Source organism: Miniopterus schreibersii, assembly GCF_964146895.1.
Source record: "Miniopterus schreibersii genome assembly, chromosome: 2".
Classification (NCBI taxonomy): Eukaryota; Metazoa; Chordata; class Mammalia; order Chiroptera; family Miniopteridae; genus Miniopterus; species Miniopterus schreibersii.
Genome location: NC_138102.1, coordinates 23225049 through 23495888, shown reverse-complemented (window position 1 = coordinate 23495888; position 270840 = coordinate 23225049). Strand labels below are relative to the sequence as shown.

Genomic DNA, 270840 nt, shown 5'->3' with positions numbered 1-270840 from the left:
CTGCCTACTGGTTATCTCTAGTTGTCTATAATAGGCATCTCAAAGATAAAATGTACGATAGAACTCGATTCTTACCCTACTAGCTTCTCCTTAACTTTCCCTCATCTCAGTTAATGACACTTTAAAAATTTATTGGGGTGACATTTCAAGTGTACACTTCTATGCTACATGATCTGTATGTTGCATTGTGTGCCCACCCCCCAAAGTCAAATCATATTCCATCACCAGATATCTAGCCCCCTTTACCCTACAGTATCCCCCGATGCCCTTCCCTCTGGTAACCACCATACTGTTGTTTGCATCTATGAGTTTCAGTTTTATATTCCATATATGTGAAATTATGTGGTTCTTAGCTCTGACTTATTTCGCTTAGCATAATATTCTCAAGGCCCATCCATGTTGTCACAAGTGGCAGTATTTCATCTTTTCTTATGGTTGAATAGTATTCCATAGTATATATGTACATTTTCTTTATCCAGTCACCTATTGAAGGACACTTTGGTTGTTTCCATGTCTTGGCCACTGTGAATAGTGCTGCAGTGAACACAGAGGCATGTATATCTTTGCAAATAAATGTTTTCAAGTTTTTTTGGGTAAATATCCAGAAGAGGTATTGCTGGATCATATGGTAGCTCTTATTTATTTTATTTTTTTCATTAATCCTCACCCATGGATATTTATTGATTTTTAGAGAGAATGGGAGGGAGGGGGAGACAAACATCAATGTGAAAGAGACACATTGATTGGCTGCCTCCCACACGCACCCTGACAGGCTGGAGATCAAACCTGCAACCCAGGCGCATGCCCTTGACCAGGAATCGAACCTGTGACAATTTGGTGCGTGGACTCACACTCTAACTACTGAAACACTGGCCAGGGCGGTAGCTCTAGTTTTAATTTTTTGAAGAACCTCCATACTGTTTTCCATAGTGGCTGTACCAGTTTACATTCCCACCAGCAGTGAATGAGGGTTCCCTTTTCTCCACCTCTCCAACACGTTACTACTACTTGTCTTGTTGATAACAGCCACTCTAACAGGTGTGAGGTAATATCACATTGTAGTTTTGATTTGCATTTCCCTAATAGCTAGTGAAGTTGAACATTATTTCATATATTTGGCCATTTGTATGTCTTAGAAGAAGTGTCTGTCTATTCAGGTCCTCTGCCCATTTTTTAATTGGATTGTTTGGTGTTGAGTTGTATGAGTTCTTTATATATTTTGGATATTAACCCCTGATAGAGCTGTGGTTTACAAATATCTCCCATTCAGTTGGATGTCTTTTTAGTTAATGAAACTTTAACCTACCCAGCCATCAGGGAAAACCTTAGGAGTCATTCTTAATTGCTCTTTTCACACCGCACATCCAATGTGTCAGCAAGTCTTGTCTGATCTGTCTCCAGAACATAATATTCTTTACTAGATTACCTCTCACCACCCTAGTGCACTCTACCATGATCTCACTCCCTGATTACTGCCACAGCCACCCAGTGGGCTTCCTGTTTCTGCTATTGTTCCCTCCAGATAGGACATGAATGATTTAAAAAGAAAAAAAGTATATCAAAATATGTCATTCATTTGCTTAAATACCCTCTCATTGCACTCAGAATAAAATCCACCCTCCTGCCCTGGCCAGTTTGGCTCGGTTGGTTGGAGTGTTGTCCCGTACACTAAAAGGTGGCAGGTTTGATTCCTGGTCAAGGTACATACCCAGGTTTCGGGTTCAATCCCCAGTCTGGGCACGTTTGGGAAACAATGGATTGATGTTTTTCTTACACCATTGTTTCTCAATCTCTCTCCCTTCCTGTCTCTAAAATCAATTTTTAAAAATCCATGCTCCTTTCCATGGCCTACAAGGCCTAATGTGATCTATCTTCTACCATCTCTCCTACTTCCCACTTTTCCTTTTGTTTAGTACACACATGATTTGGTACCTAGATGTACCTATTTCAGGGCTCTTCTCATTGGTCAGGCCTTTACTTGGCTGCCTTCTTCTCATCATTCAGATCTCAGCCCAGTAGTCACATTCTTGTCAACATTCCTGAATAACACTTAGGCACTCTATCCATTACTATGTTTTATTTTCTTCATAGCATTGAAACTATTTGAAACTTAACATGTGTTACTTGCCTATTATCTACTCCTTGTTCTACCCCTTTTCCTACCAACGTAAGCTCCATGCAAGTAAGGAGTTAATTTTAGTTTGCCATATACAGCTGCTCAAGAGGTACTCAATGAATATTCTAAATTGCAATTTTGCTGAAGTGTCAAATACTTTGAATTACGCAGGATATAGACATATCATGATGTAGGATGGCTAATCACCCCCTGTTGGCAGGAAATGAGAAGTTTACTAGGATACAGAACTTTCTGGGTTCAAACCAGGAAAGTTCTGGGCAAACCAAAATAAGTTGGTCACCCTAAAATATGTCACCGTTTCAACAAACCGTGATATTAACAAAATATCGTCAATAGGTTCTGCAACTTTAAGCAAAACAACATAAAGAAACCAATTTTACCATAGGCTAATTGATATAAACGAGTTACGTTCCTATAGTTTCTCATCAACATTATAGTGAAATGACATTGAACAAAACATTATTCAAAGACCTGCTTACCTTAATATACCAGTGTACAATGTGGATCCCAGAGGCAATTAAAGCATGAAGCATTTCCAAAACTTGCTTGACCATGAAACCCTTCTGTACTGTTTCCATGAAAGCCACTTAGTGAAACTCTTTTATTCCAATTTCCTTCTCCAACCAAACTAATTTTTGTGATAATCTGAACTCGCTTTGCTTTCGTGCTTTTATATAAAGGTGAAGTTTTATGAAGTGTCAAAGAGGCAGTGATAGTGCTATGGCACTGTTTGATCCAGGCACTATTCCATCCATTAAGTTGGATTATGAGTTCATAAGTTCTAACCAGAGGTACTGTGAAAATGGATTGTGGAACCCAGTTTAAGTGTTTGAGTCATATTACAAGATACAGGAACTATTTTTTTAAATAAACCAATTTAATAATACTGCTCAATGATATGAGAGGCAGGGATTCCCCATCCCACCACCACCACACACAGAGGTATCTGAGCAAGGACAGGTGGTGTGAGCATTGTGGTCAGCAGGCCAGTGGTTGACAGGTAAAATTTTCTTCTTTTCTTCTTCTTCATGACAACTCATTCCCAAGTAATCTTTGGGACCCAAAGGAAGGGAGTTGCTCTTCCATCCTGGCTCTAGTGAGTCATACTGTGGCTGAAAGGACTACAGACAGGAGGAGCTTAGCATTCACCTACAACCTTGCCCAAGGGAGGATAACCATCAAAGTGTAGGTAAAAAGAAAATTTTAGCAGCAGTAAAATGAAAACAAGAGAATGGGGCCAGGCTAAATCCATGATTTAAAAGTCTGTTCAAGAGAAGCCAAATCCAATGAAACACTAACTGTGAGGACATGTGGGTCAGAGCCTCTGAAGATCAGGAAGGGTCAGGAGAGGACAGGCTGGCTGTTCATACTTTGTCCTGAATAATTCATGTTAGACATTTGCCCAGTGGTCTGGGGGGCAATTGTACTTGAGCAATTTTTTTTTAGGCCAGAGGAAGGAGCCACTGTGGTTTAGTCTCCCTAATGCTCCTGCCTGGCATCTGTGTTTGCTGGGACTCTGTAATAGAGGACTTCCAGTGTACAGACAAGTTGCTGGCAGTGCCCATGGAGGGCCACACCCTTGGTCCACGGTCAAAGCCACAACTGTGGGAAAGTGAGACGATCTCCATCTGGGTGTCGAAGACTGTTGGGACATCTATATAGCAGGAGCCACAGTGGGAGAGTCTCAGGCCAGGAAGCCCCATCAGGTGGTCAAGGCCACCCACACAGTCACGAGGCCTGCTCCAAGTTATTCTGCTCTTCTTCCTCCGTCTGTAACCAGCTCCAGTCTAGAGACTGAAAGTCAACAGGCAGGTTAAAAATATAGTGGCCACCAATACACCTCAGGTTGTTTTTCTTTTCCAGGAGGCAATCAGCACAATTTAGAAGGAAATTTAAACCCTCTCATTAATAACAGTCTTATTACTGCAGGGTACCCTTAAACTAAAGAGATATATTCAAAACTGTACAGGATCTTTTCTTTGTACTGGCTTGGAGTCCCTGAGATTCCTGGACTCTGGAAAGTGGAAAGGTAATTTTAGTATTACTTGTGCTCACAGCGCTTATTTATGCCCACTGTGGGTGGATGGTAGCATTCCAGGGGAGCAAAAGCACATGCAAAGGCCCTGTGGCTATAGGAGTATAGCATAATCTAGGAGCAGAGCAAATCTCAGCTACTGATTTCTAACCTCACCAGATGAAATGCTCTAATAAGAGTTCCTTTTCCTCAGGCAGAAATGCAAATCAGCAGTGAAAGGCTTAAATATACAGTCCTAGAAGGAAGAGCAGCAACAACAGATATAGAAAGCCCCCAAACAGGAGAACAACATTTGAATAAATACAGATCATTAAAATTAATGGTATCCCCTCTGAGTTTTCTGAAAACTAAGAAGTTCGGGGGAGGCTAGCAGGTGATTATACTGGCAGGGAAAGGGCATTTAAAGATCTGAGGGATTTAGGATCCTTGAAGCAACATTAGTTTTGTCCTAATGTGCCTGTATCTTGACTAGTTTTTCTCTAGATTAGTTCCCTATAACTAGTACTACCTGCAGCTAAGCTCTGAGTCCCTGAGAAGTGAGGCCACGACAGGTCCCTGCTTTATCCCTGAAGTCAAGCATAGCACCCACAACACACAAATGCTCAACAACAGAACAAAAGGTGCCGGGGTTTGGGGGAGGAAGGGTGCCACAGAATAATGTTATCTTCTTCATAAGGATCAAGTGTTATAAGGACTAAATGAGATAATGCACATAAAGTAACCGTTAGCGTTATTATGATGGTGACAAATAATAAATATGTACAGTTGACCCTTGAACAACAAGGTTTGAACTATACAGGTCTACTTATATGCAAATTTTTTCCAATAAATACAGTAAATGTATTTTCCTTATGATTTCCTTAATAACATTTTCTTTTCTCTAGCTTATTTTATTGTAAGAATATAGTATATAATACATATAACATACAAAATACGTGTTAATTGACGGTTTATGTTATCAGTAAGGCTTCCCAGTTAAGAGTAGGCTATTCATAGATAAGTTGTTGGGGAGTCAAAAGTTATACATGGATTTTTGACTGTTGGCACCCCTATCCCCTGTGTTGTTTAAGGGTCAACTGTACTAGAAAATCATAAGTGAATACTGAGGTTGAGGAAATGCTGGGTTGCCTTTCCATTTTCTTTTTCTCATCTGCTGTAGAAAGGACATGGGATAGATGGGGTTCACACAGGCCATTACCCGTAAACTCTGGTCCTGTTCTTTCATGGCATCTTGCATTGCACTTTCTAGCTGGGTGCAGAGAGTGTGTGCTTCGGCCACCAGTTCTTCACTAAAAAAAAGGAGAGTTATTAGAAAGTGGTCAGTAATATTTCTTCAGAGATACTACTACTACTGTTTAAAAATATACTAAAACGCTTTTGACAAGATTTTTTAAATTAAGAATTATTTTGGCCCAGCCAGGCGTAGCTCAGAGGTTGAGCATTGACCTAGGATCCAGGAGATCATGGTTCAATTCCCAGTCAGGGCACATGCCGGGGTTGTGGGCTCGATCCCCAATCGGGCGTGCAGGAGGCAGCCGATCAAGGACAACTTTCTCGTCATCGATGTTTCTATCTCTCTCTCTCCCTCTCCCTTCCTCTCTCTCTGAAATCAATAAATTTATATTTAAAATAAAATGCCACCTCTTTAAAAAAAAAAAAAAAAAGAATTATTTTGGTGCTGAGTGTCTTGAAACACCATGTCATTCACTAGTGATCTCATTTACCTAGTTAAGTACTTTTCGGAAACCAAAGCTAGCCATGGAGCATTACCTGTCACAGTGTGAAAAAGCAAACAGATCCCCACCTAATAAAAAAGTTAAAACTAAAGGAACTCTTTCAGACTTAACTAGATAGCTGAATTTATTAAATTCTCTCTAAACTGCCAATATCTAAAGATAACTCCCAAATCCCGTTTTCCAATTTTTGAAGTGGGAAAATATATTTATAAACCAAGCAATTTCACCAGGTTTCTACAGTTCCTTGAGATCTGAGAAAAAACAGGTCTGGGGTCTGATTTCATTTAATCTGTGCTCTCTCTTTTCTATGATAACAATGCACATGTCCTATCAAGAATGGGCCATGATGAGATAGGGGAGAGTATAATACACCACCTGCCCTTTTCTAACCTCAGCTCAATGTGGAGAAACAATCGGCAACCCGTGCTCACAAGATGACTCTTCTAGATCTTTGAGCACATCACTGGAACGAATATGAAAAATACAGCAAGGCAGTGTCCTCTCACCTTGCAAAGTATGACACTGATGGAAGGAACACAGGGCACCTTTTTGCTTAGCCTCATCTACAGGGCTACTAACTAGGTTAAAGGCTCAGTGCCAGCTCCAAAGGACAAGGGAGGAGGCACAGGACCCAGTCACTATCCTCGAGGAACTCACAGTAGGTCGGGAAGAGAATTAAGAACCTAAGGCCACATATGATTAAGTACCAAAACAGTATATGCTGTGAACTCCCCTAGTACTGAAACAGGACTTTTTCAAACAGCTTTACTGAGGCAAATTTACATACCATAAAATTCACCCAGTTAAATTATACAATTCTATAGTTTCAGTACATTTACAGAGCTGTGCAACCATCACAATAATCTTGTCTTGGAACATTTTCATCACCCAAAACGCAATCTTGTATCCATTATCAACCACTTCCCATTCCTCCTCCCCACCTGCCCTAGGCAATCATTAATCTATTTTCTATGTCTCTAGATTTGCCTAGAGGAACTGATTTTAACCATCGCCAAAGCCTAGAGCCTGGCACACAGAACTGCAGAGTTAATGGGTGTGGGACTGAATTATAAACAAAAAAACCCACAGGAGGTCTGAGAAGAGAGCAATCCCTATATGCTTGTGTGGTCAGGGCTTTGGAGGAGGTAGGAAGCAGCAGTGACCACCAGATGGGAGGACCATTCCAGGGAAGCTCTCGAACTTGAGTGTGCATTGGAATCAGCCACAGCAGCTTGTTAAACACAGACTGCTGTGCCCCACCCTGGAGCTTCTGATTCAGAATCTACATTTCTAACAAGATGCTGCTGATGCTGATGGTCTGGACCAGACTTTAAGGACCACTGAGCTAAGAGCAAAGAGTTTGTGCAGGAACAGGGGATCTGCCTGGAGAGCCACTCTGAGCTAGCCGTGAATGTCTGAAAAGGCTCAGGATGAATCCTCCAGGAAGTGGGAAACCATTACTAGTTACTGACCAAGGAATAACTTGGTCAAAATGGTATTTTGTGAGGGCTAATCTGACCAGAGAGGGCTTGGAGGCAGTACTAGGCAGGAAACAGGGAGGTCAAAAGCTTGCCAGAAAGGACTGAAGTACTCTGTTCACCTCTCTGTGGCAGTGGTCCAGGAGGCAGGAGGGGAGAGGAAGAGATGAATGGGAGGTGATGAGAGACAATGGGAGGAAAATAGTAACTTGGTAACTCAAAGTGGTGTTGGGGTGAGGGGAGGAGGCAAGATGACTCAGGTGGGATGAATGAGGCCCTCCCTGTAAGGAATCTGGTTTTTGGAGACAGATAATGACTGATGGACTACGTAATAGCATGTGACTGGCTAGCACTTTCAATATTCTCATTGAGCAATTAGTAATCCACCCCTCAGACAGGAAATTTTAGTTACCAAGATATTCAGACTCCCAAGGGACTATGAGACATTTGTCCCTGCAGTGTCTATCACATGTAGCAAACGCAAAGAAAAACATGCACAAAATCATCAGACAAATGAAATAATCTATCAGTGATAAACATCCATTTCCATCCCACGACCTCCTGATGTGTCCCTGAATATTACACTTGGCACTGTTAACAATGACGTACCGTTTGTCGACTGACTCAGGTAAGCTGTCCGGGGCAGTGGGAGGCTGAGACATCAGCTGACCAGAGTGACTAAGGCGAGAAGCATTCATGCTATCTGGGCTTCCACTAACAGGACCACGGACCTTGCTCTAAAGAAAAACCAAAAAGAAAGTCAAAAGAATTTTGGAGCAAAGGGATAATTCAACTTTTGCACTTACACCATAGTATTTTCTCATGAGAAACTGGCCACAAGACACAGAGGATATTGGTCAACACCTATATCTATGACAACAGCTGGTAGTTTGCATTTCAGTTTAGAAAGTGTTTCTGTTTTAGGTGCACTTTTTGATAAAAGGTTCTAAATATAGAGAGATTTGAGTGCCTGTATTTGTAAGCTTTAGTTCATTAAAATGTATTGCTTAATGAACTCATATAAGGAAATTAAAAGTGACGTGTTATTACTCTTCTCCAAGTAGAAGACTGACAGGCAAAAAAGTTATCAGTGACTTTCTGTGAATCGCACCATCTGTGGGACAACTGAGAAGAAAACCAAGATAGTCTGACTCCCAGGCTGCTGCAGCCACTCCGCCTCAAAGCCAAGATGCTAAACCAATGGCTGCTGCTCCACCTACTTGCACTCCTCAAACCTGGAGCCCACAGACATGGTCTATGGTCAACTTCCTCAGCACCTCAAGCCACCTCTTCCTCCCTGAGTCCGCACCACTCTCATCTGTTGGCCTCACCTACTGCTCATTAACCCCTCCTCACCCTCACTGCAGCCTGCTGTTTTTCATCCCTCTCAGCCGCTCAAACTGTGGGACCCACCCTGGCTCCACATCCTCCCTTCCAGCCAAATGGCAAGGTCCAACCTCACCCAGCCATTCAAGACCCTATTTTGCCCTGCTCTTTGTCCTGCTGTGTTATCCCTGGGGATTATCACCCTTGGAGAGACCCAGCCATCCACCTCCCTCACTTTTGCCGGGGTCCACAAGTGAGGAAGGAGATCACTACTGTGCTGTTTGGCTCCTTACTTTTCTACCATCCTGTCCTGTCCACCACAGGAACTACTTAGTTCCAGCCCCACTAAGTGGCACCCCACGCTCAATGGTAAGGTCGGCCAAAGTCTCAAATCTGTTCTCCAGATGCCACCAGAGTGAATTTTCTAAAACCCTGATGTGATCATCCCATTCCCATACTTGACTTCCTTCTATATGAAAGGAAAAAACAAATACTACGATGTTTCCATGTCTTCAAAACAGTGTGGCCTGTATGAGCTAGCCCTTGCCTACTTGTCCAGTGCCATCCCCAGTGATGCCCTTCCCCCACACCACACCAACCTATTTATATTTCCTCTGTCCAGGCCTGTGACAGAGCAATGTCTTTATCCTGGAATATCCTCATCTCCCCTGGCCACCTCCCTCCCTCCTATTCACTCTTCAGGTGAAACAATACCTCCTTGTGAATGTTTTCTGTGGTTCCCTTACCTCTAAGACTGAAGCTGGCATTCCTCCTCTGCATTCACGTTATAGCTTGTGCTTATTATAGCTGCTGTATGGGACTTCCTGCTCTAAACTGTTTTCATTCATTTCCCTGCCTGTGCCCCCACCAGAATATGAGCTTGTTAGGCCAGGCTCCATGCTTATTTTTCCTCCCATAGCTCCAGTTTTCAGCACCCTGCTAGACATATAGTTAGCACTCAATAAATGCTGAATGGATGCAGATGACAGATCAGGTGATCGCCTATGAATACCTCAACTTCCCTCTCCCTGTTAAGTCTTCTCTGCCACGTCATCTCTCCCCTCTTCTTTTCCCCCTTACTTCCCAAGGCCAAACTCATGATGCTGACCTCTCCACTGTTCTCAAGACTAGAGACTAAACTGTCTCTTATCACTTTGATACTGTGAATCCCCCAGGACACCGTTTCCTTCTGCTTGGCTTACAAATATGCTCCAGTTGCCATAATCTTAAAAAACACCATCCTTGTATCCTGCTTCCACCCTAAGAATTCCCATTCTCCTCTTTGCTCTAAAGTAGGGGTGGGGAACATCCAGCCCATGGGGCCATTGGTCTGGCCCTGCCAAGGCCTCACCAAAGAGAAGCAGTTCCAGCCATCACATTAGGGGTGAGTTAAATGTTTGACCAATATAGCAGGCTAATTTTTAAGTTGATAATTTTGTATGGCCCGTGAATGATGTTATAAATATCCAAATGGCCCTTGGCAGAAAAAAGGTTCCCCACCCTTGCTCTAAAGGCTACTGATGACTAATTGGCTCTCTTTTCAGCCTCTTCAGTCTTTGTGTAGCTTCACAGTGGGGGCCACTCCCCCATCAGCTCTGGCCTCCATGGTTTTTGCCTGGTTCTTTTCACCTCTCTGTCCTGAGCTCTCTTTTTTGTGTTATGTTTTCTCTCTGAGCAAATTCAGTGGAATCACAGCTACGTTAAGACAGATGGGGGGTGCAGGAAGTGTAAGTTAGAACAGAAGCAGCAGACGTAGATGAGGATCCCCCGCGTCACACCACCATGCACTGCAGAGGACTAAAAGGAGGACCCCCGAAGATCTGTCCATTCCTAACTCCAGGAACCTGGGAGTGCGACCTTATGTGGAAAGAGGGTCTTTGCAGGTGTAGTTAAGGATCCCCAGATGAGATCATCCTGGACTATCTGGGTGGGAACGAAATTCAATGACAAGTGTTCTTATAAGAGACACCCACAAGGGAGGCACGGAGATGGCCATGAGAAGACAGAGGCAGAGAATGGAATGATGCAGCCACAAGCCAAAGAACAACTGGAGCCACCAGGAGCTCAGAGAGGCAGGAAGGATCCTCCTCTAGAGCCTACAGAGGGAGCCTAGCCATGCCAACACCTTGATTTCAGACTTCTGACAGAATACTTGGTGGTAACTTATTACAGTAGCCACAGGAAATGCACACATGCATAAATAAAAACAACAGGCCTAGGCCCTAACTCTGCCCCTCCCTGCTCACTCTAAGTCATGAAGAGGTGAAAACTGAGCAGCAGCAGCTGAATGGTTTGTCCGTGGCTTTATGGTCTCCCTTATAGGGTGGTGACAGCTGCACAGAGGTGGAAAGGCCCAGAGAGGCTGGCAGACTGAGGGCTGTGTGCCTGACTACAGGGGCTCACTCACACAAGCGATCTTCAGGAGATTCCAGAGCTCCTTCTGTCGCTTTTCCTGAAGCCGAACCACAGTCTTCTCATCCTCATTCATTAAACTCACCACCTCTTCCACCTTGGGCAACAATTCCAGAGCCTTCTGCTTGCAAACCACAGTTTTACTGTAAAGAATAAACAAGACAAAGCCCAGTGGCATTTGGGTTGAAGAAGGCAGGACATAATTCCTGATTATGAATCCAATCAGCAGTTGCAGATAATTTTTCTGCAGGTGCACAAGCACATCAGAGTGGAGTGAAGAAATGGCTTCACACAGCCTCGTGGCTTCTTCCCATTCCACCTCGAGTAGGGAAGGAGGGGCTTATACCTGAGCTGTGTATAAATCACTCGCACTTTCTTCTCAAAGGCTTGGATTGCCTGAAGTAGCAGTCGCACCATCTCCTGACTGTCACCCTCAGTTCGCTGGTCTGGAAAGAGGAAAGAAGTTGCACAATTCCTCCAGGTGGCTGGCAGAGAGTACCAATGCCTCGCACCTGAGATAACAAGGAACCCAAGGCAGGCATAAAACCCCACTTACCTCTTGGTTTTTCCCTGAGTCTCCTGTAAAGCTCCCTCGCTTGCTCTTCTCTGAAATATACAAATAAGCAGCTCTGTCTAGATTTGAGGATTGATAAGCTAATTCCTCTCCATTACTGATCTCTAGAAGTAAGGCTGGCAATATGTCTTGACTGGAGAAAATGATTATTCCTGGTGATATTACAGTTGATGTCTACAATAAGAGTCTCTATCCTTTGGAATTCCTGTCCACTCGGTTTCCACAACAGTAATTCCAGGTGCAATCCCTGGACCCAAGCCGAGAACATGGCTTCCTCTTGAAAACGCAAGAACAGGGTGAATACTTCTATCTCTTTTTCCCCTTAACACAGTAAGACTGGCTGGTATTTTCAGAGTGACTTTCATTTGAAAACTAGAGGAGAATAAAGGTTTAAATGATTCAAGAAAATATAGAATACAAATAATCAGATTCCTGATGTTCCAGCTCCTGGTCCTGAGAATCCTAGTAAAGGCAACAGAGAATACTGCTGAGCCCAAATGTGAGAGCTCCTGAGAAGGTGATGTGCCTGCCTCCCTCCTATCTGCACCCTAGGGGCTGTGTGCAACTTCCTTCAGGCAGGACTGCTCTACCTGGACACCTCGTCCTCTCTCGGAGCCAAGGTCCTGATAAAGACTCAAATGAATAGTTTCCAGGTCCAAACTTCTAAGAGTTGCCAGGCTTCTCCTTCTCTGCTCTACTTTCTGCTCTTTGGGCTACACCTGGGTCAGGGTGGGCTGGACGAACAGTGACACCTGATATTCTAGTATTTAGCCTTTATAGTTCACAAACTACTGCTCCATGCATTATCTGAACTGGTCCTCACAACTTCGGGAGGTGAGACAACTTTTCTGGCTACTAAACAGGTATGGAAACTAAGGCTCAGAGTGATGGTGATCTGTCCTTGCTCGTCTCTGGAACATGCTGAGGTGACTCACTGGGGGTGAGAGGTGTGTGCTGTATAGAACAGTCTCATGAGCTTCCATAATAACCACACATGATCCCATCACACATGGAAACTCCAGCTGAGGCATGTGCATGTATTGTGGACAGTATGTCGTCCCCACCCAGATGGTACTCACAAGTCATCCAGCGTTCCCCCCTGCTTCCGACCCATTGGGCTCCTCTGCAAGTCCACGATGTCTGTCTGCAGTGCCATCATCCGCTCCACCAGATGTTTCACTTCATTCTCCTGAAGAAAAAGCTGTGCTAATGTCAACTGACATAACAGCATTCTGAGATGCAAGATTTTCAGGGAAACCCTCTAAGTTCACTGTAGACTCCAGATAGACTGGCTAGAAGGAATATGAACTTTGGAGCCAGAATGAGCTGGGTTTGGAACTCAGGTCTACACTTTCTGTGTAACCCTTGGGCAAGTTACTTAACCCCTGGTCTGCAGTTGCCTCCACCATAAAACAGGCTTCTATTAGGGCCGTTTTAGGGGGATAAGTACATGAAGTATCTGGCATGGTGCCTGGCATATAGAAGAGTGCCCAGTGCATGCACATTCCTTTCTATTCTCTTAATTTATCCATCCAATGTCATCCCATGTGAGGGCCTGGATGCTTTTATTTTACAGATCATATATGTAAGTGCCATGATGGGTAAAGCACTCACCCATCTGTATGGTTAAATAAGGTGTTGCCTATATACATTCATCTTCAAGCGTTCATTCAGTACCAACTTACAGAAACAAACATTAAAATACAGTGGTGAAGGTCCTTGCCCAAGTTCACAGGGGAAAATGGTGAAAAAGTCCAAGAAAAAGCCTCAGAGCCCAAGGTCTTCAATTTGTATGAGGGCCACTAAGTAACACTTCCCCTGCCTTCCTAACATTTTTCAGTGGCATTTGATTTACACTGTCCTAAGACTCTCTGCCTAGACCTTTTCTTTCCTATGGATTTAGTGTCCCAGCAAAATTAGGCAAAAACCTTTGACAAGATAGAGTGTTGGTCATTTGTGCATGGCCCTCTCTAACAGGAACAGATCTAGGCTTCCCCCCAAGGACACTTTACCCTTTGCTCCTTATTGGAATCTGGACCAGCTCTCTCCATCTGCATAGCCGCTGGAGCTGCAACAGTGGAGCCCCGTTTAGTGGCTACTTTCTCTGCCTCTTTCCAGCAAGTTCTAGTTAAAGTCAAAGAGCTTGGCCAGGAAGACCTGAGTTCTCATATACAAGATCAAAGTGGTGTTTCAAGAGAAAGTGGAAAATGTAGAAAAAGCCTCATCCCCCACAGTAAGGATATAAACCTAAAATGAGTCTCCTACCTGCCCACAGAGCTCCACAGCCTGTTCCATTTCCCTCCAGGCCAGCAGCAGTTTATCTGATGCTGGGGAGAAAAATGTAGGGGGTGGAAATGAAGACACCACAAAAGCAAAACAGAAATAAGCAAATCAATTATAAAAGGATAAAAGAAACCTCAGGAAAACAAGAATGAAATGGTCTCTCCAAACTCATTGCGAAGAGTACACTCACTGATCCCAAACTCAGTTTGCTCACTATACTTCTCCAGGTCAATCTGGATGCTGGTCTTAAAGAAATCCAACTTGGCTTTGAGCTGCTGAGACATGGAGGCCATGGAATTCTTCATCTTGGAGAGGCAGCTGTTATTCCGGAGGAGATTCATCCTGTAGGGACCACAAGAAACAGAGCCTTGGGGCATCTATGGGATCCAAATATCATTTCCTGTACAATAACAAGCTGCCTCAAATGCCAGGCCAGATCCCTGCTATAATTATTATAAGAACAGCCACTTATAACCATAAAGACAATTTCCTAACCCTCAGCCATGCATGAGGTCCTGCACCAAAATTGGAATTAGACAGAGTAATACACAAAGGGCCAATAATCCAAACTAGTCAAAACCTGGGGAAAAGTCAGTCAGTTCCTGGCATGACAATCAGGGGAGTGCTGCTGATCCAAATTGCAATGAGCTCCTCCATGTTCCAAATTCTGCCCCCAGTTCAAGCCCAAACCTCCATTTATGCTCCTGCTCCATGTGCTGACCTCACCCTGTCAGGTCTAAAAGGGCCTCCCTCCAGCCAGCCCAGCTGACCACGTCCTGCCCATCCAAACCAGTGTCTCCACTCTTGTCTCTCCTAACAGTTGCTTCTGGGCCCCTGCCTCTGCCACCTCCCTGTGGCAAAAGCCACCAAGAAATTTTAAATAAGTCAAGTCCAAAACCGCCTGGCACAATACATGGCAGCTCGCTGTCCCTGCTGCAGCCGGTTACAGTCCTCCTTCAGGGTTTGGATGCTGTGCCAGACCTGGCCCCATACTTTCCGCAGCTGGAAGAAAGGCAGGTTCCTCTTGGGCTCTTGAACTGGAACACAGACATATACAATTGTCAGAGAATAACTCCCCTACAATTAACCACATCCTGCCTTGAGACATCACTGGTACTTTCACATTTTTAAAAGTTATATAACTACTGTGCTGTTACATAACTTTTTGGGGTGTTGTCTGGTTACTGTCTTGTACATTTTTTGTACCCCATTACAGAACAAGCATATACCAGTCAGTAAACAGCTGTTAATTTGATTTGATGAAGCACTTTGTGAATCATGTGGAGATAGTGACATGTACACAGGCTCATATATTTTCAATAGAAACTCTTATGCTCACAATATTCAAGGTTGTACGAAGCTTTCTAAAAATGCAGCTTCAACCAGCAGTTCTGGAAGATGACTAAATAAGCAGTAAGACTGGAGATCTCTAAGCCTTTGGATCCTTAATCTGCTTGTTCTGTGTGTGTGTGTGTGTGTGTGTGAGAGAGAGAGAGAGAGAGAGAGAACAGGACTGGGAGATACATTAAAATGCCCATCAACCTGGCCAGGTGGCTCAGTCAATTAGAGCATCAATTGATGCGGGTTCAATTCCTGGTCGGGGCGCATACGGGAAGCAACTGATCAATGTTTCTCTCTCACATTAATGTTTCTCTCTCCCCTCCCCTTCCTCTCTCTCTAAAATCACTTTAAAAAATCCTCAGGTGAGGATTAAAAAAAAATTTTTTTAATGTCCATCTAACATTCGTACAATGGACTACTTACTACACAGGCATTTAAAAAATAGGCAGCTCTATATGCACCAAAAGGGGAAAGAAATCTCCAAAATATATTGTTAAGTGAAAAAGGCAGATACAGAACAGTATTTATTATATGCTACCATTTGGGAGGAAAAAAGAAGATATATATATATATATATATATATATATTTTATAAATGCACAAGTAGAATATCCCTGGGAGGTATACCCAAGAATTTGATAGCAGCAGTTTCTCTGGAAGAGGCTGTGGAACTGGGGAGAGAGGAGGCTTATTTTTCAAGGTATATCCTCTTGCACCTTTTGTTTTTTGTGTGCATGTATTCATTATTAAAATATAAATAAACTCGAAAGTAAATAAAATGGCCATCTGATTCAAGTTCAGTGACTTCAGGCAGTATTCTCTGTCCTCTGTTTAACAAACTTCTACCTAGGAGGCTGAAATTAACTGAAGACTTCCTTTACTCTTGTCCGGCTGGGCTGCTCCTCACATGTCCCTAGTAAAGAAGGCTGCCCAGGGGATAGGGTAAGCTGATTTCCTTGGTGTGGACCCTCTCCCTCCTGCCTTGCCCCAGCATTTAAGTGATTTTAAAAAAAACTAAAAAAAATAACAACGATGTTCTTACGGATACAGCTGACACTTTCAGGTTGAGGACGTGGGGAGATCTGAGTCTCATAGGTGACTTTACTGTTGTCAAAGAGAAAAACGAGATCCATGTCCAGTGTGCGGCCCTCATTTAGCTGCAAAGGGACAAAAACGAAAATAAGATCTCGTGGACCCAACCCCTCCTTTTCCTAAGTAAAAGTAATAACGAAGAGATTTCAGTGTTTCCCACTGTTTACCAACAGCATCATCTTTAGCCAGCAAGTACCATGCACTAGTATGGCCTCTACTTCCTTTTCCTCTTCCATTTATACTTATTTATCTACCACTAATTACATTCTATTTTATTCTATGGTTGTCCTTTTGGTGCAATTTAGATATTTGCTATCTCCTTTCCTCCGGATGATTGTTTCTTATGTGTTAACTGCATCAGCTTTTGAGGGCAGGAACCACGTTTTGCATGACTATGACTGTCAGCACAGCTCTGTACACAAGAGGTATATCATAAATAGTTTTGGTTGACTTAGAAGAATGAAGCATCACTTTGACAATAAAGGCAAAATAAAAGCACTCTAAGTGGTCCGGAAGTAACAAGTCAAGTGTGGAGTGATTGATATCTCCTATTAGGCCACACAGGGGATCTTAAATCCAACTTTAAAAACATAGGCAGGTATCTGTGTAATGGACAGAACTGATAAAGTAGAGCTAAAATCTGAATGCATGATTATTTCCCTTGCAGGCAAAGTTGGGATAAAACAGGGCATTCTGCAAGAAGCCAGGGGCTCACCTTGCCATCTGAAATACACTGAGTAGCAGGCTTGTCGGGGATCAATGCCAGACCCGCTTCTTGCAGCAGCTCCTGGTCCTCCTCAGGGATTCCTGTGTCCTGCCCGATTCTGGCCTTTAAGCTCTGTAGACTCTCATCTTCTGACACTGGATAGGTGTGAATGGTGCCTGTGACCATGTTCAAGATATGAACCAGCTGCAATACAACCCAGATGTTATTGGAAAATCCCAAATTTACAGAGATGCCCATCTCTTTGCCTGGATCCTCTGCTACTCCCAACACATCCCAGCCACACAAAGCAAGAATGGGAGCCTGAGTGTCACGGTATATATACCTGAGTCTTCAATATTCATGTCTGTCCATAGCTACAATCTTATGACCTATGTCAGTCAGCACAGGGGTTCTATCCTCTTACTTATGTAAAGAGTATATTCTCACAACAGCCTAATTTTCCCCACTGGTCAGGAGGCACATGACCTTTTTTTTTTTAAATCCTCACTTGAGGATATTTTTTCAGAGAGTGGAAGCAGGGGAGACAGAGAGAAAGAGAGAGAGAAACATCGATGTGAGAGAGACACAATGATTAGTTGCCTCCCACTTGTGTGCCAACCGGGGCCCAGGGATTGAGCCTGCAACAGAGGTACATGCCCTTGGCTGGAATCAAACCTGGGAAACTTCAGTCTGAGGGCCAGTGCTCTAACCACTGAGTCAAACCGGCTAGGGCATGACCTGTTTTTTTTTAACAAGCATTTCTTTCTCATAAGAACTGCCATGTCCCATGGGGACCTGACCTGTTGCCTCCATGCTCACCTTTAAGTTTAATATGTCATCCAGGGCCTTGAAGCAGCCATTGGGCCCATACACAGGATCAGTGCCCCTTTGTCGGGGTTGCCACATTAGCATCAGCTGCAGCCACTTCTCCAGTAGTTGTGCCAGGACGCTGAGAAGAGGAGCACAGTGTAGGAGGAGATGCTGCTAATGTGAAATTCAGGTGGCCTTAACATGCGAATTGAAAAGCACACATCTCACATGCATTTCACCATTATACACACAGATGGCAGCCAATTAAATGATCACTAAAAAGGAATTAATCTGAGAGAAAAAGTGAGCAATTTCCAACCAACTTAATTATTCAGGTGCTTATCACCTCTCCTGATCTGATGAAACATCCCCTCAAATCAGGGATTTCTCAACAGATGGGTCAACAGGCTGATCCACAGCTGGCTATTCAAGATGATCTAAGCTTTGTAAAAACACTTTATAGGCATGCCTGACCTCCAGGTGATCTCCACACACAATTTAGACCCCCTGCTGCTGGAGTTTTTTGTAAATCACCCTCCCTCAAAGGCATTTGGCTCACAATACAAAGGTCACATTCCTTCCCTTGGCACTGCAGACCCTCCACAGCCTGCCTACTGTAAGGTCTCAGCTGACCTCTCACCACTCCTCCACAAAAGCCCTTCATGAGGCCAACAGGGCTACTGACTGATTCCCTAAATGTGCCTTTGCTCCCCCCAATCTTTTCCCTTTGAAATTCCTTCCTCTTAATCAATTCATGTCCCACACATCTTTCCAGATCTTTCCATAAAGTTCCAGCTCATCCAAAATCATTCCACACAGCTGTAATCCACACATCTCCCCATCCCCTAAATACTCTTGGTAATTACCCATGCTACTCATGGATAATGTGACTGCCCTGTGGCTTTCTTTTGTACTATTACCCAATTCTGATATTACTGTTTAACTGTTCATATTCTGGCTCTAAGACCAGATTGCAATGCTGTCGAAACTACAAAGGTTTATTTGTTGGCTATGACACAGTATTAGGCTACATGAGGAGTACAAAGAGAAATTAAAAGGCTTACAGCTGAGTAGGAGATAAACTCAATGCAAAATCAAATGCAACACAAGGTCGAAGCTACTAAGGGTAATAAGAGGTAGAGATAAATTGTTATGGGAATTTAGAAAAGATGATTTCTAGATGGGGCAAGGGCTGGGAATCCACCTAAGTTTAAGATTGAAGTGGATTATGTCCAGTTCTTATCATAGGATGATATCCTGATAATCTATTTAAAAGCTATCAGATGTCACCTCAGACATCTATTTTGAAAAGGGGAAAACATTTTGTTGAAGAAAAATGCTTCTGTACCTTACCTGTTAAGATTATTGGGGTAAGGTAAAGAGCTCGAAAACTTCACTGCTCCGTTCAAGTCTTCGAAAACAACGATGTCCTTCTCACTCTTCTGCCGGACCTTGGAATGCCTGCAGATGTGTATTCTTGTTCATTACAGCCCTTCAGGAGCTCAGTGGTCAAGGGCCATTTCACATTTGTAACACATCACTTTACAACTGTACAGGATACCCCTCGGTCACTATTTATCTTTTCAGATAATGGTCAGTGCATCTGTATCCTGGTAGGAAGGCTTCTGTGAGAGTTTAAGAATGGCCAGTCCTGCCTGAATGGGGAGAGCCATTAACCATCCTGTGCCGAGTTCTGCAGACAGAACTGCTGACCTCTTATTTCATCCTTTGCTTGTCCCTGTCATCTCCTCTACCTTTCATTTTACCTAATCCGAAACACTCATGCTCTGATAAAGGATAAAGTTAGGACTTCCAAACCCTGATTATGGCACGTATCACATGTACAGGAAACATGCATGGCACATGCACTTCCCTCTAGATGTGTATGGCTAAGGCTTACTTCTAGGGGCGAATGAACTTTTACATTTCCCAGCTTAGAGAGCTACTGATGCATCTGAAATAGCACTTAAAGGAATAAAGTTTAAAATCTAACTGGTTTCAAATCTTCTGGATGACAAGGATAATAATTTGAACAATGCTTCATAGCTAAGCAAGTACTTTGACGCTGAACATGCACTTCCTTTGCCATAATAACCCCATATGGCAGACATTGTTTTTAGTCCCCCTTTCAGTGGTAAGGAAATAACGACTCGGTGATTTGCCCAAGGTCATACAACTACAGAGTGGCAGAACTAGGAACGCAAATCCAAAGTCTGGTGTTCTTTCTACTCTGTCTGAATGTCTGAATCTTTCCAAAAACACCTAGGAAATTCAAATAAAAAGTATTCACCTGAACCCTTCTTATTGGTAAAGGGTGAACTGGCCTATCTGGAGCACATGGGAAACCTAGAAGAGCTGGCAGATGGCAGAGGCTGGTGGCTTACAGCTCTGGCTGAAACTGACTGTTAAGTCAGGTGCACCAAGACTTTTCATTACATTCACATGGGACGATCCTCGAATAGAAAACTTAGTCTGTCAGTGGGAAATTATAAAAATAAAAGGACATAGTAAATAAATGCTTATTGCTTAGGTCCAAAATGTATTACAAAATAACTTTATAATTGAATTATAAAGCTGAAATTACATTTGTCCTGAAATTACCATCTACCTACCATCTGAGATGACAGAGTGAAATTTTTAAAGAGTTGTCTGCAGCATTACAAAGCAGATGAGACAGGCACTTCTCACACACTAGTCCACTACACAGACCCTTATTGGGCGTCAGAGAAATCCATTTGAAAGTGGTCATAGGAAGCTGATTCTGCAGACAACAGACTTACTCTGAAGATACCAAGCTATTAGGAATATATTTTCAAATAGCACTGTTCTTCCAGTTCTAATGGATTTTAACTCATCTTGTTATAAATTATAGAAAAGGTGAACACTTGAACTGGAAAACTGCAGTAATTCCTTGGTTAGTTAAAAACACTACAGCTGGCCTAGCCTTGTGGCTCAGTGGTTGAGCAGAGTCCCATGCACCAGGAGGTAACCAGTTGGATTCTAGGTCAGGGCACATGCCTGGATTGCAGGCTTGATCCCCAGCGGGCGGGGGGGGGTGGGTGCATGAGGCAGCCGATGTTGATATTTCTCTCTCATCAATATTTCTATTTCTCTTTCCTTCTCCCTTCCTCTCTCTCTAAAATCAATAAAAAAATATTTTAAAAAAACACACTACAGCTGTACAGATATTTAAAGTTTTTTCATAATGGTTACAGTATAAGGTGTAACTATAAATTAATTAGTTAATTCCTCAATATTCAGAACCTGTGCAGATCAACAAGCATTGCTTGTTGTAAAATAAGCCACCACAGGAGGGCATATGTTGCCATTTCACCAGATTGCTCAAGAGCTGGCCCTCACCTCATGCATCTTTGCATCTCCAACATCTGGTGTATAAAGGCTGACTGAACTGGACTACCATTGCACAAAATTACTCTCTGGAACAGATTTCAAAGGCTACATCTTACTCTTATAAATAAAGGTTCTCATGATGCAGATACCTATTTTTGAAAAAGTTAATTGCTTTTACTACTTCCAGGAAGGTAGAAAAATGACAGCAGCCAGTGTTGGCAATGGTGTGGTAATAGAGACAGCTTTGTATGTTCCTGGTGGAAATGGTATTTCTATTGAACATTTTGTTAATACACATCAAAAACTTTTAGAATGTGCATAATCTTTGATCTGTTGATTCCATTTCTAGGAATTTGTCCTAGGGAAAAGTAATTGTGGATGTACAAGGATTTCCTTACAAAGATATTATTCTTGGTGTTATTTTAAGAAGTAAAAATGCTTCCAACAATGGGGGATACGTTAAAAAAGCTATAGTATGGCCACTCAGTAGAATACCAAACAGACATTACAAATAATATAGGAAAACATAAAGCATTTTCAATACTAAGTTTGAAAAGCAGGTTCTAAGAGAGTGTGTAATTTATTTGTGTGTTTTTTAAAGTACAATACACACACTAAAGAGCCTGGAGATACACAAAGATGTTCATCGTGGTTGTTTCTGAGGTGCATGAAAGAAATTCTCACAGTATAAACTGCTTTAGGAGCACAATATAGGACAGAGTTCATATTATGCTACCATTGATGTGGAAAAAAGGGAGAAACACATTAATGAACAAACAAACAAATATATGCCAATTTGCTTGTATATGTACGAAACATCTTGGAAGTATACCAAAAACCAATGCTATAGGGTGGCTGTGGGTTAGGAAACTATGTGGCTGGGAGACCAGTCTGAGATGACGTGTCACTGTATATATATACTGTTTTACACTTTTTTGAAGTTTGAACCATGCAAAAACTTATTACTAATCCAAAAAACTGGAAACAAAAACATTTGAGCCGTAGTAACATCATTTAAATTAGTGTGTGTGGCCTCTCAAGGAACAACTCTGAATGAAACCTAACTGATTTAGGGGAATGTTAATTTTTAACTTATGCATTTCAATAATGACTTTTATCTATATAATGATGAACACAATTTTATAATCAAAAAAAGTTAAAGAACGTAAATTTTAAAACTTAATTGTATCCTTTGGTGCTTTACTAGAAAATCTTTCTTTGTAACTTATTTTGTTCATATTTTAAGCCACTTTCTTATACTTTTAAAACAAAAATTTATATTCAGGTTTAGTAAAATTTGTCAACAATAAATGTCATGTAAATATTTCTCATTTGCATATCCTTTGTTTACTAATACACAGCATTTTCAGGGTAAGTGCACACATTTATGCAATGGTCTGTGAATGTACTGACTTATTGCTACTGAACACAGGGCAAAGGTCATTTATATAATATTATATTTATAGATGTTCATACTTGACAACTGCTCTACTTTTCTAGGTCTTTGGAACTTGTACTGCCCACATGCTGGGTCCCAACAGGACTTTCTCTCTGAGAGACAGATCACAGATGTCTCAGACCTAGCCTGGGAGTGCCCAGTGAGATGGGAACAGGCGAAGCAACATCACAAAGACAGAGGGACATACTCCTTCCTTCAGGAGACTCTCCCAGCCCCTGCCCCAGGGCCGTGGTCTCTCACTCACCACTGCACAGGCTGCCAGTTGGGGAGGAAAGGCCGGAAGCCTGTGATGCACTCGAAAGCCAAGGTGCCAAAGCTCCAGTAGTCGACAGTCACCGTGTATTTCTGCTGCTCCAGCAGTTCCGGAGCCTGTAACAACACATGGCAGGACCACCTGAGCCACTGCAAGAGGGGCAACCAGCCCTTCTAGTCATGCCGCAGACTTTCTCTGGCTCCATCCAGCAAGTACTGGCACGTCCACTCAAAGGTGAGGAGGTAACCATGTTTAGGTGGTGGTATCTAGGAGTTTTCTGTACCTCACTGACTCCTAATGTTGACACAAGGGCCCCCAAGGTTATTTTTAGGTAGATCAGAGTACATCATATACCTTTCTCTTGGGTGCTGTGTAGAGATGGGAAGATGGGCTCCATACAACAAAGGAAAATGATACTGAGGTATACACAACAAATGCATAACACAAGCATTAAATGCTGACCAAGTCCCTAAATTGATATGGTTTAAGACACGTGGTGCACAATGAAATGGAATATTTACAATCAGGCAAGAAAAAAGTCAGATGCATGACTGCTGCCCAAGTAGAAAGAGCTGGGATGACTAAGGGAAGCTTCAAAGCACAGGTGGGACCAGACCCAGGAAGAAGGCTCCATACATGAGTGTCTGAGAGGAGACATTCCAAAAAGGACCACCATAAGCAAAGGCATGAGGACAGGACTGTGCGTGGTATGGCTGGATGTGTGACACTTATGGAAGGGCCAAGGAGTCCAAACCACGAGGAAGAATTTGGGGATGGGTCAGGTCAATCTTTGTGTCTCATTATGAACAGTTTTGCCTCCTGCAAGTGAACAGTTTCACTGAGCTTCCTGGTCTGAGCATGGGGTTCCCACAACCCCCTTCTCCCCCCCCAAACTGCTGCTGAGTCAATGAGGATTCCAGAGGACACTCAGCAGGACCTACATAATTACATTATATGGACACAGGAGCCTGAATCATAGCCCCCCATGAGTCACCACTCTGAAACCTCTATTCCATAAAGCAGGTGACAAACCGCTCATATGGAGCCCATACCCTAGCTAGTGGGATAAGTAGGAAGTATCAGTGCACTCAGAAAGACGTCAAAGAATTTTTTTTTTTTTTTAATTTAAGAACTAGATAGACTATTTAAGCTCATCCAATCCAGTGGCTTTCAACCTTTTATTGTTTTTGTTTTTTAAACTGCAGCCTCCTTTATTCAATCAACATTTACCAGTTGTGATCATCCACAAGCAATCTATTACCAAGTCTTGCTAAGTCTCTTGCTAAGCATTGCTTAAACAATTTTTTTTCTATGTCCTCACTGCTGCCATTAGCTCTGAACTGCCTATCACAATGTCCTCCTTACTTCTTGCCTATGATTTTACTCTTGTTCAGTGAAATTCATTCTTCCCACTGTATCAAGAACCATCTTTCCAAAAGGTAAACCTAATCCCTCTCCAACTTAAAACCCTCTTATGTCTCTCCAGGGCTTTTAAGAGAAAGTCTAAAATCTTGAACCCAGCCAAAAAGGCCCTGCATCATCTGTCCTCTCTCTCTCTCTCTCCAGCTTCAACTCAAGATACATTCTTCCTTCTTCTCTAGGTTCCAGTCACACTTTCTGGTCTCCCAATGTACTATCCCTTTGCCTGGGATTTCCTCTCCCTCCCCCCACCTCTAGCCCCTTTTCACCTACTCCTCTGTCAGACCTGACTGGACTAGGTCTTCCTAATGTATATTCTTATCGCACACCCTGCACTTTTCCTTTGCAGCACTTACCACAACTGCAATTTCTTATTTTTTGGTGTAAGTCTCGGGGTAATGCCTACTTTCTTGCTAAACTCTAAGCTCCTAAAGGCCAGGGAAATGCTTATCTTCTTTCCCATTGCATCGCCAGCTGCTGGCACACTGCCTGGCACAAAGCCTACACTATTTCTTGAATGAATGAATGAATGAATGAATGACTCAAATAGAACCGCAATATTCAGACCAAATCACATAAAGAAAGGGTGGGAGCTCAGAGCTCAGCTCCTTCTCAATGGCCCCTGATATGCCTCATGGAAACTGTGGCATCTGCAGACCAGTATGAATCTAATTTAAATTCTTTATTTTCAGATAAGCCCAGAGGTTACTAGATATGAGTGATGGCACACCAGCAGAGCCCTTGTGACATGAAAGAAGGTGACCACATCCTTCCACAGGGCCTTTGCTGATGGAAGTGCTGACTTGACCAGAAAATGGCTCTGACTAACAATTCCTATGCATCTAGAAAATATCCAAAGAGCTGGTAAGACTTAGAAGCTAGAAGACAAAGGTAAAGAGTAGCCCCACAAATATAGCCATCAGAGAGAAACAGATCAGCAAACATGTAAACCCCATTTCTTACCAGGTACTGGAGGGTCCCCACAAAGGAAGTACAGAGACTGCCCTGATCCAGTTCCTTGGCATATCCTAGGTCAATAATTTTGTGTATTAACTGAAAAAAAGGGAGCAGGAGAAATCTGAGGATTATGAGAATATACTGTCGTCCTACAACAATTCTGAATGTTTGACAGAGCAGAGGATATATCTGAATTCCCAGGTGGTATTAGATCCTAAGCTCCTAAGAACCACCAAATACACAGGAGAATGCCTTCGACATGGTAAATTTAGGGCAAAAGGAAACAAACATATGCTGGAAAAATGCTGGAAAAAGGCATATGTTCTCCTTTGCTCTGTGACCAATTACCAGAGGAAGGCCAATCAATATTAATGGACCATGTACCAGCCCTCAACATTGCTAAACCTGGACTTTATGATGTGAAAGACCAGGACAGCCCCTTCTCAGAAGTAAATACCTTTAGGTCTCAGCTCTTAAAACCAATGGCAAGAATGGGTATGAACTGAAACAAAGGTGAGTGCTGTGATAGTCACGGATGAAGCTAGAATGCTGATGGCAGCTGCATCAGAGAGATTAAGTGACCCACAGTTGAATTACTATATGCCTCTCAGCTGAACCTCTAGTTCATCACCCCAGCTAAACAAAGAGGGCCGTGAAAAAGCACAGCACCAAGCCCCATGGGGAAGTCACCACCACACCTATGCAGGAGGGCCACTGAAGAGGGTGACTAAGAGCTCTGGGGAAGCTGCAGGCTGGACCAGGCTCCACGGGCAGGTGCCAGCTCCAAATGCCTCTTCTCAGCCACACCACGAGCCAACTTAGAGTTGGTTTCCATAATAGCATCAAAAGTGGCCGCTCTCAAACAAATGGAAAACAAAAAGTCTATTTCCGAGAAGTGCTAGTCCCAAAGGTTAGGGTTGGGGGTGGGAAGAATAACATTATTTTCCTTATCAGATTCCTGACATTTGGACCATTAACAATGCGATCCATTCAAACTTGCCTCAATCTGCAAGCAAAACTTTTTGCCGAATTTTGTTTCAAATCAAAAAGCATTCCCAGAGAATCAAAGCAAATACACATTCAAGGGAACAGAAATATAAACAAACATGCAAAACTTGTTCCTTCTCCACCAAAGCAACTTCCCTGAGCCAGTCCCCAGGACTTTCCAAGTCTCAGGAGGGTCACTCACTCTTTGCTCTCCTTGCTGAAGGACGATGTTTTCTGGCTTTAGATCCCGATGGATGATTCTGTTTTCGTGAAGGTATCTAAGTGCAGAGGCTGAGAGGGTGGAAAGGGAAATGAGTTTTCATCATGCCTAAAGAAATGCTTTTCATTTCAAAATCACTTATGCTTTGAAAGATGAATATTGTGTGCGCCTGACCCACAGTCTGACCCCCAGATTCAGGTGGAGGGATGGGGCCTGGGCAGATGCCCCTAGGTGAAGTGAAGGAGACCTGGCTATGTGAGCAGAACTTGGACCACCACAAGAATCTGGCTTTTTCATGCAAAGAGCTTGTAGTGTCGCATCCTTGAGGTCACCAACTACAGTCTAGATAGAGCAGTAGTTCTCAAATTGCACTGCCTGGACCAGTCGCATCCAAACCTGTCAGAAATGCAAAGTTCTCGGGTCCCATACCAGACCTACTGAATCAGAAACTTTGGGGGTGATCCTGAAATCTGTGTTTTAACAAGCTCTCCAGGTGATGCTGATCAAGTTTGAGAAGGGGAACTCCTCTGGTGTAGAGGCTCAAAACCCTAAATTCTATAGGGTGGGTAAGGGAGAAGGGCCCTCTGGACAAAGTGCACTTTGGACATCTGATCTAGAGCCCAAAAAGGTCGGGGCTAGCCTCAAGGAAGAAGTGGGGAGCACTGAAGAAGAGAACAGAAGCACGCTCAGCACATCTGACAGCTCAGTTGTCTGCTAGGTTCTGTGAGGGACATAAAATAAAGATGTGATCCCCAGCTTTAAGGAGCTCAGAGTCTAGTCGGGAAGGAAGAAGCCTGCACAACACTGGCTTTGAAGATACACAGGAGGGTCATAGCACAAAGCAACGGGGGTGGGGGTGGGGGCGCATCTTCAGCTCAAATTCCAAGCAGGATATGATTTTTACTCGTAAGACAGGTTTTAATAACTTTAACAGTAGTTTCTAGCTGATTGTACTACAAAAGAAAAAAAGGAATAAGTATTGGAAGAAGATAAAATTATCTTTATTTGGAGATGATATGACTATATGCCTAGAAAACTCAATAGGCTAAAAACTGGAAAGACTTTAGTAAGTTATTTGGAAGCAACACAAGTATATACAAATCGATAGCTCTCTATATCGGTTATATCCAGTTGAAAAAAGAAAAAAATCCCATTCACATTAGCAACAGAAACTCTAAAATACCAAGGGATAAATTTAGCAAAAAAAAAGTAGTAGTAAATGAAGAAAAGTGTATGGCATAAAGAAAAGCAATACAAATAACATAGAAAGGGTTTTAAAGTTTATGACAAAAGATACTATTCACAATATCAAGACAAAAGGGCTAGGGGAAAAAATATCTGCAACACATATGCCAAAGAGTAAATATACCTAATAGACAAAAAGCTCTTAGAAGTCCATAAGAAAGCAACCCAACAGGAAAAAAAGACAACTCACAGAAGAAGAAAGGCAGATGGCGAGCAATGCAGAAAGCTGCTCAAGATCACAAGTGGTCAAAAAAGCGCAAGTTAAAGCACAAAGAAATGCGTTTTTTCACCTCTTCAACTGACAGGAATTTTAGATGAGAAATAAAAGGCACTTCCTTACATTGCTGGAAGGAGTAAAAATTGCCATACCTTTGGGGAGGGGGGGGAATACAGCAATATCTATTAAATTTTAAAATATACATTTAGCTTAACCCATGATTTCCACCTGTGGTAGTCTAGTTTGTAAAACCAAAAGCATCATAACACACGAATTAGGATGCTTATTGCATGACGTAAAATAGCCAAAAACAAACTGATCGATGAAAGTCATCAATAATTGATGAAAGTCATGAACATAATAGGCAACATTTTAAAATAATTTAGGTTTATAGATGATATAACTCAGCTATACATAGTACAACTCAGGAATGTCAAGGATGTACTTCCAAGCTAATAGTATGATCTGGGTTTTTGCTACAAAAAAATAAATCCAAAAACAAATGCAATAACAACACAAAGAGAGGTTTAACAAGGATAAACAAACTCATGAAGCCAGACTGAGAGTGCTGGTTAGCCAGGGAGGTGGGCAGCCCCTACCCCGTGCAGCTATTCCTGTCTGCTCTGCCTTCCATAACCACCAGTGATCAGACATACTGTATAGACTTTCATGTCAAACATTTCCTGAAAACACAGTTCAAAGTCAAAGTAAGACGCTAAACAACTAACTACCACCTGATTCAGGCAGTTTCATCTCAGAACATTATGTTGTATTATAAAACCCCTAATTACATCTACCCTTTTAAACTCAGCCTTTAACCATGCAGTTCCAGCATTTCATATGTGCTCCTTATTCTTATTTTCTTTCATAACTGAATCCAATAGGTTGGCATAGATCCACTGACTGCCCAAATGAAGTGAAAGACTTGCTCCTTTCAATGCCTAAAAAATTCTACTCCATCTTGTTCTCTATTGTACTTCTTTTTTTTTTAATCCTCACCCGAGGATATTTTTTCCATTGCTTTTCAGAGAGAGTGGAAGGAGGGGAGAGAGAGAGAGATAAAAACATCAATGTGATAGAGACACAGCGATTGGCTGCCTTCCATAAATGCCCCACACTGGGGCCAGGGATAGGGCCTGCAACCTAGGTACATGCCCTTGACTGGAATCAACCCGAGACCATTCAGTCCAAGGGCAATGCTCTAACCACTGAGCCAAACCAGCTAGTGGTATTTTACTAACTTTTAAAGACCCCCAGCACACAAAAGCCCTGGCCCGAATGGCTTCACAGGGGAGTTTTACCAAATATTCAAAGAAGAATTAACACCTATCCTCCTCAAACTATTTCAAAAAATCCAAGAGGAAGGAACACTTTCAAACTCTTTTTACGATACCAGCATTAGCTTAATTCCAAAACCAGATATAGACACTACAAAGAAAGAGAATTATAGGCAAATATCCCTGATGAACACAGACACTAAAATCCTCAGCAAAATATTAGCAAATTGGATCCAGCAATATATTAAAAAGATCATACACCATGACCAAGTGGGATTTATTCCAGGGATGCAAGGCTGGTACAATATTCGCAAACCAATAAACGTGATACATCACATAAACAAATTGAAAGATAAAAATCACATGATCATATCAATAGATGCAGAAAAAGCATTAGATAAAATCTAACACCCATTTTGATAAAAACTCTCAGCAAAGTGGGAATAGAGGGATCATACTTCAACATAATAAAGGCCATATATGACAAACCTACAGCCAATATCATATTCAATGGGCAAAAACTAAAACCATTTCCCCTAAGAACAGGAACAAGACAGGGGTGTCTACTTTCACCATCTTATTCAACATAGTACTGGAAGAACTAGCCACAGCAATTAGACAAGAAGAAAAGGCATCCAAATTGGAAAGGAAGAAACAAAACTGTCATTATTTGCAGATGACATGATATTGTACATAGAGAATCTTAAAGACTCCACCAAAAACTACTAGATTTAATAAATGAATTCAGCAAGGTAGCAGGATATAAAATTAACACCCAGAAATCGATGGCATTTTTATACACCAATAATGAACTGTTTCTGAGAAGAAACAGAAACTAAAAAAAAATTCCATTTACCATTGCAACTAAAAAAATAAGATACCTAGGAATAAACTTAACCAAAGATGTAAAAGACCTTTACTCAGAAAACTACAGGACACTAAAAAAAGAAATAGAGGAAGATATAAACAAATGGGAAAATATACCATGTTCATGGATTGGAAGAATTAACATCATTAAAATGTCCATATTACCAAAAACAATCTATAAATTCAATGCAATCCCTATTAAAATACCAACAGCATATTTCATAAATCTAGAAAAAACACTTCGAAAATTTATCTGGAACCAAAAAATACCCCGAATGGCCACGGCAATCTTGAGAAAGAACAAAGTTGGAGGGATCACAATACCAGATATCAAGTTATACTACAAAGCCACTGTAATCAAAACAGCCTGGTACTGGCACAAGAACAGACATATTGACCAAATGAACAGAATAGAGAACCCAGAAATTGACCCATGCCATTATGGTCTATTAATATTTGACAAAGGAGGCAAGAACATACAGTGGAGTGATGACAGTCTTATCAATAAATGGTGTTGGAAAAATTGGACAGATACATGCAAAAAAATGAAACTGGACCACCAACTTACACCATACACAAAAATAAATTCAGAATGGATAAAAGACGTAAATGTAAGGCATGAAACCATAAGAATCCTAGAGGAAAACATAGGCAGTGGAATCTCAGACATCTCTCATAGCAATATGTTTGCTGATACATCTCCTAGGGTAAGAGAAACTAAGGAGAAAATAAACAAATGGGACTGCATCAAAATAAAAAGCTTCTGCATAGCAAAGGAAACCAACAAAACGAAAAGGGAGCCCACTGTATGGGAGAACATATTTGCCAATGACACATCGGATAAAGGGTTAATATCAAAATATATAAGGAACTTATACAACTTAACAAAAGGAACACAAACAATCCAATTAAAAAATGGGCAATGGACCTAAATAGACACTTCTCCAAAGAGGGCATACAAATGGCTAAGAGACATATGAAAAAGTGCTCAACGTCGCTAATCATCATAGAGATGCAAATTAAAACCACAATGAGGTATCACTTCACACCTGTCAGAATGGCTACCATCAACAAGTCAATGAACTACAAGTGCTGGCGAGGGTGTGGAGAAAAGGGCATCCTGCAGACTGGTGCAGCCACTATGGAAAGCAGTATGGAGTTTCCTCAAAAGATTAAAAATTGACCTGCCATTTGACCCAGTGATTCCACTTCTAGGAATATATCCTAAGGAACCCCAAACATCAATCACGAAGAACTTATGCTCCCCTATGTTCATAGCAGTGCAATTCACAATAGCTAAGATTTGGAAACAGCCCAAGTACCCATCAGTTGATGAGTGGATAAAACAAGCTGTGGCACATTTACACCATGGAGCACTATGCAGCTATGAAGAGGAAGGAACTTTTGGCCTTTGGCACAGCATGGAGGGAACTAGAGAGTATTATGCCAAGTGAAATGAGTCAGTCAGAGAAGGACAAGTACCAAATGATCTCACTTATATGTGGAATATAATAAACAAAATAAACTGATGAACAAAGTGGATCCAGAGACATAGAAGCTTGGAACAAACTGAGGGATCTCAGAGGGAAGGTAGGGAGGGGGGTGTGGGTGGGAAGAGATTAATCAGGCAACTTGTATGTTTATGGACATGGCCCATGGACGTGGACATTGGTGTGGGGAGGGCCTGGGGATGGGATGGATGTGGGGTGGAGGGGATCAGTGGGGTTAAAAGGGGGACATCTGTAATGGTCTCAACAATAAAGATAAAGAAACATAATAAATAAATAAATAAATAAATAAATAAATAAATAAATAAATAAATAAAAAGTTGAACAAATCTGAAAAAATTAAATAAAGACCAATGCTTCTTACCACATTTTCATTTTTGTTTTACTAATTTTTATTAAAGAATCAAAGCAAAGTATAATATAACACTGTAATAATTGCACAAACACAACCTTGCAGACAGGGTTGGTGCTGTTGAAACTGAACTAGTGGCCGTCGAGAAGCACTGACGTGCAATAACTCAAGATGTTTACTGACCGATTTACAAAAGGCCTGTTTGAGTATATGACAAGAGTGTCAGGGTATAATATACAAAAGTGTGGGTTCATGTGTTCAAAAGCAGAATGTATGAAAGGTGAGACTCACTGTATTTTGATCAAGCACACATGCTCAGACTAAGACAAGGCCTCTGAAGCTAGATATGAACGTCTCAGTGCAAATAACAGGTCATGAGCAGGTGAAATATCCCACACGGCCCCCCAGTGAGGAAGAAGAGCTCAGATCAGACTGAAAGAACCATTGTCTATACCATGCTGATTAAGAACTGTCACCAGATCTTCAGTGAGGAGGGATGGCAGGTTGGTCACTCAATCCACTGATTATTATTAATAGCTATCTATTTTTATGCTTAAGCAAGTGTACATAACAAACTTTAATCTTCATTTTCGGGCAGCCATTTATTCTCAAATATATTTGTCAACTTAAAGATGGAAATTAAAGAATCCTACAGGTATTGTTGTGTATAGTTTCTTGGACTGAGTGAAACAGTCAAAACTTTGATATGCAAGACCTCTTAAATAGCTCCCCTTACAGAATCAGTCCTTAAAAAGATTAGTTCAGCCTGACTGTGCTACATTTTACAAAACAGTACCTGAAGAGCATCATAAAATAAATCAAAATTGTCTCAAGCCACGAGAACCTAATTTGATTTAAATCAGGTAGAAAACAAGAATCTGAGATTAGGAAAAATGCTTTTGCATTTGAAAGTTTATTTAAAAAGTCTAAACTTCTAGCAATAGTGATAATACACATGTATAAAAATTGAAAACCACACCACAAGGATCAAAGCCTAAAAGTTCATTTCTCATGTTTCAATTACAGAAAAGAATTCCTAGGACAAACAGTGCATACAAAGAGTCCAAGTTAAGGACCTGCCGCAGGAAAACGACAACCTCCTCTTATTATCCTCATCAGGACTGGCATCCAGGTACTTAGCCCAGCTTTCCCTTAGCTCACGAGGTGGACAAATATATAACTGAAGAATGTGACACACATGGAGTTCTTATTAATAAACCAGAATCCCAAATCACAGATCCTGTATGTTTTTTTTAAATTACAAGCCACAAATTAGGAAACAGATGGGACCAGCTAGACTCCTTGTAGAGAAAGGTTTAGAAGGGTTGTGTCCATAAGTCCCTACTTGCCACACTCCAAAATCAAAGGGATTACCAAGCTCCCTCAAGAACATTTTTTGTTTGGGATACATTCCATAGAGGAGAAATGGAAAGATAAATGGACCAAAAGGCTGATAGAGATTAGAAGAGACAGAAAAGGCAACTACCAATTGGTGATTTAAGTTACCAATGAGTAAGAAGGGCAACAGGATGTTTGTTCACTCAATAAAAATTGACCATGTGCTTACTATGTGCTAGTAATTTTGGTGTCACTGGACTTTCCAAATAAACAGATTGGAAGGCCAAGTGCAGACATGTGGAGAAAGATTTAGTCCAGCTAAAGGTTTCTCAGCTAAAATAGTCCCTATGACTAATCAGCAAGGTTGCAAGGCAGTCAGGCCAAGTGCTAAGAGAAAAGTGAAAAGCCATTCTCTCATCTATTCAACTAGAAACTTATAAAGTGTCTTCTGTTTGCTAGGTATTGTGGAAAATGTGCCAGTGAATCAAAGCATTTTCTTCATTGACAGCACAAAGTCTGTTCAACAGGCCCCAAGCGCAGAAGCCAGTCCTTATTGTCAACCACAGGCTGAGATCACGTGAAAAAAGCAGAGATGCCAGGTGCCGAGTGGAGTAGGCAGAAAGGGGAAAAGAAAGCCATGAGAGAGAGAGCCACTGTGAGCCACAGGTCAGGGCAGTTCCCATGGAAGGGGCAAGTCTAAAGCTGTGCCTCAAAAATAAGAAGGCCTAGGGTTGTTGGGGAGGTGCAGGAGTAGCATTCTCAAAGAAGAGGCATGTGCAAAGGCTAGCAGGATTGAAAAGTGGGTTTCCAGAGCCATGTACATGTGAAGTTGGCTACAGTGGATCAGGAGAATGCAAGGTTAAGAGTTTGGCCTTAATCTAATGATGGGTTATGATGAAGGTGTCGTTCGGAATGAAAGACAAGTTAATAAAATGGGGATGAGTAGGTTAGGTAGGAAGTCATTACAGTAATTTGCTGTGACACAATCAGTTGATGAAGTAGAAACAGAAAGCAAAAATGGGATATACAACACAAAGGAAGGTTGAAAGGATTTCGAGACTTTTTAAATAGGAGGCTGTGTGGAGCAGGAAGAGGGGCAGATTCTAAGAAATGAGATTCAAAATTGGCAGAAAGAGGTCAGAGCTGAGCATACAGATTTTGAAGATGTAGTTGATACAGATGTCATGAGAATGGCCTGGCAGTCAGAATACTGGAAAATAGCGGGTGGTCAGTCCAGAGACAAACAGGATGGAGCAGAAATAAAAGAATGCATCAAGCAAAGCTCTGGGCAGAATGATGCATTAAGGGAGAGTGGAGAGAACCTGTGGGAAGCAGTCAGGATAGAACAATGGAGTGAACATCAAGACATTCTGGGGTGCTCTGGCTGATGTGGCTCAGTTGGTTGAGCATTGTCCCACCAAGAGGTCACTGGTTCGATTCTGTCAGAGCACATGCCCAGGTTGAGGGCTCGATCCCCAGTAGGGGGCGTGCAGGAGGCAGCTGATTGATATTTCTCTCTCCCTCTCCCTTCCTCTCTCTCTAAAATCAATAAAAACATATTAAAAAAAAAAAAAAGACATTCTAGGGCAACTGTTCTGAAAATCAGCTACCTGAATAATGAAAATGGAATAGTTAGAGTTAGAAGGGACCTTCTCTAAGTTATCTAGCTGAAATCCCTCTTTCTGTTTTTAACAATTTTTTTTTTTTTTGATAGGCCCAGAAAGTTACCATAGTTTTCCATTAAGAAGAAATGGAAAGATAAATAGACCAAAAAGGTCCTTGCACAAGGAGACAGAGCTGGGAAAGTAGAGAAGGCAGAACTGAAAGCTAGTTGTCTTGTCTTCTAATATTATTATATTCATTAATCTGGTTATTTATGCTTTCCAACCTACTTCATATACAAATGATCTGAATTTCTGAGACCAGGTGATTCTCTTTTGTTATAAATCCAAAATTAGAGAAATATTAAATAGAGAGCCCAATTTTCTGATTTCCAGAATGGAGTTCTCTTCAAGCCCTGTGTTCTCTTTGAAATGTTGAAGTACTGGACACCTGCTAGGAGCAGCTCTAATAAGGACAGAGATGGTGACTCAAAGAAAGAAGCACAGACAAAATTGGGGAGTGAAGTTCCTAAGTCTCAAAGGACAGGATGGTCAGTCACCACAGTAAACCAGCCACCTGGAGAATTGGGGAAAATTGAATCAGATCTCAGACCAGATAAGGCCCTGGTTAATGCACAACTGGACCACCTAGCTGACCCAGGCATGGGCAGGTCCCCACCCTTGAGAGGGGAGATGTGGAACTCCAGAGTGCAGCAATCTGTACCTCAATCTTGAGTGCCCAGGAGTCTGCTCCTCTACTGGCAGAAGGAAACACACGCCAATGTTTTCCAAAGATTAATGAGCAAGACTGTTCCAACAGAGTCCACTGAGATACAACTTTCTTGAGCTATTTTAGGATCACATTAATGGGAAGACAAATAAGTTCCAGCTACTCTGCACCTGTCTCCGGATCTCTTACCAGCATAAGACAATGGTTTAACAGGCCTGTCCTGGCACAGCAAACAGGGCTCACCCATGTGCTAGCCAGGCACCTGCTCATTTCCTCATATGTACACTGCAATATCGTCTTGGGCAATTTAAAGTTCACTGGGAAAATCCTACCTGTGTCTATTATCTTGGCGCTGCTCTGAGTGGGCATCTCTGGGAGGTTAGTGGCACAGATGATGGGAGGGAGGGGAGTAAACAGGTGTAACCCAGAAGAGAAGGCAATGAATCTGGGCCCAGCAGTCAAGGGTGTGGCTCTGCTGCTTATCTGAAGTCAACCTGGCAGAGATCAGAAGTGGTAATTCCAACAAAGGGAACGAGGCGCCAGCACTTGAAACAAACTGGAACAAAATATGCTCAGGAAATGTTTCAGAATACAAAAGTTATGTGAGATGAGCTCCAAGAAAAGCTTTTTAACTCTGGCTCAGTGACAAAATCCTTGCAAAAGAAATAAATTTGATAAATATTGTACACAAATCAGAAATGGAAATGAAAGTAAAATGCAAGTTTATCAGCCACCTTCACCACAACCACAAAGTCAGGGGTTGTAACTGCATCCAAAAGGTGGCTGAGATAAGAATGGATCTGAGGAAGGGAAGTCTCATAAGACAGCCACCTGCCTGGTTCACTGGATCCCAATCTCAGGTCAATGCCCAAATCAGGGTGATGCAAGTTCTTCAAAAGGGACTCTATAAATCCAAATCCAGAGAAGGAAGGAAATGAGAAAGGAACTAACACTTGCTGACTGCACATTCTACCAGGAGCTTTATGTATATCATCTCATTTTACCCTCATAACAATTCTAATAAGGTAAGTAATAGTCCCATTTCATAGCTAATAAAACTGATGTTCCTAAAAATTAAGTAACATGCCTATGGTCACACTGCCAATAAGTGAAAAGGCGAAAGATTTATACGATCTAAAGAGAAACCAGAGTGTACACACTGCCAATAAGTGAAAGAGCTGGTATTTGACCCGGGAGTGTTACATATATGTGGATATGTTCCTTTTTAATAGGTCCTTATTTATTTAAATTTCCCTTGGGGTTTGTTTCATTCATTCGACAAATGATTATAAAGAAGCTGCTATATAAGGTACTACTGTTCCAGATGCTGAAGATATAGCAATGATTAAAATCTCTACCTCCAAGAATTTAATTCTTGTGTACTAATACTTCAAAGCCTCATTATTTCCAATTTGGGGTCACAGAGAGGAAAGATAGGGAATCAGTGACCTAGAGAACTTTACTATTCATTCACCTATAGGAGAACTGGACAACATAAGCCCTTGGCAGTTTACCTGTCTAGGTTATTCTGATTTACGTATAACAAACACGTAAAACTTGAATAGGTAATAAATAATATAAAAGCTACCCCACAAGTCAGTGGTAACTGGATATACAAATGTGCCCAGACCAAAGAATATACAACCAGAAGGTGCTCTATTAATATCACTAAATAATCGCTTGAGGAAGTAAAAAGTTATTCGAGGAAGTAATCAGTTATGTATACCTAAGCCAATAATTTAAGACTTTCTTAATAACTATTTGCTGAGTGCACAAATGAGTGAAAGGAAGATACTGGCGAGGATAACATTTTAAAAAATGACTTGAAGCTCCAACCAGGAAGAAACAAAATAAAAGTTGCCCATGAAGAGCAAAAGAATATTCCCCATCCTATAAACCTGCTTTCAACCCAACTCAACAGAGAATAAATTAATGATCTGGCCACTGGGGAAAATACAATCAAGTAAACGTCTGAGCAAAATGTAGATAGGTGAGCCATGTAACAAGGTGTCAAAAAAGCAGGTGAGATTCTTGACCTATGGATTAGACCCTCTAGGTAGACAGACAGGATCCTTCCAGTAGACCCACACAGGCCAATGCGTGAAGGATCAGTATGGCCAGCAGTGGATGCTCGCCCCAGTCAGATCAAATTGGTGCAATGTCAAACTGCTCTCACAGTGAACTCCATTCAAAAGTCATAGGATAGAGGGAGATGGAATTTTCTATGTCAGATTGTTTGGATCCTAACCTTAAATATGTCACTGCTTGACTTTGCCCTAATTTGTTTCCTTCTTGTCCACCTTTCATCAAGTGGCACAGAGTGTCCTGGCCAGTATGGCTCAGTTGGCTGGGCATCGTCCTGTGAAAGGTTGCTGGTTCTATCCCAGTCAGGGCACATGTTGGGGCTGCATGCTCGATCCCCAGTAGGTAGAGTGTGGGAGATGGCCAATTGATGTTTCGCTCTCATATCAGTGTTTCTCTCTCTCCCTCTCCCTTCTTCTCTCTCAAAAAATCAAATTTTTTTAAATCTTTTTTTTTTTAAAGTAGCACACTGTAAAGAAGGGGCAGACCTACAGCAGCAAGGCAAAGTGTCTAAGAGACTGGAAGCCCCCTATCTTTCCAGGCCAAGACCCAGAAGAACACAGCTTGTGGCAAAACAGTAACAACGGGTGAATCTGAGTGGCGAGTATGTGGGTTTCACTCTATTACTCTTTCAACTTTTCTATATGTTTGACGCTTTTCTAAAAAATAAAGTGTGAGCAAACAAAATACAGCTCCAAAAAGGTTGCAATGAGAAAGGGATGAAAATGGTATATCATTCCCCAAACCTCAGGGCAACATTCAGTGATCAACTCTGGACAACTCTAAACTTTAGATCTCAGTCAGCTTGGGATTGCTTCTGACCTCTGCAGTCTGAGGTTACTCTTCTTCTTCCGAAACCAGCCTGGTCTTCTCAGAGAGTGCCGCAGATACGCTCATCTGAGGACACCAACAGTACCAAAGTATTACACAGGGGCAGTTTTTCCTACGCCCTCAGCTGACAAAAGAGCTGCCAATGTGGAAGTGGAAAAATTCACTGCCAAGGGACGAAGTTCATTCAAATGACAACCTACTCCATTGCTGGCCATTCCAGGAAAGTAGGGAGGGGAGATTTGTAATGGGAAAGGAAATCTGCTACTCTAAATACATCATAATTCACTTCATGACTTAGTCCGGAAGGAAGGGAAATCTATTTGAGTTCAGCGCCTACCTGACTAGCCCCTTGTTGACCTCCCCACACTGTCTGTAAAGATGAGAGGACCAAAATATCTCCCCTGTGCTCCACAAGGACTCACAGGGGCACCACACACTCTCTCTGGAGGGCTCGGCCTGACTTCCCAGGGCTGGGATTTACCAATGTCACTCAGCAAGGTGAGGATGGCTCCTTCCCGCAGACCACAGCAGTTCTCAAACTGGTTCAGGTACTGTCAAGAAGATGAAAGAAGTGTCAGGCTGAGTGGTCACCAACCACCAATAAGTCCCCAAGTGGCTTTTACCAGCTGAAGCCATCTGAGTGCAGACCCTGGCCCTGGGCTTTGGGGACCTGGGCTGATAGGCTTTGGGGACCAGGGCAGTAGAACTGGCAGGAACTGGCCCAAGGCGAAAAAGGAGGAAGCTGGACTGAGTACTCCCAGAAGCACTCACTCACACACAGATGAGGTGTCTCTGAGTCATTCTAGTTTTCAGTCTCACCTGTGCTCCAGTTTTGAGGGAGAAAGGCCAGAGTCTAAGCTCTGCCACGATTGGTCCACTGCTCCTGACCTTCCCACAAAAGGCAGGGTGGAAGGTTTTCACTAAAAAACACCCTCTGACCACTTCCCGATATCATCTTGCCAGTCTGGTGATGATGACAGGAGGGAATATTTAGTGAGCACTTACTACGTTCCTGGCACTAGGCTAACCTCTGTACAAATAAGCTGGATGTAGCTTTACCTGCAATGTCTGCATCCTGCCCACTGCCACTGAGGTAAGCACTGTTGGAATTTCCATTTTGTGGGTGAGGAACCTGAGATTGGAGGTGGTCAGCAATCTGTCCACTCACACAGCCATTCCAGGGCAGAGCTGGAATATGAAGCCATGTGTACCTGAAGCTCGAGCCCAAACACTTAACCCCTTTGCCCTCCTGGCCCTCTCAGCTTATGGAGGGGATCAATATACTGCCAGAAATTGGCCTCAAATGAAGACAACAGAGAAAAAACTTCCCAATTGAGATTTACAGTAATTAACTAAAATTTATAACCACGAATGTCCAAGAGTCTATTTCCTGGGCCAGGCATATGGACTTCACTCTTTCAATCTGTTCTGGCTTTTACAGTTGCTCATCTGCTGGCCAAACTTGTCTCTCTATGACCAGGGTATAGATTTTGAACTTTTTAGAGGGAAAGGCAGGATATTTCATGTAGAGAACACAGAGAACCCCATCGCTCTGGGCAGCAGCACCCTCCTCCAAGTTGTCCCAGCCCCCACCCCGTGGGTAACAACATGGACAGAGATCACTTAGGCTGCAATCACTTCCTGCTTCCCCAGATCACCCTGCACCTATGCCAGGTCAATCATGCTCAAGTGTGCATCTTCTTCCCTGGCTGACTGGCTCTTTGCCACCTACAAGATCAAGTCTAAAGTCCTCTGCTAAGCTTTAGGGCCCTCCATAATCTGGTCACATCCACCTACCTCCTACACTGCCTTCTAAAAACCATCTGCTCAATTACAACATGGCTTTATCTCCTTAAATAACTGCAGTTAGTAATCAGATGATTGTCAAAGGTTAGGAAAATAAAGAGGAAAATCGAAGCTTTGTCACATTCCCCATTTTTCATCTGTTATCAGTGCTCTGCCTGTGGTCATGCCAGCAACTGTGCTCACATCCTGCCATGACACTCCCAGGATGTGCCCACATCCAATGGTGGAGAAAGTTACTGGGGTGGATCAACCTTCACTGAAAGTTTCCTTGTGAAAAAGGTGGCAGAAGGAGCAGAAGAGTAATGAGAACAGCACATGATACTGGGTCCAGGAAACTGCCATGTGAAGACAGAAGAAATGCCTGGGTATCCCCCCTCCCCAATATCATGAACCTCCTTCTAGAGCAGGGGTGGGGAACCTTTTTTCTGCCAAGGGCCATTTGGATATTTATAACATCATTCACAGGCCATATAAAATTATCAACTTAAAAATTAGCTATGAAAAGCCCGGCCAGGAGTGGGTCAGTGGTTGAGCATTGACCTAGGATCCAGGTGATCGGGGTTCGATTCCCGGTCAGGGAACATGCCCGGGTTGCGGGCTCGATCAATGACTCTCTCATCATTGATGTTTCTATCTCTCTCTCTCCCTCTCTTTTCCTCTCTCTGAAATAAATAAAGATATATTTTTTAAAAAAAACTAGCTATGAAAAAAGTTCCTAGATTTATTGAATTTCTAGTCCTGCCTGCGGTTGCCTTGGCAGGGCCAGATCAGATTTCTCGGGCCTTATACGGTCCCAACCCCTCTTCTAGAGTGAAGAGCTGAGGGAGATGTGCACTAACAGAGAAACCTTTTTCAATACAAAAACAACTCTTCTGTCCAGAGCTTTCAGTTCTCCTCATTCTAGATGGCAGCATTCAGTTTCACAGGTGGAAAGGTGGCCTGTAGTTGGGTTCATACAGGCTGTGGACCCAAGCTCTGCCACCGCAACTGTGTGAGGGTGGTAACCACCTAACCTCTCTGGGCCATGATATCCACCCACCCCATGGGAATCATAACTGTCTTTCCAATGTCACAGGGCTGTTGGAAATCAAACAAAGCAATGTGTGAAAGCAGGTTGTGTGATGCTGTTTTAGAGAACATCAGGGAAGTAGACATACACCACTGTCCCTAAGATAAGGGAGGGCTGCCATCACCCACCCTGAAGTGTACGTTCTAGTGAAGAGAAGTCACTGTGGTGAGAAGGAAGAAAGCAGAGCCCGGAGGTGAGTCAGTGGTAGCTCTGGAACCCCAGCTGGGTTCCCTGACTTCTAAGCCAGGCCCCTTCCTGCTCCACTCTGTGACACTGAGGGCACTGCTGCCACATCTGTGGGAGAAAATCCCTCCTAATAAAGACAGCAGTGATGCTGACATGAGAGACTGAAGTGGCCCTGACATGCCAAGGGAGGACAAGTTTGTTTTGGAATGTGTCCAGTCTTTCCCTGTACTCAAAACCTGGTGGTTGTTTCCTTTAGTAATTGCTGTGCAGAATGTACAGAGAGCCCTTCCCTGACTTTCTCGTAAGAGCTTCTGATTCACACCCCACTCTGGGCATGGATGGGGGATTTGACAAGGAAAAGCCATCACACTGAAGTCACCGTGGCTCCCTGAGCTTCCTGATGATGAAAGAGGTGAAAGGTCTCCCCACTGCTCCCGTCCAGACAGGCTGTGCCCCGCCATCTTGGAAGCCTCACCTTTCGAAGATCTCCTCCTTGGCAGTATTCCATGGCCAGGAGGGGCAAGTCGTTGGGAGCCAAGTTCTGCATCCCCTCTGGGACATCCCGGGCAGCCACCACATTGGGATGGTTGAGCCTAAGGAGGAGGAGAAACGAGTGATGGAGGAGCACAAGCTTTGGCTCAAACCCATTCCCCACTCTATCCATGTCTCAGCAAAGTTCGCCTTATAACAAAGGCCTAGAATAGCCAAGGGCCCTCAGGAGTAAGAAGAAGATAGAAGTCAGGAACTGGCAACTCACTGCGGTGCTCAATCAGCATCCACCCAGCTCTACTTTTAGCACCATGTACTCAAGGACTCTGTGAGTGCATCAGTATAACTTAATTTTCTTTTGAGTGCCCCCTATCAAGTCCTCACTGTACCTCAAAACTGCTTCTAAAAGCAGAGAAAGTAGAGGGACTTCCAATCTCATGCCATTTGAGTGGTGATGGTGTGCGTGTATGTGTGTGCACATGTGTGTGCATGCAGACAAGGTGACACCTCTCCTTTTTAAGAGGTTTGTGGAGGGAGCACCTGTTTGAGGTCTTCCAAGCTGATGAGGTTGCTGGGAGGACAGCATCCATCTAGGGACTGACGGGCCTGTCTCCACACTGGAGGAATAAGTATCAGCAATAGGTTCACAGCAGTGGAGAGTCACATGCCACCTTGGAATTAGAAATATGGGAGGGAAAAGGATTTCTGCTGACAAAGGAAAATTCACTAGATGGCTGATTTAAATTCCTTAGTATAACAAATAAAACTGACCAAAAGCCCTTGACAAGGCCCAGTGTTGGACACTAACCACCACTGCTCTAGAAGTCATCTACCTGGACAGTCTGGCTGGTATTCTGATTGAGGGACTGAGATACGCAGCAGGTGGGGCTGTTGCTCCAGATCCCAAAGTTCAGCTGGCTCCCTCCAGATTTCATTTCAATGTCCCATGGCCCCTCAGCTCCAGCAGTACCCTTATCCCCCCTACCTCCTCACAGGCGCAGCTCTGTCAAAGTGGCTCTGTGTACTGATTCCCCGACCTCACCTTCTCATGATCTGGATCTCCAGGCACCATCGCTCTCGATTCCGGGGGCTGAGCTCTTGCCGGCACTGCTTGATAGCAATCTGCTCACCCGTTTCCTGCAGGGAGAGCACATACAGGAAGGATCAGCACAACCAATGACCAAACACAGAGAAACCTGTGGGTCAATTCTGAAAATGTCTCCCTAGGGCCCAAAGCATGGATGGTATTTTCCTCTAGGCTCCCAAGGCCCACATATGTATCCACTGATAGATATCCCCAAGTCACCTGCGAGCCCATGAGGTTGGTCTCCACCCTCCCCAACTCTCACCCTGCCCTTCTCTCTCCTTATTTCCTATCCACCCAGAGTCTACATCAAGGCCTTGATCTGTTCCCACCTCCTCATCAAAACCTCTTTGGACCATTCCTGCCCAAGAGATTTCTCATTCCTCTGAACGCCAATTGCTATCATACCAGGTTGAACCACATGACGTCACAATCTTGACCATTCTGACCTACACAACTTGCACTTCCATATGGCTCAACCTGATAGTTAATGTCACATTCTCTTCACGTTTCATGCTTCTCTTCTTTTTCATGTTTCTCTCTCCAGAGAGAATACAAGCTTAATATAGTATGTGGGAGACAAACTGATTCAATTTCCAGCTCAGCCATTTACTACCTCTGTGACTTTGGGCAGACCACTTGGTCTGACTCAGTTTCTTCATCTCTAAAATGGGAATATGGATGCCCAACTTTCAGGGCTATCATGAAACTGAGCCCCTAGCAGCATCCAGCCCTGAGCAGGTGTCCAATAACACTCCTGGGGGCACACCTGTGTCACGCAGGTACTCCTGGCATTTAAAGTCCTCCGAAACTTGGCTCTAATCTGCCTTTCCAGCCATTTTCCCATGACTCCACTCCAGGCATCTGACACTACAGCTAGGTTAGACCACCTGTCCCGCTCCTGTGCTCTCGTAGGTGCACAGGCACTACAGTCTTCCTACTGCAAGGGGCTCTTGCCCTCCTCTCTAAACAGCTAACTACTCCATGGTACATACCTACCAAAGACGTATTCCATAGGGTCGGTGTAAGGTTTTCTCTTTTCTTTATTAAATTATAAATTTGTCTATCCTCATGCACTTTAATCTCTACTCTAATAACTAGCACAATGCCCTCACTTAAGATTTTGTGAATGGAAGAGAAGGCAATCAATAAAATGTTTGTGAATTAACTGACTGCCAGGTGCTGAGGATTAACTCCTCCCTTTGCCTTAGTGCTCTAGATAGCACCAAAGAGCAACCAGGGATAGGCTAAAAGTGGAGGGCCCTGAGGCTACAGCACTGGCAGCAACAGGGACAGCGGCTCTGGCCTTGGCCACTCCAGCCGCCACAACAGCATCTGCCCCTGGCCGTGGCTTTGGTGGCACCAGTGCGGAAGCTGGTCCTGCCATCAGTGAGCAAGCTATACCAATACTCTGTTTTCTGTACACCTGCAGCAAGAACCTCAATAGCCCCATGCTCAATATGCACCTTGGGAAGAGCCAAAGAGCCACAGCCTGCAGGATGGTACAGTAATACATCAATAAGAAAAGATTTCAAAACCATAGCAAAATCTTACTGTTGCCCAACTGAAGGATATCCTACCATTTTCTCATTTTATGACAATGCATACTAAAAACAATCATAAGCCTTATAATTATTAGCTTTATAAGTGCAGCAATTCATATGGTACTAAATGGGACTTCAAAAACACACGTTGAGGATTGTGGCACGATCTCCCAGTATACATGTGGCAGTCCTTCTGGCAGCAGAACTGCATCAAGGTCACCCATTTACCAAACTAGCCATGATCCCTGCAGGATCAAGGACCTGCCAGGAAGAAAAGGAAAAATGGAAGTCTCCAAACGCAAGCAGAAGTTGTCTAATAAGACCATTGACTCACTGTGCAATAAACCAATCCCTAAAATGGACATTCAAAAACTAGAAGCTTCAGAAATAAGGTGGCAGCACCTCTGACCCTTATAGCTCCAATGCCAGAAAACAGATATACTTACACCTCTAAGTTCCTCTCAGAAGTTGCTTTTTATTAAATCCCAATATTGCCATGGTTAAGCTCTCCATCATGGAGCTACCTCACATGCCTATCTTTTTTAACAGCTCTATTGAGATATAATTCATACACCATACAATTCATCTATTTCAAGTATAGAATTTAATGGTTTGGGGTACATTCAGAGTAGTGCAACCAAAACTGTAATCGATTTTAGAACTTGTTCATCAACCCCCAAAGCAACCCCATTCCCCATCAGCAGTCACTCTCTTTTTTACCCCCAACCCCTCCAGCCCTAGGCAACTACAAATCTACTTTCTGTCTCTACAGATTTGCCTGTTCTGGACATTTCATATAAATGGAACCATACAATACATGATCCTTTGTGATGGCATCTTTCACCTAGCATGTTTCTAAGGCTCACCCATGCTGTAGCCACATGCCTAATTTTGTGACAATAGTCCTTGCTGCAGCCTGTAGTACCAGGCATTGATAACCAGGTCTGCCATAAGTATTGTTCGCATACTGCGCTGTTAGATCCCTGATCTTCGCCTACATTCCAAACATCACTCTGAAGATGTGCAAAAATTGCAAATTCTGTTTCTATTGAACCAATTGGTACAGTTATATGAGTGAACTTGGGTAGAAGCCCACCTAGTACTTTTCAAGAGTAAGGAAACGTGTCAAAAGAATACCATTTCTTCAATCGATGTACTGACTTAATTACATCTCACAAAATGTTATATCCTCTACATCATGAACTTCTGAATTCCTCTGTTTTCAAACTGATTTGAATTTGGTTTCAAGTTTCACTTCCCATTAGCATTCGGACTCACACTTTAGCCCAGTTCTCTGGTAACTTCATCAATAGCAGCTCTCACATGCCATTATAGATGCTTGTTTCCAGTCAGATGGGATCCCCACAGAAACTCAGACTGTGGCATGCAGAGTTCTACAAGTGAGAGAAGACTGATGGGCCAAGCTGTAAAAGGAAGTAACACTGCTGAGAGAGTCCACTCAGCATGTGATGTTTTGATGGACAGGCTTATAAGCAGCAGTTTAGCGGAAGACACGGCTTGTTACCTCAGAATGACTCTGAAAGTTTAAACCAAGATATTTTGAAATGTGCACCTATTTTAACTTCAATTCTCAAAAGAGTGTGTTAGTTTTCTATGGCTCCTATAACAAACTGCCACAGACTTAGTGGCTTAAAACAACACAAGTTTATTTCCTTAAAGGTCAGAAGTCTAGCACAGGTCTCATTGGACCAAGATCAAGATGTCAGCGAGGCCATGTTCCTTTCTGGAAGCTCTAAGGGGAGAATGAGTTTCCTTGCCTTTTCCAGCTTCTTAGATGGAGGGTGCCTGTGCTCCTTGGCTCAGGGCTCCTCCTTCCATCCTCAGAGCCAACAATGACCAGTTGAGTCTTTGTCACATTGCATTACTCAGACACTGACTCTCCTGCCTCTCTCATCCAATCCAGGATAATCTTCCCATCTAAAGTCAACTGATTAGCAACTTTAATTTCACCTACAATCTTTTTTTAAAAAATATATATCTTTACTGATTTTAGAGAGAGAGAGAAACATCAATGATGAGAGACAGTCATTGATCGGCTGCCTCCTGCACGTCCCCTACTGGGGATCGAGCCTGCAACCCGGGTATGTGCCCTGACCAGGAATTGAACCACAATCTCCTGGATCCTAGGCCGATGCTCAACTGCTGAGCCATGCCCGGCCAGGCTCATCTACAATCTTAACTCCATTCCCCTTTGCCATGTAACTTCATATATTCACAGGTTCAGGATATTAGGACATGGACATCTTGGTAGAGGCCATTATTCTACCTACCACAAGTAATATGTTTCCTTCATAAAAATGGCAGATAAGTCAAACCCAAAAGGTAGCTTTATTAAGTGACTTAGAAAATATTTTAAGTACTCTGCTATCTATACATTGGATACCTGTAGATAACTGTAGTCTTCTGCTCAACACAAACAATGGACCTAACACAACTATCACTTGGCCGAACTCAGAATCCAGGAATAGATTTTGATAGTGAAGATTAATATTAAAGATTGAAGATTAGATATTGGCCTCAATATTCAAACTCAAACTAAAGAGTAAATTTAGTAATATGAACACTGGAATAACTGGGCATAGAGACCAAAACTGACTCTCTATTTGTGCACAGTTCTGGTTAGTCTTATGGTTATAGGGGAAATCCTAACTTTCTAGGCCTGGGGATGTCCCATAGAGGTATAGACACACAAACTATTTTTACACAATGGCCCTGTAGGGAATATTCTAAAACATTCCAGTTTTTCCACAAATAATGTTTCATTTGAAACACAAACCCAAACACTGACTTTCTGTTGCTTAAAACGCTCCTGCTCTAGGAAGCAAAATTTGATGTAACAGTACAGAAACAGACTATGAATACTGGTTTGAAACCCTGGGGAATTTGTTCTTCTCCAGCAGTTGAAACTCAAATGGCAGTGGATGACTTTCTTTATTTGGCCTGGAACCCCCTAGCCTCAGCTCAGCTATGTGGAATCCTAGACTTGGCCCAAACCATCTCACTTCTAGTAAGTGGACTCCTCATGTGAGGCAAAATTTTAAATTGGTTTGTATTTTGAGAAATGGAGAAAAGGGTCAACAGTGTTATCTATGTTGGATGAAGTTCATTATGAAGGTGATTAGGATTCTCTGTGATTCTTTGCTTTTTGTACATGAAAACATAAAATATGTATAAATGTGAGTATATCATAAAGTATAGAAGACAGGAGGGTTGGGGGGGAGGGGGGGAGAGACACATCCTCAGACTTCTGAAAGCTATCAAAAGTTGCCATAGCACAAGCGATCTGGAAGGCTAGTTTATATAAGAGCTTCCCTAAGTTAGCCTTCTTTTAATGACCAGGAGAAACTCACAGGAAAAGTACATTCAAACACGGAAAGCGTCTCTTGTTATCATGGCCACCATCCAACAGGCCATTGTAGTATAAGGGGGCAGTTAGTAATAACCACCTTGTTCCTTCTTAGGCCCTGCCCCCCAAAATCAATGTTTCAGAAAGGAGGTGCAAAGCTGGGCCCAGAGAGATCCTAGGGACGGAACCCAGGCCTGAAAGTCAAAAGGTCCAGGGTCTGCCTGCAGCTTCACCCCTGACTCAACAGTGTTGCCCAGTCTACACTAAGAGAACTCTGATTTCAATCCACTTAGTTCAGTGTAAGCACCCAATGGACACAGTGGCCTCCAAACTCATCCACAGGGCTTGAGGGGAAAGTAGGTCAGGGTATAACTCAACTCCCTCATCCTTCAGCTGATGAATGCATGACACTGAGTCTATTACTTAAGCTTCTGGGTCTTTATCCACAAGATGGAGATGACTCTACCCCTTCCGGCGTTGTCAGTTAAAATGAGATGGAGTGCCTGATACAGAGTGAGCCTCGAGTAAATAACAGTGGTATCACTTCCTTTCTCTAGCCCTATGTACATGATGCTCTACCCATCTGAAGTGCCTTCTCCTCTCCCATCAGACTATCTATAGTCTATTTCCTTTCAAGATCCTGCTCAACTTCCATTTCCTCAACAAGTCTTCGCTCTCCTCTGAACATTAAAGAAACAATATGGATAAAGCACCTAGACCAGCTGGCATGTGATGCTCTTAATAAATAGTAGCCATTATTATTTCCACACAGTTCAGTGCTTATATTTAGATATACTGGATATATTCCTAAGTAATCATTTTTCCCTCTTCGATTAGAGCACAAGCACATTAAGGACAAGGTCATGTCCTTTTTTTTCTCCCTGATGGATCTGTGATGGAGCTGAGGTCAGTGATCAATAAATTCTTAGTGAACTGACTGACTAAAGTCTCTAAAACTTCAAAACACACAGATAAGCTGAAGTGAGCTTAGTCTTCTCCAGTGAGGGGACAAGCAAAAGCTAGTACTACTTCATAGATGGGATGACTAATAATACCTTACCTTTTATATCTTTTTAACAGTAAATGCGTACATGACCTCATTTTGTCCTCACACAAAAATCTTTTGGGACCCAAGACAGTAGTTCCCAGACACTTTCATATCAAAGTACACAGAGAATATATTTACAAGGCATCCTCAGACTTTTCCAATGTTTCCAGAGAGCTGCCCATGTCTGGCCCAGAGCCGAGAGGATCAATATCTTAACCTCCTCAAAATCCACGGGGAAAGAAGGCATAGAGGAGATAAATGGAGATGGAAAAAATAAAATGTACTTGGAAAAAGAAAACCCATGGCGGAAGTTGTCACCCAAAGCCATGAAGCTGGCAATAACAGAGCCAGAATTTGAACCCTAGAGCTGAGGGAATCAATATCCTAGCATCCTCAAAATCCATGAGGGAAGTCGTGGCCCTAAGTCATAAAGCTGGCAATAACAGAGCCAGGATTTGAACCTAGTGGTGTGTGAGTGTGAGTCACGTATTTTCCCCCCTTTTCCCACAAGGCACTGCAGGCAGAGGTCATTCAGGTGATCTCCTTTTCTTCTTCCTTTGTATTTAACAAACATCTTATGGAAATTATCAGCCTATCTAGGCTGTACTGAGCCTTGCGCTGAAGATTTAAGGGAGTACCAACACAGCAGGGATTGCCAAGGCCCATGCTTGGTAAGAGAATTAAAAAACTCAAGGAAACAGGGGCAGGGTCATTGTTACACTGAGCTTTCTCACTGGGAAATAATCATTGTAGAGTTCTCTGTTAAACAAGGAAGACATCTATGTTGTCCTTCAAAGGAGCGTTTTTCCCTTAATGCTTCAAAATGGTTTAGACTGATTGTAGAGAACTGATAATGTCTGAGGGGTGTCCCCCACCTTGGATTCCCCAACCATGGAGAAGCCACAGTAGAGAAAGCATGAGGTTGGGATTCCAACAGATGTAGATGTAGGTTCAGATTCTAAATCCTTCACTTACTAGTTTAGCCTCTTTGGGTGACTTAACCTCTCAGCTATAGTTCAGTTTTCTTGGCTATAAAATAGGATTAAAGACAATAGTACTTCCTTCTAGGGTTACTGTGCAGAATGGAGATAAAGCATGTAATATACCTAGCCAAGGTGGCCAGCGTGGCTCAGTGGTTGAGTACTGACCTATGATCCAGCAGATCATGGTTTGAATCCCCGTCAGGGCACATGCCCAGGTTGCAGGCTCGATCCCAAGTAGGGGGAGTGCAGGAGGCAGCCAATCAATGATTCTCTCATCATTGATGTTCTCTCTCTCTCTCTCTCTCCCCCTTCCTCTCTCTGAAACCAATAAAGACATATTTTAAAAAAAAAAAAAAAAGATACCTAGCCCAATGCTGGCATATAGTAGGTTCTCAATAAACAATAGGTCTATTATCCGTCTGAGGATACCAATGCTTAGGCTCTTTCAAGCACTTTCTCTTGTGATAAAAAATAGTCTCTTTGGTAGACAAGATAAAGTCTGTGGAGTATTAGGAAAACATGTGTGATTATGTTAACTGTAATCATTATACCTGACTGGAGTTAAGCAAATCGACACCACCCTAGCCCAGATACTTTCTTCAAGAGGCTCTGAACAGAAGGGTGTCTACCAGACAACAAAATGTTCATGTTCTGATCCTGAACATTGATTCAATCTCCTATAAGCAACTAAAGCAGTTCTACAGACTTTTCCAACTGAGAAAGAACCCAGGAGGATGGTGCAGAACCTCCTGGACCAAGCCAGGCTTATCAGCAAGCATTCACTAAATATTTGTGAACACTCAACTCCTCCCACTCCTTCAGCCCCTCTGGTTTCTATTCCACCACTAAGTCCTGTCGATTTTACCCCTAAAATAGCTCTTAAACCCTCCCACTTCTCTCCACCTTCACTACCACCAGCCCTGTCCAATCTCCACCTGGACTACTCCAAAAATTTCATAGCTGGTATCCCCACGTGACAGGGCAAATTGTCAAATATTCAGGAATTCAGTGTTAAACTGTCAGTGGTTTGAAATAAGCCATGGTGGGAGTACTCTGTGGAAATCAGGGCATTTTTTTGTATAGCTGGTTTCTCAGCACACTGCTGCTTGGGCCTGGCCTTCCAATCTGTCCCTGCAGTCAGTGTGGACCCCCTTCAACAGCTTCCTGTTGCTTTTTGGATCAAAGCAAAACCTCCTCAGCAGTGTGTGACTCACCTTCTACACTCTAGCCTCCCTGGCACCTGGCCCCCTGGCACCCTTTCTTCCAGTCACACTGGCCTTTCAGTCCCACCTACTTGCCTTGACCTACCCCTCTACAGGGGCTCTGAACAGGCTGCTCCCCCTGCCTAGAACTCTCTTCCCACATTCTCTGCCCAAATAACTTCTATCAACCCCTTAGGTCTCTGCTGGAGTGCCACTTCCTTGGGAAAGCCTTCCCTGACCCCCGGTATAAGATCTCACTGCACTAGGCCCCCCTCCTGTTTCATACTTATCACAGTTGGGAGCTTACATTTACAATTATTGATTAATGGCTCTTTCTCTTTTCCATAAAGGTCTTTATCAAAAACCAAAATGGTTTTAATTACAAATACACAGTATCTATGGACTGACTGACTGAATGATTTTGTGCACCTAACATATGTATAACATAAAGACAGTTGTTATGGGGTAACTGAAAGAAACCCAAAGCCATGCAGAGTCCTGGCTGACCAGGAACTTAGAGCCATGACAAGACATACTCCTACACACAGACAAAACAGCATTATATCAGGCATGCCAAATGAGTAGAGCTGAAGGAATTCAAAATTCCCACAGAATGAAGATGTCCATGATGGGTTTATGGAGGGGATGGTCTAGAGCTGATCCTGGAGTAATGGGTAGAATTTATATAAAGCTGTCCAGGGGAGAGAGATTTGTTCCAGAGGGCTCAGCTGATAAACCTGTTGAGAAGCAACAAAGGGCGGTAATGCTAGAAAGAGGGAGAGGCCAGACTGCAGGGGGGCCTCAAATGTCAAGATGAGGAGGAGTTTGGCTGTTGGCTTTTTAAAAAGAAAAAGCAAGTTAAAGGTTTTTGAACAAGGGAAGGAACTTGAAAATCGTAATTCTAGAAGGGTAATCCATACACATACATACATACACACACACATTCTTAGGCAGCTATATATGAAGTTGGAAACAAAATTTAATCTGACAATAGCTTTCCAAACCCAGAGAGCAAATGGAGCACATTTTGAGATAGAGATTACAGACACATGGTACATTTGGACAAAACTCTTTTGAAGGAAACCACAATGTCTCCAGTTCAGCTGCAGCAAGATGTTTGCCACAGTCAAGACTCTAAAAGCCTTGGCCTGTCTAGAAGTAGCCCAGCCCAGGTACAGGTGGGGCTATGGAATGATCTGGGTCTTCTGTTGTCATGCTAGGCCCCTGGCTATACCCTGAACAGAATTAATTTGAGCCAGTGGTGTTATTAAGGCCCTCTCAGCTAGGTATAGGGTTTGCTGGAACCCTGGTTTACCAGCTGGGTGTGAGAATGTTACTGTAGTGCAGAGCACAGTACTGGTTAGCCAGTAGCTTCGATGACTCTCCCTGCTCACTGCAGCCAGGCTCCTGGGAAGTGGTACTCAATTTGCCATCCCTTCAGTCCAAAAAGGTGCTCAGCAGCCCTTGACTAAAAAGTAGGTGCTCTCCTTCAAGGACTTCAGTGGGTCTAAATTTGGGATCAGGAAGCTAATTTAGCTATTTGGTGAGATTCCCTAGAGCAGTTGTCTCCAAACTGGGTATACCCAAAACTGAAATTCAAAAAAAACAATTAAGCTTTTCTGATATTAACTATATGGCACCCTCCTCAAACCATCTGTCAAAAGGTCACCTGCCACTCTGGTACTTCAGGCATCCTGAGGAAAAAGGGCATTTCATAGGCAGAGGTGGACAGGGGCTTATGGGCACAAGTTCCAGGTTACATGTGCTCCACTTAGTTACAATTACAAGTTGTATTCTATAACTTTTAATAACTCTCATTAAATAGGTGAGTGGCTTAAAAAGATTGCTGCAGAGAATTTCAGTATGTGTAACACCTGCACAACTAAACAGAAAGATGGAAGAACTAACACTTCCAGTGTGAGAAACTCAGGTCAAACACATAAGCAGTAAAAACCATGAGGTGCTAATCAAATCTAAAAAGAAATCGGTCCAAATAATTCAAAATTATAAAAATTATTTGAAATATGGATTTTCATCCAAGATCTTCATTTTTTAATCCTCACCTGAGGATATTTTTTCCATTGCTTTTCAGAGAGAGGGACAGGAGGGGAGTGAGCAAAGGAGGGAGAGGGAGAGAGAAACACTGATGTGAGAGAGACATCATTGGTTGCTTCCCCCAAGCCCGGGGCTGGAGATCCAGCCCACGACAGAGCCACATGCCCTTGGCCAGAATTGAACCGAAGACCCTTCAGTCCACAGGCCAACGCTCTAACCACTGAACCAAACCAGGTAGGGTTCATCCAAGATCTTTAACGATAATTCTCACTTTCGTGAACATCTGTGTATGTTGTGTTGTGAAGTATTGCAAACAATACTGGGAAGACATTTGAAAATATTTCATTATCCTCATCTTTTAAATTGTTCTATCTGTGTGTTTTAAAACGTGATATATTAGTACACAATATATTTAGTATATGATAGTCTAATGTTAGCATAGGTAATTAATTTAAAATACATATAACTGAGGCTGAAAGCTTAAAATTGTTTTACTATTTATTTATTAATATGTCTTTATTGATTTCAGAGAGAGGAAGGGAGAGAGATAGAAACACCAATGATGAGAGAGTCATTGATCAGCTGCCTCCTGCACGCCCCCTACTGGGGATGGAGCCTGCAACCCAGGCATGTGCCCTGACAGGGAATCCAACCTCCCTCTCTGGGATCATAGGTCAACGCTCAACCCCTGAGCCACGCCGGCTGGGCTGTTTTACTATTTATTTAGGTGGCACAGTCAATAAGCTTGGAAGCCACTAACCTAGAGTCAGCTTAGCAGCCCTGAAGCGCCCCTTCTCAGGCCCCCCCTTCTCACTCTCTCCCAAGAAGCCCATGGCAAAGGTGAGCCCCATTCACCCGTCTGGCACATTGTGGGGTACAGGCAGTGAGGGTGGGTCTGTCGTCCACAGCTCCCACACCTGCCTGCCCATGGCCCTTCCCAGCTGCACAGAGCCCCTACCTGATTGTGCCATCGGATGACGTTTCCAAATCCCCCTGTCCCAAGTCGTTCTTTCATTTCCCAGGCCCCACATGTCTGGGTTGGCAGGGAAGGTGACCAGCTCATACTGATGCCGTGCTAGCTCTGTAAGGAATTTGGGGTGGGGGGACAAAAGGTTAAGGTTAAGAAAAAGTGGAACTCAAGGAGATGGAGAAGGTAAGACATACCATAGCCCATCAGTGTAGGAGAAGAAACAACTGAGCTGATTTTCACTTTGCATGAAATGAAAGCTTGGTGTGTATTCTGGTTTGGGTAACAAACTTTTGTCTTTCTCACTTTCCTCCACCCCCACCTCAGCCACTGTGTAAGCTAGCAGGGAGGAAAGTCACTCAAAGGCGATGATGCCCCACACCCCACGACCTCGAAAAGGGATCCCAGCCTGTACTTCAGCGAGGGGTCCCTGCCCTCCCCTCTGCCCAAGGTGGCAGGGGCGGAATCTGCTTGAGTTGCCCCACGGTCACGTGCGTCTTCACAGTCCTCATGAATCACGGCCCTCTCCCAACGCCACCCACCTGGAAGCTGCCACCTGGAACCGCCCTGGCAAGGGCTGTTCTCCCGGGCCTCCCAACTCCAACTGCACAAGGGAAACCCTTCCGCGCCCGGACCCCCAACTTTTAAACTCGACGAAAGTTTCTTCAGGAACCTGTAGCGAGGCAGAAGGTGCCCGCCCGCCCGGGCAGAGGAGGCGAGGGCTCGGCCGGCGGCACGGGGGCCCCAACACCCCGCGGCCCACACCCGGCCAGGGACTCACCTGTCGGCGGGGACACGGGGCGGGGGTTGCGGGGGCGGGGGCGGAAAAACTGGGGGCTCTGGTACCACCCCGAAGACATTAAAATGCGGGAATCTACATCGGCCAGCCGAGCGCCACTTCCTCAAACACTTCCTGCTCGGGCGTCACGGGTCACGTGGGCGCGGCCCGCCCTTAAAGGGGCCGCAGGGGGCGCTGACTCACTGGGCCGCCCCTGGTGACCGCGGACAGCGCCCTGCGGTACCCTGGGGGGCCCCGCGCTCAGGTGACTCCGGGATAGATGCGTGTGGCTTCTAGACAGTTTTCATCCAAACTGTACAGGCTGTGCTCCCGGAGATAGAGGACCGCCCTAAAACAAGCCCTAATACGCGCGCGTTCTCTTTAGACAGGTGACTTGGAAGTGAAGCGGTTTGGAGGCAGGAGCGACGGGGATATCCTTACCCCAGGCCGCCCGGGGTGAACGGGACCCTGCTCCCTAGACTTTTAACCTGGTGGAATTTACCGCGCCCCGCGGGGGGTGATTTAGCGACTGTTTACAAGAATTGCCTCTGGCCTCTGGGGCTCCTGCTGAGCTCCCCTGGTCGAGGTTCTCTGGCTCCGTATCAAGGATGATCAATCACAGCCTACTCCTTAGAAGTGACGGCCCCTACTCGCCTCATAAAAAATAAATAAAAGGGGAAAATCTAATAGCGTAAGACTAAACTGCAGCTTCAGGTCCAGTGACGCTGAGAAATTGGGAGAGGCTCTCGGCCCTGAGGTCCATCCTCTGTCTCCTACGTACTTGGCCTTGGAATAAGGTCTTTTACAATAGTTTCTCGCGCCTGTGTCATCATGTTAGCGGAAAAAGGAGTTCTGTGTGTTGGTATATTTACTCAAGCAGAAAAAACATGAAAGGAAACTGAAGTAATGATAGCGGCGTGTATAGAGTGTTTACTCAGTGCCAGGCGCTGTCTAAACTCTGTACTTGAATTTCTTCATTCAATCGTCAAGGCAACCCTACAAACTGGACAACCCTGCATTATTACTGTCATCTCCATTTTACAGATGAGAAAACTGAATCACAAAGAGGAAAAGTCTTCTTTTATTTGTTCATATTCTTATTTATTGATATTTAGAAAGAGAGGAAAGGAGAGAGAGAAACATAGATTTTGTTGTTCCACTTATTTCTGCATTCGTGGGTTGAGTCTTATATGTGCCCTGACCGGGGATTCAACCCAATGCCTTGGTGTATCGGGATGATGCTTTAACCAACTGAGCTATCGGCCAGGCATTTTTTTATTTTATAAGAATTATTTTTGAACCAAATTGATGACATATGCCTGGGAGCAAGATCTAAAAGTCTTTATCCGAAAGTCACAGGCTAGTAAGTTGATCTGATATTCCAACCCAAGCGGCTGCTCTCAATATTTGGTTAATAGTACCATACGTACTAAAAAGTTCAGAAGGAGGCCAACTGAATTTTGAAGCAGCTACTGCTATTGACCTCAGAGAGTCTAGGGCCAATTACTTAACCAGTGCAAGCATTCATTTCTCTTCTTTAAAATGCATGTAGTATTGCCTAGCTGGCTTGGCTCAGTGGTTAGAGTGTCAGCCCAAGAACTGAAGGGTCCCAGGTTTGATTCCGGCCAAGGACACATACCTCAGTTGCAATCCCAGACAGGGGCCCAGGGTGAGTGGCACAGGGCACATGCAGAAGGCAACCAGTCAATGTGTCTCTCTCACATCTGTGTTCCTCTCTCTCTCTCCCCTTTCCACTCTCCCTGAAAAGCAATACAAAAAATATCCTCAAGTGATTTTAGAAAAAATCCTACTAGGTAGTATTAGGTTGAATTGCATGAAGTTGTCATTTTTATAAGCCAAAAATAGTTGAAACATCAGCAACAAAGATCAGCAGTTTCATCTGGTTCAGCCTAAGAGCAGCAGGAAGATAGGAGGGTGCACAAGTCAGAAAAGGAGGCGCCAGCAGACTTGTTGTGAAGGACAGATGAGGTAATGGTCTCTGCTAAACAGAACACTCAGCCTCAGAGCAGGAAGAGAAAGGAACATGAGTAAATAGTTGTAAAGTTTTTCAAAATAAAACACATTTACTGAGGTCCTATATGTGCTAGGCCCTCTGTAGAGTCTATTTCCTGTATGACATCATAAAAGGTTTCTCTATAACCCTGTCACCTCTGAAAATCACTGTCCCTGAGAAACTTCCGGAGACATCCACTGATAATTGACAGGCTGAAGGTTTACTCTGTACCACTATGATTTAAGAGTTCTCATTGCTCAGCTCAAAATAACTTTGTTTTCAACTGAACGTAAATCTCTCCGATAAGTCATATATTACTAGATTTTTAAAAAATTAATGGTGGCCCAGGAAGGTGCTTCTGGGTTTCAAGTCCCAAGATATTTATCAGCTTACACCCTGTTTTCCCTCCAGATAAGTCAGGTCCACTGTCTATATCTGGTCTCCATTCTGCTCTCAAGATGTGAGCAGACTGTTTTACAAAAACATATTTTGAAATGGAGCAAAAAAATATTTCTTTTTCTTCCTGTTTTCAGGCTGAGCTTGCTCTTCAGCAGTGACTATAGGATAATCCAGAAACACTGAGCAGCCAGAGTGCCTCACACAGCCCTGGGCACCTCTGACCCAGGGGATCCAAGCAGTGTAACTCTCATAAGAGGCACCTAGAATCTTGCTGGGGACATAAGACTCACAGAGAGCCATCGAAGAATGTGAGATAAGGACCGGGCAATAAAACACCCTGCTAATTAGTTCTGCAATAAAGGCAGCGAGGTATTTGTGATAGGATAAAGTTTCTAAGCGGTTCCTCTTAAAATAAAATCTTCTTCCCGGGGTAAGTTAAAGATATCGACCCTCTTACTCGGTCGTTTTGTGTCATCATTTGAGAAAACTCTGCTTTCTCGCTAATAGCATCCAGGCAAAGGAGCGCCGAGTTTATTTGAGTGAGGAAAGGATTGTTTTCTGAAAGATGAGTCATGGTAAAACAAGCCAACTTAGAAGATACTAAGGCACTAAAGCAGACCACTCGGGATAGGGAGGATTCCTCCCTCCCCCTACCCCGAGTCAGCTCTGGTTCAGTGATTTCAGCAACTGTTTCATTTTCCTCCAGAGTTTACTTTATCCTAGCCCTGCAGAGAGAAGACTGCAAGTCACACGGCTCCTTCAACCAACAAAAATTCTTCTGCCAGAAAAGTTGGAAACATCATTTAGTTGGAAGACATGAAGACATCTGCCTTTCTTCTAGGGGAGTTGGTGGGAGGTAGGGGTGGGCTGGCAGAGGTTGATGGTGAGAATAAACATTGGTCCGGACCTTTCAGGGCTCAGCCCATCGCCAGCTGCTGAAGAGAAAGGGAAGGAAATTAGGCTAATTTCTACCCCTGCGAATGAGACCTGGACCAATGGTGAAACTTTAGAGGAACCAGGAAAATTAAGGGGGCCAGCCAGGCCATCATGCCTCAAACCTTGGGTGAAACACTGAAAGCTGAGGAGTTGGGGCCCTGAGTTACTGCCCCCCTGGAAGAATGATAGCTTGGGGGAAGACTGATAGCTTGTACTCTCCTTCATGTTTACACACACATGGTTTTACTCTAGTAAAGTCAAATTAAAGAGAAAGAAGTTACTGAAGGGCAGCTACCCACCCGTTGGTGGTGGTGGCAGGGAGACCATGGATATATGCTAGGTTTATAAGTTTATACCACCTGGCAGATATGTTTCTCAGCTCACCTAGTTTTAAGCAGCTTCTTTTGTTCCATGGGAGCACAGATCTTGTTCACTGCTGCATTCCCAGTGCCTGGTATATCGTAAGTGCTCAGTTAAAATTTCCTGAACGAATGAGTGGATTGGACAATGCAAAGATTGGTGACAACTGCACTCTTTACCTTTTGGTTATATGTGGTCTCTAGAATCTGAGAGGTGTGGGTTCTAATCCTGGCCCTGCATTTTCTTGGCTTTGTGAACTGAGTTTACTGAACTTCACTGAGTGTCAGTTTTTCATCTGTAAAATGGGAGCTAATAAAACCTATTCTTCATGGTTGCATAGCTTAACTGAGATTTTATACACACACACACACACACACACACACACACAGTGCCTAGTACAGAGCCTGGTGCTTATTAGGCCCCCCTTTTTTTCCCATTGCCTACTTATTATTATTTTTGTTGTTGTTGTTCAAAATATTACAGATGTCTCTTTTTCTCCCCATTGACCCATTCCACCCCACCCTCCTCCCCAGTGCCTCTCCACACCATTGTCCATGTCCTTGGGTTGTGCATATATGCATATAAGTTCTTTGGTTAATCCCTTCCCCTCCACCCACCCGCCCCCCTCCACCCCTCTGAGATACGTCAGTCTGATCCATGCTTCCATGTCATTGAATCATTTCTGTTCATCAGTTTATTAAGTTCTTTAGAGTCCACATATAAGTGAGATCATGTGATGTTTGTCTTTCTCTGCCTGGCTTATTTCGCTTAGCATAATATTCTCCAGGTCCATCCATACTGTCCCAAATGGTATGAGATCCTTCTTCCTTACAGCTGCATGGTATTCCATGGTGTAAATGTCCCACAGCTTTTTATCCACTCATCTACTGATGGGCACTTGGGCTGTTTCCAGATCTTAGCTATTGTAAATTGTGCTGCTGTGAACACAGGGGTGCATATATTCTTTCTGATTAGTGTTTCAGTATCCTTAGGATATATTCTTAGGAGTGGAATCACTGGGTCAAAAGGCAGCTCCATTTTTAATTTTTTGAAGAACCTCCATACTGTTTTCCATAGTGGCTGCACCAGTCTGCATTCCCACCAGCAGTGTACCAGGGATCCCCTTTCTCCACACCCTCGCCAGCACATGTCATTTGTTGATTTGTTGATGAGAGCCGTTCTGACAGGTGTGAAATGATTATTAGGCCCTTTTTGAATAGTAGTTATTAATGCTGGTTTTTTAATTGCAATAATTCAGAAGTGAGCTGAGTTCTCTGTGATTCCAATGAAATGGGCTCAAATCCTACTTCCTTCCAGTAAAAGGCTCCAAGTCCTTTCACTTTTCACATCTTTCCAGGAAGTTGATGTAAGAGGTGGGTTGTATGTTTCCTAGTTTCTTAACTGTCCTTTCTAATTAGGTCCTCCTCTCCACTACAACTGGCTCTTTTGTCACCACATTCTATTCTAGTCCTTCAGTGCACTTATCACTAATTCTTTTAAAGAGTTCGGCTTTTTATTGAACATGTTACAAAAGATATTTAGTCAAAAAGACCAAAGCCCATGTCATCATGGAACCCCTCAAATTCTTCTTTCTTTGCTTCCACTCTCTTCTCCCCCATTGGAGGGCCATGGTGCTAGAAGAAGCAGGATCTCTTGCTGGGCAAGGCCACCAGCCCTTAAGTTGTAGATGAGGCTCCCAATGTTGACTTTGACCAGGGCGTTTGCAAACAAACCTGGGCAGAAAGGTTCAACATTTACAACAGCTGCTATAATGAGAGCATTGATCTTATCTCCTGTGACTGTCATCTCATTGTCGTGCAATATGAGGACCAGAAGATACAGGCTCCTTCAGAGATGGATGCCCCAGTGCAGGCAAGGGCTGGGCTAGTTGCTGGATGAAGAGAGGGCCTCACCCCAAAGCAAACATAACTTCCTTGGAAGAACCCAACATCTTAGCAGCTACGGAAAGGGGGCCTTCACTAATTGTAATACAATATTAGTTTATTGTTTATTGGTTGCCTTGCCCACTACTGGTAGCTTCCTGTCTACCTATTCTGTTTCCCATTACTCATGCATCACTTACACGTGTGCAGGCCACAACATATAATAATAATAATAATAATAATAATAATAATAATAATAATAATTGTCTGGCCTGTGTGGCTCAGCAGTTGAGCATTGAGATTGGGAGATTGAGGTTCGATTCCCGGTCAGGGCACATGCTCAGGTTGCAGGCTTGGTCCCCGGCGGGAGGCGTGCAGGAGGCAGGCGATCAATGACTCTCGCTCATCATTGATGTTTCTATCTCTCTCTCCTCCCTTCTTCTCTCTGGAATCAATAAAAAAAATTTTTTTAAGTAATAATGATAGCAAACATTTGTGGCTGCACAGTAGGTGCTCTATAATCATTTCTGTATTGGAGGAATTTGATCAGTTTATGGTCCTGTGGATCAGGTTCTTTGCCCAGCAGTGGAAGTCAACCCTTTCCCTCAAATTCATCCTAATGATCATTCACAGAAGGACTTGGTATTTCACAGAATTCACCAGAGATGGAAGGATTCATTCCACAGTACCACAAGCAATTTAAAATTAAACATAGATAAGTTCTCTTCAGAAGTTTCCCTTTCTACCACCTGGGCCTTAGCTCCCCTGCAAACCCTCCTCTGTGCTGCACAGCTCCTTGGGCTTCTGCTCCTGACCAAAGAACTAGATCCCTCCCAATTTCTCATGTAGAAAAGCCAGCTCTCCTCAGCCACAAAAGCCAACTCAGGTCCCAACAGGACCCTGCATCCGGGGGCTCTGAGATGGCCAGCCCAGCAGTCTAACTTCCATTCTGACTCCCAATGCCTTAAGCTGAGACCCAATGCGTGCCCCGTTTTCCTGCTGATGGCCCCACGCACTGGCTCACAAGCTGCTCTTCTCAGGCTGACATGACCTTCTCCAGACCCTATGTGACCCCTTTAAGAAGACCCCTTTGCGTAAGCAAGCTCTGAGCTAAATAGGCCATCTACACTATGTCTAATTTCTTTCTCTGTCCCTGCCCAGCTACCACCCTCTGTAAGAAGAAGGGACCTGTAGTATTTTGATATGAATTATGTATGCCTTTTTAGAATAACTGACAGACCATTTTTGTTCCTAGATAACATTGTTTTTCTTCTCTGCTACTTCTACTACTACTAACTGCCAATCTGAATCTCTTTACACTGGTTGACTGGGTGGTCTGCAAAGTGGGCCAAAAATGGCAAAATGGGTGGGGGAGATTTTTAGGGGGGAAAGAACTATAGACCCCTACTCATTCTATTACCAGAGGATGTCAGATAATTTATATACATAGATAATGTCTCTACTTCATTTTGGTCATAAAAAAAAAGCAGGTTTATAGAGGTATAACTTACACAAAATAAAATTTACCAATTCTAAACGTACATTTTAATGAGTTATTTTAGAATTGCGTGTAGGTTGTATCACTCCAAAAGGTTCCCTCGAGTCCCCTTGCCATCAACTCCCTCCCCTACCTCCTGACACACACACGCACACACACTGGCCCCTGGCAACCACTTATCCACAGTATCTATAGTTTTGTAGTTTGGCTCATTTTAATTTAACTTCTTAACTATCATTTCAAGAGAACTGCTAAGGAGTGGCCAGACTGCTCGTCTGGGCTGGGCTGGATTTTTCATGCTGAGGCGTCAGAGGAGTCAGAGGCTGGAAATGACTGGACTGTGATGCCTAGGTCAGCGGCTCTAGAATAACGCTGGCTGAGCTGGCTGAGGCGGGAAGGACTGCTAATCATGAGCCAAGAAAGAGGAAGAGAGAGAAAAGGGAAAAGCCAGTGCACAGTTTAGAGAGAGGAGGGCTGGAAAAGGCCAAGGAGCCAGCAAGATGGGAACTTAGGCCCCGGGCTGTGCTGCAATTCAACTGTCAGCCCCAAATCCATCCTGAGCTCAGGCTGCGCTCAGCACTTCCCCTCGTCTGGGACGTCTGTCCCCCCTACCTGCCGGGCCCAACTTCTCCTTTCTGCAGGAGGCTGCGGGTGACTGTTAGCACTGCCAGATCCCCCAAAGCGGGTCTTGGTCTCTGGGCCACGCCTCTTCCCACCTCAGGGGTTGGGGGCTGTATCTGGGAGCATCACACCCAGCACCTTTCTCCCCTGGGCCTCTGTCCTTGTAGGGGCGTTTGAATTTTAATTGGAAGAAGGAAAAGAAGAGAGTAAATTAACATGTATTGATATCTTCTACCAGAAGGCAGGAAAAATCCTAACGGTTAAGAACGACACAAAATGAAAAGTAAAAAAGTCTCTCTCTGTCTTGCTTCCTAACCTGCCCCCGAGAGCCAACTTTGTCAACCATTTCCTGTATGTCCTTTGTAGGGGCAAAGAGGGGATATTGCTTTAAAGTGACATAATATACACATGGTTCTGCACCCTCCCTTTATCACTGCGTAATCCATCTTGGAGCTCTTTCGAGGCCAGTGTATATATTAATTTTGACATCATTTCAAACCTACAGAAAATTTACAAGAATAATAAAAGAAACTCTTGTACACCTATGACTCAGATTCACCAACTATTTACATTTCACCCCTTTTGCTTTATCATTTTCTCTGTATCTATCTATCTCCATATTATTTTTTTCTGAACCATTTTATAGTACATTAGAGGCTTGTACCCCTTACTCCTAATTGCCACAGTGTGCATTTGCTAAGAATAGGACTTTTCCTTTACATACCACAATTCAATTATTAAAATAAGGAGATTTAACATTGATACAAAACTATTACCTGACTTGCAGTCCATACTTAAATTCTGTCAGTTGCTCCAGTACTATCCTTTATAGCTATTTTCCCCAGTCCAGGATCGAATCCAAAATCACACACAATATCGCATTTAATTGCAGTATTGCATTTAATTGCCCTATCTCTTTAGTCTCCTTTAATCTGGAAAAATTCCTCAGCCTTTCTTTGTCTTTCCTGACCTTGATTTTTTTTTTTTTAATCTTCACCTGAGGATACATTTTCCATTGCTTTTCAGAGAGAGTAGAAGGGAGGGAGAGAGAGGAGAGAGAGAGAGAAACATTGATGTGAGAAAGACACATCGATTCATTGCCTCCCACATGTGCCCCAACCAGGGCTGGGGATCAAGCCTGCAACCAAGGTATGTGCCCATGGCTGGAATTGAACCCAGGACCCTTCAGTCCATGGGCCGACACTCTAACCACTAAGCCGAACCAGCTAGGGCTTGACCTTGACATTTTTAAAGGGCACACGCCCGTGGTTTTGTAGAACCTGGGTTTTTCTGTATCTTTCTTAGCACAGCATCTCAGTGTATCTTTCTTAGCGACACATGCGCATTTTCTCTTATCCATTACTGGTGCCATTAACTTTGATCCCTTGGTTAAGGTGCTGTCTGCCAGATTTCTCCACCTGTAAAATTACTATTTTCCCTTTGCAACTGTGGCTAATTGTGTAAATATCCAGTTCCTCATCAAACTTTTATCCATTTCTTTCTGCATTCATTGATGATTTTCTAACTCTATCATTTCTCATAGTTGGTATTCTATTGTAAAGAATAGCTTTCCCACCCTGGCCAGGTATCTGTTGGTTAGAGCATAGTCCCAATACACCAAGGTTGTGGGTTTGACCCCTGATCAGGGCACATACAGGAATCAACCAATGAATGCATGGAAAAGTGGAACAACAAATCAGTGTTTCTCTCTCCCTCTCTCTCCTGTCCTCTCTCTCTAAAATCAATCAATACATAAAAGAATAGCTTTTCCTTCTCTACTATTTATATGTTTACTATATTAATATCAACTCTCAGATTCTTATTTTATTCAATGAGTTATAATCCAATGCTGTTATAGATAGATAGATGATAGATAGATAGATAGATAGATAGATAGATAGATAGATAGATAGATAGATAGATGATAGATAGATAGATTGATTTGTCTATTTTTGATGCTCAGATTTTTTCAAGGGGCCAATGAAAGTCACTTCAAGCTGGTGCCTGTGTTCTTTTGACATGTCCCCGTGATTCTTTGAGTATTTCCTTACATTCTGGTGCAATAAGATGTTCCAGGATAGTCTTACACTTTCTATGTTACAGCCCTGGAATCAGCCTTTTCTTTAAGGGGTCCTGGTTCTTTTCAGTGGAGAATGGTGTTTGGAAGTCAAGCACATACACTTTCACCTAATTGATTCATCAGTGGAGTATTATTCTATTACATGTATGTAACATGATTTATATAACCACCACTTAGTGGGGATTTGGAGTGTTATCAGTTTTTGCTGTAACAAAACTGTGCTGCTGTGAATATTCTTGCACATATATCTCAACTTACATTTGAGACTATATCTGTAGAGCAGATTTCTAGCAGTGAAATGCTGGATCGGGTTTATGCATTTAAAACTGTAGATGTTTCCAATTATCCCTTGAAAAGTTTAGAAACTTGCTTCTCATATATTCCTATCAGGGATGTATGGGAATGTCTTTTAACCTAAATCTTGCTAACTCTAAATACTATCAGGATTTAAAATTTTTGTCAGCTTAATTATGGGTTTAAATGCATTTCTTGTGTTACAAATGATGTTGAAGCTCCTTCATTGGTTTATGATCATTTGTATTTTATACTGCCTGGTCAAATCTTTTTCTCATAAATATACATTCTCTTTATTATTACTGATATATATATCTCCCTTGTTAATTTAGAAAATTAGCCTTTTGACAGAAAGCGTCCTAATTTATTTTCTGACACTGCTTAGTGTGGATTTTTTTGTTGTGAAAACATTTTAAACATTCACTTGATGTTTTGTGGCCTCCAGACTTTACATTCTGATTAGCCAAGCCTTCCTACAACATTATAAATAAATTTCACTCAAGTTTCCACTTGTAATTATGCTTTTTCTTTTTTTAGATTTAAAGATACAGTTAGCATTGCTTATGTATGAGTAATGAGGTAGGAATTCAGCACTGTCCTCCGCCCCCAAACCAAGGGCTAGCTTGTTGTTAAAGCCATTTGTTTAAAAATTCATCTGATTTCTCACTGCTTTGAAATGCCACTTTTATCAGAAACCTTATTCTCATTTGTTTTGAATTTATGCCTGCATTCTATTTTGTTTAATTCAGCTTTCTTTCTTTCCTTCTCCATGAAAAAATTTATTTTAATTATTGTAGTTTCATAATATATTTTAAGATCTGGGTGATGACACATGATCTCATTTGAACCTCAAAATAAGTCAGGGAGAAAAGTATTTCTCCATCATGGCTAATAAGGAATGGAAAAGAGGTGAAGCTTATACCAGGTTCAGAGAAGTTAGTAGACACTGGGACCAGCACCAACTTCTCCATCTTTCTCCTGGGCTTTTTTGAATGCAAGGCCTTGCAGCAGGGCTTAGTACGTCCTGATGTCTTACTAGGGCTCAGAAGAATCTTCAGGTTTTTCCTGTAGCAGTTGAACTTCTTGTAGTTTATCAGTCTCATTAATCTTAGATAGCCCTAGTTAGTAGAAATATTTCCTGCTCTGTGTGATCGATGATTCTGAAAAGTTGAGCATATCTGGCTTTATTAGCAGTTTTCCTTTATAAAGTGAATGCTTTTTTCAAATGAGCCAGAGAGTCTCTGTTGAAGGGAACTTTTCAGAGATCTAGTAAAGCAGGGTCCTTCTGCAATTGTAAAATTCTCTCCTTCCCTTACCTGTCTCACGATTCATACTGGGAGAGGATATCTAAGTTTCTTAAAAAGAGGCATACCCACCCTACTAGAGTCCTATCACACTGGCAAAAGGGTGTGAAGACCCGAGATACTTGTGAAAGAAGCAGTAAGGTTGGACTCTGGGGTAAAGATCAGTGCGTCCTGGAGAGCATCCTTCATCTTACTTCACCAGCGTCTGACATTCACTGAACAGCTGTCTGGCAAAAATGACCAGCAAGACAAATGATAGTATCAACAGTTCATCTTCCTTAAACAGGAAACTTCAAATTGCTGTGTAGGGACAGTCAGAGGTCGGAAAAGTTGCTGAAGAAACTTTTCCACTGGCTCTCCTCACCGAGATGATGCGGTTTTCTGCAACAGGCTCAAGAGGGTATCTATGGCATCGAGATGTTTACTAACATTGCAGAGCTAAGATTTAGTGAGCATGGTTCCATGCCTGACCTGTGCTAGGGGCTTTGTAAATCTCATTGGACCCTCATATGTGCTTTTAATTATATGTACATTTCCTATTTAAATGCATTTTTTAATGCAAAACAATATATCTCAGAGGGAAAAAAACAGAGTAATACAGAAATGTATATAATACAGAAAGTGAAAACTTCCACAAGGCCAAGCACAGAGATAAATTCTTCTGCAATTTTTCTACTTACTGCTATGTCTTGAAGATATACGTGTCAGTTCTTACTCTTTTTCATAGCAGCTTCGTATCTCATTGGATGGAGTTTTCACTTCTTAACCATTTCTCCATTAATAGTTATCCCAAATTTGAGTTATGACAGCAGTGCTGCAATGAACACTCTTCTGTGTGTCTCTTTGCACACATCAAGAATTTCATAGAAATTTCTAGGAGTGGAATTGAGAGTTCAAAAAGTATCAGATGTAAATAACGTAATAGTTATTGCCAAATTGCTCTCCGGAAGGTTTATGTTTTATAGGGATTTTCCGGATAAGGGCTCTGGTTTCTGAGAAACTAAAGGCTGCCTTTCCTCTCTGAGCCTGAGAGTCCTTGATTGTCTCGTGATCACAATAAGATGAAAGCGTAGCTTCCTAGAGACAGGGTCTCACTTTGCCTTTACTTTGCTGTCAAATGCATGCCAAGTGGTGTCCAGATAAAGCTCACTACTCTCTGCCTGCCAGTGATTCTCAGTCACCCAGAGGCTTCTCCCCCCGCAGAGCAGGGTGGCTCCCTGGGTGCTGCTGACAGACGGCCAGTGACCTGTCGCTGAGCCTGTGTGAACACGGTCTGCTCTACTGCGGTATTTTAACCTGTTTTGTTGCTTTCCTCAGATCAGAAGTTGTAGACCCGTGGTGTCATCCAATCACAATGCTCGCACTTCTTTGAGGGTATTGAGGGGAACATGGACAGGCATTCCTAACATGTATAGAATCATAAAAAGTGTGATTTCTAAGCAAAGGGCCTAAGAGCCCCTTTAGGCCAAGGCTTTCCAGATGTCCAGTGACTGGGTACTGCCCAGTGTGACTGGATAACCCACTGGTAGCCAACAACTTAACATATAAAATTCATTACAAAATATTTTTTTAAATCATTGTTAATCCCACACAGGAATACCGTAAAGAAGGTTAAAAGAAGCAAAAGGAACTTGGCACACTTAAATCAGGCCTGTTTGCTCAAAACACAATCTGTGGCATGGTGCATGTTACAGGCACTACCTGTCCAGTCACATGCCCAACAGCCACAGTACTGGGACTGCCAAGGACACAGCTCTTTATTTTCTAAAAAGGAATCTGAAGCTTCAGTAATTAATCCTTTCAAATAAGATTACCCCACTGATATGACAAATGCATAGGCCTGGATTTCCACATTTTGGTTGGGCGACCTCAAAGCATGATAAAACTCCCAAATAAAATAATAAATACATTTTATGAAATGTGTCCATATATCATCAATGCAACCAAAACCTGATTACCAGAAATAACCCCAAAACAGCAGGAAATCTGTTTTGGAGTTTATATAGACAATAGAGTGTACAGCCTTGAAGTCAGGTTAAAACACCCTTGTGGGGTAAACTACTAATAAAGCCAGATATGCTCAGTGATTAAAATGCATCATCTGAGTTCAGCCCAGTTTCTATCTATATCCTAATTTTTCTAGTATGAACAAAACCCTGTATCACATGCAATTCTAAAAGCTAAAATATTATGTGTCCAACTACAGATGCCCTTAAAATCATTAACCAAGGAACCAGGACTGTTTATTCTTATTTTAATGTTCTGAACACCAGTCCATCACCATAATCACTCAGGGTTACAAACTTCAGGTTCCTATCAGTACTGACTGTCTCACTTAAACTCAGTCCAATGATCTGACTCAGCCTTTAACCAAGGTAGCCACATGCAGCACTAGAAGCAGTAGCACAGTTTCATAGGAAGTTATGCTAGCTGTCATCTGCTGTCTATATGTTAACTAGTAGTTATTATTATTAACGCTAACCACAATTCAGGGGAACGGTGGAACATAAAAAACTCAGAGATGCTTGGGGACTCTGAAAAGATCTGTGCCTGCATCCTGATCCTGTTCTCAGCAAGCCCACAGCAGTCACGTGGACATGACAACTGGGGGTCCAGTCCCCAGTGTCCCTCGGCCCTCCTGGAGAGCATCAGAAGTGACTGGTGGAGGCTGTGAGAACCAGGAGGAACCTCGCAGCAAGGATGAGGGGACATCAGCAGCAGAAGTGGCACTAGCTTTATAAACCGGAGGCCACGGAAGGACTGTGAGCAGCTGCAGCAAATATCGAGGGGAGTGAGGACAATGACCAGTGACCAGGCAGAATGGGTCAACATCTCTTTGAAGGGTGGCAGAAAACAGCACTGGCCAGAGTGCTCCCCTAGCGGCTACAGAGCTCAGCCACAATTAACCTACCAACCACACAGATACAGAGTTTCATTATACCTTTATTATTTCTTATAGGGGCCCTGCTTCCTTTATATACCTACTTGACAACATCTACCTAACATCTCTAATTGTTCTATTATTTATTTTCGGCGCCTAAGGCTGCTATAAGATGAGGTTTGCTAATAATAGAATTTAACTCCTGCAGTATCTATTCAAAATCTTCACCCTTTTCAATGCTGGAATCTTTATCCCAACCTCAGGGATGGTGCTCGAAACTGTCCTTACTCTAAACCGCTGCTCTGTTTTGTCACATTAATGCCTCCCTACCCTCTCTAAGTAAATCAGTTATCTAATTTAAGCTCGAATTCCACACTCACCAGTTCCACCCATTCGCTGTCTCTTCTCCCACAGCTATTGACAGCACGGCTTTTACTTCTGCTACTTACAAGCCGAGGAGCTGTTTCCATATTAACTCATTTCACCGCTGATGGTGGAGGCTTCCTGTGTTTTTCATGTGTTTCGAGTGTGTTCCTGATCGCTCACTGAGCTGTTTTTATGGTAGCTGCTCTAACCCTGTCTGTTCATTCTAACATCTCTGTCATCTCAGCCTTGCCATCCGTTGATTGTCTTTTTTTCACTCAGTTTGAGATCTTCCTGGTTCTTGATATGATGAGTAATTTTCTATTAAAACTTGGACATTTTGGGTGTTAGGTTATGAGGCTCTGGATCTTTTTGAAGCCTTGTGTTTTAACTTGCTGACTCTGACACCACTCTGGAAGGGGAGGTGCGGGGAAGGGTGCTACTTCATTACAGCCAAGAAGAGGGAAATCCAGATTCCCTTCTCAGCCCCTTTTTTTTTTTTTTTTTGAAAACAAGTGTTTTTAGTAATTTTCAAACATACACAAAAGTGGAGAAAACAATATAACATATGCACATGTACGCATCACACAACTTCAGCACTATCAACACCTGCTCATTTTTCTTTCATCTACTTCCCAAGGCCCTTTTGTAAAAAAAATACATATATGTGTTTTTATTGAGTTTTAGAAAGAGAGGAAGGGGGAAAGAGAGAGAGAAACATCAATGTGAGAGGGAAACATTGATGTGAGAGAGAAACATCCATTGGCTGTCTCCTGCACACCCCCTACTGGAGACTGAGCCTGAAACCCTGGCATGTACCCTGACGGGAATTGAACTGATGACCTTTTGGTGTATGGGACAATGCTCCACCAACTGAGCTACACTGGCCAGTACCCCTCTTTTATTTTTTTTAAGCTGGATTATTTTAAAGCAAATCCAAAATTTGGATATAATATAATTTCATCTGAATGTATCTCCACAGATAAAGCCTTAAAAAACATAATCGCAACATCATTATAACACATATAACAAAATTCACAATAATTTCTTAATATTTTCTAAAACCCAGTTGGTGTTCAATATTGCCCAGCTGTCCCTGAAATTATTTTCTATAGTTAATTTGTTTGAAACAAGATCCAATTAAGTTTCACATACTGTATCTGGGTAACAGGTCTCTTAAGACTTTTTTAAATTGGTAATATTTTGCTATTCCCATCTTCCCCCCTCCCCCCCCCCCGGCCATGTGTTTATTGAATAAAACTGGTCATCTGAATATAGATTTTCCTATTTTATGTATTTGACTAATTCCTTGGGTCATTTAGCATGTTCCTTTATCCCCTGCATTTTTTAAAATTGAGATATAATTGACATATAACACTGTTTTAGTTTAAGACATACAACATAGTGATTCAATATATGTATATATTAAGAAATAATCACCATACTAAGTGTACTTAACATCTCAGTCCAGTTGGGGGTTGAGGGCAGGGTGGTGGTCTAGGCTGTCCCCTCGGCCTCTGCTGAGATGGGTAAGTGTGGGCCACGGTTTTTCTGTGATGTTTGTCCAGAAGTTTTCTCTCTTGCTAGGATGCCACTTCCCTGGTCCTTTGCCGAGAAAGAGCAAGCTTTTCTTGAGGGGTTTTTCCTTGTTTCTTTTTCATCTGCACCCATTAGCATTTCCAGGTGGTTCACTTCTTCAACTCCAAGTCTGGACTATTTAAGGAAAAAGAAAACCCAGGGCCCAGCCTGTGTGGCTCAGTGGTTGAGCACCGAGAGGTCACCAGTTTGAGTCCGGATCAGGGCACAGGCCCGGGTTTCGGGACTGATCCCCAGTAGGGGGCGTGCAGGAGGCAGCCGATGGATGTTCTCTCTCTCTAGCCCTATCCCTTTCTCTCTAAAAATCAATAAAAACGTATTTTTTAAAAAAAAAAAAGACTTAAAAAAAAAACACGAAACCCTCCATCATGTAGTTCCTTGGGCCTTGGGGTCCACAGCCAGTTGTCTTCTTAGGTTTGTTTTATATATAATGTCCAGGATTTCTAGTTATACTTAGTGCAGGAGGACTAGGGAAAAGCACATCGATCTTCCTGGAAGCGAAGAATGTATCTATTTTTCCCACTGCCTGTAAAGGGTACTGTTATAACAAGACTAAAAAAAATTACAAATAGCTTCTCCATCAGCAATCGTGGCAACAGCACTAATCAAGCATATGAAGGTTTATAAGGGCAAAAGCTATTCTAATCTCTTGCTTCTCTGTTATTTACTTGGTAATTCAAATTATAAGGAAATTCATAGTCCTTTCCACTTGTATAAGGATTACGTATATTACTACTAGCTAACTTAACAAACCTAGCTTTTTTCTTGTTAGACTAATTGGAACAAACTTATAGCTAACGTTTCTTCCTTTTAATCAAGCATTACTCTTTTACTGGTAGGTCCAAATTTAGTACTTACATATCTTTCTACTTATACAGAGTCATTATAATAGAATGTAGCATATGTACATACCATTTTAATTGCACTAAGCCATCTTTTATGTATAAACATACTTATATAAATTTACATGTAATCTCTCTTCTACCTTTATAGTTTAACCCTAAAATTATTCTTAGCTTCAAGTACTGTAAATACAATTTAAATTAAATTTAAATTAAATTGGACTATGATCCTAAGATATATTAAAAAAATAAAATAAAATTGGACTATGATCCTATTAAGAGAAGCTCTACTTCTTATTTACTAAGAAAGATTTTAAGAATTTCTAATTCCTATTACTTTATGTAACTTTTTATTTTATTTTACTTAGATTTTTTATAATGGTAGTTATTTTTTGTTTTTAGGAGTCAAAAACTTGGTGATATTCCAATAGAGAGTGTAAGCTCTGGCCTGGTGGCTCAGTTGGTTAGAGCGCTGGCCAGTACACCAAAAAGGTTTCGGGTTTGATCCCCAGTCAAGGCACGTTAGGGTGGCAACCCATCAATGTCTTTCTCTCTCTCTCTTTCTCTCTCTCCCTCCTTCCCTCCGTCTCTCTCTAAAAATCAATAAAAACATCTCCTCCAGTGAAAAATTTTTAAAAAGTTACCAAATTATCAATTTGTAGCGTTACTATATTGAATACTTTGATAGTAATAAATCTAATCACTTTTCCTGCATTATCCACACATTCACACAAGTTACATCAATATTCAAATGACCCTATAATAAGTATTCCACATGCTTATATAACCAACCAGTCTTGTCCATATTCTTACATTTACTAATGTAGATCAGATGACTAGCATTTCAAACCTGCATTGAGCAATAATCAATATAATAATATTAATAATAATAATAAATATTTAAGCTAATAAAAACTGTTATATTTGATTATATTTCAATAATCTTTATTTCTACTGTCCTTTTCATAACATGGTTAGTTATGAAAATTTCAAAAAATAGGTACATATTTACTCAAATATTAAGTAATTACTTTAAAATTTTGCCCTCATTTATGATCACTGTATGGAATTACTCCTAACAATATTTTTTAACTTCTTATTCGGTAATAAAACATAGAAGTCATGTTACGTTATTAATTGATCAATGATGTGGTCAAACAGATGCAAATACGGCATCCCCTCCAAGCAGTTCGCTAAAACTGGGTTGAAAAAGTCATATTTGAATCAGATTTTGAAAAATTTTAAATTAACTCTACTTCATAAGCTTTTAACTAATTTTTATAGCCAACCCTACTTGGCTACTCATTTTAGGATTACTAGGCCCAGTTTGACCTCTGGTCTTCACTCCTTTCTACAGTAGAAGTCTTCCATCATTAACAGCCCCAAGTTCCAGGACAAGAGTAAGAACAGGGTTTGTTTATACTACTCTGAATCTAATATTTCCTAGAGAAAACAAAACAAAACACCTAAACCCTAAGCCTCTGTTAAGGAGCCCAGACGACACTACTTATGGCAATCTAAAAAATTATATCTTAAAAATAGTTGCTTTTTCAACTTTTGGCCTACTAAGAGTAATAACAATATTAATTTGAATTAATCAAACCTGCTTAAAAAGAAGACACATAGATGCAAATAAGCACATAAAAAGATACTCCACATCTTGTCATTAAGGAATTGCAAATTAAAACAACAACAAGATGCCACTACACACCTTTTAGAATGGCCCAAATCCAAAACACTGACAATATACCACGTGGTAGCAAAGATGTGGAGCAACAGGAAATCTCTCATTCATTGCTGGTGGGGATGCAACATGGTGCAGCCACTTTAGAAGACAATTTGGCAGTTTCTTACAAAACTAAACATGCTCTTACCATATGACTCAGCAACTGTGCTCCTTGGTATTTACCCAAATGAGCTGAAATCTTATGTCCACACAAAAACCTGCACATGGATGTTTATAGCAGCTTTATTCATAATTGTCAAAACTTGGAAGCAACCAAGATGCCCTTCAGTAGGTGAGTGGATAAACTGTGATATACCCAAGCAGTGGAAATTTATTTAGCACTAAAAAAAGAAAAAGAAAAAAAAAAGAGCTATTAAGGCATGAAAAGACAAAGAGGAACCTTAACAGTATATTTCCAAGTGAAAGAAGTCAATCTGAAAAGACTACATACTAGATGACTCCAACTACATGATATTCTGGAAAAGACAAAACTATGGAGACAGTAAAAAGGTCATTGGTTGCCAGGGGATAGGAGGCACAGAGGACTTTTCAGGTAGTGAAACTATTCTGAATGATACCACATATCCACCACTAATTTAAAAATAGGTGTTAACATCCTGCTATGTTTGCTTCATTAGTATTTTTTAAAGACAAGGTACATTACACTTTCGATAGGACAAATCACATACTATTTGTAAGCCTTATCGCCATGCATATCATCTCTGGTTTTTTCCCTTGATCAGAAAACTCATGAAAAGCCAGCAGGCCCATTGTCCAAAGCAGTTTCTAAGCTGAACTATAGATACCTGGTATCCAGCTCTTTTTTTCAAGATTATGTAAGCTAAAATTGCCCTTCATTGCTCTTTTTTTTAAGATGCTGAGGAAATACTTCTCTTTAAAAATATATAGAGAAAGGGGGGGGGGGCGGGAGGGAGAGTAAAACATCGATTGGCTGTCTCCTGCACACCCCCTACCAGCGATGGAACCCCAAATCTGGGCATGTGCCCTGACTCAGAATCGAACTGGCAACCTATCAATGCACAGGGCTACGCCCAACTAACTGAGCCACACCGGCAGGGTGAAATTACCTAATTTTATGCTTCAATATAGACACAGCACACAAAAGCTTTATGGGTTAATTTAGCTTATCTTAAAACTGGGAATGGAAATGTCCAAATGGGTTTTTATAGGTCCATAAACATAAAGATTTGGCCTGGCTTTATTGTTAGTTGTCAGCAGAATTGCCCATGCGAACATCAGCACACCAACGAGAAGGGCCACTGGTTCACTGAAAACTGAAAGGCTCTAGCACCACGAGCATCATAAGGCAGCTCACCACACCTTCCCTCACCATATCCCCATGGAATCATCAGTAATTTTTTAAAATCAAGCAAGAAATGAAGATTTGACTAAGCTATCCTTACAATGGTAAATGTCTAAGATTTGAAAGTAAAGATAAAATTCAACTAAATTTTGGATACATTCATCTGAAATTAAAATGGAGATACTTTATTTTTTTCCCTTTTTGGGGATATATTTCAAACATACAGAAAAGTTGAAAGAATGATACAATGAAAATCCATATACCTTCCACCCAGACTAAACAATCGCTAACACTTTGCCATATTTATACACTCTCTCTTTCTTTTTCAATTTATCTCTGCCTCTCTCTCACTGGGTAGGTAGATAGACGATGATAGATGATAGATAGATAGATGATAGCTGGATGATAGATAGATAGATGATAGATAGATGATAGATAGATGATAGATAGATAGATAGATAGATAGATAGATAGATAGATAGATAGATAGATGGATGGATGGATGGATGGATGGATGGATGGATGGATGGATGATAGATAGATAGATAGATAGATAGATAGATAGATAGATAGATGATAGATAGATAGATAGATAGATAGATAGATAGATAGATGATAGATAGAGAGATAGATGATAGATGACAGATAGATTGATGTACAGTTAACATAATTTATGTTTTGCTATGTCATTTGAAAGGAAATTGTAGACATTACTATGATAGGATGACAGGCATCCCTAAATACTATAGCAGGAGTAAGGACAATCTTCTACAGAACTATTATCACACCTAAAAAAAACTAACAATCATTCCATAATGGCATCTATATACAATCCATATGCAAAATCCTATAATCCTAAATTGTTCCAAGAATTTTCTATAGCCTTTTAATCACTTGTTCTGTTCTTTAGTCTCTTTCTTTTTTCTTTTTCTTTTTAAATATGTTTTTATTGATTTCAGAGAGAGGAAGGGAGAGGGATAGAAACATCAGTGCTGAGAGAGAGTCACTGACCGGCTGCCTCTCTATCTGTCCTCAATGGAGAAATCTGTAACTGATAACATGATGATGGACTTTATTGGAACTTACAGAGAACATGAGTCAGAACACAGTAAGCAGACTGAAAGGTACATTTGCATGAATCCAATCCTAATTCAAGCCAAGCGCCCAATTTACTTGAGTAATCAGGGATTACTCTGAACTCATCCTAATTCTTTTCTGAATCTAGTTAAACTGTGCTTACCATTTCCTGAAGCATTTCTGTTCACTCACAGAAGTGAAGAAACACTGGGTTGTTGTTTTTTACATGCTAAAAGAAAATTACAAAGTAATTATAAAAGTGAGTGAAGACCAAAAGTTACATCTTTGGCATTGAAAATTAACCTGACTATCCACCCCAAATCTTATTGGTTTAAAATCCCGTAACTAAGTGGGCTTTTAGTAACTAAATGAACAACTCATGAACAATAAACAGAGTGAAATCATCTACGTTGCAAAAGAGTGAGAGGATTTATTAGTAAGGGGGAGAGGCCACCGCTGCCTAGAGACGGTTGTCTAAGATGAAATTAAGGTTAAACATTAAACATACTTTTAACAACAATAACCACAAGGTTATTTCCAAAGGAAAAAAAAAAAGGTTCAGGTCTTTTGAAATAGAAAATGCTTTTTGTTAAAAAATAAAAACAACAAAACTCCTAATAGGAAAGGCATTATTGACTAAGTGGTTTAATTCAATAATCAAACGATATGCTCAACAAACTATTGAACATATTTGTATAAGAAACAATAATTATATCAGTTAGAAATAGGAAAATCATATTTCTTAGCACACCTTTATATAAAGGAGTAGAATATATGGCTGGAAAGGTGAAATGCGGGCCAGACGGTGGGGGTTGGGGGTAGAGAGGCACATTTCTCCCAAATGTAGCTGGGAGCCATTGAATGTTTTTGAGCACGGTGGCAATATGAAGAACCATTGTTGGGAGATGATTGGGAACAACTCTCTGAGAAATGATAATGACTAATTTGGGGGCATCCAATATATGCCAGGCTCCATACAGGCTCGTGGGTATTCTTTCTCTAAGCCTCACAGCCACACTGTCCCCGTTTTACAAATGAGGAGCAGGCTCAGAGAGCATGTATCTCACCCAAAGCCACACTGCTGGCAAACTATGGAACTAAGATTCAAAACAAGTGTGGTGACTCTGAGGCTGGCGTTCTATTCTCCACTCCAGGCCATAGCCACGAAGAAAGCACCTGCCACAGTGAGCAACTGTAGAAGCCCCACCTTCTGTGCAAAGGAGAGTGCTGGCTGAGCTGAGGACCAGCGACCACAGGGTTTCTGACTTTCCCAGGACAGTGGTGCAGGACGGGATCCCCTCCCCCTTGCCACTTTACGACCTGTGTGACCTCGGAAAAGTCATCTTACCTTTGCTCTAAATCTCTAAAGGCTTGGCAAAAGAATGAAGAAATAGGACACAAGATATACATAGCCTATGCAAGATGGGACTTTCGGGGTGAGGTATTTGGCTCTGACCCTCAAATGTGTCATTAAAAAAATTTTCTGCTCTCACTTCCTTCTTGCCTAGCCAACTACCGTCACCACTGGAAGCCTACTAGCCACCTACCATTGCCACTAGAAGCAGGGATAGGGCAGATACAAGAAAGGGAAAGAACTGGGAAGGGGAAGAGATTTGGGGGGGGGGGGGTTAACAACGTCTTCTAGACTCAGAATATAGCTGGATTCAGAATACATAAAGAATATCATTTTAGAGTTATTTAAGGAATGGAATTAAGATTCATGACCAATATTGGGTATAGTTGCAAAATCATGTCTCTGGTGTTTCTCAAACTCAAATGTGCATATGAATCACCTGGGGACCTTATTATAAAAACATTCTGATTTGGTAGGTCTGGGGGAGGGTGGGAGATTTCCCAGCTGCAGACCATGCTGCTGGTCCAAGTCCGCACTTGGAGTAGCAACGAGCCACTCCTGTGAAGGACAATCCTCTGTAAAATGGCTTCGGCAGGTGTTGGTGTGGAGCAAAAGTGAAGAACTGAGTACAAGGCATTTGGATAAACGATATACTTTGATATTAATTACTTAATTAAACAAGTATTTATTGAACACCTACAAACTGCCTGGCATACATGATGGGGGGGGAAGAGGCTTGGTCTTGAGAATTACTCTTTCAGAGGGTGGGATCCAAGAGCCAAAGTGTTCAGCAACCTAGCAACCAAGTAAACTAGGCAGAGAGCAGAGATGAGCCAAGAGTGATTCCTCATCTAGAATCTCTGGAATTCCTTTCGCTGCATGACCTCAGGCGTGAAGAGTCATGGAGCCGCTGCCCCGCCATGGGCTCCAGGTGGACCTCAGCCAGGATGGCTGGAACAGAGCAGGCGGACCTGCCGCAAAGGCACTCTCTCCTCCCCAGGGACCAGGATCTCCCTGGCTCCCAGCCAGCCTCCTGGAAACACTCCAGTGCCCAGAGGGACCTGCTGCCCTTCCCGCCTGCTTCAGGGCATGACCAGCCAACACCCCTTCTCCTTGAGATCCCCTCCCCGCACCATAAGGCTTTAACCTTCTTCCCCATAACCACTGAAGTCTCCATCCAACTCTGAGACATCGTGGCATTCTCTACACTTTCCTGCTGGCAGGGGCGGCCACTGGTGGTGGGACAAAGGAGGGAAGGTTCCTCTGAGCTCGGCCCTCCAAGGGCAGCAGTGAGGAGGGAGCCAAGGTGGGGCACTGAACACACCTGTGTTTGAATCCCGACAAGCGTTCCCATCACAAAGTTAGATTACTGGCACCCACCCCACCGCATTTAGTGAGAATGAAAATGAAACCGTCTATGTAAACTACCTGGAATCACAGCTGGAACACGAAGCTTTAGGCACATTTGCTCTTCTCCCCCTCTGCCCTGAGATAAAGACCAAAATCTTCATTAGGGCCCAAATTGCCTCTCAGAGCTGCCCCGCCTCCCTTGCCAGCTATCTATGGCTCCCCACTTTCCCCTAGTCTCATCACACTAACTGGTTGTGGTCGCCTAAACCTTGTGCAGGACCCGCATCACAGGGCCTCTGCTCCACAATGTGCCCCCTGTCCGGCAAAGCTGCCCCGACCAAGCCCATGTGGCAAATTCATACTTCTCTTGTTCGGTTCAGCACAACAATGCCTTCTTCACAAAGCCTGTTCCATCCTAAAGTGTCCTTAGTAAACACGGCAGCTCCCTCCCTCATGTCATGCTAGGCCAGGTGCTCACTCCATCCTGTACACACACATTCTAGGGCAGGGATCGGCAAACTGCAGCCCTCGGGCCAAACCCAACGCACCACCCAGTTATGTAAATAAAGTTTTATCAGAACACGGGCACACTCAGTTGTTAATGTATTGCCTTAGCTGCTTTCATACTACCATAACAGAGTTTATAGTTATGACAGAGATCATATGGTTTGTGAAGCCTAAAAACATTTACCATCTGGCCCTTGACCAAAAAATTTTGCCAACCGCCGTCTCTGGTATATTGTCGTCTCTCCTCACTAGACTGTCACTTGCCTCTCTATCCCCAGCATGTAGCACACTGCCTGGAACAAAGCAAGAATCCAGTAAATGTTCGAGGAGTGAAAGACCTTACAGTTAAATAAATGCATAAGCCTCTTTCGTCTTCCTTCCCCTAGGTGGAGTGAGGACCCTCTGTGAGGCTGGAATTTAGAGGCACAGGATTTGCTTGAGATGAGGTTTCTGGGATCCCAGTAAGTGTATTAGAATGAAATGATAAAATAAAGTAGCTTATCTAGATCATGAAAAGCTCAATCTCGTACAAGAGATTCCCTATCTCTACAGTGCTTCTGAGGCTCCTAGCACACCCCAGAACTAGAAAACAGACTCTATGGACAGGAGAACAGTAAGAAACCAAGCAGAAGTCGTGTGCACCTGCTTCTGTCTGAGGAAGAGTTCTGAAGTCAGATTTTGTAAAGAGGGAAAACAAGTGATCCAATTAGTCCCTCATGAAGTAATAAAGGCTTCGTGCATTAAATTGGCTGAGGTTTTTTAATACCTATTTTTATGGAGAGTCATAACTGAGCCTTTCTTCTGATAGACAGCATCTCTTACCCTATAGCCATCTAACTTTGTCTGATTTCATTTCTTTGGAGCAGTAAGATTTATTGCATGGTGTTCTAGAGAGAGCCTGGGACTGGGTCAAGGACCCTGGGTTCCCAGTTTAGTGCTGATGGGTCCAGAGAAGTGGAAATGTAGGCTAAATCAAGTGAAATCTAAGGCTTCTTCTAGTTCATAATTCTGCAAATCTGATTTGTTCTACTTTTGTCTTTGCAAGTAGAAGATCCCCTTCTCATTCATGGAGCGAAGGTTCAAGGGCCTCAGAGCGGAGAGAAACTGGTATGTTGTGTCTACTATTTCTTGCACCCCTTTCTGCTTCAGGTAAGAAACCGCAACCCCCAAGCCATAGAGATAGACACATGACCCATGCTGGATAGGTCTGCGGGATCTCTCCGTGGTTATGGGCTGTAAGAATTTGAGCCTGGAGCCATAATGTCCGTGTGCCCACCCCTTGCCCCGAGGCACTGGAGCACCAGTCTGAAAGGAGACATCACGCAGATAGAAGGGGAGGGACCACAGGCAAAGACCCAGGGTCTGTTGCTATTCAGGCCAGCTCACTGGTTATCTCAGCCAATAAACCCCCTTCTCTGCTCAAGGGAGCTCACTGGGACCATACCTGAGCAGCACAGGGAAGAGTCCTGGCCTTTTCACAGCACTTCAAGCACCTGTCTCTCTTGGAGTCTTGTCTGGGAGCTCATGTCTTCACTAGACCATGTTGCATTGTGGATACACAGGCCAATTCTGGATCGGGCTGGTTCAACTCCTCTTTCTGTCATTTACTAGTTGTATAACACTGAGCGGGTGACTCCAGCTCTCAGTGCCTCTGTTTTCTCAACTGCAAAATGGAGACAATCACAGCACCCGCCTCACGGGATAGAACATGTGTGAAGTGCCTGCCCATGGGATATGCTATGGAGGAGGTGGCTGTTAAAATTCTCCATAGTAAGCCAATCCTCCTTTTAATAAAACTATAAAAATAGTTTTTTAAATTATGGTCAGATTAAGGGAGCCAGTGGTGGTGAAATGTTTGAAACCTCAACAACAGGAATATTGGTAGTCATTCTGTTGGTTCTAGCAGGCGGCAGGGCCCCAGAGGCAGCCATCTGCACCATAGTATCAAGTGGGGTCACAAAAGATCTATCCAGAATCTCAGAACTGAGAGTTGGCAGATGGCAGAGCCACCTGAGGCCTAACACTACTGGGAAATAAAAATGCAGGTTCCTAGGTTCCTGAAATGTTCTCTCGGTGGGGTGAGCTGAGATATGCTGATAGGGGGGAATCTCGGCCCTTTGACCTCTCTGCCCCAATTGAGGAAGTTTAGGCCACTGATGGAAACGGGAGGGCATGAGGACCTTAATAAACAGTTGTGTTTAACTTTTTGTCCCAACTCACAGCAGGATAGAACCACTTCAGATATATTTTTGTTTGGTGCTTTACCTTGAGCCCTTTATAGGAATTCAGGACTCCGGCACCATTTCCTGTTTAGACCAGGCAGAAGTGCTTAAAGGAAATGATGCTGGTTAGCCTTTGGAGCCCCTGCTCCCTGCACTGTCGACCCCCAGGACTGTCAACCACATCCGCAGGGCTGGATGATCCCAAAGTGGCCTGAACAAATCCCATGAAGCTGCGTTACCAGGTGGAGTGGCAGCTATACTACCTTCCCCACCTTCCCTGCCCCCACCTCCTTTCCGGTCTGTACTCTTTCTGAAGGTACTTTGTACAGAATAATTTAACTCATAGCAATGTCTCACCAATTATCACTGAATCCTCCAAAACTCCTCTGCAAGTAGCTAGTGTCAGATTTAATTTCCATTTTACAAATAAGGAAACTGTCTCTGAGAAGTTAGGAGGCTTGCCCTCTGGTCCGCATCGGTGCCAAGAGGCTGTCAGAGCCTTTGGACTGCTGTGTTCCAGATGTGAGCCTGTTGATTCCACCTGCTTCCTGGCACCTCAGCTAGACATCAGCTTCCCTAGCCTGGCCCTGTGGCAGCAGGGAGGGCTGCTCCCCGGGGTGGGGTCCAGCATCCTCTAGCCCGCACATCCTTGCTGCTGCCTAAGGACTCACCACCACGATGGGGCTTGCAGTCCAGTGGGAGGCCACATCTACAGGGACAACTTTAATGACTCTGGCAAGGGTATGCCTTTGGCATCTCTGGGGATGGAAAAAGAGTGATCTGTCTCAGGCCCGACAGGGAGGAGGGAGGTGGTGGGGCAAAGCTCCGCTGCAGCTGCAGCTTCTGGGCGGTCATGACCTCCCCCTGACCAGAAGCCTGTGGCCATTTCAGACCAACAGTTCCTAAGGGTTCCCGCTGGGGCCGGGGAGCTGAGAAGCCCAGGAGGAGAGGTAGAGGCAATCATAAGACTCAGGGAAGGGTCTTCTATTCCCATTAGGGAGGGAGGCAAACAAGAAGAAATATGATATGCAGTCTGAAGAATATTCTGTGGGGACAAGAGCCCGGCGGGACGGCTCTGCTTTGAGGACATGAAGAGCACAAGGTGGCGTGTGCTACAGGAAGCCACTTGGCATGTGAACCTACCACAACAGGATCCCTCCTGGCCAACACACCATGAGAGTCTGTTTCTCGTGGTGTGGGTTCTGCTGGTAGCAGGTCAGACAAAACATCAACAAACTTAATTCTCACTTGAGTTGGCTCCTACGAGAGCTGATGTTGGTTCTCTAATTGCTCACTGACAGGTGGCCAGAAGGAGGAGAGTATTTCCAATGGGTGGTGCCCTGGGTGGAGCCCAGATTTTATTTCTGTTGACTTCGTTGGGCACCCTCATGCACTGGTAAGGAGTTCTGTGGCCACAGGCAAGTCCTCTCTGGGCCTCAGTTTGCTGCTCTATGAGCTGGGTATAACACCTTCTCTGTCCCTCTCATAGGATATCATATTTGTGAAGAAGAAACGTGATCATGTATATGAAAGAACTTTGTAAATGGCCAAGCACTATATAAAATTAGTTATTAGCCACAACTACATGGTGTCTGCAAGACAGGCTCACACTGGAAGCATTTGGCTTTCCCTGGTCTGAAGTCTCCTTGCTCTCTCTACCTTCTCTCCAAATAGTCACCACCCTCTAGGTGTCAGCTGTGGTATGGAGGGCCACACCACCAGCACCACCCTTCGGGAATAATTTCTACCTTCCTTGATGACCCAGATTCCCTTTCACTTCCCCAATAAGTTGCCTTCTTTCCCAGCTTCATGCCCCCCTTAGCCTTCCCAATTCCCCTCTTCCTGGTCCTCGAATCTCCTCTGCACTTCAGCACCATCCCCCACCCCATCCCTGACCCCTTTGCCCTCTGCCAACCTGAACTCAAGGACCCATTACCCCAGTGCCTACTAACACGGTAGAACCTCTCCCTCCCTTATTCTAAAGCCAAGGTTCAAACTGGAACTATCTCAATACTCTCTGCTGAGGGCTTCATTTACTCCCTTGGTTTCAAATATCATTTCAGAGCAATTGTTTTTCAAATCTTCAGCTACAATCCTTCTTCTGCTGTTAACCCATTGGGGAGTGTGTGTTTTTTAAAAGTTGGCTTCATAGTATTTTGTAACCTGATGTATTTCTTCACATTCTAAAGTAATTTGCACATTAATCCAAACACATAAAATAGTAATTTGAGAATGGGTGTAATGGTCATGACAGGTAGGTAAATCGGTGCTCACTAAGGTCTTTCTTTTTCATTGGAAGGTAGGTCAGATCATGCAGATCAATAAGAGATCATTCAGTGCCCTGCGTCTGGCAGCTTCCCTCAGTTTCTAATAAAAGCTGTGAACTCAGCCACTCCTGAACCAACAACACAGTAAGACAGAACAAGAGACATTTGGAATGTGATCAAAGTTATCAATCTAAAATCAAACAGGAAACCCTGTACCCCATAGATAAAGGAAGGCTGAGAAAAAAAATGATCTCAGGTTCATACAGATTGGTGCAAACCCCACACAGGGGAAAACATACAGCTCAGCCAGGAGGAGGGAAAAGAGCACCTCATAAAATATGCATCACTTCCCGGGGGTGGGGGAGAGGGGCCTGTGGAAAGCTACCTCAGAACTGTCTTCATTTGGCAAAAATGCTTGACTCAGGAAGAAGGTGTCCGGGGCATGAAGTCCTGTGACCCTGCAGTGGGAAGGTGAGTCCAATGTAAACAGTATGTTCCTGCCACTCCGAACACGCGCAGTTCCGCAGCCCATGACCAGAACTGAGGCGAGAGCCGCCCCTTCGTAAGTCACCACGCACTAGGAATCCACCTCCCGCCCCCATGATCTCATCGCTGCGGTGAGGGCTCTGGCAGCTCCTCCACGGAGCCTCTCCCGCACGCAGCCAGGGCCTAACACTTCGGGGTCAGCGCGAGGGCAGAGCTCATTGGGTGATCTGGGTCCACTTGGTTGTGGTTATTGCTGCTGTCGTTATTTTAAAACAAAAAAGAAAAGACCAGAAAGGCTGAAAGGAAACCAAACAAGCACCTCACCTGAGGCTACCGGTGTGGTGGCCCTGGTACATTAGGGCAAGGACACCAGAGTTCCAGCACTGGCCAGTGGCACCTACACTGGGACTTGGAGCAGTCGCTTCTCAGTGTCCTCATGTGTAAAGTTAAGGGAGTAGAAGAGCTCAAGTTTCCTGAACGTAACTGACCACAGACACCCTTAAAATCATAAGATGCTGATAGAATACCCGTAGATGTTGATTAGATAGGACATGCCTGAATATTAGTAGATGACAGTGGGTGGTTTCACAGACCAACTAATCTCTGCCCAAAAATCCATAAAAGTTAGATTCCAATGTATAATACGTATGCATAAATATATTATAATTTTATATCAGAAATGGCTGTATTTTGTATTTTCAATAAATATTTTTGATTAATAAGCATTATTTTTTAGAGAAGTTTTAGGTTTACAGAAAATTGAGCAGAAAGTACAGTTTCCCATATAGCCCACTCCCCTCCCCACGGTTTCCCCATAATTATTTTGCGTTTAGTGTGGTAGTATTTGTAAAAGAAATGTGTGGTAATGTTTTCAAAAGAAAAACTATTATTAGCATTGACTTCCTCCCCCCCCCCCGCGCCCCCCCCATGCTTGACACTAATACTGCTTAGAAGACAGTTTGAGAAAAATCTGAGATAGATGCTCTTTCAGGTCCCTTTTAGCATCTCTGAAAAAAGAGGGAGAGCTTTTCTCCTGCAAAGGCCTTTCCACTTGAGAATAGATGTAAGAAAGGGAGAAAGCTGCAAAAACAAAACCAAACTTATGAAACAGCTCATTAAATCACCAATAGCATCTCATTGGTCGCAAAGTATTTTCTTTCCCTTTTCAGACAAACAATAATCCTCTGAAACACAAGGAAGCTAAAGCACAAAGCAAACTGGCCCACAATCCTGCAACTCATTTCGGAGAAAAAGGGGTGAACTTCCTGATTCACCGCCGCCCAGCGGGCCTGGCGTGAGCACGGCCCCGGCTGATTTACTCCTAGAAGACTGAAGCCAGGCGTCCAGCCTCAAAGCTCAAAGCTCAAAGCTAAAGCCAAGGGGGAGCTTTAGGACCACAGGCAAGAAGTGCTGTTTTAGAGAACTGGGAGGCCACCCTGGTAAACTCAGTTCCCTCCACAAAGGAACTGATTGAAAATGAGATGTATTTAAGAAGAGTTTGAATAAATTCATGGAAATCTGTAAAAGGTTAAGGAAAATTCCCAATCTCCCAACACGCTGTCATGGAAAAGCCTGCCCTTCAGAGCCTGTGTCAAAGAGGAGCTGCTGGAGAAACTCAGGCTAGCCTGGATCCAGTGTGCAGTCCGTAAGTCTTTTTTTTATTAAAGCAATTTAAAAGTTTCAGGAAAGGAACTGAAAAAAATTCACCAAAAATTGCAGTACTCCAACACTTGATTTTCTCTCTTAGTCTTTACATATATATTTTTTTGTATTTTAATATTTTTATATATATATATAAACTATATATATAGTTTATATCACATAGTTTTTTATCACAGTGCATATATAAATGTGTTTTCTACTTCTTTGGGGTAATGTAATTTGTGATCGATTTTGATATTCTGTGTAATTATATTATCAATCATAAAAATGGCTCCACAATATTGCATTATATAGTACTATTCCCCTATTTTGGGACATATATTATTTTCAGTTTTTAGATAGTCAAAATAATGTCTTGTACATATTCTTTCCTTGCATGGGAATTGAAAATTTTTATTTTATTGAGCTTACTATTCAGAAGTAGAATTACTACTCCAAGAGAATAACCCAGTTTTTACCTTTTATTTGGAAGTTATTTCAAATTTACAGAAGAGCTGCAAGAATAGTACAAAGAGCTCCCGTATGACCTGGTGAGCAATTTTTAACAAGAACAACCATATTTAAGGGCACTTCCCAGGCATTCAGCCTCAAAAACACAAGAAATGATGTTTCTTGGTGTTTGTGTAGAATTCAGGTCACTGGTCCAGCTGACCAACTTGGTATCTCTAGTCTAGATGAAGGCCTAGACAGTGCGTGTCATAACAACACCATTTCAAATCCACTGTGCTCTTTACCCCAGCCTCTGAAAAACCAGATGGCTACCAAAATTAAATCTTCTGAGATTGTACACACATTTTCTGTTTTCTGGTCCCAAATTGCTTTGTCATAAGCCTCTGGTCCATCTCTCTTTGCTTGAGTTTCCACAGACATCACATCATTCCTTACTCAGCTGATAGGATCTCAGTGTGGTCCATGCCCCCCATCCCTGTGCCCACTCAGATGATAAGGTGCCCCTGCTGGTGACTCATGAGTTCTGCCCACCCTGGGGGTCAAGGAGGCCCCACCTCAGACACAAGGCGAAGGCTGGGAAAGCTCTGTAAGAATACTTTCTTCCGCTTTCCCTGAGCCCACTTTGTCTCCGTGTTATCTGGGCATGGGTTTTATTCCCCTTCTTGAAAGGCAAGGGCTTTGATACAATTTTCCCAGGATGTGATTTCACCAAGATCTATTTTCATTTTTTCACCCCGAAGCAATCCCTTGACTAAAATCAAGGCTCCCATTGTGTTCCTATCAACCTCCCCTTACCTACCTCCTCCTCAGGCTGACCCAGAATCCCCAGAGTCTGTGAAAGGAAAACAATCTCATAATTAGTAGGAACAGAGGCCCCAGCGTGTGTGCCTGCTCCTGCGTAGGATCAGGGTATCAACTGGTGTGAGTCACTGGAAATATTTCAGCAAAGCTCAGGGGCACCTCTTAGGATCCTGAAAATCCCCTCCTTTCAATCTCCTGCTCAAGGTCCAGCCTTCTCTCTCTCAAGGCCCCAAGTTAACTGATCAATTTGCATTTTAACTGGAGGCTAAAAAACTAAGGGAACCAGTTTGGAAAGGTGGAATTGTAGGTGACCTGACAAGTGGCAGAGAAGGGTTCTCCCTATTGGTCTCCTCGATCACATCCACCCCCACCCCACCCCAGTAGTCACTGACCAGGCTTTAGAAGCCCATACCCAGACTGCAGTCTCTCTGTGATTTAAGGATTTAAGTGTGATCATTCAGGAGCAAATCATCTTCTCCGGGAGTTCAAGTTAAAGTCTCATCACCACCACCCCTTCACTCCTGATGAACCAAAATGCTAGGAAAAGCCCCTGCCCCTCATTATGGCATTCCATGTCACAGGAAAATACACACCTCTCTGTGGGACAGGGCCACCCTCTGCTGCAGCGTGTCTGATGTCCTATCTCCAATGCTCTGTAGCTAATTGGTCCCCTATTTCCCTTTTTCTAATAATGGCCTTTGGCAGAGCTAAGTCTTGGTAAAAATAGGGAAAAACATTTTGACTTTGGCTACAAATGCCTTATCTTTCAACCTCAAAATCAGCTCTCATTGCTTGACAAATATGAGCATATTTAGGATCAGAATAGATGAAATCTGGCCTCTCCTACAATAGCTGCTCATCCCACAATTTCCTCTGCCATCCACCTGTCCCTTCTCCTGCCATCCTTTCTTTTACTTCTCTCACACAATGCCTTGTCTCAGCTAGACATCAACCAGTAATAACACATGCCACTTACCGTGATGAGCCAGGGATCTTATGCACGTTGTTTCTAATTCACACTTGACCTGCAGTTGCGCAAGTTCAGCATAACTGAAAAACTTGCCTGAGTTCACATTCCTCATTACTGGTAGAGCTGATTCAAGCTTAAGCCTTTCCCCTACACTGAGCTGCTTTTATCAGTCAGCTGTTAACAAGTCAAACAGGTTGTCTGTTTCCAGGAGTATTTACATTTAAGAGCAAACTCTAGCACACCCAAAAGCTCCCATCAGTTTAAGGGATGGATGGTCGTAAAAGAATTCCAGTTCAGCACCCCAACCCCTTTATTCCACTCCGGGAATGCTGGAGCTAAAAAGGCCTCAGTGACCACAGATTCACTTTACAGAGAAATGAAATGATTTTCCTCATGATGGCAGAGCTGGGAGTGGCAGGGCAGGTGCCTGATGAAGCAGATTACAGGCTGGGGCACTTTCCACTGCAGGTGCCTGCCCTTAATTGCCCCCACCTCTACCCCAAATGCTTCAGCCCTGGCACTTCCTCTGTCTGGAGGGCAGCTGGTCCACCTGTCCAGTCCTTCCAACCTCTTGTGTCCCACCGGGCAGTTACTGCTGGAGATTTCAGAAGAAACCCTCTGATTCCTCAGTGTATATTTCTTTTCGTGAATGGGGCTTAGACCCCAGCTGATCTTGAGGGTCCCTTTTACATCATTGAAACTAGGATTCTAAAAAAGATGATTCTTAAGGTCCTGTCCAACTCCCAAATTGTTGTATTCGATGACATCAGGACTGTGAATAATCAGGCTGGCCCAAAGCCAGGATGGGCTGCGCAGCTTCCATCCTGAGCTTCCTCCCCCTCTTTATAAAAACAGGCCCGCCCCGTTTGGCTCCCTCATGGCCCAGTGCACTGGGTATCCTCCCGCCGCAGAGAAGCCCGCCCACCCGGGGCCACTGACCCCACCCCCGGCCTTGAAATTTAAAGGAGGCTGGAGCTGTGCAGAGAGATTGGCGCTGAGGTCCTGCAAGAGCCCGGGCTGACGGACCAGAAAGCTTTTCCAGAGGCAAGAAAGGCCAGGAGTGGCGGTAGGTTGAATTTTGTGCCTCTCTGTCCATCCGGCTCCTCTTCTCTGTCTTTCTGGCAAACTCAGGCAATCAAGGACTGTCTAAATGAGGGACTGACTTTGTGCTCCAGGCAAAGGGGATTAGCTGGAGTCCACACCCAAAGGAGATTTCCTACTGAATCTGAATCTGCATTGAATTGGGATAGGCTGGAGTGTTTTGGACGGGCGAGCAAGGCAGGGGAAGAGAGAGAATAGGAGGGGTTATTTCTTGGATAAGAAATCTCTGCTTGCAGAGTAAAGGGGAAAGTGAAAAGAATTATACAGAAAATGCTCTGACTAGACAACAAGAGCACCTCATGACTAATGGGCAAGAAATGTACAATCGGCCACCAGCGGGACACTTGGGGGGGCTGTTGAGGGGGGTGTCTGACTAGGCAGCCTCCCTCAAAGAGCCCACAGAGAAACTGAGGCTGGGGATGGGCGAAGAGTGACATTTCCAGAGCATGATTGGGTGGGAAGTGCTGGGAAAAAGGAGGGGGCTTTCAGAGAAAGGCCTCTGAGCTCCCCTTTCCCCCACCATCTGCACTAGACAGCTTTGTCTTCTGGCTTTTTGCCCAGTGTGCAAATGTGAGGTCCTCTCTTTAAGGAGTTTTTAATTACAGAGAAAAAAATAGCATCAATGTCCTTTATTCCTAAAGCACTCTGCAGGAAGCATATCAAGTGTCTCTAGACTTTCACTGTTATTATCTTTCTTTTCTTAACCTCATGGTGTGGGAGGGAGGGAGGGACGGAGGAAAACTCCATCCAGGTCACTAATGACAATCTCAAGCGCAAAGAAGTGTGGTAAGGATGATTTATTTGGTGACCAAGTTGGAATAATGACAGTAGTCTCCTGAAACTGATTGATGACAAAAAAAATTATGTGTGTGTGTACATTTATAGTCCTGTGTAGAAATTCTGCAAATACAACTTTTAAGTAGTTCCCTCAGAAAGACTTCCTAGCAATTTTTGTCTGTAGGCAGGAAGACTCACGCTGGGATCTGGACACTGACTTGTCCAGAATCAATATATGACGACCAGAGTGAGCTGCTGGGTAAGTGCTTCCTGTAAGAGCAGAGTCAGGCTCCGGCACTGGCAGGGATGCAGTAAATACTAAAACAGAAAGAGCTCCATCCTATCCATCCATTTATTCTTACCTAAAATGTTCTGTGGATCTAGCTACTCAAATGGCTCCGTCGCTGTCTAGACTCTCCAAGAGCATCTCGGTTGACTTTGTGAAGCCTCGTATCAAATGCTCCCAGTGTCTGTGCTATTCTCAGTTGCTTCATCACAGACTGGGACAGTTCACACCACCTGGGAGTAGCTGAGGAACAGCAATGATGCTGTTACTAGTTTGTGCTCGTTGACGCAGGACTCTGTTTCCTTGGGGCCTAACACAGTGATGAGCAGAGCTGATGATCAGTACATTTCAAACTATTGTAACAGGCGGCCACAGCTTTGGTGGTGGGACTTGAAGTGACCAGGACCATCTAAGGCTTTTGTAAATCAGTGGTGGGGACCACAGAGCAAATGGAGAAAGTTACTGTCCAGATGAAGCCAGTTACTAATCTGCAACAGGAGTTTTTCTGGTCATGGGATTTTATAGCCACCTAAGGGGCCCTTTAGCTAGGATCATCATTTGGAAGGAGCAGTGCTAGCTTCAGAATTTCCAAAGCTTCCAGGGTACGTGGAGATTATTTTCCGTCAGATGGCTGCAGTGGCAACCATAGTTCAAAGCAATGATAGTGGACTTAGTTCCAGACAAAATTCAAAATTCCATGTACTTCTCTGAGATACTGAGTATCTGGTTGCGAGGAAAAATTTGGGTGTTGTGTTGAAATGTTCGGTTTCACTCGATTATTTGGCCTTGTGCATCTGTAGTCTCAGAATAAATTTCTATTTTCTGTGAATTTTCAGCTCTGCTCTAATAAGGTGGCTAGTATGAACGATGAGTGAGCAGAATACTCCATTTATTCCTTCTTTGGGCCATTTGCTTTGCATGGAGAAAAATTAGTTTCAGGTTCTAAACCTCATCCTAGTCAACAGGCTCACAAAACCATGTGGTGGGTGTCAAATCAAATCAGATTAAAAAAGTGAGGGTGATTTAAACTCAGAGAAAGTTAGAGCTAGAAACATCATCAGCCCTGGTCCAACCTAAGTCACATGGTCTGACTTTGACTTAGCTGTCTACTTATATATAAGAGCAGCACATTTTCTTAGTGATATCTTGTACATTTTGTTACATTTTCCTGCCTGGGAAATAGACTTCTGTAGAAGAGGGTAGCAAAACAGATAAACCTGAAAAATTAAGGCCTATGACAGAAGGAAACATGAACCAGGTACTGGACACACAGCAGGCATTTCGTAAATATTTTTTGAAGGGATAACTCAGGCAAGTTCTAGTACTGATCATGATTACCCAGGAAATGCTAACCAGCTGCCCTTCCTATAGAACTAATACAATTGGGTTTCCTTAGCAGCTGACCAGCACCATCCATTTCAATGGCCATGATCCAGAAAGTAAGTCTTGGCCAACAGGCCTAGCTGAGGTGCACAGGATGGCTATATGACGCTCCTGACCTGTACACCAGTGGCTTGGAGAGGTCTGTTTGGGAATTGACCTACAAGACCTGATTCTACCTGGAGCCTCTGATCACTTTAAGGTCAGGTTGAACTCAGATACTGGGAGACCTTTGTATTAAGAGCCTTTTTTATTATACAGTCACAAATATCCCATTAACTTACAACTAGGCGTTAGGGAATCCAAATTGAATCCTTCCCTTAAGGCCCCAACACCCTTAGACCTCTTGGGCTTTCCAAATCATCCTTTCTCCTAGGGACACCTGGAAGGGAGACCCTGGGGTGTATAAATTATACTCCTTTACCCAAAGAAAGATGCTTGCCCTGAAGAGTAAGAGGCTCTGGTTCCTTGTGGCTTTTACACTGGGCCCCAAGCAACGGGCCCATCTTGGGGATATACTCTGTCAGGAACGCCCTATTTCATTGCCTGGCTCACTCCTACTTTTGTTCAATAAACAGCTTACATAGTATCCATTCCAGAAAGCCTACCCTGACCAGCACCCCTGTCTCCCTCCTCAACAAAAGTGAGCTAGATCCCCCTCGTCCACATTTCAGTACGATGGCTTATTCTATATTCCCTCCTTCTATCCCCCCCCACCCACCCCTAGCATATCACAGTGCTGATCACACTCTACTATTATTGTCTAGTTATTACTTGTCTGTCCCCTTCCTAAACTATGAGTTTTTGAGGATGGAGCATAATTGTCTTTATACCACGAGCTTGTGCCTTAGTGCATGGTTGGTGCTCAATAAATGTTTGATGGTGAATACAGAGTAAGTCATCAGCTATGATTTCAAGAAAGGAGGAAATTAGACTGAGCTTGAGGTTGAGGTGGATGGGATGGGGATCTGATAGACAATAAGAGGATGGCACCCAAGGGGGTTCTCCAGCCTCTTCGTTAGACACCTTTGCATGAGCAGTTTGATGTCAGCTGGGTTTCTTGAAGATAAGGGACCAGGGGCTGGTTGGGGAAGCTAAACCCAGTAACCTACTGTGAATAATCGAAAAAAGAAAAGACCAGCGGTCAACTTCTCTATTCACCTTTGGTCATGTTCACAAAAACAGAGAAACTTATTTTATTTTGCCTCATTGTAGCAAGGGCCAATGTCTGCCACCTGGGCTTCAGAGAAAAAGGGAAGGCTTTTTTGTATTGTTTTGTTTTTCTGGGAAGCTCCGGTTTCCTTATTTTTCTCACATAATGTGTCTGGTTGTCAAACATTCACATGTTCTGCATCAGATGGGCCTTATCAGTAGCGAGAGCCTAATCTTCCAGCTGTCTTAGCTGCTAATTCCGGCTTCTCTCAACAGTAGCTCAGGCATGTGTGGTATAAATAGGCCTGGGAACGGCAAATAAAGACATAGATTAAAGACTGGATAAAAAGCACCACCCACATACAGGAAATAATGGCTCTGGCTGATACTGATCTGTACACATAGATGAAGGGCATGATTCTATCAATTGTAAAGAATCTGGCTGCAGGTTATCACAAGATGTCCAAATGATCTAGGAAACAGTATTTGGTATTAACACTCTCAGGACCCCATAAAGCTTGGCGTCTCTTCTGCCTTGGCAGCTTCTAGTTACTGTTCTGGGGAGAAGCTATAAACTTTGGTGCTCCCATTTCTGAAGGATGCCCCTGACAGTAAGTACAGTTAACCCTACTGTGCACCAGCACTTAGTAGGGCCTTTACCTGCTTCTTCTCTGTTGCCATAACAATTTGACAAGATAGAAATTACTAACTCAGTAGAAAACCCAGGAAACCACAGGCAGCCTGTAAGTGGTAAGTGGAGTTTGAAATTAAGACTCTAGAGGCTGTGCTCCTCTCATGATGCCATGCTGCTCCTCTTAAATAGCAACTTTGAACACATTGAAAACATGACATTCCAGCATCAGGACACAGTAAGGAGTAATGGAAAGAGGGTCAGGTTTTGGATATTAGAACTGGGGATCCTGGGTTTGAGTTACTGGCGCCACCTCTAATAAGGTGTGTCACCGTAGGGCCAAGTCCCTTATATTTTGTTTAAGTTTAATTCTCTCATCTGTAGAAACAAGATAATATTACCTTAAATGATTCAATGGATGTAAAAGGGTTTTGTAAACTGGCAAGTAGTAGGTACTCAAATACACGATGAGCAAGTGGCATTAATCCACGCATTGTTCAAAAAATGTACTGTAAAGTCCCTTTCATGTGAGTCCAGTAAAATGCGGACAAATTTTGGTAATGATACAATGAAAGCTTCAAAGATCATTTTGTGTGGTTCAAGTGTGTTGAAATCTGGAGGTTATCTGAAGAATTATCAAATTATTACATATTTAATTACCATGCAGTGATGTTTACTTTAGGGAGTGGAAGGAACAGGAGGAACTACCCTCATTGCTTAACAGGAGGCCCTTTTAGGTTAATAGTAGATTGCAAGGTTTGTTTAGATTCAGACTTTGGGGGTTAACATTTTATTGCACTGACTAATTGAGTTCACTTTTGCGGGCTGAATCTGTTGTTGTTTTACAGGAATCTAAGTTTATTAGGAAAGGGGGTTTTTTGCTTCGGTTTTTTTGGTTTTTTTTTTTCCTTTTATTGTAGGAGAAGGCAGGATGGACTTTTATTTTCCTAGACCCACAAACGACATTCCCTTGGTTCCCCCAAATCACTAGGATTACCTGGCAGAGGGTAGAATGTTGAGTAGCGGACAACGCTCAGTATAGATTTTTCTGAGTAGCCAGGTTAATATTATCTAACTTAGACTCAGGCCATTATACCTATATTTTGAAGATGCCTTGGAGAGAATTTTGCCCTGAGTGATTGATTGGAGATGGGGCAGGGAGCAGGAGAGGATTCTATTCTATCGACCTCATTGGAATGATCAAATTAAATAATGAACAGACTCTTCCTCTCTTGTCTCCTACTTATAAAGAGTTCTGTTTAAGAAGAGAGGAAATAAGCTTTGGCACATAGGAAATTACCTTTAAAGGTGAAGAATTGCTTATATGATGGCAGTTTTTGTAACTGATTTCTATTCTGAGAGTGTGGTCTCTATAAAAAGCAAGAGCTGTATAAATGGGACCAGAGCTACCAGGCTAATGGCTCATGTCCCAGCCTCCAACCCTGGCTCAGACAACAGTGAGCTTCTGTGGGAGCTCACCCCCTTCTCCAAGGCCTGTTTCCTCTTCCCATCTCACCTCATCTCTTGTCCTTACTCTAGTGGCATGCCTTGGCTGTTCCAAGGAGTTCTGACCATTTCTTTTCTAATTTGTTAGCATCCATTCTGGGCCATGGTGGTTGGAGGGGGTGGGGGGTGGAGGGAGGGTGTTGCTGGTTCTAAAGCCATGAGTCATTTTAGGGCATTCGGTTCTCTTACAGACTGAATTTCTCTTACTCAGATTTCTAGAGAAAAAAACCTCCTTTACGAAAGATTCCGATTGCGAACCTTGCACACGGTATTAGATTCAGTCATAGTACCAAATTATGTTTGTCTTTCCTTTGCAACTCCCATCCTCGTCTACCTTGTTCTCATGTCTGCCTTTTTCTCATGGGCAAAACTGGAAACTGAAATCCTCCAGATCTGTAACATCTGGGGCAATGGCATTGTTTGTACCTAGAATCGTAGAACTTGGCTGAGTGATTGCAAATCATTTTATAGCAGACAGTTGAGTGTTTAAATAAAAGTGTTTATACCCATCTATAAGTGTTTGACAGTTTACACAGCATGTGTACACTCCTTATACCATTTGTTCTCACGACAGAAACCACAGAATGTTAGCCCTAGAGAAAACCTTGAGTCCAGCCTATTTGGTTTGGCATCCCTAGGAATAGATTTTATGTCTCAAAATATAGATGCTTTTGGAAGGGCAGCACGGTTTTTTTTCCAGTCACTTTTACCTTACGTGAATGAGCATGTCGATTCCTTTTCTGAGAGCAGAGTTCTCTGGGGGAAGGTGGAGAAGGTAGGAGGGAAAGGGCAAGGCAAAGGGAATGGAAAGGCACTGAGGACAGCACTTCCTCTGCTGTCCCCCAAGTCCTTCCTGTACCTGTCCTGCTCCCACTTCAATGGTTTCACCCAGTCCAGACTCAAACAATTATGTTGGGAATGCCCATCAATCAGCATTCCCCCATGTACCCCTGTGGAAATGAACACTGAGTGTCTGGTTGGCATGGTCATTGATTTCTCAGCCAGAATGACACACATCCTGGGCTTGGGGACAGTAATCCTCTCCCCGGTTACCAGAACCAGTTACCCATTGTCCCCTAGAGCAGTCGTCATTCACACTTGTTCAGAGGGACCAGTGAACAGAGTCGCTCTGGTGCCGCAGCCAGCAGGACCCAACTGGGCTTCCAAGCGGAAAGGTCAGAGGTGCTGCGGAAGCAGACAAAGGCCACCACGTGTAGCTGTGCAGGTTGTGCCCTGGGAAAGGGTGCCTGCCTTTGCATCCTTGAAATCCAGGCCATGCTTTATTTGCCAAGTCATGTGCCCTGCTGAATGAACTTCATCCACCAGAGAGGGTGCCTTTTACAAATCTGCAAAAGTCAACTTGGTGTGCCAGGATGGGCCTGCCAGAGCTGGAGCCTTGGGACCTTGGGAATGGCAGGCTTTCCGGCCCTTCCGTCGCTCCCCTCACGCAGTGATTCTTTCAGTGATTCAGAGATTTCGGTCTAACAAAGTGAGAATCCTCATGCTTTTGCTGTTTCTTTTTTTTCTTTTCTCTTTCTTTCCCTTCCTCCCTTCCTCCCTCCCTCCTTTCCTCCCTTCTTTTCTCCCTCCCTCCCTTCCTTCCTCCCTTCCTCCTTCCTCTTGCTTCCTTGCCTTTTTAGTCCTTTGATTCTGGGAAGCCATTGAAATAGCAAAAGGAAAAGAGCACATTTTTAAAATCACAAGTCTTTTTTATTTATAAAGTGAGCCTCAGAAGGACTTCTTACACTTATCCCTCAACTCTCACCTCCTGCTCTGGCCTTGCCATGAGCACCTGGTGCTTCTCCCTTTGGTGGGAGCCTGTGGTCCACTGTGTTGAGTCTCTCCTGGCGTGGGTCCCATGGGTCCCGAGTCTGAGACCGAATTCCTGGCATTCCCTTTCTTCTTTGTCCAGGCGCTGCCCACGCCTCTGCACCCACCTCTTTAACAAAGGCAAATCGAGGACACGTTTCCCTCCCTTTTCTCTTTCTCCCTTGTCCTCGGACTGTGCTGCTGGTCTGCAGGCAGGGTGACTAATTTCTTTGTCATCCTCTCACCCCTTCAGCCTGTCCGGCTGCTCTCACTGCCTCTGTGCAGCGAGGATGGAGCGATCACATTGTGGGGGTTTTTGTGGGACTCATTTGCACTGAATCAGCTCAAGGCCTAGCAAGGCCAAAAGAGACAGAGGGAGATAAGGACGGATAGAAGGCAGACAGCCTCTAACTCTCCCAAGAGCTGAAGACAAAAATATGCTCTTTTCCCCCTTATGCTGATTTTTTGGTTGCAGAAGAGTTAGACAGGGTGCAGCTGTTGGAGTCTTTGCACCCAGCCCTAGGCCAGGCTCCTCCTTCCCATTTGGTCTCCCTCCCCCCATTTGTCCAAGGAATGCAAATATGTTAATATTTACTTCCCACTTTGCAATTTCCAACATCTAGAATTGTGCTCCATTTGGAGGATGGCGAGTTCTTGAAATAAAACAGTAACTTGGCAGGCACCCCGGGAAAGGACTACTCCAATCCCCTGAACTTGGGTGAATGAGAATATTGAAAATACTGGCTGGTTTGGCATGCAGGTTAAGGTCCTTGTTCAGCTGGTGGCTCGTTTACTCATTCAATCATTATTTCATTCAGAATTTCTTCATGAAGTCCCAAGAGTTTAGAGGTTTCCCTATCCTCAAGGCTTGGCTAAGATAATAAAGGATGGCACCACCTCTAAATATGTGGAAATGATCAAGGTCAAGAAGAAAGGAGGGGAATACATTTAAGAAGATCTATTTTTAAAGGTTATTAGGAGGGAAATTTAAGAGGAATTTTGGAAATTTTGAGAAAAGGAAAAATTAAGGACAGCTGAGAAAGAAAATCTAAAACAATTCCCTGGGTTCAGAAGACTTTGCTGCCTACTTCTTTCTGCTGAAACCAGTCAATAGTATCCAGCTTCCTCCTCTAAGAAAAGGGCCCCCAAAGAGCACACCTCCCCCACTTGCCTGAGAAGGGGGCCTTGGGCATGCTAAATCAGAACAAAGGCCTAGATCCTGAGCTGCTTTCCGTTTCCTTCATAGTGGGCAAGGGGAGGTGGAGGAGGGGTGTGCTGGTTGGCAAGACTCCCTCTGAGCCCAGGGTCTGGGTTTCCTTGTTGGACTCATTGTTGACCTGACCTGCACTCTCCACAATTCCCCCAGCTCTGCTTTCCCTCCTCTGCCTGTGACCAGCATCCCAGGAAGAATCACCGGGGCATAAAGAGTCTCCCATCACCCCTCTCACCCTTTCTTTTTTATCCTTGCTCTAGGGGGATCTTGGGGTCATGGGAAGGGAATAGCACTTCTTACAGGGGGAGTTCTTTGCAAATAAAGAAGTCAGAGCCAGGCCAGGATGAAAGTCCTGGAAGCCTCTAAAGGGGCAGGGCTCTTAGGATCCTTGGGCTAGGGGGAGGGGTGGAACCAAAAGTTGTTGTGACTGAAGGGAAATGAGTCAAGGGAAGAAATTTCCTAATTTAATCCTTAAGGATGAAGGAGTTAGTGGGCTTGCCAGACCACAAAACAACATCCCGACCAACTAACCTACTTAAAGCTGCTGAGAGAAGAGCACTGGGAAAGGCACATGAAAGCTGGGTATTAGGGGTCCAGGAAGATCTGAGTTTAATGACTAAAACCAGATGCCTCTGCTCCTTTCTGCAAACCTGTACTTTGTCAGGCCTGTCTGTAAAGAAAGAGACCAACATTCTGATGGAGCGGTGGGGAGGGGGAGGGCTGACCCGAAGAGCCTTCTCTTTGTTGGACAAAGAGGCATGAAAGTCATGAGTGGAAGAGCAGAGGCAATCTGAGGTAGGCAGGCTCTGTGATGTGTCAGCAATAAATCCCTATGGTTTCTTCTAAAAAGTCAGAGAGGGGACATTACTGTGGCTCTGTCTAGTCAACCCCAGGGCAGGAGTTCACTTCAAAGGAAACCAAGCCAGCTCACCACAGTCCCCAGGCTGCCAAGAAGTGCCAGAGATGGCCTCACCCTTCAGCCCATAGAAATCTCTGGACAAAATCATCTTCTAGCAAGCTGTGTCCATTGATGGGTGAATGGATAAGCAAAATGTGTTCTATATAGACAAATATTATTCAGCTTAAAAAGGAAGGAATTTCTGACATATGCTACAACATGGATGAACCTTGAGAATATTATGCTAAGTGAAATAAGTCAGGCACAAAAGGACAAATATTGTATGATTCCACTTGTCTAGGTACCTAGAGTAGTCAGAGTCATAGAAACAAAGTAGAATGGTGGTTGCCAGGGGAATGGGGAGTTACTGTGTAATAGGTACAGAGTTTCAGTTTGGAAAGATGAAGGTTTGGAAACGGAAAGCAGTGATGGCTGCACAGCAGTGTGAATGTGTTTAATGCCACTAAACTGTACACTTAAAAATGGTTAAGATGGCAAATTTGATGTTATGTGTACTGTTATAAAAAAATCATCTTCCAGACACTTGCCGTGGGATTTCCTGCTAACGAAACTGATTCTGGAGGGCCTGGCCATGAAACAGTTTCAGGTTCTTGAACTGTTACGCTATTTGGACCTCTCACATCACATGATTAAGCTTTTCCCCCTCTTCTTCCAGGATCTAAGGGACACTGCAGAAATGATGAATAAAGTGAAGAGAGAGCTGCTGTGTGTCCTGCTGCTCTGTGGCGCAGTCTTCACGCTGCCCAGGCAGGTGGGTGTGCAGTCCACGCCTGTGTGCCCAGCCCCTCGAGGCTGTGGTACTTCTGGCTCACCTCAGTGTACCCAGGAGCCCCAAGGTAGGGATGGTGTCAGACTGGAGAGGCAAAGGCCCAGAGGGCCAATCCCCTCTGTATAGGTGCTTGGGATTCGGGCTTCTGGCAACACTTATTGTGACTTGAGGGAAAGGTTCTTAATTCTACTCTACTGCCTCTGAATGCCTTCTTTGGAGCTATTTTTTAAAGAATGTGTTAGAATTAATCTGTAAAGTATTTACAAAAGACTACGAGGGCTTCAAGCCATAGAAGCAGGCAAGCTGCCCCCGTGCTGCTTACTTTTTCATTGGCACAGAAGCTGTATAATACACATGCTCTCTGAAAATTTCCAGCAACAAAGGGTGTCATAGAAAGCCAGGTAAGCAATACCTGATCAGCAGGATTTTAGAGGAGAGTCAGGGATGGCTACATGGAGGAGATGGGGACTACAGCTCCACTATTCAATATGGTAGCCACTAACCTTGTATGGCTATTTAAATTTAAAATTAAATATAAGATTCAGTTCAGTCACACTAGCCATATTTCTTTCTTTTTTTTAATGCTCACCCAAAGATATGTTTATTGATTTTAGAGAGAAGGAAGAGAGGGAAAGAAAGACATTGATGTGAGAGAGAAACATCTATTGGTTGCCTCTCATACGCTCCCCAAATGGGGATCAAACCCACAACCTAGGTATGTGCCCTGACTGGGAATCGAACCCTCAGTCTTTTGGTGTATGAGACGATGCTCCAACCAACTGAGCCACCTGGCCAGGGCCACACCAGCCATATTTCAAGCATCACCATATGGACTAGTGTCTACATATTGGACAGCACACGTATTAAACATTTACATCATTCAGAAAGTTCTTTGGGGCAGCGCTAGTCTAGAAGGGGAGGAAGAATTAGACAAGAAGGCAGGAAATGGACATTCCATGTGGGACCTGTTAGCCTGAGGAGGGATCTCTGGTCAGGTGGCATCTGATTGATGGGTGGTCTTCTGGATTGGCTACCTTTATTCTTAAGACACCCAGCATGTGCTGATCCTTTCCCCGGTTTCTTTGCAGGAAATCTACATGCGGTTCAGAAGAGGAGCCAGGTCATACAGAGGTGAGATAAAGATGCTGAGGCGGAGAGGGGTGGGTGGAGGTAGGAGGCAGGGTTAGGGCTCAGAGGCTCGGGGTGTTTTAGGCTCGGTCTGGGGATTTATCTTCTACCCATCACCTGACAAATTAAGCTATGTGAAGGTGAAATTGTACAGGGCAATTCTGCAAAGATGCCTGTGTGCTCCCCCATCACTCACTCCATGCACCCAGGTAGCTGAAGCAGCGAGCCAGGATCTGAGGAGACAGGGACAGGTATGCCCTCAAGGAGTCAAGCTCTCGAGTAATCGCAAAGCTGGTGGGAGCCCGCAAGCTCAATGGCCCTAAGTCCTGTTACGCAGATGAGAAAACGGGCCCTGGAGATTTAGTGACTTGCCCAAGCCCATGCTGCTGCCAAGTTGCAGCCGTCCAAATCCTCTGAGGTCCTTTCCTGGGCTGTGATCCCCATCCCTGCAGAGTCCACTTGGCATCTTTGTTAACTGACATCTCTGTGCGTCCAGTTCTTTCGGGTGGTAAAACTGGGATAACTAGCCTGGGTCAACTCACAGAGTGGTGTGGGAAGACTTTCTGTCCATAAGACCATGTCTAGAGTTGATTCTAGAAACCTGAGGAACATTCCTGTTAAGATTCCAAGAATAAAAAAAATGCTAACAGCCGATGGATTGTTGTAACTCTGATCTGAAGAACTCTAGGCCTAGCTGCAGGTTGAAAACTACCAACCTGGGGCCCTCATCTCTCCTCCTTCATGAGCTAGTTCCCTTGGGTCTGGAAGACTTGCAACACCCCTCTAAGTGGAAGTTTTCCTAGTGAGTCACACCTTAACTCTTCATGTCATCGCTGTTGCATAGCACAGCGTTTCCAACAAGGGTATCCTGTTCCCCTTGGGCCCTCAAAAGAAACAATAGTACAATTTACATTAAAAGTTAAAGATTTTTTTAGGTTGACATTCTGGTTTGCAAACAGAGAAAGAGGGAAAGAATATTAATGGGAGTACTTCAACTATTTTCATTATATTTTCAAAAGTACGAATGGAAGTAGCACATTTTCTTCACAGACCAAAATGCCAATTTTCTTTGTTTGGGGCCAGAAATGCATTTTTTCAGTGTTGTAATATGTGGATCAAAATCTCTGGTGAGCATTATTATACATGTGTATAGTTTTAATGAATTCAAATGAAAAAATAGAGTATTACTTAATAAATGTATTTTAATAGATAAATTCTTTTAAAATGAGGGCCCATTGGAGGAAAAAGAATAATAAAAGGGGTTTTGGAGACAAAATATTAGGTATTTGTTGTCTTCCAGTGGAGGGCAAAAAGGAATAATGGACAGATTATATAGAAAGTGAGATAGGAATTCAGAGGTTGACCACCAGTTTTTGGTGAGTTGTGCCCTAAGAGGCCAGCCTGTCTTTTGTTATAGTGACCTGCAGAGATGAAAAAACCCAGATGATATACCGGCAACATGAGTCGTGGCTGCGCCCCATGATCAGAAGCAACCGAGTAGAATACTGCTGGTGCAACAGTGGCCGGCCGCAGTGCCACTCTGTGCCCATCAAAAGTACGTATGGACTTCAAGCCGAGGGTTCGAGTTTCAGCGTCCAGTCTCATGGCCCAAACCCTGTCTTTATTGGTCCCCCCACATGTTCAAATCTTCAAATGGAGATTCCAGGCATGATGTGCCTTAGGCAAATGTGAAGGTGCTGAGCAAAAAAAGAGCAAAGCTATGTGACCTCAGGCAAATGCCTTCACTTGCAAGCCTCAGTTTCCTTTTCTGTAAAATGGGGAGAACAATAGTACATACATCATGGTTTGCTGTGAGAATTAAGTGAGTTAATTTTGTAAACTGCTTAGAATAGTGCCTGACATGTAGACAGCACTCTTAATATTTTAATTTATATTATTCTTGGGGCTACTTTGAAAGTAATTCAGGATTTCCTTGTTCCTACTTGACAGGTTGCAGTGAACCACGATGCTTCAATGGGGGGACATGTTGGCAGGCTCTGTATTTCTCAGATTTTGTCTGTCAGTGCCCTGAAGGATTCAGTGGGAAACTCTGTGAAATAGGTGAGTGGTAGGTGGGTGCGTGTGAGAGAGGGACTGAAATTCCAATTGTAAAATCTACCCAGAAAAGAAATCTGCCCTGGTGACAGGGGTCTGGATGGGGAGTGGGGACAGCAAGGTTCATCCAAGGGTTGGTTATAAAACCAAGGTGCTGGGCCCACTGGGTGTGAGTCTGGAGTCTAGCTCTGCCACCAGTCAGCTGGGTGACCACCAGCAGCTTTAGCAGCCAGCCTGACTCATTGGTTGGGGGTGATGACAGCAGCAGATGTGAGACCCTTTGAGAAACTAAATGAAAAGGGGATTCACATGTGAGATGTTGCGTTTCCTGCTTTCAATCAGATACCAGTGCTACCTGCTACAAGGACCAAGGTGTCACCTACAGAGGCACGTGGAGCACAGCCGAAAGTGGGGCTGACTGTATCAACTGGAACAGCAGCATTCTGGCCCGGAAGCCCTACAATGGGCAGAGGCCAGGTGCCGTCAAGCTGGGTCTTGGGAATCACAATTACTGCAGGTGAGAGTGCTCTCTTCCCTACTGAGTAGTTTTTTTCTCTGGTAAGAAGATGTTACCCTTGGGGAGAATACCTGCATCAGACTGATCAGAATTCTTCAGAGAAACAGAACCAATGGGATATATATATATAAAGTGATTTATTTTAAGGAATTGGCTCATGTGATTGTGGGGGCTGGCAAGTCTGAAATCTGTAGGCTGACCAGCGAGCTGGAAACTCAGGAGTTGATACTGCAGTCTTGAGACAGAATTTCTTTTCAGCTTTTGCTTTTAAGGCAAAACTGATTAGATGAGGCCCACCTACATTATCAAAGAAAATCTTCTTTACTTAATCTAATTATAGATGTTAACCACATCTACAAACTCCCTTCACAACACCACCTAAATTAGTATTTGATTAAGGAACTAGGCATAATAACTTAGCCAAGTTGACACACAAGACTAACCATCACAGTCCACCCCTTGTCAACTTGGCACACAAACACATCTCCTTAAACCATATTTAATCTCCAAATGAAGACAATCACCGTCATACTTCCACCTAACATGATACAACTATCCTGTGCACAACCAAAACCAAAAGCCCACTAACTCTTTCCCCAGACCAGAAGTTCCACTTTTAACACCCCCTGGCTTTCCCTGGCTGATTTTTCAGAAACCCAGACAAAGACTCAAAACCTTGGTGCTACGTCTTCAAGGCAGGGAAGTACATCTCCGAGTTCTGCAGCACGCCCCTCTGCTCCAAGGGTAAGTGCAGCCTCCCCACCTTCCCCTGTGGTGTCACAGGGAGAAGAGTCTAGGGGGACAGGCTGAGGGTCCTTCTATAACTGGGAGGCAAAGGAGTAGGCTGAGAGTTAATCATTTGGGCTGCGGATGGGGGGAAAAGCCATGAGACTTAGGTGCTCGCCCGGGCGAGGCCTCTGGCCATTGTTTGACCCTGAGCTGATCTCTTCACACCTCTGACCCTGTTTCCTCATCTACAGCGGAGAAGGTGGGGCTGCATCAGTGGTTTCCAGTCCTTCTGAGAATGAATGGGAATTCTCCCTTTTGTGATTGATGGGCCTATTTCTCTCCCCTCCCCCTTTAAATGTGAGAAAATTTCCCAGATTTAAAAAATACTAAGTTACAAAAAGGTACTATGAATTCAGTGGTGCTTTCACAAATAATCATGTTATTCATCACAATAGTATGAAAAACATGTTTTGAAGTCCTAAATATACGTATACAAAATAATGTACATTCAGTCTACAAGTAATACTGATACTCCTGTGATTCTGAGGCCTCTCCACAGTAATGCTAAAGCATCCTCCCCGTCTCCCAGGATCTGGTCCAAATTGGGACTCACTGGTCTAGATGATCTTAAAGATCCCTTCTAAGTATACTATTTATTATACTGGTATATTTTGTCAGTTTCAAATGGGGAGAAAAGAGGGTAAAATAGGACAAATAGGTGAAAATAGGCAGCATTCTCTTTCCTTCCCAAGCCCAGCAATTGCTTCAGGGCACTGGCAGGCAAAATTAGAGAAATAAGGGCCTGCTGACATGTCCTTCCATTGAACTACCTAAGTTCACTTTCAAATAAACAAGGAAACCTGTAATTATTTTCAAAGCAGCTGCAGGAATAATCACCCCTAACTGAACGCAGCACCCTTTCCTGCTGAACCTGAATATACCCTCAGAATCTCTTTCAACACAGCAATCTAGGAAGCCATATCCAGTTGATGGAAGTTGGCACACCAGAAGAAAGCCATTTGCCTTCTCTGTGTAAAAGGGCTTGAAGAAGCCCTGGCTGGTGTGGCTCAGTTGGTAGGAGCGCTGTCCTGTACACCAAAAGGTTGCAGGCTTGACTCCCAGTCAGGGCACATGCCTAGGTTGCAGGTTCAATCCCCACCCCGGTCAGGTTGCATGTGGGAGGCAACTGATCAATGTTTCTCTCTCACATCAATGTTTTTCTCTCCCCACCCCACCCCACCCCCACCTCCTCGGCTCTAAAAAAAATCAATGAAAATGTCCTCCAGTGAGGATTTTTTAAAAAGGGCTTGAAGAGAAGAAAAGGGGGAGGTAGGATGGTATCACACCCTTCTCATTGGCAGGCTGGCTGCCTTCAACTCCCCAGGTCAGGCCACCAGCTCCATTGCAAACCTTGTTGCACACTTCAATGTGCCTGCTTTAGCATTTTATTGGTTTTGTTTCAGTTTGAGATTTCTTCTGTTCCAGAAAAAAATGGGGACTGCTACACTGGAAAAGGGTTAGCATACCGTGGTACCCACAGCCTCACCACATCTGGTGCCTCCTGCCTTCTGTGGAATTCCATGATCCTAATAGGCAAAATTAACACAGCATGGAAGAGCGACGCCCAGACACTGGGCCTGGGCAAACACAATTACTGCCGGTATGTAGCACAGGGTCAGAGGGGCTCCGGTCTGGGCAAAGGACAAGATTGGGGCGTGGGATGGAAGAGTTGATGCCTAAAGTTATACGAAAGACCCAGTGAGTGGGAAGAAACCATGGCTATTATCTAGTCCAACCTATTCATTTGCTAAAATAACACCTATTATGAAAAGCAAAGTCCACCAGATTTTCAACCCAAATCCCAAGTTAGAGTCCTGTCCCATTGCTGTTCAGTCCTCATCTGGTCTGCTCTCACATGGCACTGTTATTCCAACGAACTGCAAGAGTTTCCTCACAGCACAGCTCACAGTGCCTCCGAAGGACCCTATGAGATGAGCATGTCGTGTTGCTAAAGTTAAAGTTGTTTTCCTATGGTGGGGTCTCTGACAGAACAAGTCCAGAACTCAGGACCCTCCTTCCCAGCTCAATGTTTTTGCCATTGGTTCACTGAGCCCCCTTCTCCTCTTCCATGGTTTGAGATGTGATTGAAAATGTGATTTAAAACTTTAAACTCCCTTTATCATCTAGGAATCCAGATGGGGATACCAAACCTTGGTGCCATGTGCTGAAGGACCGCAAGTTGACGTGGGAATACTGTGACATTCCCCAGTGCTGTAAGGGCCCTCCCTTGGCCACCTCCCTTTGCCCAGCCTCACTGCCTTGTCCTTCTTGACCATTTCCTCTGCCATACCATTTCCTGCATCTTCACAGCTGTCCGGTTCAGACTGTGTAGCTGCCAGATTTCCTGGGAGGTCAGGCCTTGTTGGGGAGGGAGCTTCCATGACTAAAGCAAGGGTGAGGTGGTAACACTCTTGGGCAGATATCCACTTCCCATGCACGGGAAGTTGTCTGAGAATAGATTATTATTACTCAGTTCCTATGAGTACACAGATCAGCCAGAGTGTTCCTCTAGAAACACAGAGTCTAACTGGGCAAGTGAGACACAAATTATCAGTTAACTCACAACCAAGGTTGTGTGGAGTGAGTCCTCAGTGAGTGATGTCAGTAAGCTTGCTCAGAACCTAATGGGCTGGGCGTGTTAAAAATGCTTCATGAGGCCCGGCCAGGTGTGGCTCAGCCGTTGAGCATCTACCTAGGATCCAGGAGATCACGGTTCGATTCCCAGTCAGGGCACATGCCTGGGTTGGGAAATCGATCCCCAGTAGGGGGCCTGCAGGAGGCAGCTGATCAATGACACTCATCATTGATGTTTCTATCTTTCATTCTCTCCCTCTCCCTTCCTCTCTCTGAAATCAATAAAGATACACTTTTTAAAAAATGCTTCATATGGAGGTAGGATTTCACCTGGGCCCAAAGGATGGGTAAGGTTGAATAGATGGAAAAGAAATGGGGTAGACATTCCCCAGGAGGAAATTGCAATGTTTCATTATTTCTTAAACCAGGAAGTGGTGGCAGGAAAATACTAGAGGCAATGAAGCATAGCAGAAAGATCCCAGTTCTGGATTTTGACAGATCTGGGTTCTAATCCAGGTGCCATTGTGACCTTGGGCAAAAATTTCTCACCCTCTCTGAGGTTCATTGTTGTGAGGGTCACAGATGGTGTATATACAGCAGTTGGCATGTACCACGTACTCAACAAATGAAAGCTGTGGTTTTTATCACCATGGAGACTGTTATATGACACTGTGCCAACCTGTAGAGGTGCAGGAAGCCTGTAGCAACTCAGGGTTCCAAGAGAAGAAATCAAGAAGGGTGCTGAAGGACGTCACCGCAGGACCACAAATCTTCTCTCCCTTCTCTGTCCTTTCCTCACCCAGCCACCTGTGGCCTGAGACAGTACACGCGGCCTCAGTTTCGCATTAAAGGAGGACTGTTCACGGACATCACCTCTCATCCGTGGCAGGCCGCCATCTTCGTCCAGAACAGGAGGTCGCCAGGAGAGAGGTTCCTGTGTGGGGGGATACTGATCAGCTCCTGCTGGGTGCTGTCCGCTGCCCACTGCTTCCAGGAGAGGTAGGCACTTAGAAAACCCAGCAGGTTTTCCTACCCTCCAAGGCCTTGAAACCAGGCCGGTTGGAGGAAACCTCACAGCAAGAAGACCATCCTAAGACTGTTTCCCCATTAGGTTTGCTCTCCACCACCTTAAGGTGGTCTTGGGCAGAACATACCGGTTGGAGCCTGGAAAGGAAGAGCAGAAATTTGAAGTAGAAAAACTCATTGTCCATGAGGAATTCGATGACGACACTTACAACAATGACATTGGTAAGATGTCATTATTGTCCCTGCTCCAGTTCAAACTCCAGATCGCACAACACACACACACGCACACGCACGTGCATGCGCACCCCTCCTTCCAAACTCTTGCCCTCTCCTTCATCTTCCTCCCCTAAAATCAGAAGCAGCTCTTCACACAGGGCTTTTCTCTTCCTCTCTGCCCACAGCACTGCTGCAGCTGAAATCAGATTCGCTGCAGTGTGCCCAGGAGAGTGACTCTGTCCGCACTGTCTGTCTGCCCGAAGCCGGCCTGCAGCTGCCCGACTGGACGGAGTGTGAGCTGTCTGGCTACGGCAAGCACGAGGCGTGTAAGTGGAAGGAAGTCACGGCCCGTCCTGTCTGTCTGCAGGACAGCGGGGGATGCAGCCGTTGACCAGACAGAGGAAAAGGTGGTCGAGAGAGTGGTTGTGGCCCCGGGTCAGGCACTGACGCTGTGTCAGTGTAGGCAAGTTCCCTGTACAGTGAGAACCACCATCAGCCTTTCCCACCTCACAGGGTCACTGTGCAGGTTGTGAAAGGTCTGAATAGTACCAGTGCTTTGAAGAGCTTCAGATTTCAAGAAGGTTCTGACAAGAGTGAAGACAGTAATTAAGGGTATACAGTCCCACAGACCCGAGTTCAAATCCCCCCTCTGTTCCTTGCTAGCAGCGTGACCCTGTCTTGGATTTTTATGTTACACTGCTCCAAGCCTCAGTTTCCTCATTGGTGACATGGGGACAGAACTAGCTACCTCCTTAGGCTATGAGGACTAAATGAGATACTAGGTTAAACCAGTGGATCTCACCTCAGGTGATTTTGTCCCTCAGGAGACAGTTAGCAATGTCTGGTGGCATTTTTGACTGTTACAACTCAGGATGGAGGTTTGTCCTGGCATTTAGTGGGGTGAAGCCACGGTTGGGATGCTGCCAAACAGTTCCATACACAGGGCAGCCCTTCACAAAAATGATCTGGTCTACATGTCAATAGTGCTGCTATTGAGAAACCCTGGGTTAAACTCTATAAAATTGTCGTTTTTATAGGGCAAAACAATAAAATATTGGCAATTTCACGATTTAACGTAATGTGTGTCAAAGCTTGATACATGTTCGCTATTATTAGAAAACCTGGCTTCCTCCTTCCGAAAGGTGGACAGCTTTCCCTAAAACCATAAGAGGCTTCCCCTCCTCTCTTTCAGCTTCTCCTTTCTATTCTGAGCGGCTGAAGGAGGCGCATGTCAGGCTGTACCCCTCCAGCCGCTGCACGTCCCAGTATTTGTCTAACAAAACCATCACGAACAACATGCTGTGTGCTGGAGACACGCGGAGCGGAGGGGACCAAGCAAACCTGCATGACGCCTGCCAGGTGAGCACGAGCCATCCTCCGGGCCCACCAAGGGTAAAAGCGTCCCTTGGCCAACAGGTTTTTAACGACGGAAAAAACCCTCTAATGGAGTGATTTCTTCTTGGCGAGGTGCTAGGGATTCTGAGAATGAAGCAACTGGGGAAAGATCAGAGTTACCCAAACTTAAGAACTCTGAACTGTAGGAAATTTCCCCAGTGTCTGCACAGGAAACTCCACCTGGTACAGGATTTCCTGTGAGCCCCAAGCAATTAATTGACTTGAAGTGAAGGGATGAAGCAACACAAATTAAGAGATTCCTGACTTCTGTAGGTACCGGAGGATTGTGGTCTGCTCTGTAGCAGGGGGAGGAGGAACGCAACCTACTGGGAAGTAGGATAGAGATGATTTGTGAGAAATGAGGCTTAGAAAGTCATACTCAGCCCTAATAACCTGGAAAAGCAAACCATTTCCGGCTCTCTGTTGGCATCCTTATTGGAGTTAGTACAGTACTTCTATTTTATGATAACAAGACACTGGCCTACTGGCGAGGGAGTCAATGTGGGGGAAGGGGGTTACCTGTAATACTTTCAACAATAAAGATAAATAAATAAAAAGACACTGGCCTATGGGACACAGACCAATCTGTGCTATTAGGACCTAATATAGCCAAGGGTCTGTTATTGATGAGACATGTTCACGCCTGCAGTGTGCCAGGCTGTCCGCTGAGGAGCTAGGGTTAGAGGGGTGCAAAAAGAAGGATGCCAGGCTCTTGCACTGAAGGCTTTGTGGACTTTGTTCTTATAAAGTAATCACAGCAGCCCCTACTTGTTTCCTTGACAGCCTTTGGTCTCTTTTGAATAATTTTTTCAGAACCTCCATGGTACCACCTAGCTCCACAGTCACATAAAGGTTGTATGCAAAGTGAAAGCATGATTATTTGCAAGCGTCAAGTTAAAAACAAAAACCAAAAACCATTTTGAGTTAGCAAGACAATAATAGCTAACAATTACCAAGAGTTTCACTAAATGTCATACATTTTTCCCAGTTTTTTTCAAGCTTTCTCCCAATTAGTTCCCATAACAACCTCATCAAGTAGGTAGTATTATCTCTCTTATACAGAAAAGGATACTGGAGCACAGTTAGCCCAAGGCCACACAACTAAGTGGAGTTAAAGCCAGGGCTGAGGCCTGAAGTGTCTGAGCAATTATCTCCATTCTACTTTACAATGTAGATAAAGCCTAATTCTCTTACAGGATCAAGATCATTGAGGTAAAAATTTCCCTCTGTGAACTAAGTACTAGGAAGAATACAGTACTAACACTACAAATATTGACCCGAACTCCCACCCAAAGAGTCTGCAATTTTTGCCAACAACTAACCTGTTCTCTCTTTTGTAGGGTGACTCAGGAGGCCCCTTGGTGTGTATGAAGGACAACCGAATGACTTTGGTTGGCATCATCAGCTGGGGTCTTGGCTGTGGGCAGAAAGACGTTCCAGGTGTATACACCAAGGTTACTAATTACCTGGGTTGGATTAAAGACAAGGCGCGCCCATGACCAAGAACATCCAGTTCCCTGAAACCATGGTGGACCTTGCCTTTTCCATTTCAGAAGACACACCAGGGAGGAGTGTTTCTTTACACAGATTTCTCCTGGACCTATCACACAGTACCATTGGGGGGAGAACCTGCAGGAGAGGGGAAAGGATATATTTTCACAGGTACTTCCCACTCTGGAAATTTTCAGGGGTTAAGGTCTGATTTCAGAAGGTATTTTGTCAGACGGAAAGACAGATAAATGCCAGCCCCTCCCAGGATACCACCATCTAGGGCAGATAAGAGGTAGAACAAAAGCCCAACTTCCTAATCTGTCAACGTGAGCAGCTTTGGAAATGGGACTACAAAGATAAAAGCATGTCTCTGTAGTAAAAAAATAACTAGCTCCTTCAGGAAAGAAGTATTGCATTAGAAATAGAATGTCTATTTATAGTCACAAGGAAGCCCAACAGGGAAGTGGACCTCCTAATAAGAAATGGGCTAGCTGGCCAGGTCATGTTCCTCAGACCATCCTTTAAGTCAAGTGTTTGGCTCTCCCCTTTCTCCACTGGACAGCTCTTGGAGGGAATTCCTTTTGTATACAGTGTAAATCTTTTTTCTTTATAAACTTTGTAACAGAAGAATTGTACCATTTTAATAACTGATAATCTAGACTTTAGCATATTTATGTCAAGTCATTGGAGTGTTTACTTCCTGTTGCCACAATTCTGTATTATACTGTACTGAAATAATAAATTCAGATTTATTTTTCACATATTTACCTGGAGTGGAATAGTTGTTTCATACACAGTATTGCACAGCTGACTTACTCATGTTCACATTTTAAAATTATTTGCAATATTTCCTTTCATTCATTCAACAAATACAGAATACTTGCTGCACACAAGGCAATGTACTAGGGGCTGTGGACAGTAAGAAGGGAACAAATAAGCTATTTCGAGAAACAAGGTAGAACAGAGATGGACCACAAAATGGCAGAGAAACTTTTACTGGAATTCAGTTGCAGAGGGGATTAGGGAATCTTAAAGAAAAAATAGTATTAGGTAGGGCTTTCAAATAGTACTAGGTAGGACTGGTAGAGAGGTGTGGGAAAGGCATTCCTGAGGCAAGGAATATCAGTGCATGAAACTATAGATCTAGCAAAAAGGCAGTGGAAGTGCTATGGGAGGAGTACATGAGTGGGATTTCTCCACTGCTAGTGGGGTTTTGGGGGTGCCACTGAAATGAGCACTTTCAGAAGGCCCCATGGGAGAATGAGGTGTGGTAGAAGACTCTATCAGGGTGGAGTTACATTTCTCAGGTTCCAAACACCCATGTCCCTTAAAGCAGTCCTAAAAAAGGTGTATCTGGGGTTCAGCAAAACCAAAAGAAAGGCCGGTGTCCAAAGCTTCTGTTCCATGTTGCAGCCAGGTCCAGTACATTCAGTCCAGATTCAGTCTATTAATCCATTGTGTGGAGTCCACATGGCCGTGAGCCATGTGGGCACAGGGGAGCGCACCCCCTGCAACAGGAGTCAGGCGCTGACAGCAAGGGAGAGAGCTGAGAGAGTGAACTTCCTTTGTCTAGGAGTTTAAATATTCAGGTTTCATGCCCTTGCAACAGACGCGCCTATTCTGGCCACTAATTTGTTCTCAGGTGTGACTGACAAACAGGCACCTTCCCGCATCAGTGATCTGCGGGGAGCAAACTTGGAGAGTGTTAAGTTAGCAAAGCTGTGTAAATGGCATGCCTATATTATCTAATTTCCCTCTACTCCTTTCCTGTTAAATAATAACCAAATTATTACAAAGGTATCAGGAGTATGGGGAGGAACTGAGTTGTACAGTTTGAAGTGAAGTCAATAATGTAGGTAGGGCCCTGGCCAGCGTGGCTCAGTTGGTTGGGCGTTGTCCCATGCAACAGAAGGTTGCTGGTTCGATTCCCAGTAGGGGCATACACCTGGGTTGCAGGCTCATGCAGGAGGCAGCCAATCAATGCTTCACTCTTACATTGATATTTATCTCTCCCTCTCCCTTCCTCTCTAAAAAAAAATCAATAAAAAAAATTTTTTTTTTTTAAAATGTAGGTTGAAATTTAGATTATGGGGCCTTTGAATGCAAAAGTGAGTCTAGACTTAATTTTGTAGTCAACAGGGAGCCACTGAGGTCTTTGCTCAAGGGAGGTGATGAACAGAGCATGCCTCAGGAATATTAAGGAAGTGGTGGTTGGGGAGAGAGCAGATGAGGGAGGTAAGGAGGCTCCCTGGGCAGCAACCATAGAACTATAATGGAAAAATGGATAAGGTGAACCTGAGCATGACCTACTAACATAGCAACATCCCAGTTGTTGGTTCAGACTAGAAGCTAGTATTTGGGTCCTTTTTTCCCCATTCTGTTTTGCTTTCCTGTTCATCAGAAAGAATTAACTCCCAGGCCAGTCCACACAAGTTATGTTACTTAAGGAATGCTGCTTTCTGCTTCTCTTAGACTACTTTCTTAACCACTTGAGATATAACCCATGTACTTGGATGCTGCCCAGCAGGCATCACTGCTGTGCCAGATCCAAGAGTAAATCTGCTGACACAATGCTTGCAGCTGCGTATACACTGACAGTTTCTTGGAGACAAAAAAAGGTAGCTGTAGTTCTCTCTCTAGAGAAATTGTAAGACTGCTCAGTTTAAGGGTTCTTAAAAGGAAAGTAGTTTTAACTCATGAAAGAAACACACTAAGGCCCAAGAACTGGATACAGGGGGAAAAACTCCACTTCCCTAAAATGCTGAAGTCCCTGGACCAGTTAAATAAATGCAGGTCACGGAAACTTAAGTCACAGATTTCTTGACTTTACACTGCTTGCTTACAAGTTTCCCTGTGCAAGTGGCATATTTTTAGATAGATGTACCTTTCAGCCGTTTCAGAAAAGCATGGCTAGAGGACACCAATAAACAATACCCCCAGCTACTGATTCTCCTGCAGGAATTCAACTGGTTTCATCCCCTCCCCCTTGCGTGAGACACTTTTCTTCAGATAGTCGGGTTAATGAGATGAACTGAAGCAGTCAGGCCTCTTGGGATGGAAATGCAAAGTTAAAAGGCTCCAGCATCCCTCTGAGTGAAGTCCTGGAAACCGCAGACTGGGTGAAAACAATTGCTCAGGAGAGGCCACTGACTGAGCAACAAGGGCAGACTTTACTAAAATACACTCAAAAAGCAACACATCATTAGTCGATGCGGCTTAGAAAATTCAGGATAAAATGTCTGGAACTTGTCAGAGGAAGGAAATGAGCATACAGGGAAGTTAAATCGTATTATAATATTCCCCTCACTATCCTCAGCCAGATAATAAAACAAATAGCTGCTAACAGACCCAAAGAACAAGAAGGATTCTCAGGCAATTGTGCAGTCTTAATGGGTAAAGACCAGGGGAACTGAGATCATTGAAACTGCTACCCTCCTAGAGCCCCAATCTTAAGTCTGGTTATCAAAAAGTGTCAGAAACTTTTGGTTTCACGGTTAACTTAGAAAGCCAAAGATTCATACAATCCCCAGTCCTTGAAACTTAAGTTTCATATTCAATCCCCCTTTTAAAATTCTAAAAAATTAATCTCATTGTTGGCACTGAGTCACCACCTACTGGCGCAAGAGAGAAGTACAAATATAAAATATACCTGGTCACACCCCAATGCCAGGAAAAGTCGGACCAAAAGAAGAGATATTAACAATGACTCAGATAGCTAGAATGGAATAGTAATAGATATTAAACACTCGTGGTAAGTCAACAGAAATAAGTCTTAAAAATCTCTTCATGGCCATGAGGGATTTACAGATATGGGATAACCACCAATGTTTACATTTGACCAAAACTCCTAATGTCTTATCTTCCAAGAAATCTCTCCTACAATGAAATGTCTGGGAACCTTGAAGCTCTGTTTCATGTCTGAATTAATCAAAGAAGATCAAGAGAATGGGGAGAGCACTAGAATAGACATCAGCAGCTTTAATGGTTTTGTCTTTTACACGCTGGGGAAAAATAATTTGATTGATCTGGATCTTCGTTCTCACAACCTTAGAATGACATTAAGCCCAGGCTGGAGTTGGTGTGGCTTAGTCAGTTGGGCATCGTCCCATGTACCAGAAGGCTGCTGGTTTGATTCCCGGTTAGGGCACATGCCAGGGTTGCAGGTTTGATCCACAGTGGGGGGCGTGGAGAAAGCGATGCATTTCACATCGATGTTTGTCCCTCTCTCTCCCTCTCCCTGCTTCTCTCTCTAAAAACCAATAAAATACCTTCTTTAAAATGACATTAATACCGACATCCCCTATCTTCCAGAGGTGACTAGAGAATCAAACCACATATATGGCTTTAGGTCTGTTAGTTTAAAAGTACAACAGTGAGATCTTACCAAATTATTTCTCACTGCTTCTTCTGAGGCACACGTGGCATAGCATCACCCAGTCCTAACAACAAAACACTTAGGACGCGGAGGAACTGATAAAACTCAACTTTATTAAGACAGAGAAAATACTTCTGCACATGTTAAACACATGGAACTGAACAGCTCAATCAGGACCCCCTGCACTACTTATGCTAACACACTGACACTCCACTGCACACCAGCTCTGCCACACAGGTGGTGTTACAGTCACTTCATATGCTAAGGCTGCGGGTCCCATACCCTAGATACTTTATTTCCCCTTAACTTCCCCACTTGAGATTAGATGAGCTGCCCTGGAGGAAATAAAACAGCTGGACTTACAAAACTAAAAATATTCAGGAGCCATGACTGTTTTTCATGAAACTTTAAAATCCTCCAGAGCCCTGAGGAGAAGTAATTCTAAGGATTCTACAATCCACGGGCATGGATGTCTCGCCCACCATGGTAGGTGTGTATATATGGGACATAGTAATTCTTGACAAATTCTAGAGTGATGGAACCTGAAACACATTGTATAGTGCACAATTTATCCCAGAGAAAAACCACAAAGCAACATCACTGCAGCAAAACAAGTCCAGCAGGTAGGAAGTTAAAACTAGAAAAAGAATCACTTAAGTATATTTTGGAAATGGGGCTTTGGAGAAAGATTGTAGGGCTTGGAGAGTATGGGTCTTCATTTGTCTCCATGCATGAAGCAGCGCACAATATCACTGCTGAAGCTATGGTTTTTAAAAACCTGCCTTTCACATAAATATTTAAATGGGTAATAAACACATTAAACTAGAGTAAAAATTACCCATTGGGAAAGCGTGCGGCAATCCTTCAGTTGCCATGTTTCTGAAAGTGGTTTAGACATGATCAACATGGCCCATCTTCCCACAACATTAGTTTTATTCAAAGATTTGGGGGACTTTTGGAGGGGAGACCTTAAAAGAAAAATGGACCGGTGGAGAGCTACTGTTCATAAATGTATTATAGAAAACAAAACAGTAGACCGAGGAAATCACTTTACTGAGCTGCTTCAAGGATGAGCCACCCCCCAGTGATAAGCATTCTTTTTACGCAGGGTTACAGATGGAAATGTTTCCGACAGGACAGCTTAGACTCCAAGCCTAGTCCGGCACCGACACATGAAATAAGGAATCACTAGGTTACAGCTGTGGTCCACCTTCATGAGGACCGAGCTGGCCACCTACGCTCCAATACTGCGTACAGAACACAGCTGCCCTGGACTGGCTTTTCTGAAACTCTCCACAGGTAACAGGAAAACGCTGGTGAGTTCTGTGAAGTGTTTTGGGTTAGGGGAACGGGGCATTTCTAGCAACCACCATCAGGAAAAGGACAAGTCACCTCCTCACTAAAGATGACAGATCAAGTACTAAAAGCAAGCAGCAGCTGTCTGAAAACTGGTCGGATACAGTCATGGTCTTTAAGGGAAAATCTGATTCTACTGGGGTTTTCCATATCAACAGTGGACTCGAATTTAAGAAGATGCCAGTCAAGTACAAATTTTTTTAAAATATATGAAAGTAGAGGGATCAGAAAGAAATGCTCTCAACTCTATTCTTTCTAACTCTCCTTCATGTGGGACTTGCTTTCTTGCCACTTTCACTTTAGTGTCCTCATACTTTAGTACTCTTTCTACTTTCTTCCCCCTCACAGGTCAGATCCTTAACTAGCCTTTGCTTCACTAATGCTCATTTTTTCCCAAGGTTTCTTTTCTTCCTGTCTTTCTTTCTCTTCTCCTTTCTTTTATATCCTTCCTTCCTTCCTTCCTTCCTTTTTCTTCTCCTCTCTCCACCTTAAAAAACAGTAACAAAGAAGTCTTTCATTGGCTTTAGATAATTAAAGCCAAACAAGTAATAAATGCTAGTGTTTTCCTATGGTAACCATGTTAAAAATAGTTAAATGTGGCATCAAGTACCTCTAGCCTCCATCGCCCAGCTCTTCCTTAAGAACTGAGTTGGTGCTGACTTGTTTCAGTTCTAAACCATCCACCCTGGTGGCCCTTTTCTCCCCTGATTAGTTCCATGGCACTGAAGGCTAAGGAAAAAAGGGAGCGGCTGGGTCCAGAAGGGGGCTGACCTAGGATACAGGCTGGTATTTTTTTACTTTTAGACAAGTAAGAAAAGAAAAGTGTTGGTGACTGTTCCCTTTGCAAAACTCTCCCTTCAGGTTCGAACTTGGAACTTTCCAGCTTTGGTCATGTATTTTATGCCCTTAAAGGGTTTGTACTTCTCTCCATACATATCCAGACGGTTCACTTTGAGTCCTGGAAGGAAGGAAGAATATGACATAAGCATGATTCAAAAGAAATCAGTAGCATAACTGTTTAAATTAATTTCAATTCAAAGAGACCAGTGGGATAGAGATAATAGTAGCAATGAACCAAAAAAACAGTAGTAGAATGAACCAAAAAAATATTAGAAGACCTGTTCCTGAAGTGGAAAGGGCAGAAAGTTATACGCAGACTGAAATGAGGGGAAAGGAAAAATAAGAGCACTGTATGTTTTTCTCTAGTTATTGTACTGAATACACGAATTAATAATGAAATAAATTATCATCAAATGCATGAGTAGAAAATGAATTAATAAATGAATGCTTCCTAAGTATTCTCACTATACTAAGAAAAAAATGTTATACTATATAAAAACTTTAAAGTTTATTAAGTGTTTTAAGATGAAAGAGTTTATAATTTAAGTGAATTCTAATCACTTAAATTAGACAAGGCCTATTGGTAAAGAAAAACAGGAACTTCATATAAAGTTAAAACCATCTCCTCTCATCTTACAGAATTGTTCAACAGATTAAATAATAGATGAAAAGAGCTTAATACAGTGCCTAGCACACAGTAAATGCCTAGTCAGTGTTAACTAATATTATTACTATCATCCTAAGGTAGGTGTAGACGATAGTAAACCAACTTGGGTAGGCCCGAGGGTCCTAACTGATACCAAAAGCAAGTGTGGCCCTGACCAGTGTGGATCAGTTGGTTGGGGTATCATCCCATATACTGAAAGGTTGTGGGTTCAATTCTCAGTCTGGGCACATACCTAGGTTGAGGGTTCGATCCCCAGTTAGGTCACATATAGAAGGGAACCAATAGACATTCTGTCTCACATCGGTATCTCTCCCCTTCTCTCTCTCCCTTCCTCTCTCTAAAATCAATAAGTATATCCTCAGGTGAGGATTTTAAAAAAAGCAAATGTGAAAGTCTTCTGAAATTGGGGAAAAGGAGGGGAAATTATTATTTTTGGTTATAAGCTGAGAATACAGAAGCATTCCCACACTGAAGACCCAGGAAACCTCAAATTGACAACCCTAGGATAACTCAACAACTGCCAGAACACCGCTGCCTACCAATATTCTTTCTTTCTCATCTGTGTCTAGACACTTTTATTCAGGTCACTTGGGCCAACTTCAAAACAAGGATTATAAACTTTTCCCAGAAATGTGCTAGAAAAGATTTTACTAAAGATCACATATCAGGTAATGAAGCCAAACTCGATAAACAGGGAGCCAAGGGAAGGCTTTGTGATGTCTGTGCCATTTCTTTCTCTTCAAAGCCAGCTAGGCTGTGGGGCACTTACCAGAAATGGCCAGCTGTTGGATCTTAAACTGTAAGTTAATTGTGGGGTTTTCGTCTGGCTTGGAAGTTCCAGCCTGAAGACTCATGGTCCCCTTCAAACTTGGTAGTTTCTGGGGATTTATTTTTCCTACATCCCAAGACAGCATCTTCAAAGAAAAAGAAAAAAGTTACAGTGAAACCGTTCATGTGAGGTTGTTGAGCTCTAACCTCAGGGCATCTGTTCACAATATTATAACCTGCCTCTAGGCTGTTTTCTCAACAGAGAACACTATTTGTTACCATAAACCATCTCAAGGAGAAAACAATGTCCCTGTGACTAATCGCCCCTTTGGACGAGGTATACAGTCTGTGGAGAGCTCCCTCGGAGTTACTGCTATTTAACACCAGCGATTCAAAACCTCCTGCTTCTCCTCCTACCTTGGTAACTGGGTCAAATGTGTGTGTTCCCTGAGATGGAGTGAGGCTCATATTCAGGACCCCTTTGGGCATCTGGCTGGTGACAATCACTCCCTCCACGGTCTTCCCCATAGTCTGCTTAGGTCCCACTGTTATTTCAAAGCGTCCAAGTGAACTACTCTCCCGGAAACTGATGTTATGTTTGACATACACTGGAATTGCCACCAGGCTGGAAAAGAGACACACAAAAGCCCATTTCATTAATGTACTGGAAAAATGGCAACATTTCCTTCTCCTAAGCTTTTCCGCCCTTACCTACACTTCCTTACTCCTTATCTTAAAATTAAGCCCAGGAAAAAGCTCTAGTAATCTTTGATTTTTTTTTTTCTTTTTGTAAAGCTAAGATGCTGTATAGTAATTAAACTAACTCTACTAATAACTCTATGAATAATATCACAAAATCAAAGAGTATACTAGGCCTACTGCTATGAGAAAGGCATGAACAAAAATTAGGAGTCACCATATTTGTTTAATTTTGTGACATGTGACTGATAATTATTTGTACTTGGGAGAATGATATTCATACATCATGGACATTTTATAATTTCTTGAGCTTTTACTAGACCTTGCCTGATCCTTACAAAAACCCTATGAAGCAGGGTAGGTTGTCATGATTTGACAGAAGAGAAAATAGAGAAGTCACAGAAGAATACCAGTTCTTAGTATCTATTAAGCACTTCCTGAGTGCTGGTCACTGTGCTAAAAGCTTCATCTCTGTTACTGCATTTAACCCTCCCAATCAGGATGAAGTAGGCGCTGCTACTGTCCTGGCTTTATAGATGAATACTGATATGCTTAACCTTGGAGTTAAGTAACCTGCCCAAGGTCAAATACCATAAATACAGAAGGTGAAGCTTAAGTCTAGGCAGTCTGATTCCAGAGCTTTTGCTCTCAAGCACTCAGATATTTTTATAAATTATTTATTCCAAATCACACAGAAAGGTATTGGTGGCTCTGAGGTCTTGTGGCTCTCTTCAGTCCGCATACCTTCTACTATACATCTTCTACTAAGGGCTCCATAAACTGTTAGACTCATATCAGAGAATGTTCAAGAACAAAAACCACTGCATTTTGTGATTTTCATTGTATAATTCAATGATTCTTTTGAGTTGGGGGGAATTGATTGAATACAGGTGTACTCAGATTCCAATTTGAGGGGAAAAATGTTCTTGTTTAGACATATAATAATCACAACAAAAATAACAGCAGCAAACTTGAGCACTTACTTTGTGATAAGCACTATTTAGATTCTCTTATTAATACTCATAACAAGGTACTTTTATTATTTTCAACTTGAAGAAAACAGACATAGAAAAGTTAAGCAACTCACCTGAGTTTACCCAATTAGTAAGTATAGAAGCTGAAATTTGAACCCAGGTAACTCCTGAGCCAGAGTTCTTAATCACTATAGCTGTGGTTTACACACACACACACACACACACACACACACACACAGATATTCCATTCTTAATTATAAGGCTGCTTACTTCTGGGCACTGACATGGTAAGAGAGCAGGCGAAAGTTTCCATCAGGAGGGATAAAGGAAAGGATACGCTCAGATTCCCAGCGCTTGAAACGAACACAAGGATGGAAGCTGACATCATCCAGCAACCTGGGGTTCTATAGTTACCAGGCAAGGAAAAACAATAGGTAGGAATTAAACACCCATATTTCTTTCAGGAGTAATTTAGATGCTGTTTTTATTAACTATGCACACACACACAAATTCTGTAGTTACTTATAGAAAATGCAAGCTTGACACAAGCTGAGTGGCTATAATTATATCTTTTTGTTACATTTCATTCTCACCAGTCTGTCTTTCCAAAAGCATTTCATTTCCCCTCCCAAGAACTAAACCTATGGTTCAGGCTTTTACCATGAAGGAAAGTGTAAGGTCTGGCATTCCAGTCAGTTTGACACAAGCATCAATCACTCCCTGGATCTCAGCAGTAATTGTGGAACCTGAGACAGGAACAAGACAAAAAGGTAAGAGATTATGGCTGTCTTCTCTGTTCTTCCCAACTTATTTCCTTCTACCCTCCCTCCTTCCATCTCTTCCTTCCTCTGTCCTTCCCTCATTCTTTCTTCTTTCCTTCTGTCCACCCATCCAATTCATCTACCTAACACTGTCCATCCTTCCAAACATTTATCAACTGCATATCAAGTATGAGATACTTAGATGAAGTAATGGGGATAAAAAAATTAATGAGATAATTAGCCTACAGGAGTTTTCACTTTAGTACCAGAATCAAACAGAATATCATTATCTTAACCAATGGTTTAGAAAATTTCCTATCAGAAATTGCTCTCCCTAAGGCCACCAATGAGCTGTGCTGCTATATTTAATGGGTACTTTTGGTCTTCATCCTACAGGGTATCTCTGTAGCATTTGTCATTGTTGGCCCCTTCTTCCTTTTCAAAATCCTCCCCTCTCCTAGTTTTCCACTTTCCTAGCTCCTCTTCCTCAGTGCCCTCTGCAGATTTCCTTTTTTCACATCCTTTAAATGTCTATGCTTCTAAACTTCTCTTTCACGCAACACTCTCCCTTGGGTTACTTAACCTACCACCCCAGGCTTCAATTTTCACTGATGGCCAACTATTTTCTAATCTTTTTTCCAGTTCAGTCAATTGGACAGCTCCATTTGGATGTCATAGAGGCACTTCAAACTCTACATGTCAAAGTGAATTCATTATCTTCGTTTCTGGACCTGCCCCTCCTGTTTCCAGATCTTAGCTATTGTAAGTAACACTGCTATGAACATAGGGCTGCACAGCCCAAGTGCCCATCAGTAGAGGAGTGGATAAAAAAACTGTGGAACATTTACACAATGGAATACTATGCAGCTGTAAAAAAGAAGGATCTCTTACCCTTTGGAGAGAATGGAGGGACCTGGAGAGTATTATGCTAAGTGAAATAAGCCAGTCAGGGAAAGACAAGTATCACATGACCTTACTCATACGTGGAATCTAATGAACAAGATAAACTGACGAGCAAAAAAGATCCAGAGACATTGAAGCATGCAACAGACTGATGTATATTAGAGGGAAAGGGGTGAGGGGGGCTGGAGAAAAGATTAAAAGAGATTAACCAAAGAACTTATATGCATAACCCATGGACATAGACAATAGTGTGGGGAAAGCCTGGGGAGGAGACAGGAGTAGGGTAGAGGGGGTCATTGGGGGAAGAGGGGAGACATCTGTAATACTTACAACAATAAAGATAAAATTTTAAGTAAAGAACAGTTTATTGATTTTTAGAGAGAAAGGAAGGGAGAGGGGAGAGAGGGGAATGCTGATGTGAGAGCTGAACATCAATCGACTGCCACCTGCATGCCCCCTAATGGGAATCAAACCCACAACCCAGGCATGTGCCCTTCACCAAGAAGCGAACCGGCAACCTCCTGGTGCAAAGGATGATGTCCAACCGAGCCACACCAGCCAAGGCTATCCACATTTTGACCTTTCTCTCTCCCTCACTAGACTTAAGCAAGCTTCTGCAGCCATACACTATGTCTTCCTTTCTCTCTCTTTGTAACCCCTTTTGTCTCCTTTAATTGTATAACCTCATCACAGTCAACAACAAAATAACATCATCATCATCATCATCTACAACAAAGGAGGCTCATAAAGAGGTCCAGAACTTTGTATATGGAACACAATTCAGAATTAAGGTTTCGGAAAGATTTTGCTGCAGAACTTAGAAATAATTAGTCAAAAAATGCGGAAAACCATCACTGAACCAAAAGCCAGCTGCCACCCACATTTACTAACCTGAACCTCTGAAGGCTCGTCATGGGAAAAATGGGGACCCCTACAGTTATGCTGAGTGACACATAATAGCCAATTGTCCCTGTGAATGACACACCTATCTTCATTATTAACAGATAATTGTTGTTTTCCTATATTGTTTGGAATGGGGATATTATAGGTATTCAATGACTTAATTACTGGGTTTACTTTTCTCTACGAGAGTTTCTCTCTCATCTTCTAATATGTATTAGGTGTCTTTCATTTGCAGTAAAGAGATTTTCTTTTTCCCTTACTTATATCCAGGGGTCCTCAGCCTTTTCTTTTCTCCATATTTCTCATGCATAACACCCTCACATTAGTAACACCTCCCACTGTATCACTGTGACTATTATTGCATTATTGTCAGCAAAGATTCTCAAGGGGGGAAGGGGCTATATCTAGTTGGAAAACTCCTAGACTGTATCTAATTCATCATTAAATGCCCACTATCCCGCATTGTTATATAACACAACAGGTTTGCAATAAGCATTTGTTGAATGAATGAGTTCACTGATATAACAGAACTTTCTACAAATTTCCAAACTCTTGGACTTCTACTCATATTAACCTAATTCAGAATAGAGAGAAAAGGCAGCTTCCTGAATTTTAGTAATTACAGCTTTAGTTCTGCCCTGAAAATTGCGAGTTAAATATTTTCAAAAGGAAATTAATCAACAAAAGATTAGTTTGTTACTTCCTTTTTATTCAAAATAAGATAAATAAAACTAATAAAAGTGAGACAAGCATAAGTCTGCATCATATTTTTGTTTTTAGCTCTATGTGTATAATTAACCAGTAAAAATTTTATATATTTAAGGTGTACAACTTGATGTTTTGATATACATATACATTGTAAAATCATCACCAAAATCAAGCTACTTAGCACATCCATCACCTCACAGTTATTTTTTCTTTGTGTGTGTGCGCGCACGTGCACACGGTCGCATGCAGCGAGAGCCCTTAAGATCTACCCTCTCTAAATTTCAGGTATGTAATATATATGTGAGGTGAGGATGTGTTAATTTAACTAGATGGGAGAGTCCTTTCACAATGCAGCTGTAGTCACTGAGCTGTACATTAAATCTCCAGAACTTACTCATTTTGCATAACTGGAACTTTGTACCCTTTGACCAACATCTCCTCACTTCCCCCTCCTCCTAACCCATGGAAACCACCATTCTACTCTCTGCTCCTATAAGTGAGATCATGCAATATTTGTCTTCCTGTATCTGGCTTATCTCACTTAGTGTAATGTCCTTCCAGTCCATCCACGTTGAAAATGGCAGGATTTCCTTCTTTTTTATGGCTGAGTAATATTCCATTATGTGTGTACATATCTCACATTTTGCTACCCCATTCATCCGTCAAAAGACACTTAGTTTGTTTCTGTATCTTAGCTACTGTGAATAATACTGCATTGGACATGGAAATGCAGATATCTCTTCAAGATATTTATTTCCTTTGGATATAACCAGAAGTGGGATGGTGGGTCATAAGGTAGTTCTATTTTTAATATTTTGAGGAACCTCCATATTGTTTTCCATAATGGCTGTGCCAATTTACATTACCAATAACATTGTACAAGGGTTCCCTTTTCTCCACATCATTGTCAACACTTATCTTTTGTTTTTTTATAATGGCCATTCTAACTGGTATGAGACAATATCTCATATTTTGATCTGCATTTCCCTGATGATTAGTAATTGTTGAGTACCTTTTCATATACCTGCTGACCATTTTTATGTCTTCTTTTGAAAAATGTCTAGTCATGTACTACGTCCACTTTTTAATCAGGTTATTTGGTTTTTGTTTTGTTTTGCTGTTGAGTTGTATGAATTCCTTATATTTTTGGGATATTAATCCCTCATCAGATACATGGTTTACAAGTACTTTCTCTCATTTATAGGTTGCCTTTTCACTCTGCTGATCGTTTCTTTGTTCTGCAGAAGCTTTTTGGTTTGATGCAATCCCATTTGTCTATTTTTGCATTTGTTGCCTTTGCTTTTGGTGTCATATCTAAAATAAATCATTGCTCACACCAGTGTCAAGAAGCTTTTTCCATATCTTTTTTTCTAGATTTATGATTTCATGTCTTATGTTTAAGTCTTCGATCCTTTTTGAGTTGATTTTTGTATATTGTGTGAGGTAAAGGTTCAATTTTATTGTTCTTTATGTAGATATTCAGTTTCCCCAATACATTTAATGAAGAAACTATCCTTTCCCCATTGTATATTCTTAGTACTCCTATTGATTATAAATGTGTAGTTTTATTTCTGAGCTCTATATTTTGTTTCATGGGTCTATATATCTATTTTTATTTCAAATCCATACTCTTTTAATTAAAGTAGTTTTGTAATATATTTTGAAATCAGGAAGTATGAAGTTTCCAGCTTGATTCTTCCAGCTCAAGACTGCTTTGACTACTTGGGGTCTTTTTTGGTTCCATATGAATTTTAGGATTGGTGTGGGGTTTTTTTCTTTTCTATTTCAATAAGGAATGTCATTGGGATGGGGATAGAACTGACTCTGTAGAATGCTTTGGGTATTATGGCCATTATAATAACATTAATTTGTCCACTCCATGAATATAGGTGTCTTTCCATTTATCTGTGTCTTCTTTAATTTTCATCAATGTTTTAAAATTTTCAGTATACAAATCTTTCACCTCTTTGGTTAAGTTTATTCCTTATTCCTAAATATTTTATTATTATTTTTGCTATCATAAATGGGACTGTTTTTTTAATTTCCTTTTAGGGTAGTGTGTTGTTTGCATATAGAAATGCCACTGATTTTTGTATGTTGATTGTTTAGTCTACAACTTTATTGAATTTGTTTATTAGTTCTAAGAGTTCTTTGTTAAATCATTAGGGGTTTCTACATATACAATCATGTCATCTGCATCATATTTACGTTCATTCCTAGTGCCTAGCATAGTGCCTGACACAAAGTAGGCACTAAGTTAAAATGAATGATTCTGAATGGAGGATAATTCTGCTAATAGCAAGCATTATATAAAAGGAGACTTCTTCTATTTTCATAGTTTGGAGGACAGATTAAAAGCACCTACCTGATTTATCAATGATGGCATCAATCTCTTCAATCACATCAAAATAGGCCTCATTGTTGGTGTATTTCACCCCAGTCCGTCGCCATGGCACCACTGACAGTTGCCCAGTGGGAAGCTGGTCACCCACATTGGTGCTTCCTGAGACAATGAATATTACTGTAATTTAATTCCAATTTGATGATTGGATGTAACCAATTATCTAACAGTCGGAGAACATCTCCCTAGAAGTTTCTATGCTCTCACTATTCAAAGAATTTTTCAAACACCCTCCCTGCAAAAACACAAGAGTTTTCCCAACTTCTACAGGGGTAACCTGGTTTACTTTAAAAACCTGTCTCCATCTGGTCTGCCTTCTCAAGTAGAATAAAGGTTAAAAAAGTTACCTGAGAAACAGATATCATATTTTGGTTTTGAAAGTAACTTGAACTTGGTCTCTCAAATTGCACAATAGCTTGCAGCTTAAATAATGTATTGGCTTTCAGTAGAGATGGTAATCTACATATAGATATAAAATTTTCATGGGTAAAAACAATATTCTAGTTTGAGGTAGGTTCTTAAGTACATTTATACTAGGTATTAAAATATACACATCAACATAATCTCTCTCATACTAATATTTAAACTTAGGAAAAGAATACAAATTAGACCTTTCCCTGTCTATAAGAGTTATAAATCAATTCCTTGACTTTTCTCCTGTGGGCATCAAAAAAATTTTTTTTAATTCAAAGGTTCTATACTAAAATTATGAAATACTATAACTAATTCAAAATCTATTTCCTTCTTCTGTAACCTGCATCTTTTTAATCTAAAGAAAGAAACATTAAACATACATATATTCAGCATGTTTACAAAACATTTCAGCTTTTCAAAAGCGGTTCTCAGATGCCTGGCTGGCGTGGCTCAGCTGTTGAGCATTGAACTATGATCAAGCAGATCAAGGTTGAAGTCCCAGTCAAGGCACATGCCCAGGTTATAAGCTTGGTCCCCGGTGGGGGACATGCAGGAGGCAGCAGATCAATGACTCGCTCATCACTGATGTTTTTTTATCTCTCCCTCTCTCCCTTCCTCTCTCTGAAATCAATAAAGACATAGTTTAAAAAAAAAAGTGGTTCTCAGATACCTTTTTCTAGATTTAAGTGAGATTCCAGAAAAAACTTAATAATATGCATAAATGACTCAGGTACTAATAATAAAGCTTTTTAAGGTTAAAATTAAGCCCAAAATATTGAAAAACCTAACAAATTCATTTTCTTAAAAAGATGCACTATATATTAAAACCTGTCCTCAAGCTATAATAATTAAATCGGTATGATAATAAAGCAGGAAAGCCTAAAAATAAAAAAGAACAAGAATACATAATGACTTAGTACAAGATAAAAATATCATTTGAAAACAGGGGAAAAAGATATTCAATAAATGGTGGCAGGAAAAGTGACTGACAATTTGGAGAAATAAACATAGAGCTTTACCTTATATTGATTACCAAGATAATTTTGAAATAGATTAAAGAATTAAATCAAAAATGAAATCATAAAAGAATTAGAGGAAAATACTCTTAAAAAAACTTTCCCTTCTCCAAGATCAAAAAGACATTCTCCTATGTTTTCTTCTAACAGTTATAAAGTTTGTTGTGTTTAACTGTAATCTAGCTGGAACTTATTTCATATCAGAATAAGGAGGGGGGGCTTCATTTTTTTCTGTATCAATGCTGACTGTCCCAATGCAATATATTTAAAAACTGGACCCTAACCCACTGTTTTGATATATGACCACATCTATCTATACCAAATTTCTATAAATACAATGGTCTGTTTCTAGACTTTCTATTGTATCCCAATCATCTATTTGCCTATTACTGGGCCAATAATGTATTTTTTAAATTACCAAAACTTCATGATGTATCTTGTATCTGATAGGACACTTTCTCTCTTGTTCTTTTTTTAAAAAAAAAAAAAAGTTATTTTCGCCGGGCAGGCATGGCTCAGCGGTTGAGCATCGACCTATGATCCAGGAGATAGAGGTTTGATTCCCAGTCAGGGCACATGCCTGGGTTGCAGGCTCGATGTCCAGTGGGGAGCGTGCAGGAGGCAGCAAATCAATGTCTCTCTCATCACTGATATTTCTATCTCTCTCTCTCTCCCTCTCCCTCTCTAAAATCAATAAAGATATATATTAAATATATATACATATATATTTACTTTAAAAAATGTCTTAGTTTTTATCTCTTTCTTGGTTTTTATAACTCATATCTGTTCTCTAATTTTTTGTCTCTTGTACCATATGAAATTAATAGATCTTGATATTTGACAGGGAAAATCCTTCCAACCCCTTTTTCAAAATTGTCCTGGTTATTTGTGCATATTTATTCCTGTTAAAATGTATTTTCAATCAGTTTGTCAAATTCCATATAAACCCTGTTTATATATTTAGCAAGACCCAAAATGCAAAATTAATGAAGAATGATTAATTTTACTAAGTAAAAAATTTTTTCATGTTGCTAAGTAAACAATACCTTGTATAATGTCAAATGACAAGACAGATTATGAGAAAATATCAGTAACAGAATATTCAAAATATGTAAAGAATTCCCACAAACCATCATGTATATTTCCAAAATATATGGTAGTTTAATATCCTTAAATGAAAGGAATTACTTTAAATTAGAATAAAAAAAGAAAAAACATTTCAACAACAAAAAATAGGCAGAAGACAAAAAAGTATTTCACAATAGGGGGAAAAACAGTCAATAAACAGTTAAATAAAAAGTGAGTGTCTGAATAACAATATACCACTAAATTATCAAATGTCCAAAGCTTTTTTAAATTAATAATAATAATCATAATAATAATGATGTAAAAGAATAGTTATCATAATAGGATAGCGTTCACAAAATATTGATAAAAGGCAAGTTTTAAAATATATACAAGAGTTGTTTAAAAATGTTCTATCTATCCATCCATAATCCATCTGTCCAGAAAAGACAAAAAATATATGTTAAAAGTGTGATGGGATTAAGAATTTCACATTCTTTGTGCTTTTCTGTATTTCCAATGTTTCTACAATAACCATGTATTTCTTCTGTATTCAGAAAAAAATTTTTTAAAGGAGAACACTTCATTCTGTCATTGAAATTAGCATAATTAAAATCTATTTCAGTTCATACTCAAAGACTCTAAAGAGCAAAATTAAAGCACCTGGACATTTGAGATCACCAAAGATAAGCACTCAAAACAATGCACACACCAGACTAAGCCACACCCACGATGGCAGCAGCTTTCTGTGGGTTCCCCCTTTCTCCATACCTGTTATGGTGTTGACAACCGTTCGAAGGATAGTGGGAGGCTTTATCAGTTCTTTGAGGATGTTTGACTCGGTAGCTAATGGAAACCCGTTATCAAGCATCTCTTCCAATACCTCATAAACCACAACCACATTGTCTTTGATCACTGGCTCTGAACAGACTCCAAAATAATCCTGATGAAAATACAATATATATATATTTATCACTCAGAGACTGTAATAAGTGAAAGAAAGTTACTAGAGAATAAGGATCTAGTCCTGTCCATATGTGTTTACTCAGTGTGTGGGATATTCTTCTATAATGAGGGAATGAAGTACAACCATAGTTCTCTTAGGTAAAAAGAACGCTGGGCTGACTTGCAGTACTAGTGTCATTACTAACTTCTTTTATAAACTAGAGTAAGTCATTTAACCTCTAGGGATTAGCTTCTTCAACTAGATAAAATATGTAGAATACAAAACCGAATCTAGACTATTGTATGTGCTTATGAACAAGAATTTGAAACAGCTATGATAATTCTTAATATGACATAGATTGGGCCTGAAAATCTTTTTAACTCTTAGTGTGCTGCTATCCCTTAATAAGAATTTAGAGGGAAAATAAAATTAAATTAAATTAAAATAAAATAAAATAAAATAAAATAAAAATATAAAGATGAGCTAGAAGACCAGAAAATCACTTCGGATCATTCCTACTCTAAGATGCTAGGATTCTAAAAATGCTTTGTCCTTTTATCAACAAAGGCTAAACTTAGATGCTAAATTATCTGGGTTGTGGAAAAAGCACTGGATTCCAAATCAGAAGACAAGGATTTACAATCTTGTCACTTACTAGATTACTAGATTGTCATGCTAACTAATTTGGGTCTTGATTTCTTTAATAGTATAATCAGGAACTAAGCATGATTAAGTGATAATATATGTGAAAGTGCTTTGTAAACTATAAAGCACTATGTAAAAATGCAAAGCATGATGATGAAATGATTTAGAAAGAAATATCTGTGGTCATTTGGTGTACCCTTCTAGCAATGTCAGTCATGTCTTTTACTGGACCTCTGAGATGGTCATACAGCCCTCCTTGAATTCATCCAAGGAAAGAGAACTGACCCCTTTTTGAGAAAGCCCGCTCTATTCATGGACAGCTCTAATTATTAGAAAGCGCTTTTGCTAAACTAAAATTTGCTTCCTAGATCTCCATTATAGCGCAAATTTATAGAACAGCCCCACAGTTATTTGAAGACAACTACAGGATTTCACTTTAGTATTTTTGCTCAGGGCCAAACTCCCTGTTTGATCTTTCCACTGTTCATGCTATGGTATGGTTTCTAGATTGTTTCACCATCTTGTCATTTCTTTGAATATGCTCTGGTTTTCCAATATTCTCTTCAAATTATGATATCTGAAATTGATCGCAGACTCCAGATGTGATTTAAATTACATCAGATAATGTTAATTATAAAAGCTATTCCAATGTCCAATATCACTTAGGAATGTGTTTCTAAAACAAAAAATATTTTTTCTTAAAAAATGAGGATTTAGGGGGAAAAAGTTACACATTTACTTCCCAAGACTGATTTTATTTCAAAAATAAATAAAACACCTCACTAGATTTTATAAATAAGGCAGATTGTGAACTCAGTTGGCATTTATAAGGAGACTTATGACAAAATGCTATAGCAAAAATGCTTGCAATTCTATAGCTGAAATTCTTCCATTATAGTCTAGACCTAGAAATATAATACAGCCAGAGAGAGAACGTACATCAGATAAGACACCAAAATCAGGATGTATCCATTTACTTTTTTTTTTTTAATCCTCACCCGAGGATATTCTTTCCATTGCTTTTCAGAGACAGTGGAAGGGGGAGAAAGACACTGATGTGAGAGAGACACATCGATTGGTTGCCTCCCGCATGCGCCCTGACTGGGGACTGCGAGCCTGCAACCAAGGTACGTGCCCTTGGCCAAAACTGAACCCACAACCCTTCAGTCCACAGCCCAACGCTTTAACCACTGAGCAAATGGGCTATGGCATGTATCCATTCACTTTTAACAAAAGCTTCAAAAATTATAAGCTATGAAGTCCCAAACTTCCAAACTAGCCACTTTACTGTTTTCTCAAATTCCTCTGTGGTTTCAACTAAACAACTTTTCTCACTTCCTGTCTTATGATTAGTTAGGTACTATCTTTATGGCAATATGAAGCTGTTGTCAAGTTTCATCAGTGAGGCTGTATGTCTTAGAATGGGGTAAAGTATCATATGTGGAAATCATAACAGGGCCCAGTTAGAGTGGCTGAAGGTCAGAGCAACTGGGTTCTTATAGTTTCTCCACATACTAGGGTTTATGACTCTCAGGCTTTCACTGTGTGAAAGAACTAGTATGCCACATGAGAGCTGGAATTCCAGAATAAATACTACCAGAAAGTGTCTGTGGGAAAAATTATAAAATATAATTCTATTGGAATGAAAGCTGTTTCAGACATGTGATCTAGATATAAGTGCAAATGAAAGGGCTCTCTGACTTGTTTTTCAATTTTTGTCATAACACTTGGGTCCTCGTTCTCTTCTTTTCCAGCTCCACAATTTCTGTATTCATGTGACTAATTCCAGACCTCACATGACATAGAAGTTGAACCAAAGGGCCCTTGCTTCTCATTTATCATGTGAGTTATGCAAATACCACAACAGAAACTGAGCAAGTCTTTTAGGGAGAGGATTCCACTGTGTGAATCCAGAGCCTGGGCAGCCTAAACTCTTACGCTATAAATGGTGCTGGCATCATAGCACAACTTACTTCCCCTACACCCCACTGCCCAAGATCTTCAAATCTATCAATGAAAGAAAAACTCAAAATAAAAACTGTATCTTGTAAAATACGTTACTTAAATGATTTTGGGTACAGATTTTCCAATCTTAAGTTTCCAACAGGAATTCATCACTACTACTCCTATGCTGTGGATAAGTACCTCAAACCCGAGATGAAGTATGGGTTCGCAAATTACCCCTGCCAGGGAGAGTGAAAACAAACATTACTTAGTTTTTCTACTTTTTAAAAAGTATATATATCTTTACACACTCATCACTTTTTGATGCAACTCAAAGCAGTATAATTAACAATAGTTAGCATCAAGTCCACTATTTTTAAAAAACAACTAAAGTTCTCTGATTTGTGGACAAAAATTAGACAACAATTTCCAGAACTAAAATGACAGTACACAGTCATACTGAGTAGGGTGGCTTTCTCATGCAACAGGTTCAAAAGTATTCAATTTGTTCTTTTAGATGCCGCCAATTCAATAAGTAGAATCAAGAATCTTATCAGATGGGAGAGGAAGTGAGCAATGTCAGAGTTTCAATTTTTTTTAAAAGTTCCTCAATTGAGGCTGAATATAATGGAAACAGAATAAGAAAGATACTTTATCATTTACAGGTATGAACCTCCTCACAGTCACGTACCTGAAATGTATCCACTACCCGGTGAAGGAACTCAATGACAAATAGAGGTGGGACCTCCGTCTGGATCACAGCCACAAAAAAGATCTTGTGCCGGTATACACTTAAGAGATAGTGGTGAGGGGTAGGGATAACTGGTGGTACATTTTCTGCCTCAGTAGCTCTCTCTTGTGCCTCAAAAAAATAATCACAAACAGAACGGCTGACCACACTTTTCCAATGTTTCTCCAGGAAAATATCTCCAGAGGAGTTGATCAAGAAAAGGCTATGAATCATGGTGGAGACTGTCAGTGAGAGAGGAAAGTCTTTTTCAGTCTGAATGCCTCAGGACTCCACAAATTTTCAACCCTAAAAACAAAAGAAGTTATAATCAGTTCCATTCAACCAAAATACCTTCCCCATCTTTTCCAGCAATCCAACTCTTACCCATCTTTCAAGACTAGACTCAAGTCTTCCTCTACTGCATGATCCTGAAGTATCCCTCCCTAGATTCCTAAGGATAATTATCAGCCATCTTGTTTGTCAATCAATCATATGCTGCCCTGTTATCCTTCCTAGTGTCTGAATCATGTCCATTTAAATTTCAACTTAATTTTTGTTTATATATTTATCCAAACTGGACTGGAAGGTCCTTGAGAAAAAAGACCATGCTTCATGTTTTTTGTTACCTCATTGCACAGTGTCTCCTTGCATGTAAGAGGGCTTCAAAGAATATTAATGAGTTTCATGCATTTAGTCACAACTCACACACATACAAGAAATGTTTAAGGTTCGATAGTCTCATATAGTAGCCATTACCAAAGTATGGCCAGTGAGCACTTGAAATGTAGCTGGTCCAAACTGAGATGTTCTGTGTGAGATACACACCAGGTTTTGAAGGCTTTGTATGAAAATGAGAATTTAAGCTATCTCACCAATAATTTAATATTGATAAATTAAATTAATGTTAATTTAATTTTGATTATATTTAATATTGATATGTTGGATGTATTGGGTTAAATAAAATACATTAAAATTAATGACCTGTTTTTAATTTCTTTTTAAAATGTGGTTAGTATATAGTAAGTATGTGGCTCGAGTTATATTTCTATTGAACATTGCCGGTCCATGGAATGGGAAGCTGTCAGTGTGATCTTCATTCATTCAATCCCCACTCTCTAAGTATTTGTTATTCACAAGGCTCTGCTAGGATGCCTTTAAAAAATCCCTCTGGGGGACACCCCTGGTCCCTCAGGCAACAGCATCTCTACCAGTTCCCAGGAGGCGGTGGCCGCACTGTACCCCAACCGTGTCCATTCTGAGCCCAGGAGGTAAACAGCAAAGGCCTGTTGTACCAAGTGCCCCAGCTCGAGCTTAATCCCTCTGCCCGAGGACAAGACAGCAGGAGGACAGGAAAGCTGAGAGTAGCCAGGTTGTGGAGGGGAGACCGCTGCCAAAGTGGGTTAGTCCCGCGCTGGTCCTCGCCCAGCAGCCTCTGGGCACTGTTTGAGGCCAGGGTGGCCAAGGCAGAGGATTTAAGGTGTGTGCACATCCGCGAGGCGAAGAGAGTCGCCAGCTGGCGCACGTGCATTGCCATGGCAACAGCATCCCCTCCTCCCTCAGCCAGCCGCCAGGAGCGGGCCACCACAGCAGCCTCGTCGACAGTCCCTCACCTCTGCCCGCCGCATCCCGCAGCGCGGAGGTTCAGTCCGGTAGCAACTCGTGACCCAGCCCCACTCATCCCCGCCCCACCCTCGAGCGCCCCCGCCCCATCCTCGCACTCGCTAACCCCCACCCCGGTCCGCCCACTCCCCCGACCCGGGTCGCAGGACCTCCTCACCCCGCCTCGCTCTTCGCGGCGCCCACCGTTCGGCTGCGCGGACAGGCCCCGCCTCCCCCGCCCCCGCTCGCGCGGCGGTCGCCGTACGCCCGCTGATTGGCCAGTTTAGGGGCCTCGAGCCAGCGACCGAGGTCTGAAAGCCGTGGATTGGGTGTCAGTGATCCGCTCCTCCCCTCTGATTGATCGCTGTTCGCCGCTCACCCTGTTCTTCGGCTTTGGCTCCCAATTGGCCCTTGTTGAGGTTTCGTTCATCTCCAATTGGTGCAGCTCTGTGGTTCCAAGTCCTGATTGGCTATCGTGAACAGTCGGCTGGCTGCCAGTCACAAAGAGCCCGGCTTGCTGGTGCTGCCACCTTCGTAACCGCGGAATGTGCCTCGAGGGGCTAAGAAGTGTGATTTCCAGGGCATGATTTATCGAATAGCGTATCATGGATAATAAATCGTGAGCAGTACTAACTACTCTCTATTAGATAAGTGCATTTAAAAAGAGACATGATGCCCTTTCATTTGTGTGCATTGGGTATAGTAAAGGTGATGGGCAGTATGGCCTCTTATCCAGAGCTCTGGACCTAAATTCTGGAGACTTCTTCCAGCCCCCCAACTAGACCATCACCTGCTTGACCTTGGGCAAGGTATTTAACCTTTCAGAATCTCAGTTCCCAGAACTGAAAATGGGGGTGGGAGTGAGGTGCTAGGCAGGTATCTCTCCAAATTGCATTGGAGCCCTAATGACTTTGATACTACTGTTTTAAGTGATTCAAGTCCTTGTGATCCAGAAAAGCATAGAGTAGAAGTCAGAAGACAAAGTTCAACTTCACGTATAAGAAAAATTAGTTATTAAATGAGATGAGGTGTGGAAAGTGTTTGCCTGGGTGCCTGGCACATTGTATACGTTCAATAAAATGGTAAAGTATGATGATGGAGGTGATGTCTACTTACCTAGACCACGGGGGTGTTACCCTGACTGTGCTTTACTTTTCACGTTGGTGAAATGGATCATGAGTGGCAGCTGCTCCTTACAGGACCATGATAAATGTTTATTGAAGGTGGTGTGAATTGTTCTCTGCCATACTTGCTAAGGGCTGATAGTCGGCAAATTTACTTTTATGGGTGGTTTTTTTTAATGATTTTTTAGAGAGAGAGGAAGGGAGAGGGAGAGAGAAACATTGATGTGAGAGAGAAACACCCATCAGCTGCCTCCTGCATGCCCCCTACTGGGGATTGAGCCCACAACCCAGGCATGTGCCCTAACCGGAAATCCCACCATGGACCTTTTGGTGCATGGAACAACACTCAACCAACTGAGCCACACCTGAATTTGAAATGCTCCAACACTTACTAGCTGTGTTACCTTGAGAAAGTACCTTAACTTCTCTAAACTTCAAGTTCCTCACTTCTCAAATAAGGACACTAATAGTACTAACTTTGTAGAGTTGTTATTGAGTTAGAAAAGTGTTAGCGATTGTTACTACCTAAGAAGTAGCACAAGATACAGTTAAACATGGTTACTAAGCAATGTGTGTCTAAGGTACAGAAATGTGGGTCTAAGGAGTGAGGTGTTAGGCAGGTACCTCTCCAAATTGCATTGGAGTCCTAATGACTTTGATACTACTATTTGTAAATGCTGTGGGCATTTCTCATTCATTGAATTAACATTTACTGAGATCCTCCCATGTATTAAGCCCTATGCTGGAGATGCTGCAATGACTAATATCACAGACATAGTCTCTGTTGTCACAGAGCCTAACTGGGAAGAAAATAAGAAGCAAGTTTTAGAAAACAGTGTGATGAGCAAGCAGCACATGTTGGGGATGCTGGTGGAGGAGGCTGACCTGGAGTCAAGAAGTCCTATACTGAAACCTGAAAGATGAATACGATTCCATTAGCATGGAAAGACAGAGAGAAAAGTGCATGTGGGAAGCTCAGGAGATGAGAGAGTGAACTGTAGCTGAGTTAGAATGGGAGAAAGAGGGCAGACTTTTCTTTTCCTAAAGTGAGATTAGGAAGATAAGTAGGAGCCAGGTAGTTGTGAGCTTTGTAATAATTGTTAGTAGTTATAAAACACTATGTGTCATGCACTGTCCATTCATTCCATAAATATTTAGTAAGTCCTACTATGTACCAAGCATTGTTCTGGTGTTTGGATACATAGTACCAGTGAACATAAGACAGAAATCCTTGCCCTCATGGAGCTAACATTCTAGTGAGGAAAGACAGATAAGAATCAATAAACATAATAATTAAACTATATAATATATTAGAAGGTGGTAATTGCAATGAAAAAAAAAACAACAAAAAAAAAACCAGAAAGGAGATCTAGAACATCACAGGACTTGGAGGGCAAGTTATAGTTTTGTTTTTTAAATATGTCTTTATTGATTTCAGAGAGAGGAAGGGAGAAGAAGAGAGATAGAAACATCAATGATGAGAGAGTCATTGACCGGCTGCCTCCTGCATGCCCCATACTGGGAATCGAGCCCGCAACCCGGCCAGTGCCTGACCAGGAATCGAACCTCGATCTCCTGGATCAGAGGTCGATGCTCAACCCCTGAGCTACGCCAGCCGGGCGAGTTATAATTTTTAAAAGGGTAGTGAGAGTGAGTCTCATTGAGAAGAGAGATTTGCGCAAAGACCTGGAGGAGACAGAATTAGCTACGGGGATATCTGGGGGGAAGAGCATTCCAGTAAAGGGAATAGGAAGAACAAAAACCTTAAGACCACGGCATGCTTGGGGAGTCCCAGGAGCAGTAAGGATGACAGTGCAGCTGGAGTAGAATGAACAGAGCGTAAAGCAGATGAGGTTACAGGGTTGAGGGTAGGGACCAGATTTCACAGGACAGTGATATCTATTTTACAGATTTTGGCATGTAGTGCTTTTGAAATGGGTATCCAATGGAGGGCTTGAACAAAGGAGTGGCAGGATCCGATTTATCAATCTGCTGGGTTGAGAAGAGACTGTAGATGGGGTAGGGTGGAAGGAGGCCAGTTAGAAGTGCACTGCAGTAATCTAGGGGAGTGACAGGGACTTGGGCCAGGGTGTGGCCAGCGAGGTGGTGAGGAAGTTAGATTCTGTATATAGCCTGAAGGAGGAGCATGCTGGATTTCCTGATAAGATGGGATGTGGAAAGTGAGAACAAGAGAAAATAGAAGGACCACTGAGCCTGACCATCTGGCTCCATCAACTAAGATGAAAAGGACTATGAATGGAGAGGGTTTGAGGGGGAAAATGTCAAGAGTTCAGTTTTGGACATATTAAGTTTAATATATCTATAGCTCTATTGCCCATCCAAGTAGAAATGTTGAGAAGGCATCTGGATGTATATGAGTCTAGGGATCAGGAGAGAGGTCTGAGCTGAAGATGTCAATTGGGAGTTATCAGTAATATGGATATTTAAAGCCATGAGACCAGTTGAAATGATTAAGGGAGTGAGCATGGAGAGAGAAGAGGACCGGTGCCCAGGACACTCCAAATTTAAGAGTTCAAAGAGGAGAGGAAAATCCAGATCCATTTAATCCACCCAACTACCCTCAAATGAATTACTTAATGATCCCTTTTTATAGATGAGAAAACTGCAGTGAGTGCTTAAGTAACTTGCCAAAGGTCAAGTAAGTAGGTAAGTAGCTGAGCTGGAATTTAAGCACACAGGAAGACTGAAGCAGCCTGGCTCACAGTGCACACCTCCTGCCTCTCTCATAAGCCTGGGATCCCATTGAAGAAATGTTAAGTGAAAGTGTAAAAGATTTACATTTCAGAAAGACCATGCATGTGAGATGGATTGGAGAAGGCCAAGCTTTGAAACAGGGAGATCATTTCAACTATTGCTGTAATCCACATGAGAAATGCTAGTGACTGCCACCAGGATGGGGGATTGGAAAGATGTAGACAAATTCCAGAGGTGTTTTGGAGGTAGAACGATAGGGATTAGAGATTAATTGAAAGTGAGTGGTGAGGGAGAACAAGGAATCAAAGATTATGCATAGATTTCTGACTTGAATGTCAGAAATGTGTGAATGGAAGTGTCATTTGTTGAGATGGCAATCACTGGAAGAGAGGCACGGCGAGAGCAGGGAGAGACGGCATGAATTCAGTCATAGCAATACCCAGGGTCCTCTACAAGTCGACACTCAAATATTTGTTGAGTTGAATCTAACAACATAGAATTGGGGAGCTTGGTATAGTACATTCTCATGGTTTTAAGAAAGGCCACAAAATCATCAGCAAATGGTAAATCTCTTTCATGCATAAAGTTCTCCAGGAAAAGATCTTCTAAATCTGCCACTAATAAACCATCCTAATGTTTAACAGCTCTCACTGCTGAGAGCTTTTTCTACCATGAAAAGCCAATCCCAGCTATCAGGGTCCCCTGGGAATAATTATTTAATCGGGGTAGAGGTAGGTCTAAAACAAGAGGGGCCCTGCTCACTGAGGACGACATTTTAAAGGGCTCTGCAGCAGGACTCCAGCACACCTCTGTGGCTTTGACACTTCCTCCTCTGTCCATGCATCCTACCCTTGCGTCAGACCTCACTACTGGTCTTGCACTGAAGAAATGGAATGCCTCCCCTCCATGTCTTTGTCCTCACCGATCCTTCTACTTGGCATGCATTCTTCTCTTACTCATCCTATCTGTGGAATTCTCTCCAACCCTCAAGGCCTAGCCATATGCTCTCTCCTCCACAAAGTCTGTCCCAAGCTTGATACCCCCACACTGGAAGTAATTTCTCCCTCCTGTGTGATTAAGTAGCCTTTCACAGCTCTTTCATGTATTCTACTATGTTTTGACACCTGCCACACATTCATTATATGCAATCTGATCACCATAACTGGATTGTGAACTCTTTGAAAACCATAGCGTGTTTATCTTAGTGCCTAATATACATTCATTCATCTGTTAAACAAACATTTCTGTATGGCCTACTACCCCCTGAACACTGAGGGGACAAAAACAATTAAAGGATGTCTTCAAGGAGCTTATGATCTAATGTGTGGGGGGGAAATCTAAAGAAAAGAACAGCTCCCTTTCCAAACCCAGATCAGCTCCTTTAAGGTGGCCATGGAAGGAGCCTGCCCTTCTAGAGGGGACAGCCTGAACTTGACACCCCTACTCTTTAAAAAGAGACCCACCTCCGCCTTTGGGGACCTCCCACTACTGGCTGCTGCCTCTACCACGCTGGACTTAGGAGATTCAGTATCCTTCTAACTCTTCAACACCACCATAGACACACTAGTTTTTGTTTAATTTTCCATAGCAGAGCAAAGACCAGGGTGGACACTTACACAAAAATTGTCTAAAGACTTGGGGATAATAGAAGGCTGATATGGCTCGGTTGGAGTGTGATCCTTACACCAAAAGGTCGCAGGTTCGATTCCCAGTCAGGGTGCATGCTAGAGGCAACTGATCAATGTTTCTCTCTCACATTGATGTTTCCCTCTCTCTCTCTCTCTCTCTCCCTCCCTCCCCTCCCTCCCTCCTTCCCTTCCTCTAAGATCAATTTTAAAACTAAATTTTTTAAAAAGGGAAATGACCAAAGAGTAACATGTAAGTAATAATGTAGCTCACAAGATGTGATGTAATCAGGGTAACTTGGGATGCACACCTGCTTCCAGGTGGCAGCAGTTCTCTGTAGCTCCTCTTACTCAGAAGCCCCAGCAAAACCATCTCAAGTTCCTGAAATCCAAACCCTGCCCGACAAGGAGGCAGCAGCATCTCCCTCCTGGCATCCACAGGCTAGCCTGCTGACTCCAGTCTCCTGGAGAAAGTAATCATTGCAGCAATGGCCCTTTCCCTAGATGCTGAAGCCCAGAAACATCCAACTGTGAGGCCCCACTCACACCTCCGAGGCATGGCATTGTTCTATGACTTCTCACTAGACACTCCTTCATTCTGTCTACACTCTTTGCCTAGATGACCTCATGAGTGTAAGTACTATTTCAGTGATGATGACTCGACCTCTTCTCAGACCTCCAGACCCACATATCCAATTACCTACTTGATAACTCCACTTTGGTGCCTCACAGACATCTTAGTAGAGCCAAAAGGAACTCTTGAGTTTCTTTCCCAAATCTGTTCCTTCCTCCAACCTTACGCCACCTTGTTTTCCCCACCTCAGTAAATGACATCACTACCCATTCAACTACTCAGACCAATACTCATGAATCATCCTTAAGCCCTCCATTACCCTCAACCCCTCATCTAATCAGAAGCAAACCCTGTTGATTCTATGTCTAAAACACATCAGGAAACCATCCTCTCTCCAGCTCCACTGTCACCGCCCTAGTCCAGGCCACCATCACCTCTTGCCTAAAAGACTATTTTATATAAACTCTCCAAGTTCCATTCTCACCCCCTTCGGTCCATTTTCACACAGCAGAAAAAGTGAGCTCTTTCAATTTTTTTATTTTTCAAAATCGCTGTTATTAAGATATAATGGATATGCTATAACATTCACCCTTTTAACGTGGTTTTAGTATACCCAGAGTTGTGCAACCATTGCCACAATCTAATTTTAGAACATTTTCATCGCCCCAAAAAGAAATCCTGTATCCATTAGCAGTCATTTGCCATTTCTTCCCAACCACCCAGCCCTAGGCAACAACTAATCTATGTTCTGTAGCTATAGATTTGCCTAGTTTGGATATTTCATATAAATGAATCACACAGTATGTGAACTTTTATGACTGCCTTCCTTTTTATTTTGAGAAGATATTATTTTATCTAGGCAAGAAATATTTATTGAACATCTATACTATGCAAATAATGACAATAAATATTTTATGTCTGTGGTTATTTCCCTTTGAAGACTTCATTGTAAACAAGCATATGGAGAAAGGAAAGATAATTGTGAGCATTTGTTTTGGAATTAGGGTGTATGTTTAAAAAAAAAAAAAAGTGTGTTTATAATCCTGAGATGAGTAGTTAGAGCAAATGTGACTGTAATTCATTCCTATTTATTTACTTATTTATTTTGACTCCCTTCACCCATTTCTCCACCCTTACCGACCCCCTCTGACAACCACCAACCTGTTCTCTGTATCTATGAGCTTGTTTGTTTTTTCTTTTTGATTCCACATATAAGAGAGATCATACAGTATTTGTCTCTGACTTATTTCATTAGCAAAATGTCCTCAAGGTCCATCAATGTTGTCACAAATAGCAAAATTTTATTGTTTTTATGGTTGAATGACATTCCTGTGTGTGCATGTGTGTGTGCGGGCATGCACACATTCCACAATTTATCCATTCATCCGTCGATGAACATACGTAAGTTGTTTCCATATCTTGGCTATTGTAAACAATGTTGCAATAAACGTGGGGGTTCATATATCTTTTTGAGTTTGTGTTTTCATTTTCTTATGATAAATACCCAGAAGTGGAATTGTTGGATCATATGGTAGCTCTCTTTTTAAATTTCTGAGGAACCTCCCTACTGTTTTCCATACTGGCTGCACCAATTTACATTCCTACCAACAGTGCACAATAGTTCCCTTTTCTCCGAATTCTCACCAACACTTTTTATTTTCTCTCTTTTTGATAATAGCCATTTAAACAGGCATGAGGTAATATCTCATTGTGGTTTTGATTTGCATATCCCTGTTCTGATCACTTCCTTATAACCCACTGGTGAAGGAAGGAACCCTACCTTAAATAGTATGAGATGGCCAAACACATGACACCCAACACTGGACAGGTGAAACTGACAGCAGGTTATTAGTGACATATACTCACAAGCCAGGGAGGCGGACATTGCACACCATGCAGGGCCTCATGGAGGTCGCACACTGGAATAGAGTGAACCAGCAGGGTCTGTGGGAGGCAAGCTTTGTAGTGACAAGAGGGTGGGATGATCCTTGGTTCCTTCAAGACTATTTAATTAGCTAGTTTGAATAATTTCAAGAGCTGACATGGAGGTGAATTCATTAGTTTGAGCACTTGAGCACTACATGGAGTACAACTGGTACATCTGATAAAGGAACTAGCCAGGCAGGGAGACTTTCCTGCTGTTGGGAGTATATCTGGTGAGAATGAGGTCTTTGGGCCCTATGATGCTCAAAGATGTCAAGGCAGCCTTGACCCAGGCAGCTTAGTTGGTTGGGCATCATCCTCTGCACCAGGAGGTTGCAGATTCCATTCCAGGTCAGGGCACCTGCTGGGGTTTCCGGCTCTATCCCCAGTAGGGGGCATGCAGGAGGCAGCTGATTGATGTTGCACTCTCTCCCTCTCTTTTCCTCTCTCTAAAAGTCAACAAACTATTCATAAAAAAAAAGAGAAGAAGATGTCAAGGCATCTTGAAATTTTAGATCTTGCTACACATGTACCTAGCATCTCGAAAAGAGACATACACATATGCCTACACATAGCCAGGGGTAGGGAGTGGGGGAGGAGATTGTTTCATTACATGACTAAGTGAATGAATTTTGTATTTATTATTATGCTATGAGCTCTGTGATGGTGTTATGTAAATACTACATAAGCAACAAGTAAGTGTTCAAAAACAGATTATTCAATAAAACTTAAGTCCTAATCTACTTTGCTCTTTTCCCAAATGGGAGCCAGTGGGAATTACATTCCACAGCATGCAATAAAAAACCCAAATAATACTGGTTTAAACAAGCGGGCATTTATTTTTGTCTCACCTTATGAGAAGTCAAGAGTTAGAAAATCCAGGACTGGAATGGCAGCTTCACATCAAAGACTTGGGTTTTACTTAGCTTGCCATGCCACCATTTCTAGGGTGGCATTTTTTTTTTTTTAATATATCTTTATTGATTTCAAAGAGAAAGGAAGAGAGAGGGAGAAAGAGAGAGAAACACCAATGATGAGAGAGTCATTGATCGGCTGCCTCCTGCACGCCCCACCCTGGGGATGGAGCCTGCAACTCGGGCATGTGCCCTGACTGGGAATCGAACTGGGATCTCCTGGATCATAGGTCAACGCTCAACCGCTTAGCCACGCCTGGCCAGGCCTAGGGTGGCATTTTGACCCTTGTGCTTGAAACGTTGTCATGGCTCCAGTCATCAAGCTATATTCCAGACAGAAAGGAGGAAAGACAGAGCAAATGGGCATGAGACAGTGGATCAGTTCCCTTTAATGAGCTTTTCCTGAAGTCCCACTTGTGTTCTATTGTTCAGAATTGAGCTAAAAAGATCCTGGGAATGTTTTTAGCTGGGCACGTTACTACCCCCACCCCCCAAACAGAACTCTGTTAATAAGGAAGACAGGAGAATGAATATTGGATAGGTAACTAACAGCCGTCCACAGCCAGTGGGGTTAAACAGAGCAGCTCCAATCAATGAATAGATTGGATATTCTAAAAAGAGTCTGGAATTCAAGGACTTAGGGATGACTGACTGGAAAACAGGAAAGCTCCACAGAGATAGATTAAAATAAGAAAAGACAAAAACATGTTCATAGTAAAAAGACAATCTAGCAAGTGATGGTAAGGGAGGGGGTAATGTGGTCAGCCCTGGTCTGAAATGGCTGCAGGGCTGGCATGTGGTCACAGGGTGTGATCTGACTGATGGCGTGATAAATTCCTTGGATCTCAATGTCCTTATCTGTGAAAGGAGAAGATTGGACTAAATTATCTCCAAGCTCTTTTCCAACTCTAAGTTTCTATTATAACAATGGTCTTAGTTTTGTTTAACAGTGAAATATTTTAGAAACATGAAAGCTTAGATATAAAACAGATAAAGCAGAGCCACTCTGAATGACATGGGGATCAGAATTTTAGAGTTCTGTCTCCTTGGCCTCAACGTTAATACCTGTGATAGCCCCTGAGCGCCTTGGAGCAGCACACTTCTACATGGTTCCATGTGCAACTAAAAAAAAAAAAGATGTATTTATTGATCAAAATCAGACTACAGATTCAACTATGAGTATTACTGTCAGAAAGGTAAAATTGCTTTTACTTATTAACAATCTTCTTAAACACTTTTTAAAAACCATTAAGTTAAATAGCTAGAGTTTTGAATTGTGATACTCTATTGCAACTCTCACTTGAAATCACTGGGGAAATATTTATCACATATCACAGAAAAGTTGATAGAATTTCCTCCACAATTTATTCAGTGATGTTGGGGAACAAAGGCACTTGGATGGTAAAGAAAAGTTTTAAAGTAACATGCTTATTATTTTCTAGGTAGGTATTCAGATAAAAATTATTTTCAAATGAAAAAAAAACAACAAAATAAACCACCTTCATTTTGCAAATACTTGTTTCCTGTGTGCCAGACCCGGCTGTTTCCTGTTTATCAAAAGCAATTGTTATAATTGCAAGCTAAGACCAGAAAAATGCACCTCTTGTCAGTCACTTGCTGAACTTCCTTTCCCTTTTACTTGTCATTCTTTTAGTATCCCCAAAGTTTTCCTTTAATCTTTTTAAAAGTAGACTCAATGAGATCTGAAACACTTATCCCCACATTTTAGCTCGAGCATCTGCCCTTCTTAGTACTAGATAACACTTTATACTGATTATTTTCCCACCCACACAGGATCCTGAAGTGTGCCTTTATCTCCATAATAGCTCAACATACCCGGCTTTGTCCCTCTCCTTCTTTCTGTCCCCACTGGTGACTACAAGGTCTGCTTTTCTCTCTCCACAGCATCCCTCCTCCTCCTCGGTCCCCCCTCCCCCCCCTTTTTCCCCTCTCACCACTGTAACCTTTTTTATATCCAGACAGGTCTGGAAAACACCATCTGTTCCAATCTTAGGATTCCTAGTGCAGCTCATAGGCTCAGCGGCAATATTCTTCGAACCCCAAATCCCAGACACACTGTCGGCCAAAGGTGTTTTCTGTTTTTAATTTAATTTTTATAAAGTTTTGTCTGTGAGGACACAGACAAAATTCAGTCAGTCCTATTTAGGTATTCACTCAAACCAATACAACACCTAATCCCCCCCACACACACACATTTTAATATTACATTTGTCTAAACGGGAGGTTTCTAAAACACACGGGTGAGATTCTTTACGCAATCGTGCCGCCTCCTCTGGGGCCAGCAGGCGCCCGGGTTCGAGGGACGCCTCCGCCCCGGCTCCGCGGGCGCCCGGCGGGGGGCGCGCGGGCAGAGCGCCCCGCTGCGGGCGGGGGCGCGTAGTGAGCGCTCGGCTACGGAAGGTGGTGCTGTTGGGTCTGAGGGGAGCAGCGGCGCCGGCGGGACTCCGGGAGCCGAGAGGAGGAAGAAACCCGGGATTTCTCTAGCGAACCCCCCTAGTTTGGACCCTGCGCTGGAGAAGTGAGACTTCTAGCGACTCAGGGAGTTGGAAGTCAAGGCAGAAAGGCTCCGGGAAGAGTGAATCCGAGAGGAAATGGGCACCAGAGCTGCGGGCGCGCGGGCGGGGCTGCGCTCCGGCGTCCAGGGGCACCTTCTGGGGACGGGGTGCAGCGCGCCGAGAAAAAAGTTGGGCGGAGAGAAAGGGTGGCGATGAAAACCGAGTGTCTTTCATCCCTTGGAGACAAAGAGGTGCCTTCTTTTGACAACAGCTGCCACTGCCGCACACACCATACGGCGGGTCGGAGGGGGAGGGGAGCCCGGGAGGATAGTGTCTGAGGCGGGACCGGCTCCGACTTTCAATAATGGGGTGGTTGTCATGGTGACGGGCCCTCCATCTAAAGGGGGCGGCTGAAAGGACCCATTGTTCCGGAGTTAGGCTGCCCGGGTTGTGCCTGTTTCTAAGAGACACCTTTAAACACCTCCCTTGGTTGGCGGGGAGGACTGGGGACCGGGGCTGGGAGGGTGTCACGGGAGCCTCACGCCAGGACCGCATACCACAGATCGCAACGCCACCTTGGCTCGGCACGCTGCAAAAAGGACAAGCAGCCACTTGCGCTCGGAGTTGCTCCCTCCCACGCCTGCATGCCCAGAAATCAGCGTAGGACACGTGCGCGCGCTGCGCCGGACACAAACCCCGGCTCCCGCCAGGCCCCGAGCGGGCAGATGGATGAGCGGAGACTGGCCACTCCCCAGATACACGCTGGGGTCTGAGGCCAGGGGACTGGGGAGAGCCCCACAGAATCACTTTTCAGTCGTATCGGAAGAGAAAGGAGGAAATCACAGCATAAAGATGAGAAGTTACAAGGCACCATTGCAATTTTGTTTTTAAGAACAAACTATTGGAAACACCCTAAAAGTCTATCCCCCGGGGGCTGATTAAATAATGTGGGGCACATCCTTCCGATGAAATATTAAGCTGCCATTTAAAAATACAAGGCAGCTCTAGATACAGAGATACGGAAATTTTCCGATGTGTTCTAAGTGATAAAGCAAGCTGCGAAGCAGTGGGAGTAGGATACACACACACACACACACATGTAGGGAAAGAAAAGTAGGTTTATAGATGTTCATATGGAAAATAATACAAGAATAAATAATAATACAAGAATAAATTCTGTGTTTCATGTACTCACAACTGATATATATATCAGTATGTATGTTTTTGCATCTCTGGAAGGGGTTGTTTATTAGGAGGGCAACTGTGGGATAGAAGATGTAATGGGGAGATGAAGAAAACTTCCTTTACATCATAAAATCTTATGTACCTTTTGAATTGTGTCCTATGTACCCTGTACTACCAATAAATAAATAAATAAATAAATAACTCTTCAAAAGAACTTTAAAATTGCATTTGCTTGAACACTAATGAGATTTGGAATTCTCCATAACATGTCTAAACTCTTATTTTTAAATGCTTTAATAAATATTAATTTTAAAAGTACACATGTACAAGTACCATTAAGTCACAGATGTGTAAAGGTACTCACAGTGGCAAATCAAACATGAAAATACACCCCTCTGGGAGCCAACTGTATAATCCACCTATTACTATAGCAAATTAATCACAGGGCTTCCAAATTAAACAAATAATGACATTACATTAGGATCATTTTCCTAATTACAAAATGGTATATAATCAGTGAAATGGACCACTGAACACCAATGTCACAGATGATCTTTCCACACAGATAAAAATAAAAATCATTATTTAGCAATGACTTACTGAATAATGATAATAAATTAACATCTATTGAGCATTTACTGTGTGCCTTAATAAAAACGATTGTGAGTTGAGTATGCATTATTTCTTTTAATTTTCCAAATTCCTGCTTTTACAAATGAAGGAACATGTAGAAGTGTTCTCCAGTTTACCTCATATCATACAGCTAAGAAAGCTGCAGAGGCTGGGTTTGAATTCTCATCTGACTGATTCTAAAAACTGCTCTTAACCTCTATGTTATCTTTTAAATTATGGTGAAAATACAGGCTCAATTTGACTCTCTAATCCTGTGGTTTCAAAAATTGAATAAAGTGTATGTATTAAGAATTAGACTATATTTGAGGAAACATTGGTTGTATAACAGAGTAGTGGGCCTGTAAAACTTTAATTCATGCTATAGCTTGGTTGTGCAGAGTAAATATGAGGTTTCATTTTGTGAATAACTAATGTAGTCTTTATTTAGGTGTCCATAAATAAAATTGGAACACAGCCATGCTTATTTGTTTACATGTTGTCTATGACTGCTTTTATACTACCATAGTGAATGGTCCACAGACTAAAATATTTAGTATTTGGCCCTCTACAGAAAATGTTTACATCTAGATTTAAGGTGATGCACTCAGAAAGACAAAAAAGGAAGGGGACTTTTATAATTTAAAAATACTATCCCCATTCTAAAAGTGTTATTTTTATATTCATTCAAGTATTCCACTGCTGTTCAAAATTGTACATCCAGGGCTGCCTCAAAGGGCTTTAGCATTAAGAAAATTACATCAGTTCTTACAGGATAAGAATGAAAAGTCATAGGTTGCATTCAGCCACAGTGCTTTTTTTTCTTTTTTCTTTCTGTGAGAAGCTAGCTTAGTGGTAAGTACACATTCCTTTGTTTTGGAGTCTGTTCTTAACTGAAGGCCTTCCAGGAAAAGAAAGAAGCCAAGGATATTTTGCCAAAATGAAGCAGTTATTATGAGTTGAAATATATATAGCTTTTGACATCACATACGTAGTTGGAACCAGCTTCGAGATGATTGCCACTGTTTTCCTTAGATTTCGAGGAATTATATTTCCTTTTCTCTTTAAAGGCTTTAGTGGCTCTGTAAAACATTGGGAAGGTTGTATGAATTTGTAAAAGAGAGCACGTGGGGAAAGAGCACTTCGCCATCTGTGGGGACAGTTGTCACTAATCTTAGAACTTTTGGGAAAATCAGTGTGTGGGGGGCGACGAATCCCAATTACACCCTCCTCTCTACCACTGTCCCTGTCACCTTCTAGCTGAAAATAGTGGCGATTGCTTTCTTATTGCACAACCAGAAAGTCCTAGATTATGTCTATGGACAACACCTGCTTATAACAGCCAAAAGCTGTAGGTGTCTTTAGGCAGCAAGCCAGATGACTTTGAAATTTTGTTTCTTTAAGCTGGGAAGAACTCCCTAGAAGTTCCTCCACCCAGCTAACAGCTGACCTGTGTTGGCTTGTTTAAAGCACTCATGAAATTGGCTGCAGTACCGAATCTTATGAAGCACTGGACTTACCAGTAGGAACAGAATACTTTCTATGTAATTATGGTAGAGCTATCACTCTATTCAACATCACTCAGAAGGTTAGGCAAATACTAATTCTAGCTGATAAAAATTAAATTCTGACTGTGGTATCTAAGGGAGTGGGTATATGGGTGTTCACTGTATATTTCTTTCAAATTTTCTGTATGTTTGAATTTTTTCCTAATCAGATGTTGGGGGAAAATTAAATGATCTGAAAACTCCATTTCCTCCAAGTTTCTGAGGAATAAAATAGGACTGATATCTGAGGAAATATTAGAACTCTTTTGTAGGAGTAGTAGGCCCTGTACCTCACTCAAGGTGAAAGTCTGTGGATAGTTCATTGACCAACTGTATTGTAGATCTTGAAGGTCTCCTTCTCCCCAAGGGCTACCCAGGCCTCCAAGCTATGGGGGCATTTGTACTAGCAGGTCTGGCACCTCCAATCAGAGTGTTGAGCTTCAACCATTTAGAAAATGGAAGGAGAGTATGGACCCTTACAGAGGAAGTAAGTGTCATTGATCCTCAAAAACGTAGGGAATGCTATTTTTAAAACTACCAATATAATTAGACCTGGGAGTAAGGTTGTTTAAGGAAGATCATGAATTCAGTTATGGTCTTGTTGAGTTTAAGGGACCTAAGTGATATTTAACTGGCAATTTCTCACATATGAACATACAGATCCAGCAGCCAAGAGTGGGGCTAGAAATACCAGTTTGGGAGCCATTAATATATAAAACAGTAATTAGATCTGTGGGAGTGGATGAGATCAACCAAACAAAGTGTTTAGATTGAGAAGAGGGTGAGGTTAGAAACCAAAGTGGGAAGTGCCAACATTTTTGAGGTGGCCAGAGGTGGGCAGATCACAGAGAACACAGAGAAGAAAGGATCAGAAATAAGGCAGAAAATTATTGTGGGAGGCAAACAAAGTTAGAAATTGGTTAGCTTGTCAAATGTTATCAAGAAGTCAAGCAAGGTGAATATTAGTTTCCAGTGGATCTAGGCACAAGGAGGTCTCTGGGAGCAATTTGATTTGAGGACTGAAACTAGAAGTCAAACTGGTATGAGGGGAGGAACATTCAACTGTGAGAGAACATTCAACTGTAGGGAAGACTTAGATCAAACTGGCTGTACCAGATGCACTCAGGGAGCTTGAAACATACAGATTCTGGGCTCTTTGAGAGAGATTATGATTTGGTAGATGTGGGGTGGAGCCTGTGTGGGTTTTTGTTTGTTTTTTGTTTAAGGTCGCCAGATGACTCTGATGCCCTGCCAGGTTTGGGAACTACTGATAGAATGCAAAAAACATGACTTGCATTCAAATTGACCTGGGTTCCAATCCTAATTATGTCACATTTCAGCTGTTTGATCCGAAACAAGGTACTTAATTCTCCTTGAGCCTCAGTTGTTAGTTCATAAAAAAAGGAGAGCTATAGCCCTCCTTTGTTGTATGGCTTTGAAGATTGGAGATAAGGTATGTAGATCACATAGTAAACGTTTAGTGATACACCAGTGTTATTTAGCAGTGGCTACAATGAATGTAGACTATTCTCTTAATAAATAGCTTAGTTCTGAGGGGCAGGAGAAAAGGGTCAATAGTTACAGGTGTCCTAAGGGTCAAAGAAGGATAGTGTTTTGTCTTGATTTCTGTAGGACGGCTGAGACTCGAGCATGTCTATAGAAGCTGAGAGGCAAGAGGGGGAGGTGGGGTATGATGAGCCCACACCTCTGAGTTGATGAGAGGAATTGTCTCCAGATCACAGGTGGATGGATTCACTCCTGAAGGAAGAAGAAACTCCCTGGAAACAAGATAGTTGGTATGAGGGCTGGACATTCAGGAGTTTCACTCTTCATAATCCCATATTCTCTGTGAAGTAGGAGAAAATATCATATCCTGAGAGGGGTAGGGTTCTTGAGAAGAGGCACAGGTCTAGAAAGAGTATGTTGAAAACTGAAGAATGGGAGAGGGAGATGACAAAAAATACATAGAAAGATTAACAAGAAGTGCCACAGTCTTAGTTGGAGGTCCCTGATTTCTCCTTTGCCTTAGATTATATACTACTGACATTTGCCAATTGTTACCCTGGGCCAGGCACTGCCCTAAGCATTCTGCATATAGCATCTCATTTAACCCTGAAAACAACCCTACTAGGTACCATCCATTATCGCCGGTTTACAGATGATGAATTAAGACCAGAAAGGCTTAACTAATTTGCCCAAGGTTACTCAGCTAATTAATTGCAAAGTAGGTCCTCAACTTCAGGTTTGTTAATTCCAGAGCTTCTGTTCTAAACAGTGGCACACCGTTCATTAATTACGATTATTTTCTGGGGGCATGTACAATGAAAAATTCAAATAAGCAGATCAAGCAAGAAACAAGTTTTATTTCTTTTTTTATGTAAAGGAAGCTCAGAGGTAGGCAGCCCTGGGCTGGTATGCAGCGCTGCAATCATCAGATACCCAAGCTCTTTCAATCTTTTTGATCCGCTATCTTTAACATGTAGTTTTTATCTTCAAGTTTACTTCATGGTCCAAAATGACTCCTGGAGTTCCAACCCTCAGGTCTGCATTCCAGAAAGCAAGAAGGTGAAAGAAGTAAAAGGATGCATGTCAGAGTCCGTCCCCTTTTTGAAGAGCTTTCCTGAAAGTCCTATCCCATACCTTCTTGCATCTCATTGGCGATATCCCTAGATTCAAGAAAAACTGGAATATATCATCTTAAGGACACATTTTGCTATCCAGGATATAATTTAAATCTGTTACCAAGGAAGGAGAAGCAGATATTTGGAAGGTAACTACCAGTGTTTGTCATATGACTGCCACATATACTTGAAAACGTAGGGGGAAGTTACATTCTCATTACATTAATATACAAACTAGGTAGTTCTTGCCAAGCTTTCCAAATTCATTAAGAAGTAGGCATCCTCTTTCAGCAGCGGTTTCAGAGTAGAGTATTTCAATAATGTCTCAATGTTAAGGCTTAAATATTATATCAGTTAGGGCCCTTTTAGCTCTTAGAAATGGAAAACTGGGAGCAAACCGGCTTAACTAAGACCTTGATTAGGTTAGCTGGTGATGTCCAGAGGCGGAGTGGGCCTTGGACATGTTCCAGGCAGAATGGTTCCTGATAAATGTTGAGACTAAACTCTTCTCTGTCACATCCACAGGGAGAGAATGAGTCTGGCTTTCCAGTACTGTCAAGGAAGAAGTTCCCAAGAAACCTTCAGTCCAGCTTCTCCTCATGTCTCACCGGCAAAACTGGGATAAAATGGATGCCCCTTCCTGAACAAAGCATGGACTGGATAAGAACACCTTTTGGCTAACTGGGCTGCATTCATTAGGCTGAGTTCAGTTCCCCCAACCCTATTGCTACTGGGGAGAGGTGAAGTGAATAGATATAGGAGCATCAACCATAATGTTGTCTATTGTTGTTGTTTTTTCTGAGACATTTTTGCATTTCAGTGTTATCATGGAATACAATGTATTACAATGTTTCTAGTGGTTGAAAATATTGTTTATTGCTTATAGATTGGACTATCTTGGAAATTGTAAAAACTGAACTTATTAAGTAAGGATGAGAAAATTAAAAGAAATAGAAGAAGAAAGCAGAGCCACATAAATTTAGAATCTTACTATTATATTTGGCAAGAGTTTCATTTTCTCCTGTATTGGAATACTGATGTTTTCCTAAGAAGATTTTATATGGGGTTAGTGCTTACCCTTTATAAAAGACTTTAAAATACTTTTGAAATTCATGTCTTACTGAATTTTATGAGACGATGTATAGACAAACAGAACCATATCTAGAACCTAAAAACAGTAAACATTGTTGGGTTTCTGTAGCTTCCAGTTTCCACTATATAGGGCCTCTGAAAGAGTAGCAACCCCCCTATCTCCAACCCCCTCTCTCACTCTTTCCTGTGGGGAGTGGGAGTGACTTATCTGAATGGTGAATTGGGGAGAAGGAACTGGACAGCAATATCCAATCTGAAAATCTATAACGACTAGCTGTGCTATTCAATATATTTACATTTATTATTACTGATATATTTAGATTTATTTCTTTATCTGCAAAAAGAATCAGTTTTTAAAAATATCTTTCCATTTTTGCTCTTTACTGGTTTCAAAGATATGAATTAAATTTTTTTTTTCTTGTAGTAGTTATGCGTTGAATTTTAACTTGATCAGCTACCTTTTAAAAAAATCTAAATATAATTGATATCTTTAACTCCAAATAATTTTTAATTTCAATAACCCCCTTCCAGGCTTACATGGTTATTGTGGTCCACCAGTTTGTTCTATCTCAGTATTTTCTAACTCTCCACAAATTAAACATTATTATTACTGCTTTATCACAACCAATTTTTTTTTTTAAAGTTATCTGCATCTCAGGTTTTCTTTTAGTTTACTCTTCTTGGAATTTATTGGAATTCCTGAGTCTGTGGATTCTTCCATTAGTTATGAAAAATTCTCAGCCACTTTACTTTGCATATTGCCTCTCCCCCTTTCTGTTGCCTCTTTTTAGAACTCTGTTAGGAAAGATGGCAATTTCTCACTTTGCTATCACATATCTTAACTAGCCTTTCATAATCTCTATCTCTTTTGATCCTGGGCTGCAGTCCTTGAAATTCCTCCAGATTTATCTCCTACTTTAGTATTTAAACTTTGTCAGTTATGCTGCTTAACTTTCTTGTTATTTTCTCAATATTTTATTATTATAATTGTCAAAATACAAATAAGTTTAAATAATTTTACACTAAAATCCCATCCATCTATCCACCACCTATATTCTACAATTAACATTTACTACACGTGCTTTATCACATATGTGGTCATCTGTCTATCCCTCAATGCATCTATCAATCCAACTTCTGTTGTGCATATCAAAGTAAGTTGCAACATCAGTATACTTACCTCCACTTCTTCCATTTAGTTTTTCTTTTTGATTCTTATATTTCCCATTTCTAGAAGGCCCACCTGTTCCTTTTTTATAGCTATCTGGTCATTTCTGATGTTTTCTTTCTCATTACTCATCTTTCCAACTTCTTTTATTTCTTACATATTTAACATATTTACTTTAGTAAATATACATAATCTATACCTAAGGTTGTCAGATTTAACAATTAAAAACACAAAATACCAAAATAAATTTGAATTTCAGGTAAAGACCAAATTTTTACTATGTGTCCCAAATATTGCATGGGATATACTTATACTTTAAATTTATTCATTAGTTATCTGAAATTCAAATTTAACCAAGTACCCTGTATTTTATCTGGCTATTACCTAATAATTCCCATAGTGAAGTCTTCCTAGGGTTTGAAGGATTTGAAGGTTTCTAGGATTTGTTTTGCTGAATTTTCCTCATGATGGTTTGTGTATTTCCTTGTGTATTATGTGATTGGGGTTGTTGGCTCATCTTTGTTTAAATTTCTCTGTCAGATTTCTCCCAGGCCTAAGTTGAGGGTACATTCCTCCAGGGAAGGTTGCATTTACTTCTGCAACCAGGTGTCTGGGGCAGTATAGATCTGATCTGATCTGCTTTAAACTAAAATCCTCAGCTGATGGTTTTCTGGACCATGCAAAAAGTGAAAATTGGACCAGGCACCCTCAAAAAATGCTAGTACCCCCAAAATGTCAACAGAGGCTTTTTCTTTCTTAGAAGAAAAAAAAAGTTCTGCACAAAGATAATGTACAAACTATTATTGTTGCTGTCTGCCTCATCTAGGTGTGTATTCTCCTAGCTCAAAGCCTTACCGTTGCTGAGTCCTGGGGTTTGGGGAACTCCCCACCCTGCACAGACCCAATGCTAGTACCAGGTACCCCAGGAAAAATAAGGTTATTTATTTATATATTTATTTTTTAGAGGAAGGGAGAGGGAGAGAGAGAAACATCCATGTGAGAAAGAAACATTAATAGGCTGCCTCCTGCATGCCCCTGCCGTGGACGGAGCCCTCAACACTGGCATGTGTCCTGACAGGAGCTCAAACTGGCAACCCCTCGGTTTACAGGACAATGCTTAACCAACTGAGCCACACCCACCAGGGCTTGGTTGGCTTTTTAGAAGTTTTGTAGAAACTCCAATTAAGCTTATTGCTGGAAACTTGTGGTCTTTATTCATCAAAAAATCTTTTGATTTTATAAAGTCAAAGAGTTGCTTCAGGTGTTGTTTAACCATGGAGATCTAAACCAGGCAGACCCCATCTGATTATAAATGTGTGTGAAACAAAAGAAGCAGAATTCCTTTCAGAATTCTATCTTACCTTAAGAAGATAACCTTCTTCTAGGTATGCCATATGATATGAAAGTAAGTCATTTAAAGTAGCCACATTTAAAAAACAACAACAGTGCAACTGGAATGACCAGCTTCACCAGTTCAGTGCACACATTTACCACATACCTTTAATATTCATAGTAATCTACCTTATTGGAGAGAGAACTAGAGACCCTGATTGAGCCATCATGATCCCCACTCCCTGCCTGGGGTTCTCTAGGTACAGGCTCTTTATTTCATACTCTAACACTCTGCTTTAGTTCCTCAAACTCACCCACAAGGCCCGGATGGCTGGGTCAGGAGGAGTGTCCAGCCTCCCCCACAGGACAATGCTCCTGGTTACACTGCCATCCTGATAAATCTAGCCTGGGTTTGGGTTCTGATTTCCCTTTAATAAGTAAATGGGGACACTTCAAATCTTTTTCTGGTCAAGGATTTCAGAGAGGCCCGACTCAATACAGCTGAAATATTCTAACATTGTACTGTACCTCAAGATGGGAGGAATGTATACACAAGGGTGTCAATATCCTAGAGGAATCAGGGTCTCTAGGCAAAATTTCCTTCCCCCTTGGCATCAGAGCAAGGAGTACTGGGAGATGTAGCCTTTGTCAAGTCATTAACAAATGGGCATGCTATACCCACATCTTGGGACAATTAAATATCTAATTAAGAAGTTCTACTTAAATGATTTGTTCCAGAAAAAAAAAATCTACTCCAAAATGAGGTGCCTTATGAGCTATACTAGACATCTCATGTAAGCAATACTAGATATCAAAGCAGATGGAAACTTTTACTTGACAGTGTGTGCCTTAAAAAAGGGGAAAAAAAAAGTACAACTGTTTACCTCACTAGAAAACTTCTACAGAAAGTTTAAAGAGTATCTCCTCATAGGTTGATTATTAGATGCAAAGAGAAAAATACTAATTCTACAGTGGTGAAAACAGACAATAAGTTTACCAGGTAATCGAAATTAACTTCACCAACTAAATATCTACATTTGAAAACAAGAAATATCTCGAATCAGTAATTTAACACTCCAACTAAAGAAACCGGAAAAAGGAGAGAAAACTAAACCCAAAGCAAGCAGGAGGGAAATAACAAAAAAGTGGAAATAAATGAAATAGAGGGTAGAAAAACAACAGAGGAAATAAACCAAACCAAAGTCTGCTTCTTAAAAAAGATCAACAAAATTGATAAACCTTTAGCAAGACTGAGGGAAAAAGCTGAAATTACTAAAATCAGGAATGAAAAGGGAAATTACTCTAACTTTACAGGGGGGAAAAAGGAATAAAATGGAATACTATGAACAACTGTATGTACCTAAATTAGATAAGCAGATGAAATGGACAAACCCCTAGAAAGACAAAAAGTACCAAAACTGACTCAAGAAAAAACAGAAAATCCAAACAGACCTGTAGCAAGTTAAGAGGTTGAATCAGCAATTTTAAAACTTCCCACAAAGAATAATACAGGCCCAGATGACAGCATTGGTGAATTCTACCAAACATTTAAAGAATTATACCAGGCCTTTACAAACTTCCAAAAGGTAGCAAAGAAGGTAACACTTCCCAATTCATTTAACAAGGACAGTACTACCCTGACTCCAAAACCAGAGAAAGATATCACAAGGAAAAAACACTATAGACCAATAGCCCTTAGGAATATAGATGTAAAAATCCTCAGTAAAACACTACCAAACTCAATCCAGCAACATAGAAAAAGGATTATATACTATGACCATGTGGAATTTATTCTAGGAACTCCAGGTTGGCTTAAGATATGAAAATTAATTAATGCAATACATCAAATTAGTAGAATTTAGGGCAAAAATCATTTGATTATCTCAAATAGATGCAGATAAAGCATTTAACAAAATCCAACACCCTTTCATGATAAAAAAGGAACAACAAAATAAGCATAGAAAGGAAGTTACTTAATTTGATGTCATCTATAAAAAACAAACCCACAGCTATGATACTTAATAGTTTAAAACTGCGTGTCTCCCTGCCTAAGATCAGGAACAAAACAATGATGTCTGCTACCACCACATCTCTTTAATTAACATTGTACTGGAGGTTGTAGCCAGGGCAATTAGATAAGAAAATAAAAGTCATCCAGATTGGAAAAGAACAACTAAAACAGATGACATGATCTTGTATGTATCAAAAAAAAATCCTAAGGAATTAATTAAAAACTACGAGAGCTAATAAATGAGTTCAGCCTGGCCGGCGTGCCTCAGCGGTTGAGCATTGACCTAGGATCCAGGAGATCGAGGGTCGATTCCCGGGGTTTCTGGCTCTAACCCCAGCAGGGGGCGTGCAGGAGGCAGCTGATCAACGACTTTCTCATCATTGATGTTTCTATCTCTCTCTCCCTCTCCCTTCCTCTCTCTGAAATCAATAAAAACATATTTTTTAAAAATAAATGAGTTCAGTAAATTTGCAGGATACGAGATCAATATGCAAAAATTAATTGTATTTTTATACATTAGAAATGGACATTGCAAAAATAAAATTAAGAAAAACAATTCGCCCAGCTGGTGTGGCTCAGTGATTATCGACCTATGATCTGGGAGATCAAGGATCCATTCCTTGCCAGGCACAGGCCTGGGTTTCGGGTTCAATACTCAGTGGGGGGCTTGCAGGAGGCAGTCCATCAATGACTCTCTCATCATTGATGTTTCTATCTCTCTCTCCCTCTCTCTGAAATCAATAAAGATATATTTTAGAAAAAGAATATACCTTTGTAATAAGTAAAAACCGTAAAGTAAGCATCATGATGTATGCAATCTACTCTCCCACAGAGAGATTAGAAATCAATATGAAAAGAATATATATGAAGAAAAGCAAGGGAATGATTATCATAAAACTCAGAAGGAAGGGATGTGATTAGGGAAGGACACAGGGGGGCCTTTCAGGAGAGGAAGAGGGAGGGGAATACTGTTCTATTTCTTACCCTGGGTGATGGAACACAAGCACTTATATTATTATTGTCCTTGAAAATGAACATAACTTTTCATACACTTTTTTTGTTTTTGTTATATTTTACGATTTAAAAAATAATTTAAAACGAATAAATCTAAAGTCCTACACCACAGTGAAAAAATAAAACAAACAAAACCAAGCCAGAATAATCAACCAGATCTTTTCCATGACTTATTTCACCAATATTAGGTTTTGGTGGATTTTTCCCTATTAAAGACATCTTGTTAAAGTCTCCCTATGGAATTAAAAAAATAGGTGTTAATTCTGGATAGTAAGTAGCAGATGTTTGTTAAGTCCTCTAAAGTTCTGGGTTTTCCCCTATAAATTAATTAGAAAGTACAGGTCCGATACTGCCTAAGGAAATACTTTTGAACCTTCATGGGTGAGGGTGATTTGTCAGAGAGAGCCAGGCTGACAGTCATGTGTTTGGGGGGTTTATACCTGACCACTTTTGTGACCTTGAGCTACATCATGGGTCAGTTGCTACGATCATTGGCCATGGACTTACACGTTCCTTCTTTTTTTTTTTTTTAATTTTCTCTCTTTAATGTAGGAAATGGAATTTACCCAGTCATTTTGTTCAGATATAATGTTTTTTCAGGGGAGTTACTGATACTATAAAATGAATGTTATGTCCTAAACTTGAAGAGCCTACCAATTTAAAGATGTAGGAAAAGAATTTTTCAGTCTGAATGGAACTGCATATGCAGATGCACGTAGATTTGAGGAAACACAGCATATCTGAGGTGTCACAGGTAATTCAGAAAAGCAGAGAATGGTGAAGGCAAAAAATGGGGTTAGCAGGTAAACTTTACAGGCCTCACTGAGAAGCTTGGGCTTTCTTCCATAGGTGATAGGGAACCAAGGAAGGTTGCCATAGGAGAGTGACAGGGACCAGCCCAAACTCCGGTACATTTTACAGTTTGGAGGGAAGCTCTCATAACCTCCTTCCCTCCACCATGCCCCTCCTCATCTGGAGGACAATTCACTGTATGAATGTTTGGTGGTTTCAGCATATGTCCGCAAATTTTTTAATATTCCTCCCTCTAGGAGATGGAGCTTCCCCTTCCCCTTAAGTGCAGTTTGGACTTGGTGACTGGCTTCTGACAATAAAGTATAGAACGGAACAATAGCAATTTTACAGTAGAGAAACCCCCTTAACTAAGCCATCAAGGTTAACATCACCAGAAATACATCATATTAATATCATCTAGCCCCTGATACGATACAGTGAGAAGGGCACATCATCTCTGTGGTATTCTTCCCAAAAGCCGGGGTAAGGGTATACAAAAACTTTCTGTACTATTTTTGCAACTCTTCTGTAAATAGAAAATTACTTCAAAATAAAGAAAAAACAATTATTTCAAAGTAAGAAGTAAAAAATAAAAACAGAAGTAATACATTTGCTGCCAAAGATCCTCACTAAAGAGAAATGCAAAGGCTAAATTTCAAGCAGAGTGAAATGATCCTGCACGGAAGGTCTGAGATTCAAGGAGGAATGGTGAGCACAGGAATTGTAAGTATTTGAGTAATTCTAAACAAATATCAACTATACAAACAATTAATAATGTTTTGAGGGCTTAAACATGAGAGACAATATACATGAAAACAATCCAAGTATATCAAGAGGGGAATATCACAGTTTAAGTGTTTTAGGATTATTGTGCCAGTTGAGAAGATGATAAAGATATTTATTAACTTTAGATTCTGACAAGTATACATACTAAAATTTCTGGCATTGCCACTAAAAGAAGGATATTTATTATACAAATCAGTAAAGAATTTTTTTTTTAAATATATCTTTATTGATTTCAGAGAGAGGAAAGGAGAGGGAGAGAGAGAGACAGAAACATCAATGATGAGAGAGTCATTGATCAAGCCCACAACCGGGGCATGTGCCCTGACCGGGAATCGAACCCTGATCACCTGGATCCTAGGTTGACGCTCAACTGCTAAGCCACGCCCGGCTGGGCAGTAAAGATTTTTTAAAATTGATTTTTAGAGAGAGAAAGGAAGGGAGACGGGGAGAGAGAGAAACATCAACGTTAGAGCAGAACATCCATCAGTCACCTCCTGCAAACCCCCTGCATGTGCCCCCACCAGGAACTGGACTAGCAACCCTTTGATGCACAGGACAACACCCAACCAACTGAGCCACAGCAGCCAGGGCCAAATCAGCAAAGATATTTTAAAAATCTAAAAAAAAAAAATCCAAAATAAGGCAAGAAAGTAGCTGCAAATAAATAGAGAAAAGACAGAACAGAAATCACAAAATAAAATAGAAGTAAATATAAATAAAAATAAACAGAGTAAATGCTCTGCTTAATGAGAAAAATATTAAACTACATTTAAAAAAATCAAGATACAAGGTGGATTACAAGAGGCATTTCTAAGACATAAGGACACAGAAGTTGAAAGTAAGAGTATGAAAAAACAGAGCAGGAAGATACTAACCAAAAGAAAGCTAGTAGCAGACAAAGTAAGCTTCGTATATCACCGTATAATGATAGAAAGTTTAAATTTCCTAGAATGACATCACAACAGTGAGTGTATTTAACACTTACCTAATAACATCACCTCAATACACATTTGTATTTTTTATTTATTTTTATTTTTTTAGCACATTTGTATATTTTTTCCCCATTGCTTTTCAGAGAGAGTGGAAGGGGGAGACAGAGAGGGAGAGAGAGATCAATGTGAAAGAGAGACACATAGACTGGTTGCCTCCCGTATGCTCCCTGAGTGGGGCCTGGGATCAAGCATGCAACTGAGGTACATGCCCTTGGCCAGAATCAAACCTGGGACCCTTCAGTCCGCGGGTGGACGCTCTAACCACTGAGTCAAACAGGCTAGGGCAACACATTTGTATTTTTAAACTTGGAGAGAATTTCAAGGGAAAAGAGCCAAATCCATCATCATAGTAGAAGATTTTACAATATTATTCTTGATAATGGATAAATCAAGCAGGAGAAAATCATCAGAAGGAAACAGAAGATTTGAATGATACAATTAAGAAACTTGATCCAATAGCCATGTAGGGTACTATTTTTCAATATCACTTTTTTTCAAGCACAGTGAAATATTTGTGAAATTGATCACACACACTAGGCCATAAAACAATTTTCAATAAGTTTTTAAGTATCACTATCATGAAAATTATGTTCTTTAACTATAGATCAATTAAGTTAGGAATGAATAATAAAAAGATAACCAGAATAACTCCTTATATTTGAAAGTTAACAAATACAATTCAAAATAACTCAGAAAAAAATTTAGAATTTGAAAATGATGAAATGCCACTTAACAAAACTTAAGTGTTAAACACTTATATCAGAAGCAAATGTGCTAAGTATCCACTCAAAAGGTTATATAAAGAACAAAAGATAAGAAAAATTGAAACAAAAAAAGAGAAGAAAAAAAAAAACCGAAGAGAAAAAAAGAAAAGAACAAATCTAAAGAAAATAGAGAAAAGAAATATTAATGATAAAGATGAAAATTAAGAGAAAAAATATACATGAACAAAGCCAGGAGTTGTTTCTTTGAGTAGAGTTATAGCACTAACAATCTTCTGCCAATAATGTTCAAAGAAAAAAATGATGAGAAGGCAAAAATAAATACTATTAAGAATAGTGAAGAAAACATAATTATAGATACTACAAAAATTACATGGATTATAAAAGGATATTACTAACAACTTCCTGAAAATGAAAATGAAATGGACAACTTCCTAGAAAAATAAGTTACCGAAACTGAGTAAAGAATATAGAAAACCATAATAATTTACAACCATTAGGAAACTGAATCAGTATGCAGACATTTTCCCACAAGAAAACACTAGGTCTGGATGGCTTTGTTGATGAATTTTTCCAAATGTTTGAAAAACAAAGAATTCTACCTTATAAAACTATCTAGAGACATAAAAAAGAAGAAACCCTCCTTTCTCATTTTACAAGGCCAGCACAAGTTGGATAACAAAACAAGCAAGAATAATTCCAGACAGGAAAATTATAGACCAGATTCACTCATAGACATAATCACCCAAGTCCTAAACAAATGACTGATGCATGTAATGCTGCTATTTATAAAAAAGATAATATATCATGACCAAGTTGGGTTTGTCCCAGGAAGGCAAATTTGATTTAACATTAGAAAAACAACCACTGCCACTCAATACCTTCAGAGATTAAAGGAGAATATCAACAATCATGTCATTAGTTGCAGGAATAACATTTGACAAAACTCTTAGCAGTGTATAAACAGAAGGGAAAGTCTTCACCCTCATAACAAGCATCCTTGAAAACTACAGCACATATCCTCAATTTGAAAGCATTCCTTTTCTAAGATTAGAAGACAAGGGTGCCAATTATCATAAATATCATTGATATACTTATGTAAATTAATAATAGGAGCATCTGTTCACCAAAAGACACCATTAAGAAAAGTGAAATGACAAGGTAAAAGCTAGGGGGAATGATATGCAACACATGTAACTGACATGTATCGGTATACGGACAATATACAGAACTAAGAATGAGGCACGCAATGCAACAGGAAAATAGGCAAAAGAGCAGAATGAGAACTTCAGAGAAAACTCCAATGGCCAATAAACACATGGGGAAAAAGGTCAATCTCACTAGTAATCAGGGAAACACAAATTAAAACACCACTGTAATAGTACCAATAATACTAAAAAGAGTTAACATTATGGTGTGCTTCATGTAACAGTCTATTTCAGTGCTCTAACTACAGTAACTTTTGAAACTTTCACAACAATCCTATGTGATTGTATGGTAGTCATTAGTACAATTAACTGCTATGACCTGCATGAGTCAGAAAGTCAGAAAGTCTTAAAATCAGGCGGTATAACTCCTTCAACTTTGTTCTTTTTCAAATTTTTATGACAATTTTACATCTTTTGTATTTTCATAGAATCTGCTTGTCAGTTTCTACAAATGAAGTCTGCTGGGGTTATGATTGTGATTATATTAAATCTATAAATCAATTTGGGAATAACTGATATCTTAACAATAATGTGTTTTCAAACCCAGGAACAAAGTATATTCTCCCAGTTTTTTTAGGTTTTCTGTCATTTCTCTCAGCAATATTTTGTAGCATTCAGTGTACATATCATGCACATCTTTTGTCACATTTACCCCTAAAATTTTTATATTTTGAAATATTTTATTTATTTATTTTAAAACCCTACCCGAAGATATTTTTTTCCCGATTGCTTTTCAGAGAGAGTGGGAGGGAGAGAGAGAGAGAGAGAAAGATCAATGTGGGAGAGACACATTGACTGGCTGCCTTCCGCACGCGCCCCAGCCGGGGCCAGGGAGCGAGCCTGCAACCACGGTCCGTGCCCTTGGCCAGAACTGAACCGGGGACCTTGCAGTCTGAGGGCCGACGCTCTAACCGCTGAGACAAACCGGCTAGGGCTGAAATATTTTATATTGTAAAATATATTGTTTTTTACATTTTCATCTCCAATTGTTAATTGCTGGTATACAGAAATACAATTTTAAAAATTGTGGTAAAATACACATTAAATTTAGCAACTTGGACATTTTAAAATGTATAGCTCAGTGGTGTCGAGTACACTCACCTTGTTGTGCAGCCACTACCACCATCCACTTCCGGACTCTTCTCATCCTGCAAGACTGAAACTCTGTAATCATTAAATAATACCCCCCCCCCCCCAGCAACCACCATTCTACTTTCTGTCTCTGTGAATTTACTACTCTAGGTACCTCATATAAATGGTGTTATACAGTTTTTGTCTTTTTGTGACTGGCTTATTCACTTAGTTCACATAACTGTCCTCAAGGTTCATTCATACTGTAGCATGTGTCAGAATTTCCTTCCTTTTCTAGGCTGAATAACATTTCACTGTGTGTACACACCACATTCTGTGTATCCACTCATCCATCAATGGGCATTTGAGTCGTATCGACCTCTTGGCTCTCGTGAATTGCTGCTACGAACGAGGATGAGCAACTATCTTTTCAATTCTTTTGGGTATATACCCAGAAGTAGGATTGCTGGATCACATGGTATTTCTATTTCTAATTTTTTGAGGCACTAATGCATAATGCACAAAGGTTCAAATTTCTTCACAACCTCATTAACACTGTTTTAAAATATATATGTATTTTTATTGATTTTTAGAGAGAGGGGCAGGGAGAGGGAGAGAGAGAAACATGGATGTGAGAATGAAACATCTGTCAGCTGCCTCCTGCATGCCCCCTACCTGGGACTGAGCCCATAACTTGGGCAGGTGTCCTGACCAGGAATCGAAACTGTGACTTTTTCGTGCATGGGATGACGTCCAACCAACTGAGCCACATCGGACAGCCCAACACAGGTTTTCATACAGTAGACATCCTAATGGGTGAGAGGTGATATCTCATTGTGATTTGGGTTTTGCATTTCCCTAATGATTAGTGATGTTTAGCATCTTTTCCTGGACTTATTGGTCATTTATATATCTTTTCTGGCAAAATGTCAGTTCAAGTATTTTGCACATTTAAAAAAATCAGATTGTTTTACACTTGATTTGTATGTATTGATCTCATACCCCTCAACCTTGATAAACATTAATTCTAGTAGTTATTTGTAGATTCTGTAGGATTTCCTAGATAGAAAATCATGTCATCTATGAGTAAAGTGTTTTATTTCTTTCCAATTTGGATGCCTTTTATTTTCTTGACTTATGATCTGGCTAGGCTCTAGAGCACACCTTTGTCTCGGTTATTTCTCAGAGGGACAGTACTGTTTTTTATCATTAAGTATCATGTAGATTTTTCATACATGCCCTTTATCAGTGTAGGAAGGTTTCCTCTTATTCCCAATTTGCTGAGAGATTTTAACAAGGAATAGATGTTGGATTTTTCAAATGCTTATTCTGTATCTACTGAACTGATGATATATTTTTTTCTTTTTTAGTTTGCTAGTGTGGTGAAATACATCAATTGATTTTCAAATGCTAAACCAGCCTTGCATTCTTGAGATAAATCCAGTTGATCATAATATATTACCCATTATTTATAATCTCAGGTTCAACTTGCTTAAATTGACCAAAAACCAATGGAAAGAATGAACATATAAACAGGCCCTAAGAAGATATAGCTATTGCAATAATCAGAAAGAGATTTAAAATAGCTAGGATTGATATGTTTAAGAAAATACAGGCAAAGGTGGAGAAAATAAATAAAAAGATGGAGAATTTCTCCAAATAAATTGTGTTTTTAAAAAACCATACAATCTAGCCCAGCCGGGCGTGGCTCAGCGGCCGAGCATCGACCTAGGATCCAGGAGATCGTAGTTCGGTTCCCGGTTGGGGCACATGCCTGGGTTTCAGGCTGGAGCCCCAGTTGGGGGTGTGCAGGAGGCAGCCAATCAGTGACTCTCATCACTGATGTTTCTCTCTCTCTTTATCCCTCTCTCTGAAATCAATAAAGATATAAAAACAAAAACAAAAGCAGAACACCATATAATCTAGAACTTAAAAATACAATGGGCAAGATTAAGAACTCAATAAATTTAAGAGAATATTTAGATAGATGAATAGAAAATATACAGACTCATGCACAAAGACACCAAAAAGATAAGAGTAAATACAGATGGTAAACAATGAAAAATTCTGACCTATGTATAACTGAAGTCTTAAAAGGAGAAGAAAGATGAGAAGAGATAGTGACTAAGAATTTTCTAAAACAGATAAAATATATCAAGCTACAAATTCAAGGGACTCCATGAGTGGCACTCATCCCACTCATGAACCCAAGTGAGATGAATATAAAAAAAACACATCTAGACATATCAAATTATCATTGGCTATCTCACATTGATGTTTCTCTCCCTCCTTCCCTTCCTCTCTCTCTAAAAAACAAACAAACAAACAACCTAAAGGGAGCCAGAAGGAAAAGGACATCATTTTTCAAAGGAGTAACAAAGGAATGATGGAAACCAGAATACAATAAACAGACATCTTTAAAGTGCTGGATAAAGTGCTGGATAAGAAAGCTTGCCAAAATAGAATGCTATACTCAGCAAAAATGTGAAGGATGAAGAGAAACCAAATGGAGAGAACTTGTCGTTAGCAGACCTACTCTGAACAGAGGAATTGAAACAGAAGGAAAATATTCCAGTCAGAAGCTCATAAGTGTATATTACAACAAGGAGCAACATAAAGGATAAATATGTAGGTAGATATAATGAGTATTAGCAATACAGAACGATAATTATAAACTCTTTTGTGGCTTAAAATACATGTACAATTTTAGCCCTGGCCAATGTGGCTTAGTTGGTTGGAGCATCATCCCATGCACTGAAGGGTCACTGGTTCGATTCCTGGTCAGGGCACATATCCAGGTTGCAGGTTCTATCTCTGGTGGAGGTGTGTATGAGAGGCAATGGATTGATGTTTCTTTCTCTCTCCCCCTCTCCATCTCCTTTTTTCTCTCTCTAAAATCAATAAAAACATATTCTTGGGTGAGGATTAAAAAAATATATGTACAATTAAAATCCATGACAACAGCCCTGCCCAGTGTGGCCCAGCTGGTTGAGCATCAGCCCATGCACTGAAAGGTCACCTGTTCAATTCCTGGTCAGGGCACATTCACAGGTCATGGTTTTGGTCCCTGATCAATGTTTCTTTCTCACATTGATGTTTCTCTCTCTCCCTTCCTCTCTCTCTAAAATCAATAAACAAACAAACATATTTTAAATTTTAAATTCATGACAACAAAAAACACAAAAGGGAAAGGGTAGTGGTGGCATAGTAGTCTAAGGTCTTAGCATTCTTGGGAAAGTGGTATAAGTAAGTAATCATTTATATTACAGTGTAATAAGTCAAACAGGAATATTGTAATCTCTAGGATTTCTAAAAGAATGTGTAATTAATAGCTAACAAAGAAGGTTAATGTTATAATCAAAATATTTTAATTAATTCAAAATAAGGCAAGAAACAAAAGAATAAGGGATATAAAGTGGACAAAAGGAAAAAATAGTAAGATGCAGGCATAAATCCAAATACAGCAACTATATTAAATGTTAATGGACTAAAATTTTTTCCTGTTGAAATAAGGATAAAGCAACCTTGTTTTAGGCTTAGCTAGACTGAAAAAAATAGTTACCAACTACAACTGAAAAGGCAGGGATTCCTAAAGCAAAATGTGGAAGAGGGAAGTAACTTTTAGCTGCCAGCCCTGCAGGGCAGCGTTCTGAGTGAAGCTTGAAGCAAGAAAAGCTGTCCTAGCCCTGGCCAGTTTGGCTTAGTGGTTAGAGGTTCGTTTCCTGGTGAAGGGCTTGTACCTGGGTTGCGGGTGTGTCTCTCTCACACCAAGTTTCTCTCTTTCTTTCCTTCCCCCTCCTTCCTCCCCTCCCCTCTCTAAAAAAATCAATGGAAAAAATATCCTAGGGTGAGGATTAAAAAAAAAAAAAGAAAAACTGTGCTTTCAGTGCTGTGGATTGTTTCTAACATGCAAAAGAGGAGGACTTTAACATGTCTTTGTTGCAAACCTTTTATTTTGAGGAGTCCTCCACAATGTGTTCTTAAGTAATGCAAATGTAAAGCAAAGACTCTCTATGGAAGCTGTTTGAAAAGCTAACTGTGCTTTGTTGTTGCAAATTGTTTTAAATTCTTGCTACTGTGTGCTTAAACAACAGTTTGGTCTTTTCACAGGAATGGTTGTGGTTTTCTTCTAAATCACCCAAAGGAAAACAGCTCATCTCTGTACACATTACTTTTCTTCTGAAGACCACACACTAGTCTCACATGAAGAACTAATTTTCTTTCTATTAATATGATTTTATTTGTCATCTTTGGGAAATAAAAACCTTTTAAAAAAATTCCTATACTTCCATTACAAATAGCTCCCATTTTACCTGAGAATCCATCTGTCTGATTAATCTAGGATGGAAAATATATTTTCTAATAGATTACCTTATATCTCTAAATTTCTCTCCTAATTTGGGGCTGGGGCTAGGAAGGAGGGTGATTCAGTAAATCTCATTACACCACACTTAGGTTATCAGTGTCAGTGCTAGGATATTGAGTTGGCTGGACCATCATCTGAAGATATAAGTTTTTATGTTATTATTGAATAGTCTAGACAGTCTAAGAATTAGGGAAGAGAAAAGCTATAGAGATAGGAAGGTATAGGTTGAGGTATAAACAAGGAGGACTTGAGTTGGGGGTAGAAATTCCACCTCTTAGTGGCTGAAAATTGTTCATTCACTAGCAATGTTTTTGTTTTGTTTGTTTTTTGAGTCTGTACTGCTTGTACAACACTGCCACAGAAGATGCAAAAAGGCACCCTAGATCAGCATATATAGGAATGCATTAGTAAAATGTATACAAGGGCCACACATGAAATACCAAACGAATGGGGCAAATGGTCAATACAACAAAAGTTCATAAAGTAAACATCGAAGTTAAGGCAGTGAGAGGGTGGTCTTTAAAAGATAAAACTGGGATAAAATGAGGTGTTAAGGGACAGTCTACATAGGGGTCAGGAAGCAAATAAAGCTCAAGTACCAGGAAAACACACTCAAAGTTATTAAGCATTTAGTATGTCTTTTTATTTGTCATTTATGGCCTTTCCAGTGAATGCAGTAAAAAAAAGAAAAGAAAAAAAAAAAAGAGGAAGAAGTATGACTCAATCTCTGCCTCAAGGAGTTTAAACTAGATGAGAGACAAGACAAAGAAACCCTTGCAGCCAGTAGAGGACAGAAAGGCCATAAAAAAGTGCCAGTTCGTGGTTCAGCCATAATTTCGGACAAGAGCAATTCTGCACAGGGCGAGCAGAAGACAGCCGCTGGAATAAGACAGATCTAGGCTCCAAACCCAGAAGTGTGCCACAAAATCTGAGTGACCTTTGCAAGTCTCAGGACACTGGTCTATGCTGTTTGCTATGAAATGACTCTAGTAAGGTCCAAGAAGTCTCTCAGTTGAGGGGAGAATGAAATCATTGGGCAGACTTGACAAAGAGCTTGACAGCGGTGTCGAAGTTCCTACCCTCTGTCCCCGTCTCGCACCTACTGTTTTTCCTACAGTAGGAGTCAGATGTGTGGGGTGAGTGACGCCAACTGAAAACGAAGGGTGAAGGGAGGCAACTTCCCCCTTGCCCTTGCCCCTTCCCCCGCCGACCCAGCTCCCGACCTCAGGTTCCGGGAGAGTCGCTGTGGAAGTGGGGTGAGGGCACAGAAGTGGGCAGGGAGGATCTGCTAACTGTAAACACAGACGCCATCAAGAGTTCAGATTCCGTCTGGCCACCGGATTTCCGTGCTACACGGATACCACCCCGCCCTTGCGCCTGCCGTCAGTTATCCCAGCTGTGTAATGGGGATACACCACCTCCTTTCACTCCCGAGTATCCGCCAGACCTGACCGCGTGAGAAAGGCGAGAAGGAGCTCCGAGTCGTTGGCCTCCAGCCCCACCAGGTCCTCCTCCCACTTTAGCTTTGGCCTTTTGTACCGGCCCCACGTGACCCGCCCGGCCGGCTCTTCCCTCTTATACCGCCCCGCCCTCCGGCCTTTCCCCGCTCACAGCCCAGCTATTCCCGCTCCTTCGCAGCCCCCCTCCCGCGCTCTCTCTCCCTCCCCCTCCCTCTCACCTCCCTCCCAGGCTGTTCCCGCTCCCTCCCCCAGGCCGCCGTTCCCTCGCGACGCTTCCCCTCCCCCCGCGGCTGTTCCGTCCCTTCGCCTCCCCTCCCCCCGGCCGGAGCTCACTGTCTCCAAGATGGCGGTCGTGTCAGTTTGGGGCATCTCCGCGGTCCGGCCCGGGGCCCCGGGATCCCGGCTCTCTTCGCCCCCGGTAAGTAGCCGAGGGACCACCCCCAACCTCCCTCGGCCGGTGAGCCTGAGGCTGAGCCGTTCCGGGGCCCGCTTAGCCGCCTCGCGGGGTCGGCGGGCCGCTGCAGGCCCCGCCGCGGCCTGCGCCGCCTCCCGCTGCTCTGCGCCAGGCCTCGGGCTGGGGCGCCGCGGCCGCCCCCTCGCGCCCGGCCGGCGCCGGGTTCCCCCCGCCCCGCGGCCCGCGCGCAGCAGGCCCAACTCTCCCGCCGCCCGCCAGCCGGCCGGGCGCAGCCGCGAGTGTCGCGGGTGGGCGTGCGGCGAGCGGCCCAGGCCGCGGAGCCTCGGGCTGGGTTGTGCCGGCGAGCCCGCTCTCCCTGGGGGGCGCGCCCACCGCCCTGGCCCCACCTGCGCCCGGCCTCTCGGCGCCCAAGCCGGCCGCGGCCCCTCCTGCCCGCGCTCCCCGGCGCTCGCTCTCCGGCTCGGGCCGGGTGTGCGGAGATCTCAGCGAGGCTGTGGCGGCAAGTGGGGGTGACAGGCTGGCGGGTGTTGTGGTGCGGAGGAGGCAGCACGTGTGGTGTTGTGTCTGTCGGGCTGTCAGCCCGGGCGCCGGGAGGGGAGGCGGCGGGCTGCCTGTCAACCGTCGGGCGGTTTGGACAGGAGCTGCCCAACCTGTCAGGCTTCCTGGGCAGCCTGCGAGCCCCAAACCCTCCTTGGAAGCGGCCTCTGTCGCGCTTAGGATTTGAAGGAGCTGGGAATGGGAGATACGTTGCTCTTAACTCCTTCACGTGATTTCATTGTTAATTTAGTCCTTGGGTTCTGTTTCCATTTAATGGGAACGGCGTACTCGTTGGCAAGCTGCAGGGTTGTGCTGTTTCAAGTTTTTAAAGTTTCTTGCTCTTTTAAAAAGAGAGCGCGAAGATGTGTTTGGGGGTGGGGAATGGAGACCGAGAAGGACTGTCGGAAGCAAGTTGTGCTTTCTCTCCAGCGGCTGGTGTACTTTCACAGATAAAAGTTCAAGTCTGCAGGCGCTTTGCTTTCGGAAGACCTGGAGACTGGTGAAAATCTCGGCCGCAAGACAATGAGTAACTGTCATTTATTCTTTTACCTGTAAGCTTAATCAATTAGGACGTTCCTAGTTTCTTAAACTCAGGTTGTAGCTTCTCATTTAGTTCAGCGTTAATGTCTACATAATGAACTTTCGTGGAGTAATAATACTATGATTTCTGTCCTCTTGAGACTCTCACCAAAATGAAGCATAGCTCTCTCAGGGGGCTTCTTTTTAGTCAGATAATTTAAAAATAAATCTTGGCTCAGGTTCGAGTGTTTATTTAAGCCTTTTCTTTCCTATCAGAGTTAATAGTCCTATTCCTTTACTAACATCTATGGTTTTCCTTTGGATTTTAATGTCACTCTTAAGAATAATTGCTCTGGAGCCATTTTTCTAGCATTGTTTATGTTGCAATGTAAATGCTCCTCAGAGTAAGAGCAGAGGTCTTATTCTTAAAAACACTTAAGTTAGTTAAATTTATTTTTGTAAGCAAAGGAGTTATTTAGGTTGAGAATTCACTATTTTGGTGATTTTTAAAAGACTTTTATCTGCCAGGTTCTTTTGTCTGAAAGAATAATACTGACTTTGATCCTGGAGAGGCAGTTTATTTATATGTGTTTTATTTATTGATGTTTATTTCGGGACAGGAATCTTGAATTTGCATGATATCTCTTTAGACCCACAAACATTTTTTTCTATACTATACATTTCATATGTAGTGTATGCATTTGAACACAGAGATTCTGGGCCTTTTTCATTTCTAGTTTATCTGTAGATTGGTTATGAATATTTTGACAGTTGTTTCTCCCTTCAAGTATATTGAATATGTTTAACTATGTGAGGCTATTGGCATGTAATTCTTAAAATTTGAATGAAATTGGATTATTTAAAATTCCTTAAGTACTTTTCACACTTGACTGTTTTCAGTATTACTTTCATTTCCACTTGGAATGTTTAAAGTCATATTGTACTTAAAATATGAAGTTGGTCTCTGTAAATTGTATTTGTTGTTTCTTGAATACATGAAATAGTTAAAATGTTCTCAATGGTTTTCTGTCTAATTGACTGTTTTTGTCCAGTCTGAATGTCTGGAATTTTAAAAGATGAAAGATTCACTCTTTCTTTCATTTCAGAATTCTTTCTACTAGTCCAGATACTTGTTGAAGTGTTGAATAGTTTCTTGGGGAAAGATGTCAGGGAAGAGTTTCAGTTCATAGACTGGTGAGCAGAGATTGTGGAGCACAGAATAACCAGCAGTCTCTGGTTACTTGTAGCCTAAGGTCATTCATAGTACATCTCATTTTGTTTCCTTACTGTATCCTAATTATTCAGCTTTTTCTTTTCTTTTCATTTTTATCTCAGTGGTTTACATACATGATTGTTTTGGAATGTTGATAGAAACATGTTAAAACTCCTACAGGTGCTCAGTAAACACTTGCTTTTGATTGCTTTTAAAGACCAGGATGTTTCAGTTATAGCTTATTCACAAAATGGGCCTTGATAGAAAACTGACTTTGCTTTATTTTTTTTTCAGGCATAAGATGCACATTTTTCTGCTGGGAATGAGATGTTCTTGAGTTTTTACAACTTTATGAAGAGACCCATGTGTGGTGCTATTGAGAAATTTATTGGGAAGTTTGAAGACATTTCAAATAACAGGTTGCTTAGGTTTCTAAAGTAAAGTGGGGAGGTATTCTCTTTTGTGAAAGGAGGAAGGACTTAGGCCAGAAAACTTGTATGCTATGGTTAACTGGTTCCCAGCCTCGGAGAATGTTGTTTTCCATGGTATAAAACTTACTCAGCATCAGGATAAGGGATAACGACTCTATGGATATACGAATCCTTCATCATGGTAAAACTCGCTAACCCGCTGTATACGGAATGGATTTTGGAGGCCATCAAAAAAGTGAAGAAGCAGAAACAGCGTCCTTCAGAAGAAAGGATATGCAATGCAGTGTCTTCATCCCATGGCTTGGATCGTAAAACTGTTTTAGAACAATTGGAGTTGAGTGTTAAAGATGGAACAATTTTAAAAGTTTCAAATAAAGGTCTCAATTCCTATAAAGATCCTGATAACCCTGGGCGAATAGCACTTCCTAAACCTCGAAACCATGGAAAATTGGACAATAAACAAAATGTAGATTGGAATAAACTGATCAAGCGGGCGGTTGATGGCTTGGCAGAGGCCGGTGGCTCAACCTTGAAAAGCATTGAACGTTTTTTGAAAGGTCAGAAGGATGTGTCTGCATTATTTGGAGGCAGTGCTGCCTCTGGTTTTCACCAGCAATTACGATTGGCTATTAAACGTGCCGTTGGCCATGGCAGACTCCTTAAAGATGGACCTCTTTATCGGCTCAACACTAAAGCAACCAGTGTGGATGGGAAAGAGAGTTGTGAGTCTCTTTCCTCTTTACCTCCAGTATCACTCCTTCCACATGAAAAGGATAAGGTGAGAATGGTACATGCGTCATGTTCATAGAGCTGATGATGTAGCATGCTACAAAGTCGCATTTCTAGGAAGTAATATAGAAGTTACACAAGTTTTGTGTTTGGAGACTTGTGAAATGATCAGCTCTAGTTTTTACTGGTGAGTTCTAGGTATGAGAACTCAATGGATGCTAATTGTTCTGATATTTTGAAATGTTTGATGCCTAAGATTCAAAGTGTAGGCTATTGATCTACCTAAAAAAACATGTTTAGTTTAGAATTAAAAAGTAGTATACAACTTTAAAATTATTGCATAAAAGTTCTTATACGGTGCTGCTGCCAGTTAATAAGCAGCCAAATGCTGGAGACATGAATTTGAAACAAGCAGGTGGCTCTGAGAACCTGTTTTCTTTCCTTTTTCCATTTTTGTTGCAGATTATCATTAGATAAGAATGAAACTGATTCTCCTGATCCATAGTAATAGCTAAGCAAATTTAGCAGTTCTTATTTCTCCTGTTTGTGTTCTAACTTTCTGTTGTATATTATTTCTTTGCACATGATGAGTCCTAAATGTTATTTATGACAGGTGTAACTACATGGCCAGGAATAAAGTATTTTACATGTTTTAGTAAAGTTCTGGGGAGTTGAGAGTTTTGATTCACAGATGATATACCTTCCTGCGCTATGTTTTATGCTGTTATTTTGTGCAGTTGAAAGTATGCCTTCTTAACAGTAAATTTTGGTCCTTAAGTAGATATTTGGGGATGGGAAGAATTTTGTTAATAGCTGTTTTCTTACATTGACCTAGTGTCCTAGCTGTATATTTCAGTTGCTCTGAATTGTAGTTCTGTGGAAAGTTGTAGTAATTTAAGTTGTTGTACACCTTGTATACAATAGTAAAATAACCTTCATTTTGCTTAAGATCATGGGGTCTGCTTCTAGGATGAGAAGATTGTAAAGTTAACATTGAATACTATAAATATTTGAGATTTCATCTGAATTTACTGCAGTTAATAACTCATCGATAGATTTTTGTTTAAATAATGATGGAAAATTAACAGTATTTTTCTTTGACGTTTTTAGAGATCTATTTTAGAGTTGAATTTTCTCTGTGAACTCTGAAATAGAAACATTTTCTTACTGTTATTACCCTTAAAGTGATTCTGATAGAGAATCACATTTGTTACATGGCTCTGTATCATTTAAGCATTTATTGCGAGTGTGTTATTGAATATTCAAGGTGGACAAGTGACTAAAAATGCTTTATTCTGTTCAGTGCTGTAAGAACTCTTACCTGGGAGAACTGTTTCTTAATCACATATGGCTGAAGTGAATTGAAGTATAACAGTTGATTCCTACAACTGTTTTTAAATGGTCTTCAGGTTAATAACTGCATGGAAACAGAATACTTTGTAGTTTAGAATGAATTCAGTATCATATCTATGAATTGGGTATTAAGTTCTTCTTCGAACATCTGAGTGCTTGCTTGTATTATAATTTCCCTTGCTTGAGGTAGATATTTTAATTTAAAAAAATTAGCCATATTTTAAAATGGTAGTCAGTTTAGTGCAGTGCAGAGTAGGACAAATCTGAGTCCTATTAGCCTAGGATTTTACTTTTGAAAGGGACCTTGGGAACCATCTAACCCAACAATCATCATTTTGCAGCTGAGCTGAGATTTATCTAGTAGAGATCTGCTGGTATGCTTTGGTTAGAAATATGTTTTTGGTTACATAACTTTAATATATAGTGTTGTTAATTGAAATAACTAAATTTGGAGTATACATTTGGGAAAATTGAGTTTCATTGAGCAGACTTATGTATGTGTATTGGTCTTATTGGAAAATTAATTTCATGATAATATCTACAAAATTAGAGTTGATAGGATCTGTTTATGTTTTTAAATGTAGCCTTATTTTCAGTAGTGAATTTCCTGAGCGACTTTCCCTGAAGGTATGAAAAGCTCACATTCAAAATCATAATACAGTGAACTCTAGGGTGAGGAATTATTCCTCCTCTAAACAGGTAACAGTGTATGTCTTCTTTCATTGTATTTTAACTACTTTCCTTCCTCTTTTTTAAACTAGCCAATGGATCCCTACGTGGAATTGATTGGCTTCCTGTTATGAACCTAGATATTTTCAAAAAAAGTATCCAGAGTGTATTTTTGACAGTGATGGAGAGAGGAAAAGTGTAGGCCAGAAGTAGCTTCACTTTTAGGCATTAATTAATTCAGCAAATAGGTATTGGGTATCTTCTGTGGGCTAGGCACTCTGCTTAAAACTGAAATGGCTTGGAACTAAAATGGTGGTATTTTCTGTGGAATGCAAACATATCTATTGGTCTGGTCAGCCACGGGTTGACAGAAGAAATTTAGGGCCTATATGGAGTGACTTAAGTAAGTTCCTCTTCAATTTTTTCTGTATCAGTTCTAACTTTGTATTTATTTATATTTCTGTCTTAACCTTTGGAAAGAACTATAGACCTGTAGGTTAGATTTTCAGCAGCTCAGTGGTTTTTGCTCTTTTCAATGAGATGAGCTGTGTAGAATATTTTTAAGAGTTTTTGTCAAACACTTGAACTTAAGTATGTTTTCACAGTGATAGATAGTGAGGAGAAACTGTGGGATACTGTGATTTAAAAGTTTAACCATGTTCTAAGAGAAATATCTTGAGCTAGCTTTAGGTTGTAGTAGTTGGTGAATTTATTTACTTAACTTAGTCATATGTTTACTGTATGCCAGGCATTACTTTAAAGCTAACTTTATTAACTCATTTAATCCTCATACAACTCAATGAGGATAGGTACTGTTATTTTACAGATGAAGAAACTGAGGCATAAAAGAAGTTCAGTACCTTATCCAAGTCAGATATTAGGTGACAGAGCTAGGATTTGAACTTGGGCAGTCTGGCTCCAGATTTATTGTAACAGTTATACCTATTGCCCCTTGGGAGTTGTTATATATAATGCCTATCACTGCACTCAGATACATAATTGTGAATGTTCTTCATATTAACTTAATAGTACCTTCTCTTAATTGTGAAAGGATACATTCTTCCCTCGCCGATTCACTGTGTCCCTTTTTTCTCTTTCTGTCATAGAATGAATTCTAAAACTGACTTTCAACCAGTGATAAGAATGTATCAGAAACCAAAGATTATGAATAATCTAGTTTTGTATACCTGAGGTACATAAAAAATAGCTTGTCTACGTAACATTTTGTTTTATTGTTTTCTTAAAAAGTAATTTCTAAGTTTATTTTCATTTCAGTTGTTGCTTAAGTTTTATCATTTGCAGTTTGGGATTAGATGCATGGCTGTAATAGAGTATTTTCATTTGGGACAGAATGTTGCTTTTCCTTAAATTGTGGGATATAAATGAGGGTTATAGTGCGTAACTGGCTTAAATAACAAGTTTCTCGTAAATTTCTTTTCTTTTGAAATATAAATATTACTATAAGATAATTTGCTCATTTACTTCATTTATTTATTATTCACTCAGCAAACATTTAGATGCCTACCATGAACAATGCATTTAGGATTTAGGTCCTATCAGAAGGATTATTTTAGAGAAAATTATCCTAACCATATGTAGTGGACCTTATTTTTTGTGTCATAGTAAGGACATAGTGACATGGATATTGTAGATTTTGTAATGTTACTGAGTTTGTAACGGATTGATCTCAATAATTACAATTTTTATATATTTCTTATATATTTCTCAATTTTACATACTTATATATAAATTACAATTTTTATATATTATTGTTTATATCATTTTTTGGTGACTGAATGTTCTGCACCCTGAGGAAAAGCTGGCTAGAAATAAAAATGTGTTATTAACAAGTCATTGAGATGCAGATTAAATATAAATGTAGTTAGGAATTAATTGACTGTCTCAGTAGACTTGTTCATATTTTTAAAAAAGACAAAAACAAATTCAAAAACAACTCTGGCAGTAGTGCAACATATGTTTAGATACAATCAACTGTACAGATATTTTTTGGTCTTCTAATTAGCCTATGAGCTCCGTGTGTTTTGGTAATTTTCAGCACATAACATACCCTGAAAGAAAACTTGAGCTACTGAACAACCTTTGGTTTAGTCATTGCTAATCAAAACTACTATACCCAAAACTTCTATGCACATACCTAAACATTTTTCTTAGAGTTACTAGCACTTTACTCTGTTTTGGGGTAACTTCTAATCAGTGGATGAAATAAAGAGAAGAAATAAGTAAAAACATCATATACTACAAATGGCTTCAGGAATAGAGATCTAGAAGATCTAAGCATCTTCACCTCTTTCTTTGCCCTGCATCAGTAGGTTAAGAGAATGTAAGTAGTTGCATATAGAAACCTATTAATAGCTAACATTTGTTAAAGGGTAACAATATGTTGGGCCCTGTTCTGAGTGCTTTAACATGTACTTTCTTGTTGAAGTCTCAAAGGAACTTAACATGGTTAAGTTTTATGGGCATAATATATTTATATAATAGCTCTTTAATAATGCTTAATGATACAAATTTTCATTATTGCTTCTCATAAAACACCAAATGGAAAATGAATGTATGCAAAATACGTTATCTTTTTCTTTATCTTTGCTGCCTGTTTTTTATTTAGTTCATCTTGACACATGGGCCAGCACTGTTTCACATTACATTTACTTTTAATACTGTGAAAGAGAATGGATAACAAGAACTGTTTGATGAATCTGTAAAAAAAAAAAATCATTCCAGGCCTCTTGATATTGTAAGAATTTCCTTGACAGGTTTTTTCCCCCTCTCTTTCTATTTAGAATATTGGAGACAGAATATTTTTTACACTGACTTGGTTCTTAGCTTATGTGTAGGAATTATTAAGAGCCTCATTCTGGTCCAGTTGTTTACCAATTGGCTATTCAGTGTCGTGTCAGTTCACAAAGGACCTGTAGCAAATGAATTAGACCAGGAGGGACTTCACTCTTCTGCTTTTCCCAGCTGGAGCAGGATTAGGATTTATTCAGCTGCAGCTGGTTCCCAGGAATATCTAGGCTGTTTCTTTCTGGTTTTTCCTTTGACAGGAAAGTCATAGTTCCCAACAGATGGCTTTCATCAGTACTATACATAACTGTAAATTCAAGTTCAAAGAATTACTTTTAACTTCATTAGGGAACAGGTGAAGAAACAGTTTGTAGTAAGGCACTACTTGGTTAAGGGTTGAAATTAAGCATAGAGGTTATAATAGTGTAGCATTTAGATTTGCAGAATGCCATTCTGGGTCAAAATAATTTTTAACTGCCAGCAATTAAAAAAAATAAGACTTGCTAAGAAAAAGTAAGTTAGGGTGTAGTGTTGATTAAGGTTTATTTTGTAGTTGGATTATATTATGTTTACAAAGTATAGATAAATTCTTAGAACGAATTGAGTCTTCTGCATTTTGTAGAATTTTATAGTAACCTTGGGTAACAGTGATTCTAATTTTATTTCACAAGTAGTGAAACTGAAGGCCAAGGAGATTTAAGTGTCTTGTTGCATGCCACACAGCCAGTTAATCACATCTGGGAGAAGTGGTCAGGGCCTTCTCTGTTCTTTGCTTTTTTCATTAGACTGTAGTACTGCTTTATAGTATTAAGAGAGCAATGAGTATAAACTAATGTAGTTAGAACACTCTTCCTCATGGAAACCATAGACCGAAACCGTGGTCTAGAGAATTTTGGTGGTTTTTGTAAACCACAAATATGTAAGTCTGGTTATTTCAATGTCTGAAGATAGCTATATACTCTAAAAGTCAAAACATTTTTGGGGGGAGTGGGGTTAGGGGGAGACTACTTTCTTATTGCCCAAATTAGAGGAATTAGAAAGTTGTCTTATGTGTTGAGCTAAATATTATTATTATTAATTTTATTTTATTTTGAGAGTACATTTATTAAAGTTGGGGACAATGAAACAAGGAAGGGCCTAGGATAGAAGAAGCAACAGGAGAGAAAGCCTAGGCAGGGGTGCTTTGGCTCTCTATAAACGTTATGGGAAAGAAGGGAGCCAAAGCAGGGCTGCTGTCAGCTCATCAGAAAGTCAGAGGAAAGGGGACCTTGGAGACAGGTTCAGGAGGTTAGCCCAGGATGAGCTGCTGCTGCCCATTGCTTCCCTGGTTGCAAGTCTCATGGGGACCCTTAGAGTTTAAGAGAAAGAAAATTTACTCGAAAAGGAGATTTGAGTGGGTGCGCCCCAAGGAGGGCCTACCTCGCTAAGTATTGTTAGAAGAACATGTTGAGTGATCTTAATGCTGCAAAAAACAGTACTTGAGTTTTGAAAAAAAAAGTCTGCTTACAGTTAAGTCTGATTTTCAGAAAGTCTACAACACAGATGACTTCTGAGTGACTTGGATAATTGGTTAGAACTTAAAAAATTTAAGACTGAAATAGGAAAGTACAAGTCTATTAATCAGTGAAGTAATTCATAATAAGAATTTAATAAAGGCATTAAGTATGGGTGGATTCAGAGCATACAGTTTAGGCCCTTGGCCGGGTTGCTCAGTTGGTTAGAGCATCCTCCCAATATGTCTAGGTTGTGGATTTGATTACCGGTCAGGGCATATACAAGAGTCAACCTATAAATGTATAAATAAGTAGAACAACAAATAGATATTTCTCTCTCTCTCTCAAATCAATAAATACAATTAAAAAAAAAAAAGAATATAGTCTGTCATGCATTGTTATGTATATGTAGTATCTTGATTCTGGGAGGGTTGTAATACCAGTCCACAAACCTTACAGGGAAGGTAGCAGGCAACAGATCATATTTGGTTTTTATGCCATTTTTGGTCTTTGTGGTAACAGTTTATCTCTGCATTAGTTTGTCATAGAACTTAGCAAAATAGTGGCAAATAAAGGCTAGGTTGGAGACAGTTATTTGTAAAATAATTGGTGGTTTTAAGATTATTGGTAAAACTTGTTAAGGAGAAAATGATGTAGAAAGAAAATCTGGGAGCTAAACAAAAAATCTTTGTATATGTGAAAGACAGCTGATTCCTTTGCTGTATACCTTTTGAGGAGAGGGGAATTCCATGTATGCGGGGTGTTATTATGCTTATACTATGGCTGCTTTTTCCTCCAGGGAATTGTGAACTGTCCTTGACCTAGGAGAGCTGGTGTTAAGTGTTGGTTTTCAGTTCTTCCTGCGTAGTAGAGTGCAGGTTTTTCTTTTTTCTTAGTCATTGGCCTATAGTGAAGCATTGAATTCCTGCTTTTTCTAGAACCTGTAACAGAACTATTGGAAACATTACATTTTTGTGTGTGTTGAGTGTGATGCTGTTCTTTAGTGGTTTCCCAACTTTTCAGGACATCTTTAAATATCTGACTTAGTAAACAGTTTAGATTCTCTTTCACTAGTTTCCTGCTTTAGTTATTACATTTCTTCTCATGCCAGTCAGTTTTTCTTTAAAATTTTTTTTTTTTTTAATCCTTATCTGAGGATATTTTTTCCATTGCTTTTCAGAGAAAGTGGAACGCGGGGGGGAGAGAGAAACATCAGTGTGAGAGAGACACATCAATTGATTGCCTCCTGCATGTGCCCTGACAAGGGCTGGGAATTGAGCCTGCAACCGAGATATCTGCCCTTGGCTGGAATTGAACCTGGTACCTTTCTGTCTGCAGGCTGACACTCTAACCACTGAGAAAACTGGCTAGGGAAGTTTTTCTCTAATTTTATAGCATAAATCTAAAGCCCTGTTCTTTTTAAAGCAGTGGTCTTGACACTAAATCCACTTTAGAATTGCCAGAGGAACCTTAAAATAGTAAACACCAAACCAATTAAATTAGACTCTAGCAGTAGGGCCCATATTTCACTTTTGTTTTGTTTTTAACCTTCATGTGCAAATAATGTACAACCAGGCTTGAGAACTACTGCTCTAATGGTTAGAACCAACATCTCTGTAGTGGGAAGTGGCTTAGGAAGTCAGGGGACAGAAGGAGTAGCTACTTTTTACCTAATAATTGAAATTCAGGCAAATACAGGAAACAACATTACACCTACTCTCATGAGCACATTTTGAATCCAGGACAGTGTACCTCTGGAAACCTAAATTTTGTTTTATCCCATTCCCTGACCATAACTGCCCTGGCCTTCTACCTTTCTCTCCTAACTTCAACTGCACTTGCTGTTTTATCTCATCAGGGTCTCAGACAGTACACACATAGTTTGGAGAAGGGTTCCCTATGTGATTCTGATGGGTGCCCCTCCACTCAGATGTTTGCCTTTTCTTCTAATGACTTGGCGTTGTGGTTTATCACCTCAGTTACTCACTTTACTCTTGCATCTACTTGACGAACCCAAACCTTGAAATTAGCTAACCATTTTTTCTCTGCTCCTATATGGGGCTCTTTATCATTTTGAAGAAAATTGCACAAATCATTTGGTGGGGTGCCACTTAGAAATTTGTGACCTCTAATTGTAGCAATCTGGCCTTTGGCCCTAGAGCACCATTTAGAGCTCTTGTGAGCAGTTTTCAGTCTCTATCTTACCTGACCTCTCAGCAGCATTTAGAACTTGTCGGCCATATTCTCTCCTCACTTAACTTCTGGGATACTTCTTTCTTTCTAGGTGTCTTCCCCTTCTCCTTCCATCTTTCTGGTAACTCATTTTCAGTTTACTGGCTTTTTATCTTTTGCATTTTTAAAAAATCTTACTTGTTGTATTCCCAAAGGTTCTGTTCTTTGCCCACTTCCTATTGTTTCAATCTTCCTGAGTTATCTCTAGACTTTTCTCCTCTGTACTAAATTCATATCTGAATCTAGACATCTCTTTTTTTCACTCTGGAGTTATCATTCCACTATGTAGTGTCTTATCTCAGTCACTTCAAATTCATCATGACCCAGATGGAATTTATCACTCCAACTTGCTCTTCTGATTTCTTACTGTGGTGGGAGGCATTGCTGTTGACTCTGATGACTAAAACTTTGGTGTTATCTCCTTCACCTCATTTGCACCTTTTTTGGATTCGATTCTAGTTGATCCCCATCTTTTTATTTTTTTAAAATCCTCACTGGAGGATATGTTTGTTTTTTATTGATTTTAGAGAGAGGAAGGGGGGAAAGAAACATCCAAGTGAGAGAGAAAAATCCAACCAGGATCGAATCTGCAACCTGGGTATATGCCCTGACTGGGAATCAACCCGCCGCGTTCTGTATACAGGACGACACTCCGACCAAATGAGCCACACTGGCCAGGGTTCATCCCCATTTTTTCTACTTTAACATCTCTGTTAATTAACCTCTTCTCCATTCCAGCTGCTACTCTTGTCATTTCTCTCCTGATTTACCCTAGTAGCTTCCTTACTGGTTTTCCTTCCCCTAGCATCATTTCCCTCCAGTCCCCATTATTGCCAAGAATGATCTTATTAAGAAGCGATTAAGAACACAGGCTCAAGAACCAGACCATATGGATTCGCACCTCATATTGGTACTACGTGTTTTATGACTTTGGGTGATTTGTTTAATCTTTCTTTGCCATATTTCTTTCTATAAAATGGGGATAATGCAGTGCCTATCTCATAATGAACTTGTGAAGATTTAATGAGTCAGTACATATCATTATTGTCTAATAATAGAGATTTGTGCAATAATAGAATGTTCTTTATCTGTGCTCAGTACAGCAGCCATCTTTTGAAAAGTGGCTGGTTGACTGAAGAACTGAACTTTCAATTTTATTTAATTGTAATTTAATTGAAATAACCACATATGGCTAATACAGCTATTATATGAAGTCCAGTGCTCTATAAATGTTAGCTATTATTATCATCGTTCTAAAATTAAACTTCTTTTATTAAAATCCTTCAGGGCCAAATTCCATGGCATAGTATTTTATTTTTAACTTGCTTCTTCCCCCCCTTCATTGCTCCAGTCTTGTCTACTGGTGCTTTTTCATATGCTCTCCGTGTTCCGCAATACCATGACTCTCAAAGTGTGGTCCTGGGACTAGAAATAGTAGTAGTATCATCTGAAAACTTGTTTGAAATGCAAATTCTTGGGGCATATTCCTGGCCTACGGAATCACCAACTAGGGGGTGGGGATCCAGCAACTTGTATGTTAATAAACCCTCCCTGTTAATCAGAGGCTTGCTAAGGCTTGAGAACCACTGCATAGTTCAAACTACTTGCAGTTCCTCACATTCGCCTTATTTTCTCTTGCTCCTATGTTTATCTCTCGTTCAAATGATCATTCTTTCCCTCTTCTTCACCAGTTAGCTCTAATTTAACCTTGCAGACTTAGATTAGGCATACACTTTTTCCTCTTCTTCCTTCCCTTCCTCCTATCCTGCTTCCAGGCTGACTCAGCTCTCTTTATGCCCCTGATATCTTGTACATACCTCCATCGTAGCTTATTTTACATTGTATTGCTTTAGCCTGTCTCTCCTACTATACAGTGAATTTAGGATCTTCCTTTTCATCTTTGTATACCTGTTTATCTAGCACAATGTTTGGTATGCTTTACAGGTATTTATGGAACATCTTCCAGGTGCCAGCCCAGTGATTACGTCATGAGTAAAGGAGATACAGTCCCTGTGATTAACACAGTGATAAGTGCTCTGATGGGAAAAACAGTGTGGTGGAAGCACAGGGAGTGGGGGAAGTTAGGGAAGTCTTCTCAGAGGAAGTCACATGTGAGAGGTTAGTGAGGTGGGGAAGCACATGGGTGGGGTGGAAAAGAGAGTAGTTCCTGCAAAGGGAACAGCATGTACCAAGGTCTAGAAGCAAAACATTGTAGGCCCATAATAAATGTTTAATTGAATAGGAATAAAACACCAAATCACATGTCTAACTTTTAGATCTTTGTTTTGAAGTCACTGCTCTCCCCAGCAAACATTCATTAGCATTTTATATGGTTAAGGTAACCTCTAAGCCAGCAGGATACATTTATCTTTTTTTCCCTTTTAATGGTAGAAGAAAGAATATGTTTTATCTGAAGAATTATACTACAGGGTAAGTAACATCAGTGGTGGCAGAGGTAAACACATTTTTCTCATTGCATAAGAATAGGCCAAGATTTTAAACAAACAACTTCAAACTTAGAGCACTAGCAAAGGATATCATTAAGATGGCTGCAAGGTGACCAAGCTTGACAACCATAACTGTTGTCACTTCTGTAGCTCTACTCTGTGTTGGCCCTTTTTGCCCTAGTTGCTGCCATCCTACCTAGGCCTCCTGTTGCTCTCATTAACCCTAATTTGTAAGAGCATCAAGGCCTTGGTAAATGTACTGTGTAAGCTCCAACTTTTAGTTGCTGTTGAATACCTGCTTTTGTCTGTTTGGGATTTTATATATGTAATTTTCAGTAAAAACATCTTTTACTCTCTTGTAATGCTTTACAAGTGGGTTGGCTCCATCATCTACTATCTTTGAAAGAATGATAAAAATAATTTTGTTTGTGATAACTTTAGCTAAGCAGAGAACTCTTAACTTCAGCCAGGAAAGCCAGAGAAGGAAAAGGGGAAATAAAGTATTTTTCTCCAAAACTTCATATGGGTAGTAATAACATGTTTCTGAAGTGTCTCACAGATTATAAAGGATTTTGCTTTCACTTATATTTTATATAACATTTTCATAGTAAGGAAGACAGTCCAGATGCTATGATACTCAGGTTTTTTTCATGCAGAGTTATGTGGTTAGTTAAGGGAATAAATGGAACTAGAGCCCATGTCTCTTTCAAGTCCCGCACTCCTTTAGCTACATTTTTCTTGCTTTTTGAGGTAGGCCTGCAGTGCTGTGAACTTCCGTTTTAGGACTGCTTTCACTGTGTCCCATAGATTTTGGGTTGTTGGATGTTCATTTTCATTTGTTTCCAGGAAGTTTTTTATTTATTTCTTGATCTTACTGGTAACCCATTCATTTTTTAATAACATGCTATTTAGCCTCTATGTGTTTGAATGTTTTTGAGTGTTTTTACTGTAGTTGATTTCTAATTTCATGCCATTGTGATCTGAGATGCTTGATATAACTTCAGTCTTCTTGAACTTGTAGAGACTTGTTTTATGTCCTAACATGTGGTCTATCTTTGAGAAAGACCCATGTGAGGAATGTATATTCTGCAGCTTTGGGGTGAAATGTTCTGTAAATATCTGTTAAATCCATCTGATCTAGTGTGCCATTTAGTCACTGTTTCTGTGTTGACTTTTTGTCTGGAAGATCTATCCAGTGAAGTCAGTGGGGTGTTAAAGTCCATGACTGTGGCTGTTTGTTGTTGATCTCTCCCTTAAAGTCTTTAAGGTTATTATTGATAGGTCCGTATTTATTGCCATTTTAGTTCTTTATGCCTATGTTTCTCTCTCTATTTCTTCTTATTATTACAGCAGTCCCTTTAACATATCTTGCAATGCTTCTATTTCTACTTCTAATTACAGCAGTTCCTTTAACATTTCCCTCAGTGCTTGTTTGGTGGTGATAAACTCCTTTAGCCTTTTTTTTTTGTCTGGGAAGCTCTTTATTTCACCATCTGTTTTGATAGATGGATAGAGTAGTCTTGGTTTCAGATCCTTGTTTTGCATTATCATGAATACTTCATGCCATTCCCTTCTGGCCTGTAGAGTTTCTGATGAGAAGTCAGCTGACAACCTTATGGGAGCTCCTTCGTAGGTAACTGATTGCTTTTCTCTTGCTGTGTTTAATATTCTCTCTTTGTCTTGAAGTTTTGGCATTTTAATTATGATATGTCTGGGTGTGGGCTTCTTTGGATTCTTCTTGCTTGGGACTCTGTGTGCCTCCTGAACTTGTGTGACTTTTTCCTTCACCAGGTTAGGGAAGTTTTCTGCCATTATTTCTTCAAATAGGTTCTCTAACTCTTGCTTACTTTTCGACCTCTTTTGACATTGCTATAATACAAATATTACATTTCATGTTGTCCCACAGCTCCCTTAAACTGTCCTCCTGTTTTTTTAATTGTTTTTTCTTTTTGGGTCTCTGATTGAGTTGATTTTTTTCTACCCTGTCTTCTAATTCGCTGATCTGATCCTCAACTTCCTCTAATCTACTGTTTATTCCTTCCAGTGTATTATTTATTTATGTTATGTCATTCTTAGTTACCTTCATAGTTTCCATATCTTTTTTCATGCTGTTGAGTATCCTTACAATCAGTATTCTGAACTCCATATCTGATAGATCGCTTATCTCCATTTCATTTAACTTTTTCTGGATACTTCTTCTGTTCTTTCATTTGGGGCTTGTTTTTTTGTCTCCCCATTTTGGCTGCTTGCTTGTTTCTGTGTTAGGTAGATCAGCCAGGACTGTCAGTCTTTTTGGAGGGTCTCTGGTGCAGGCCAACATCAGACACAGTTTGTGACTAGCCCTGAATACACTGTTTGGAGCTATCAACAACCCATGGCTTGAGGTCTCCTCTACTTGTCCTGTTAGACGGGACCAAGGTGCACACCAAAGTATGCTTTTCCAAGGCCCGGGTCCAGAAGCAGATCAGGCAAAGACTCAAAGCACTCTGAGGTCTGCCTCTGCCTGCAGGCTGACTAATCTGATTCTCTTAATGAGCTTTAGGCTGTAGAAACTCCACTGGGTGGGGCAGCTGGTTGTTATCAGTCTCTTAAGGAACCTCAGGATGTAGAAACTCCTCTGAGTAGGGTGAGAGGTTTTCCAGCAGAGTGGGGCAGTTGCTTCCCCTCCAGGCAAAAGCAGCAAATTGTCTGCCTGAGAAAGATGTCCTGTGCAGTATGGGGGAATGACTCGGCATAGGAGTCCAGATGGGTGCCTTCTGATCTCAATCTCCAGAGCCTACAACCCCAGATTCTCCTCACACAGCTCCAGTCCACTCTGCCCTCCTGCTGGAGCCCAAGGTGAATGGCTACACACGAAACTTTGTGTGTTGGCTCTTTAAGAGGGTGCCTGCATTTCTAGCCATCTCTCCCTGGCAGACAGAAACCCTAATGCTTTTCACAGCCAGATGTTATGTGGGCACCTTTCTCAGTTCTGGTGCTCTGGGCCGGGAAGCCCAGCCTGGGATTAAGCCCCAGAGTCCTCAGTGGGAATCCCCACAGCTGAGATATCCCTCTGGACCTTCAGCTGCTGCCTGTGGGAGGCCAGCCAGCCCTGTTGCGCCTCTGTACTTCCTACCAGGCTCTATGCGGTCTCTGCTTTAGGTCATTGGTTATGAGGGTGCTCTCGAGCTAGTCTTCAGTTGCAATTGATTATTCAGGATGGTTTTTCTATATTTTAGTTGTAATTCCAGTTTGGTCCCGGGAGAGTGCCAGTGTAGCTTCCACTCAGTCCGCCGCCATCTTTAATCTCCTATTTCCAATTTTCTATGATTATAAACAGTAGTAAATTGAATAATCTCCTTCATACATTATTTACTTTTAAGTTCCTAGTAGTGGAGTAATTGGGTCAAAGAATGTATGTCTTTGTAATTTTGTATTTCTAAATTTTTCTTCATAGGGATTCACCAACAAGTATATGAGAGTACTTGTTTCCCTATGCCCATGGAAACATAGTGGTATCAGACTTTTTGATCTTTGGCAGTCCAATAAATGAAGAATCATTATCCATTTTTTACTCCATTCTTTCATTCTCGTTGGCGTTTGTTCTGTCAACCTCCAGTGACAAGCGACAACCTGTATAGATAGGCTGTCTTAAGCCAGTTACTTAAAAGCAAACAATCCTTAGAGGTAATCAGAAATTTGTTGAGGTGTACTTTTTTTTTTTAACTGTTATGATGTTGCTTTAAGAAATATCTAGGTTTTGTGGGTGTTTTTTTTTGCCATGGCGGGTGTTGCTCAGTGGTTAGAGCTTTGGCTGCGCACCAAAGGGTTGCAGGTTCAATTTCTGCTCAAGGGCACGTGCCTGGGTTGCAGTTTCGATCCCATGTGGGGGAGGCAACCAGTAGATGTCTCTCTCTCACATTGATGTTTTTCTCTCTCTCTTTTCCTCCTTCCCTCCCTCCCTTCTACTCTCTAAAAAAAAATCAATAGAAAAATATCCTTGGGTAAGGATTAAAACAAAACAAAACAAATATTTAAGTATTTTTGTTGAGTCTCTCTTATGAGCAGTTGCCTATACTGGTAGGTTTCTGTCCTATAGAATGATGCCTCCCCACCAAATAAAAATCTTAGCCTATTTTCTACTGATGGCAGGGAAACCCTATTTAATAGATGATTTAGTGTGTCCTTGTTGGTCAGTCTTTTTAAGTGCATGTTATGTAGTACTTGTATTTGAAAACCTATATACTTTTGAATAAATATTATACGCTACATACTATATTTAGGTTATAATAATGCTTTAAGGAGGTTGTATATTTTATAGGTGAAACAGGCTCATAGAGGTCAAGTGATTTGCCCAAGGTAATATAGCTTAAGTATATGAACTGCAATATAGAGGCTAGTGGGGTGGTGGTCAAAAGAAAAACACACACTTTGAACTCATAGTTGAGATAAACTGAAATTCTGGTGAATTGGTGTAGTAGTTTAAAGTACTCCCTGAATTAATACAACATTAATTCTAATTAGTTTAGGGCTTGTAGAAGAGTATGATCTTAGCCTCATCACTTACTTGTTGTTTGACCTTTAAGTTACTTTACCCTCCATGAGCTTCACTTTCCTTTTCTGTAAAAGAGGAGTAGTAATTGTACCTAAATCACCAAATTCACCAAGCAACTACCTTTTTAAAGACTATTTTTAGCCTGAGTAAATTGTAGCTCCAATGGTGTTTTTAGCCTTTGTTTTTAAAAATAAACAGCAGGAAGTAGTGCTGACTTCCCTCTTCTTTTTCCAGTAAAACAACAAAACAAAACAAATCAACTTATTAACCCACAAGATACTGTCATAATATTCTGAAGACTATTTGAAGTTTTCATGAAGACAGATCAGTTCTAACAGGACATAGAAACAATCATCTAGATAGTTTTTCATATTCTCTATAATCCATTTAAATTAGGATGGATGTTCTCTGGTCATATTTTTTGGAAGAGGCAAAATATTTGAACAGTTCCCCTGTTTGGCCCTATTTTTTAGTAACAATGTCTCTCTCTTCCCCCAATTAAAGAACAAGTTAAAGTTGTCAGTGTAGGTCTTTATTTTGTATATTGAAGCTCAAGATTATGGTAAGGATGAAGCCTTGTAGTTTTTTCCCATGCATAGTGACCTGTCTCATATTGGGAATCAAACTAATGACTTTAATATAAGTAAGCACCATTTTGTATAGCACTGCTTTTCAAATGTTCATCTGGGGATCTTGTTAAAATGTATCCAAACAGTGCTGATGGCATCTTTTTACTGAAGTAGTGTTTTAAACTGTTGAAGAAAGACTGATAAAAATTTGGGGATCCACAAACCATTTTAGGATTATATGAGTCCTGGTTTGTTCATAGAAACTTTCCGTGGATACCTTCTGGTAAGATCAAGAAAGTGTTAGCATCACCCGGCCGGGCGTGGCTCAGTGGTTGAGCATCCACCTAGGATCCAGGAGATTGGGGTTCGATTCCCAGTCAGGGCACGTGCCCAGGTTGCGGGCTAGGCAGCCGATCAATGACTCTCATCACTGATGTCTCTATCTCTCTCTCCCTCCCTCCTTTCCTCTTTCTGAAATCAATAAAGATGTGTTTTAATAAAAAAAAAAAGTGTTAGCATCAAAACGTGCAAAATGGGCTAATTTTCTTGGAAGAAAATTCTGGAGACTAGAGTGAAATAGTCTTTTAAGAATTACTGCATCACTGACACCCTGGGTGGTCCAAAGAATGATACCCCTAAAACAAACAATAACAACAAAAACACAAAATGAGCACTGGCAACTCTGAACAGAAAAGTGATTCAGAGATGAATTCTGAATTTAAAAGGGTTTAAGGATACTTAATTTTGCTTACATTTTTTATTGCTATATGATAAAAATATCTTTAAGAGCATTTTCAGTAAGTTTATGTTAAAAATTTAACTAACAAAGTTTGGCAAAAGTAAATTGGGGGAAATGGAAGTATAGGCAATGCCAATATTTTTTGCACACCCCAGAGGTCCAAAGTCATTTGGATAATTTAATAACATAAAAAATTTTTAGACAGTAGTATTAAATTGTTGAATTTACTATTGTTAAAAATGTGAAAGCTTGGAAACGCGCCCCCCCCCCCCCCCCCCAAATAAAGTCTTGACCTTTAATGCTACCTTCGGGAAAAAATTTCTTCTGTTCCCCTTGTCCCCCACCTTCATAGTAGAGCTATCTACTTGTATTCACTAGTGCCCCTCTGTTTTAAAGTGTAGGAGTCATTTTCATATTGCAGTTCTCTTTGACTCTTATTTTATGGGTATTATACTTTGACTGTTGTATTTGTAACCATTAATCTCAGTTTGTTGTTTTATGTTTATAGAGATATTAGAAGTGTTAAAAAGTGTTTGTGTACTTATTTTGGTGTTTTTAATTCAAGTATATGCATATGTAAATCTATTTTGAAAAGGATTGCTAAAATATACAGGGTGAGGCAAAAATAGGTTTACAGTTGTGAGTGCACAAAACACAGAATTTATTCTTGTAATATTATTTATTAATTATTGTATTATTTCCCATACAAACAACTGTAAACCTACTTTTGCCCAACCTTGTAGAGTGTGTGTGTATTTGTTATAAGGAAAAGTTCTAGTTAATCTTTGAATAATGAGCCTTGATGTTAATATTTATTGCTCATTTTTATTTATTGATTTTAGAGAGGGTTAGGAGAGAGAGCGAGAGACATTGATTTGTTGTTCCACTTATTTATGCATCCATTGGTTGATTTTTGCATGTGTCCTGACTGGAGATTGAACCTGTAACCTTAGTGTAGTGAGTTAATGCTTTAACCAACTGAGCCACCCAACTAGGGCCAATTTTTTTTTAATCCTCACCTGAGGATATATTTTCCATAGATTTTTAGAGAGAGTGAAAGGGAGGGAGAGGGGGCCAGAGAGAGAGAGAGAGAGAGGGAGACATGTTGATCGGTTGCCTCCTGCACACAACCCAATCAGGGCTGCGAGCAAGCCCACATCCCAGGTACATGCCCTTGACCGTGAATCCAGCAGACTATCCTTTGGTGCATGAGCTGGTGCTCCAGCCACTGAGCCACACCAGCCAGGGCCAGGGCAAATTTTTATTGCTCACTTTTTTTTTTTTTTTTAAATATATCTTTTTATTGATTTCAGAGAGAGGAAAGGAGAGGGAGAGAGAGAAACATCAATGATGAGAGAGTCATTGATTGAGCCCGCAACCCGGGCATGTGCCCTGACCGGGAATCGAACCCCGATCGCCTGGATCCTAGGTCGACGCTCAACCGCTGAGCCACGCCCGGCCGGGCTTTATTGCTCACTATTTATTTATTTATTTGTTTATTTTTAAAAATATATCTTTATTGATTTCAGAGAGAGGAAAGGAGAGGGAGAGAGAGAGATAGAAACATCAAAGAATAGTCATTGATCGGCTGCCTCCTGCACGACTCCAGCTGGGGATCGAGCCCACAATCCGGGCATGTGCCCTGACCGGGAATCGAACTCCGATCGCCTGGATCCTAGGTCGACGCTCAACCGCTGAGCCACGCCTGGCCGGGCTGTTGCTCACTTTTAAAAAAATATGTTTTTATTGATTTTAGAGAGAGGAAGGAAGTGGGAAAGAGAAAGATTGATCAGCTGCCTCCTGCACACCCCTCAGTGGGAATGAAGCAGCAACCCCAGCATATGCCCTGACTGGGAATTGAACCAGCGACCTCTTGGTGCATGGGTCGACACTCAACCCTTGAGCCACATTGGCTGGGCAATATTGCTCACTTTTACTATTAATTCCAAAACAACAAGTAGGAGAGTTGTGTTTCTCAAGTTGCTTCCTTGGTACAACAGTTCCTGAATATGTGTTTAGAGAGCAGAGAAATCCTTGTCACAGTAAGTTTAGGACACAGTGCATATTTATAGTTCACATAAGCATATTAAGGGAATTATGGAATCCCCACCTCTACACCTGTTTACTTTTGCTAACTGGAATTTATTTGTGTAAGGGAAGACAACCTCCTACTCCCATCTCTTACTACCCTTAAGACCTGTTTAGAAAGTACTGCCATTATGCTTTTTCTGGAGCTCTGATCTTTCAGAACTTACTTAGCCTTTTGGTTGTTAATAGCAGTTGCAGTCTATGATTGTCTGTATTTGCAGTAAAATATCTGTGGCAGTTACTTAAAGGGGAAAAATTTTTCCAGTCTATTTCAGTTGGAAAATCCTCTCTCTAGGGTTTGTGTATATCTATGAGCAAACTTCTTTGCTATTTTGCATTTCTATATTAATATCAGACTTGTTGGCTGTTTGGATTATTAAAGTAGGAATAGGTAAGTTGCTATTTGACTCAGTTGTTCGTGGCATTGGAAGTGACAAAAACATGTTTAAAACAAAATTAAATCAAAATGCCTTTTTAAAGACAAGTTTTTAAATAAAAGTACCCTTGAGCATACATTTTTAGCTCAGCCTTTATTACTCATTTCTCTCCTGAGAGGAGAAGATAGTATATATTTCAGGAGTTGAAATGTGTCTATAAAACTTATAGGAAGTTGTAGATAGGCATGGAAGGCTTTCTGGATATACTAATTTGTGAGCACTTTGAAGATACAGTAATTTGTGTTTGAATTTAAGGCAAGAAGGATTTTTTTAATCCTCACTTGAGGATATTTTTTTTCATTGCTTTTTAGAGAGAGTGGAAGGATGTCAGGGGAGAGGGAGAGAGAGAGAAACAGCAATGTGAGAGAGACACACTGATTGGTTGCCTCCTGCGTGGCTTGGACCAGGGCCAGGGATCAAGCCTGCAGCCGAGGTATGTGCCCTTTTCGGAATCAAACTTGAGACCCTTCAGTCCTCAGGCTGATGTTCTAACCACTGAGCAAAACCGGCTAGGGTTAGGCAAGAAGGATTTTGTATTCAGTTACAAAGTGCCTCCTATGTGTGTGACATTGTTAACTACCTGGGATTGTCTATTAAATGTTATTGTGGTATCTAGGAAGTTGTTTGTTATAGTTGCCTCCTGGTTTATCTGCCCTCTTTGCTTCCCAGTACTGCTTTCTTTTCCCTGAGCTCACAGATGCTGAAGGGACCTGACTATGGATTGCAGTCCTGCTTACCATAGCACAGGGCTGCTAGCTTAAGAGTCAGAATTCTCTGAGTACAGAACGGACTCAAAGCCAAGGCCCTGACCTCTTTGGATAAATTATTTGTGGGTTTTTATATGCCTGTGATATATCAATAGATTTTTGTTACGTCTTTGTGGATGACATTGGTGGGACACCTCTAACTTTGATTTGACATTCTCTAGCCTACTCTCTTATTATTCTCCTCATGTCTTAATCTCTCCCCTCACACCGTTAAACCATTTGAAATAGTCTCTTGAGGCTTAAGGGTGAAGGGTAGTTGAAGAATTATGAACAATGATTCCTCAACTAATTAAAGAGACCCGAACCTATAATCTAACCTAATTTAACCTAACCTGATCCTCAACCTGTAACTAAAGTCAATCACTGCATGCACCAGAGTATGTTGTTGGATCACACACAGTTTCTGCTTCTGCTTCAGTTTCTATCTCCATTGAATATGAAGTTGCTCATCTGAATTGAGTGACATCTCTGGATTTCTTTTTCTTTTTTAAATGTATGTGTTTAGATTTGCTAATTTGCTCTTCTTCCTGCCCCACTTTATCCTTTTCTTTTTTCATACTTTCTTTGCTTCTCTATTGTCCTCCCATCTGTCCTTGTCTTATTGCTGTGATTTCTACCCCACTTCTCCCCAAAAAAACCCAAAAGAAAAATTGATCATGTTATGGATTGCAGGTATATTTATTGATTTATTTTTATATATTTTTAAAAAATGGTAACTTGAGACTTTTCTCTATGTGTGTTTTAAGAAAGACAATAGCCTTTAAATATCAAGTAAAAAATGTGGTTATAGTCACTGGAATATTTCCTTCAATTGATTTTCCTGTGGGATTTAGCCTTGGATAGCTGTAGCATGGGTATAGGTGATTGTGAATGGTCTGTAATAGCCAATTACAGAATTATGGCCCAGAAGTTGTTTTGCTTTATGTTGTATATGGGACAGTGTGGTAGGAAAACTAACTATAGCAAAGAGACTATAATAGCATATCTGCCATCTCTTTTTCTCACACATCACCTGCAGTCCAATAGCAAATCCTTATGGCTCTGCTCTGAGAGCAGGGATTGGCGATTTAGAGTCCTCAGCCAAATCTTGCCCCCACCTCTTTTTGTACAGCCTATGAGCTAAGAATGTTTTTTACTTTTTTTTTTTACATTTTTAAATGGTTGGAAAAAAAGAATAGCATTTCATACATGTGAAAATTAACTATATTTCAGATTTCAGTGTCTGTATAAAGTTTTATTGGAGCACAGCTACACTTGTCTGTGGCTTCTTTCATGCTGTAGAGCAGAGTTGAATAGTTGCAAGAGACCTTACGGCCTGCAAAGCCTAAAATATTTACTACTTAACCCTTTACAGTAAAAGTTTTTCAAACCCTGTTCCTAGAATAAATGCAGAATCCATTCATTTCTCACATCCTGTACTGCTACCATCTGATTCAAACTCTTTTGACTGTGCCATTGCTATTGCCTCCTAATTATGTCCTTGCTTTTGTTCTTTCTTGCCCACATACACACACTTCCTGGTTTTACTTCCTATTATTCTCCCCCTCCCTACTGTCCACCAGCCACACTGACTTGCTTGTTGTTCCTAGGTACATCCCTGCCTCAGGGGAGTTTGAATTTACCCTTCCCTCTATTGGGACATCTCCCTCCCCCAGTATCTATTGAGTATCTGCCAAGTACCAGGTACTGTCCTCAACTCTTCCACACTATATGTAGCTCACATTCCTTTGTGTGTGTGTAGACAGTAAAAAAATTAACGAACATAAGAAATAAAAGATACATTATAAGATATGTGCATTGGGAAAAATAGAGCATACTAAGAGAGGCATAAATGAATAAAATGACATGCATACATAGAGCTGGGGTGGTGGTTGTGGTGGTGTCTCCAAAGTAAATATTTGCATGACTTATTTACCTCACTTCCCTCCCTGTATGAGATTGCAGTCTCTCCACCACACCTGGAACTTATTACCATTTCTTGTGACATTTTTGTATGTAACACTTACTGCCATCTGACATACTCTATATTTTATTTATTTTTGTCTCCTACTAGAATGCAAGCTCCAAGAGGGCTTTCTTTCGATGCCTGCTTTTTTCCGTAGTGTCTGGCACATAGTGGGTGGGTTTTCAGTACATATTAAATGAATCAATCTAGGTGTTCAGACCAAATGGGTACCTGTTTATAGTTAGGAAGATAGCCATTAAGAAAAAGTGATACGCTTTGTTAGCGTCCACCATGACGTACCGCAGCCAGGGCCAAAAGGTGCGGAAGGTGATGGTGCAGCCCATCAACCTCATCTTCAGATACTTGTAAAATAGATCTCAGATTCAGGTGTGGCTTTATGAGCAAGTGAATATGCAGATAGAGGGCTGTATCATTGGTTTTGATGAGTATATGAACCTCGTATTAGATGATGCAGAAGAGATTCATTCTAAAACAAAGTCAAGAAAACAACTAGATCGGATCATGCTAAAAGAAGATAATATTACTCTGCTCCCAAGTGTCTCCAACTAGAAATGACTAATGAAGTGAGAAATTGTTGAGAAGCAATACAGTTTGTGTTTTTTAGGTGTCCTTTGTTGGGAATATAGTTCATAAACATTTATTCATATTGCTTTCATTACCCTTATGTTACTACCAGATGACAGTAAATGATGTGGAATTGTTTTTGTTAAAGAAAAAAAGAAAAAGTGATGCTGGGAAGTGATTGGGAGAGGGAAAAACGTAGACTGTACTCAGTAATACATTTAGAAAATCAGTGACACAGATATCCAACTTCTTAATAAGAATGCCCAGAAGGATGTCTACCCAAATGCCCATCACTTTTCTCTTTTCCAATTCAAAATATACCAAAGCAGTTGATTTAGAGCAGGGATCAACAAACTAGACTCAGCCTGTGGGCAAGATCCTAAGACCTATTTTTACATGGACCTTCAGCCAGTTTTATGTTAAGATTTATAACAAAGCAAAACAGATAATATACTGTAGATGATATGGACCTTATATGGTCTGCAAAACCTAAAATACTTTCTGACCCTCTGCAGAAACAGTTTGCCAACCTCTGAGTTACAGGCACTTTCTTGATTGCTTCCATGGTAGAAAGGCACTCCTCTATGGTGGTCTTCATAAATAATAGAAGTTTAGGATTGGAACATGTAATTGATCTCACAGGTTGTATTGAGACCTAGAAAGTTAAATTAATTTTTTTTGGCGGGGGGAGAGGGGTCACACAACTTTCTAGGTATAGATCCTGAGTCTCTAGCCCATTGTTTTCTATGTACTTTTTTTTTCCTATCAGTGAGGAGTGGTATTCCCTTTTCTATGATACATTAGGCAAACTGTCTTCTCTAAGCCTTAATTTTTATCATCTGTAAAACTGAGACATTGATAGTAGTATAGGGTTTTTGTAATGATTAAGTGAAATAATGGACAGGTACTAGTATATAGTTTAAAATGCTTAACAGATCATAATTATTATATTTTGTCACGGTGTAGTTAATAGATTTCCAGTGCTTAGGAATCACTCTCCTTCCCTTCAAACACACATTTTTTAGGGTATAGGGTCATGGAGGAAATGTGTTTCTATCTTTAGAGCTTTTATTCAGACCTCTCTGTGTCTTGAAAAGTAGTTAGGGAATCTAACTATTTTGGTAACATTATGTTTTATTGATTTGTTTGGGCTTAATCAACTTTTAGAACATTTTTAAATGGAATATTTTGTTACAAGTTGTAAACAACTGGTTTACAAACAGAGTTTTGAACAAAATTGGATTGCAGATTTAATATTACTTTTCTAAAAAGGTTAGGCAAAAGAGAGTTTTGGTCATTTTTATTATGTATTTTTAGTGACCAAGGTTAGGGGGGAACTGAAAGGGAAAGGTTGAGGGAAGGGAGAGAAGGAAATGGAGTACCTATGGGAATTCAGTATAATATTACAGGCCAGTCTTACTTCTAGTACTTGTTGACAAAAATGCTGGGAGATTATTCAATTGCTTAGAATGTCATTTATGCATGGGTTAGTGCTGCTGCAAAATATCCTGGTCTGTGAGAGATAAGTATATTATTAGATTGGAAAGGCCATCACACTGTTCAACTGTCTCCCTCCCACCCTCTGTTTAGATGAAATAGAGTTAATAAATTAATATCAAGGATGGTTTTGAATGAAAGCCACAAAAGGACTAGCAACCTTGGTTAAGATAGGATCAACTGTGTTTGAGTATTGAATAAAGGAGTGGTTGTACATGTGTGCATATCAGCATTAAAGAAACATGGCAGAGCCCGGCCGGGCGTGGCTCAGCGGTTGAGTGTCGACCTAGGATCCAGGCGATCAGAGTTCGATTCCTGGTCAGGGCACATGCCCGGGTTGCGGGCTCGATCAATGACTCTCTCATCATTGATGTTTCTGTCTCTCTCTCTCCCTCTCCTTTCCTCTCTCTGAAATCAATAAAAAGATATATTAAAAAAACAAAACAAAACATGGCAGAGCTACTCCCCTTTGTAACACTGCATTTATTTATAAACTTATATGGAACAGTGTATTCTTTTTGGTGTATAGTTTTATGAGTTTTGACAAGGTCAAAGGGTTGTATAATCACCACCACAATCAAGATACAGAAAAATTCTATTATCCTCTCTAATAAACTTCCCTTGTGCAACCCTTGTATAGTCAAACCTGACTCCCCCTAAACTGGCAAACTACTGAGCTGTTATTCTCCCTGTAGTCTTGCATTTTCCAGATTTTCATATAAATGAAATCATATGTAACCTTTTGAGTCCGGTTTCTTTCATTTAACATAATGCGTTTGAGATTCATTCATGTTGTTGTGTGTATCAATATTTTGTCCCTTTTAATTTCTGAGTAGTGTTCCATTGTATGGATGTACCACATAGTTTGTTTATTTCTCTACTGAAGGGTATTTGTGTTGGTTTCAGTTTTTGGCAATTATGAATAAGACTGCTGTAAACATTTATATACAGGTTTTTATGTGAACATAGATATCTTAGTTTTCTGTGTAACAAATTGCCAAACTGAATACCTTAAAACAACAGAAATTTATTCTCTTACACTTCTGGAGGTCAGAGTTCTGAAATCAGTATCACAGGGCCAAAATCAAGGTGTTGGCAGGGTCAACGCTTTCTCTATAGCCTCTTTCAGCTTCTGGTGGCTCCTCGCATTTCCTGGTTTGTTGCTGTATCACTCCAATATCTGCCTCCACATTTACATCATGCCTTCTCCTCTGTGTGTGTTTCAGATTTCCCTTTGTTTCTTTCTTATAAGGATACTTGTGATGGTATTTAGGGCCCACCTGGTAATCCAGGATAATTTCCAATCTCAAAATCCTTAATTTAACCACATCTGCAAATAAATTAACATTTACAGGTTCCAGGGATTAGGACGAGATATCTTTGGAGCCGTTATTCAGTCTACTACAATACGTTTTCACTTCACTTGGGTAAACACCTAGGAGGGGGATTACTGGGTTGTATGGTAAAGGTATGTTTAACTTTATGAGAAACTACCAAACTGTTTCCATAGTGGCTGTGCTGTTTTGCATTCTTACCAGCAATATATGAGAGTATCGTGTTCTGCATCCTTACTAGCATTTGGAATTGTCATTTAAAAAAGTTATTCTAATAGGAATATAGTGGTATTTAATTGTGAATTAATTGGTATTTTCTTAATAATATCATGTTGAGCATCTTTTCATGTGCATATTTGTTCTTTGGCGAAGTGTCCATTTTTTTCCCATTTAAAAAATAGGGTTATTTTCTCTTTTGTGTTTTTTCATTTTTTTAAAATATGTTTTTATGGATTTCAGAGAGAGGAAGGGGGAGAGAAAGAGAGAGAAACATCAATGATGAGAGAGTCATTGATGGGTTGCCTCCGCATGCCTCCTTCTGGGGATCGAGCCCGAAACCCAGGCATGTGCTCTTACTGGGAATCGAACTGTGCCCTTCTGGTTCATAGGTTCACACTGAACCACTGAGCCATGCCAGCTGGGCATGTTTATTCATTTTTTTTAACATCTATTCTTCCCAAAGTTATTCCCGGACCCCAGGGGATTCGGAAGATGTTGGTGCTTTTGTGATCTTTGAAGCTTCTTATATTTCCCTGCTGCAAATTTGTTTCCTTTTTGAGTTTCTAGAACTAAATAAATTAGTTCTTTTCTGACACCTAATAGATTTACTCAGTAAAGGAAATAGAATCTAAATTAGCATGTCGTGGGTATGTTAGTTCTGGAGTTGTAAGTGACTGAAACACTTGAGTAAAAAGTAATTTATTAGTGCATATGATCTTACTTCAGGGAAGGGTAGGGATGGAGTTGGCTTTAGGGACAGCTTACCCATAGATTAGATTATTGCCTGGTTTCTCTCTTTTCCTCGGGGCTTTCAATTGGTAACATTGTCTCCTGCCTCAGACAAGTTTTCTTCAAATGGTTGGGTATATGGTTGCACGTGTTTTAGGACTCAGATCCTTCTACCCTTGCTACCCTAGAAGAAAAAAGGGATCTTTTCAAACCTTGTTCAGAAAACCCCTGGAGTTTTCAGTCTGACCTACTTGAACATCTTAACTCAAATAATGTGAACATAACAAACTCTTGATTCCTCTTCCCTCTTTTTTCTAGAGTTTTCTTCATATCAGTAAATCCAATCCCTATGGCCAGAAAACCAGGAGTCCTCCTTGGTCCCTCCCTTGATTTCCTTTCAGGAATAGCCCTTTCTTTCATATCCAAACCATTAGCCTTGCTTACTGTTTTGTAACCACACTGCTCTTCTCTTAGTTCCATTTTTCTTTTTTAAAATATGCTTTATTGATTTTAGAGAGGGAAAGAGGGAGGGAGAGGCAGAGAGAGAAACATTGATGAGTGAGAAACATCGACCAGCTGCCTCCTGCACACCTCCTACTGGGGATAGAGCCTGCGACCCAGGTGTGTACCCTGACTGGGAATCAACCATCGACCTCTCAGTGCATGAAACGACATTCAGCAAACTGAGCCACACTGGCCAGGGCATGTCTTAGTTTCTTAATACACCAAGCTCTTTTCTTCTTTTTTTAAAAAAATATGTCTTTATTGATTTCAGAGAGAGGAAGGGAGAAGGGGAGAGATAGAAACATTAATGATGAGTCATTGATCAGCTGCCTCCTGCACCCCACCCCACTGGGGATAGAGCCCACAACCGGTGCATGTGCCTTGACTGGGAATTGAGCCTCCATCTCCTGGATCATAGGTCGATGCTCAACTGCTGAGCCACACCGGCCAGGCCTCTCTCTCTTCTTGAGACTTTTGCACAGCTGTTCCGTCTGCACGCAGTGATTTACCCCTCTGGGGTAAAGCTTCTTCTCTCCCTAGATCTCTGCTTAAATATCACTGCCTCTGAGAGGTTTTCTTTCTAAAGCATGCAGCTCCTTCTTCATTCCAATCTTTTTCCAAACTCCTTATTTGCTTCACAGTACCACTTATTACAACTGAGAGTCATTTTAGCCATCTCTTTGGGTTTTAGCCATCTTTTTGGGTTTTGTCTTTTTTACCACTAGACTATAAATTGCTTGAATTTAGGGACATTATCTTGTTTACCTTTGTATCTCCAGTTCTAGACCAGTATGGGGCATTTGTTAGCCACGTAAAGGTTTTTGAAAGAATGAAATCAGAGTGCATTTTTACAATTGGCCCAACCTGGGTATAGTGCTCTTGTGAGATGTTGGTTGGTGGATAGAAACCCATAGCCACTGCAATAGGTTCTAAGTGGACCTACATTAAGATGCCACACTTAATGCTTTTTTTGATATTTTGAAAATAATAGTAATTAATTCTGGTATTAATCACTATATTTATTAATATTTTTATTTGAATAGAAAACTCTAAGAATTATCTGTAGGCATAGGTCTAAACTAAATTTAAAATCTTTATTTAAAACAATAGCCAGTAGCCCTGGCCAGTGTGGCTCAGTTGGATGAGCATTGTCCCATGCACCAAAAGGTCATGGGTTCGATTCCTAGTCTGGGCACATGCCTGGGTTGCAGGCTAAATCCCTAGTAGGAGGCGTGCAGAAGGCAGCCGATCGATATTTGTCTCTCACATTGATGTTTCTCTCTCTCCTTTCCTCTCTCTCTAAACTCAATAAAAACATTAAAAAAAAAAAAAACCCACTAGAGTCTAATTAGCATTATTTTCTCTAACTTCTTAGTGCAGTGGACTGAGTGAATGTTATAGGCAAACCAGATATTTTAAAGCATCAATAATAACACTCATTTTCACATTTCTCTATTATGCTTATCCTTGGGGGCTCCTGTTAAGTTTCTTGTATTGACCCTTACTAATACTTTTCTTTTGACTGTCCATGTATTTGCTGCTCTCTTAACCAGCTATGGGAGGTTCAAGACAGGGTTCTGGAGTCAAGAATGTTTGGACATGTTGTAGAGCACAGAGTTTATAAACCTGGCTGGAAATGACTGCTGAGTTAGTGAAGGTTAGGGTGAGCATATAATTTGTCATTCAAACTAGGTCATTTTTGAGATGAAAGGGAGCGCCAGGAAAGTGGGTGTAAACCTGGACTGTCTCACAAATCCCATTACTGGGGCTGTAGGTGATAATCAGTTGTTGTAGGATGGGATATTTTGAGCCTGAGGGCTGTGAAGGGGAAGAGACATGCCTAAAAGCGGCAGGAAGAAGCCAGGTAGAGCTCTGAGCTTTTTGTGTGTGTGTGTGGACTGAACATAAACAGTGAGCCAAGAGTTTTGTAGATCTGTCCTAATTAGTAAACTTAATTATCTAGCAGATAAGGTTGAAATTCTAGAATCTGGACCTAATTCTCTTTTATTTTCCCATAGGAAGCTACTACTGTGCTTTGCTATACTGTTACTCAAAGAATACATGAGTTGTCTGATGTGCAAGCTTCTGGCCTACTGTCAATAAAAGGTTATTGAGAGTTTTTTGCACTGTTATTGAAGGATTTCCTCACATAAGTTCCTACTCTCTTGCCAGTTTGTCCTGTAGATAGCTGTAGTACACATTTTTGTTTTTTTGTGTGTTTTGTGTTTTGTTTTGTTTTTACCTCTTAATATTGCTCTATTTTTTCATTTACATTTTGAATCCCCTTGAATACTTTATACATATTAAGCACAGAACACCTAATAGCATTCTTTTTGAAAACAAAAAGTAATACACATTATCACTTGTCACCTATTTGTTTGAACTAATATATATGTGGGTATTAAATATTTTTCTAAGGGTTTCAAAAGGCATTTTACTTAATCACTATAATACAAAAAAGAAGAAAATAAGTTTTCCAATACAGTAGTTATATTTTAAAAATATTCAAGTATCTCATGATATATTTATGTATCTATATATGTAATACCCATTTGTGAGTAGGTTGGAAAGATGGGCTTTAAGATACGTTTTTAAGGGGTGTGAAGTAGAGTAGGGAGTGCACAGCAGGGAGTGGAAGGTAATCTAGAGGTGGATGGTAATCATAATAGCAGTTGCTATAATTATTTTTATTATACATTATCACTTATAAATAACATATATAAGTACCTTTGAAAAGATTGGTTTAAAGTCTTATTTATGTAAAACAAAGTTGAACTCAAGTTAGGAAGAGGGCAGAATTTTATATTCAAGTACACACTATAGAATTTCATCCTCACATTTTAAATTCCAGCCTGGGAATTGTTAATAGATGCATTGTAATTGAGATTAATAGATATGACTGTATTCAGCAAGACTGATTCTATAAAAATAAACTTATTACTCCAGATTTGCGTTTTTAATGTTAGGTAAATGTGTATTTTTTTTAAAATGAGACTTTTGTACTTTTGACAAAGAATGCTAATATTGAATATTTTGTGGAAAAATGAAAAAGACATTAAAAGTTTTGTGAAGAATGTAACATACACACACATTAGTCATCTTAGGACCACCTTGTATGTTGTCTTTTCCATGAAGACACTTTTGTTATGCCTTTTCTTTAAAAAATTATTTTATTCCCTTGTTAGCTTATATGAACCTAGAATATATATATATATATATATATATAGTTGTTCATTGAGAATCACAGTTACTGTGATGTTTCCTTAGATGATAACATTAAAAATAATAATCTAAAATTTTATTTTTATAGAAAGTAATAGGGCTTTTTTGGTTTTTGGTTTTTAAGCAGGGCAGGGTGGGGTGGGGGGAGACAGACAGACCAACTGACATCGATTTGTTGTTCCACCTATTTAGGAATTCCTTGGTTGATTCTTGTATGTGCCCTGACCGGGGATCAAACCCACAACCTTCGCATATTGAGACAACTGATATGGGGACAACTGTAACCAGCTGAGCTACCCAGCCAGGGCTAATAGCAGTGCCTTTTTATGTTTTAAGTCAGAGTACTTTATGGTTTCCATTTTATTTCATTTAATCACACCAGACACTGTTAACTCCCTTTTGTGGAGGACAAAAGAGAACCAGTAACTAACTAGCTTTATTTTCAGCAGCCAATTAAACTCAACTCTGAGAGAATTATACTAAAGACGAAGGATGTGAGGCACTTGGTAAAACAGCTAGCCTTGCACAGGGCGCTGTGTGTACAGTCTATAGAGTTTATATTAATTGTTTTTCAAGGTAAAATATTGCTATGTAGACATTGCCGTATTCACTTTTTTAATTGCTTTATTCATCAACTTTAAAACTATTCATCAGTTTTCCCTTTATACAGACTTTGTAGAACTGTACCAGTATAGTTGCTATTAGCCACATACAACTATTTAAATTTAAATTAAAGTTAAAAAAATTAATGGTAGCCACATTTCAAGTACCCAGTAGCCTCAGAGAACTAGTGGTAACTGTATTAGACAGCACAGATGCAGAAAACTTTCATCATCACAGAAAGTTCTGTTAAACAGCATTGTTTTTAAGAACAATATTAGAGAAAATATCATTTGAGGACAGGTTTTGTTTTAGGCTTTAGGATTTTTGAAGTTAAAAATGTTAACTTTAGATTATCCTAAGGAGAGGAGCTTCGTGATTTACTGTCTGTTGATCAAGTTTGTCATGTTCACACTTAGCCTAATATTTTATTAAATCTCTCTGGCCCTATATAAATTGATCATACTAGGCTGAGGGATATATTGGGCTAAGTAATAAAATATTTGCAAATGTGTGTTTTACGTCTTTAATGCTTAATATCTTTTAAGCTTTAATGTTTAATATTTTTTCCTTATTATCCATAGAATGAGGATAATGAGATAATGACTACATGGAATTTGAATTAATTGATTGGGGTTATGAAGTTAAAAATTCAAATCCTAGTGAACCTCCTAGTCCCAACAGAAATCTTTGCTGTTTTGAAGTTATTTCAACTTCAACTCTCCTTTAGTTTCTAAGCCCTTAAAGTTTAGTGTCTCAACTTCAACTCTCCTTTAGTGTCTCATTAAACAGAGTCTACACACTTGTAAAGTAACTACTCTGGACCAGTCATTGTCTTACATTATTTGCTAATTCATTTATGATTACACATTATGATGACCTATAACTAGATTGTGAGCTCCTTAAAAGTAGGAAATCCTGTTTTGTATTTAAAATACCTATAATTTTAGAAATTAAGAACTGAAAGAGACTTTAGAGATACTCATGTTAAATATTTTTATTTTACAGATGAAGACCCATGACAGGTGAAGTTACTTGCCCATACTTAGAGAACCAGGACTAGAGAACTTGGATAGCCTTCTATCAAGCTATCTCCTTAACTAGTTGATTGTTAAATTTAATCTGAAGGAAGTCTTAAGCAGTACTTTTGGTTGAAGTTACTATCTTTTGTATGTATAAACTATGTCAGTGTAGAACAAAGTTATTTATAACTCCTGATATTTCCTGTTTGTTTCTTATGACACATTCTTAGGGGCAGATTATATGCTGTTTTTGGAGATACAGCATTTTTCTATTACCTTTGGTAGTAAAACCTTATGTAATGAGTTATAGGGTTAGAGTGTACATTTATAGAACCTAATAGTCCTGTTTTTATGAGCTATTTTTTATCTCTACTTTTATATTCTAGTTAGTTTTGGTTTCAGTATTGTGCACACACACAGACACTCACAGGAGTGCTAAGAAGAGTAAACATTCCTATGTACAAACAAGACTTGACATTTCTAGGGTACCTGAGCTGTTTCATAAGATTCATTTTATTCCCTACAGTTATTGGTAAAGTGTACATTAGGTATTTATAAGGTGGTTGTTATTTGATAGGATACTTTTGCCTCTCAGAAACTATTGGTTTATTTCTGTGGTAGCATATGCTTGTAGTTGGTAGGGACCAGACCAGCTCAGGATTTTTGCAGAATACTAGTTGTTTCCCCAGGAGATTAGAATACATCCCCCTTTCCTCCCCCTCACCCAAGAATTGAAACAGATTTCAGAAGGGAGCCTTTGCTTGTGAATCAAGGCTTTAATTATAGGCTTTCTTCTTTCCACAGGCACTTCCCTTTTCTGTATTTGTTCTTGTGTGTGCATGTGTGCGTTCGTGTGCATGTGCTTATGGTTGCTTGCAGCGTTTGGATCTGTGCAGCACGTTGGCTTTCTAGACATCCTTTGTATAGTAACAGCATGTGTGGAGGGACTGGCAGCATGTAAAACAGTTTTTCTCCTCTTCTCCCTCCTCTCATCCTCCCTCCCTTCCTAGATCTGGTGACATTACATAGATAAATGTGCAGCTAGGAAAACATCAGAAGGAATTGAATGCCTGCCAAAATTTGCAGCATGAAACCAAGCTGGCTGCTTCAGCCTAGCTTTCCCGATCTCATTGTGTGTGAGGGCTTGTCAGGGCTTTCCTTCTTGAGCATTACGTCACTATGTTCTCCACCCTCATTATATACTGTTTTCTTTTGAAAAGCTACTGTCCTCAGGTTTTAAACTTGTTAAACACTTAAGGCTTTATTTATACTGTTATGGGGGTAATATTGAAGATGAAATATATTTAAGTCTGAAAGAGATTTTTTTTCTTTTTTAATCCTTACCCAAGGATATTTTTTCCATTTCTTTTCAGAGAAAATGGAAGGGGGGGGGGATTGATGTAAGATAGACACATCAATTGGTTGCCAACTGGGGCCAGGGATAGAGCTTACAACCGAGGTATGTGCCCTTGGCTGGAATCGAACCTGGGACCCTTCAGTCCACACAGGCCGACTCTCTAACCACTGAGCCAAACCAGCTAGGGCTGAAAGAGATTTTTTTTTTTTTTAATTCTCACCCAAGGATATGTTTTTTCATTGATTCCAGAGAGAAAGGGAGAAATATCATAATGAGACAAACATCGATTGGTTGCTTCCCACACGCACCCTGACTGATTGGGATCAAACCCAAAACCTGGGTATGTGGTGCTCCAACGACTTGAGCCACACCAACCAGGGCAGAAACTTTAATTTGATGTAATATCCACTTAAGGTGTATGTATGCACATGTGCAAATGTGTGTTTCTGGGTAATATTAGGGTAGTGTAGAAAAGAGTTTCATAGCTGGCACATATAATTGGCAGGAATACAGCCTCTCTAAAATTCAGTTTGAAAGTATGTATCAAAATTCTTAGAAATGTGCACACTTTTTGATCCAGCAATTCCAGGTCCAGAAATATGTCCCAAGGTAATAATCCAAAAAGTGAGCAAAGTTGTATTTATAAGGATGTTTGATTACAGTCTTGAATATCATAAAAAATTAGAAGTATTAAATGTTCATTAATGTGAGATTGGTTAAATTATCTTACAACATGCAGCGAAATACTGTATGGTCATTGGAAAGATGATGTTGATGTGGGTTACTGCTGTGGAAGTAAATTTAACAAAAAATTTAAAAAATTATTTATAGGAAAAGCTGAATACAATGTACATGAAAAGAGATAGCACAAAGGAAGGTTGAAGAGTACAGGCTCTGGAGCCAGGCTAGTCGCCTGGGTTCTGACACTTTTTATAACTTTGGGTATATTAATCTTTCTGGGAATTTGATTTCTCATCTGGAAAATGGTGTTGATAGTACCAAGAGTGGTTGTTAGGTCTAAAAGTATTAATACCTGTAAAGCATATTTAACAGTCCTTGGAGTGCCCAGTAAATGTTAGGTATTATAGGGGAAGAAGAGAAAGATTGGGAGAGAATTTTACTGTCTTTTCTCCTTTTATTATCTGATTTTTAAAATGAGAATATCATGATTTTATAATTAAGATAAACAGTAGAGCTTTTCTATTAAAACTAAAAATGATGAAGTTGATAAAGATGTAAAAGTATTCTTTGCTTGCTTCAGGAAGTCCTAGAACTCCTGGATGTTTTGTTGTAGGTAGAAAAGCTTTTCCCACTACAGCCTAGGTGCAGTTGACAACTGAGGCTTCTCTTTCGACATGCTTCTTATTCCTTGTGGAGAAATTTTATTCTTTTTCAAGATTTCTACAAATGCTCAGGGACTTATTATGGTGCTTCTTACTATGGTGGGTGGGTTCTCTTCACTCTGTGCAGAACCAAACTTGCTTAAGCTTCGTCTCTTTTTTAAATTACTGAAAAATTGCTCACCTCTGTTTTTCATGTGAACTGCAAATTTCAAGATTTTTATTATAGCATAGAAACAATTTAAAACAGTTGTTATATAGTTCTTAAAAGGCCTTTGACCCACCCTGTCTCTAGGAATTTGTCACTGGCCACCTCTTTCTCCACATTTCTTAACCCTCTCTCAATATTCTCTCTGTTTCTTAGGCAAGACCGTTTTGCCTTACTCATTTACAAAGATGCTAATGGACTGTGCTGAAACAAAGATCTTATTACCCCTTTAGTTACATTTAGGAACCTCCTGTGGCTTCTTCATTTTTGTTTTTTTCTCCCTCTCCCTTCTAATCATTCTCTGAAAGTGGGGGGAAATGGATAAAAGGTTGATTTCTTTATTTATTTCATTTATTTTTTCCCCATCACCATTTATCCCCCCTGTACCCTTTTCCACCAAGGTTGATTTCTTACTGCCCTGAATAATGCTACTCTTTGAAGAAGGCAGGAGAACCTTTGGTCAGTTTTAGTTGCTTTTTATTCTCATCTATGGATATGTTTATTGATTTGAGAGAGAGAGACATTGATGTGAGTGATCAAAGGCAGGAGAACCTCTGGTCAGTTTTAGTTTTTTTTTCCTCCTCACCTGAGGATATGTTTATTGATTTTAGAGAGTGGGGGGGGGGGCGGTGTGTAGAGACATCAGTCAGTTGCCTCCCATACACACCCCGATCAGGAATGGAACCCGAAACCTAGGTATGTGCCCTAATGGGGAATGGAACCTGCAACCATTTGGTGCATGGGATGACACTAACTAACTGAGTCACCTGGCCAGGGCAGTTTGAGTTTTACATATGCGAGTTTAAATCCTGCCACACCATATTGTTAGTAAGTAGTATAACTATTTACCAGTAATGGAAACTCAACATTTGCCATCTGTGAAGTCTTTTTTTCTTTCAAAAAATTATTTTATTAGACTTGTCCCCATGGCTGCCTTTCTGGAGCCTAGCAAGCCCAGGAACGGGAAGCCCTCTAAGCTCCTAGGAATTTTAGATGTCAAGAACATTTCCTGTGTACGGGACTTGGTATTATATGGTTCATTAGGATCTGTTGTGGCTGGCCTTGGACATTTTTTGTTATCTAGTAGAATTAGAAGATCATGTGATGTTGGAGTAGGAGGATTTATCTTGGTGACTTTAGGATGCTGGTTCCATTGTAGGTATAATTATGCAAAGCTAAGAATCCAGGAAAGAATCACCAGAGAAGGAATTAAATAGAAGATTTTATATGAAAGTACCCACCTTGATCCTGAAAGAAAACAAACCAACGGCATCAGCAGAGTCTCAAGCATAGAAACCCAAATACAACTCACTGAAGCCAGTGTGAACAAAGTTGAGATCAACTGTATAAAGCATTCTATGTACCATAAGAAGGCTTTCAATCAAGTAAATAAAGTGTGTGTAAGTTGTAAAAAAAATTTTTATCTATAGTTTGTTTCATTGAGTGGTTGAGTTGAAGCTGTTTAGAGTATTGGCCTTAAAGTCAGAATATCTACCTGACTTTGAATAACTTTCGTTACTTTGTTAGTCATATATAGCCTTTGACAATTATTTTTATTTTTGGTAAAATGAATATATAATGGTTTTTATTTTCATTTATTTATTATTTTAATTTTTTTGTTAATCCTCACCAGAGGATATTTTCCCCATTGATATTTTAGAGAGAGTGAAAGGGAGGCAGGGAGGAGAGAGAGAAAGAGAAACATTGATGTGAGAGAGACACATTGATTGGTTGCTACCTGCACCCTGACTGGGGCTGGAACCTGCAACCCAGGTACATGCCCTTGACTAGGGATTGAATCAGAGACCCTTCACTGTGCAGGCCAACACTCTAACCACTGAGGTACACCAGCCAGGGCTATAATGTTTTTTAAAGATCCCTTCCAGTTCCAAACATCAGATTCTGATAGTAACAGAAAAATATAGCTTCTAATATGTTAGTTATTAATTTGGTAGGTCTTGAGGAAAATGATGCTGTTTGCCAATTTGTTCAAGTGTTAATTTAGACTGTGGCCAGAATAATGCCCACAATTGCAATCTCTTAAAAAAGTAATGAACACGGAAGTCTTGTTGAAGATCTTGCTCCTTTTAAACCATCACTTTCATATACAGGGTGGGGCAAAAGTAGGTTTACAGTTGTGAGTATGGGAAACATGATTTATTCTTGTATTATTATTTATTAATTATTGTATTATTTTCCATATGAACAACTGTAAACCTACTTTTGCCCCACCCTGTATGTTTAGCATAGGAAAGATTCTTTTGCTAATGCTCTTGTACTCAAGTACCACTAAATTTTTTTAAAGTAGGTAATGTGAAGTATGGTAAATATGTGTGCACAAAAAGACTTTTAAAATCTTAATGCAATCATGTAAATAACATATATAGAAAATCTATTAGTCCACAGAAAATTTTAATCACCTTGCTTTTTATTTTGGATGTTAAAACAAAAACTTACCCTGACTTGAAAAGCGATAGTTGGCCACTTAACAAAAATAATCTTTATTGATTTCAGAGAGAGGAAAGGAGAGGGTGAGAGAGAGCTAGAAACATCAATGATGAGAGAGTCATTGATCAAGCCCACAACCTGGGCATGTGCCCTGAACGGGAATTGAACCCCGATTGCCTGGATCCTAGGTCGACGCTCAACCGCTGAGCCACGCCCGACTGGGCTAAAAAATATTTTTTTAAAAATATGTTTTTATTGATTTTGAGAGAAAGGAAGGGAGAGGGATAAAGAGATAGAAACACTGATGAGAGAGAAACATCCATTGGCTGCCTCCTGCACACCCCCTACTGGGGATTGATCCCTCAACCCAGATATGAGCTCTGACTGGAAATCGAACCGGTGACCTCCTGGTTCATGGGTTGATGCTTAACCACTGAGCAACACCAGCTGAGCTGAAGGATAGCATTAAAAAGGGATATAGGAAATCAGCATTTATAGGTGCCTCTTTTGAGTTACAGTCTCATAACTTTATCCCATGTAATCTTCATGATAACTTGAAAATAGGTATGTTGTACTATTTCACACCAAAGAAGTTCAGTAACTTGGCCAAAGTGATGCCATAAGTGGCAGAATCCAGTCTATCTCTAAGCTCCGCTGAACTGATTCTTAGACAGGGATACAAAGGACTCTGAGGGATGGGGTAAAATAATTTAGGGAAAGAGCATGAACTATGATCTCTGAGAACAAGTGATTGAGAGTAGAGGAAGGCAGTGTGAGAAAAGTAGTTTGGTATATGATGGAGGGAATTGGATAATAGCCTATAGGAGTTGGCAGTCAGTATATGTTGTGTAAGTTTTGGGCCAGGCAAGTAACTGGATAAAAAGCATAGTATTTTAGGGGTATTAATCTCATAGCAGTGTGTAGAAAAATAATCAGAGACTAGAGTCAGTCAGTCCATACAGAAGATTGCATATGGTGATAGGGGAGAGCCATAAGTATATAAAAGAAACTAAAATAGAAAGGAAGGACCACAAAGGAAAGGAGAAGCAGTAATAACTTGGCCTCTCCAACTTTGGATGAATGAAGAAAATGATATGTCACTGACAAACCGAAAGTGGAGCTTTCAAATAACTGATGAATATGTGAAAGAAAGTTAACTCTGCAGTCTTAACATAGAATTTAAATTCAGCAAATGTGCATACTATCATTTTTTATGTCACCTCTGATTAGGAAATAGAAAATTGTTATAGTATCTTGACAGATGATTGCTTTCTTATCTAAATTTATACTAATCTATATGCATAGTAAAAATGTAAATTGAAATTGATCATCACTGTTCTAATTATACCATTAACTTACTTTCACCAATAATCTTGTTATTTTATCTAATTGTAGAAGTCATTGAATGAACTCATCATAATAAAATTGAATTCAATTTAGTACTCCTATTAAGGCTTTGTAATGGCTAATGGGTTGTGTTGGAACTGATTAAAATTACACAAGACTTACCTTATTGTAGACTATAAATAATGGAAAATGGATTCTTTTCCAGGCTGTTCATGTTGTTTTATTATTATATATCTTGTAACTATATACTTCTGAGGAAAAGATTATCCTAAAAATATGTTTAATAAGGAGCCATAGATTGCTTGATACTATATAGGGTGCTGAAGAATGTCAAGAGATTAAATCATCCTACCTAAGTACACTTCCCCTGAAGATTATTGAACTTTGGAGGAGAGGCTTTGAGGCAATTACCGATAAACCTATTTGAAGCTAAGCATGATTCTGTTTTATATAAATTTCAATATATGCATATTTAGTACATACTATGTGCAAGACACATACGAGGTGAGTTAAGAGGTCTAGGGTGATTTCTGCTTATCTAGTACTGTCTTGTCTTGAAAAGAACAAAAATTGAATTCTAAAATGTTGAAAAGGATTTGAGAGGAGCATGAGTTCACCCAAGGCCTTTAATAGTGAAGGAGTGAAGAACTGGGTAAAACTGAGAGGAGGGCTTGCCTCATTGAAAGAGAACAATGTATTTTGTTAGCTTTCTCAGCAAAGTATTAGTTTCTTAAAGTGAACTCTGTGTGCCAGTTTGTTTCCCTTATAATACTGGAAATAACCTAATTGTGCAAATAGTCTCACAAAAGGCTTACTTTTGAGTTTTTTGGTAAGTGAATAATGGAATAGTATTTGTTTTCTAATTATTTTGTGTGGATTTTGTTTTGTATTTACTGACATTTATAAGTGCTTTGAAAATGTGAACACTTATTTTTTATCTTCTCAAATTTTTGATATATTACATTGCTTACCAAACAGTAATATTTGCCAGACTTCTTATGCTTTGGATAGTATTTTGAAAACCTAGCAATATTTGTTTTCCTCATGCTCAGTCATGGAGCACCATTTTGGTTTCCTTCACTATACCATGACTAAGAATACTTCAGTTTTCCTCGTTTCTAAGCTAAGACTTAACTCTGTATCCTTTGGTTATTTATTTTATTTAATAAAGCCATTCTTTTAGCTTTATTATATATATTGTAGTACTTCAGCAGTAGATACTATCAACTAATAAATGATATCTCAGCTGAAAATTGTTTCAAGTTGTGTGAAATAAATATCCATTGAAGAAAGTTAATTTGCAGTTAAATTTACCTGATTATAATTGCAGAAGAAAGGGGCAGGATAACAAAACCTTGAAAAATTCAAAGAGGTAGGCAAGGCTGTAATTCGAAAAGTTGAAAGTAAGAAAATTAAGTTAGGTGGGTAGATTTGAGAGGAGCTTACGGTGGTTCATGCAGAGTAACCTGGTTGGATCAGATACACAGCAGTCAGAAAGAGAATTTAGTTTAAGACTGAGTAGTGCTCAATTGATAGATTTTAATTCTTAGACTGCTTTACAAGAAAATTGTTAAGGCGTAGGAATGAGCTGTTTTTGTAATTGGATTAAGAGGTAACTAACTTTCGCCCAGCTGGGCGTGGCTCAGCGGTTGAGCATCGACCTAGGATCTAGGCGATCAGGGTTCGATTCCGGTCAGGGCACATGCCCGGGTTGTGGGCTGCAGCTGATCAATGACTCATCATTGATGTTTCTCTCTCTCTCTCCCTCCCTCCCCCTTCCTCTCTCTGAAATCAATAAAGATATATTTAAAAAAAAAAAAAAAAAGAGGTAACTAACTTTGATGTAGGTATAGTGAGAATAAAATGGCTAACGTTTAAATTCAGTACCAGAATTTGTTATGAATAATTAAATTTTTTTCATTTGGGGGGAGTTATACCTTTGTTTCTAAGCCTAATTATTATACTTTAGATGAACATAATGAGAGGGCTCACAGGAACAGTTAGAAGATAAAGGTTTTCAAGATGAGGACAAATTGTAGTAGTTGCTTCTCACTGCATGAATTTTGGCCTATTACTTAAATCATCCGATTGTGAGAATATGAAAAATCTATATATACCACTTAGTAATTTTTTCTTCATCTTTTTGTTGTGATAAAATTTACAAAACATACATTTTACCATTTTAAGCATTTATTAGTGTACAATTCAGTGGCATTAAGTATCTTCACAAGTGTTTTGAAACCATTGCCAGAATCCATTTTCCAGAACTTTTTCACCTCAAAGTCTTTACTCTAAACAATAACTCCCCATTCTCCCCTTCCTCCCAGCTTCTGGTAACTCCTAATCTCCTTTCTGTCTATATGAATTTAACTACTGTAGGTACCTCATATAAGTGAAATCATAAAATATTTGCTCTTTTGTGGTATACCACTTGATTTAAAAAATTAGTTTTAGTAATTAGAATTGAACCTAAGTTTTTGGTTTTTTCCCCAAAGATTTTTTTTTTTTTTTAATATATCTTTATTGATTTCAGAGAGAGGAAAGGAAAGGGAGAGAGAGAGAAACATCAATGATGAGAGAGTCATTGATCGGCTGCCTCCTGCATGCCCCTGACTGAGGATAGAGCCCGCAACCCGGGCATGTGACCTGACTGGGAATCGAACCCCGATCATCTGGATCCTAGGTCAACGCTCAACCGCTGAGCCACACCTGGCCAGGTTATTGATTTTTTTTTTGTTTGTGGTTTTTGTGTGTGTGTTTTTTAGAGAGGAAGGGAGAGAGGGAAAGAGAGAAACATTGATTGGCCGCCTCCTGCATGCCCCCTACCAGGAATTGAGCCCACAACCCAGGCATGTTCTCTGACCAGGAATTGAACCAGCAACCTTTTGGTGCATAGATATTTTGTACTTTAAGGAAGAATGATGTAACCTTTTTCTTGTTCTTGTTCTTGTTTTGTTAATCCTCATCCTAGGATATTTTTCCATTGATTTTGAGAGTGGAAGGAAGGGAGGGAGAGAGAGAGAGAGAGAGAGAGAGAGAGAAACATCACTGGGAGAGGCGCCCTGAATAGGGGGGATCGAACCTGCAACCCAGGCACAGCCCTTGACTGGAATCGAACTCACGACCCTTTGGTGCATGGGCTGACACTCCAACTACTGAACTACCCTGGCCAGGGAAAGAAAGAAACATTGATGTGAGACAGATACATTGATCAACTGCTTCCTGCATGCCCTTTCCTGGGGATTGAGCCTGCAGCCCGTGCATGTGCCGTGACCTAGAATCCATCTGGTGACCTTTTCGTGCTGAGGACGATGCTCGGCCAACTGAGCCACACCAGCCAGGGCTGATGTGACTATTTTTTATTGCTTAGTGAATGTTTGAGTATCATAAGGAGTCTTACATGAATTATCTACTTCTTTCATACTCTAATATTGTCTATGCTAACTTGTCACAGTTATTTCCAGTGGCAATAAAACATGAGAACATTTGTGGCTTTTAAGAAATCACATGTCTTTATTACCAGATAGCCTATTAAATGATCTAAAGGTTCCTGAAGTCATAAGTCTTAAGTTTATTAGTGCAGTTTTTTTCCTTGAAAATTCTGGTGGTCACAAATTCTAGAGTTTACCATTCAATTCACTCTTGAAATAACTAGAAATAATTACATAAAACAGATTTTTGACTATCCTTTATGTCAGTGTTTAAGAGCAGAGACAACATAAAGGTAGATTTGAGTTCCTCAGAAGATGTTAAAAAATGGGGACAATGACATGTATAGTGGATTTAAAAAAATTAAAGGCAAGTCTCGGAGGTAAAAATGAAAATTGAACTTTAAGATGGGGCTCTCTTAGATGATGTATTTGGATAACTAGAAAATATTATATTTAAGATATTCTAAATGATTGTCGAAAAGGTTATTTTCTTTTATGATATAAAGCTCACATAGTAGAGATCTCTGGGTGAAATTTTTACTGTTCTTGTTTTTAGAAGTTATTCCCAAAATCTCAACTAAGAATGCTCCTCAACTGTCTACTGGTTATCAGAGCATCTACTATGTATTTGCCTCAGTGCTGCCATCTGGTGATTATAATGGAGATCTCAACATGGTGTTTAAGGCAACCTAGAGCAACAGGTGGCACAAGGTACAATCTAAGTGTCTCCTGCCACAAATTTCCCCCTACTTTTGAGAAATTGAATGAAGGTGGGTTGCTGTGGCAGAAGTCTTAGTTATTGAGGTCATGAAATTACTTGTGAGATTACTTTGTAAACAGAGCACTTATATATTATTAAGATGCTCATAGCTTTATCAGTCTTATGCCAACTCACGGTTCTTTCTAAGATACTATTTTTCTTATTACTTTTAGTCCTACAAGGTAATTTAATGTATTGAACAACACTCAGTGTTTATACTAGTCACTGTTCGTAGTACTAGGATTACAGTCATGAATACACAGATAGAAATTAGAACCTTCATAGAGTTTATGTTTAGTGGGGGACAGATAGTAAGGTACGCGTACACACAATATGTTAATTACATGAAAATGATTGGGGGGAAAGATGAAGGAAGGGGAGTATAAATTATGGTGGTTGGTGAGTTGTTTTGAAATATTAGATAGAGTGGTCAAGGAAAGCCTTACTGAGAAGATGACTTTTGAGGAAAGATCTGAAGGATCTAGGGAATAGAATTCCAAATTAAAGAAAAGCAAATGCTGTAAAGGCCCTGTGACTGGAACATCTGACTTGTAAGGAAAAAGCAATCAAGGAAGCTGGAGAAGAATGAAAGAAGGAGAGAGCAATAAGAGATGAGGTTGAAGAGGTCATTGCTTGTTATATACATGGGGGTACAGATCACATAGGATCTTGTGGGCCATTTGGCATTTAATCTGAGATGGAAGTCATTGGACTGGATGGAGTGTTTAGGGCAGCCTAGTAACATGCTCTGATTTACCTTTTAACAGGTTAACTCTGGTTGCTGTGTTTAACAGTATTTAAAGTCATTTGCTACAAACTTTTTGTTTTATTAGCTGTGGAATCAGATTTACTTTATATAAATATGAGAATAAGTTAAGGACTAAACTTGGACAGGTGTAGAAACAGTGATTATATGGCATATTGCCTATCTCTATACAGATTTTTAAAAATTGTATTAACAATTGTTCTTATTTAAAGATAGTTGAAATGAGCTTGTAGAGTTTTACTTGGACAATGTTATAAGTATCTCTTCACTGTCCTGAAAACCACCCCAGTATATTTCTGGTTCAGATCTTGCAGTGAACCAATGTAGTTTTAGTTCTTTCTCTCTGACTTCCATATGCTCATTAATATTTTGGGAATGAGAAAGATCTGGAGTTGTAATTTTTTTATGTTCTCAACAGTATAGTTAGCCATATTAAAAAACACACAGTTACTAATTAGCAGTGCTATTTGATCAACAAAGAAAACCTCACAAGTTTTGTTGTAACCTAGATGATTTATTTAAACCACTGTTTTTGCTTGTAGCTCATCAGCTAAAGTGGCTGATCCTCAATGTACTATTACTCTCCCAAATTGCACTCCCCCCCCCCCCCCCGCCGAAATTATCAGTCAGTTTTTAAAAATCATGATCATTGTCAGGAATAGAATTTCTCTATGGACTCATTTTGTTTTGGTAACTGAAAGATTTATCATTTTTATGCATGGTCCCGTGATGTCAAAGAATGAACACCTTCAGTATCAAGTGTTTAGGTTAAGGAAATTCGACTACACCGCAATGTGTTACTGAAAACTCTGTTTCTATATAATTTGAGTCTGTTTGAACTAGTGTGTGTATTTGACTTAGCAGATTGCTTTTTAGCCTATTTTATTTTCACGTTGTAAATATAAATAGTGTTTAAAGTTGTCATTATTGGGAATAATCAACAAATTGTTTTGTGTAATGAGTAGGCAAGGTCTAAGACTGTGGTCATTTGATAAGTACCAAAACAGTTGAGTTAAACTGTCTACTCAGTCCCAAGTTACTAGGCAGCCAGTTTGTCTAAATCACTACCCTTACCCGCCTCTTTAATGAATAGATTTGAATGATCTCAGTTATTTTGTTTTGGGATAGACAGTATCAGGAAAAATGCTGTCTTGATCATATATAAAAAATATTAACAGCAGTAATATTCCAGGGAACATATAGGAACATATAGGGATAGTTTTGCTAAGGATTTCTTAGGTATGAATTTAAGTAAGATTTTCTGTCATTAGGAACTTTATTGTCTAGTTCTAGATAATAAAAGGCACATATTTAAAGACAGATAACTATAGTATTCATTTAAGACATTCCCTATGCTGAGGAATAACAAATTCTTTTTCACACTTTCTCTTCATCTTTATATATTTGCTCCTTTAAATATGATCTAATCTATCTCTCAGAAGTAGTAGCAGATTAACCAAGTATTTTGCTATATCTAATATGTGTTAATTATGGTAAATTAGTTTGAATTATGATATTGTTCCTTCTCTGCCCTGTAGCTCTTTATTATATAACATAGGCTTCTCCATCTTCTCTGAGATTGCAGGTTACATAGACTTATTTATCTGTGAAAGTGGTACTACTAGTCTGTCACTAGTAGGTCATTACATTGAATTGTGTCCATATCCTCCTAAGTAGAGCTATTTTTCCATACTCTTAGCCCTGGTTTTTGTTGTTGTTAAATATATCTTTGTTGATTTCAGAGCGGAAGGGAGAGGGAGGGAAAGAGAGAAATATCAATGTTGAGAGAGTTATTGATTGGCTGCCTCTTGCACACCCTCTACTGGGTGGGGATCAAGCCTGCAACCCAGGCATGTGCCCTGACAGAAATCGAACCTAGATCTCCTGGATCCTTGGTCGATGCTCAACCACTAAGCCACCAGGCCGGGCTTACCCCTGTTTTTAAAAGGTGTGGGGAGAGACTCAAAAAAGAAGAGTTGATCTTCATAGCCTTTAAGATGATTGTTATTCCTTTATTAAGCAAATTCTCCTGATGATAAGCTTTTTCCATCTACTAATACCACAACCTCTGCTTTTTTTGAGGGGATGGGGGTGGGTTTGTCATTTACCAATATTTTTTTCTCTAAAACTTTAGAAAAATTTTGCAAAACTTCCCTTTCTCATCTTTGGCACAATCATTATCTTTGCTGACTTGAACACATTTATATGGTTTTTCTAAAATTATGTTTTCCCAGCTTCTTGACTTACTGATTTTATTGTCTTCAATTTTACTTTCTGCTGCACTCAACTAGAATGTAAACTATGAAAGTGGGGTTTGGTCTGCCTTTTCACCAGTGTACCTTCAAGTGTCTAGAATAGGGTTTACTAAATATTGAAGAATTCATGAACATTTGCCTTTTTTTTTTTAAATCAGCTAAAACTTTATACTTAGAAAAGCAAACTCTAAAGTTCCTTTCCAGCAATCCTCATTCCTACTACTTTTTCATTTCTTTTACTTCCTGCTGGACCTTTGTTTCCAATTCATCAGGATTTCTATGGTATCTTAACTCCTTATAGTTTCAGTTTGTCAGCCCCTTCTGCTTATGTCCTCAACTTTTTGGCCAACCATCAGAAATATTTGCATTTGTGTTCTAGTGCACCTCACCCTTTGGTTTGTCTTGGCAGTCTATAGTTCTTTGATTTTGTCAGTACAAGCCTTTAGAGATGTTAAGGAAACGTGTGTAACCATTTTGATTGGAAGTGCTACAAATTTCCGATCTTGGCTTTATTGTTAGACTTGATTGACAATTTTATTTTTCATCACTAATTGATTCCCTTTCACCTTCCACATAGAGGCTTCCAGACTTTTTCTGCTCTCTGTAAATGCCCAAACCCATACCTGTCTACTTCTCTTTAAGCAAGTGGCATTGCCTTCTATTTTAGTGAAAAGATAGAGGCAATTTTGCAGGGACTCCATCAGCTTTTCTCTCTTGGTTTTGAATTTATTCTTTATGCTAATACAAACTTTTCTGATTCTGTCTTGCCTGAGGAATGTGTATCCATTTTCCATTTTGATAGGAGGGCGGTTTTTGTTAACTCTGTTCTTGGACCCAGCCAATCTCACCTCACAGTTTTCTCAGCTATCACTTTTTCTTGCTGTATCTAACCAATCCCTGCCCCACTTTTAGCAGGTGATTTTACTTCCTAGTTTTCAGAAATAATGAGGCTATAAAAAATTAGCACTCTCAACTTTTCCCTATTTCCACTATTCCATTTACATATAATTCTGTATCACTATACTACTAAGGCCAGTCCCTTTACCCATACTTTAAAATTCATCCTCTTTTGGGAAGGGGCATGTAGGGGGTAGTAAAAGGTTAAAGGAAGTCAAATATATGGTAACAGAAGATGATTTGATTTTGAGTGGTAGACACACAGTGCAATATGGAGAATGTACACTTGAAACCTATATAATCTTATTAACCATTGTCATCACAATAAATTTAATTTTAAAATCATCCCTAAAAAAAATTTGAAAAAACAAGTTCATCCTCTTTAAACTAGTGTTTATCCAATAGACCTTTCTGTAATGATGGAATTGTTCTGTATTTGTGTGTCTAATACCGTAGCCATTAGCCACATATGACTGTTGAGTACTTGAAATGTAGCTAATGTGACAGAGGAATCAATTTAACTTAACTTTATTTTAAATTAAATTAGTCATGTTGTATGCCTACCGTATTGAACAGCAGTTTTAAACCTTACTACATAATATATTCCTGTTATTTCTTGTTCCTTGAATCTCTTACCATGTGTGTCTTCTCTTCCATATTTTAAATAGGTTTAGTCTTCTCATCTTAAATACCTCGAACACATCAGAACTCTTTGCCATTTCTTTTTGGCTCTCTCCTGTTTGGTCTCTGTCCCTTTATGGCAGTTTGTTGGTTCCTATGACTTTAGTTCTTATTCTGTCACTGAAAAAGGTGTTCTCTAGTAAGGTCTCCAACTATATCTCAGTTGTAGAATCCACTAGATACTTTATCTTTCCAATGTTGTTGATTGCTCTCTGCTTCTTAAAATTCTTGTGTTATCACTTCTCTTGGTTCTGTTTTCTCTCAGACTAGTCCTTTCTGGCCTCCTTTTTCTTTTTCTCTGATTTTCCTAAATGTTGATATTCCTCTGTCTCAGACTTCATCTCACTTCTCCACTCCCTTCCCCCTACTGTCTGCCATGTTCTTCCCACTCCACCTTCTCACTGGGTGCTATCAGTTATCACTTGCATGTTAATGTCTTTTAAATCTCTGTCTCTAGCCTATTTTCTATCCTAAGTTCCAAACTCCAATGTCCAAATCATCATTGGTATTTCTTGTAGAATATTCCAAAGGTACCATAGTCCTACACTATAGATGTCCATTAATTTAAATTTAACTTTCTAACTAAAATATACATAAAGAAAAGCACACAGATTATAAGCCTATACCTTAATTATTATATAATTAACATTTGAAACCACTATCCACATCAAGAAAAAGAACATTACCAACACCTCATAAGTCTTTTTCTAATGCACCTACTTCCTTTCTCCCTAAAGGTATAACCACTATCCTGACTTATAACAACATGGAACTGTTTTTGACCTTTATGTAAACAAAATGACACAGCATACAGGGGCAGGCAAAAGTAAGTTTACAGTTGTGAATACGTGAAGCACAGAGTTTATTCTTATAGTAGCATTGTATTATTTTCCATATGAACAACTGTAAACCTGCTTTTGCCCAACCCTGTATATTCTTTTGTGCCTGTTCTTCCACTCACTATTGTTCTTGATACACATCCATGTTATTGACTGTAACTTATTTTCATTACTGTTTAATATTCTGTATGGATATAGCGCAGTTTATTTATGTGTGCAACCACTGCTAGTAGTTTGGGTAAATTTTGAGTAAATTTTGTTATGAATAATGATGCTCTGATTATTTTTGTGAATGTTTTATTGTTTATGTGTATGTATGCACTTTATTTGCATATAAATCTAGGAGTGGAAGTGCTGGATCATCTGGTATGTCTGTGTTTAATTCTAGTAGATAATGTCATAAATTTTTCAGAGTGCTTTTTTTCAATTTATATCCGTTAGCAGTGTAAGAGTTCCTGTTGTCCCACTTTCTTTTTAAAATATATATTTATTGATTTCAGAGGGAGGAAGGGAGAAAGATAGAAACATAAATGATGAGAGAGTTGTCATTGATCGTCTGCCTCCTGCATGTCCCCAGTGGGATCGAGCCCGCAACCCAGGCGTGTGCCCTGACCTGGAATCAAACCTCAGTCTCCTGGATCCTAGGTCGATGCTTAACTGCTGAGCCACCCCCAGCCGGGCTGTTCCACTTTCTTATCAACCCTTACTATTGCCAGCCTTCACAATTTTAGCCATTCTTAAAGATCTACTTCCTTGATGATTAAAGAGGTTGAGCATCATTTCTTATGTTTTATTGGCCATTTATATATTATTCATGTATTTTCTGTAGTAAATTCCTGGTTGAAGTCTTTTGCCTACTTTTCTATTGTTGTCTGTCTTTTCCTTGCTGATATGTAAGAGTTCTTTAAATGTTCTGAATATGAGCCATTTAAAAAATATGTTGTAATATCTTTCATTCTGTGGCTTTCCTTTTCACATCTTTAATGGTGTCTTTCTAAGTCTTCCATCTTCCTTAATGTGCTCCCTACCCCAAATCAATTAGCCATCAGATCCTGCCAGTTCTGTATTTTTAGTATTGCTTACCTTTTTTCTCCACCCCTTTGGTCAGTGCCTTAGTACAAACCCTCATTTCTCATGGCCTGGATTATAGATCATATTCCTTCTAATCCATTTCAACTGCTTTATAAAGTGACTTTTCTAAAATTTAAATCTTGGTCATATCATTCCTCTGCTTAAAATCTTCTCATGGTACTTAGAGGTTATAGCATACAGGTCAAACCTCATGAACTTGCTTCTGCCTTCTCTCTAGGCCTTCTTTAGAGTTTAAGTATCTATTCCTGAATGAAGTCTTTCCTGACTTTATTCCCCAGTCCTTTTTCATATTCTTTTTAATATAAAGAAATGTGCTAGTTTTTACCACAGCCATAATTATTAAGACAACTTCCAGCTGATTATCTATAATCTCTTAGCTGAGTAGTACTATTAGTTTGCTTGTTTGGACATTTCTATATTGACATACCTTCCAGCTCTCTCACGGGTCTGTTTCTTTTTCAGGCATTTCCCTCTGGCAGTCACTTACATATTGGTGTTCCTACCTTAGCTCTCTTATTTCCATCTGTTCTCCATGGGAATACTCATCAACTCTGATGGTCTTAATGCCATTTTGTATGTATATGACTTCTAGATTTTTATTTCCAGACCACCCTTTCCCTTGAACTCCAGATCCCTATATCATAATGTCAATGGGTATTGCTACAGGGACGTTCCATAAGCATTTTAAGCTCAATAAGTCCCAAACTAAGCTCTTCTCCCCAACCCCCAAACCCAATTCTGTATTTTTTTTTTAATACCTCTATCAGGAGGTGGGCCTGCCTGTCAAATACCTCCAGAACAACTTAAGTCTGTGAAACCTTCTCTGATACCCCTTCCCCAACTTGATCATTTCTTCTTTGTTTTCCATGTAATACTTCTATCAAACATTTTATCTTTCCCCCCCAGTAGACTAAAAGCATCTCGAAGGCTTTATATTGCTATCCTGCACAATGCCTAGCATTAATAGTTGCCTGAGAGTGCCTCCAAACTAAACATACCTGAAATCAAACTCATCTCTTTGCTTTCCTCCTAATTTTCTTCAAGATGACTTACCTTCCACAGTTGATGGTATTACCATCTTTTTAGTTAAATTAGTCATGTTTAACTCATTTCTTTTTCTGTCACTTCACAAGTAGCTGATTTCTAAGTCCATAGCTGTTTTTTCTGTTTCATTTACTTTTTGGTTCAGGTTCTTATCTTGTCTTCACCATACTAGTATAACCACTATTTAAGTGTTCTGCCTGTCTTTAGGTTCCCCCCATATGTCTTTGATACTGCTCTTGGAATTATTTTTCTTGATTTATGACTCAGGCTTCATGAATAGAACCAGGATGGTATTTTTCTCAAATACAGGTGACCATCTTTTGGTTCAGTAACCTTCTATTTTCCTGAAAGATAAAATCCAACTTCCTTACATAACGTTCAGTGACAGTCTTGACAAACTGATCTAGCTCCCCACCCCAGTGCCCCCACGCTTATTACAGAAACCATATCCTTTAAGCACTGGCCTTAGCAGAGTGCACACCTGAGTTCATCTAGTTTATACTACCTGTATTGCCTTCCTCTCCACCCTCAGGGTGAGGGAGACAGTGCTGTAGACAGAGGAATATAGAAACCTAGGCTTAAACCTGCTTTTAACAATTATTATCTAATATCCTTGGGCAAGCTTCTTAAGATCCGTTAACATAGTATATGCACTTGATACATGTTGTCTTCCTTTTTCAACCCTTCTCCTTCTAACCACAATTAGAACTTATCTTCCTCATTTGTACAGAGCACTAGTTTCTCTCTTAGAGCACTTAATGTCTTCTGCCTTATATAATGCTTATTCATATATCTCTTATCACTCTTCTACATCACAGACCTTTTAAGGAACTGATACTGTGATTCCTTGCACTTAATTCAGTTGAATTGTTCAATCGTAGGTGAAGAATTTGCTTTGTTTAATCCATACTGTGTCATTTAGTTTCTAAATGACCAATATAGTTGGGATATGATTTTATTTGGACCAAAGTTGTCACTACAAGGACCAGTTTGTAAAACGTTGACCTATTTAGTTGGAAATTTAGGAGAGTGATGTTTTTATCCTAAAGTTATGTGTAACTTTTGTGGGAATTTAAAAGTGTAATTTTAATGTCTTTAGATTAATACTAAGAAAAAGTACTATTTCCTGAATGATTGTGCTTGTCTTTACAGCCGGTTGCTGAACCAATTCCCATCTGTAGTTTCTGTCTTGGTACAAAAGAACAAAACCGAGAAAAGAAGCCAGAAGAACTCATCTCCTGTGCTGATTGTGGCAACAGTGGTATGTGGATCTCCTCTATTTATTTATTTATTTATTTATTTATTTATTTATTTATTTATTTATTTATTTATGTAAGATAGGTAAGAATGCAATTTGAAAAATTACTGTAGAGAACTTTTAAAAAACTAATAGAATAACATCTATTGCTGTAAGAAAAAAATTACTTCAAAACTCAGAAGATAAAAGCAATAACAAACATTTAAAAAACATTTCATGTTGTTTCTGTGGGTCAGGAATTTGGAATTGGCTTACCTAAGTGGTTTTGACTTGGGATCTTTCATGAGGTGGCAATCAACATTTCAGCTGGTGCTTCAGTTATCTGAAGGCTTCCATGATGAATCACATAGCTGGCTGTCAAGTTAATGTTGCCAGTTAACAGAAGATCTTAGTTCTTTGCCATGTGGACCTCCTCGTAGGGCTGCATATATGTCCATACATGGCAGCTGAATTCCCCCTAGCAGATATCCAAGAGAGAGAGCAAGATGGAATCTTCAATCTTTTATAACCTAGCCTTAGAACTCACATACTGTCATTTCAGCAGTATCCTATTGGTTACACAGATCAGCCATTATTTATTATGGGACTGAACTAAGAAAGGATGTGATAGCCCCTAAGGGGGCAAGAATGATTCGAGGGCAGCTTGGAGCCTGGCTATCACACTAACCAAGGAAGAAAAGTATGGACATAGTCAAATATATGGAATTTGATATTTTCCAAATTGAGAACTAAACTACCCAAAATTTTTTTTAAAAAGCAAGAATTGTTCAGGGAAAATAATTGCATTAAGTATGGCAGAGGCTCAAAAGCTATAAAGTTCAAAGAGTATGTTTACATTTCTAAGCATAAAGTCCAAGGGACAGAGTCTATGAACAGGCAGTTTATATGAGAGAAAGTTAATAGTTGAGCATATAAAAAAATATTTTACCCAAATAATAATAGGAATGCACACCAAAGCAGCAGTGAAGTGTCAATTCATAGCTGTTATAATAATAAAACTTGAAAGATAAGAGAGCCCAAACCTAAAGCTGAGCAAATTGTGGCAAAATGTTTGTACTTTGCTGGAGGCACTGGATATATCATAGGGTTTGGAACATGTTTTGGCAGTGCATTTCTATCTCTCGAGCTATAAAAAATGTTCATTTAATTTCACTCACCAACCCCACTTTCAGGAATTTACTTCATAGGGTATTAATTTAAAAGGAGGAAAGAATCTATAAACGTGAAATAATTTATTTTAGTATTCTAACAATTATGGGTAATAGTCTATAAGTATTTAACAGTAAGGAAATGGTTGAGTAGGTTATAGTGTCTATCAACTCAGTGGACCCTGCAGTTGAAACCATGAAAGTGCTTTTAGCCAGTTTACAAAGGAAAAGTAGAACATGAAAATGGCAGTTCTACGGTGATGAAATTATGAATGAAATTTTTATACCTCTTCTTCCATTTTCCTTTAATGTTAGTGGTATTTTGATGATAAACTTCTTATCGCCTCATTGAAGGACTATCAGTAGAAAAGAGAGGAGAGAAAATAATTTAATCCTTTCTCTCACCAATAATAATAATAATAATAATAATAATAATAATAATAATAATAATAAAATTTTAGAGGAAAGGGACAAACCTTTTCAAAGTTGAGGGCAAATTGTCTACTCTGAAACTCTGAGAATCAAACCGATAACTCTTGGAAGAGGAAACATGTTTTTCTGTTACTGTTAATTCTGGTCACAGTAGAAATAGATACATATATATATATATTTCTAAATATATCTTTATTGACTTCGGAGAGAGGAAAGGAGAGGGAGAGAGAGAGGTAGAAACATCAATGATGAGAGAGTCATTAATCGGCTGCAGCCCGCAACCCTGGTGTGTGCCCTGACCGGGAATCGAACCCCGATTGCCTGGATCTTAGGTCGATGCTCAACCGCTGAGCCATGCCCAGCCTGGTGTCAGTAGAAGTATTGCTTACATTTTAGTTTTAGCTTGAGTGCCTTAAATGATGAACAGATAACTCACTTTAAATTTTGGGATTTTTATTATATATTTTTTTAGTTATAAAAGCAACACATGTCACTGTTTTAAAAATTGAGAGTACAGAAGGGTATAAAATGAAATGTAAAATCTTCCTTCAAAATGTTTATAGTTCCATATCCTAAAGTTTTTGCATATTCTTCAAGAAGTGGCCTGGGCATGTTACGTATTGTATGTACACACATAATGCTTTAATGCAAAATTAATAAAAATTTGGAGTTTGTCAAGTTTTTTATAATCAAATTTGTGGGGTGTGTACTAAATCCTATTTAGCATTAATAAAACTGAATTGGAATTAAGTCCTAATGAGAAAGGTGTGGCAAGCTTCCAGGAGCATCCTGTTTTCTTTGATATATGTTTGGATTTAAGATACTGACTTTTTCTGCATTTTTCCTTTAATACAATTACAAAATGATTGATGGTTTCATTTGTGAATTTTCCTCTCTTATTAGGTCATCCATCCTGTTTAAAGTTTTCCCCTGAACTAACGGTTAGAGTGAAGGCCTTACGGTGGCAGTGCATTGAGTGTAAAACCTGCAGCTCCTGTCGAGATCAAGGCAAAAATGCAGTGAGTATCTTCACCTTCCACAGTAAATATTTCATTTAGAAATAAAATGTACAACTGGCATTCTGTTGTACATTCTATGTATGGTTGGTTATTTTTTAGTCACTTGGTCCAGCAGAATTTAGAACAGTAGACTCTCTAAATTAATTATTATTAGTTTAGTTTACTTGCTCATTGAGACTTGGATTATTTTTAGGTAATTTCTAAAGCACCTTAATTATAAATTTGCAGAGAGACCAAGCTGTTTTAAAATAATACTTGGAAATGGTTTCGGTAGTATGGAGGCATTCATTTTAGGACTAGTCAGTTGGTATATTAATTGTGAATTGTCCTTTTTTTAATTAACACAGACTAAAGTTAGCTTGTATCTGATGACTGGATAAACTTGAAAGTAATAAAGATCAGAGGAAGCAAAACTTAAAACTGTTTGTTAACTCAGAGTGACCATTTACTCAGTTAATACAAATAAAGGAAACTTTTACTGTTAATAATAATTCATCTCCTTTCTGAGATCATTGAAGCTTCCTAAGTTTTATGAAGCCATGATCCTGTTATGTTATAGTTTCTTAAGGTAAAGCAGAGAACTGTCCTTTCTCTTTTTTTAGGATAACATGCTCTTTTGTGATTCCTGTGACCGAGGTTTTCACATGGAGTGTTGTGATCCGCCACTCACCCGGATGCCAAAAGGTGAGAAATACTTTTTGAAATTAAACTGGCAATATAAAGGGTCATGCTAGTAAAAGCATTTTTTATCTGTTTTGTTAAAATGACAGAGTAATTTTTATCTTTTTATTTGGGGTTGTATAAGTAGGAAGAAAGCAGTCACCTTAATGGTGGGAACAGTCTTTCTGTTTAAGCATCCTGACATTCTTATGTGATATGGATTTATTATTATTTTTCTCTCTTCAGTATTTAGGCATCCATAGAGGAAGTTATTCTTTTTTTGCTTTGCCCATCAATTTTAGCATCCATCAGTGATTCTTGCTTGCACCAATTTTTACTGTGGTATTTGATAATGATGATTTTTCTCCCATTTATTTATTTGTGTAATTTATATCATTACAGATTCACCATATTTATTTTATTCTATGGGCTAGAACTCATTGCTGTAATTATTTCTTTTTTTGCTAAGTTTGACCCAGATTTGACTGTGGGGAGCTCCTTCAAGTTGGTTCCCGTGCCCTTTTGATATGTCTTCATCACGTTTTGAGCACTTTTTGGTTATCTGGCACCATAAGATGTTCTAGGTTATCTTGCATTTTCCCTTTGCCAGTCCTAGAGTCAGTCATGACTCTATAGAATGCTGGCTTCTTTTCTTATAGAATGGTAATTAGAAACCAGTATCTGGGTGCTAGGTATAGAGCAGGGATTTTTAACTGAGGATTAGTGGACTTCTGGTATTTGTGAATCTCTTCCAATTATATGTAGAATTTTGTGTGTATATGTTTTCATGTTTATTTTTCTGGGGGGCTTTCATCAGATTTTCAAATGAGAGTCCTTGATCTGAAAGAGGTTAAGTACTCCTGACTTAAGAGTATCTGAACTCTTTCAGTGTATTTATATCTACTGTGCTTTTATGTGGAATGTTTTTTCTTTATAGGCATGTGGATATGTCAAATATGTCGACCTAGGAAAAAAGGACGAAAACTTCTACAGAAGAAGGCGGCACAGATAAAACGGCGCTATGCTAATCCAATAGGACGTCCCAAAAACAGGTTAAAGAAACAAAACACGGTGTAAGTTGTACTTGTGGCAAGGTGAGGGGAGAAAAGGATAGGGCCTTCTCTATAATAGGGCCTTCTCTATAGTGTAGGATTCCCTTGTTTGCTCTATGAAAAAAATTTCAATGGTTATAACTGGCATTTTTATGTATTAATAATGGCTCACATTTATTGAGCCCTTAATAAATTTCCGAGGCACTTTCTAAGTGCTTTACATGTGTTAAATCATTTAATTCTCCCAACAACCCAATGAATTAGGGACTGTTGTTACTCTTATTTTTCAAAAGTGGGAACTACAGCATAGAGAGATTAACTTGCACAAGTTTATAGTAAATGTTGAGCTGGGATTAAAACTCAAGTAGTCCAGCACTAATGCCTGGCTCTTAACTATTGCCTTCTAGAAAAAACAAGAAAGAAAAAATTATGTTACTTAGCAGTTCACAGATTTTTCTCCTGATATTAGTCTCTGTAGTTTTATTTCTATTAGAAGTAAAAATCACTGGATAGCTTCTATTGAGGTCATAGCTAAGTGTTATTTTTATGTCCTGAGGTAAAATAATGCAAGTTTTTGCTCTATTAGCAGAAATCAGGATATAATTATTCCTTGTGGACTAGGAAACTGGGCTATGTCTGGAGGAGGTGGGACAAGATTCCTACCTCTTGGTTGTTTTTTTTTTAAAGTATATCTAAGGTAATTCAGTTTTGATGATAATGTAAAATATCTTTAGGCCTGTAAATCTCTTTATTCTTAAAAATTTTACCCACCTTTTCTATATTTAAGAGTATCTTGAAGGTGATACATTTGAAATGAATGGGTAGCAACAGATTGAAATATATAGAACCAGCATTGTAGATCATATATTTTTTATTGATTGATTGACTTTTAGAGAGAGAGGAAGGGGAAGAGAGAGAGAAACATTGATTTGTTGTTCTACTTACTTATGCATTCACTGGTTGATTCTTGTATGTGCCCTGACCGAGCATTGAACCTGCAACCTTGGCGTATTGGAATGAAGCCCTAACCAACTGAACTACCCAGCCAGGGCCTGTAGTTCATATTTTAAATCTTAAGTCAAGCTTTATAAATTGATCTTTTGACTCCTCACTTTCAGAGAATAACCCATCCTTGTGTTTAAACGTAAAAGTGTAAGTTTGAGTTGGCATAGAGATCATAGGACTTTTATTTATAGTTTATGAAATACTTTTTAAAAATATATATATCTTTATTGATTTCAGAGAGAGGGAAGGAGAGGGAGAGGGAGAGAGAGAAACATCAATGATGAGAGAGGCATTGATCGGCTCCCTCCTGCATGCTCCCGACTGGGGATCGAGCCTGCAACCTTGGGCATGTGCCCTGACAGGGAATCGAACCCTGATCTCCTGGATCCTAGGTCAACGATCAACCGCTGAGCCACGCCTGGCCGGGCATGAAATATTCTTAATACAGAATTTTTTTTTAAAAAAAAATATCTTTATTGATTTCAGAGAGAGGAAAGGAGAGGGAGAGAGAGACAGAAACATCAATGATGAGAGAGTCATTGATCAAGCCCACAACCCGGGCATGTGCCCTGACCGGGAATCGAACCCTGATCTCCTGGATCCTAGGTTGACGCTCAACTGCTGAGCCATGCCCGGCCGGGCAATACAGAATTTTTAAAAATAAAGCTGTATGTTGGTCATTTACTAATTATATGTTAGATATTAAATAGAAACCTTATACAGATTATTTATTAATAGTTATCTTTTTCCCTGTTTAATTCTTTAGATCAAAAGGTCCTTTCAGCAAAGTTCGAACTGGCCCTGGAAGGGGTAGGAAACGGAAAATCACTCTCTCCAGCCAATCAGCATCATCATCAGAAGAAGGATATTTAGAGCGAATAGATGGCTTGGACTTCTGCAGAGATAGCAGTGTCTCCTTGAAATTCAACAAGAAAACCAAAGGGCTCATTGATGGCCTTACCAAATTCTTCACCCCTTCCCCTGATGGGCGGAAACCACGAGGGGAAGTGGTAGACTACTCTGAGCAATACAGAATCAGGAAAAAGGGCAACAGAAAATCAAGCACTTCAGATTGGCCCACAGGTAAAAGTTTGTTCACTTAGAAACAAAAAGTATTCCAAAAGTATATTATTTGTAATAACACTAGCTCTCTGGAATAGACTTATATTTGATTATTAAAAATTAGTTATGGAGTATAAGAATGCATTAAAGATACATAATGATAATAAGGTGATAACTACGGCAAGAATTTAGAGGCTAGACATGAAGTTACAGAAGGGACAAGTAGGAGCTCTTAGACAGAAAAAGGTGCTTTTTTTTGGTAGGACCACCAAGAATCTGCCTGCAGAAAGTTGGGCTATAATCTTGAATCAAGGATAACTTTACATTTCATAAATTACAAAATCATGTGATGAGCATCATGATGTTTACCCTATTCCTGGAAGGAAATTGGAAAGAGTGAGGGTGGATAAAATGCTGTTGATTTAAGCATAAGGAAATGAATAAAACACATGTAAATAATAGGCTCATTGATTTTTCTACTTCAAATCTTGGCAAATAAAGTTGTAAATTTTCATGGATTGCACTTAAAACGGAGAGAGAGAACCATAGCTTCAGACCATTTGCTTATATATCAGGCTAAGTTTGCTACTTCTCAAAGTAGAAAATACCTGTGGAGAATACTTAATAGTGTAGCAGGTAATCCAAGTCTGAGGAGAAAATTTCAACTAGCTGTTCAGATAATGAAAGCCTAAACTGGCTTTATTGCTTGAGTGCTGTGAGTTTAGAGAACCTAACCCTGTGAAGGAAGTAGAAAGGGCTCTGAGGAAAGGAGAAGAATGAGAGTGGACTTTCTGGGATCACAAGCCTCTCTTGTCTCATATATTGTAAGAGGATTTCTTCACTTTGATTTCCTTCCTCTGAATGTCCCATTGGTGATTGTATTTGCTGCTTCCTCATTCTTGCTTATATAAGTGGTTGATTGGTCCAGTGCAAAAGAGAAAATTCTCATCATTGTCAGGTTCCTCTTTTTAATGCAGTATTGATCAGGTTTTCACCAGTGGCAATCAACTAATTACTCGAAGCATTTAAGTACTTTTTATGTCTTTATCAGCCATGTAGACTGTAGATAAGCTCCAGTTTGAGCATGCTTATCTAAGAAGATATGCAAGCCACTTAGTTTGGATTTAGATGGAAAGAATCTTATAAAGCAGGTCTTAATGAAAGGCATTTTTGAATTAACCATTTCACTGTAGATAGATTACTAGAAGAATCTACTGGAAAGTTATAGAAATATAAATTTGTTAGAGCAATTGTATAAGGTATATGGAGAACCAATATTGAACTTTAGGCATTGGTGTGTGCTTTTGCTTTAATTGGCTGTCATTTTCTTTTATGAGTTTTAGAGTTTAAGGAACAACCTTGCACCATCTGATAATGCTACTGAATGCTGTACTAGATCTGTGCCTGCATCTGTCTGTGTCGTGCACTAGGGGGCATTCAAGTCACACAGTATCTTTAGATTATATATATGTATTTTTCAATTTGGGAATATTGTGAACAGTGAGTCCTTGTCCTTTTTTTACACTAAATGAATAACAGGCAGCCTATATGTGCAGTTGATATGAAAAGAATTACTTCACTAATTGGTCTTTTCAACCACATTCATACAGAGAGGAAATGCTGATGATACACTATCAGCAGTGTCATATTCAAATGCAAAGGATAGTGATCCACGTAATCCCCCAATACTCCACTAATTTCTTTGTCTATTTGAGGAAGATGCCTCGTTTAGTGGAGTGATTATTATAATTTATCATACTTACCCAAAGGATTATCATCTATGGTCCTCAGGTTTGTGGAGTTCTTACTTTAAAAGGGCATCCAGAATGTGAAGGGAGTGGGTACTTCTTGACATCAGTTAAGGTAGTTATCTCAAAGTTTATCTTTTTGCTGAGATAAGAATGTATTGGCCCCTTATGGTGATTGTATGATCACTGAGAAGTTTGAAAAGAGCAAATTTTCCCTGTTTTCCTCCCAGGGGATGAAAATTATGTCTTGCTATAACATAAACTTCTTCCATACTACCAAGGAATGAAAAAACAATATTTGAATGTTATGTTAAACTTATTACTAAAAGTGTTCTATTCATACTACTTTAAAATAAATTTTATACTCCTTAGACCATTTTCCTATTCTGCTTTTGTATGTGCTATAATACATTAAAATGTAATCTCTTTTAATGAAGTTTAAATTTAGTTATGTAGTATTTTAAGAAGGCAATTCAAGGTTTTTATTATAAGGCAGATATAATATGTATATATTTTTTGTTTACTGCTATCTTTCTAGGAGTCAGTTTAATGCTATCCTCTGTTGATAAAATAATAATATAAATAATATTGAGGTCCTCAAACTGAAATAAAGACTTCTGAAATTTTTATCTAGATGATCTATTAAACTAAGGTTAGTATATTAATGTGTGAACCCTTTCTTTATATACAGACAATCAGGATGGCTGGGATGGCAAACAAGAAAGTGAGGAACGGCTTTTTGGGAGCCAGGAAATCATGACTGAGAAAGATATGGAGTTATTTCGCGATATCCAAGAACAAGCACTGCAGGTAAAGTTGGATATTCGGATTGGACAATCACTATTTGTTCATGGATGAGAAACAGGATTAATTATATTGTGAGTAAAGCAGTAACAGCAGTTTATTTATCCATCCGATCTGGGAATATTCTTCCATGTTTTTTCTCTGTAAAATTATTTTCCTTCTGTAGGTTAGGACTTGGGGTATTTATTGTAATTGTAGTGGGAAACCACTGAAAAAGTTTTAGCAAGGAAATAGCAGGATCAGATTTGCATTAAAAATTGTTTTTTCTTGGCCACCATATTAAGAATGGATTGGAAGTGGTAAGAGTGGAAGGAGGGAAACTAATCTTAAGGGTTTTTCAATGATCCAGGTGAAAGAAACTGGCAGCTTAAACTAGAGAGGAGGCAGTGGAAATGGGAGTGGGGTAGATGGATTTAAAATATATTTTAGTGATGGAATCAGTGGCAGTTGGTGATAGATTCTATGTAATTTGAAGGAGCAAGAGGTCATCAAGGATGATTCCTAGGTTCCCTGACTTAATGTAATAAAGTGGGTTGAAGTCCATGGAAAAGTCACTGCTGATTAGATCAGAGGATGTTTTGAATAATAAAGCATCCATAAAGATAATGAACAAAGTTATTTTTGAGAGCCTAGATATGGCTTAGTAGAAATTGCTTCAACTTCGTTTCAAAAATTTTGCAGGAAAATTTTATTAGAATCTTAGGTAGTCGAACAGTTGTACCATTAAGAGGTAAATGATAGAGGAGTTAATATTGGAACCCATCCAGCCAACAACTCATCATTTATTGAGCACCTGCTTTGTTCTAGAAACTGCTAGGTTTAGGGGCTATATGAGTAAGACATAGAGTTTACAAATTAGTAGGAAATTCAAAAAAGCAATTCCAATGTTTGCACATAATGATTATCTGGAGTAATTAAATTTCTTGTGATATATTACTAATTCAAGAGTTATTGAAATGCTTAGCAAGATTTTTATCAAAAGGGCCATTCATTAATTGGTTTTGATTTTTTTTTTTTTTTAATTTCAGGAGAAATAAGGATATAGTTTGTTCCATCATTAACTATATAGGGAACACGTCTATAAAAAAGAGCCATCTCTGAAAAGAAAAATAGAAGCATAAAAAATTACTAGAGTAGGCTTCTGTTCTGGAATTTTATTTCAACAATCATTTTATGAACTTGGAAGAAATGGTTTTTCTTTAGAGGTCCATCACCAGAAAGAAGTATTCATCTCATTCCATTGGAGCATAACAGCCTTCTTGAAATATATAGAATGATTTTTACATAAAATATTACCAAATAGCACATTATATTTCCATACTTAATTTTAATGCTTTTTAGTTTTGAAGGATTTAATTGTTAACAGCATTTTTTACATCTGGGGTATTAAAATAATTTTTTTTGCATAAAAAATTGAACAGTTATTAGAAATGAAGTAAGCTATGTTCAATAACTCTCCTAACCCTCTGAGGTAAAGATTATTATCCCTATTTTCCATATGAGGAAACTGCAATTTTTAGTTGTGTGACTTTTCTGGTGTAGTTAGAGCTCAGTCCCGTGTGACAAGTAGGGAAAGGTATATAAGAGATAAATGGTGGCATAGAATACCAATTTATATAATTCATTGCTGTATTAAATGATACAGATTATTCCACAAGTTCACAGCATACTAAGAATAAGTAAGAATTGGTGTGACCTTGCTAATTACCTATGCTAACAATCAGATATTCATAAAAGAAGCAGGCTCAAAGGATGATTAGGAGTTAGGTAAATGGAGAGAAAGAGGGCTTACCAGGTGGGGTAAACATTAACTTCAGCTTTGAGGAATAAATAACTGCTATAAATACAAGAGACATTGCGATTATTGGCCCATCAGATCAACAAATATTTGAGGGCCTACCTTGTGCAAGGCACACTGTGGAAATGATGTAGAAAATACAATAGTTGCCCATAAAAGTGTTATAACACAGCAGTCCTTACTTTGCATGGCACTGTGTTAGTGGAAATGTGCACATCAGAATCGCATCCATTCTTTACACATTTCTGTGGGGACTGATACTTGATCTCAATTCTGGTATGTGTAAGTTTCAGTTAACATGGCACCATGGAAAGCAAGGACAGTCTGTAGTTTAGTGTGAGAGATAAAACAGTTAAACATTTGTTAGGAAATGGTAAGAAATATGTTGAATTACTAGCATAGAACTGGATATTGGCAGGTTTTGAATGCTAGTAAGAGGACATTAGTCTTGGCATGCCAGGAATTTAAGGTAGCCCCATAACTGCTTTTTTTGGTTATTGTTGGAGTGATTTCTCCTTGCTATTGATGAAAATAGGGATGGGAAGTGAGGGACTGTTTTAATATCTTAGGCATTTACGCATTAATTATAAGACATATTAAAGGCTGTTTAGATGTATTTTGAATTCACTTATTTCACAATTTAGCACAATTTTATTGAGAATTTTAATAGACCGTGGTTAAAGGCCTAGGCACTAGATACAGACTTCAAATCCTGTCTCTGGTGAGTGACCTTGGTTGAACAAATTACTTAATAGGTTTATTGAAAGGATTAAATGGGTAGATACTTGGAAAATTCTTAGTGTGTCATCATTCATTTAGTGAGGGCTAGATAAATGTGAGCTGCTGTTAGCTATCTTAGGGGCAGATGCTAGAAATACATAGATGAATAGAAAATGTGTTTCTTCTCTCCAGTTGGGGAGACAGTGATAAACAAATAATTAAAACCATGTAATTAGTAATAGGTACTCTTTTTCTATGTGCCAGGTACTACATTCAGCATTTTGTATCAATTTGTTGCTTTAAATACAACCTTGTTATTACTTGCTCCCATTTTGCAGATGAAGAAATTGAAGTCTTAGAAGGATTATCTTATCTAGAGTTACATAGTTAAGTTTTAGAATCAGTATTTGAATCCAGGCATTCTGACCCTAGATCCTTAACTCTTAACTGCTTAGTTTATGGTGTAATGTTACCATAGAGATTTGCGTAAGATGAAATGAGAATGAACAAGAAGGCATCTTTACTGGAGCCTTTGTAGAGGAAGTTATATTTGAACAGGGTGTTGAAGGAATGAATAACAGCTTACTACTGCATAAGAAGAGGAAGGTATTTCAGATAGAACAGTTTGGGTGTTAAGAAAGCTTATTGAACCTTTGGAGCTGGATGTATTTAATTTGGCTGTACACGTTAAGAGATGAAGTTGAAAGGTAAGTACCAGATCACAAAGATCCTATGGTACATGCTAAGAAGTTTTGTACTTTATTTTTTAGTTACAGTAGCTTTTTAAAGTAGTCAAGTAGTTCTTGAAAGGCTACTGAAGAATTTTTAAAAAGAGGGTGACATTATTGTTTTGCATTTAGAAATTCATCTCTGGTAATATAGTGCATAGTGGATTGAAGAATACTTGAACAAGGACATATATCAGTCCAGTGATTACAATAGTTAGAATGAGAAGTGACTAGGGTCTAAATGAAGGCACAAGAGGTGCAGTAGGCAGAGATTTTGAAAAACATTTAGAATAGAATGGAAAAGACATATTATTGGGTTGGGAATTAGAGTTGAAGAAGATGGAACCAAATAGGTCTCCCATTGTTCTTCTATTTTGAGTACATGATGATACTAAATGTGGTAAGAGGAGCTTTTTTGGATGGAGGAAGAGACCATGCGTACATAAGTTGGGGATTTGTATAAAGCCTAAAATGGAGAACTTTTGTAGACTTGTATGTGGAGGTCAGGAGACTTTTGGGTAGGAGCTTTGCCAGGTAGGAGCAACAGGGGATAGGTGAAACTACATAGGTAATAGCTGAAGTTATTATAGATAACATTCATTTAACAGATGTTACTGAATACTGGGTTACCATGTGCCAGACACTGAATATACGAGAGTGAACAGATTTTTTAAAAAATTCTTATTCTGTGGAGCTTATAGTTTAGTTGGGGTGAGGATGGTAAATGGTATGCCATATGGTAATGTTATGGAGAAAAGTCAGAGGGAAGGGATGGATTTGTGCAGTTTTAAATTGTTGTGTTAGGGACTGTCTGACGTTTAGTAGAAACCTGAAGGAGGAGAGGGAATAAACCATGTGGATATCAGAGGGAATAGCATTCTAGGCAGGGGAACAGAAATACAAACGCCCTGAATCTGGTTTTTGTGCTTAGCATGGTCAAGGAAATACAAGGAGGCCAGTGAGGTTAGAGCTGAGAAGAGAAAATAGATTATGAAGACAGAAAGGTAATGGGAAGCCAGATTTTATAGAGTCTTCTAGACCATTATAAAGACTATGGTTTTTACTCTGAGTAAGATAGGAACTCTTGGAGGATTTTGAGCAGAAGAGTGACACAACCTGACATGCGTTATAGCAGAATGGCTTTGGCTTCTGTGTAGATTTAAGGGAGAAAATACAAAAGCGGGGAGAACTTAGGAGGCTATTAGCATTATCCACATAAGGTTTGGGAAACTTTTTTTCTGCCAAGGGCCATTTGAATATTTATATCATCATTCACGGGCCGTACAGAATTATCAACTTAAAAATTAGCTGTGAAAAAGGCTCCTACATTTATTGACTTTCGAGTCCCACCTGCAATGGCCTTGGCAGGCCCAGACCAAATGATTTTGTGGGCTGGATGTTCTCCACCTCTGATGTAATAGATATGGATCATTGTGGTAGTGGTCAATTGGAATTCTTGATTATATTTTGAAGGTAGGCCCATTAGGATATGCTGTTGGATTGGATGGTTATGAAAATGAGGAGTCAAGTCCAGAGCACACTTGGAGGAGGGAGTTGCCATTTACTGAGATGGAGGAGAATACAAGAGGAAGAGGTTTGGGGAAAAGAAGATCTGGAGTTTGATTTTGGACTGTTGGACTTGAGATTCCTATAACACATTCAGGAGAGGAGCTATCAAATAGACAATGGGATGCATGTGTCTGGAGTTCAAAACACAGGTCTGGGCTAAAAATTTAAAGTTAGGACTTGTCGGCAAGTTGGTGTTATTTGAAGGAATGAGACTAGATAAGATCACCAAAAGAGAAGAGAAGAGCTTTGAGGAGTCTTGGGATATTTCACCTTTTAGAGATTGGTGAAACTGAGAAAGAATGGCCGATTAAACAAACACTTCCCATTTTTTTCCTCAGCCTCTGGCAACCACCATTCTGCTTTCTGTCTGAATTTAACTACTCTAGGTAGACCTCATATGAGTGGAATCATACAGTACTTGTCCTTTTGTGTGTGGCTTATTTTACCTAGCATGTTTTCAAGGTTCATCCATGTTGTAGCATGTGTCAGAATTTCTTTCCCTTTTAAAAAGGCTAAAAAATATTTCATTGTATGTATTTACCAAATCTTGTTTATCCATTCATCTGCCAGTGGACACTTGGGTTGCTTCCACCCTCTGGCTATTGCAAATAATGCTGCTGTGAACACGGGTGGACAAGTATCTATTCAAGTTCCTTCTTTCAATTCTTTTATATACCCAGAAGTAAAACTGCTGATTTATATGGTAATTTTATGTTTAATTTTTTGAGGAACTGCCAAACTGTTTTCCACAGTGGTTGCACCATTTTACATTTCCATCAGCAATGCACAAGAGTTCCTTCCAGTTTCTTCACACTCTTGTCGACACTTGTTGTTTTCTGTTTTTTTGTTTTGTCCTGTTTTTGTTTTTTTTGTTTTTATTGTTGTTAGTAGCCATTCTAATGGGTATGAAGTCCTATCTCATTGTGGTCTACACTTGCGTTTCTCTAATGATTAGTTATGGTAAGCATCTTTCATATGCCTGTTGGCCATCTGTGCATCTTTTTTGGAGAATGAAAAAAGATTTATAACTCATTTTACATTAAGATCTCACTTAATTATTGGCAAAACATGACTTGAACTGACGTGAGATTATATGTATTCTTTACTTACCCCATTTAATGTGACTATTCATATGTTTTGCTAAAGAAATATCAGTGATGTCTGTTTATGGAGTATTCCCCAAATCCTAGAAGAGTTGTTGATTTAAGATACATATATGTACTGTAATACTTTTTTAACATCAGAAAAATTCAGGATTCCAGAGCACATCCTCTTCCAAGAGTTTTGGATAAGATTCTGTGGACTTGTAGCTTCATTTCTTTGGAAAACTTAAGTTTCAGTTCAAAAAAACTTGCAGACTTTTGGAATTTAGATCATTAATTAGTTGGGGGTTACCCATATTTCCTCTTTCACTGCTACCCATTTTGTTCTTTGTGCTTCTTTCTTGATATTTCTATTCAGGAGGTTTTTGCCTCTTAACCTTTCTGAGCCTTGTGGCTTTTCCCCTCATCTATAAAGTGAGCATATTGTTTCCTACTTTGAGGAATGGATTGTGGGGATTCAATGAGATAACGATATAAGGCACAGAGTCTGGCACAGTAGGTGTTTCACAAATGCTGATTCTCTTTATTAAGTTCTTGCTCTCTTTATTTGGTAGCATGTGAACTCATTCTTACATATATCTTTCATCATGTCACTTTTAATCCCTAATGGATGAAATTTTTTTTTATTATAGTGTTTTTATGGGAAAATGTTAAAATACCAGAAAAACATCTCTTCTCCCCACATTTCACATTCTCATATTGATAATAAGGGTGCAGTACTACCCTCCACTCCCACCTCAAAATGTCATTTCCATAGGGGAGATGGAAAAAGAAGGTCAGGGAAGGGGGAGTTATCTAATGGAGGGCAAAGGGAAGGGAACAGGGCTGTATCTACATGAATTGTAATTTTCATGTTTGTACTAAATCTGAATTTAAGGGTACTGCAAGAGTGGCCTCTATATATTGGAAATTGGAGTTAGATAAGTTATTTGATGGAAGTGGAGTTTTTGTAGAAGAATAATCTTTTCTTCTAAACTGCTAGTAATAAAAGTTCCATTATCTAGAATAGGCATATTTAAAGTTATTTTTTGGTTATCCCAATTACTAGTGCATTTAGTGCCCTCCCTTAACTTTTTTAGATTGAAAAGTCCATTCTGGCCTAGAATATTTGTCATCTTTTAAAGATTTTGGCATATTCAAATGAGAAGGAGGGTACAAAGTGGCAGAACTTGAATTAGTAGTTTTAAAAAATATTTTGTGCTCTCGATTATATCAGGTACCTGCTGCTTTGGAAAGTTGTGTGTTTAATGAAAGAGTATTTTGGCTGAAATTTAAAAATAAAATGGCCTAGCAAAGGTGACCTTGTAATTCAGATTGACAATTTGACTTTGGCAAGGACTGGGTTAATGACTAGTGTAGATGCAGCTGTTGCTTCCCCACAGAATAGAGCCTTTGTTAACTTCTCAACCTTAGTAAACAGAAGCACACTGGCTCAGGAAACTTGCACCAGGGAATTGGAGGTGGTGGAGGACAGAGGTGGAAGAGCGCATGTGCCAGAACATTTTACAGGGCACAAAGGTGGGGGTAGGTGAGGCAGTGGGGAAATCTGCTGTGAGTATAGTTTTACACAGACTCTCTTAGTTGCGGTGATGTGCAAGCAGTTATACTGGAACTGGATATCCAGTTTCACATCAGGCATCCACCTGGAAGAGCGACAGGCAGCTGATGGGAAAGCTCTCAAACAACAGGCAGTGCTGCAACAGGTGCATGTTTTCAGCTTTTGTGCGTCCTGTTCGATCCTTGGCTGAGGAAATTAGATCTAGTTTCTGATATTTGATAATTCTGACTGTACTACTGTCCTTGTTATTTTGAGCTGTGAAGATAGGTTAAAAGATACTACTTTATGAATCAGAATACTTGATTCTGGAATATAGTTTAAAGAACAATGTTTTAAAAACCTACAAAATTCTATTTTGGTTTTGAGAAATGAAAAAATTTTATTTTAACCCTGTCTTGTCTATTTCCTTATGATTTTTGCCTTTGGACGATCCCCAGTACTCCTTAGTGTCATAACACAATCCATCCAACTTAATAGATGCTTATCTTTTGTTTTGAGGTGTCTAAGGAAAAAGTTGAGGTTTCACCTGGCTATATTCCAGTATGAAACCTGAGATAAGTCCCTTAGCTTTTTATAAAAGGAAACAGACCAGGGAGAGTGTTCCAGTGAGTTGTAGTGAAGAGGCTTCTTCCTTAAATGAATTTCTATTAAAAAAGTGAATTAAAAAATCTCTGATCTTTTCAGTTTTGTGGGGTTGGGGTGTGTGTGTGTGCGCGCGCCTGTTTGTGCCTGTCTGTGTGTCTATGGGTTCCAAGAAGGGACTTAAAAAATATCTCCCTTTTTTTAAAAAAAATTTTAATCCTTATCTGAGGATCAGTTTATTGATTTGGTGGGGGGGGGCGAGGGGGAAAGAAACATCGATCTGTTGCCTCTGGTACTCGCCCTGACCTGGAACTGGACCTGCAACCTTTTTGTGTACAGGACGATGCTCTAAAAACTGACCCACCCAGCCAGGACCTATCTTTTTCTTTATTCAGTTAATGTTTCTAGAGTATCTATGATAAATATGCATATACATACTCATGTATTATATACATAATATACACACGTGTACATGTATGTATATATGAATATGTTGCTATATTGGTTTCAGAGCAAATCAAATTGCCCTAGAACTTAAGGTTTTAAAATCTGATCTTTATAGTCCTTAACAATGGCTTATATTGGAATTGATGGTGTGGAAGTCATAAAGGCTTTACAAGTTATTCTTTTTAGAAGGTATAGTTACTCAGATTATTGCAGGGATGAAAGCATAGAGATTGTTTTTATTATAAATACAAGGTAGATAAAAGGGATTACAGTATGTGTATAGCAGTGTTTTTTTCTTTGGTCAAGTCTGTGAAGAGCTCCTAATGAAGGGAATTTTAGGGGCAGTGTAAAATGAATTGAAGACTCTCTTGATACTTGTTTTGCCATATTTTTTTCCTGCTGTTTCTAAATATCTACTTTCCCAAACCAGAAAGTTATTTTTTTCTGTATGTGCTCAGATGTTCAGTGGGTTGTTTCTGTTGTCAGTTGAGGCACTATATATATAACCTTGGCAAATGTGCAGCACTCCTCCCCCACTTCTTACAAATGATTATCTTCTATTCCCAAATGCCAGAAGTTTCTCTTTAATAACTAAGTGACTAAGGGCGTGAATTTAGTTGAGGAAAGTATTCACAGTATTATTAAACATGGAAATCCAGTCACACCAACCGTATTAGGCTCTAAGATTTATCAGCATTTTTGTTCTTGATTTGGGTCCTCTACTTAAGTAATAATACAGCTTACTTCAAAATTTAGCTTGTTCTTGGCTTTTTTGTTCTGTGGAATTCAGAGAAGACAACATTTAGATTCAGATTGTTTTTTTGTTTAGTTTGCTTTGTTATCTATATCAGTGTACTTGATTTAGCTAAATTTTGTAATGTATTTTTTGCCTGCACAGAAAGTTGGAGTGACTGGTCCCCCTGATCCACAAGTCCGCTGTCCCTCTGTCATTGAGTTTGGGAAGTATGAAATTCACACCTGGTACTCTTCCCCATATCCTCAAGAATACTCAAGGTATGTTTTGAGAGAACCTTTACCTTCTGTTTTTAAATTCATAGAACTTCAGCACCACTAGAAGAGATCCTGGTTACATTTCAGTCTATTTAATCTTTTTACATTTGAGGAAACTGGTGGCTTTTATTTATTTATTTACTTACTTATTTATTATTTTAAAATGTGTTTTTAAAATTGATTTCAGAAGAGGGAGAGAGAGAAACATCAATGATGGGAGTCATTGATAGGCTGCCTCCTGCAGGCCCCCTACTGGGGATCGAGCCCGCAACCCGGGCATGTGCCCTCACTGGGAATTGAACTGTGATCTCCTGGTTGATGGGTCGATGCTCAACCACTGAGCCACTCCAGCTGGGCCAAACTAGTGGCTTTTAAATGTCTGTAATAGCAGCATACTTTGGCAGTCACTTAATCCCAGTTGGCTTTAGATTTGTTTTCCTGTAACTTGCCCAAAAGCTGATACTTAAAAATAGAAGGCCTGACACATGGTCAGAATGAAAGGGGAACATTTTTTTCTTTAAGACAATTTGCCTTCATATACCCCACACTAAGAATTAAAAGAGAGAGAGAGCCCAGCCAGCTTGGCTCAGTGGTTGAGCATCAACCTATGATCCAGGAGATCAAGGTTCGATTCCCAATCAGGGCACATGCCTGGGTTGCAGGCTCAATCCCCAGTACGGGGCATGCAGGAGGCAGCCGATCAATGACTCTCTCATCATTGATGTTTCTCTCTCTCCCTCTCCTTTCCTCTCTCTGAAGTCAATAAAAACACATATTTTTTTTAAAAAGATTCTTATACTTACCTATAAATTAAGTTTCACTGAGTAGCCTTTTATCTAAATTTTTATAATTTAACAAACTTGATGGTTTGTTTTCCCAGAAATAATTGGACAAGTGGTATTAAATTATATATAAATAGCTCAGGTTTCCAGATATAAAAATGGATCTGTCACCAGCTTTTTGGGATGAGGCATTGTGCTTATTTAGTAAAGCCAAATTATTTCATGACTCAACTCTGACATATATAAGCTGCCCTTAGAAGTTACCCAACAACTCTGCTCCTCAGTTTCCTCATCTTTAAAATGGGGATAATAATAGTACCAATCTCATAGGGTTTGTTGTGAACATTGCATGGGTTAAAACATGTAAATGACTTAGAAAATGGTAAGTGCTCAATAATGTCAGGGTTTTTTTTGTGTGTTTTTTTTTTAAATTTTATTTTTGTTTAAAATATTACAGATGTCCCTTTTTTTCCCCAATGACCCCTTCCACCCCGTCCCATCCTCCTCCCAGTCCCTTTCCCCACCATTGTCCGTGTCCTTGTGTTGTGCGTATGTGCATATAAATTCTTTGGTTACTCTCTCCCCCTCCACCCACCTGCCCTCCTCCATCCCTCTGAATAATGTCAGTTATTATTATTTTTTTCCTTTATGGTTTAAATTAAAAGAGTTGAAAAATAAAATATTTGGTCAAAAAAATTAAACATGGTTGTCATTTGAAGTATAGCAGTCACATTAATGCTCTCTTTAATCTGTAAATTATTCCATAGTTTCCTATTTAGCAGGTTGTTGTAAGGCATAATAAGTTATGGTGCTCTGTGGGTTAAACACCTATTCAAAGTACTCATTGTATGACATTTTACCTGTCTAGTAACATTGCTTGTCCAAAATATTAGTAAAAATAATTATAACAACATTAATTCATTTAGTGATTTACACTCTCATTTACAGAGTGCTTTAACATGAGTTATTTCCAGGAAGCTGGGAATATTTGTTAAAAAACTTAGTAATTTTTTTTTACATTTTCTTTTCATATAAATTGCTATCTGGTTTCCAAGTCTAGCAGAAGTAGAAAAATATGAGTAAGAATGTTATTACAGACACAGACCTCTGTGACAAAAGGAAAAACAAACAGGCAACAACAGCAAAAAAAAACACCAGAAGAGAAAGTGAAACTCCAGGAAACTAACACACAAGCTCATGAAACAGCAATTGAGAACCATTTATTACAGGGTCTTTTAGCCCTAAACAGTGTGGTAGATCTTTAAAGCAGCATTCTGTTTATATCATGGAATAACAATAATCTGAGTTTCTTAAAAGATTACACACACACACACACATATAACACATATATGTTCAAAGAGGGCATGTAATTTCTCAACTACCTACAGAACTTAGGTATTCAAGACAAGTTACTCCTTAGTAGTTCTGAGTAGCCAGAATGATGTATACAAGAAGAAATATGCTGAGGAATTAATTTCTTCATCAGGTTTAAAATATTACCATTTATTAGTGAGCTCTTTTCTCTGCAAGCTATGCACATTACAGGAGTGCTCAGCTTGGAAAAGAAATCTTGTTCAATGTGTGTATCAACTGTTTCAGGATTGTGGTATAGATAGATACCATAGGTACCTTGTCTCTTCTACTCTAGGGGAAGAGAGGAAATCAGTTGAGTCAGCCTCAGCACTTGCTTATCAAGAGAATTGATAAGAATTGAACATGAGGCTGTTGTCTTTTAGGATGTTAAAAGGCTTCATTAAGAATGTTGCTTTTTGTTTTGATGAAATTATCGCTAAACCTGATTTCTTATCAGGTTTTAGGGCATTGGTTGTCAGTGAAGGAATAAACATTGCTACAGAAAAATAAGTAACAAAAACATATACTAGGAATCATAATAGAAAGTGGCAATAGGACAGGAATTGTAAAAATTCATCAACTTGAAATAGAATTTTAGACATTTTTCTTATCCATTGTGGAGGTTTCTCCAAATTTTTCATCAGAAAATATTCTGTAATTTAATAGGTTCTTAAATAATCATGACTTTTTTCTATGTATTCATAATTATCTTGGTTGCATTTTTAAAAAACTAATATCTATTTAAATAAATTTTGTCTTGTTTTACTTCTGAGTTCTTTTCAACTTAGATGACTAAAATGTTTAGAGATTTAAGTTTTCATAATAATAATCCTGTATCCTTACTTCATTAATGACTTCATTATTCTTTGCTAAATTACTCCTAAATTATTTTTTATTAAAGGTTTTAAACACTTTTTAAAAAAAAAATTGCAAATCCCAAAGCAGGTAAAAAGATGACAGTTGGAGCAAACAAAAAGATCACAAGAGGGAAAATCTCTTGGGAAGTGGGATTATGCATTATCTCTCATAATATCAAACATTTGTGTGTGCATTGTATATTAAGTAATCTTACATCCCTGACTTTAAGAAAAAACAAAGTAAAACAACAACAATGAAGCGATAGTAGTACTTCATTTGGAGCAGTAGATTAAGTCTCAGACATTGAAGAGTATAAATTAGAGTTTTAACTCTGAATTTCTCCAACAGGGCCATGTGATGGTCACACATGATAGACAGGTTCATAGAGAGCCCCACTCTCCCATTAAAAACAGGACGGAGATAGGCTGAAAGCAAGAGTTACTGTAATCATGGCATATCCTCTACTCCAGAGCTGTTTAGTGCTTAGCTTCATAATAACCTCTTTGCTGCAAGATCATATTGAGATCCTAAGTAGGCAGATTCCCACATAATTGAGTATTTTAGGAAGTTTTCTTCAACCTTTTGATCCTGTTCCTAACTTGATTCATTGCCTAAGCTATGGATAGCCCCAGTTACTGAAGAACACATTCTTAAAGTCTTTGGATGACCATTAAATGATGGAGTAAAGTGGATGAAAGAATAAAAATAATCATAGTACTAATTAGAAATAATAGCAGCTCTAGTTACCGTCGTTGAGCTTGGTACTGGACTAAGCATCACTGGAGTAATTCTTTGAGGTGGATGTTACTGTCTTTGTTTTACGGACCAGGGACCAGCAAACTTATTCAAGACCATACAGATTAAAGTGGCAAAACCAGGATTTAATCCCATTTTTCTCTTCCACAACCATAGCCATAACCTTTAACCACTGTGCTTGTACCACTTTATATTGTATCTCTATTTAGATTGATCTTAGATGGCTTGTACCATTACCTTTTATTTAAGTGGTATTTTGTTATAATTTTTATTACGGTATTAAAATTGTACTACAAGTTGACCTATTATGAAGGCTATATAAACTGCTACTGTCTTGGACAATGTTCAAAAGCCAAGAAAGAATTCCTGGGAAGAATATTTGTGTCATTGTAGAAGTAAGGGAAACAGTGCTTCCAAAGCACACAGCTGTAGCTCAGTCCTAACTTCATAGGCTGGGCTGTCAACATAGTGACTGACTTTAGAATAAATTTCAAGTGTGGAGGCTACACCCCATGATGAAGTTGTTCAGAGCAACCATACCCCTATTTGATAGTCAAGTTCTAGGTGCTTTCAGGAAGAAGATGACAAAAAGCAGCACCTAGCGGTATTCTCTAGGGCTAGGAGTATTCATAATCGCCATAACGACAATTTATTTCATGTGATCTAATGTTCTAGATGATGTATTTTTTCAATGAGAAAACTGCAGCGATTGGTACTATTACTAGAAAAACACTTTGTTTTTTCAGGAGTTTTATCAGATGATTCCCTATAGACTAGCAATGTCATCCCAGTGGGCCTGATTATAATAAAGAGGCTTTTAGAATGTTTCCAGCAAGAATGAATTGGAATGAAATAGATCATGATTCTGCTTCCTTTTACTTATTTTTCATGTAATAAGGTTTGCTAAAGTTTTTTTTTACTCATCAATAAAATGCTTTACATCTTATTATTCCAAAGAAATAGCATGAACTCAGTTTACCTGAGAAGACTTGTTAGTAATTTTGTCAGAGATTTCATTTCTTCTGATGTTGTCTTGAACAACTTACTTAATAGAGCTTAAAAAAAATTAGGCCTTCTCTAATAGACCTTAGGAAGTAAATTGTATTTTACTTTCATGTACTGAGACCTAGAGTTGGCATTAGTTTACCAAAATCTGGAGAAAGTTTAGTGACCTGTCACTGGCTCTTTTTCTTCTTTCTTCCCTTCATCGTTTCCTTCTTTTCCTTTCTTCTCTTTCATTTCTTCCCTTCCCTTCCTTTCTCTCCTTTCCTCTCTGCATCCCCCACCCCCATATTTCAAAAAGCACAGAATTTTGTTTAGGTTTCCCAGATTCACATTGTGGGGAATATTTAGTTGTAATGTTTAGCTCTCAAAGTAAAACTGTGCTCAAGGATTCTTCTTTATCTTCATGTTGCAACAAGTTGAAATAATTGCTCATTGAGATTTTAGCACAGGTAAATAAAGGTAAGTGGTAGAATAGTGGGGGGGGGCATGACTTACATTTGCATAGGGAGAACTTCATTTTTCTAACTGCCTTTTAAGAAGAAATTATTCAAAATCCAGGTATCCAGGATACAGTCTGGTTGTTGTGGGCCACCGTTGAAACTCAGTTAATACATCTAGTGCCCACATTAGATGATGTCATTTACAGTTGGGGCCATTTCATTTTGAGATTTTTTAGTTCTGATGGCAAAGAAGGAAAAAGCTGTTTATCCTGCTGCCTTTTCTTTTTCACCCAAGGATATTTTTTCCATTGCTTTTCAGAGAGAGTGGACGGGAGAGAGAAACATCGATGTGAGAGAGACACATCGATTGGTTGCTTCCTGCAGGTGCCCCAACAGGGCAGGGATTGAACCTGCAGCGGAGGTACTGGCCAGCGGCCAATGCTCTAACCACTGAGCCAAACTGGCTAGGGCTGCTGCCATTCCTTTTTGAGTATGGGGTTTGAGACAGCCTGCAAAGGAAATAAAGTAGCTTAGGGAACCTTTCTTTTCCATGTTCTTGGCTCTTACTTCTTGACTTAAATTTTTAATGTCAGTCATTTGTTTTACTCAGTACTTTATTTTGGAGTAAGTTTTGTACTAATGTATAATTTTATGTTGTTTTGGTTTGGCTAATATTAGAGATTTTAGAAAACAGTATTACATATTGTAGACATTTAGAAATATATTTCAGCAGTTCCTTGGAAGCTTTTATTGTGCTGAATGGAAGTTTAAAAATAAAATGTGAGATTGTATAGGAAGAATTAATGTGAATCCCCAAGAGAGAAGGAAAAAAATCACATGCCCTTTCCCACCCTTATTTTAGCATGAAGCACTTAGTGCAGACAGGACTAGTGTTCCATAAATACACATTTAGAGAGGGTTTAGTTAAATGTTTTCAGAAAAATAATCATGCTTCAAAAGCTGCTTCTAGAGTAGAACTTGAAAAAATAGTTATGGTCTTTACACTTTAACAAATCAAACATTCGTGTGTGCTAATCTACTTTTTCTTTAATTCCAGGGTAATCTTTTTAAAGCATAGATATCCAAACTGATAGCAACTAAATTAATGAGTTTTTAAAATTTCCTCCAGCCTCACTACTTATTTATATGAGAGAAGATATTGTAATTTATTTGGATTATATTTTTTGTCATCATATCATTTAGTATTTTGCATATGCAATTTTAATGATAATATCAGATCTCAGATTACCAGGGCATGGCCAGTTCTGGACACAGTTCAGGATACAGGGGTTAAAAAAGGTGTGTATTTTTATAATAGAAGAGCCATGTGGTCTTCTGGATTCAGACTAAAATAGGTATAAAAGCTGCTGCTTTTTAATTTAGGTCATGTTGCTTCCATTACTGTATGAACTGATCTGATCACTTTATTGCCTAGCTCCTCATTAAAGGGACATTATAAGAAGTCCTGTTATACTACTGCTAAAATAGCAAGACTGTTGAATAAATATGAAGTAATAATATCTGGAAGAATAATTTGAACTTTTATTTCACTTGTTGAGTAATAGACTTTTTTTTTTTTTAATATGTGTTTATTGATTTCAGGGAGAGAGAGAGAAACATCAATGATGAGAAAGTCATTGATTGACTGCCTCCTACAAGCCCTTTATTAGGGAGCAAGCCAGCAACCCGGGCATGTGCCCCGACCAGGCATAGAACCGAGATCTCTTGGATCATAGGTCGATGCTTAACCACTGAGCCACACCGGCCGGGAGAGTAATAGACTTTTAAGTTGCAGAATTGAATGTAATATTTAACCAGAGGGAAAGGCAGAATTTCAGAGGTGGAAGAAGGAGGTACTGTAACATGTCCTAACTTGAAAAAACATTCAATATTATAATTTTATACTTAAAAAGAAATACAAAATCTGTTTTTATAATATCCACTATATGTCCATTTCAGCACTGTAAACGTAGTGTACCTAGTGCAGGGCCTGACAAATGTTTATTTTCTGATATTAATAAATGAAGAAAGAATATACAGCTTGACACAGTCTTCTTTACTTATTGGTGTGCTCTGAAGGTGGACTTTATTTTCTACTTACTGGAGAGAATGTGAGATTTTTTTTTGGTACCTGTCAAAGGGGTAACTTAAAAAGACTGCAGAATATTAGTCTAATAAGAAGAACATGAATTTGGTGTCTTGATTTCTCATTCTTGCTTTCCTGCTATTAATTAGATGGATACTGTTACCCAAATTAGTTTTATCTTTTTTTCCCTTTCTTTTCATTTGATTAATGGGGTTAATGATACATTCTCTACCTTTTTACCTGTGGAGTAATGAGAGTTAAAAAAGAATTGTTGTGGAAGTTTAAAGTCTTATAAAATATGAAACCCTGTCTTTTTTTTTTTAATTATTGTTTATAGGCTACCTAAATTGTATCTTTGTGAATTCTGTCTAAAATATATGAAAAGTAGAACTATTCTACAGCAGCACATGAAGAAATGTGGTTGGTTCCATCCTCCTGCCAATGAGATTTACAGAAAGAATAACATATCTGTCTTTGAGGTAAAGTAGATGTTTAGTAGTTGTCCTATCCGTTTCAAATATAATGTCACCTGTACTGTATCTAATTGTGCAACTCGGTTTGGTGGTTTTTTTTGGAAATGTTATTTTACTATTGTTCACTCACCATTCAGATAATTCTGCTATATGAGAAGCGGAATTAGGCCAATACAAATGGTACCAAGTTTACAAGCTTGATCTCAGAATAAATTATTCTGTATTTAATTATCAATTATATATCTTATTATTTTATGTACCATTAAGAAGGAAAAAGAGTACTGTTAATGTTTTTTAAGACTCCATTTGATTATAAAAGGCCAACTGGTTTTACGTATGTTTAGAGGTGATTAAATTTTGTCTTAGAGTCTATGAACAATGGTGTTTAAATGAAAAGATTTCTGTTGCTCTATTTAAAGGAATATTTTGTAGAGGTATATTTAAATAGCAGTAGTAAATCTTAACATATTTTCCTAACTTCATCATGATGATATGACTTATGCTATGTTTGTGATTATTCTGTGTTGTTAGTGGTATTTAATTTCTTGATCCTCAGTTCTGTGGTTTAATTGGCAAGTACTGAGTACTTGTCATGTGTTTAGTTCTGTTAATCACTAGAATTTACATTAGTAGAGTTCTTGATGATAAAATTTCAAATTTTCAGAATCTACTCAGTCTCTCACTTTCTTGATCTTCCCTAAGCATTTATTTCAGTTGAGGAATAGAGAAGCGCTTCACCTTGGGGGAAGGGGAAAAGTTGTGGTATACATGTTTCAGAGCAAATTGTTTCACAACTTAAGCATATACTGGCGTGTATTTTTAAAGAAGTAATATTAAATTACTAAAATTGTTGAAGAGGTTTCAGTCTTAAAATGCCAATGTCTTAGGGGTCTAATGTGGACATCAATTGGCATTTTGATAAAAGAGCTAGCTCCAGCAACTCCAAGAGCACAAGGTATCAGGAGCAACATAGTCTAGTCCTCCTGATCTTGGCCAGCCCGGGCCCAAGAAATAACTCATTGGCCAGGTTGCCAGGGAACGTGCTTAGTTAAATCTCCCTCAGTAGCTTTATTTGGGCATAAATCTGATCATGGCAGTCAGACTACATTGTTTCTGGCTGCTGGCACAGATTATAGTTATACTTTGTTTTATTTACATATGTATTTTAGAAGCAGTTGCATTTAGATCTTCTGTTATATTAAATACTTTTTAAAAAGGAAATAGTTCAGCTTGCCATCGGAAGGATTCCTGCAGTCAATCTGCTATGAAAGCAAAAAGTGCTATTTTAAAAATGGTCATTACCTCCTTATCTAGCTGTTCATGCTTTGTTGAATACAGTATTTTATATACATATTTATTTAGTTGTCTTAAAACAGCAGGTACTGTAATCCTGACGTTTCAAGAGATAGCTTCCAGGTTTCAGTGTGTTCTGATCACTGACAACTTCTCTTAGGCTGGACTATGGATACTCATTTGTGCTTGTAGCTGACCTGTATTATTCTGGAACTAAAGAGACACTCTCCTGACCATTTTGTTCTATTTTTTTCCCCTCTAGGTTGATGGGAATGTGAGTACCATTTATTGTCAGAACCTGTGTCTCTTGGCAAAATTGTTTCTTGACCACAAAACACTCTATTATGATGTGGAGCCATTTCTTTTTTATGTACTAACACAGAATGATGTCAAGGGCTGCCACCTTGTTGGCTACTTTTCTAAAGTAAGTGTATCAGCTTAAATTTTGTTTGAATTCATATGTAAATCTGAAATAATCTTTACTGGTTCTCACTAGGAGACACTGCAGGGTACAGGACCTTCTGGGAGCCATCTAGCTTTTTAGAAAGGAAATTAGAAGGAACGCTCAGAAACAAATGCTAGAAGGTGCCTACTAACATTCAATAGACTGTATATACTCTCCTAGGAACATGAACTGCTGGTTATACTCAAGAGGAAAAGTTTTTAAATAACTTCCATTCCCATGGTGATAATAGATAGAACTTGTGAAATAAACAGAGTCATTATCTGTTTAAGTTCTTTCTCAGTTTAAATCCTCTCTTCCTAATTTGAATTTTAGGTGTAGAAATAAGAGTAAGAAGCAGTTTTTATTACAGGATATTTTTCTCCTTTAATCTTTCATTCTGTTGGGAGAAAAAAGTTTTCTTTTGTAGTCAAGCAACATGAAAGATGTCCTTTTATTTGAGCAAGCCCAAGGTAAAATCTAGGTGAGTAAGGTAAGTGAAGGGACAGCTAGCTTTATAAGCATTTTGTTAGTAGGCTATTTCAGTAGTTAAATATAATTCAAGCTATATTGCCTGGTTTGTAAAAATTTATTTGTACCCAACACTTTGGGACTATATTTTGTAAAGTTAGGTACAGCTTATGGGGAGGTGGGACTGCACTATGTAGCATCAGAGGAGGAAATAAAAGAAACTTTGAAATAGTTGATGGTGAATCTTTCCACTTCTAGAGTGCCACATTGATTCATAATTTGTAGCTTTGCAAAGTGATTGGGACTCAGATTCCTCTGCTCATCTTAGGCATTGACATACTTGTTTTTGAGTTGCAGATGGTGTTGGATGGCATCAGTTTATTTTATAATTTTATTCTCCTGGGATAGTTGCTTTGTGGGTAATGGCAATGACTTAATATTGTCCTATCTCCTCCCAGTGGGGTATTTTTTTCTTGATGTGCATTGTTATTCCCAAAGGACCAGGGCGGTGGTTTTGACTGTTAGTGTTTGTTTCTTAATAATTAGCATTACTGTTCAGTCCTATCAGCTTGTTGTTTTAAAACTTGGCTTCTATTTTCTCCACCAGGAAAAGCACTGCCAACAGAAATACAACGTTTCCTGTATAATGATTCTTCCCCAATACCAGCGTAAGGGCTACGGCAGGTTTCTCATCGATTTTAGTAAGTATTATAACATAATTTCTTGTTATCTCTTCCTATGGACCATGTCTGTGTTTGTGTGTGTATGCGTGCACATACATGTGTATTTTATTTTATTTTTAAAATATATTTTTATTGATTTCAGAGAGAGGAAGGGGGAGGGAGAGAAAGAGAAACATCAGTGATGACAGAGTCATTGATTGGCTGCCTCTCGCGTGCCCGCCCGCTGGGGGTTGAGCCCACAACCAGGGCATATGCCCTGACCGAGAATCAAACCTCGATTTCCTGGACCATAGGTTTATGCTCAGCTGCTGAGCCTCACCGGCCATGCTGTGTATAATATTTTAAAGATTTGCAGATAAAAGATTTATTGGTTGTCATATTGCTGTATGGAACTTTAAAACTTAAAGTTGGGGGGTGGGATGGGGTGGAATTGGTCATTGGGGAGAAAAAGGGACATCTGTAATATTTTAAACAAAAACAAACCAAAAAAATGAGGAAACTGAGGAAAAAACAACAACTTAGTCATGAATTTTTTTTCTGTTGGTTGTACATTAAATATTTTTAAATAGCTAATATTAAGCACCAACTTCTATGTGATAGCAAATACCTTAATTTGCAACTGTTAAGTTACAGTGGAACTTAGTTTTATTTAGTAATTCTAACTCACAACAATATTAGGACATTGTATAACTACTTAAATTAGTATTAATAAATACTAATAGGACAGCACCTGTCCTATTTTTGTTACCCAAAATATGTGCATCATTTTTTAGTTATAGGCTCTCTACCTAGTGGTTAAAATTATGGGATGCACCTTTAAAAATCTTAAAATTAAATGATACAGTAAATAATTTAATCTGAATTAAGTATTGAAAGCTAATGGTTCTAAAAAGGTCATTGTAGAACTTGAATTTCGTTTTACACATTGATAATCTTGCTTAGAAAGTAAATACATGTTTGCAGTAAATTTTATATTAATTATAAAATAGTGATATTTGAGGGAATAGTTTCTCAGGTACTACTAAAAATAATATTTTAATAATCAGAAACAGTGGTTTAAACTAAGGATTTTGATAACAGACAATCCTTCTAAATATCAGATGATTATATCACCAGTGTTAAGAAGTTAATTCTTATATAGACCAGTGAAGCTTATTCTCGTTGGCCTTAGACTATACACCTAACCATATTTTACTGGAAATAAAATTGGTTATTTTGGATTAGTAGTAGAGGGTAGAATTCAGATTATCCCTTTAATATTGATATATTGCTTTGAAATAGAAACTCATAACTGAACACGTTATGCTATTAAGTGACACAGTTAGGGGGAAATAATTTATTATGCTGGTTAGTCTTTTTTTTTTTTTTTTTAGATGTACAAATAATCTGTATCTGTATAGTATTTGTCTTTATTTTTTTGTAATGTATAGTCCCATATTACCATTCTTAGGCTGATTTTTTCTTTAATGACCAAAAAAATCTATTTCTTCTGTCATCTCCATTTTTTATGCTTTCCTTTAGAATTTATGCCTTTTTCCCCCCTGTTCTTGAAAGCCACACACTAGGCAAGAGGACGAAGTAATACCATGATATACTCACAGTGACACCCTCATGTTGACATTCTTGCTTATCAAGAATTAGAGTGATAGGTCATTGTGAGGAGAGCTTTGGTTGAAGTGAAAAATTATCATCTAATTCTCTCCGAGAACACAATCTTAAATGGGATTACCTACATACTGTGGTAATTCTTCTGTGTTGTTCAGTTTACATATAGCTGTTGCCATCTAGTGGTCCAAATAAAATATGCAAGGGTGGTTTTCTACTATAGTAATTAAATAAAAAACATTATTGCCTTAAACTTGCTAATGTAGCCCATCAATATGAAGTCCTGATTTTTAAGTTTGAATATTTTAACAGTAGTTACGTTAAGTATAGACCAAGTGATACTAACGTAATTTTCATTGTAGACAAATTATGTAGTCTTCCTGCAGTTTTCAAGTAATTTTGCAATTTTATGTTTTTCCTTGAAGGAATTTACTTTTGTAATTATTATTGCCTACAAAAGTTAGATTGGTTGTGGAAGAGGGGATTGTTATTTTGGGGAATTGGCCTATTTTAGGCTCTCTGACATATTCGTGATTTGGGGGTTTCTTTAGGTTATTTGTTATCAAAGCGTGAAGGCCAAGCAGGATCTCCAGAGAAACCATTATCCGACCTAGGTCGTCTTTCCTACATGGCTTACTGGAAAAGTGTAATATTGGAGTGCCTTTATCACCAAAATGACAAGCAAATCAGCATTAAGAAGTTAAGTAAGTTGACTGGAATCTGTCCTCAAGACATTACTTCCACACTCCACCACCTAAGAATGCTGGACTTCCGTAGTGACCAGTGAGTATTACATCCCTTTGTATACCTTTGGAGGATAATTAGGTGGAAGCTTTTGGATCAGGCAGCCAAATTATTGCTAGAAGAACATAAACTAATATGAATGATACACTTTGTGATTCTCAGACATCATTTTTCTTTCTAGTATTGGTAACTTCTTCAACCCTAGAAACAGTGTCACATAAATTATACTCATGATTTATTTCCACATAACGTGTCACAAAATGAAATATGTCAAAAGAAGGAGCTCACGTTTCTCCTGAAAGGAGGCATTTGAGCTAGAAATGTGGAGAATAGGAGATTAGAGTTCAGGAAAGTATCAGAAATTCCAGAGGTAGGAAGTATGAGAAAACAAAAGGTTAAAACAACTTCGTCCATTGCTGTAGCTGAGTGTGAAGTATTTATCTAGCTTCATATTTCTTAGCTCTCTTCTATGATGGTATATTTCTGTGTTTCAGCTTCCCAGGCTTGCTATTTTTGAAGCATTTATCATCATCTCCAGGGTTTTCTGGGCATTATAGTTCTATATTCATTGTTAGGTACTCCTTGTACATTGTTGATTGCTATAAACTTTTCTTTGGTTCCAGATTTGTGATTATCCGCCGGGAAAAACTTATTCAGGATCACATGACAAAGCTTCAGCTGAATTTGCGACCTGTAGATGTAGATCCAGAATGTTTGCGCTGGACTCCTGTCATAGTCTCCAATTCTGTTGTCTCAGAGGAAGAAGAAGAGGAGGCTGAGGAAGGAGAAAATGAAGAGCCACAGTGCCAAGAAAGAGAATTAGAGACAAATGTAAGGACATGGGTAGTCTCTATTTTTGATGACAGAAGGATATATTTTGAGTTTTCATGAGTATCTGTGATAGGTGAATAAAATAAACCAATACAGTAAATTCACATTGGAATTTCAGAGTTTATTTTAAGGATAGAAATTTCAGGAAAACTGGGTTTTATTTATTTGTATATTTTTAAGCTTGGTTCATTGGGAGACCTTCAAATTTGTTAGGTGTTACTTCTGACTAAATATTTCTTACCAGAGTACCAGTAAGCAGCTAAATTTTAAGCTATATAGTAGTTGAGGAATCTGAATTGAATCTAAATTTGTCTTGTTAAAAATGAAATGAAGATACATTTTCCTTAAAATAAAACATTATGGAATAATGTAAACGTGTATGTTTTCTAAGAGAGCACTAAATAGTTCAGTAGGTACACAGACATATTTAGCCATTAAAGGGTTAAAGCCATTAAAGGGAGAGACTAGTTTTTCAATATTTTTCTTCATGTGATGCATATCTTTTTTTTTAAAAGCAGTTCTTTCATCTTTTAAAAATCTATGTTCTTCTTTGATAAATGTAAACAAATTCCTGCCCCTGTTTAATGTAATTTAATTTTAAAAATGAAATTAAATATTCAGACTAGAAAGAAATCAAAATAATTACAGAAATTTTCTTTCATTTTTTTTCAAACACTCCCTTTTCTTGCTCATACTCCAGAGCCCATCTCCTCTCTTTATAAATTTTTATTTCTGAGAAGTTTCATAAACTCTCATTTAAAATTTATAAGAATAATAATATTCACTTTGTTTATTGAAGATAGTATTGCATAGGGCCTAAGAGCGCTAGCTCTTGGGTCAGATTGCCTGGTTTTATATCCCAACTTCTTCATTTGCTGTTGCATGACCTGGTGCAACTTACTTAAACTTTTTGTGCCTCAGTTACCTAATCTGTAAAATGGGCATATAATTACACTTTATACAATTATTGTGAAGATTAAATACCTTTAATGCATTAAAACAGTGTCTGACACATAAGAAATATTCATGTTAGCTATTAAATAATCATTTTCTTTTTTAAAGCTCTGTTTTCTTATCTTTGTATTTAAAAGATCAGAATAGGAGATATAACCAGGTAAGACTGAAAAATTAACCATAATGATTTTGTTTTCTAAAATCAGGTGGGAAAGTCTGCATCTCGGGAGAACAAAGAACAAGATTCTTATTCTTCAATAGAAAGTGAAAAGAAACCAGAAGTTACAGCACCAGCCAATTCTACACGTTTGAATAAACAGGTCCTTTCCCGTGAAAGTCTTCCTGCAAATAATCAGCCATCTCGGAGAGGCCGCTGTGGGAGGAAGAACAAAAAAACCCAGGAACGTTTTGGTGATAAAGATTCTAAACTGCTCCTTGAAGAGACATCAACTCCTCAGGAACAGTATGGAGAATGTGAAGAAAAATCAGAAACCTCCCAAGAACAGTACACTGAAAGTGAGGAACAGTTGGCAGCCTCTAAGGAGCAGCCAAGCCAGGATGGGAAGCCAAACATTCCCAAAAGAAGACTAAGTGAAGGAATTGAGCTGTGGCGAGGACAGCTAAAGAAAAGCCCTGAGGCTCTGAAGTGCAGGCTATCGGAAGGCAATGATAGACTGTCCCGTCGCTATAGTGATGGTGATAGGGCTCTCCTCAGGGGCTTCAGTGAGAGTAGTGAGGAGGAAGAGGAGCCAGAAAGTCCTCGGTCCAACTCGCCACCAATTCTTACAAAGCCCACATTGAAGCGAAAGGTAAAGAATTTCTTTGATGTCCTTTCTTCCTCCAGTTGTAGCTTATTGGATATAGTTGTTCTGTCCTAGAGTTCTGAAAGAGTAAATATAGAAGTTTCTTAGTGTGTTATTTTTTAAAAATATGTCTTTATTGATTTCAGAGAGAGGAAGGGAGAGGGTGAGAGAGATAGAAACATCAGTGATGAGAGAGTCATTGATTGGCTGCTTCCTGCACGTCCCCTACTGGGGGTTGAACCTTTGACCTTGGCATGTGCCCTCACTGGGAATCAAACCGCGATCTCTGTGATCATAGGTCGATGCTCAACCGCTGAACCACACTAGCCGGGCCTAGTGTGTTTATTTTTTAAACTTTAAACCTCAGTATATTGTTCCCAGTGACTATTTGAAATGTATATATGAGTTCTGTGGTTCGTGGTAATTAGCTTAGAAGTCATAACCGTATTTAAGGGCTGACAGACTGTTTTTCAGCTTGCTGTTTGATGTTTAAATCATGACTTAGAGATTTTTAAGATATTTTAAAAATATGTATAAATTAGGAATGATTATATTAGAAAAGAAGAGGAAACTTTACATAGTTCCATGGAAAGTGGATGTATATTGAGGTGCTCAGAGCAAAGCCATTCATCTTACCTTGAGTGGTACTATTTTCCCTGTACTCGCACCTCCCTTCTCTCTCTCCCCTTCACTCCTCTAGTAGTTTGTCTTAACCTTGTTTTAAAAATATTTTTTCGCCCTTGTTGGTTTGGCTGCAAGGTTAGAGCATTGGCCTGTGGACTGAAGGGTCCCCGGTTCGATTCCAGCCAAGGGCGCGTACCTCAGTTATAGTTTGGGGCGCGTGTGGGAGGCAACCAATCAATGTGTCTCTCTCACATCCATGTTTTTCTCTCTCTCTCTTCACCCCTCCTCTACTGTAAAGGTACTCCTTTTTTCCCTTTTCTGCCCTGTATTCTTTGGAAGGAAGTCTCTGTCCACAGCCCACACACTTAAGTTATGGGGAGTAATACTCCTTAAGAGCAGAATACCTGTGTTTATTTAGAATTCTGCTTGGAATATTTATCTCTTCTCCATCTATTTATTTAAGCATTTATTTATATTGCTGTGGACTCACAGATATTTACTTTATACTTTGGGTTATAATCCAATACTATTACTTTATTTGTCACTCAAATTCTTCTATCTTTGGACATTAGGAGCTCTTTCAGTTTTGTTCCTGTATCCCTTTAACATTCATGCCCTCATCATTGCAAAGTTTTTTATTTGTTTTGTTTTTAGTACTTCCTTCCTTTTTGGTACTAAAAGATGTTCCAACTTGTATATTTCATGCCCCAATCGATTATTTCTCCAAAGAGCAAAGCATGTTAAATCTAATTTGAAAATTGTATTCTTAACTAGGATTAGTAAATTTGAAGTGGAGAAAAAGTGAACTTGACTAACTATACTGTTTGTTATGTGACCATGAAGAATATATCTTTGCCATCCTAGGCTTGTATTGCCTATTCATAAAATAAAATTATGCTATTTGTGTAAAAAAGGAATATTATAATAGGCAGTGAGATCATGTTACAAAGTACTTTTGAAGTTCTTGAAGAAATGCAGTTGACTGGGAGTCAGAGACTGTATTTTACAACCATTTCTACACTGACTGCATGTGTGACCTTAAGTCCTGTAACCTTTCTGACCTCTGTAGGTACGGGAATTGGCTTAGGCCGTTTCCTGGTGCCTCATCTTTGTTTTGTGCTGTTGTGTGATTTAAGGTATTAGATCAACTCTAGTACAAAATTGTGCATAATGTGCCAAATTCCAATAACAGGTCTATTTTATTACTTTTGAAATGCTTTACTAACATCAAGTAAATTCCTATCAGCTCCATATTTCTGTATTCTAATATAAGTCTATGGATAGCTCATGAAGATGGCATACAGCTTCACTGATAGTTCTGCTGACCTTCATGGTAGAGCTATGAGACAAACAGAAAGTACTTATTCCTTTTTTCTCTTGAGGAAAAGAGAAGTTAAAGGACTAGCCTATGTGTCATTTTAGTATTGAAATAGACAACTCCCTAGGTTGCTTAGTTTAACTGAACTATTAATAAGGGAATTATAATATCTGTTCTTGGACATGCCTGCCTGTTGTTTTACAAAGTTGTATTCAGTTATCTAACATCTGTGTACCTCTGATACATTATGTATAGTAAGATACTGTATGTATCTTAGTATTTTGAAATATTTAAAATGTATTTTGAGCCCTGCCCTTGCACCAAAAGGTTGCCGGTTCAATTTCTAGTCAGGGCACATGCCCAGGTTGTGGGCTCAATCCCTGCCCAATAGGGGGCATGCAGGAGGCAGCTAATCAATGTTTCCCTCTCACAACAATGTTTCTTTCTCTCTTTCCCTCTCCCTTCCCCTCTCTCTAAAATCAATAAAATATTTAAAAAAATTTTTAAATATATTTTGGTAAACAGCATCCTCATTTTATATGTGCTAATTCTATTAGGTTTAAAAACTATTAATCATATTATTAGTAGAAATGATAGTGTTCATTACTGTTAATAAAATTCTTTCTCTTTTAAATAGAAAACGATTCTTCACCGAAGAAGGAGAGTTCGAAAGCGCAAACACCACAATAGCAGTGTAGTCACAGAAACTATTTCTGAGACGACAGAAGTCTTAGATGAACCTTTTGAAGACTCTGACTCCGAGAGGCCGATGCCAAGATTGGAACCCACGTTTGAGATTGATGAAGAGGAGGAGGAAGAGGACGAAAATGAGCTCTTCCCCAGAGGGTACTTCCGTCGGCTGTCCTCACAGGACGTTCTCAGGTGTCGATCCTCTTCTAAGAGGAAGTCTAAAGATGAAGATGACGATGATGACGAAGAGTCAGATGATGCTGATGGTATGTTTTGCAGGACTTTCACTTCTTGTAGTTTTATTGTCTTTAGAGATACAGCAGTGAAAGCTATAAACCCTTTAATTAAAAGGCTGAAAAACGAACACAGCCTACTAAGCCACTGAAGGATGACTTGGTAATCTCTAAAAGGTTGTATCAAGTGTACTCACCCTTATTTAGTCCTCTGTCCTTTTAAAGTGCTCTTTTCTAGTTTCCCCTTCAATCTGGGACCTGTTTTTGTTTTTGCAGAAAATTCTTTTTCTGCTTAATCCTTTTTTGTCCATTATCTGAAGCTTAAGATCCGGGTGGGGAACTTTTGTTCTAACAAGGGCCATTTGGGTATTTATAACATCATTTGCAGGCAATGCAAAATTATTAAGTTAAAAATTAGCTATGAACAAAGCTCCTAGATTTATCTAATTTCGAGTCCTTCCTGTGGTTGCCTTGGCAGGGCCAGACCAAACGATTCCTCGAGTCATATATGCCCGTGGGCCGGATGTTCCCCACCCCTGCTTTAGTTAACAGGCGGACTAGACAGCATCAGAAAGATATTTAAGTAATAATGCTTTACTAGAATGTGTGCTCTATAGATTTAGTCTGTGTTGCTTATTGTAGTATACTGAGTGCTTAATATAGGTACTCAATAAATAGTTAATAAATGCTAAGAAGATGGTTCTTAAAAAAGATCAGATTCACATAAATTGGACTTGCTTCCTGTCTGTTCAGGAATCCTTCCTGAATCATCTCCCTAAGTGTCTTACTCAATTAGTAGTAAATTTTGAATAAAACTGGTACAGTACTTCAAAATAGGTTAAATTTTATGGCATAGCTAAACATCAGAGATTTACTTTTAAAATACCCTTGTCATTTTCTCTTTAGAAATGAAGAAACGGGGGCCCATATATGAGCTGGGTCACACACTAGTCATTTGCATCCTTGCCTCAGTTTTTGCCAGGGTATCATGCTGCATACCTCTGTAGTGTTTACCTTGTGCGAGGTCAAACTGAAGGAATCTAATTGTACATATGTATAAACATACAGCTTTTATGTATTAACTAGTTGAGCTTTTTATTCTTTTAAAAATAAATTCACTCAGTTTCAAATCTAGTGGATAACTTTCATGATTTCCATTCTCATATGTTTATACAATAAATACTTTTAATAAAGTGATACGATGACTGAATTCTTTGCTTTACTGGAAGTGATTTTCCAGAGTTTTATTATATTTTGAGATACATAATAAGTAGGAAACTAAAAATTTATTTCTAAAATTTGGCACGTTAGTAAAATTCTAACTTGTATCATTATAAACTGAAATAGTATCTTCTAAGTTTCCGTTGCATTGGACAAATTTTCTCTGTTTATTTTCAAGTTATTACTAACTATACCTTTTTAGTGCCCCCCAATCCTGTTCTTACCTTGGTTTTCTTCCCTTTAAAAATTAATTGAAAATGTGAATGTATTTAATGCCACACCAAAAGTGTTAAGATGGTGACTTTAATGCTATGCATATTTCACTATAATTTTTAAAAAGAAAAAAAATTAGTTGGGGAGAAAATAATGCTAAAATAAAATTTATTTTTAATAAACCATTGTCATTGGTGCTTCAGCTTTTTCTTGAGGTCAGTATTTGTCTAGGACTAAATGTCTTGCAGCTGTTCCCATACAAACACAACATTGATTGACATTTATTTTGTGGGATTGCTCAGTCATGACCTGGAGTAATTGGTTCATGAAATTACCTAAAGTAATGATTTTGTGGAAAATAATACCACCAGAGAATATAAATTGCAATCAGAAAAAAAGCCCCGACTGGGTGGCTCAGTTGGTTGGAGCATTGTCCTGTACACCAAAGTGTTGCGGTGGGTTCAGTCTCTGGTTGGGGCACTTAACCTAGGTTGCTGGTCAGGGCCCTTGCAGAAGGCAACCCATCGATCTCCCTCCCTCCCCCCCTCCCCCCCTCCCCCCCTCCCCCCTTTGCTTCTCTCTCTCTAAAATCAATGAAAACATGTCCTCAGGTGAGGATTAAAAAAAAAAGATGTCAGCTCATTTATAACTTACGCAATGAAGACAACTTGTCTAAAGTAGTTGTAATAACTACTTAGTATTTGCATCTTTATAAAGCTAATCTTCATTTTATAGGTGATAAAACTGAATATTAGAGGAACTTTCCCAAGATATACAGTTGGCAATGATAAACTTGAGCTGGTTTTAATTAGTGGATGGTAATAGAATGTTGACCAGCATTCTTTTACTGTTCTGCCAGTTTTCCTTGTGACTTTAGAAGATGTCACTAATTAGGTTTCTTCTTTAGATTCTTAACTTGAAAATGAAGATAATCAAGAGTTTGTGTTGATTAATGAAATTATTTCTGTTGTACATGCTGGTCTCAGAAAAGGGCATTAGAAAATATAAGATCTTATAACCTATTTGTATTTGTATTTTTTATTCCTCCTGTACAGACACTCCTATCCTAAAGCCAGTACCTGTCTTGAGAAAATGTGATGTGAAGGATTCTCCACATGAGCCAGATACATCCACACCTATGAAAAAGAAAAAGGGATGGCCCAAAGGGAAGAGTCGCAAACCAATCCACTGGAAGAAAAGACCTGGTCGCAAACCAGGATTTAAGTTGAATCGGGAAATCATACCCATTTCTACTCAAGAACGCATTATTGAGCCCATTGTACCCATTCCTAAACCTGGACGTAAACTCAAAATTCAAGAGAATGAAGAAACTGTTGAATCAAAGGAAGACTTGCCTTTGACTGAAGAAAGGAAGGAGGAAGAGGAGATGCACGTGGAAGCAGAAGAGCTTGAAGAGGGAGATGAAGGAGATACCACTGGCAGTGAGGTTAGAGCAGCTTCTCCAGGGGATAGCAGCAACAGCCCTGAGATGGACATGAAAGAACCCGAGGTAGAGGAGGAAGAGGAGAAACCCCGTGTCTCAGAAGAACAGAGGCAGTCCGAGGAAGAGCAACAAGAACTGGAAGAACAGGAGCAAGAGGAAGAGGAGGAAGTGGCTGCAGAGACAAACCAGAATGAAGACCACGATGCAGATGATGAAGATGACGGTCATCTAGAATCTACAAAGAAAAAAGAACTAGAGGAGCAGCCCATTAGAGACGACGTAAAGGAGGATCCTGGTGGTCAGGAGTCTTTTTTAGATACGAGTATGCAGAGCAGTAGGGAGAATATAAAGAATAAAGATGAAACAGAACCAGATTCCGAAGAGGAACAGACTTCCCATGAAACATCTGTGGTATCAGAGCATATGCCAGGGTCTGAGGATGATCATGAAGAAGATTCAAACTCTAAAGAAGAATTAATTGAGTTAAAAGAGGAAGATGAGATTCCCCATAGTGAACTGGATCTGGAAACTGTGCAAGCAGTGCAGTCTTTGACTCAAGAAGAAAGCAATGAACATGAGGGTGCCTACCAGGACTGTGAAGAGACGCTTGCAGCTTGTCAGACACTGCAGAGTTACACCCAGGCTGATGAAGACCCTCAGATGTCAATGGTTGAAGACTGTCATACTTCAGAACATAATAGTCCAATATCTTCTGTTCAGTCTCATCCCAGCCAGTCAGTGCGTTCAGTCAGCAGTCCCAATGTGCCTGCCCTTGAAAGTGGTTACACCCAGATCAGCCCAGAACAAGGATCCCTGTCCGCACCCTCTATGCAGAACATGGAGACCAGCCCCATGATGGATGTGCCTTCTGTATCAGACCATTCTCAGCAGGTGGTGGACAGTGGCTTCAGTGATCTGGGCAGCATTGAGAGCACCACAGAAAACTATGAGAACCCTAGCAGTTATGATTCCACAATGGGTGGCAGCATTTGTGGGAATAACTCTTCCCAGAGCAGCTGCTCCTATGGTGGGTTATCATCCTCCAGCAGCCTCACTCAGAACAGTTGTGTTGTCACTCAGCAAATGGCAAACATGGGCAACAGCTGCAGCATGATGCAGCAGAACAATGTCCAGCCTGCTGCCAACTGCAACATCAAGTCACCTCAGAGTTGTGTGGTGGAGCGGCCTCCCAGTAACCAGCAGCAGCCACCACCACCGCAGCAGCAGCAGCAGCAACAGCAGCAGCAGCAACCAGCACCTCAACCTCCACCACCCCAGCAGCAGCAGCAGCAGCAGCAGCCACAGCAGCAGCCACCACCACCACCTCAGCCCCAGCAGCCTCAACCCCCACCCCCACCTCAACAGCAGCCACCCCTGTCACAGTGTAGTATGAATAACAGTTTCACTCCAGCACCTATGATCATGGAGATACCAGAATCTGGAAGCACTGGGAACATCAGTATCTATGAGAGGATTCCAGGGGATTTTGGTGCCGGCAGCTACTCTCAACCGTCAGCCACCTTCAGTTTAGCCAAGTTGCAGCAGCTGACTAACACCATTATGGACCCTCATGCCATGCCTTATAGCCATTCTCCTGCTGTGACTTCCTATGCAACCAGTGTTTCTTTGTCTAATACAGGACTGGCCCAGCTAGCTCCATCTCATCCATTAGCTGGGACCCCTCAAGCACAAGCCACCATGACGCCACCCCCAAACTTGGCGTCTACCACCATGAACCTCACGTCACCTCTGCTACAGTGCAACATGTCTGCTACCAACATTGGCATTCCTCATACTCAGAGGTTGCAAGGGCAAATGCCAGTCAAGGGACACATTTCCATCCGCTCCAAATCTGCACCACTGCCCTCTGCAGCTGCTCACCAGCAGCAGCTGTATGGCCGCAGCCCACCAGCGGTTGCCATGCAGGCTGGCCCGCGTGCATTGGCTGTTCAGCGTGGCATGAACATGGGGGTTAATTTAATGCCAACCCCTACCTATAATGTCAATTCCATGAATATGAACACCTTGAATGCCATGAACAGCTATCGAATGACACAGCCCATGATGAACAGCAGTTACCATAGTAACCCTGCCTACATGAACCAGACAGCACAGTATCCTATGCAGATGCAGATGGGGATGATGGGGAGCCAGGCCTATACCCAGCAGCCTATGCAGCCAAACCCTCATGGAAACATGATGTACACTGGCCCCTCCCATCACAGCTACATGAATGCTGCTGGTGTGCCCAAGCAGTCACTCAATGGACCTTACATGAGAAGATGAGCAAGATAAACTTGCAATTAAAAACTTAAATATATATAAATAAAGGAACCTTTTATACTGACAAACCAGAGAAAAATGGACCTTTTTTCCAGTTAAAATATTGCTGTAGATTTAGAGGAATTTTTCTTTGGTTTATTTTATTTTTTAGAAAACCTGGTCTTCTTTTTGGGGGGTTCATTTTGTTCTGGGGTTTGGTTTTCTTCATAATCTTGAACATTTTACAATAGAACTCATCTACAAATGGATTTGGGGATAGGGGAAACATGCACAAAAATCTTTTCATAATTAAAAAGAGCCTTACTTTCTTTATACACCACATGGACAGAATTTGTGTAAAAGTGAAATATCTTTATTTTATTTGAAGATGTATGTTTCCCCTCACTGTTTGCAGCTCCCAGTGTTGTCATTTTTAAATGTTATATATACATCTCGAGGGTTAACCAGACCCTCTCCTCCGAACCCAACCTTTCATTTCCTACTTCATTCCAGGAGGAGGCACTTATGGGAGACTCGGATGGGGACATGGAGAACAACCCAAGCTCCTTAAACTTATTATTATTGTTAATATTATTATTATTATTAATAAAGCGAGGCAGGAAAATGCTTCTCCTTTTAAAATCCCCTCCACTCCCTACACACACACACACACACACACACACACACACACACACACCCCTCTTGAAACCTTTCCCCCAAAATGTTTCTTTTTTGATGGACTTCATTGAAACGTTTGTCTTTCTTAAATCAAGTGTAATATAATTTTTTTTACTATTCCCACTCAGCACTCAGAGACACTCAAATACTGTAAGTCTCAATTAACAGCAGAATCTCAGAGGAAAGCTGTTTGCAACCCTAATTTAGCCTTGGAGGAATAGAGATGGTCAATTAACAATCAAAAAGAGGAAATTAACCTCTTGTTTTTTACCACCTGGTGAGTCAGCCATACTGCCCTATTCCACGCAGCCTCTTGTTTTTAGTATGTACTTTGAGATGCTAAGGGTCTTGATTCCTGAGCCTTTGACTCTGATTCAACTCAAACAACAGTCCCCAGTGGTTAGCCTCTTACATTCTTACAGTGTTGGTGGATGACTGTTTCAGTGATTTGAAAATACCTGACAAACCTTTGACACTGTTTATGTTGGAAGAGATGACACAGAATTTGTGTCGTAAGGGAAATCATGGTGTGAGTTTTATAGCTACTTAAATGATACATACCTCTAGTCTTCATTTGTCTTTTGAGACCCTGAATTCATCCCCTGTGAATCAGTGCACTAGCCGCTCACCTGTGAGTGGCTAAACAGAAGAGGGATAAACCAACCACCAGCATAGTAGGGCAAATCTGGACAGCAGGGTTTTAGCAGGCTCCTATGTTGTTCCCAGTTCCATTCTCTTTTCTCTTGTGCAGCCAGTTTGCCCATTCTCTTCCTGTTACTTGCTCCAGGGATAGGTAAAAATATATATATATATATTCCATCATTAGAAGATGGAAACTATTATACCACTTGGTATGTGCAGTCAAATATCCAAAAGGGGGAAGTACTGCTTAAAGGAATACCTGTAAGCATTAAATTCTCTCCTTTATTTGTACATTTTATATAGGTAAATTTTTGAAGTACTAATTAGGCATTAAATTTTTCAAATGCACAGGTTTGTTGGTTTTTTTAATACACTTTAATTGACTTTCTCAATTAATGTGTTAGGTAGAAAAAGGCAGAATTCCACATCTTACCGCTATCAATTCTGAGCATGTGCAAGGCTGTGTAGGACCCAGTTTCTCTGTATATACTATTCCAGTTTTCAATCATCTATGTAGAAAGTGCACTGTTCTGCCCTCTCCCTACATCTTCAGCTATGTCATTGCTTCCTGGTTGGGGTGGGGGTGGGGCGGGTAGGGGAGGGAAGTATATTGGGAGGAGGGTGGGTCAAGGCAGAAGGAGAAGCTTTTGAAACGAGGGCCGTGAATTCAGTTTCTGTTGGTTTGCGATTGTGTTTGGTTTTGTTTGTTTCTTTAAAAAAAAAAAACATTCAATCGGGCAGCTCCCTTTTTCCACAAGCCTTTTTGTGACTAGAACTATTGTAGAGAAAATGTTCTTTTCTATATTATAAAAGAAATTATCCAACACAGTAATATTGGTACCTGTCATTTTTTCACTTCTGTTTTAAAAAAATGTATTTTTAGCAAAATAACTTGGGTAATCTTCTAAAAAAGAAATTTAAAAACTCACTGTTAGTGACTTTGATGCCTTTTAAAATAAGAGCTTTTTCATTTCATTCCATCTTTAAAATTTTTTATCTTTGTTGTAGAATATTAAAAACTATTTTAAGAAAGATAAAAATTCTCTTTAAAGAGATCTCTAGAGTGTGTGAATAGAGCTCCAGATGCCTCTAAAAGCCGCATGTACAAATGAAGCTAACTAAGTCTATTCCTGTCTGTTTATATTTGCTTTTCCTGTTTTGTAACCTCTTTGTACTTTGTTCATGGTGACTTGTAAGCTAAGGGGAAGGGGTGCCTAGATGCCTTTGTATTTCTCCATGTCATGCGCTCCTGGGCCAGTTGGTCTCCCTTCCTCTCCTTGTATGTAATATCACTTTTTCCCCCCTTTCTAGCAAGTACTTTCAAAAGAACTCTGTACATTTTAACATAAAAAAAAAATAAATTATGTTGAGCCATTTTGGATGTCTGTCTTGCATGTGGAATTTTTCTCCCTCCCAAATATTCAAACTCCAGTTCTTTTTCTACACAGCCTTTTCATGCTCCTCTTTATATAGCAAGTATAAGTTCAGGACCTTTGCTTTGAAATCCAGTTTTCAAATATATATGTGTTTAAATGTGAACAATGTAAATATTTTTTCTTTTCCAAAGAAAATGGTATTAAAACCTCATTTTGGATTTTTTAGGGAAATCCATTTGGAAACCTTGTGATTCACCCAACCATGGAAAAGAAATGACAAGTACCTCTTAGACTTAAAACTGTTTTTTCTCTCATTTCAGTTTACCTGATTATGTAATCTAGGAATATTTACCACAAATCAAAGTCCTGAACATTGGAGATTTTTTTTGTTTTTTCTGAGTTCTTGTGCTTGCCCTCTCATTACTTAGAATTTTGGATATGAGGCAGATTCCAAAAGATTAGGTTTAGAAAGCT

At 40.1% G+C, this 270840-nt stretch overlaps 4 protein-coding genes and 3 pseudogenes across 16 annotated transcripts; 4 read left to right on the top strand and 3 right to left on the bottom strand.

The window, feature by feature from the left end:
• Positions 1 to 3001: 3001 nt before the first annotated feature.
• Positions 3002 to 55364, bottom strand: IKBKB (inhibitor of nuclear factor kappa B kinase subunit beta). 6 transcript variants are annotated; one of them, XM_081130082.1, is made up of 22 exons: positions 55205 to 55364; positions 54415 to 54537; positions 43216 to 43310; positions 42160 to 42277; positions 39105 to 39174; positions 26558 to 26646; positions 25375 to 25464; positions 22984 to 23108; positions 19283 to 19390; positions 17939 to 18068; positions 17129 to 17323; positions 16364 to 16478; positions 14895 to 15018; positions 14196 to 14323; positions 13964 to 14025; positions 12778 to 12887; positions 11681 to 11730; positions 11471 to 11570; positions 11120 to 11267; positions 7996 to 8123; positions 5371 to 5461; positions 3002 to 3931 (listed from the first exon to the last, which is right to left on the bottom strand). In XM_081130082.1, exons 2-22 carry the CDS (start codon positions 54517 to 54519, stop codon positions 3866 to 3868), a joined length of 2247 nt encoding a protein of 748 aa, XP_080986208.1. In that variant the 5' UTR covers positions 54520 to 54537; positions 55205 to 55364; the 3' UTR covers positions 3002 to 3865. The 6 variants fall into 6 exon arrangements, with proteins under 6 accessions (XP_080986208.1, XP_080986205.1, XP_080986206.1 ...); XM_081130079.1 differs by having other exon boundaries at positions 12778 to 12899; positions 14172 to 14323; positions 55205 to 55351; XM_081130080.1 differs by having other exon boundaries at positions 14172 to 14323; positions 55205 to 55351.
• A 5084-nt stretch (positions 55365 to 60448) lies between these two features.
• Positions 60449 to 66618, bottom strand: LOC308552398 (large ribosomal subunit protein P1 pseudogene; annotated as a pseudogene). Its single transcript has 2 exons — positions 66603 to 66618; positions 60449 to 60801 (listed from the first exon to the last, which is right to left on the bottom strand). The product of its transcript is annotated as a large ribosomal subunit protein P1 pseudogene (transcript).
• Positions 66619 to 89325: 22707 nt separating this feature from the next.
• PLAT (plasminogen activator, tissue type) lies at positions 89326 to 111965 on the top strand. The gene is made up of 14 exons (XM_081129272.1): positions 89326 to 89534; positions 99898 to 99993; positions 101100 to 101142; positions 102557 to 102694; positions 103090 to 103200; positions 103537 to 103711; positions 104364 to 104455; positions 105926 to 106100; positions 106628 to 106713; positions 107878 to 108073; positions 108186 to 108322; positions 108502 to 108642; positions 109509 to 109675; positions 111052 to 111965. Exons 2-14 carry the CDS (start codon positions 99919 to 99921, stop codon positions 111208 to 111210), a joined length of 1695 nt encoding a protein of 564 aa, XP_080985398.1. The 5' UTR covers positions 89326 to 89534; positions 99898 to 99918; the 3' UTR covers positions 111211 to 111965.
• Positions 111966 to 115670: 3705 nt separating this feature from the next.
• On the bottom strand, positions 115671 to 170849 carry AP3M2 (adaptor related protein complex 3 subunit mu 2). Of its 4 annotated transcripts, none has more exons than XM_081129715.1 (9): positions 170617 to 170849; positions 133279 to 133623; positions 129824 to 129995; positions 126522 to 126659; positions 121542 to 121627; positions 121152 to 121285; positions 119626 to 119833; positions 119210 to 119354; positions 115671 to 117891 (listed from the first exon to the last, which is right to left on the bottom strand). In XM_081129715.1, exons 2-9 carry the CDS (start codon positions 133549 to 133551, stop codon positions 117791 to 117793), a joined length of 1257 nt encoding a protein of 418 aa, XP_080985841.1. In that variant the 5' UTR covers positions 133552 to 133623; positions 170617 to 170849; the 3' UTR covers positions 115671 to 117790. The 4 variants fall into 4 exon arrangements, with proteins under 4 accessions (XP_080985841.1, XP_080985838.1, XP_080985840.1 ...); XM_081129712.1 differs by lacking the exon at positions 170617 to 170849 and adding an exon at positions 135095 to 135305; XM_081129714.1 differs by lacking the exon at positions 170617 to 170849 and adding an exon at positions 135087 to 135151.
• On the top strand, positions 170612 to 267796 carry KAT6A (lysine acetyltransferase 6A). 2 transcript variants are annotated; one of them, XM_081129711.1, is made up of 17 exons: positions 170612 to 170701; positions 173262 to 174176; positions 225535 to 225643; positions 228124 to 228239; positions 228842 to 228923; positions 229837 to 229951; positions 231723 to 232039; positions 234458 to 234576; positions 243974 to 244089; positions 251704 to 251845; positions 253395 to 253556; positions 254653 to 254746; positions 256885 to 257116; positions 257701 to 257908; positions 259069 to 259671; positions 262245 to 262563; positions 265020 to 267796. In XM_081129711.1, exons 2-17 carry the CDS (start codon positions 173577 to 173579, stop codon positions 267692 to 267694), a joined length of 6009 nt encoding a protein of 2002 aa, XP_080985837.1. In that variant the 5' UTR covers positions 170612 to 170701; positions 173262 to 173576; the 3' UTR covers positions 267695 to 267796. The 2 variants fall into 2 exon arrangements, with proteins under 2 accessions (XP_080985837.1, XP_080985836.1); XM_081129710.1 differs by having other exon boundaries at positions 229837 to 229972.
• LOC308553656 (small nuclear ribonucleoprotein E pseudogene) lies at positions 196486 to 196874 on the top strand (annotated as a pseudogene). The gene has a single exon. The product of its transcript is annotated as a small nuclear ribonucleoprotein E pseudogene (transcript).
• Positions 209749 to 216741, top strand: LOC308553512 (cytochrome c oxidase assembly protein COX20, mitochondrial pseudogene; annotated as a pseudogene). The gene is made up of 2 exons: positions 209749 to 210142; positions 216605 to 216741. The product of its transcript is annotated as a cytochrome c oxidase assembly protein COX20, mitochondrial pseudogene (transcript).
• Positions 267797 to 270840: the final 3044 nt, after the last annotated feature.

Coding starts and splice junctions, on each gene's coding strand:
- IKBKB (XM_081130079.1), bottom strand. CDS start 54,519: ATGAGCTGGTCACCTTCCCTGCCAACCCAGACATGTGGGGCCTGGGAA. Junction 39,175..42,159: donor AAGGAGGAGATCTTCGAAAG/GTGAGGCTTCCA, acceptor TCTTCTTGACAG/TACCTGAACCAGTTTGAGAA. Junction 26,647..39,104: donor CACCTTGCTGAGTGACATTG/GTAAATCCCAGC, acceptor CCACCCTCTCAG/CCTCTGCACTTAGATACCTT.
- PLAT (XM_081129272.1), top strand. CDS start 99,919: ATGATGAATAAAGTGAAGAGAGAGCTGCTGTGTGTCCTGCTGCTCTGT. Junction 101,143..102,556: donor AGGAGCCAGGTCATACAGAG/GTGAGATAAAGA, acceptor CTTTTGTTATAG/TGACCTGCAGAGATGAAAAA. Junction 108,323..108,501: donor CACTTACAACAATGACATTG/GTAAGATGTCAT, acceptor CTCTGCCCACAG/CACTGCTGCAGCTGAAATCA.
- AP3M2 (XM_081129715.1), bottom strand. CDS start 133,551: ATGATTCATAGCCTTTTCTTGATCAACTCCTCTGGAGATATTTTCCTG. Junction 121,286..121,541: donor ACCTTACACTTTCCTTCATG/GTAAAAGCCTGA, acceptor TGGTAACTATAG/AACCCCAGGTTGCTGGATGA. Junction 119,834..121,151: donor TACCATGTCAGTGCCCAGAA/GTAAGCAGCCTT, acceptor TCTCTTTTCCAG/CCTGGTGGCAATTCCAGTGT.
- KAT6A (XM_081129710.1), top strand. CDS start 173,577: ATGGTAAAACTCGCTAACCCGCTGTATACGGAATGGATTTTGGAGGCC. Junction 228,240..228,841: donor GAGATCAAGGCAAAAATGCA/GTGAGTATCTTC, acceptor CTCTTTTTTTAG/GATAACATGCTCTTTTGTGA. Junction 228,924..229,836: donor ACTCACCCGGATGCCAAAAG/GTGAGAAATACT, acceptor TTTTCTTTATAG/GCATGTGGATATGTCAAATA.